The 288,358-nt window shown below is 42.0% G+C and overlaps 7 protein-coding genes and 1 long non-coding RNA gene across 31 annotated transcripts; 5 read left to right on the top strand and 3 right to left on the bottom strand.

Annotated features, from left to right (window-relative positions):
* Window positions 1-32,999: 32,999 nt before the first annotated feature.
* Window positions 33,000-39,109, bottom strand: prdm13 (PR domain containing 13). Its single transcript, XM_010902058.3, has 4 exons — window positions 38,753-39,109; window positions 37,101-37,232; window positions 36,889-37,009; window positions 33,000-35,203 (listed from the first exon to the last, which is right to left on the bottom strand). Exons 1-4 carry the CDS (start codon window positions 38,924-38,926, stop codon window positions 33,732-33,734), a joined length of 1,899 nt encoding a protein of 632 aa, XP_010900360.1. The 5' UTR covers window positions 38,927-39,109; the 3' UTR covers window positions 33,000-33,731.
* A 6,677-nt stretch (window positions 39,110-45,786) lies between these two features.
* zgc:172323 (Filament_head and Filament domain-containing protein) lies at window positions 45,787-52,959 on the bottom strand. 2 transcript variants are annotated; one of them, XM_010902056.4, is made up of 11 exons: window positions 52,640-52,959; window positions 50,688-50,847; window positions 49,059-49,208; window positions 48,624-48,743; window positions 48,449-48,544; window positions 48,197-48,331; window positions 47,971-48,081; window positions 47,573-47,683; window positions 47,293-47,417; window positions 46,521-47,120; window positions 45,787-46,114 (listed from the first exon to the last, which is right to left on the bottom strand). In XM_010902056.4, the coding sequence occupies exons 1-11, from the start codon at window positions 52,858-52,860 to the stop codon at window positions 46,021-46,023; spliced, it is 1,923 nt and encodes a 640-aa protein (XP_010900358.2). In that variant the 5' UTR covers window positions 52,861-52,959; the 3' UTR covers window positions 45,787-46,020. The 2 variants fall into 2 exon arrangements, with proteins under 2 accessions (XP_010900358.2, XP_010900359.2); XM_010902057.4 differs by having other exon boundaries at window positions 45,787-46,109.
* A 5,678-nt stretch (window positions 52,960-58,637) lies between these two features.
* Window positions 58,638-64,118, bottom strand: tstd3 (thiosulfate sulfurtransferase like domain containing 3). The gene is made up of 4 exons (XM_010902055.4): window positions 63,836-64,118; window positions 63,481-63,666; window positions 61,109-61,268; window positions 58,638-59,584 (listed from the first exon to the last, which is right to left on the bottom strand). Exons 1-4 carry the CDS (start codon window positions 63,966-63,968, stop codon window positions 59,527-59,529), a joined length of 537 nt encoding a protein of 178 aa, XP_010900357.1. The 5' UTR covers window positions 63,969-64,118; the 3' UTR covers window positions 58,638-59,526.
* Window positions 64,076-123,591, top strand: usp45 (ubiquitin specific peptidase 45). Of its 10 annotated transcripts, none has more exons than XM_020041275.2 (18): window positions 64,076-64,139; window positions 65,147-65,255; window positions 73,177-73,346; window positions 73,600-73,700; window positions 77,746-77,846; window positions 91,409-91,551; window positions 99,978-100,073; window positions 100,549-100,679; window positions 115,480-115,567; window positions 117,577-117,658; window positions 118,088-118,179; window positions 118,588-118,644; window positions 118,754-118,882; window positions 119,104-119,707; window positions 119,949-120,046; window positions 120,665-120,751; window positions 120,916-121,063; window positions 121,937-123,591. In XM_020041275.2, exons 2-18 carry the CDS (start codon window positions 65,153-65,155, stop codon window positions 122,065-122,067), a joined length of 2,361 nt encoding a protein of 786 aa, XP_019896834.2. In that variant the 5' UTR covers window positions 64,076-64,139; window positions 65,147-65,152; the 3' UTR covers window positions 122,068-123,591. The 10 variants fall into 10 exon arrangements, 7 of the variants coding, with proteins under 7 accessions (XP_019896834.2, XP_010900355.2, XP_010900353.2 ...); XM_010902053.5 differs by lacking the exon at window positions 64,076-64,139 and adding an exon at window positions 64,189-64,611 and having other exon boundaries at window positions 65,153-65,255; XM_010902051.5 differs by lacking the exon at window positions 64,076-64,139 and adding an exon at window positions 64,189-64,611.
* A 5,844-nt stretch (window positions 123,592-129,435) lies between these two features.
* On the top strand, window positions 129,436-137,812 carry pnisr (PNN-interacting serine/arginine-rich protein). Of its 9 annotated transcripts, none has more exons than XM_020041262.2 (13): window positions 129,436-129,541; window positions 130,374-130,495; window positions 130,629-130,811; window positions 130,895-130,945; window positions 131,125-131,351; window positions 131,495-131,666; window positions 132,254-132,447; window positions 133,247-133,399; window positions 133,597-133,696; window positions 134,330-134,383; window positions 134,967-135,164; window positions 135,880-136,975; window positions 137,467-137,812. In XM_020041262.2, exons 2-13 carry the CDS (start codon window positions 130,408-130,410, stop codon window positions 137,495-137,497), a joined length of 2,547 nt encoding a protein of 848 aa, XP_019896821.1. In that variant the 5' UTR covers window positions 129,436-129,541; window positions 130,374-130,407; the 3' UTR covers window positions 137,498-137,812. The 9 variants fall into 9 exon arrangements, with proteins under 9 accessions (XP_019896821.1, XP_019896818.1, XP_019896819.1 ...); XM_020041259.2 differs by having other exon boundaries at window positions 132,188-132,447; window positions 135,883-136,975; XM_020041260.2 differs by having other exon boundaries at window positions 132,188-132,447; window positions 135,880-136,932.
* An 877-nt stretch (window positions 137,813-138,689) lies between these two features.
* On the top strand, window positions 138,690-146,802 carry coq3 (coenzyme Q3 methyltransferase). The gene is made up of 6 exons (XM_010902048.5): window positions 138,690-138,979; window positions 139,932-140,069; window positions 141,880-141,979; window positions 143,338-143,589; window positions 145,619-145,778; window positions 146,160-146,802. Exons 1-6 carry the CDS (start codon window positions 138,780-138,782, stop codon window positions 146,348-146,350), a joined length of 1,041 nt encoding a protein of 346 aa, XP_010900350.2. The 5' UTR covers window positions 138,690-138,779; the 3' UTR covers window positions 146,351-146,802.
* A 3,419-nt stretch (window positions 146,803-150,221) lies between these two features.
* Window positions 150,222-182,585, top strand: faxcb (failed axon connections homolog, metaxin like GST domain containing b). 2 transcript variants are annotated; one of them, XM_010902047.5, is made up of 7 exons: window positions 150,222-150,901; window positions 151,714-151,835; window positions 159,172-159,307; window positions 159,928-160,124; window positions 175,716-175,933; window positions 176,774-176,890; window positions 180,753-182,585. In XM_010902047.5, the coding sequence occupies exons 1-7, from the start codon at window positions 150,866-150,868 to the stop codon at window positions 181,088-181,090; spliced, it is 1,164 nt and encodes a 387-aa protein (XP_010900349.1). In that variant the 5' UTR covers window positions 150,222-150,865; the 3' UTR covers window positions 181,091-182,585. The 2 variants fall into 2 exon arrangements, with proteins under 2 accessions (XP_010900349.1, XP_010900348.1); XM_010902046.5 differs by lacking the exon at window positions 150,222-150,901 and having other exon boundaries at window positions 151,352-151,835.
* Window positions 182,586-234,979: 52,394 nt separating this feature from the next.
* On the top strand, window positions 234,980-237,429 carry LOC117593454. Of its 5 annotated transcripts, none has more exons than XR_004574868.1 (8): window positions 235,016-235,034; window positions 235,625-235,689; window positions 235,782-235,887; window positions 236,048-236,087; window positions 236,440-236,571; window positions 236,683-236,783; window positions 236,926-237,023; window positions 237,119-237,429. It is a non-coding gene; the product is annotated as an uncharacterized LOC117593454 (long non-coding RNA). The 5 variants fall into 5 exon arrangements; XR_004574867.1 differs by having other exon boundaries at window positions 235,020-235,034; window positions 235,141-235,689; XR_004574870.1 differs by lacking the exon at window positions 235,016-235,034 and having other exon boundaries at window positions 235,183-235,689; window positions 235,792-235,887.
* The last annotated feature ends 50,929 nt before the right edge of the window (window positions 237,430-288,358 follow it).

The following is a 288,358-nucleotide window of genomic DNA, read 5'->3' as shown; positions in this document are numbered from 1 at the left end:
GCCAGAGAACATGGTTTAAGCTCCAGTCAAACCCCAATCCCCAATGCTCTGGCTTTTTCTGAGCCTAGATGGTAACAGGTAGTGTGAAAAATACACTGACAAAAAATAGAAATTGATTTTAAGTAGTATATTTGAGCATGAGGACTTTCTCCATTTTACAGTAGTCTGGGTGGACCAGTGGTCTCAGCATTTGTACTGTATTGCTGCAGCTAAATGTTCAAATCTGTACCAGTGCTCTTTCAGCAAACCACTGTTGCCAAAAAATACTTCCAAAAAAGTATATAACTCTATTCAGTCACATACCTTTTTCTAAAGAATTTACAAATAAAATTGCAAATATGAATATGACCAAATTTGCACCCTATTAACAGATTTAGCTATACCCAACCAAAGTCGACTGGGAAGTGCAGTGAGTGGAAAGGGAAACCCCAAGGCCTAAGGTTCCGGTCTAGAAATGTGCTTTTCACTTCACCCAAAAGACAACTTTGAAATTTAAATGAAGTCTGGCCCAGAAAGACCATGTGGAGGAAGAGCAGCTCTTTGTTGTTTAGGTTGAGCTTGAGGTGGAAGGCCAATATCCAAGCCTTGATGTCAACCGGGCCCACAGTGTTACCTCCTACTGTATGTGTCAGAGAGACGATAGATGGAAAATAATAGCATTTTTCTGTGCTTAATTTGTAAATTGGGAGTTGCCGGAAGACATTGGGACGCGCGTGAAACATGGATATGGTTGGCAAATTGATGCAAATTAAGCACATCGATAGCATATATTGCAAACAACAAAAAGCTAAAACTTTCACAATCTTGTCAGGCAGTGCTGATGCTTTAAGAGGCTGCAGGAATAGGCAACTTTATGAACTCTGATTATATCAAGTAGAAGCGAACACAGTGACAGAAAAAGTCAAGTGCAGCAGACCGGATCTGAGAAATGTAGGTGCCGGAACAAACTGAGGAAAATGTGAGAAGTGCTGGATCTTGTTCCAGCAGGATCAGATTAACCACTGGCATAGTTTAATCTGCATACAGTGGGAAGAACAAGTAATACACTGCTGATTTTGCAGGTTTTTCTACTTACAAAGCATGTAGAGGTCTGTATCATAGGTATTTTTATCATAGGTACACTTCAACTGTGAGAGACGGAATCCAGAAAATCACATTGTATGATTTTTTTATAAATAATTTGCATTTTATTGCATGACATAAGTATTTGATCATCTACCAACCAGTAAGAATTCCCGGCTCTCACAGACCTGTTAGTTTTTCTTTAAGAACCCCTCCTGTTCTCCACTCTTGAACTCGTTACCTGTATAAAAGACACCTGTCCACACACTCAATCAAACAGACTCCAAACTCTCCACAATGGCCAAGACCACAGAGCTGTGTAAGGACATCAGGGATAAAATTGTAGACCTGCACAAGGCTGGGATGGGCTACAGGACAATAGGCAAGCAGCTTGGTGAGAAGGCAACAACAGTTGGCGCAATTATTAGAAAATGGAAGAAGTTCAAGATGACAGTCAATCTCCCTTGGTCTGGGGCTACATGCAAGATCTGACCTTGTGGGGCATCAATGATCATGAGGAAGGTGAGGGATCAGCCCAGAACTACACGGCAGGACCTGGTCAATGACCTGAAGAGAGCTGGGACCACAGTCTCCAAGAAGACCATTAGTAACACATTAAGCCGTCAAGGATTAAAATCCTGCAGCACACGCAAGGTCCCCCTGTTCAAGCCAGCTCTTGTCCAGGCCCATCTGAACTTTGCCAATGACTATCTGGATGATCCAGAGGAAGAATGGGAGAAGGTCATGTTGTCTAATGAGACAAAAATAGAGCTTTGTGGTCTAAACTCCACTCTCCGTGTTTGGAGGAAGAAGAAGGATGAGTACAACTCCAAGAACACCATCCCAACTGTGAAGCATGGAGGTGGAAACATCATTCTTTGGGGATGCTTTTCTGCAAAGGGGACAGGACAACTGCACCGTATTGAGGGGAGGATGGATGGGGCCATTTATCGCAAGATCTTGGCCAACAACCTCCTTCCCTCAGTAAGAGCATTGAAGATGGGTCGTGGCTGGGTCTTCCAGCATGACAATGACCCGAAACACACAGCCAAGGCAACTAAGAACTGGCTCCGTAAGAAGCGGCTCCGTATGAAGAATCTCAAGGTCCTGGAGTGGCCTAGCCAGTCTCCAGACCTGAACCCAATAGAAAATATTTGGAGGGAGCTGAAAGTCTGTATTGCCCAGCGACAGCCCCGAAACCTGAAGGATCTGGAGAAGGTCTGTATGGAGGAGTGGGCCAAAATCCCAGCTGCAGTGTGTGCAAACCTGGTCAAGAACTACAGGAAACGTATGATCTCTGTAATTGCAAACAAAGGTTTCTGTACCAAATATTAAGTTCTGCTTTTCTGATATCAAATACTTATGTCATGCAATAAAATGGAAATGAATTACTTCAAAATCTTTTTCTGGATTTTTGTTTTAGATTCCGTCACTCACAGTTGAAGAGTACCTATGATTAAAATTACAGACTTCTACACACTTTGTAAGTGGGAAAACCTGCAAAAACAGCAGTGTATCAAATACTTGTTCTCCGCACTGTAGCAATGATAGGTGACACCATGTGAAAATATGAGTCCAATAACTTACTGTATAAACAGAAAGGGACTTAGAACCAAGCCCTGGGGGACACCATATCTGTGTATTTTTGCTTGTTTTTTATTCTAGTATGTAGCTTAATCAACTCAGACGCTTTTGTACAATGGAGCACACTGCCGACTGTGCACTCACTCCTGAACACGTCAATGCCTGAGATCAAGACGAATCACACCACACACCGGGTGGTATGCTGGTAAAGCCTTCAAACCTGCGGGGGAAAAAGTTATTTTAGACTTGGGTGTATGTAGCACTGGGCCTCAATTATTCAGTAGCAGTAAGGGTTGGGTTGTTCCTGGGTTAAATCAACATAATTAATAATTAATTAAGTCTGAAAAAACACACAACCAGTACCGTTTCGTGATTCAATGGGATTAGCATTGAAAATGTGAATGATTTTCAGAAAATCAAGTAATAAGTTGCTGTCTAGATAAATGTAAAAAACTTGGAAATTATTGGAACGACAGTAAAGCAGTTATGCTATCCTTTTTCAGCTAAAATTCACAATGATTGTTTATATTTTGCCAAATTGTTTATATTTGTGCTCTCACTATTCATTCCCTGTTATAGCAAATGTAGGAGTAGGTTTTTTGTTGAAGATTGGCACAAAGTGTTATGGAATATTACAACCCTCTCATTTTAACCTGTATATTCTGAACCAAGAATTGTTTAGGGCTTTGGCATCAATACAATCTTATTCCTGGGCACTTGTAAAAGGCAATCTTCCCACCATTGGAAGCTGGATAGTTGGAAATATTCATGGTATTATAATACCATGCCCTAATTTCACCATCTAATAACACTGAACTAAATATAATAGCATCTCTTGCCTTTTAAAAGAAACAATCAATATACTTTGAATTTATTTGTCGATTAACAATGCATTAGCAGAGTACCCAGGCTGTTTAATAGGCTGAGAATAATGAAGAAATCAATAGACCACATTCAAACATCTTTAGTCATCATGCCCAGACACATATTAAAAGCAGATGGCAGTAAATCACAAATAATGAATTGTAAGTCAGTGCTGTAGCTTTAGCTGTAATAAGTCCTTGATAAGAGACACATGATTAATAAAATATGAAGTACCATGATGAAGTATTAGAGTCATGTGGTCAACCACACTCGGGCCACTGATAGCAGCCTGTATCTGCCAACAGGGCCTAGTCAAATTTGTCTTTTGACCCACCCGTTAGTGGATCAGACCCCAACCTGTTACTTTAACCTGGTATTTTAACCTGGTACTTTAAGTGCCTTCATTTCTTTTTAACTTTTGGTTCAATAAATTGATTTGTCAATATATGATGCTAGCCAGTTTTGTCTGGAATGATCCAAGTGATATTTATATGTTCTGAATGTAAGCATATTCCTCACACCAACAAGCACCCGAAGTGGCTTAATGGTCTGAGATGCTAGCTCTGGGCCAAATACATGATAACAGCACGAGTTTGAATCCTTCACTAGTTATCCTCTACATCAATTCTGTGTTAAAAATGAAACAGAGAGAGAAATCTTATAGTGAAAATGATTATACATTTTCAAGTCTTTGGAATGGCACATCCAAGGTTGTTATATCTTTGTATGATTCAGTCCTGTTTTGTCTCCACAAAACAGAGTGTGTAGGCAATTAATCTATTAAGAGTTGCGTATGTATTTTTGTGGCTGTTGTAACAGGGTAGGGCACAGAGAATGGAGGTAGGTTGTATTTACAGTACATAACTAGAAGTGTGAGTAGAGGTGAGGAAGAAATCGGTTTGGCAGGTATGGGCTCTGGTGGCCTCTCCCTAATTTTTCTCCCTTCTGTCTTTCTCCTCTGTCGCTGGGGCCGAGCAACCATGAGCTACCCTCTTTCTTCATCTTTTTCAACTCCTTGATCTTCACCAAGTGCATGGCTTTATTCAGATGCTTCTGTTCCAGATATTCCCCCTCTGGTAGCCTTTTCATGTCTGGTGATGCTTTACAACAGGGCAGTAGTGGGGCTGGCCTCTGGACGCTTTTCCTTGGGGGTGTTGGCATGATACTGATGTAACCGATAGGGTGTGTTCGCGTCACACTGTGTAGGCCCCTCATACCCTCAGTAGTTGTATGCACGTACAGCGCTGTGTGTGTGTGTGTGTGTGGGATCAGTGGCGTGTTTTCTCTACCTGCCCTCTTCTGGTTTACCTGCTTCAGGAGAGCTAGTCTGTCAGCGGCAGCAGGAGAGCAGTCACATCGAATCCTGTCTCTCTGAACTTAGCTAGACACAGCTGTGTCTGTTTGAGATAGATTCAACAAATATTGTCTGGGAAGAACTTGTGCATGCGTGCCTACCTGCCTGTCTCTGTCTGGCTGCTTCTGCCTGCCTGCCTGTCCTTCTGCATTTGCGTATGTTCACATGGGTGCTGCGAGGGACACACAATGCACATTAGCGTTTCCAGGCCTGGATGAATGAGAACATTTTCATTCGTCTAGCCCCCACCACCCGCCACACAAACCCACATCAAACAGAGGTGGCGAAGCCTGTCCGCCTGCTCATTTGCAGCTGAATGTGGGAGGAGGTGGGGACGGGGCTCTGTTTAGCATGTGTTTGCTTGTGGACACGGCTACGGGATGGTGGAGAAGAGGGTACCAGTGTGCCACAACTGGTGTGTGCCGCGTCCCTACCTGCGCGGGCACGTCAGGGGTGAGTGAAGCTGACCCTCCACTGACAAGCGGTGACCTCCAGACCTCCTCGTACGGGGTTGGTCACAGTCCATCTGGGTGGGTTGGGGTTGCATAGAGGCACATTGGCATGAAAGACATTAGTTGTTGTAATGTGACTTAGTACAGGGCAGGTCTTTTTGGCATAGGTGTCATGAGAAACCCGCACTGGCTGATAATGATGGTAATTGTTGACAGATTATGGAGCAGGCATTTTTTTGTTTGTTTAATTTATGTATAGAATTTTTTACTGTGTCACGCATCTGTGTGTGTTTCCTATGGCTGTGTGTATGCATTGACCTTCAGATCCTTAGCAACAGAATGCACATGCATTGTATCCTGTGTGTGTGGGTGTGTGTGTGTGTGTGTGTAGGACCAGCAGTGTGTTTCCTCTACCTGTCCTCTCCTGGTTTACCTGCTCCAGGAGAGCTAGTCTGTCACATCACATCTCTCTGACCTTAGAAAATCACAACCTTGGGATGAGAGCTGACTGCTGCACTGGGGAAGATAGGTTTTCCCTCCGACATCAGCAGGCTTGCCCTAAAATACAATTAGAAATGTTTATTTCAAATAATGCAGAATACAGTGTCACTTATCGTCATGTTATCTTGAGCAAATTTTATAGTGCATAATTTTTAAGAACTGTAGCGCAGACTACCTGTTTCTTTTTTCAACTGAGTTTTCAGTTTTGGTCATGTGAGGAAACAAATTGGACCATTTACATAATTATCCTAAAATCTTTGATAATATATTCTGATTTATGGTCTTGGTTTAACTTTATACTATTACAATTTCACTATGTTATATTTGTTTCTGTATTGTAGAATTACACCAATCAACCATAACATTATGGCCATCTGCATTATATTGCGTAGGTCCCCCTTTTACCACCAAAACAGCCCTGACCCATTGAGGCATGGACTCCACTAGATCTCTGAAGGTGTGCTGTGGTTTCTGGCACCAAGACATTAGCAGCAGGTCCTTAAGTCCTGTAAGTTGCGAGGTGGAGTCTCCTTGGATTTAACTTGTTTGTCCAGCACATCCCACAGATGCTTGATTGGATTGAGAACTGTGGAATTTGGAGGCTTGAACACCTTGAACTCATTGCTGTGTTCCTCAAACCATTCCTGAACCATTTTTGCTTTGTGGCAGGGTGCATTATCCTGTTGAAAGAGGCCAATGCCATCAGGGAATGCCATTGTCATGAAAGGGTGCACATGGTCTGCAACAATGCTTAGGAAGGTGGTACATGTCAAAGTAACATCAACATGAATGGCAGGACCCAAGTTTTCCCAGCAGAACATTGCCCAAAGCATCAGACTACATCGGCTTGCCTTATTCCCATAGTGCATCCTGGTGCCATGTGTTCTCCAGGCACGGAACGCACATGTACCCAGCCATCCATGTAATGTAAAAGAAAACATGATTCATCGGACCAGGCCATCATCTTCCATTGCTCCATGGTCCAGTTCTGATGCTTATTGTAGTGCCCAAGTAGGTGCTTTCGGCAGTTCAGTGCATTAGCACACTGACTGGTCTGCAGCTACGCAGCCCCATACACAACAAACTGCGATGCACTATGTTCTGACACCTTTCTATCAGTACAAGCATTCACTTTTTCAACAATCTAACCAATCCCCAACCCCCAAGCTATACCAATAAATAATCAGCCACCAAATAGAATTTGATTTGGCCTTTACAGTTAAAGCAGAGCAATTAATCCTTAAGCTTGCTATCTGATTTATGAACAAGGTGATAAATCCAGCAAACACCTTTCACATCATGCACGCCAGTCCTTTGTCTCATTGCAAATATTGCAAATCAAGACATCTTCAGGTTCCACGGTCTTGAACCATGATCAGTTTAATAATGCATTCTTTGAATTTGACATGAGACCATATGCCTCTGAGTGTGAAAACAATTTAGGCATGAATAATTTCTTTTTTGAAGGTCTAAATCTACCTCAATTAGAGGACCCTGATAAAGCTAACTTGTTTGTCCCCTATCGATTGAAGAGGTTCAAGAAGCTATAAGAAGTATGCAGTCCGGCAAGGATCCCAAGTCCTGACGGATTTGTAGTAGAATTTTATAAAGCATTTTTGGATGACCTTGCACCTTTGCTCCTGGCTATGTATTCTGAGGTGTTATCGGAGGGTCAATTACCCCACACTCTGAGACAAGCCTCAATATGTCTTCAACCTAAGATGGACAAGGGCTAGCTGCTCTGTGAATCTCACAGACCAATTACGCACCTCTGCAGAGATTATACATTTCAAACAAAATGCCTTGCTAAACACTAAGAAAAAGTGCTTGCATACCTTTTCTCCCCAGATAAAATAAAATCCAAGGGAGAGACTCCTTTTTTAATACTTGCAAGGTTTTTAACAACATATATACTGACTTTTAGCGATGTGCCCCTGACTTTATGTTGTCCTTGGATGAAGAAAAGTGTTCGATCAGGTAGAGTGGGGTTCCCTCTTTAATAGTTTGGAGAGATTTGGCTTTGGACAAAATTATATTTCCTGGGTGAAACTGCTTTAACCAGCTCCCTTGGCATGTGTTCGCACAAATGAAGTGCATTCAAAGTATTTCCCTCTTCAAATCGGAACATGACAGGGGTGCCCCCTCTCCCCATTACTTTTCGATCAGTCAAGCTAGTTCACTATGACAGTGCCTAATGCTTGAGGGCGTTGTTTGAGGGAATACTGTATTTAAGGTAGCATTATATGCAGGTGACCTCCTTCCGCAATCCTATGTCATCAATACCATCCAACCTTTTTACTTTCGGTCGATTTGGGAAATTATCTGGCTACAAATTGAATTTGGAGAAAAGTGAACTATACCGTGTCTACTCTGCAGCTCAAATTTTACCTTCCTCTGCTTTCCCTTTCAGGAAAGTAGATTCTCACTTTAAATTCCTTGGCACAGTGGTTCCTAGATTATAAAATGTTCTTCTTAAACTTAACCTAACACCTTGAATAGATATATGTAAACAAGATTTGGAAAGATGGGGTATCCTACCCGGGTGGTTGTGGAGGCAAAAACTCCTGGCCTGGGAGGAGTTCGGTGAGGCCATGGAGAAGGACTATCGGCTGGCCTCGAAGAGATTCTAGCAAACCGTCCGGCGCCTCAGGAGAGGGAAACAGTGCCCTACCAACGCTGTTTACAGTGGCATTGGGCAGCTGTTGACCTCAACTGGGGATGTCGTCGGGCAGTGGAAGGAGTACTTCGAGAATTTCCTCAATCCCGCCGTCACGTCTTCCATTGAGGAAGCAGAGGATGAGGGCTCAGAGGTGGACTCGTCCATCACCCGGGCTGAAGTCACTGAGGTAGTCAAGAAACTCCTCGGTGGCAAGGCACCGGGGGTGGATGAGATCCGCCCTGAGTACCTCAAGTCTCTGGATGTTGTGGGGCTGTCTTGGTTGATACGCCTCTGCAGCATCACGTGGCGGTCGGGGACAGTGCCTCTGGGATGGCAGACTGGGGTGGTGGTCCCTCTTTTTAAGAAGGGATCACACTTCTCAGCCTCCCCGGGAAAGTCTATGCCAGGGTACTGGAGAGGAGAATACGGCCGATAGTAGGACCTCGGATTCAGGAGGAACAGTGTGGTTTTCGTCCTGGCCGTGGAACACTGGACCAGCTCTATACCCTCTACAGGGTGATGGAGGGTTCATGGGAGTTTTCCCAACCAATCCACATGTGTTTTGTGGATTTGGAGAAGGCATTCAACTGTGTCCCTCGCGGCATCCTGTGGGGGGTGCTTCGGGAGTATGGGGTCCTAGGTCCTTTGCTAAGGGCTGTCAGGTCCCTGTACGACCGAAGCAGGAGCTTGGTTCGCATTGCCGGCAGTAAGTCAGACTTGTTCCCGGTGCATGTTGGACTCCGGCAGGGCTGCCCTTTGTCGCCGGTTCTGTTCGCAATTTTTATGGACAGAATTTCTAGGTGCAGCCAGGGGCCGGAAGGTGTCAGGTTTGGGGACCACACAATTTTGTCTCTGCTCTTTGCGGATTATGTTGTCGTGTTGGCCCCTTCAAACCAGGAACTTCAGCATGCACTGGGACGGTTTGCAGCGGAGTGTGAAGCGGTTGGGATGAAAATCAGTACCTCCAAATCCGAGGCCATGGTCCTCAGTCGGAAAAGGGTGGCTTGCCCACTTCAGGTTGGTGGAGAGTTCTTGCCTCAAGTGGAGGAGTTTAAGTATCTAGGGGTCTTGTTCACGAGTGAGGGAAGGATGGAACGGGAGATTGACAGACGGATCGGTGCAGCTTCTGCAGTAATGCGGTCGATGTATCGGCCTGTCGTGGTGAAGAAAGAGCTGAGCCGCAAGGCGAAGCTCTCGATTTACCGGTCAATCTACATTCCTACTCTCACCTATGGTCATGAGCTTTGGGTCATGACCGAAAGGACAAGATCCCGAAATGAGCTTTCTCTGCAGGGTGGCTCGGCGATCCCTTAGAGTTTAGGGTGAGAAGCTCGGTCACCCGGGAGGAGCTCAGAGTAGAGCTGCTGCTCCTCCACATCGAGAGGGGTCAGCTGAGGTGGCTTGGGCATCTGTTCCGGATGCCTCCTGAACGCCTTCCCGGGAAGGTGTTCTGGGCCCGTCCCACCGGGAGGTACCCCGGTGAAGACCTAGGACACGCTGGAGGGACTATGTCTCCCGGCTGGCCTGGGAACGCCTCTGTGTCTCCCCGGAAGAGCTGGAGGAAGGGTCTAGGGAGAGGGAAGTCTGGGCATCTCTGCTTAGACTGCTGTCCCCGCGACCCGGCCCCGGATAAGCGGAAGAAGATGGATGGGGTATCCTACCCTTGTCAATGGCAGGTCGCATCAATTTGATTAAAAAGAACATAGTCCCTGGATTTCTATACCTTGTTCATTCTAAAAAAGCAATTTGCTCTTATTGATAGTACTCTCTCAAAATGTATATGGAGTGATAAGCAGCTACTCCTCAGTAGGTGTTGTCTGGAGACAGGATGGAGGGAGGAATGGCCATGCCCAAACTTTTGCATTATTAGTTATCTTTTGGGTTAAGGGTTACCCTGACAGCCACGTGCCGGACTGGGTTGCACCAGTCTTATAACCTTCCTCCTCCAACTTTAGTCTCTGCCTTGCAAGTTTCTACTGACAGCTAACTAGTAACGCAGCCCGAGATAAGTTTTCCATTAAATTACAACACTTTTAAGCATTGTCAGTGTGCAAGACTATTTTCTATTTTGTTCAATATTTTTTCTCACATCTGGTCATTTATTTTCAGGTGTGCGATCTGCTGCTTATTCATGATACTGACAGCTCAGCCAACAATCCTGTGTCATCCCACACATTGACAATGTGGTTGTAATAAAGGAAGCATTTTGGTTTCAAAGCTCTTATGTTATGGCACTTATCATGTCTAACCACCTCTTTAAACCAGTTTTGATGGATGCAGACTTTCACATCTGGCATTGGAATGGAATACAGTTTATTAAGGGTCTTTATGTGGATGGAATATTTGCATCCTTCGAGCAGCTAGTAGCAAAATACAGCCTACCATGTGCACACTTCTTTTGATATTTACAATTGAGGACTTTGTAAAGAAACAGTACAACTCCTTTCCCAACAAGCATCCAACTACCCCAGCTGATACTTTGTTGTCCCTCAACACAGATTGAAAAGGGTATAATCTCCCAGATTGATGGGATCATTGCTGAGATAAACACCCAGTCAGAATATATTCTTAAAACACACTGGGAACAGGACTTAGGTGATGTGCTTCTAAATAGCACTTGAATTGCAATTCTCTAAAGAATACATGCTTGGTCTCCTTGCAGGAGATATGGGCTCACACAATTTGAGATTGTGCATTGTATCCACTTTACAAAAGCCATATTAGCTAACATTTATCCAAATCTGACCTCTCCTATGATAAATCTAAATCATTGCCAGCCACTGTAATTCATATGCATGCGCGGAGTTTGCGGGGGGGCAGGGGGAGCACTAAATGGTGGTAGGTACTATATCTGATTTCATATACTGCTTTAGTAAAAATATATATTTTTTTCTTTTTTTGACTCGAATGTCAAACTCTGCCTATGTTCATTTGTCAATTTTTTGTCTGCATGCATTCTTAGGTTACATGTTCACATCCCTGAGTGAAGCCTACAATGTATTGGTTGAGCAAGACCCTCTGACTGCCATTTATATATAATTTTTTAAAATTTTCTTATTATTATTTTCACAAACACAAAACAAATAGTGATGTACAGTCACTAAACATACCGTTACATCAAAAATTATATATATAAGATGACAATAGAAATTGAATTGAGACACGGTAGCTAAAACAAACAGTAATAACAAAAAGAGAAAAACAAAGACCAAAAAGGGACTTGAGGAACAGTTAATATAGACCTATTGATTGATTCAAGATGCCAAGAGAAGTAGATCAGGTACACAACGGACCACGAGGTTCAGAGTGAGCCCTTCAATGCTTCAGCCGTAGTGAACCACATATTCACATTGGCCTTTTTGTCCCCATTTATACGGGCTGTCAACAGCTCCATAAACGTGACATCAAGAAAAGTTAAAAACCATTGTCTGATGGTCAAAGTGTGAGGGGGTTTTCAGCGTACTGCAATCATCTTCTTAGTAGCTGTTAAACCTGCCAACATTACACGTTTCTGACATTCAGGGACTCAAAGTTAATAATAACACTGGTATGGTCACAGGCACTGTCTCCGAAAGGAGTGCCGTCAGCTCAGCGGCCATACCCTGCCAAAAACAAGCAACGGGAGGGCACTCCCACACCATGTGGAGGAAAATACCAGTGGTTTTTAATGTACACAAGGTGCATGAAGGGTCATTGAAAACTTTCATAAAATGTAGCTTATGAGGGGTAAGGTAGGTCCTGTGTATGAAATTATGATGAATCTGTTGGTGGTCAGGATTTAAAGAGGCGAGTTTGATATTGACCCACACCCAATCAAAATCCTGATCCAGTCCGGGGACATCACCCATCCATAATCAGTCTACTGGGAGCGTCTTGTAGGTGGCCTCAAGCAAAAATAAGTATAGAGTGGATACCATTCCCCTCACAGCTCTTTTAGTAACAATCAACTCATGAAGTGGATGTGTATGCAGCGGATGCTGCCAAGGTAGACTGTGTGCTTTAAGAGCTGCTCTTAGCTGTAAAAAAAAAACAAAAGGAAGTGCTTGGCAGATTGAAGCTATTCTTAATATCTTGAAAGGAGCGTAAACCATCTAAGCCGAAAATATCACCCAGTAGGTGATAGGTCTCCCCCCAATCAGTAAACCTTTATTATTAAAAATTGGACACTGCATGTGCCATTAGCAAGATATATCACAAATCCTTTCCACTGAGCGCCAATCCTGGATCAGATGGGTCACAATGGGGCCGCAACGTAATTGACTCTGCCTTATAGGGATATTTGCTAATAAAACGCCGGCCAAAGACCACAGGTGCACCATTCTTTCTTCCATTGTAGGCCAAGAAACTCCCGCCTGGGAGTCAAACCAAGTGACGAGGGGTCTAAGAGTGAAGGACCAGTGGTAGAATTTAGAGTTGGGCACTGCTAATTCCCCATCTAACCTCCTGCGCTGGACAGTGGCAAATCTAAGGTGGGGTCTCTTCCCATTCCATAACAATTTTGAAATGGCTGCATGAAGCTTACCCCAGTATCCAGTAGGGGGAGAGAGGGGGACCATGGAGCTGACAACATTTATTCTGGGCAATACATTCATTTTGACAATAGAGATACGTGCCTGGAGTGAGTTGGGCAGGCTGGCCGATCTTTCTAAATCACCCAAGACTTTGTTTAGTGTCTCAGTATAATTGTGCTTCACAATAAGTAAATAAATAAATATTTCAATGCCCAGGTATTTAGAATGTGTAACTGATGGAATATTGGGAGGCAAAGCAGAGGTCTTGGCCGCTTCATTCAATGGCAGCTAACATCATTGATAGAAGGTGGGGGGCAGACCGCAACGGGTCTCCCAGAAAGACTAAAATGTCGTCAGCGTAAAGTGCCAGGTGGGGGTGTGTGTTATGAACAGTAATGGGTTTAATAACCGATGATATCCGGATCACCTGCACCAAAGGTTCAAGCGACAGAGCAAACAGCGACGGGTTCAAGGGGCAGCCTTGGCGTGATGATCTAGATACTGGGAACAGAGTGGAACAAATGTTACCTGTAAGAACCATTGCAGAGGGATCTGAATATAGCAACTGTATAATTTTTATCAAGCCTTCTCCAAAACCCATCGCCCCCAAAACCAACCACAAAAAAGACCACTCAAGGCAGTTGAACGCCTTCATTGCATCCAGGGATAAAACAGCAACTGGGGTTTTGATGTCTGTTGCTGCATCAATTACATGCAGGAGTCGGCAGATATTGTCAGAGGCCAGCCACGATTTCATAAAGCCTATCTGGTCACAGTGAACTAGTTATGATATATGAGGTTGCAGGCGGCGGGAGATTGCCTTGGCATATATTTTAACATCGGCGTTCAACAGACTAAGGGGCCTATAATTCTAATTCTAATATCAGCAGCCAAGACATGCATCTCCTGTACTAATGCAACATCAATTCTCCTCCTACGTAATAAACCAAGAGTGCTAACTCTTTTGTGAAAATTTACCCAATTGTGAGGGGGGTGTTTATAAACAAAGGATGTTCATAACCACCCCCTCCCAGCCCAGCCCCCAAGACAGCAAGAACATGCCCTAACCATTAACCCTCCACTATTACTTGGCTCCGTGACCAGAGTCGGAAAACGGGCGTTAATAGAATATTAGTCGCTGGCCTGACCCCTCCCCAGATTAATTTCAAAGCAAAACATACAAAAGAAGTCATCCCTTCAATACTTAAAGCCAGATGCATAAACCATGCAGTAAGGGGCTGCGTATAAGAATGTACTGAACTATTTAAAACATCTGAGATATACAACACACAGCATGGCTTAACTGTGATTTCAAGTATAAGACAAAGGTAGCTGCCTTACCATTATATGTGTTGACTGCACCAGAAGTATAATTGAAACCTGTAAAACTGAACAGAGTCCCATAGTGTGAGGAAAGCTCTTAACGTGTACAAACAGAAATGCTTTTCAGTGGTGGTATTATAAAAAGGAATTAAACCTGCTTCTAGGAAGATACCCAGACCTGAAACTAAACAGTCGCTTTAATATAAGGTCAATTAAGCAATAAAATGTGATGTGCATGTTAACTTGTTTCAGCGTTCATTATAGCGCCCCCAACTCGAGCAGAGGCTTAAGGTCAAAAACAATAATTGAGTGTGGCAGAGAAAAAAAAGATCATCCACCGTAGTCTGTTGTGGCATACAGTGCGTCCAAGAGGGAAGCGGCTGAGTGCCAGGAATGAAGGAAAGAATGACGTCTTAATCACTTCACGGCCTAGCTTACTCCAGGAATATTATGAATTGTCGAGTCTTATATCTATCCATTAGCTGCAGTCTTGCATCAGGGAGACAATCATGGGGCTGTTATGGCTCCTCTGCCGCCACCTGCGAGGTGTTGGCCCATGTGTGCCGGCTGACCGCCTCGCTAGCCGGAGGCTACGGAGACCTGTCTTGTGACGTCATCGGTCGGGTGTTGAGGAACTCCTCTGCTTCTCTGGGGCTGTCGAAAACACGATAATCCGACCCATTTTTTACTTTCAGGGTCACCAGGTAAAAGAGAAAAAATTATCCTTCTTCGCAGCTCGGAGAATAGCCTGCCGCGTCGTGTAGCGGAGGACGTTGAAGATGAGAGTGAGGGGCCTGTCTCGAACAGGGCATCCATTGTAAATCCGGTGTGCCAGCATTATCTTTGGCTGCCCAGTCTGGAAAGAAGTGAATCACTCTGGCAGTGCCCCATTCAGATATTGCACACTGTTCGACCCCTCAACCCCTTCTTTCAAGCCCGATGATACGAACATTGCAGCGTCTGTTCCTGTCTTCCATGTCCGCCATTTTGAGCTCCAGTGTATGCAGCACCGTCTCCTGGTTAGCAACTGCTAACGGGTTTTCTTTGACAGTGCTCTTCGGAGACATAATATCTGCTTTCACCACACCAATACTCGCCAAGAGTGAGGCCAAATCAGACTGAATCACGTTCAATTTATCCTCTGTGCCTCTACCCATTTTGTGAAGTTGAGTGAACCGATATTCACATTCTCTCCATTAGCGTGTCTGCAACACCATCCAGTTCAGTAGCACGAGCTCCCTTGTTCAACTTCGCGGAGGCTCCGCCTGCACTGTTCTTTTTCCCAAATTCAGTCATTTTTGTCCCAAGTAATTAAAAGCGCCACAAGTATTTGCATAAACATTTATTTGAAGGGATAAACTAGTTAAAAACGGGGAGATTAGGAGAAGCGCGAAAAGCCTAAGACGCCATCTTGTTCAAACGGTCACGTGACTCCCTCGCCATTTTTTGTGTCAAACCGAAGAATGCAATCTGGTCAAGACATTTTTATAATGTAGTCATTTAATTGGAAAACCCACTTTCTCACGCTAGATGACTGAAGGATGTCATGTTCCATCTGAAACTGGAAAATACTAAATTTACCTTAAGGGGAAAAATGCTCAGTTCAGTAGAACTTGGACCCATATTTTATTTCACTACTCTTACTGGGGTTACAAATTGGAATGACTCATAGTGATATATCTATAGTTTGTAGGAATGTAGGAACATGTGTAGCTGTATATATATATGCCTGGTTCTTGTGATGTAAAGAATGAGACACAGATAAATCATGTCAGAACTTTTTCCACCTTTAATGTGACCTATAATGTGAACAATTCAATTGAAAAACAAATAGTTTGTTGAAGCACATTTTGATTTTATTACAGCACTCAGTCTTTTTGGGTAGGAGTCTATTAGCATGGCACATCTTGACGTGGCAATATTTGCCTACTCTTTGCAAAATTGCTCCAAATCTGTCAGATTGCGAGGACATCTCGTGTGCACTGCCCTCTTCAAATCCCGCCACAGATGTTCAATTGGATTCAGGTCTGGGCTCTGGCTGGGTCATGTTTTTTTTTTTATAAATAGACAAAGATAAATCATGTCAGAACTTTTTCCACTTGTAATGTGACCTATAATGTGAACAATTCAATTGAAAACAAAACTACACATTTTTGTCTCTTTTTGTCTCTTCTTTTGTCCAAGAAGAGCGAATGTCTCTAACTGAGTGACTGACTGCTCCTTGTTAAATAGTGAAGTGGTTAGAGACACAGACTGCCATGCAGGGGACCAGTGTTTGAGCCTTGCCACAGTCAAAACAAAGTATGCATTAGGATTTGTTCAGGACCGACAAAAACTACAACCTTCAGTAGCTATGTTATAGTAAGCCTAAAATAAATCTTTTTGTGGTTATATTGTGAATATTTCTGGGGGATTTTTGAAGTACACATCTGTGCATGCTTTTTGGGGTAATATACAGTAGATCACAACCCCTTACGCAGAAAAAGAGGAGGGCTTTATCAGATTCTCTCGTCTTTTCATTTGATGAAAAAGTCAATTATAGTTACTGTATCAATGTCATTCACGAAAGAAAGAAAAACGAACGTTGTTGTGCCATTAAATGAAATAGCACAAAACAAATTATGAATTAGGATTTGTTCAGGATAGACCAAAACTTTGCTGGCTACAACCTTCAGCAGCTACGTTATAGTAAGCCTAAAATAAAATTGTTTCTGGTGGATTTTTGAAGTCCGCATCCGTGCATGCTTTTTGACGTAATATAGATCACAACCCCTTGGTCAGTAAAAGAGGAGGGGTTTCCGTGATTTCTCTTGATGAGAAAGTTAGTTATCATCACCTGTATTGATAGTTATTGTATCAATATCATGCACAAATGAAAGACAAACTAACGTTGTTGTGCCATGAAATGAAATAGCTTTGGCAGTGTAAAGTTAATCTTCAGTCTCACTAGCAACTGCTCAATTCTTATGACTATTCCAAGTAGTAAGTTAGTAGATACTAGTTAGCCTATTACTGGCTAATTAACTGTTAAAACGGCCTGTGGCAAAAGCCACCCATTTCATTGATGCTATTTGTGGTGGAAGTAATCTTAATAACACAATGCTTAATGGTGTCTAGCAAAATTATTCAAACTTGGTGTGATGTCAATATGTGACAAAATGTTGAGACGCTATACCGACAGTCTGTCAAATGACATAGGTTTGTGACATTGTGGTTAGACAGTCTGTCAAATGGGGGAGCCCAGTTCAAACCCAGCGAGGGCCGCAACATTTACCCCTTTTATTTTCGGGCTGGCTGAAATAGGCTTGTCTGTTCCCTTTGTTGTGTTTCTCTTTATTTTTGTTGTTGTTTTTCTCCGTGATGCATCTTTACTTTATGTAATTTCCTTTCTTGTTGCCACTGATGATATCATTCATCTTAGCTGTGGACATTTGTAGCCTTTTGGGGCTGGACTGGGGGCTGGACTGGAGAGGGGTAGGACTGTGGCTGGGACTGGGGACAGGATTAGGTGGTGGGAAAGACAAGGGGATAGGAAAAGGGGATTTTGTATGTTATGTGACAGTATTGTATTAAGACTATAAGAACATTTAGAAAATTCAATAAAGAGATAAATAAATGAAATATCTCATGGCAATAAGTATTCGGAACATTTATTCAGTACTTTGCAGAAGCACCTTTGAGTATGCTTTGACCAGCTTTGCAAACCTGGATTTGGGCATTTTCTCCCATTCTACCTTAAAAATCTTAATCTCTCAGATTTGAAGAGGAGTGAAAATTGACTGCACTGTTCAGGTCTCCCCACAGATTTTTAATGGGGATCCAGTCCAGCCTTTGACTGAACCAGTCAAAAACATTCACAGACTTGTCCCAAAGAACTCCAGCATTGTCTTGGCTATGTGCTTTTGGGTCATTATCGTGCTGAAAGATGAATCTTTGCCCCAATCTGAGGTCCTGTGCCATTTGGATCAGGTTTTTTTCAGGACAGCTCAGGACAGCTCTGTTTTGCACCATTCATCCTTTTTTGCCCAGTTACTTAGTTTGGCAGGACAGCCAGCTCTAGGAAGAGTCTTGATGGTTGCAAACTTTTTCACAGTGATGAAGCCCACTGAGCTCCAGGGAACTTTCAATGCTTTATAAAAAAATGTATGACTTTTCCCAGATCTATGCCTCAAAACAATGCTGTACTATATGGACAAAAAACACCCCTACTAATTATTGATTCCAGGTGTTTCAGCCACACCCATTGCTCACAGGTGCATAAAACCCAGCACATAGCCATGAACAAACATTGCCAGTAAAATGGGTTGCACTGAAGAGCTCAGTGACATTAAATGTGGCACTGTTATAGGATGCTACATTTGCCACAAGTTAGTTTGTGAAATGTCTGCCCCTATTACATCTGTCGCAGTCAACTGTATGTGCTATAGTTGTGAAGTGGAAGCATCTAGGAGCAACAAGAACCCAGCCACAATGTGGTAGACCACGCAAACACACAGAATGGGGCAACCGAGTGCTGAAGCACATAACGCATAATAATCACTTATCATCTGTTGTGTCATCCACCACAGAGTTCCAAACTGCCTCTGGAAGCAATATCTTCACAAGAACTGTGCGTCGGGAGCTTCACAAAATGGGTTTCAATGGCCGAGGAGCTGTATACAAGCCTCATATCAATATGTGCAATGCCAAGCGTTGGCTGGAGTGTTGAAAAGCCACTGGATTCTGGAGCAGTGGAAACGTGTTCTCTGGATTAATGAATCACCCTTCACTATCTGACAGTCTGATGGATGAATCTAGGTGTGGCGGATGCCAGGAGAACGCTACCTACTGGAATGCATAGTGCCTACTGTAAAGTTTGGTGGAGGAGGGATAATGGTCTGGGGCTGTGTTTCAGGGTTTGGGCTAGGCCCCTTAGTTCCAGTGAAGGGTCATCATAATGCTATAGGATACAAAGACGTTTTAGGCAATTGGGTGCTTCCAACTTTGTGGCAACAGTTTGGGGAAGGCCTTCTCCTGTTCCAGCATGACTGTCTGCCCTGGTGTACAAAGCAGGGTCCATAAAGACATGGTTGCACTAGGTTGGTGTGGAGAAACTCGAGTGGCCCGCACAGGGCCCTGAACTCATTCCCATTGAACACCATTGTGATGAATTGGAACGGCGATTGCAAGCCAGTCCTTTTCACCCAACATCCTTGCCTTTTGGAAAGGGATGTCCAACAAGCTCATATACAGGTGCATCTCAAAAGATTTGAATAATGTGGAAAAGTTCATTTTTTCCGTAATTTAAGTAAAAAAGTGACACCTTCAAATATTCTAGATTCACACAAAGGTGTCTTAAATATGTTACTTTATGCACTCAATACTTGGTCGGGGCTCCTTTTGCACAAATTACTGCATCCATGTGGTGTGGCATGGAGGCATTCTGCTTTTGGCACTGTTGTGTTATGGAAGCCCAGGTTGCTTTGATAGCAGCCTTCAGCTCATCTGTGTTGTTGAGTCTGGTGTATCTCATTTTCCTCTTGACAATACCTCATAGATTCTCTGTGGGATTCAGGTCAGGCGAGTTGGCTCACCAATCAAGCACAGTAATACCATGGGCAGCAAACCAGTTGCCAGTTGTTTTGGCATTGTGGGCAGGTGCTAATTCATGCTGGAAAAGGAAATCAGCAGCTCCATAAAGCTTGTCAGCTGATGGAAGCATGAAGTGCACTAAAATCTCCTGGTAGACAGCTGCATTGACTCTGGACTTGACAAAACACAGTGGACCAACACCAGCAGATGACATGGCACCCCAAATAATCTCTGACTGTGGAAACATGACACTGGACTTCAAGCAACTTGGATTCTGTGCTTCTCCACTCTTTCTCCAGACTCTGGGACCTTAATTTCAAAATGAAATGCAACATTTACTTTCATCTGAAGAGAGGACTTCAGACTAATGAGAAAAGGTTCCAGTTATTTTTCTCATTAGCCCAGGAAAGACGCTTCTGACGTTGCCTCTGGTTCAAGAATGGCTTTACACTATGAATGCGACACTTGTAGCCCATTTCCTGGACATGTCAGTGCGTGGTGGCTCTTGATGCACTGACTCCAGCCTCAGTCCACTCCTTGTGAAGCTCCCTCAAGTTTTTGAATGGTTTTTGCTTGACAATCCTCTCAAGGCTGCAGTCATCCCTGTTGCTTGTGTACCTTTTCCTACCACACTTTTCCCTTCCAGTCAACATTCCATGAATATGCTTTGATACAGCACTCTGCGAACAGCTAGCCCTTTCAACTATGATCTTCTGTGGCTTACGCTCCTCATGGAGGTTGTCAGTGAGTGTCTTCGGGGCAACTGTCACGTCAGCAGTCTTCCCGATGATTGTGGTTGTGTGTAATGAACCAGACTGAGAAATTGAAGGCTCTGGGAGTTAATTAGCTGGTTAGAGCTCTTCTCAGGTCAACATTTCTGTATTGTTAATTTAATTTAAAGCTGTAATCATCAAGAACAAAAAAGGCTTGAAATGTTTCACTTTACAGTATGTGTAATGAATATAGAATATATGATGGTGTCACTTCTTGATTTCAATTTCTGAAAAAAAGTAACTTTTCCACGATATTCAACATTTTTGAGATGCACCTGTAGGTATGTTGGTTCGAGTGTCCAAATACTTTTGGCCATACAGTGTATCTCGGAGGTCTATACTGAGTTACTTGGACTTGTTTTTTGTTCTGCCATGTAGTGTAATTTGCAGGAAATTATGTAGTCAAGTCTGTGCCTTTCTGAATCATGTCCAATTATTAGAATTTGCGACTTCTAATTATTTTATCTACTGATTTTTTACCCAACCTTTCCACACAGGACTCTATTTGGACATAGCAAACGGAGCTACTCGCCGCTGAACACACAAAGCTAAGTACCATTATGCCTTCTCATTGTCGTTGCTGTAATTTTAACTTGAAGGACAACAAAAGTATTATGTTTGTGTTGAAACTGAAAAAAACTGTGCCACCAGGAAGAAACAATAGTGTTGTTAACCCCCCGGCACAGCCCCTGCAGCCGGGCAAGAATTTTCTCTTGGTCACTGGGAAGAAATGCTGCTGACCAGTTAAACATGGGTCACTGTTATAGCCGACAGAGATTTTCAACAGGTTTTGCCCACTGGAGTCGGAGTCAAGGCCCGAGCCGTCTTCGGAGGGGAATAATTTATTATTTGTCTCTGGCCCCCTCCCAGCTAAGGGTAGTGACGAGCTCTACAGCAAACCAGGACCTCAGAACTCAAAACTGAGTTCTGCCCGTCGCAGGAGTTTGTAGATAGACTCTCCCATAAATAGGGCCAAGCCTGATCTGCTGAAGAGCGACGGACTCCATCTAGCTGAAGTGGTGCTCTTCTTTTATCTAGGGACATAGACAGGAGTCTCAATCCTATAGCCTCACCATGAGATAGGGTGCAGGTCAGGTCGCAGACTGTTAGCCAGCCAGCCTGTCGATAGCATAGCCAGAGCAATTAGCATAGTTCGGCCTCTTGAGATTGTGACTTGTTCCAGGCTGAGAACATTTTAACAATATAGTGCAACAACAATAGCAACCTTATTAAGATAAAGCCCTCCTTCACCTCGGTCATTAATAAAAATGACTGTATTGTTTTCCATCTTAAAATGGGACTCCTTAATGTTAGATCCCTTTCTTGAAAGGCAATTGCAGTAAATGAATTAATCACTGATCCTAAACTGGATGTTATTGGCCTGTGTGAATCATGGCTAAAGCCAGATGAATTTATTGCCCTAAATGAAGTCTCACCAAGAACTGCCACCTTAACGTGGTGGAGGGGTTTGAGGACCCGAGTGACCCTAGGAGCTATGTTGTCTGGGGCTATATGCCCCTGGTAGGGTCTCCCAACGCAAACAGGTCTTAGGTGACGGGTCAGACTAAGAGCGGTTCAAAACCCCCTTAATGAAGAAAAACATTTTGAGTACCGTGACGTCGCCCAGTATGGCGCAGCCGGGGCCCCACCCTGGAGCCAGGCCCGAGGTTGGGGCTCGTATGCGAGCGCCTGGTGGCCGGGCCTTCCCCCATGGGGCCCGGCCGGGCTCAGCCCGAATGGGCGACGTGGGGCCGCCCTCCCGTGGGCTCCCCACCCACAGGAGGGACCATAAGGGGCCGGTGCGAAGAGGATCGGGCGGCAGTCGAAGGCAGGGGCCTAGACAACCCGATCTCTGGACACGGAAACTGGCTCTAGGGACGTGGAATGTCGCCTCGCTGGCGGGGAAGGAGCCTGAGTTGGTGCGTGAGGTTGAGAGGTTCCGATTAGAGGTAATCGGGATCACCTCTACGCACGGCTTGGGCTCTGGAACCACACTCCTTGAGAGAGGATGGACTCTTCACTACTCTGGAGTTGCCCATGGTGAGAGGCGGCGGGCTGGTGTGGGTTTGCTTATAGCTCCCCAGCTCTGCCGCCATGTGTTGGAGTTTACCCCGGTGAACGAGAGGGTCGTTTCCCTCCGCTGTTGTTTGTGCCTACGGGCCGAACGGCAGTGCAGAGTACCCGACCTTCTTGGAGTCTCTGGGAGGGGTGCTGGAAAGTGCTCCAACTGGGGACTCTATTGTTCTACTGGGGGACTTCAACGCCCACGTGGGCAACGACAGTGACACCTGGAGGGGCGTGATTGGGAGGAACGGCCCCCCGGATCTGAACCCGAGTGGTGTTCAGTTATTGGACTTCTGTGCTAGTCACAGTTTGTCCATAACGAACACCATGTTCAAGCATAAGGGTGTCCATCAGTGCACGTGGCACCAGGACACCCTAGGCCGCAGGTCGATGATCTACTTTGTTGTCGTCTCATCTGACCTGCGGCCGTATGTCTTGGACACTCGGGTGAAGAGAGGGGCGGAGCTGTCAACTGATCACCACCTGGTGGTGAGTTGGATCCGATGGCGGGGGAGGAAGCTGGACAGACTCGGCAGGCCCAAGCGTACTGTAAGGGTCTGCTGGGAACGTCTGGCCGAGTCTCCTGTCAGAGAGATCTTTAACTCCCACCTCCGGCAGAGTTTCGACTGGATCCTGAGGGAGGTTGGAGATATTGAGTCCGAGTGGCCCATGTTCTCCACCGCCATTGTCGAAGCGGCCGCTCGGAGCTGTGGCCGTAAGGTCTCCGGTGCCTGTCGAGGCGGCAATCCCCGAACCCGGTGGTGGACACCGGAAGTAAGGGATGCCGTCAAGCTGAAGAAGGAGTCCTATCAGGCCTGGTTGGCTTGTGGGACTCCTGAGGCAGCTGACGGGTACCGACAGGCCAAGCGGGCTGCAGCCCGGGTGGTTGTGGAGGCAAAAACTCGGGCCTGGGAGGAGTTCGGTGAGGCCATGGAGAAGGACTATCGGCTGGCCTCGAAGAGATTCTGGCAAACCATCCGTCGCCTAAGGAGAGGGAAACAGTGCCCTACCAACGTTGTTTACAGTAGAGGTGGGCAGCTGTTGACCTCAACTGAGGATGTCGTCGGGCGGTGGAAGGAGTACTTCAAGGATCTCCTCAATCCCGCCGTCATGTCTTCCATTGAGGAAGCAGAGGTTGAGGGCTCAGAGGTGGACTCGTCCATCAACCAGGATGAAGTCACTGAGGTAGTCAAGAAACTCCTCGGTGGCAAGGCACCGGGGGTGGATGAGATCTGCCCTGAGTACCTCAAGTCTCTGGATGTTGTGGGGCTGTCTTGGTTGACACGCCTGTGCAACATCTGGGATGGCAGATCGGGGTGGTGGTCCTTCTTTTTAAGAAGGGGGACCGGAGGGTGTGTTCCAACTATAGGGGGATCACACTTCTCAGCCTCCCCGGGAAAGTCTATGACAGGGTTCTGTAGAGGAGAATACGGCCGATAGTAGAACCTTGGATTCAGGAGGAACAGTGTGGTTTTCGTCCGGGCCGTGGAACACTGGACCAGCTCTATACCCTCTACGGGGTGTTGGAGGGTTCATGGGAGTTTGCCCAACCAATCCACATGTGTTTTGTGGATTTGGAGAAAGCATTCGACTGTGTCCCTCGCGGCATCTTGTGGAGGGTGCTTGGGGAATATGGGGTCCTGGGTCCTTTGCTAAGGGCTGTCAGGTCCATGTACAACCGAAGCAGGAGCTTGGTCCGCATTGCCGGCAGTAAGTCAGACTTGTTCCCAGTGCATGTTGGACTCCGGCAGGGCTGCCCTTTGTCACCGGTTCTGTTCGTAATTTTTATGGACAGAATTTCTAGGCGCGGCCAGGGGCCAGAGGGTGTCAGGTTTGGGGACCACACAATTTCGTCTCTGCTCTTTGCAGATGATGTTGTCGTGTTGGCCCCTTCTAACCAGGACCTTCAGCATGCACTGGGACGGTTTGCAGCCGAGTGTGAAGCGGTGGGGATGAAAATCAGTACCTCCAAATCCGAGGCCATAGTCCTCAGTCGGAAAAGGGTGGCTTGCCCACTTCAGGTTGGTGGAGAGTGCCTGCCTCAAGTGGAGGAGTTTAAGTATCTAGGGGTCTTGTTCACGAGTGAGGGAAGGATGGAACGGGAGATTGACAGACGGATCGGTGCAGCTTCTGCAGTAATGCAGTCGATGTATCGGTCTGTCGTGGTGAAGAAAGAGCTGAGCCGCAAGGCGAAGGCGAAGCTCTTTTCCGTCGCACCGGGAGGAGACCCCGGGGAAGACCTAGGACACGCTGGAGGGACTATGTCTCCCGGCTGGCCTGGGAACGCCTCGGTGTCCCCCCGGAAGAGCTAGAGGAAGTGTCTGGGGAGAGGGAAGTCTGGGCATCCCTGCTTAGACTGCTGCCACCGCGACCCGGCCCCGGATAAGCGGAAGAAGATGGATGGATGAAGTCTCTCCTCCTGGCTCGGTCTACAAATAGATTTTTTGATATTCTTCCAGGCTTGCTCATCAATAACGGAGTAAATAAATCTGCAAAAAATTTAATCGAGGATCTATATTCAACACTGCAAATTACTTTAGATATGTTTGTACCACTAAAAACAAAAGAAATACGCAATAAAAAACACGCTCACTGGTACACAGACAATACCAGAGCACTCAAGCAAGCCTCTAGAAAATTGGATCGAATGTGGCTCTCCACCAATTTGGAAGTATTTAGACTAGCCTGGATAGACAGTACACTAGAATACCGAAAAGCACTCACGTCTGCTCAATCAGCTTATTTCTCCAACCTGACTGAGGTGAACAAAAACAATCCCTAATTTTTTTTACACATATGCAAAGTTAACAAAGAAGCAATGCCCAACAAGTTAAGTGGGTCTTCACTTCAGCAGTAATTAATACATGAAAGATCATCACAATTAGAAAACAAATAACTGACTCCTCCTTAAAAGTCCTCAAAATCTCAATTATCCTGAGAATACCCAGAACTTCTCTGACCTGGTGTCAATGGGGACGCTTACATTTTTTGACCCTGTATCGCTCAACACGTTCACTAAATTAGTAATGAATTCTAAACCCACAAATATCATCTACACCCGATTCCAACAAAACTACTTAAGGAGCTACTTCCTGTGCTAGGTCAGCCAATGTTGAACCTAATAAATTGCTCCCTATGCTCCGGATGTGTGCCAAACTAATAAAAAATAGCAAAAATAAAGACTCTTCTGAAAAAATCTAATCTGGATCCAGATATATTCAACAATTGTAGGCCAATATTGGACCTCCCGTTCCTCTCAAAAATCGTAGAAAAGTGTGTTTCCCAACAACTGAATGCCTTCCTGAATGCCTTCACAAATAACATATATGAAATGCTCCAGTCTGATTTCAGACCCCATAATAGCACTGAGACTGCACTCATGAAGGTAAAATTGACCTTCTAATGGCCTCAGACACTATTGATCACTACCTTCTCTTAGAGACACTGGAAACCCATATTGGGTTACATGGACACGTTCTAGCCTGGTTTAAATCTTATTTATATTAAAGTCTGTATGTATGGATGACATGTCCTCTGACAAATCAAAGGCATTTTTCGGTGTTCCTCAAGGCACAGTTTTGGGCCCATTATTGTTTTCACTATATGTGCTGCCTCTGGGAGATGTCATCCCAAATCACAATGTAAATTTTGGCTGTTATGCAGATACAGTTGTATAATTCGATGAAACATGGAGAAGCCCCAAAAATAGCTGTTTGGAAGCATGTGTTTCAGATATTAGGAAGTGGATGACGGAGAACTTTTTTATTTTAAACTCAAGAAAAACAGAAATGCTTGTTTTAGGACCCAAGAAACAAAGAGTTTTGTTGGCAGACCTTACAGTGAACCTCGGCGGTTGTATGTTTGTATCCCAAAAAACTGTGAGAAACCTCGACGTTACCCTCAACCCTGATATCTCCTTTAATGAACATATAAAATATATCTTGAGCTGCTTTTTTCCATCTTTGGAACATTGCAAAAATCTGATTTTGTTTATCCATGCTTTTGTCACTTCTAGAGTTGATTACTGTAATGCTCCTCTCTCAGGTTACCCTGATAAATCAATAAATAAACTTAAATAGAATAAAAAATCTGAACACATTACTCCAGTACTAGCCTCTTTACACTGGCTGCCTGTTAGGGTTAGGGCTGATTTAAATTTTTATTTTTAACCTATAAAGCAATACATGGACTTGCTCCTACTTACCTCACTCAAATGATCCAGCCCTACATACTTACACATAACTTAAGATCGTAGATGCAGGCCTTCTACTTGTACCTTGAATTTCTAAACAAACAGCTGGAGGCAGGGCTTTCTCTCATAGAGCTCCACTGTGTAATGATCTGCCAATTAAGGTTAGAAATGCAAAGTTTAAAGTGTCTACTAAAGACTAATTTTTTCAGCATGGTCTATGATTAAGTGCAGTCTGGCCCGGGGGTGTGAAGGTAAACGGAAAGGCTTGATACTGTCCACCCTGGCTATCTTGCCAGGTGGGCTCTCATCGCCACTGGGATGCCCTCTCTCCAATGCCATGTGGGGGTGGAGTCACTGGCTTGTTGTTGTCTCTCCGTTGCGCCCATTGTACAATTCCTGGCTGTGTTGCAGATCAAGACCATACCTGATGATTCCAGCTGCCAGTCTGTCACTCCAAATTACAGTGTGCCAGAAGCTGTGAGGGCGTGTCAAGTTGTTGTTGGGCATATTGTAACCAGGCTTTTTTGTGGCATTGGCACAGTAAAGGCTTCTTTCTAGCAACTCAACAATTTAGCTCATGTTTGTTCAAGTATCATCATATTCTGCTCCTTGAAACAACCACACCGTCTTTTTCCAGAGCAGCCTGTATTTCTCCTGAGGTTACCTGTGGGTTTTTCTTTGTATCCTGAACAATTCTTCTGGCAGTTTTGGCTGAAATCTTTCTTGGTCTACCTGACCTTGGCTTGATATCAAGAGATCCCCGTATTTCCGACTTATTAATTAGTGATTGAACAGTACTGACTGGCATTTGCAAGGCTTTGGATATCTTTTTATATCCTTTTCCATCTTTATAAAATTCCATTACCTTGTTACGCAGGTCTTTTGACAGTTCTTTTCTGCTCTACATGGCTCAGTATCTAGCCTGCTCAGTGCATCCATGTGAGAGCAAACAGACACTAGTTGCAATTTAAAAAGCCACAGGTGTGGGAAATTCACCTTTAATTGCCATTTCCACTTGTGTGTGTCACCTTGTGTGTCTGTAACAAGGCCAAACAGTTAAATTCAAGGGTCTGTAAACTTTTGATCAGGGCCATTTGGGTGATTTCTGTTATCATTATGATCTGAAAAGGAGTCCAACAACTGTGATAAAAAAAAGGGCTTCATATGATCACTATCCTTAAATAAAAGACAGTTTTTTTGCACGATCTGTCATGTTTTCTAAATCAATGCCAACATTTCACAATTTCTGACAGAGTATGCAAACATATGAACACAAGTGTACATAAAGTTTTTATTTTGAACGTATTTCAATACATTTCTAAAGACATGTTTTTGCATTGTAGGGTATTTTGTTTAGATGAATGTCAAAAATATATATATTTAATCAATTATGAATTAAGTCTATTACACAACAAAATGTGGAGAATTGGTCTGAATACTTTCCAAAGGCACGGTAGAAATACAGAGGTGCTTCAGCTTTGCTGTCTGCCCACATGTATCCTAATGCTGTGGCTTTGAGATTGCAATCCATCAACATTCTAATGTAGCTCGTTGAACAACTCCTTGTGAGGGGTTTACATGCTCTGGCCCCTTCAAGAAATAGCACTATAACTGTCTGTGTCCTGCTCAAAGGAAATAGTACGATTCATCCCCCTGAAGCAGAGATATGCAATTCACATCCTCTCCTGAGGAGTTTGGAGTATGCACTTTGATAGATGCTGACTTCCCAGTTGCCCTAGAAACGAGACGTCTTCACCCAAAGTATAGGCCGTTGTGTTAGCTGGCATCGCAGAGCATCACTGTCAAATTGGATACTCCGTGGACGAATTTGAAGCAAGATGTAACGCACACAGGCAGGCTTGTGTATGTGCACACATACTTGCACGTGCATGCACAAATGCACGCGCAGATGCCTGGAGGCCTGACATGTTGTCCTGTAGCAGAGTATTTGTAATGTTCTATGACTGTTACCTCCTTCTACATCAGATGCCCTGAATAGGAACAGATCAACAAAAGGCAATGTGATAATGCAGTACATAGAAATCGAATGCAAGAGAAAAACACAAGACCATCTATTTATTTTACCTGAGCTTTGTCTCACGATTTGAGCTCAAGGTTGCTTCACAAATTAGAATTTCGATTTTAGGTCTATTTGGAGCTTTTTTTTTCTTTGTAATTATTCTTCTCTGATTTTAAGTAGTAGATGAAATATTTGACGCTTTCAGTACTGTATTGTGCCTGGTCTTTTTGTATGGCAGGTTTGTGTGAGAACATTTGATCAACTTATATTTGAAAGACCAGACAACGTGTGTCTGTATCACTGCAGCTTAGCGGGCGAATGACAGACTTGTAACATTAACAAGATTTCTGGAACGGCTTTATGATTGATTTAGACAGTGATAATTGGAAGTGCATGGTTGGTGGTTTTAGCTAGTGGCTTCAGTGAGAAAAATAGAATCTGTGATGAAGCAGAGGGTTTTTGTTGCGGATTAGCAATTTTCTGCTAGAGAATTGGGTTTATAACTGAAAGGTTGCTCGTTCAGATCCCTTAGCCAAGAACTTCAACAGAGTGTTGTTTCTTATCCATAATTGCTCCTGTTAGTCTCTTTTGATAATAGTTTCTTCTAAATTACTAACATAAAAAATTTGGTACATGCAGACACACACCTACAACTAAAAACAAGCTTTTGTTCAAAGCTTTTAAAATATACTATAAACTTTTTTGTATTTTGAGTATACTTTTTCCTCTCGTAAAATTGTGAAGAGACAACCCAAATGAAATAAACGTTTGTACCTTAACATACTGTACCTTTAAAAAAAATCTGAAGATTAGAAATTGTTGTTTCTTGCTCAGCAACCAATAAGTAATACATTGTTGGTGTTTATCAATAGCTGCTGAGCACATAAATCCTGTGGGACCCTGAAAAGCAATTGATATGACTATCTTTCTGTGTGAAGAATTGTGTAGGATTCAATAGAGAGACACTCAACTAAACATTGCTATACTACTGTATTTAAGCAAAAAGGCACCAAGGGCTGTGATGCATTTGTCACAATCCACAAACTCCCATGGTGCCATACTGCTAATACAAACCATTAATCAATGTAATTAGAACAGTATAAATATATTTTGTCTAATACCCATTGCTGGGGTATGTGATATAATAACGCTTTGAGCTAATCAGCAGTCAGATTTTAAACCACCATGTTTATAATTAATTAATAAGGCACAAGGGGGTGTGGTAAATGGCCACAGCTAAGAACCTTTATTAGTCACAATAGAACACTGAGTTCTTGGATACAGCTTTTATAGTATATTGGCCATATACCAAAAATCCCCCATGTGCTTTTATAGATACCAACATAATTACATCAGTAAAATTATGTTTTCTCAGACTCATATACCACGCCTTTCAGCCAATCAGCATTTAGGATTCAAACCCCCCAGTTTATAATGTCTGATATACCACAACATTCTACCAATCAGCATCGAAGAACCAATTGTATATTCAATTTTGTCCAATATTCACAGCATGAACTATTCCCCAGTGTTTTTTTCATGGTTCTAAATGAACTTCTGTTCTGTGTCTGTCCTCTCCTTGTTCTCCTCTTACTCACTGTACAATGCATCATGCTTAGATGAATTGTAAACACATTATCCACCGAATGCACATTTTTCTCTGAGAGTTTATTTTTATGTATCTACCGATGTCCTTCTATTTCAACTGCCGTACCAGGTTTTAAAAATCTCTGTGACATTGAATTCTCTTTGAATGGCTTGCCAGGGCCTTGTTTTTCAGATGCCGTTGTGGTCCATGATGGTCTGTTTGGTTTGGGCTGTGGCGCAAGCCCGGTAGGTTGGGATTTTGGCTGTAGTTCCAGGTCTTGAGCATCAAACTCCCTCAATCAAACTCGCTCAAGTGTCCCCACTAATGAACGGCACTAATTGATTAGAAAGCTGGTGCGACGGGGTGAGCGTGAGCATGGTTGTTGGTGGAAAACGTGAAAAGGAAGGGTGAATATGGCCTTATTCCAGAGAAAAGGGGCCTATCTCGCAGAGAAAAAAGGGAAAACCAGTATTGCAAACATAGTGGAGCATTCTATTAACTAAACCACTGCCTCAGGTGGCGCTGCACCCTGGGTTTGACTCTGACCTACTGCTCTGTCAACAAAAAATCTCCCTACTTTATCTTTCACTATTTTATGGTCCAACAAAGCATAAAATGTCTGAAAATATATCTTTAAATAATAAGAAAGCAGGGAATGTCCTGTGGACGCCCAGGACGACTTGTGATGCTCCGGGGATGTGCTGATGATTAATTTTTGCTTACAGATGCAGTGCACAGAGAGGGTATTTGCATTCAAATAAACAAGAATGAAAATAGACACAGAAGCTCTTTTCAACATTCACCACCACCTCGAACACAAAGAGATGTGCTCAGGACTGACTATGCAGGCAAACACTCCTAAACAAAGAAACATGCGCACCCAGTGGAATACTCGAACGACGCAAGCATGCACACTCGTAGACAGGAAAACAAGCACTCCACCTACAAAAGCAAATATTGTCCATCACGTTCATATGAATAGCAGCCTCTGGTGTCAAAGAGATATGAAAGATATTACCCGGAGAAGTAGAATGGCCAGCCATGTCTATGGCTTCAGTGACAACAAGCTGGGAACAATGATTTCTTACGCCTTAGTCTAGCAAAAATAATCAAATATGCCTAACAAAAGCATATAGGCCTATGCACTGGTTTACTGTGTAGCATATGCTTTGAGTTTCTGAAATGCAAGTGTAATGTTATATGAAAAAGAAGATACAAATTGTAGGACAGTTGGCTTATACAGCCCAAAAGGCCTATAATAACTAGACCTATTTTTCTGTATGAGGTTTTTGGTTTTCAGACAATCTGGGTTGGATGAAGATTTGCATACCAAATATGTTCAATAGGACCCCTTTGGGGTTCCTCAGGTGTAAGACCCCTTTGGTCCAGTTTCCCAGACATGGATTAAGCCTGATCCTGGGCAAAAAAATTATCAAGCTCAGTGAAGATTTTCTGTAAAACCAGCCCTATAAGGCCATGTAGAACCCCTTTGGTTCCATGTAGTACCCTTTCAACAGAGGGTTCGACGTGGAATGAATGATGAGCCGGTCTCTGTTGGCTATGTTTCATTGTGCTGAAATACGTTTGATCAAACACGAGCCTGTAAGATGAAGCGACTTAGATACCCGAAAGCATCCGAAGTTAACCTCTTCTAAAGACACGCATCGAAACATTGAACAGAGCTCTAATAAGCAAATATTTATCATTAAATCTGTTAGTGGGTTGTTTCAAAATGAATGAACCCAAGGCTTAATTAGTGTTTACCCCTTAAATCTTTATGTTTCCCTTATTTAATGTTCAATTCCCGTTATTCACATCTATATACTTTAGCGATTGGCTTGGCGTCAATATTTTCTTCGAAAAATTATCTTGGTCTGAACGTTTGGCTGTTGTCCTACCCTGTACTTATATGCACACTGTATTAATTAAATATTTCCGATAAAACTGTTTGTTATCTAATTGTAACCAAAGGTTCTGACTTTATTTAGGGTGAGTCGTTCATTTTGTCGCATTTTTAAATGTTGATTTCCAGACTGGCATTTTCTTGAACATCCATATTATTTAATAATTTCTTTGAAAACGACTTTGTTTATCTATTTTCTTAAATCAATTCGCAAAATAATGTCAAACTAAGCTAATATGGAAAGACTTGTATTCTTGTTGCAGACCTATTATTTTGTTTTCAGTTTCCCTGAATTTTGTTGTACTTATTTGATCTATACATCGGTCATAAAGATGATCATGACTATGATGATGATTATAATGACCTTTTTAATCCATTATAGTATAACACTTTCCAAATCAAGAGACAATGGGCTTTCTTTTTAAATACAGCATCCCTCGTGATCTATGTATGTAATCTCTAATTATTATTACTGCAAATTAAATAAATGTGAGGGGAAAATATGTGCTTCCGAGATAATTAACAACCAGTCTATTAGAACAGTTTACATACTAACCATTAAAGCTATAACAAATATCCCATTTTTTAAAAATACATTTATTAAAAAGGAACAACTTAATGAACAAGAGTAAAATATTGTCAGTATACAATATCACTTTTGAACAAACTTAAAACACTTTTTCACTGAACCGTGAAATATCATATTTTTACATTTGTACATGGTCCTGTTTAGGTCAGATGTGATTTTCTTCTATAAACAAGAACATTAAATAATGAAGAGGTGCTAACCGCTATAAATATTTGCTACCTTTTTCAACATGCCCTAAAACAATTAAATGCTCTCTCAAGAAAGTGCAACTTTAAGTGGTAATTGGAATTAAAATTTAAGAAATAATAGTCAGTTTGATTTTAAGTGATTAAACATTTGACTTACATGGCTTGATAATCAATTTTTCAACTGTTTAAAGTGCAGCCGTATTTAGGGAACATATTGGTCATCAATTACCATATAACAATCCCAATTAAAAAACAAATGTATTACGCTATCATCAGCTGTGATATTATACAATTCTGATATCATACATCTTCCTTTCGTTCCGTCGGAAACGAACAGCTGAACCTGATTTGAAAATAATCTTATCTGAAGTAAAGAGAAATAATAATATAAAATTTTCAGGATTAAAAAACATAAATAACTTTAGCTTCGTGGGAAGAACACATTACACTGACAGCTGTACAGGTGATCTGTAAACCATTTCATAAACAATGTGCAGTCTTTGCCATAGGCCTAATAAGTGTCAACGTCTCAATTAATCATTATTTTTAGTGGATTCTTGATCGCTCTGGTCATCCGTAAAGCATACATCAACGTCGCTGTCATTGTCGCTCTTTTGGTCTTGATCTTCGAACATGCTCTCGGTTTTGTCCTCGGCTTTTTTAATTGTTTGTCCAGGGTGCCTTGATTTGACGTGACGCTCTAGATCCCTTCGGCGCACCAGCACCTTGCCACAGAACTCGCACCTGTACGGAGTGTTCCCCTCTGCGTGCAGACGGATGTGCTTGTTCAGATTGCTTGGGTCACCGAAGGGCCTAAAACAAACTTTGCACTTCAACGGCTTGTACCCTGTGTGAGTTCTCATGTGAATCTTGAGTCCGTACTTTCGAGAGTAAAGCTTTCCACAGTAAAGACATAAATGTCCCTTTTTGGGCTTCCCTGATGTATTGGTCGTGGGCAAGGAGTCGAGTCTGGCGCGGTTCTTTTCAACGGATATATCAGACAACTGTTGAGTGTGCATGGCTATTTCCCTGTCAATGTTGGTTATTGAACCTAAGTCTGGGTTGAGTGCAGGGGCGCCAAAGTACGACATAGACTCCGGGTATTTTAAGAGATTGCTAAAATGGAACTTCAGTGGGTAGTAAGGTGAACTGTAAAGCAGTTCGCCATTGTACACGGTGAACGGCATCAGGGGGATATTGCAATCTCCATTATATGGCTTTACGCCATCAAAGTGAGGCAGAGAAAATCTCTCAAAATGGAGCCCAGATGACATCTGAGAGTAGCGCGTGGGGGACAGTCCAGAGTTCATCCGGCTCTCCACATGCTTGAAAGCCGAAGTCTCCTCGAAATGAGGCATTAACGGAAAACCCCGGATGGCGTTTGTGCATGGAACCAAAGGTGATGTGGAGTCAATTGGATGGACGCACTTTGAGGCATGGCTTCCAGGCAAAGGTTCGTTCAGGGCACGCGTTGATTTCAAGTTCCCCAGGAGTTTGGTGAAACCTAGTCCGTTTTGCTTCCCATTGGGTTCCTCTCTAGAGAGGTCAGTCGCGCTGATCTTGGATAGGCCCATTGGCTTGAATGCAGAGCGCACGCCCGGATGGAACCCCATGTTGCTCAACATTGAAGAGGTCGCGCCAAGGCCCAGAACATGGCCATGGTTTCTGGCGGAGGTAACGCTCATGTCAAGTGCTCTGTCCTGCTCCTCAGTGCTAGGTTTCTTTGCTATCCCAGCTTTGTTGTGGAAGGGTGAGGAAGACACGGTCCGTCTGACAGAGTCTGAGATGGAGGGGTTGGGGTTGTGGACGCTTCTGGGCGAGGCCGACGTGTTGGGTATGTCCCCAGATTTAGGTGACCGATTGAAGCTGTCTGAACCCCTGACCTGCTCGCTGTTTATAAAGCTCCGCCCGTTGCTCAGAGCACAGTGGAAATGGACGTGGGCCTTGAGTGTGTTCGGATATTTGAATATTCTCCAGCAGTACCAGCAAATATAGCGTTCTTCGCCTGTAGAGAAACACAGAGACATGCGGTTAAAATTGAGGGGTCTCCATATTCCCGCTGACAACATTTATTAACTCTGAACAACGCGAAACCATTTAGATCAGAGATTTGCCATCCGCACATGCTGACATTGTCCTGTTATTGAATAGTAATCTCAAACCACCGTAATTTGTCCCACCGCGAATCTTATCTGTTTGCCATTTTAATGTATAGGACGGATCCCTTGAGATGAATCCACATGATGCCAATAGGGATTTTGAATAGGCGCTGAAGTATGTTTACCCCAGCCACCTCATCAAACGTGAGCAATGACACCAGTTGAACAATGGGAGGTCAATTATATAGATGTAATGATTTTGTAATCCGGGGGCTGTTGTTTATCATCGCCATCAAAAGAGCAAACGCCCCGTCCAATCTGGCGCTCCAAAACCAACACATTGAATAGAGGGACTTTCTCTGTGCTCTTCCCCGTGGAAGTGACAGCAGCTGTTGCTTGAAATCGCAAGGCGGAATAGACAATAAGGCTGGCCCATCTGTTGAAGCCAAATAATAGGAAGCGTATGTCAAGGAGCGAACAGTGTATTGGCCGGAGAGCAGCGCACACATGCTTTGCCGCAAATCAGGGCAATATACATCCCACATAAAAGTTAGCATTCATTAGGCAACAATACCTATGTAGCCAGCTAATTTACCGTAAAGGGCCTGTTTTGAATTTATTTGCTTTTGAATACATGAATATTAATGAGAGATTACATTTGTTAAACTCTGTCCCCCACTGAATTACTATCGTCTGCTTTGATGATTGTTAAAAACAGCCAATCCCTTCTTTTAATTCTTGGTTCAATCCCTGTGTGTATCGCAGGAATAATTGTAGAAGCTGAAAATTATTTTGGTAGGCTAGACTATATTTTGACCTCTCTATTTCATGCCCAATGTTTTTCCATACATAATAATTACAGTAATAGATTGGTGCAATGATTTAGTGTAGGATATAACCTAATCTATACGCAGTTATTGAGTTTTCCTGAGTAGGCGTAATCCGTAGGTGTAATCTGATTAAAACGGTATTATTTTGCTGGTGGCCTAGGGTATAATTCGATAAGCCTTGCATCCACGCCAACACTTGAATATCCAGAAAAGAAAGAAAAAACAGTCTCCACCCAATTATGGTAATTTTTTATTAATTATTATTAATAATATTATTTTAGGCTTATTTTTTACATTATTATTATTGTTATTTCTAACTGACTGTGAAAAACAATCCTATTGTATTATTAAGTTGTTTAACATGACTTTCTGACAGGTCTATGTATTAACAAAACAATTATATTTTAAATGTAAATACAACTATTGAAGGATCGCATAATCGATATGCTCTGGGAATAGGCCTACACAACCGGGGAAATATATGCCAACAACTTCGTCACCGAAATTGATTGTAATCGCTCGAAGTTCAGGCATTGCAACTCACTTAACCACGTAATGGTGGAATTCTCGAAATATCAATGCCATTCAGTAGGCCTGTACGGTAGCCTAGTCCATTTGTACCAACTCTTTAGTTTAGACAATCCCACATTATACACTTTTGTTGTTATATTGAACAACTGGCAAACAAACATCAATCCATCCAAGGCTGCTTTTCTCATAATTTTTAGTAATATTAACAGGTCATTCTGATGTTTTCTTACCTTTCTCGTCGTGTGTTGGAGTGGCGGTTGTAGGGATGTCGTACCATTGGGCCAGAGTGTTTGAGTACCACACATTCAGCTCTTCGCCTGCTGGGATCTCCCTCAGTACACGGTAGAAAATCTAACAAAATAGGTGAACGTTACATACATACAAAATTACTTTCAACTTTAGTTAAACAAAAATGAGCGTGATGGAATAGAGCTCTGCTGACCTGTCCACCGGGTAGATCTGAGACAGCTTCCAAATTTTGTTCTTGGTTGTTTCTGGCGGCACGGATAAACCCAATCCAATCCGACACTGGGCAACCCGATTCATCTACAATTTCTCCCCGCAACAGGCGAATCTGATTGATTGCAAAACAGGAAAAGGGCAACGTTGAATCTAATGTTAATTAGGCCGAACATTCGATACGCGCAATTAATGAATAGGCCAAAAAATATTACAAATATATTAATTAAAAACAGAGGTTCATCTTTCAAATGTCCCCCTTGAGGGAAAAAGCTAAATAGGCTCAGAAATTGAATTGCCACGAGATTTGCTACTCTCTAATGCGATTTAGAATAGCCTATCAGTGTGGGCTAAAATCCCAATCATTTAATCTGGTGGGACTCCCATACAAGCATAATAAATATCTCTTTATTTTGTCTTCAGTACAAAATATTTGAAATCACGAAATATGAATACTGACTTAGATTTATATATCAAATGAATTGTGTTTATACATATTATTGTTATGCCTAATGCTGACGCTATTCTGATATACCTGGAGGTGTGCCCAACTAAAATGCGTTTAATGGCTCTTTATCTGCTCTGTTAAGCAGCGGTGATAATTTACCAGGGAGAATGACACATAATTGAGTTGATATGGGAAACGAATTTGAGGAGTGTCAAAGCGTTTCTAAACTGTTCCAGCAAATTAAAGATGGAAGCGTGACATTTGACACGGAGATTGCACCTGATGCATCTATGCAGCCGGGGGCGATGAATTTAGCCGCATCAATCACAAACGTCAACAGCATAAAGAGTCAATGCCTATTTATAAAGCAGTTATAATATACTTAATAATGTATTTAATAATTTATTTAACAGTAAATAACTGTCTTTAGAAAATGGCCTTCATTCGTTAACAGAAGAATGTAGCCTATTAATAATAATGTGTTGGAGGAATGTTATTTGAGATTATCAATATACCCTACATTCCTATTGGCTTTATTTTATCATTTCTTGACTATGTTCTTTTTCTATAGCTCCAGGCTGTGGTCTACGGTTTAGCGGCATCTTTCCATGGCCAGATTGCATTAAAATTAAATGGTTCATTGGAATAACTAGCCTACTAGCCTGTGAAATCTGAAGCGGTTGAAGGCAAAAAATCACACACAGCCTCTCAGGTCTCCCTATTAGGACGGTTAAGTAGAGACACAGAGTGACAAGTCGTCCCACTAATACAACTCAATTATTTCCAACCTGACAGCACGAACCAATTAATAACCGTTGGCCCAATGAACTTTGACAGGTCTCCTTAAAAAAGATCACTATGACCCGATTACCTGCCCCAAAGATTTTTAAAATTTCCTTTGGAGCAGATTCTTTCACTGGGTATGCTAAATGCATCCCTAGTAAGTGTATTTTAAACCCTTAAAATATGCTTAAAATAATACAATTATATAAGAATATTTATATACATATAAATATACATATATATGTATATAAATATATTGAAATGGCAATCTTTATGAGCTGTAGTCAATATTTGTTCTCAATAGTTTTTGGTTGTGAATTCGATCTTATTGCATTTTGAAGGAATAAATAATATTGAATACATTACAGCATAGAGTTTATTGAACAATTGTAAAATGCCCTCACCTTTTTCTTGGATCCAACCTCTTTGCGATCGGTCAAGTATTTCCCTAGTTTGAAGATGCCCGGGACCGGTCCTATCCGCAGGCCGGCTGGGATGCTGCAGTCTGCAAACACACTGAGAGTGGATGCCCGAGTTGCTTGCATGGCTGGATCTGCGTGCAGTGGGTTGAGAACCATGAAGATCAAGTAGTAACTGATTGAGACAAGAAGGAGTCACGTAGATGAGCACAGGCCAGTCTCCGCCCGCGAAGTGACGCGATGGCGTATGTGATCCGGCTTTTCTAATGGAGCAGCAAGGTACCCCCTCGGCACATTAACGCGCAAGGGCGAGCAGTATGCGCGCGGTGTGAGAGAGTTTGGTTCTTTCAGCAGCTGTGTGGAGTAAACGGGCTGAGATAGTCACATGGAGTATTTCCCTCAACCTCGCACATAATGAATTGCTCCAAAAACGGTCAGGAGACAATGGGCCAGGCGACCTTCCCATCCCCAAAATCCAATTTGTCAAGGGCAGAGAAAGGAGAGTGCAGAATCAAAGGTCTGGAGTTCCCATTAATCCTCAGCATGTGGCTTTGTCCCGCAGACAGTTCCGATATTTTAACTGACAAATCCACTGTATAATTTCTCCATAAATTCTCCCCTTTTTATTGTTCCTTTACAAACCAGTTTTTGGAAATCAGTGGCTACTTTAAATCTACTTGGCTGCGTTCCTTTGGGTTTATATACTTCAAAACAATTCATTCTCTGCGTTTGGCTGCTTTGTGCCCCTAGTTTAACAAAAGGATCAGGAATGTTTGGAAGACTTGTTAACTTCTTTTGAGTCCAGGCGTGTGCCTGGCTGGGATCGGGCAGGTACTGACGGGAGAACCACCAGAAAAATAGCAACAGCTTTCAAAATAACCACCATCTTATCATTTCACACTTGTGGTTTCCTTGTCAGGCATTCACTCAAGACTTAATCATTCAGCTTTACATGGCAGAATACAGAGCTTCATCACTTTGACTTTGATGGAGTTTTGAGTTTCATAATTTCTATTTTACACAATTTAAAATAAATACGTAATATTTTTAGATAGTTGGATATTATTTAACAGAGGCAGTGACGTTGAGACTGGTATTTATATTTTAAGAGCAACATTTTACACGTTTGTTTTATAGCCTTGATAATCTAATTTTTATAAGATTGTTACACTTACATTTTCTTTTCGTTTAAATTGATTAACACAAATACGAATACTTATCCAAATCGATAATACGCAATTGATGTATTTATTCATTCCTATTTATTTATTTATTTATTTGTGCCTTCATTTCTCAGTCTACTTTCAAGAAAATAACTACTTGGGCTATTGTTGCAGATTAAATGTGTAACTAAAGTATTGGATGCATAAATCCTAATTAACTTTTAGAGTTGAAATTGATTCATTTCAATAGGCTATAAAAATACTTTATATATGTGTTGTATAATTTTATAGGCCTATTTGGAATATTTAGTTATCTGTATAGACTCAATCCGATAGAAAAAATTAAAAGGCCATGAAGTTATCCACTTTGGTAGGACAGTTTTTTGGTCAATGGAATGGGAAACAATCCTCCAATCGCTTTTTGACCATAGATATTAAAACTGAGATTGACTCCTTTGATCGTCCGACGTGGAATCTTCAGTAGAGGGCAAGGTACGCTACGCTAGTGAGAACAAGAACCTGTGGGCGATACATTTAGGCCATGAACATGTCCCGCTAACCTCTGCCCTGACGACTCTGAGATGACACTGAGCCGTAATTGAGGGGGGCTGCAATGGGCTCTCTCTAGCCACGTAAAGGTATCCCACTGCTCCATTCTGGGAGGCTTCTCTTTTCCTTGCTTCACGAGTCAAAGAGCGTGAACGACACGCGAACAATTTCATCAATAGGCGCATGCAAAGGCCGGCTGTGCGGAGGGTTATTTATTAATGTTGCCATTTGTGACTTGTTCCCATCCACCCTGGAATAACGGGTCCGGCCTCCAAATCTCTCACACCAGCCGGGACGATTCTCATTCCCATCCTGTGGCTCACAATCGAAGTCCTCAAAGTGAAATTAATTATTCTCACTGGGGGAATGGGAGACATTTCTTTTCTGTTTGCTAACCCTCGAAAAGTAACGGTGAATCCCATATCAATGCGCGCACTGAAGCAGGGTAACAGTCAAAGGCTCCGTGTCAGAAGTGAAAGCAGTGTTCGAAGCAAATGGGATGGAAAATTAAATGAAATTAAATAGCTTGACCGGCTTTATTGTCCTAGTCTTTTTAAATGCCACATTAATTACATGGTTGCAGCGTTATTCGAGAACAATATTGCGGAGTCAATCACAACATTCCACAAGGACATACTCTCTTCGCTAACTTTGCATCTCTTTAATGATTTTAAATTATGACCATTGAAGAATTGGACCTTGAGCCGAGGGAGACGTTTTTATAGGTGTTGGTCTATTTCTCTTTGCCCTGTTCCACCAAATTATAGTGCCAACTCATCAATTTTACAATCTATCGTACTGTGGGGTTTTGATTTAACAGGTTGGCCCTTAAGGCGCCATGAATGTAGAGAAACAACCAGTGTGTAAAACAGCGAGGTTGCGGAGACCATGCCCCACCAGGGAGCTCCATTCATGCTCTTAAACTACCCTAGAGTTCCATGGGTTCAACAGTCTTCTTCTGGACCATTTACAATACCATTTCAGTCTCACCGGACTCACAGGAAAACACATTTTTACGTAGACCATTAACTAGGTTACGCTACCATTTCAAATAGGCCTAAATCAAATCATTGCTCTTTTTAAACTTAGCTTGGTAGGCTTTACCTACCAATAATTTAACGTTATTTTCTTCTTATTAAATAATTTAATATTATTTACAACAACCACCTGGGGACAATTTGGGTTGACGGTCTTGCTCACAAGATTTATTAAACGATCATAGGTTATGTTATTTTTAGTTATTAATAACCTGTATTTAGACCGGCCCTTGTCAGTCCTGGTTGTTTTTCTTGCAGGCTAGACCTACGGTCGAATACCAAAAAGGCTTAAACATATAACAGGCTACGCTTTTTGGTTTACTCATGGAAAAAACTATAACAGACAAGGCAAACATTTTATTCTTAATTGGTGTGACATTCGGTATTCACTCCATGTTTGGCTTACCGACATCATGTCTTGAAATATGATGGCTTTCTTATAGCCTACTCTTTTCCCCAGAGTTCGTGCAGCTTGGGTACAAACGTACAGGTCTGCGGAAAGTGCATTCCCTGGAGGAAGAAAACATGCTTGATGTGACCAAAAGAGCGAATAATTTACCTTTTTTTCACTCTTAAAAAATGCACTATGTAGATTTGTTTCAAATTCTAGAAAATATCAAATTGTATTTAATTAACTTTTTCTTCCAAAATTGGGAAAATTCTGCACAAAGGGCGGACCAGCTGCTTTTCTGATAGGGGATGCTGGTGGGACATTACTGACGCGTTTGAATAGTAATTATGCTTGTATGGGAGTCCCACCAGATGACATGATTGGGATTTTAGACCAGACTAATATTCTAAATCGCATTAGAGAGTGGCGAAATAAGTGGCAACTGATTCGACGCTGTTCATGCGTGATTCATTTTTAAATGCTCCCTTTTAGAGGGCCGCTCCACTTCAGTATAGGCTATTCAAAGTCCTCAACAAAGTTTGTGCCGGCTTTTGAAACAAATTTCCCTAACTTTAAGTCACTTGTCTCGGTTGAGGAGGCGCGGATAATGGGGTGTAAAGTTGTCTGAATTGAAATGTTTCGGTGTACCTTATAAATTCATACCTTTTCTCACTCGACCGCCTCAGAATGAAACTGTCACTCTATTCGATTTTCTCAGCTGTCGAGCGCATTTAGCGCGAGCTCTGTTTGTGAAGTTCATTCCTAGGCAAATGTATTCAGGAGAACTCGAAATGAATAGCGCGGCGTGTCAACCGCCTAATTGGCATTAAGGCACCCAAAACATGCAAAACGTTACAGAGATTCACAGATTTCAGATAAGTCAAACTTTTGCTAATCAAAGCAATACCAGCACACTCAGGGAAAACTACATTTTATTTCTACTGTTATGGAATGTTGGCTGTGGATTGTCTACATGCACGTGTTTTTTCTCTGGATGCACAATCTCTTTGTATTTGTACTAGCCTGTGATATTCACTATTTATAGTTATAATATAAATTCATAAATATAAACCTTGCACTCTATAATTGAAGAATAGAACGAATTATGTAGGAGATAACAATCTATCATTCAAATTTCAAACATTAATTACTGAGGAAATAAAGACTCTCAAGGACGTTATGCAGTCAATATATTATGAATAAGGTCTATTCTTGGAATTTTACATAAAAGTAAAAACAGATATCCCGAAGGATATTCTATATTTGACAATTCCTTTAGTATAGACTCAAAAGTTTGGACACACCCGTTCAAGTGAATTGGTGTGTCCAAACCTTTGACAGGTATTCTATCCAATACCAGACAATGAGGAGTATTCCTTTTACAATGCCTTTCTAGATAATTTTAACCCTCAAAGCCGGTCAAATGTACGCGGCTTGTTTGGAAGAGCCTGGTTTTATAGGCCTGAAGAAGGCAAGTGTGTGCAGGGACTCTCCATAAGAATATTTGATAACTGTATAAAACATTTCTAGGACCGGGTAATTACTATATTTAGTAGCCTAATGTTAATTTTATGCTGTTTACATTCTGGCTGGAAAGTTGCGCCCTTCACCAGACTATGGAATATGCTTGACAGGACCATGGATAGCTCCCGGTTGCCCCCTATCAACGCATCTCCATGCATAGGTCGGTCGCAGGCCAATGGTTCTGCCTGTCGGTTAGGCTAATTATTGATAATAACATTGCATCCCATCATATTGATGAATGCTTTTCGCTGTTTATTATTTCGTCAGAAGTGAGTCTCCTTAGGTTTGATGCACACTAAGTAGCGAAAAAAAGTAATCTAATGACATGAATCAAGGCCAATCAGAGTCGAGAGAACGTCTGGCTCTTCCTCATTAGAGAGCGGGACTGACAGTTCTAGGTTCGACTATAATCTCCGGTGCGCGTACAGACTGAGTCTTATAGCCTACTGGCTTTTAATTGCGCCTGTGTTCCGGGTGATATGAGCTTGTGAAAATGATGACCAAGAGACAAAGGCGGCTATTGATTAATTCAATGGGCCTAAATGCCTGCATCTCGTGCATGCTCCAGAATCATTTGTATAATTGCTGCATTGAAATTATAGGAATTTCATTTATATATTGTAATTATATATTTATTTGAGACCTGAACCATTTGCATTTCCATCCAATTGAATAGCCAGTAGGTTTTTTTTAGGGGAGAGAAAAATACATTCCCCACCCTTTTTCCTCCCTTTACTCCCATCATTCTCATTGAGTAATCCTGCAAATGTTTTCCGTAAATGATCATAATGGTGTTTTCCCTTTACATTTACACATGGTCTCTGAATATACTCTAAGAAAATTCTACGAAACGTTATTTTATATGAAAACGTAAATCAATTCAGCACCTACATATATTTTAATATTAATTGTCATTTAAGTTAGTGCATTGAAAGGTAAATCATATATATTTTTTAAATAGATGTGATCCCATAGGCCTGGAAATCGATGTTTTTTTCATCCCCTGAAACGTTTCTCTAAATATTTCACATACTGTAGTTTTTATTTAATATATATGCCTATCGCCTATGTATATATATTAAACAAATATATATATATATATATTACATCTAGAAATATTATATTTGGAGCGTCAGATTGCCTAGTGGTTAGAGCTGGCAACCTGAAAAATCTGTCGTTCTTTCTTTGAACAAGACAGATAACGCTGGTTGCTCCAGTAAGTCGCTTAGCATAAGCGAGTCTGCTAAATGACGTAAATGTAAAAACCGCAGAATTGTGTCGATTATTATACCAACCGATTGCCAAGCCCACTAGCTATTCAAAATAGAAAACAATCATTGTTAAAACTTTCCCCAATGAACCCCACAATTCATCGATCCGTTCATCTTGAACACTAATGTAACATAGTGAGGTATTCCAGATCGACAATGAAAGTTAATTTACACCTGATAACACCAGTTGCATTCACATGTAATATAATCGATATGGTATTATTCAAAATCTCGACTGCGTTGTCTTTGAGTGTGTTATAATGCACTACTTTTAGTTGCTCCTGCGTCCTCTGTCATGTGTTTCCTCTCAATCCTGCGATGCTGAGTGTGTTTGGCACGTGCTGACGAGAAGCGATCCTTCCGGATCAGCCGTAGACAGAAAAGGTGCGGATGTGGATGGAATGGGGACATGGAACGCCTGTGTGCCATCGCTTCAATGTAAGACCCAAGCTGTGCGATGGCCCCTCAAGAAGATTTCAGGGTAAAGGACTCTGGCCCCGCAGCATGACTCTCTTCTCATTCCTCACTTTGCTGCTCCTTCACCCTATTTTTGATAAATCGCACCTTGCCTGTCCACACGCTCATACAACCTAGAGGGCCTAGTGTGCCGAGCGAGGACCACCTCAGACATTCAATGTGAGTGGGTGATTAAAGTAGCATATGTGCAACCTTCCATGTATAGCTCAGTTGGTTTAGAGAATCAATGTCAGGGTTTTGGGTTATGTTCCCAAAGGAGACTGTGTAATTGGCTCTATAGTATGTAAACATGAACAAATAAAATGTAACATTAAATGTGAGTCCTTTAACCTTTTGTTTAGATTATTCTGGATTTCATTCAGTCTCAGGGGCATGTCACAGCAGACATCATGGATGCACATGTGTAAATCCATTTCAAGATAATATTTTCTGAAGATGGGAGAGGAAAGTCTGGGCATCCCTGCTTAGACTGCTGCCCCCGCGACCCGGCCCCGGATAAGCGGAAGATGATGGTATGGTATGGAACATAATATGCACACCAAGAAACACAATGTACTGAATCAAATCAGACATCATGTATTTAATCAAAAAGAAGACACACCAGGAATTGAGTGCTGAGAGCTTTATTTGATGCTTGTTGAATATACTTGTAAGGCAAAAAGAGGTTTTTGGATAATGTGGTTTAAAGGCATATTACAACAGCCTACCGCTTGTCTAGGTTGCAGGGTCTTTTGTGGTCTCATGTGTAGGTCAAAGGTCAGGGAGCAGACATGAGTCACCAGTGCAAAGCTTTGGGGGCGTAAGGGTTTAAGGGGTGAAAAGAGGTCATGGCCATTGACGCCTACTCCTCGTCCGAGTCGTCAGCAGCGCCAGAGATTATGTAGGTTTGCTCTTTGGTGTCACTTTCCATTGTCTCGTCTTCTGCTTTAACTGTTCTAAGGTAAAGCAAAAAAAATGTAAATGGTTGAATACGTTTCTTGCAAAAAAGGTACAGGTGAAGATTTCTTCTGGTCACTGTCTGAAACATTGAGACCTAACACTGTTCCCTTCTAGCAATGATCAATAATAAGCATACAACCATTTTTGATTAAAGCTGTTATTGCAAAAAGATAAGTGAAGAAGGTAATTAATAAATGCCTTGAGAGCATAGTTCTGTCATTACCCACTGTCATACCATAAAAGAACAGCATAATACATCACTATTTTCAGGCCTTGCTTTCATAGCTCTGGCTATGAATCTAGAAGCCATTATATTTCTCAGATTTTCACCAAAACACAGGTGGGGATGACCACATCATTGTTGCTCAAATTATGGATGTTTTCTTTAACTGTTACTTTTACCTGATAAGCACGGTCCTCCTTTCTGTCATTTCGACTGCCTGCTCCTGGTGGGAATAGTCCTTGGCGGCACCGTATCCATATTCACCAACACCGCTTCCAATTCCTCCACCCATGCCACCAGCACCCGTTCCTCCGCCCATGGCTCCAGCACCCATGCCTCCTCCCATTCCCCGATCCCCCTTTACTCCCACACCCATGCTTCCAACCCCAGTGCCGGCAACACCCATGGCTCCAGCACCACTCCCTCCACCCATTCTTCCACCAATTCCCCCACTAATATCACCACTAGCACTCAAGCCTTTAACACCGCTACCTTCTGCACCTATTCCTCCAGGCCCTGTGCTTCCAGCTCCTAGGCCACCAGCACCAGCTCCACCCCCGAATCCAGCACCCATCCGCCCACCTACACCAGCTCCACCAGAACCCATTCCTCTACCCATGCCTCCTGCTCCACCCGTTCCTCCACCATTGCGTCCAGGTCCCATGGCTCCAGCCATGCCCACGCTCATCCCAGCACTCATGGAGCTCAAACTGCTACTTATGATTGACATGGACCCAACCATGGTGGCGAGGCGCAAGTCCTCCCCCTCAATCAGCTTTCTATGAACACAGACGAAAGCTGTATCAGTGACTGGTCAATGTCAACAATCAATGAGCCATGACCATTAATTTGCTTTTCAATTTCTTTGAATCTAATGACATTCCATTTGTTTGTTTTTCTTATACATGTTTTGTATGATTATATACTGTGCCAATAAACATTCAAGCATACCTGTAAGTTGTGATTTCAATCTCCAGTGCCATCTTCATGTTCAGGAGGTCCTGGTACTCACGCAGATGCAAAGCGATTTTGGATTTGGTGGATTTCAGCTCCTCTTTCAAGGCTTCAATCCTTTCCTGTGATTGTCAAAAAGGGTCACTTTCAGTTTGCACGTACTTGGATTTGAACAAGGTCCAATTAATTTAGATCTTTAGCAGTTGAGTTAGGAGTAAACTGGCCTGAGGAATGGTGCATGAATAACTGGGCCACTTAATCTACTATACATTCTCACCTGAAGGTCCTCCAGCTCTTTCTTATACTTTTCCTGTGCTTCACGAATCTGTGTTTCCAGTGCCTCATTTCTGGTCTTTAGAGCATCCAGGCCACGCTCTTTATTTAGGATCTTTAAGGTCAGGAAAAATTATCTTGACTGAAGTTCCATTCATATCTTGACTGAAGTTCTGGAGGCTACAACTCTCCTATATATAGAGTCTAATAATACATGATTTTGCATGCATATAGGAATATCTTTAACAAATATTTTAACTTAATTGGCCTTGGTCCAACAGTCTAAAGTGACACAATTATGCTGCAGTGGGGGATTAAAACAGGCCCACAGTTGTTTTACCTGTCCAAATGTTTCTGTCAAGTAAAGCATAAAAATGCCTGGAAAAGTATTTTTTTACTTACATCCTTTTTAGCTGCAGTAACTTCTTCCCTTACATTTCGAACCATGTCCACGTGTTTTGTTGTCTTATTGTTCAGGTCTTCAAACTTACTTTTATACCAGGTATCCATTTCCTATAACAAATGCAAATTATATTATTCATGACTGATGTATTTACAGTACACTTGGTCTAAACGACCTCTATTTAATTAATATAATTTTATATCGACCTGGCCTACTTTTGCCTACCTTTAAATTTTTTGCGGCGATGTCATCATACTGTGCTTGGATTTGTTTGAGAGCACTTGAGAGGTCAGGGAGGTCATAGGCACTCTGGGCTGTGGCATGTGCGGCATAGATCATTTTCAGCAGCTCTTCAATTTCCTGAGAAAGAAGAATGGTTTGATAATAACCGCAAATCGTGGAGGCCGATCATTTCATCCAAATGTGTAGAGTTGCCGCACAACCAAATCACTCAGTGTGTGTAATACTGTGACCTACCGCTTTGTGCACCCTCCTTAGGAATTCAATCTCCACCTCCAACTGCTCGAGCTGTTTCTCCAGGGCGATCCTCTGAGAGGTAGCTCTGTCCACATCCTGAATGGCACACAGTGACAGTTGAACGTTAATCAAGTCATTTTGGCTAAAACAGTGAAGTAATTAAACAGCCTCTTACTGGGCGGAATGCTTCAATCTCCATCTCGGCCTGTCTCCTCAGTTCAACTGCCTCCTCGTATTTCACTTTGATCATCTCCAGTTGGCCTGCCATGCCTTCTTTCCCAGCTATGGCTTGGTCCTGGAAACAAAAGCCCAGAGGTAGCAGAACGCTAATAAATTAAAGTCACAATATTGTAAAGAAAAAATATTCACAAAGCGCCTAGTTCTCTCACTCTGTGTGTGTGTGTGTCTACTGGAAATAACCAGGTAGGAAACCTTGAAAACACCAAGTTGACATCTTTTGATATTGTCTGCATGCTTGGGTACATGTTCTGAAAGTCAGTGGGGGGTGATAGTCTCGGTAGCAACTAAGATTTCAGTATTTCTGCTCTAATGATCACATGCGAGGTAAATCATGATAGAGTGATGTATGAATAAAGCCATGTTGTCTCACCCGCTTGATTCTCATCTGCTCCGCAATCTTTTTCAGATCTCTCAGCTGCTCCTCATACAGCTTACGCAGGCCTGATGGCTTCACAAACCGGTTTTGGATGGCTTCAATCTCTGTCTCCAAGAGCTTGTTCTGCTGCTCCAGGGACCGAACCTTTTAAGGGAAAGACAACGCTGTGGTATGAATTATCATCAGGCCCAGAGTTTGTCAGCATGCCTCCATTGAATATGCTTGCTGCCCAATTAAGTGGGAATAATGCGCGCCTCTGTCTCCACAGCCAGAAGGGCCGTTTCCCCACTGCAAGGCTGTATGGCCCACTCAAGCAAGCATGGTCTAATCAAACAAATTCCATCAAAAAGCTCAAAGATACATACATTTGTCTCTTATAAAAACATAAGAATATGCATCAATTGTTGATGTTAAATAATATGTGGCACCAAGACATATTTTGGCCTCCACAACTCTTTATTTCATTGTTAATATATCAGACCCTTTGTATTTCATTTAGAACCTTTTAAATATCATTGAGAAAATGATTGACACACTAGACTCAATATTTGGTGGGACAGTCTTAGGGAAAATAACCGCAATCAAGTGCTTCCTAGTCATGAATGAGCTTCATGCACCTCTGTACTGGAAGTTTGGCCCACTCTTCTGTAAACTGATCCAGTTCTCCAAAATTTGAAGGATGCCCCCCAACTGCTGTGACAAAATATCTCACCATGTTTTAGATTTATATCTGGACTCAAAGTCTGGCCACTTCAGAACAGTCCAGCATTTTGTTTTGAACCATTCCTGGGTGCTTTTAGAAGTGTGTTTGGGGTCATTGTTTTGCTGGAAGACCCATCATCTGTCCACAGGAGACTGATCACTAGAATGGCCTTGGCATGTTCAGGTAAGTTTGGGCAAATTCAGACTGGCTTCATGTTTCTCTTGCAGCACAACCACCTTTCAGGTTGGCGACGAATGGTGCGAGTTTGAACAGTCGTACCTTGTACCAATCCTTCACTGCGATCTTCTATCAAGCTTCTTTTGTGGCCACATCCAGGAAGGAAGTTTGGTTACAGTGGCATGGGTTTTGATTACATTACATTCAGTGGACATAGCAACCATGTAGATCTCTGGAGATCTTGTGTCAGACCATGCTAATTTTGATAGACACAGTGAAACAGAAACATTGAATGAGTCTTTTTATCTATTCAAACTGGTTAAGTTAGTGATTGTAGGCACTTGCAACTCACCACAGATGAGTTTAATTCCAAAGTAGAGGAGTATCACCTGCTTGAAATCTTTTTATTTTTTACTTGTAGAAAGTGCCAATACTGTTTTCCAGGCACTTTTAGGATTTTTGTGTGGAATAAACAAAAAATAAGTAAATTATTCAGATTGTATTTGCTCAACTGCAAAATAGCGAAATACAAATATGGAGACAAAACTATTTTTTTATTCCAACAGTTTTCTAGAAGAATTATTAGAATATTTAATGCATGGGTTCCAATACCTTTGTCCATAATTGTGTATATATGGCAACAAATGTGTCCCTATGTGCTGCGTACATTTTTTGTGTAGGAGCACGTTTGAGTGCACCTACACAATCAGCTGTTTGCGTTTGCTCTCTTGAGGTGCGTATACCTTCTCAATGTAAACAGCAAGTCTGTCGTTGAGTATGATCATCTCCTGCCGCTCACTGCTGCGCGTACTGAGGAATTCTTTGTTCTCCGCAGCAGATGCATCCAGGTCGATCGGGGTCCCATTACCGTAGCCCACACATGCCACGATTCCTGCATTCCCGCTGAAATGACAGGCAGTTCAACATACACACCCTGACCTGGAGGCAACTGACATCACTTTGTTATTCTGCGAACATACATCATGACATAACGTGAACATGAAAGGTTATTGCCACTTACATGTCACAATCACAGTCAAACGGTAGATTGATGGCCTGTCGAGCACATGTTTATTAATTTCCAAATGCCACATTCGTTCCTACTCTGATGTCAGGATTCAGAAGAAAATGTTATCCCGGGATGATGACTCACTTGGACCTCTCAACCCAAGTGTCGACCTCTACACACCGCTAGTCCACAGTCGAGGCTACCGTCAAGTATAACGCTTTCGAATGGTGCATGTTGTCTATGTGAAATTACACTACAACTTTTACAACAATTAAATGCATATGAAAACTGTTTTTTACTGTGGCATTTTTTTCCCACATGGATCCAGCATCTATGTTATATAATATGCAATCTGAATAGGTATTCCCTTATAATGTTGACATATTTGTGTATTCACGTAAAAAAAACAATATTCTTGGAATGACGCTGGAAATTAACACAGGCGTTTTTACACATTACATTTCTTCAATTCATTTTGAGTAATGGTGCCATCGAATTGCATTTTGGAATAGGCTTCTGTTGCACAACACAGTAAAAAAAATGCTTTGTGTAGGATGGGGGAAATGTTTATTTAAACGTGCCTGTGGTTCCAGTTAATTTGCTTATATTAGTAACGAAGCTTGATTGCAAAGACATTTCCATATCAACACCGAAATACATTTTTCTCAGTCCTCATTGTCATTTAAAAATATTTTTTCATCTTATGAAAAAATCTATTTAAACGACTGAAGGATAGTTCGTTTTCGTTGTCTCAGTAAAAACAGGGGCAGCAGGTATGCCTAGCATTTAGAGGATCTGACCAGTAACCGAAATTGATTTTTTTTCTCTCTCTCGAAGTTCCTGCTGCTCCTATAAATAAGAATGTGTTGTAAGTCAACTTCCCAGAGAGGAATTTGATTAATATGTAGCCAAATAGACAGCAAAGGACAGTTTGACAAAAGCAGTTTAATCCTGAATAAAATTAACATAAACAAATACTTTTCTTGTTTATGTTAATTGGTGCATCAGCAGCTTGTAGTCCTGTCTCTTTCAGATCCGATGTCACCTGTTTAAAGGCAACTCATATGAAGGAATCTTTCCCTCAAGGGTATTTTGGAACTGCTGTGTAAATTTAATCCAGTAGCTTTTATTATGGGAAGGCTAATATCAAACTGGAGTCCCGTTTATGGGAGGTGTGACTATGGCCACATTAGTGTGAATATCTTGTGTTTAAAGGGTATGCAGAATAAAATTTACACTTTTACTGAATTAAACAATATTTGAACTGAGGCAGGTGTAATTTGTATCACCAAAGTATGAACAATCAATAACATTGCTGTGTCTGTAGAGCTTTATCTGACAAATCAAATCACGTGAATTGAGCCTGAATCACTAGGTTTTGATTTAGTTTGAAAACCTCAACTAATTAAGGTGCAATATGAAACATTGACAAGCAATGGTTCCTTGAGGAACTCCAAGGGTTCCTTGAGAATTCTTAGGTTTACTCAAAGCACCACAAATTCTATGAATGCTATTTATCAACATTTTATCACCCCTTCCACACTAGTTCTGAACTGAATCACACTCTGCTGGCTTCAATATGTCCTTTTGGTCACAGCCACACCAACTATTGTGTATAGGTGACCTCTGTTGTATGAAAAAAGGGTCTGAGTGTTTAAAGTGTAGAGAGTGGACTGAGCATCTTACCCAGCCATACGGGAGGTGCGGGAGGTGGAGAGAGTCCTTCGGCCCAAGGTCTCGGCCCGCATGCTGCTAGCTCGGTCACTACGAGGGTAGCTGGCTGACTGGTGACGGACATCTCTTCGTGTTGGGGACGGGCTGGAAACCCTAACCATGTAGGAAGACGAGCTGCTGATGTCCTCAAAGTGGCGTCGGTAGGACGACATCCTCTCTGGGCTGCGACTCATTGTTGCGGCTGCTTGGGTCCGTCCTGCTTAGGGAATTCTCTGGAGGTGCTCAGCGTTCGACTGAGGGAACTTTGTGTTTGCACTCTTGTAGCTCCATCCTCCAAGGCTGTTTTATACCCCGCAGGGTGGAACATAGCCCAGCTATAAGGCATGGTCCTGGCCTTGCCCATGTCATGGGGCAAGACCTCTGGAATCTCTAACCTCAGCCCCACACTGGGGCCTGACCTGGCACGACACTTAGACATCTGCCAGCACTATGCGAGGAGCTGAACAGAGATTCTGGAACAGAACCAGAGAGAACTGAGGGAGCACTAGCAGGGCCCATTAGGGCATATGGACAGCAGCGGCCACTGACGTGATCCACTCTGAAGGGCTAGGGGGCTTTAATTGCACCCAGAACCCAGGGTTAGGGGGTGACCGAAGAGGTCACGCCGACTGACACACAAGACAACGGGCTGTGTGAGATTTGACATAAATTAGTACTTATTAGTCTGGTCTGTTTTTTTTGTTTTTTTTTACATTAAATAAGGGATATGCAGAAAGAAAGAAAGAAAGTGGAATGAACTGCTTGAGTGGAAATCAGGGGAAAATGGAGAACGGGGGTTGGGTGGAGTGGTGTCTGGAGTTCATGCATCATTTGGTTGAATGATGTGAATGGAGTAAACAGTAGTCTGGTCTCAGAGAAACTACACCTATACATAAAAGACAAAATACTGCCCCTCAACCCAGAACAGTCACTGGCCCCTCAAATTACTAAACAACACAACTTCTCCAAACATAGAAGGAAAGATAACATTTATGTACCAGTTTGTCAATTAGATTTTTTATCTAATGGGAACACTTTTCCCATAATTAAAATGTTATGGGGCTCATTCAATGGAATGTATTGTTTGTATTTTTTGTTATTTTTATTCAACATATTATAGCACAATATGATTGGAACACACATCCTGCTTTTACCTTCAACTTCACTTAGGGCTGTTCTAATGACGACTGAGAGTCCACGTTAAATCATAATGGACTTGACTGTTTGCTTAATTCTTACTTCTATTTTACATATGTCATAAAATATTAATGTTTCCTGTATTAAAACCTAAGCACCATTCAAATCAGATTCCACAAGTGGACTAAAATGGTCAGTACTGTGCAAGATAACAAAACTACTGCATAGTCATATAGTTCAATCATCAGGTTTACAGTCCCAAGCTTACACTCATTGTTTACTTGAGCCAGTGTCAAAGGCATCAAACTGTTGAATGAATTGACATTATTGTACTCTGTTATTCTAGTGACTTACCATTTCTGTATTTATAATGTACTATTCATCCACAGTTAGACTGTACTTAAACAGCATCAAATGTTTTGCCCCAAGTGCAGAAATCAAATCAATGAGCATTGTTATGACCAATCACATTGAGCTCATATTCGTGACTAATCACATTGCCACTAAGCCTACAGGCCTAAAATGATCTGGAAAATGAACAGCGGCTGTTGTCTTCAAAACCTTTACAACTGATCAACAATTTGCATTGGAATGATTCTTTCCATTTACCTCAGAGCTTGCAGGCGGGTGGGGTGTGAAGAAGTCAGCTCTGCATATCTCAGTGATGCGAACAGTAGCTAAGTATTCCTACCAGTGGAGTTTCAGCATCTAATCAATGACCTCCCTCATTACTGACACACACCCGCCGTGGCACTCAGAGGAATGCTCCTTGAGCCAGATGAGAGGAATAAATCACTATGACTCTGCGTGGTCCTAATGATGTCAACTTGTCCAAAACTATTTTGTACTCTGTTTTTGGCTGTTTACTGTTTCACAAACAAGGGCAAAACAATTCCATTTGTGTTCATGAAGAAGTAAATAGAAATTCTATTCTATGAAAAACCTGAAAAACTGGATTGTCAGTTTACACATTCTGAATGTTATTTATAATATTTAAACTATAATGTCTCCTGTAAATAAGTACTCACACTCTAAATTCAGGACTTTGTATAAGATCACAGTATCAAGTCTGATTAGTTTCATAGTCCCTTTTGCTGGGAAATATCTTAAAACACTGTGCCCCCACCTACCATGCTTCACCATGGGGACAGTTTTAGCCCTGTTTATTGTTTTTCAATTTAACCTTTATTCAACCAAGTTAGCCTCATTGAGATTAAAAATCTATTTTCCAAGAGGGACCTGACCAATTTACAATACATAAAATCACAAAATAAAACATAAATTACCACAGTTACTATTTAAACTAATCAGCCAAAAATTACAACCACCTGCCTAATATGCTGTTGGTCCTACACATGCCGCCAAAACAGTACCAACCTACAAGGTCTACAGGACCCTTGAAGGAGTGTTGTGGTATCTATCACCAAGACATTAGCAGCAGATCCTTAAAGTCCTGTAAGTTGCGAGGTGGGTCCTCCATGGATCAGACTTGTTGGTCCAGCACATCCCACAGATGTTTAATCAGAATTGAGATCTGGGGAATTTGGAGGCCAGGGCAACACCTTGAATTCTTTATCATGTTCCTCAAACCATTCCTCAACAATGTTTGTAGTGTGGCAGGATGCATTATCCTGCTGAAAGTTGCCACTGCCACCAAGGAATACCATTGCCATTAAGGGGTGTACCTGGTCTGAAACAATGTTTATGTAGGTGGCACGTGTCAAATTGATGTCCACATGAATGGCAGGACCGAAGGTTTCCCAACAGAACATTACCCAGAGCATCACCCTCCCTCCATCTTCTCACAGGGCATCCTGGTGCCATCACTTCCCCTGGTAAACGGAGCACATGTATACAGCCGTCCAAATTATGTAAAAGAAAACAGGACTCATCGGACCAGGCAACCTTCCACTGCTCCAAGGTCCAGTTCTGACCTGCGTGTGCCCACTTTCGACGGTGGACAGGGGTCATCAGGGCCACTCTGACTGGTCTGTGGCTACACAGCCCCATACACAAAAGGGTGCGATCCACTGTGTGTTGTGGCAAATACCTCCCTTAACCATTAACATTTTCTGTGACTTGTGCCACAGCAGACCTTTGGTCGGTTCCGGGCAGACAGGATAACTTTCATTGCACTCGTGCATCGATGAGCCTTGGGCGCCCAACACCCTGACAGTAGGTTGTGATTTTTCTCTCCTCGGATCACTCTCAGTAGGTACTCACCACTGCTGACTGGGAGCTCCCCAGAAGGCTTGCCGTTTCAGTCATGCTCTGACCCAGTTATCTGGCCATAAGAATCAGGTCGCTCAGGTCAAAGTCGCTCAGGTCTTTACTCCTGCCCATTTCTCCAGCAACCAACATGTTGACTACGAGAACTAATTGTTCACATACCATCTAGTCTACCCAGACCTTGACATGTGACCTTGTTAGGAAATGATTAGTGTTATTCGCTTCATTTCTGTGTGGTCATAATGGTTTGGCTCACCAGTGTATACCGTACATAGCTAGGTACAGTCCAGATTAAGGGTCAAAACATTTACAGACCCCATTTCAATATCATTTGTAGATTTGATTATAGATGTAAAACCAAGTGGAGGGTGCACAGTACTGGAACACTTGTTTCCCTACTTCAGTACAGGTCTTAGGAACCGCAAACAAAATACAGTTTTGGGCAATACTACACATGATGAGTAGTATTTTTTGCCAGATGTAGCATGGGTGACATCTTTTTCCTCATGCTCTAACAATTCTTCAGACAACATGTCATATGCCTTTTACACAGGCTTCAGTCTAGCCACTTTACCATGATAGCCTGATCAAGAGATGGTTGTCCATTTGGCAGGTCCTTCCATCTCTGCAGAGAAACTCTAGCTGAAGCTGTGCTAGAGTGGCCCCTGGGTTCTTGATCACCTCTCAGATAAATTATAGGATATGATACATTTGTTATAAACAAAAACTAAACCAGAACTAGAAACTTTAGGTCAGAAACTAACAAAAATATAAACCATTTGGAAATGTTTTTGTTTGACACAAAAGCTTCTTTGAAAACTGAGACGAAAATAAAATTTGAAAATAAATATTTTAAAACATTAAAACAAATGCAAAAACTAAAATCCTAATCCTGTATAACACATAGACAGGTGTGTGCCTTTCTAAACCATGTCCAATCAATTAGTAGTTTTTGTGTCATCAGACCTGAGAATCTTTTTCCGTTCTTCAGGTGACATGTCAAATGTTTTTTACTCAGGAATGGATTCTGTGTCACTCTCCATAAAGGACTGATTGATGAACTGCTGCAGAAATGGTAGTCCTGGCAAGTTTTCATCTCTGAGGATGGTTAGAGTAGCAATTGAGTTGCCCTTCTTGCCCTGTTACCTTGTTTGGCTAGACAGGGTGTTTCAAAAACTAAAATTTCACAATGATGGAGAAAATAGATAACTTTGAATTCTTTAGCTTTTTTATAACCTTCACAATTTCTATGCTTTGACTAGTGATGTACAGTTCGCAAATGATTCCTTCTTTTTGACAAGACAGTAGCATTAGAAATACATGTTTATAAAATAATTGAATGCTTGGATCAATAATACAGTATTTAATTTTGGATTGTAATGAAAAACACAGATTCATTCATACACTTAAAAAAGACTTGTGAACGACTCACTCAATGAGCATTGTTCGCTGCTGTGGTGGGCCTGGTGGGCATTACTGACTCAAATGAATGAAATGACTCGAAAGATTTGTTCTTTTACTGAACAACTTGAAAAGATCAGAGTCAGTCCAGAGTCAAATTTCCTATGAAAGTCTATGAAATGTTCCTTGTACTTCATGGCTTTGGATTTCCATGCAAGTGTACCCTGTATAGACAGTTGTTTTTCAAAATCATATCCAATTACATTTGCCACAGGTCGAATCCAATAAAATTCAAAAGACACTTCAAGTATGATAAAACCAAACAGGAGGCCTTTAAACTAAATTTGGGCTTTAAACTAAAATTTTTAATTTCAATGTCATTATAGGGTTGTGTGTAGAACCATGGCAAAAATATTATGTAATCAAATACAAAATCAAACTACTACAGAACAACATGCAGAGAAAGTGAAGGGGTGTGAAAACTATCCAAAAGCACTGTATATAGAGATACATGAATAAGGTACCTAGCAGGTACAATGACCAGATAGCAGCTCAGACAATTAAAGGAATGAGTGATGTGTCATGTTTCAAATTATTTTGCCGTTGATTCCTGTGATTGGCTGCAGAGGACAGAAAAGAATGATGGCCAAAGGAGACTGCAAACCTCAGTTGAATTTGTAAAGAAATCACTAAGCCCAGGTGACCATTTGAACAGAAATTAAATCTATTTAAATATATAATATTTACTCAAGTAATAGACTTCATTTATATATACACAACTCTTGAGCATTATCACCCAAGGACTGCTGAATTTGGTAATACACTTGACACATCTATAAATGATGACAAGGGAACTTATGAATGCCTCTTGAAGGTTATGTGGAAAATTCATTTTGAGAGATGTAGTGCTTATTTCAAGTGGTTATGGTATTCTCTATATGAACCTGTTACAGAAGATTTCTTCACGACAGATGTTTTTGTAGTAAGAAAAATACCCTATTTCAACTGAAATATATAGCACTCTCTTTTAACTATTCATAAAAATCTGATCATCGTCAAAAGGATACTTATATTTCGTTGCTCATTGTTACAGATGTTGCTTAGTTCCCACAGATTTGTTAAAACCTTTCATTAAACCTTTATTGGAAAAAAAGGCACAGCGACAAATCTGGGTTTATTTTATTTACACCAAATGCTAAATAAATTGACTGAAGCTATGTTTATTTTTTCAGTATATGCACTCCAAACCTACATACACATTATCATATACATTAAATAAGCCTTTAAAATGCATGTATTTGCCAGAGAATGTGCACAGGAAAGACCTACAGTGAGCGTTAGGCTGCGTTCACTTGGCGAACATTGGTAATAGAACTACAGGAAAAAAATAAACCCATAAATCACATCAGAAGTATGATTGACGAGAGGAACAGTACTTTACACAGTAGCCAGAAAGAACTCTGTGCAAGTCAGGAACATGGCAATAAACCTGAAGCCAAATGTCACAGAGGGCTGGCCCCTCCTCCTTTAGTCTCTGGTGCAGATTCAGGGTACATGTGTCCATTAAGGCCAGATTCATAGTTTCTTATTTCATACTGTAAGTGCCATTATGTTGTCAAAATGACTGATTATCAGAGTTGCCATTACATCTGAGGGTCATACAACGTTTCATCCTGTTGAATGCAGACACTCTAAAGACCAAACTGCTCTAGATCAGCAAGCTGCACAAAGTACCATGTTTACAGGGATTCCATCAATGAGAGAAGCCATCCTTTTGATGAAAAACATTCACATAGTGTAACAGGCATGAAAATCTGGATTGTATTATTATACTTAAAAATATGATACAGAAGTATCACTGATTAGTAAAACTGATTACTTAAAACTGATATTTTTCTGTGCAAACCCAATATACATGAAATCACTTATGCACATTGCTTATATGAAGCAAATTTACTATTGGTGGATTAACTTCAAAAAAATCACCTGCAATGACGACCATAGTCTATCCTGTTTGCCAATTTTGTATTGATTTGGTATGATTAAATAAAATGATCTTCAAGAATGACAGAATTTTTCTGCCTCCCAGTTAATCATCTTTCCTGTTCGTGTTTTGCCCAGTCTTGCCATCCACCTGCATAGTGTTGCACGCTGAACACAGAGAAAAGGGAGAAAACACATGAGTGAAATGGTAGCCAAATACATGATTATCTACAAAAACAAATAATATAATAAAAAATGTTCGGCAAATAAAGTATAACAGTTGAACATCTCCTTGAACTTGATCAGGTCTTTCGACAATTGCCAATGATGCTGCTGAGCATGTTGGGTAAAGTAATGTAGTGTAAAAATTGAGGAGTTAATTAAACGGATCCTAAATGTTAACCTATATATAGGATTCTCATCGCCTTATCGCGATTATTTGAGCAGGACCGCAATTCATTTTATGAAAACCTTTTTGCACACTATTTTGATTTTAAAAAATCATGTTTACAATCTGAATAAGGGATGCCAATGTTAGAAATGTCTCAACCAAAACCATGCGAATTATGTCTGTTTTCATCAGTTAGGATGTCTCGCACATGGGTGCCAAAAAGCATTTGACAGCTCTGCGGAAAGTTATAGGAGCAGATAATTTACTAAAACTCGTTTGCTTCATAATTTCATTATGTTTAAACCTAGTAAAAATAGTTTTCCAATGCACCATTATGTAATTTCGCAACATTATTTCGTAGACAAATAAGTTTCAGTCGCTTATTTGTTGCATCAACAAATGGTCATTTACATCCATATTTCCAAATTAGATAATGCGCTTTAAAATGCATGGACAGAAATGTGTTGTCCCATTGCATATTAACATTTGGAAATACATTTTTTCCTTAGGCATGTTTACTGGCCCTGGCTACCATGACCATGCTGGGCCCTCATCAGTTACAGCCATTCTGTCCCAATTTGGTGGTAATGGCACAGAAACCAAATTCCATTGTCTTGGCAGAGGCCCAGGCCTGTGTTGTCTCTGAGAGCACATTTTTAACTGAATGAATTAGCTGAAACACATTTGTCCATGTGAGAAAGGCTATTACAAATAACTAGGCTATAATATTTGCTGCAGATTGAGAGTTGAAATGTCACAACGCGAAGGAAAATGTCATTGTCATTGCTTTGTGGTTGCCTTTGAGAAGAGAAATTATTAACAACACTGATGCAGTGGAAGTTCCAAAGCCAAACCCAACGGCTCCGCTCTGGCTGCATTTTGGTTTTAATGAGAGAGGAGAGCCCAATAATCTGGAGGAGGTGAATTGACAGATCAGTTCCAGAAAGGTGATGCTCAAAAGTGCAAACATCACAAATCTGAAGAATCATCTCCGGATCCACCACATGTATTTTTACAAGATTATTAGGCTTACACTATAAAAAAGGCTTAAAATGTACAATACAAACAATAAAATCATTAATTGCAATTATTTGTGCAACAATTAATCATCAACTAAAATGTCATAAGCATGACCACCCTACAGCATTCACAAAGAATGTCACAAGAAAATCTCCTATAAAACTATAAAGCACAGAGTTTGAGTGAGATGTTATTTCTAGCTTATGTATGTCAATATGATAAAAGCCTGCGATGTATAGTATGGTCTTATAGTAGTGTATGGGCAATGCAGTTTCCCTTACTCTTTATATCCTAGAGAGATGGCTGTGTCTAGGGCAGTTTTGCTCCGGACCCCGGCCAGGCAGGAAAAAACCACGTGGTCTGTCGGCTGGGGTTTGTCTCCCCCATAAGTCTCCTTGAATTCCTCAGGCTTCAGCTGGAGAGCAACGTTCACTTGTCCCACTGTATAAAAAAAATATATATATAATTTAATGGAAAACAATAGTATAGAACAGTATCGAATAGACGGCATTAGTATACATCAGAGACAAATGCTAAATCCGGAATCAAAAGTAGATATTGACAGCTCTCTTATGCCTGCACAAATTATGTGGCTGACCTGTCACCTCTGTGTCAACTGTCCCAATACTTTTGGTGCGCTAAAATAAGGGATTTATATGGATTTATATTAAGTGTCTTTGTCGAGAGCAAAACATTTTTCTTTTCGATCAAAAATAATTGTTCTAAAAGAAAAAACAAGGCTTCAAAGTAAAAAAAAAAAATCTGCAATGAAATAGCTAGTAATAGGTAAGCAAAATAATATTTTGTAAACAAAACTATCAACCACACTCTTCCAGCTAGACTGCACCCTTTGCTTGCAGTTCTTTTTTTGCTTTTTAAACTCTTTTGATTGAAACACTAGTTCTTCATTTGCACTTTAACCCTACAGCAGTGGGCGGGCTTTCGTGGGAGGTGTGGATGATGCTTCTCCATTGGTTATACATTTTTTGTGTCAGTTTGGCTACAACCAATACTAATAATTCTTTGACACAAAGGAAGTGAAAGCAAACAACTATCTCTGATCGCATTCTACAATATTTATATTTGCAAATAGAGACAGAAAAATCCTAACACAAGATCAGTGACAGTCTGTCTGCCATACAGTTCAGAAACACCTCCTTTTGCATGAACAAGAAGGTGGGACAACATCTCACAAAATAACTGACCTTTGTGCATCACATGACTATAGTCTCAATCAGCTTAGGCTTGTTCCTTTGATTAGTTTAGCTCTGTATTAGCACATCTTGCATTTTTCTACTGTCTAAATACAGTGGGGAGAACAAGTATTTTATACACTGCCGATTTTGCAGGTTTTTCCACTCCAATATTTATCATAGGTACTCTTCAACTGTGAGTGACGGAATCTAAAACAAAAATCCAGAAAATCACATTGTATGATTTGTAAGTAATTCATTTGCATTTTATTGCATGACATAAGTATTTGATACATCAGAAAAGCAGAACTTAATATTTGGTACAGAAACCTTTGTTTGCAATTACAGAGATCATATGTTTCCTGCAGTTCTTGACCAGGTTTGCACACACTGCAGCAGGGATTTTGGCCCACTCCTCCATACAGACCTTCTCCAGATCCTTCAGGTTTCGGGGTTGTCGCTGGGCAATACAGACTTTCAGCTCCCTCCAAAGATTTTTGTCTCACAGTTGAAGTGTACCTATGATAAAAATGACAGACCTCTACATGCTTTGTAAGTGGGAAAACCTGCAAAATCAGCAGGTTATCAAATACGTGTTCTCCCCACTGTACATATGGGATCATTATTGGGGGCAGCCCTGGAACAATTGTGCAAACACTTAAAAAAAAATTGATTATTGTATTTTGGAATAGATAAGTCAACAGAGCTTGTATTTCCTTGTAAGGTAAAGAATAAAATGACTGAGAAGCACAGCTTGTAAACACTGTTAAAACCCTCAAAAGTACAATAAATCTGTGGCCTAAGATGGTCCAGTGGTTTAAGATGCTCCCTCGGGTGAACATGCAACAAACGCTAATTTATCTTTCTGCTCTTTACTGTCAAATATAGCATATCAAAAATGGCCAGAAAATATATTGAGAAAACATAAAAAGCCAACACTGGCATTCACATTAATAGTCACTATTTCTATGTACCAATGGATGTTTTATTGTTTTGTGGTAGAATAATGCAAGATGTTCTGTGTGGCTGGAGGCGCACATTGTATATTTATTTGTTTTAGCAGACACAGACTTTGATTAGTGGGAGCAAACTTTCAAACTGACCCCCTTGTGGAAACTGAACTCTCAAACTTGGCCTAACTGGTGAGCCAACCCTGTCCCTAATGGTGTAAAAATATCAGCCTAGCTAAAAACATTGATTTGCTGTGCCCAAGAGTGCTAAAACAAGTAAAGCATGTTTAATTTGAAACATTCTTTCTTGTTGATATGAAAGGGAGGTTTCCATAAGTGTAGTGCAAGAAGTTAATAATGGAGCGTTGGGCTTCCCAGTGTGTTTACATTAAAGTATTTTTTGTTCATAAAATCATATTGTAGCATGGTGCAGCACATTTTACAACAGGCATATTTGCTTTTTTAAAGTTTAAGCGAGCCGATATGCAATTAAATAAAGGGATAACTCACGAGGAACGTTGATTGAACCCGGGATGTGTCCATACTCACGGAGTTCCCACGGCTCTCGAACATCTATTACTACACTTGTCTGGCTAGCAAGCATTTTCTTCAGTTGTTTGTAAGATACATCCGTTTCTGGCAATGTTGATGAACAAAAATTACGCAACACGTACACTTTGTTGGTGGCACTGATATCTGCAAGATAAACAAAACAACATTGTTGACTAACGTGTTTTAAAATACCACAGAAAATAGCTTACCAGCATTTACAAGGAGTTTCATTTAAAATGTTATCACATTAAATTAACTTCGCAATTTGCCCAGTTAAAATATTTTTCATTCCACTCCTGCCAAGCAGACTTACATGATGTACATCGACAGTTTGTCCGCAATGTGTTTGATATTCTCGAAGCCCTTGTCAAAGCTGGAATGATGTTTCGGTTGAACAAAAGACGTGGAATCACTGCAGCAATCCTTGAACATGCTTTCTGAGCCATGTGAATCTTTATACGTTGATCTAAATCAAAGACTTAACGACAATTGCCTACTCAAAATGCATTATTGTTGATTCACTTCTTCAATGCCCTTCTTCGGTGACAGACTTGCGCATGCGTCGACGTTGATTACGGGTCACACCGAGGACAGAAAGGCACGCTTCTCAATTTACGGTTAGTTGAAATGATTGCATGTGTCTAAGAAAAACACGTAACGTTTCGGTATTACGCTGATTATCCATATATACTTTCGATTGGAATTGCATATTTTACCTTGCTATTTTTATTGGTCTTTTTAAATGTTCATGTTAAGGCATGTTATGCTTGACCAGAACGAGCCACCGTAATGCGTCACATGTTGACTTCAGCAATTTACCATGTGACTGTGGTTTCTATCGACATGTTCTTGACACTTTTGAAAAGTGAAGATTATTATTGGAATTGTTTGAGATATATTTACTAAATTTATCATTAGCAACTTTTTTCAGTTTTTGTGTGATGTATTTTTAAAAAATCAGTATCGAGACTAACTGCCAAGCTAACTTTAACTCAGGTAGTGTGTGTTGACAGTTATTAGCTACAGTAGGTAGCTAACTATTACGCTAACGTTAGCTCATTGGCTAGCTAAAGAGGCAAAATCAAATAGGTGAGTTTTTAAATGTTAACTAACTGCACATCAGTTTCGGAGGCAATGTGGTAAGTAAGCTAACTACGTTAGAAACTACTAGTAAAACCGCAAAGTTGCAGTTCTATTCCACCCACAAATTTCACAGTTTGCTAGCTAGCTAAGTTATACAGTATCTAAATACCTGTAACTAGCTAGCTAACCAACTTTTCCTGTGTTGGTGAGCAAATGTTATCTAATGATGACTTCGATATAGAATGCTAAAATATATTTACTTTTGAGTATATTTACTAGGATAGAATGTAATTGTGCTGGTGCCAATTCAGTATAATAATTAAATGCTTCTTTGTATCTGGTTGTGTGTTCATACTAGGTTGGAACAAAAGCCTGCACATACAGCATAACTTTAATACCATGACTAAGTGGCCAACAATTTGCTAAATCCTGTAACAAAGGTCATACATTCTGTTTCAAAGTTGTTGGTTGGGCTGGTCAATTTTGGTTATGTATACATACAAGAGTAGTACTGATATTTCAGTTTTTCTCCAATCCGAAGCTACAGATGCGGCTAAAGGATCCATTCTCCTTGAAAACCGCGGACATGACTAAGCGGACTAACAAGCCGAGGAAGCCTCGAGATGAGGAGTCATCAGACGAAGTTAGCGGTAAGATTACAGCAAGCTGCCTATTGTTACAACGTGAACCCAATGGAAAGGAGTTTTCATTGAAATAGACCCATGAACACAAACAAGTTAATGGGAACACATCAAATTGGATGTAACATTTAAGCTTTTGAGAATGTAAGACACATCTACATTTTCTTTTATACATTTTCATTCATGTTTTTCGGTGTGGGTTCGTGGCCATAAGTATGTTAGTTCACTTTTCTTACTTTAGTTCAATTAATCAAAATAGATATTTGTTTTCAAACTCACTGTTGTAACTTTGCTAATACCCCACTCTTTCAGTATCTACGGTGCATTTCCTCATTTTATTGTTATAGACTTAATTGATTAAATGTAAAATCTACACACACAACCCATAATTGCAAAGTGAAAACAGATTTTTAGAAACAACTCTTCTTAAATGGAAATATATCCGGTACCTAAGAATTCAGACCCTTTGCCATGACACTCCGAATTGAACTCAGAAGCATCCTGTGATCATCCTTGAGATGTCTGTGGAGTTCAATTGGGGTCCACCTTAGTGTTATCATGATATCAGATTTTCACTATAAGATTATCGTGGCCAAAATAATTGACGATAATGATATTATCGCAATATCTAGAGAAAATAAGAAGAAAAAAATAATGCTATCAGTCAAATTCATCTTGAACTTTGTTTATTCTGTGTTTTGTCTCTTTTTTTAGCAAATTAATTGCACTCAAAATACAAGTGTAGGGGGGTGGAGAGAGAGTATGTAACCATAACTATACACATTTTAAAAATTAATGTGTTCAAAAAGAACATTTACACTTAATGGATAGTGAAAAGGCAACCAGATCAACTGATGAACAAAAGATCCACAAGGTCTAACACCGAGATGACCTTTGGAAAAATGATCATTTCCACCTAGTGAATAGGCTACAAAAACGGCGCATATTTTTACATTAATTGAAATGCCAGTGTTCAGGTCCAGACTTGTAGTCTAAGTGCATGTATAATTTGTCTGTAGGTGACATGAATAAGCTTTTGAAAAACAGATGAGTTTGTGGAAAAATACATTTTCGGTTATTGAATACGCTATTATTATAAGTGTTTTACTAACATGATACCATCCATCCATCCATCCATCTTCTTCCGCTTATCCGGGGCCGGGTCGCGGGGGCAGCAGTCTAAGCAGGGATGCCCAGACTTCCCTCTCCCCAGACACTTCCTCTAGCTCTTCCGGGGGGACACCGAGGCGTTCCCAGGCCAGCCGGGAGACATAGTCCCTCCAGCGTGTCCTAGGTCTTCCCCGGGGTCTCCTCCCGTTGGGACGGGACCGGAACACCTTCCCAGGAAGGCGTTCCGGAGGCATCCGAAAAAGATGCCCAAGCCACCTCAGCTGACCCCTCTCGATGTGGAGGAGCAGCGGCTCTACTCTGAGCTCCTCCCGGGTGACCGAGCTTCTCACCCTATCTCTAAGGGATCGCCCGGCCACCCTGCGGAGAAAGCTCATTTCGGCCGCCTGTATCCGGGATCTTGTCCTTTCGGTCATGACCCAAAGCTCATGACCATAGGTGAGAGTAGGAACGTAGATTGACTGGTAAATCTCCCGTTCCATCCTTCCCTCACTCGTGAACAAGACCCCTAGATACTTAAACTCCTCCACTTGAGGCAGGCACTCTCCACCAACCTGAAGTGGGCAAGCCACCCTTTTCCGACTGAGGACCATGGCCTCAGATTTGGAGGTACTGATTTTCATCCCCACCGCTTCACACTCGGCTGCAAACTGTCCCAGCGCATGCTGAAGGTCCTGGTTAGAAGGGGCCAACACGACAACATCATCTGCAAAGAGCAGAGACGAAATTGTGTGGTCCCCAAACCTGACACCCTCCGGCCCCTGGCTGCGCCTAGAAATTCTGTCCATAAAAATTACGAACAGAACCGGTGACAAAGGGCAGCCCTGCCGGAGTCCAACATGCACTGGGAACAAGTCTGACTTACTGCCGGCAATGCGGACCAAGCTCCTGCTTCGGTTGTACAGGGACCTGACAGCCCTTAGCAAAGGACCCAGGACCCCATATTCCCCAAGCACCCTCCACAAGATGCCGCGAGGGACACAGTCGAATGCCTTCTCCAAATCCACAAAACACACGTGGATTGGTTGGGCAAACTCCCATGAACCCTCCAACACCCCGTAGAGGGTATAGAGCTGGTCCAGTGTTCCACGGCCCGGACGAAAACCACACTGTTCCTCCTGAATCCGAGGTTCTACTATCGGCCATATTCTCCTCTTCAGAACCCTGGCATAGACTTTCCCGGGGAGGCTGAGAAGTGTGATCCCCCTATAGTTGGGACACACCCTCCGGTCCCCCTTCTTAAAAAGAGGGACCACCACCCTGGTCTGCCATCCCAGAGGCACTGTCCCCGACCGCCACGCGATGTTGCACAGACGTGTCAACCAAGACAGCCCCACAACATCCAGAGACTTGAGGTACTCAGGGTGGATCTCATCCACCCCCGGTGCCTTGCCACCGAGGAATTTCTTGACCACCTCAGTGACTTCAGCCCGGGTGATGGACGAGTCCACCTCTGAGCCCTCATCCTCTGCTTCTTCAATGGAAGAAGTGACAGCGGGATTGAGGAGATCCTCGAAGTACTCCTTCCACCGCCCGACGACATCCTCAGTTGAGGTCAACAGCTGCCCACCTCTACTGTAAACAGCATTGGTAGGGCACTGTTTCCCTCTCCTTAGGCGCCGGATGGTTTGCCAGAATCTCTTCGAGGCCAGCCGATAGTCCTTCTCCATGGCCTCACCGAACTCCTCCCAGGCCCGAGTTTTTGCCTCCACAACCACCCGGGCTGCAGCCCGCTTGGCCTGTCGGTACCCGTCAGCTGCGTCAGGAGTCCCACAAGCCAACCAGGCCTGATAGGACTCCTTCTTCAGCTTGACGGCATCCCTTACTTCCGGTGTCCACCACCGGGTTCGGGGATTGCCGCCTCGACAGGCACCTGAGACCTTACGGCCACAGCTCCGAGCGGCCACTTCGACAATGGCGGTGGAGAACATGGTCCACTCGGACTCAATGGCCCTCATTTATCAAAAGTGCGTACACCAAATTTCCAGCGTACACCTGGCGTACACCCAAAACCACGGTGACTTTGAGATTTATCAATATGGACGTTGGCGTACGGCACTCTCAAATCCTACGCCAGCTCAGGAGGTGGTGTACGCACGTTTTGAGTTAGTGCGGAAATGCGCATGTTGAGTTATATGTTCTCATCATTTATGTTATATTATGTTGTTTAATTATGATACTGACTGTTGTATACCCAAAATTGTGCAAGAGTTAATTGTGCGCATGTGTGAGACGGGACTTTTATTTTGACCTGTCTCAAGTAAAAAATTTGTAGCCGTATACTCAGCCCCTGCTGCAGTTCCCTCGTGCACTGATGTTATGCCAGTGCAGAGATGTAAACTGAAAATAAAACAGTATTAATAGTTATATTTGGAGTGATCTTTGGTGGATGGATGACAACAAAATATTGCACATGGACATGGCGGAGAGAAATGAAACCTTAACAGCGCAGAAAAGAAAATCCTAACGCACTGACAAACTAAAAGATGTGATATATTATGACCTACTGTAAAAAAAACAACAACATAATTACAAACTTCAGTGTTTATTTTTGTGCAACATGGACTTCAAGGTTTCATTTGTGTGACTTTACCAAAGCATTTGACTTATATGTATTCCTTCAGATGCGAGTCTGTGTGCTTTACATGACGTTTCAGGGTTAGGCCCGGCAGTTGCGCATGGACTGGGTTCAGTAATAAAAGGCTTTGAATTACCAAAATATAATTCAGACTGACAAAATAATAAAAATGACATTCTTCTTCTTTTAGACAATAATAGAAATAATAATAATAACGACATTCTTCTTCTAAATAACAATAAACGTCATTGATAAATATCATGAAATAATAAGACGAATATTACAAATTGTCATGCAGTTATTAATGTGAATGAATGGTACTCCACATCACATCATCATCTTTTATTCCGCTTTTTAAACTGCCAAATGAAACAATTCTTTCTACCTCCCTGGTGATCGTCTCAATCTCCACGTCAGAAAAGTTTCTCTTTTTTGCCGTCTTCCGTGTGTCCATGGCGTAAAATGAGGGCGTGGGGGAAGCGGAGACTTGAATATATAGGGGCGTGTTATTCTAATGACGATCGTTTTCATCCGCGGCATTTATCAAGGGAAGGTATTGCGTACACCTGGATTTTAAAGGTACGCACAGTTTCATAAATCAGGCGATGAGAGGAGTGTAAGCAAAATCTTACGCCAACATATACGCCCGTTTCTACGCAAGAATGATAAATGAGGGCCAATATCTCCAGCCTCCCTCGGGATCCAGTCGAAGCTCTGCCGGAGGTGGGAGTTAAAGATCTCTCTGACAGGAGACTCGGCCAGACGTTCCCAGCAGACCCTTACAGTATGCTTGGGCCTGCCGAGTCTGTCCAGCTTCCTCCCCCGCCATCGGATCCAACTCACCACCAGGTGGTGATCAGTTGACAGCTCCGCCCCTCTCTTCACCCGAGTGTCCAAGACATACGACCGCAGGTCAGATGAGACGACAACAAAGTCGATCATCGACCTGCGGCCTAGTGTGTCCTGGTGCCACGTGCACTGATGGACACCCTTATGCTTGAACATGGTGTTCGTTATGGACAAACTGTGACTAGCACAGAAGTCCAATAACTGAACACCACTCGGGTTCAGATCAGGGGGGCCGTTCCTCCCAATCACGCCCCTCCAGGTGTCACTGTCGTTGCCCACGTGGGCGTTGAAGTCCCCCAGTAGAACAATAGTCCCCAGTCGGAGCACTTTCCAGCACCCCTCCCAGAGACTCCAAGAAGGTCTGGTACTCTGCACTGCCGTTCGGCCCGTAGGCACAAACAACAGTGAGAGACCTATCCCCGACCCGTAGGCGCAGGGAAACGACCCTCTCGTTCACCGGGGTAAACTCCAACACATGGCGGCAGAGCTGGGGAGCTATAAGCAAACCCACACCAGCCCGCCGCCTCTCACCATGGGCAACTCCAGAGTGGTGAAGAGTCCATCCTCTCTCAAGGAGTGTGGTTCCAGAGCCCAAGCCGTGCGTAGAGGTGATCCCGACTACCTCTAATCAGAACCCGGCTGCGCCATCCCGGGCGACGTCACGGTACTCATAATATTATTCATCATTAAGGGGGTTTTGAACCGCTCTTAGTCTGACCCGTCGCCTAAGACCTGTTTGCCTTGGGAGACCCTAACAGGGGCATATAGCCCCAGACAACATAGCCCCTAGGGTCACTCGGGTACTCAAACCTCTCCACCACGTTAAGGTGGCAGTTCTTGGAGGGGTAACATGATACCAATCATTTATTTTTTAAACATCACGATTATCGTGAATGCCAGTTTTATCACAACACCTGTAGATGGGCTGCATATGAGGGGAAAAAAATCATTTTGCGATTTATTTTTGCTAGGCATTTGTTAGGACATTGTCTTTAGTGCTCTAAGGGCTTTTCCCCCCACATTGTATATGCCTTAGGCCTATATATTTTATAGGATAGTGTATAGGCTATTTTCTAATTGTTTTTCACACTTGAACAACAAACCTGTTGCAAATGTAATTTATTCGACATGATTTACAGAGAGACAGCTATCTCTACAGGATTTTAAATTTCACACTGCACTTTTGAGGAAAACTAAAGCCATTAAGTAAAAGGAACTCTTCATAGACTTCTGAGATGGTGTCAAGGCATAGAAATGGTGTTGGTTATAAAAATTGCTTAAGTATTCAAAGTTCTCTGGAGCAATTAGTTCATCATTGTGAAATGTTAGTTTGGAACCACCAGGACTCTTCCTAGAGATGGCTGTCTTGCCAAATAAGAGAACAGGGCTAGAATGGCTTTGGGTCTCAGAGGTGACCAAGAAACCAATTTCCGCTCAAACAGAGCTTCAAGAGTTTCTCCTCAGAGATGAAAACTTGCCAGGACTACCAATTCTGCAGCACTTCATCAATCAGTCCTTTATGGAGAGTGACTAGACAGAAGCCATTCTTGTGTAAAAGGCCACAATGAAACTACTAGGCCCAAATTACAAGCACCACGTTGGGCGAAAATAAGGTACCGGTCATCTCTTGGATAATGCAATACCTACATTGAAGCAAGGTGGTTAGAGCATCATTCTATGAGTTTGCGTTTCAGCAGCAGGGACAGGGAGACTGGTCAGGATTCAGGAAAGGATCAATGGTGGAAATTACAGAGAAGTCCTTGAAAAACCCATTCCACAGTGTGCAGGACCTGAGACTGGGGTGAAGATCTCATTTCATCACAACAACACCCTGACACACACAGCCAAAAGACAATGCTGGTGTTGCTTCAGGAAAAGTCTGTGAATGTCTTTGAGCGATCCAGCCAACCACTGTAATTGAACACCATTGACCATTTGTCAGAAGACCTGAATATTGCAGTTTACTGACAGTCCTCATCAAATCTGACAGAGCTTGAGGATCTACAAGAAAAAATGGGAGAAACTGTCAAAAGTCCAGCTTTGCAAAACTGGTAGGAGCATACCCAATGAGACTTAAACTGTTATCACTGGCAAAGGATCTTCTACAAAGTACAGATATTCAATAAATTGGCATACATGTCTAAAATCCTGTTTTTACTTTATCATTATGGGGTGGTTGTGTTGGTTTATTGCAAAATATAAATAAATGTAATCAAATCAAATGTTTTTTTGCGGGGAAGGAGGGCTGATTTCTAACAAAAAAATGCGTTGAAGTTTTACCTTTATTTTATTAAAGAACTTTACATCCACAGTTTTTCCACTAAATGTGTTTTTACAACCTGTAAAACTTAATCCTTCTGCTATATGATTCTATAGTTTAACATATATAAATCAATGGTGTGTGTTAAACACATTTGGAAGGGAAACGTTACTGTCTCAGCATCATTCAGTTAGTCTGGAATTTTTGCTAGAATTACGGTTAGAGTAGGGCTGGGCGATATGGGCTTAGAATTTTGTGACAATATGTTTAGGGTTTTGGATTTCAACAGCAATAAAACAAAACATGTTTTGCGAATACACTAGAATTTTAACTACTACTATTTTACCATTGGATTTCTGCTGTGCTGTTCCATTAGGCTGTCTATTAGTCCTCATTTCGTAAATACAATTAACTTTAGATCAGTACAACTAGCATGTCTTCAGATAGTCTTATTAAAAATAATTTGGTAATTAAGCATTCCTAATTGTATTAAACTGCTAGTGCACAATGCAATTCGTAATAATATTCTTCTATTAAAAAACAGTAGAAATAATATAATTATTTGTTTTGTCGTAGTGACATCTGTGGTTATTGGCTTGGGCAGCCATGGCTGTGTTGTGAATTTTCATTTGACACCCGGCATTAATTCTTTCAATGACCCATTTACTGTATATTTGAACACATGCAATGCATTTCCAAATAAACCAATATGTTTTCATTAGTTTATAATAAATTAGTCTTCATGATTATGGCCTTCTATATGTAGCATTTTACACCTAACAGAAACTGCATTCTCTAACTGACCTTGGCACATATGTTATGGGAAAATCCATATGGTGGTACATATTTCTACTTTTGCACCATCTATACATCTATACACCCCCCACTTAAATTAGATTATCTGCAGTGGCAAGTTTGGAAAATGAGTGTTCTGTTCTTGAGCAAGGCAACACATTCCAATTGCTCCTGTATAAAAAAACAAAATAATGTATGGGCAGAAGACTCATATTCAGATTCTGCCTTTTTTGATATTGGTTAGACAATGGTCCCTAATGCATTTGTAGTTTCTGTTAGAAAGGATTAGGAGTCGACATCATTAACTTGTTGCTCCTCAGGGCTGACTTGCCAGCATGTCAGCAAGGCGGTTGATCTGAGCTCGGTCAAGAAGGCGGTCACCTCATGCATGTGGTCCACATGTTCTGATTGCCTCCGGGAAAGGACTTTGGTAGACGGAGTGCCAACCAGTGGACACGACATTCTCGTATGCCTGAAATGTGGCTTCCAGGTGAGCTGTAATTTCAAATGCTTTATTCTACAGCAGGAGGGTTAAATCCTGACTAGTTTAACAAAACCCAAGAGGTAGTTGTTTCTTTTCATTGTATTTAATATTTATTTATGTTATAATGTTCTATAAAGTTTTTAAAAACAAACTGTAAATAATCAGCTCTGAAGAATTTCTTAGCGCTTGTATAAGGAATAATTTATGAGTGTATTGAATGTGGATGGTGATCCAGCAAGCTGCCCCCCTCCACCCACAGGGCTGTAACCAATCAGAGAGCCAACACTCTACCAAGCACCACCAAACCCTCCGCCCTGAGACCCACTGCATCTCTATCAGCCTTAGCACATGGAAGGCCTGGTAAGGATCTAACACCCACATTACCCTTTTCTACTTTAAAGGAATAATCGTGACAACATCATAACTATGTAATAAAACATATGGAATCATGTTGCAACCAAAAAGTGTTAAACCGATCCAAATAAATTTAATATTGTAGATTCTTATTGATTCATATTATAGCCACCCTTTTTCGTTGGTGACAGCTTTGCACATTGTTTGCGTTCTATCAACCAGCTTCATGAGGTAGTCCCCTGGAATGCAGTTCAGTAAACAGTAGGGCTGCATGATTTGGATAAAATATTAAATTGCAATTTCTTTGACATATTGCAATCATGGTTATGTTTTGCGATTTTCAAATGTGGGTGTAAACAGCGTAGATAATCTCACTTAAAAACAGAGATCATAGTGTGCTATTAAACTGAATAAAAGTCTAGTTAAGTGTTCAGTATTTTCTCCCATTAAGTTTCTTTGTAGGCACCTACATTGAAGCCAAACCATGCTGTTGTGTATCTGGGACAAAACCTTGGTGCCACTCACTAACTTCAAGCGGATGTCTTGATAACTCAAACTAACATTGAAAACGATCAAGTGTTTAATCCGAATTAGTCCAGGTATTTAAGTAAGCTACAAAAATACCTACAGCGCCCACAAGAAAAACTATTATGGATACATAATGCATGCCCGTTGCCTTGCGTGAAGCGCATATCATTCACCTTTTTTGGAGCTGAAAATCGCGTAAGTTGGCGATTAGAATATTGTACATGTCAATATCACCATTTTGGTTATGTTTCGATTAATTGTACAGCACTTGTTAACAGGTGTGCCTTTTTAAAAGTTAGTTTGTGGTGATGATTCAGGGTTGGTATACAGAAGGCCATCATTTTGTGCAGTTGCACACACTGTCAAGCGCTATGAAACTGCCTGTCATGAGGACCACCACAGGAAAGACCCAGAATTACCTCTGCTGCAGAGGATATGTAAATTACCAACCTCAGAAATTGGCATTTGACAACACTTCAGATTTCAGCCAAAATAAATGCGTCACAAACTTCAAGGAACAGCACATATCAACATCATCTGTTCAGATGAGACCGTGTGAATCAGGCCTTTATTACTGCAAAGAATCCTGGTGATACTGTCTGTGATTTATTTAGAATTTAGGGAACCCCCCAACCTGCATGGCAACAAAAGCGTTCTGCAGCGAAACGCCACCCTATCTGGTTTGTGCTTAGCAGGACTATAATTTTTTTCCTCCAGGCTGTTTAAAGGCTATTTGACCAAGATGGCAAGTGATGGAGTTCTGCATCAGATGACCTGGCCTCCACAATCCAATTGAAATGGTTTTGGTTGAGTTGGACCACAGAGTGAAGAAAATGCAGCTGACAAGTGCTCAGCCTACAATACTGACAAGTGCTCAGCCCAAAGTTTGAGGTCTCATAGAAATGTCCTTGTTTTCGAAAGAAAAGCAGTTTTTGTCCATTAAAATAACATCAGATTGATTAGAAATGCAGTGTATACATTGTTAATGTTGTAAATGACTGGAAATGGCTGATTTTTAATGTAATATCTGCATAGGCGTACAGAGGCCCATTATCCGCAACCATCAGTGCTGTGTTCCAATAGCACATTGTGTTTGTTAATCCAAGTTTATCATTTTAAAATAGATCATTAGAAAACCTTTTTGCAATTATGTTAGCACATCTGAAAACTGGTGTGCTGATTAAAGAAGCAATCAAACTGGCCTTTAGGTTAGTTGAGTATCTGGAGCATCAACAATTGTGGGTTGGATTACAGGCTCAAAATGGCCTGAAACAAATACCTTGCTTCTGAAACTTGGCCATCTATTCTTGTTTTGAGAAATGAAAGCTATTCCATGCGAGGAATTCCAAAAAAACTGAAGATCTCGTATTACGCTGTGTCCAACTCTCCTCACAGAACAGTGCATACTGGCTCTAACCAAAATAGAAAGAGGAGTGGGAAGCCCCAGTGCATAACTGAGCAAAGGGCAAATACATGTGTGTAGTTTGAGAAACAGACACCACACAGGCCCTCAACTGGCAGCTTCATTAAATAATACCCTGATCTCCAAAACACCGATCTCCACGTCAACTGTGAAGAGGTGACTCCGGGATGCTGGCCTTTTAGGCAAAGAAAAAGGCATTTTTCTGACTGGCAAATAAAAAAAATTATTAAGATGGGCAAAAAAACTGGGCAGAGGCATTTTATGGAGCGATTAATCTAAATTTGTGGTGTTCGGATCACGAAGAACATTTGTGAGACGCAGACCCAAATTAAATGGTGCTGAAGGAATGCTTGATGCCATCTGTCAAGCATGGTGGAGGCAATATGTTGGTCTGGGGGTGCTTTCTGTGGTGGTATAATGGGAGATTTGTATAGGGTTAATGGGATCTTAAAGAAGAAAGGCTATCACTCCATTTTGCAACACCATTCCATACCCTGTGGATGTTTCTTGATTTCCTCCTACAACAGGACAATGACCCAAAGCACAGCTCCAAACTATGCAAGAACTACAGTGGGGCAAAAAAGTATTTAATGAGCTACCAATTGTGCAAGTTCTCCCACTTAAAAAGATGAGAGCGGCCTGTAATTTTCATCATAGGTACACTTCAACTATGAGAGACAAAATGAGAAATAAAATCCAGAAAAATCACATTGTAGGAATAAGTATTTGGTCACCTACAAACAAGCAAGATTTCTGGCTCTCACAGACCTGTAACAACTTATTTAAGCGGCTCCTCTGTCCTCCACTCGTTACCTGTATTAATGGCACCTGTTTGAACTTGTTATCAGTATAAAAGACACCTGTCCACAACCTCAAACAGTCACACTCTAAACTCCACTAGGGCCAAGACCAAAGAGCTGTCAAAGGACACCAGAAACAAAATTGTAGACCTGCACCAGACTGGGAAGACTGAATCTGCAATAGGTAAGCAGCTTGGTGTGAAGAAATCAACTGTGGGAGCAAATATAAGGAAATGGAAGACATACAACACCACTGATAATCTCCCTCGATCTGGGGCTCCATGCAAGATCTCACCCCGTGGGGTCAAAATGATCACAAGAACAGTGAGCAAAAATCCCAGAACCACACGGGGGGTCCTAGTGAATGACCTGCAGAGAGCTGGGACCAAAGTAACAAAGGCTACCATCAGTAACACACTACGCCGCCAGGAACTCAAGTCCTGCAGTGCCAGATGTGTCCCCCTGCTTAAGCCAGTACATGTCCAGGCCCGTCTGAGGTTTGCTAGAGAGCATTTGGATGGTCCAGAAGGATTGGGAGAATGTCATATGGTCAGAATTTAATAGAGAGGGCAGCACTCTCACCAGTGCCCATCAAGCCTATCCAATTTGTGATAGGTGCTCCTGGAATTATGGGGTGAAATCTGCTCAGATTATCTCAACAAATTGACAACTAGTATGCCGAAGGTCTGTAAAGCTGTTATTGCTGCAAATGAAGGATTCTTTGATGAAAGCAAGGACACAAATATTACTTCAATAGAAAAAGATTATTTCTAACCTTGTCAAATGACTATATTTTCTATTGAAACTTATTTAATGTATGTTGTCATGGAAACAAGGACATTTCATTGTGACCCCAAACCTTTGAACGGTAGTTTGTGGGAACTCCTAGACTGTCAAACAGGTTGCCAAGAGTGAGCATGAATGCCAAGAGTGTGCAAACCTGTCATCAAAGCAGAGTCTAAAATGTTCATGTTTTTTTATTTGTTTAACACTTTTTGGGTCACTACATGATCCCATATGTGTTATTATGTAGTTTTGATGTCTTAACTATTACAAAGTGAAACACGGTACAAATAAACACTGAAAAAGTTGAAGCCATTCCACTGTTCAACAATGCCCCGCATTAGCATTTTTCCTTTGCAGCCAAATGTAAAACAGCCAGTAAAATATTTACACTTCTGATACCCTTTACAAACCGCTAGTAAATATTCTGAGCTGTGGTACCTCACAGAGGACAATTTCATAACATTTAAGCTGATGGTATTGTTGGCTGTCCTTTTCCCTTCTGATTCTTTGTCAGGTGTTTTGAATGTAATGAAGAGCTCTCCACTCACTGCAATAAGATGGCTTTGGCCCAGACCCTGGACTTCCTACAAAAGCATTCCGTCAAGGCAGCCTCAGGTAACAGACATTCAACATGCCAGACACGGCAGTGGCTTGCCTTCCGCTCAATGAAATTTGATCAGTCTATCTTAGGTATATTTATGTGCAGTCGATGATAACATTAGTCTGTCACCTGAAATAAAGAGGTGCTACTACTTAGAGTTATTTTCAAATGGACACACACAATAACTTATATTGGTTATACAACATTGCAATTTTTCAGCCTTGGCTTAAGAGCTAGCTGGAATTGAATAAAGGGGAGAATGGTGTCTTGATATCCTATGAGCAATTTTAACTTTCTTGGAAAGAAATTTCACTGTATTTTGTGTGGAATTTGATTTAGTTTTTTGTTATATCTGCTGATATATAGGAATACTTCTGAATGCAAAACGCTTCTGCGGAGTCCTTTTTCAAAAGAAAAGACAATTTCTTGCCACTATGTTTGAGTTTCACTTCAAGGTGTAGAGTTCAGTACAGCACTCTACCTCCCCCTGGTGGCCGAGGCTTCAGTAATTTCAAAATTAAGACACTTTCCCTTGCGCTTTGGTTTATAATTGTTAGGCTATGTCTAACCCTTATCTGACACGCATAATCCAATGTAATCTATCTGGCAGTTAAATTCCATTGAGAATGACTCAAATTATAAACTGAAATCTTTGTCTTGTTATTTCCAGTAAATAACCCCCTAGTTAGATTGTTACTTACTAGGTATTATTTCTGTACAAACGTTAACAAATAATCTTCTGTGACTGAATCCGTTTCAAGAATGTTCTAATGAATGTTATAATGATCCCTATTTTAGTTTGAAAACTCAAGTAAAAAAACATTTACACATTGTTTCCCTGACACTCAAAATGTACACTTCACAATATACATAATTTTGTCCTATTGCAATAATGGTCCTGAACCTTTGACAAACCCCCTATGAAAGCAGATTGCCCAGGGCGTCCTTGACATGTCACTTTTCTGTATGTAGTAATTTCTGCCTTGACTGTTTAAAAAGTCTGCCTCTTCACACACAAGTGGTTCTGCAGCCTAGCCACGCGTTAATTGAACTGCATGGACCAAGTCTATTCCACCTTACTCGAGCCAGCTGAGCTGCCACCCCCCCCCAGTGGTATATTCACATTCCTTGTGATGCCCCATCAAATGGACTTTCCTGGCCTGAAGACTACCAACTGCCCTAACTGTTCTGCCCTGTGGAATTCCCTTGCCTGTCCTGTGCCTCGTACCTCCTGCTCTTACTCCAGCTTATCCCCTTGTCCAGACTGGTCCCCCCCACAGCCAGTGGGAGCGTCGCTCCAGTTCCCCCTCCTCCCCCGCATGGTAGCACTCATTAAAAATGTTAGGCGCTTGAGCGACGCTTCCCGGCTGGGTTCCCTTAAGAATGAGAGCATCTGTGTGCGGTCCAGCCACTGCGCTGAGCCTTCTCCTACGGCCCACCCCACCCACCTCGCTGCGTCCCCTGTCCCGGGCTGCATGTCTCAGCACCTCTGGGACTTGCCTATGTGGCACGCTTGTGGAAGCCAGGGTCCAACAGCGAGTCCAACAGGCTTGAGACCAACAGCTGCACTGCTTTTCTAGGGATCAACAACACCTCAGCCTAGACACATGTGCACACACTTGCAATAGACCTGGACAGACGTCTGTTTATTTCTCGTTGTAGCGTCTCTGACAAAGAGACACATCGGCTTATTCCTCCCTGATGACCTCGTTGGAGTCATGATCACATGAAAAACTGGGTCACCGGAAAAGATCAGCCAATGAAGCTATGCGTCCCACTTAGTTGACTATATTAAAATGGTGCTTGCGTTCTGGGCTCGAACCCTCTCTAAGACACAAACTACGGTCGGCTCACCCTTTAGACCAAATTAGACCTATTTGTTTCCCATCTGACCTCTAAGTCGTTTTGTATTTTTGGTGCTATGTCATGCTGAGACCGATGGTCTGTTTTGCGGATGAGCCCTGCAAAGACACAAGTAGTAAACAAAGTGTTGGGAGTACTTCCCCAATTTTTTTTAACATGAACACACAACATGAGAGACATGTTTTTCAAGGAAATATTCCTCTATCTTCCTTTTCAATAGGCTCCAGTTTCTTCAGTTTAAAATGATTGGAATTTATTCCGAATGTGAGGTGCCGAACAACCTATCTACCTAACTCAGTCTATTGACGGTTTCTATAGAGTTAACCATCCTGAGACCATGTTTGATCGTTTATACTAATGTAGAGTTGGGGAGCAACGGATTCCAAAAAAAAACGTAACTGTAAACCGTTATGTTACCAGCTAAAATATTGTACTCAGATTAGATACTTTTGAAAATATTTATTATTGGGTTTTGGATTAGGTCTACCTTTTGGCTTTTTGAATATAAGGCAATTAGTGGTTGAGAATAGTGGGAAGTGAAAGGTAATGAATAAGGAATTGGTTGCTTTAACAACCATAAGAAATACACACTTATTGATAAGAGTTGATTAGTCTTCTAAAAAGGAAAATATTTGACACACAAGATTAGGAGATTATGCATCAACGCCCTATTCATTTATCTTGAAAAAAATATTAATATTCATAGTCTACTGTCTTTTTATACCTATTTATTTATCTATTTAAGTGTCTTAAAGGGAACGTCCACCTCTTGGTACTGTTTAGGGTGGTTTTCCTGTCTACCTAGATAATTAGGTTATTCAGACATGTATATACCACAATGATTTCACACCATGCGAGTTCAACCAGTGATGTAATTCATTGATTTAGTCCGCTATCTTAAAATGAATCTAGTCATTTTTTAGCAATTATTGTGGCTTTTGTGTTTTGCAGATTGCTTGATAACACTAGTGGCGGTTTGATATTGTTGTCCTTGTTCAATAGAGCCATTGGACTTGAATAATTTTTCTGGATGGGCCAGGTTGACAAATTTTTTCTGTCTTTATAAAGACTACAGCCTTGATGGGAATTCTACTTCCTTGTCAAATTTTGTTCCCACTCTTGCAGTTGGTCTTTTCGATACAATGCTTTTTTTGCATGTTTTCACTCTGGAAAGTCATTACTTTGTGACATTTGGAATAATATTCTTCAAACTTTGCGCAACCCCACCGCAAACATACTGTATATTTCTAATTTCTGTAAAAAATATTCAGGCTTAGAATCCTTATTTGGGAATCATGCATGCATAGCAATTATCAAACCTTGTCAGGTGAACCCACACAGAGTCGCTACCCTTAGTTTGGGAAACATTTCTCTTATTCCGTGATATGCTTAAAAGTACAATTATAGATGGTCAGACATTCTATTCATGGCTGTGTCTACGGTTTTGAGTGTGGTTACATTTCTTTGGCTCTATCCCCCAGATTGCCCCTTTTTAAATTACCTGTTACCTTTCTTGCCACCTGATTGTTCCACACCGGCTGGCTAAATAGGGAAAGAAAACGGGCAGCCATTGTTGCGGTAAAATTGAGTGCTACAATCGGATGGGGACCTGGTGAAATTGCATTTCTGCTTGAAGGCCAGGTTTTTAGGCAGAGGCTGCTGTTGCATTCTCTGTTTCCCTTATACCACAGTCACAAAAGAATCCCAGCAAGAATTTTTCTGAATCCATAATAGTTTTGTACAACAACAGCTCAGGGAAGAAAGAAAATCAATTAACCGTGCTCTCTCACCAACAAGGCCTTCAGCTCAAGTACCAGAGTCCCAGTAAAAGGAGACTTGACCTCAGGGAGCTAGGCTTGGGCTTGTAACACAGCTGGGGAGTCTTTGTGGAGGAAATTAAATTGTTACCTCTGAATAGGCGTCAGAGCTTGGCACTCGCAGCGTTTTGCGCATTATTTTCTGGTATTGATTTTCGTCCATCCATGTGAGTAATAACTTCCACTCTTTGTTATACGTGTACTTGCGACATCAAGGACACATACAATTGTATGGAATCTTTACTTATTACTATTATTGTAATATTTCATCCAGATTCCTGTCCTCCCACTCTTACCAAAACCAATGGCTGGCTGTATGTTAAGTATTTTGTTTAGGATTTGTGAGTGGATACAATCATATAATCTCGTAAATTTGTTTGTTGATGTATGATTTGATTTAAGAATATAAGCGGTGAATGTGTAGAAATTTGAAATTGCAATCCCTCTTGGTACTGCTGCAACTGGTCTGTTTTTTTGGAATTATAAACGTTTTACAGTCCCTTTGGAAAGTAGTCAGACCCCTTGACTTTCTCCACATTTCGTTGTTATTGTCTTAATTTGTTATTTATAAAATCAATCAGTCTACACACAAATCCCAATAATGACAAATTGAAAACATTTTTCTAGATGTTTGGCAATTTATTTAGAAAGGAAAAACGAATATCATATGTACACAAGATTTCAGACCCTTTAAGAATCTAAAGAAAAGTACTGAATAAAGTCTCCCCACAAATGGGGTTCAAGGACAATGGGGTACTCAAGGAATTGTCCCCGAAGCCTCTCCAGTGTTGTCTTGAGTGTGTATTTAGGTTGTTGTTGTTGTTGTTGTTGTTGTTGTAGTGAGGTCATATTTTGATCATATTTTCTTTAAGGACGTCTCTGTATTGTCCTCAAACCTGAAGAGTCCCCATCCCTGCTGCTGAGAAACATCCCCAAATCACGAGGCTCCCTCCACCTCTACATCCCTGTAGAGATGGTTTTAGCTAGGTGATGAGCAGTTTTCGTCAGACGTACTCCTTGGCATTCAGGGAAAAGCAGTTTTAACCACGTCAAACTCTGCTACAACACCAGGAGCCATTATTTATCAATGCATCAAGGGAACTCAATCATCGCAGTATAACACCAAATTAATTAAACTTCAGGGATATCAACCTGTCCCATTAGGAAGCATAAGCGATTTTGAATCAGTGTCACCTGTTTTGGTGCAAATAAGTGACAACGGGTGCACCGGAGAGGCAACAGCAAGACAACCCCAAAGAAGGGAATGGTTTAGCAGGTGGTGGCCACAGACAATTGCTCTCTCCTTATCCTTCCTGACTGATTCTTCTCTAGTTTTGCATTTTGTTAGTTCTTGTCACTGCTGGTTGCATTCTGGTTGCACAAGTAGTCCAGCTCCTCCAGGATGGCACATCCAAACGTGCTGTTGCAAGAAGGTTTGCTGTGTCTCCTGGTACAGTCCCAAGAGCATGGAGAAGATCCATTACAGGAGACGGTCCATTAAACGAGGAGAGCTAGCCATGGCCGTAGAAGAGCATAAACCCAGCAGCAGGGCCGGTATCCGCTCCTTTGTGCGAGGAGGATCTGGAGGAGCACTGCCAGAGCCCTACAAAATGACCTCCAGCGGACTACTGTTCTGCATGTTTCTGACCAAACTTTCAGAAACAGACTCCATGAGGGCCCGACGTCCTCTAGTAGGAGTTGTGCTCACAGCCCAGCACCATCCAGCTAGAATGGCAGTCGCCAGAGAACACCAAAATTGGCAGGTCCGCCAATGGTGCCCTGTTCTCTTCGCAGATAAAAGCAGGTTTACACTGAGCACGTGACAGACGTGATAGGGTCTGGAGATGCTGTGGTGAACGTTATGCTGTCTGCAACATCATTCAGTGTGACTGGTTTGGCGGTGGGTCACTGACGGTCTGGGGAGGCATATCCTTGGAGTGTTACACAGACCTCCGTGCTAGCCAACGGTACCCTGACTGCTGTTAGGTACCGGAATGAAATCCTCAGACCCGTTGTCAGACCTTACGCTGGTGCAGTGGTCCCTGGGTTCCTCCTGGTGCAGGACAATGCCTGGCCTCGTGGCCAGAGTGTGTAGGTAGTTCCTGGAAGACAAAGGCATTGATGCCATTGACTGGTCCTCACGTTCTTCAGACCTGAATCCAATTGAGAACCTCTGGGACATTATGTATTGTATATGCCAAGCTGCACCACAGACTGTTCAGGAGCTCACTGATGCCCTGATCCAGGTCTGGGAGGAGATTCCCCCCCCCCACATTACTGAGTCACATTATGACTTGCTGTGATGAAATTCACGCAAGTTGGAACAGCCTGTGATTTTCAAATGTTTACTTTGGTTTTCGTTGTGAGTTTGAATCCAACCCTCAATCGGTTGGTGATTTTGGTTTTCATTGTCCGTTATGTCATTTGCTTCTCATCGAATTACACAATGTACAGTAAAGATTTTGTTCATCGAAACCTGGTGAGTGATTTAAGTGTTTCCTTCATTTTCGAGTGTGTATTTATTTTTTAAAAATGAAATCAATTATCAGATTTATTATTAATCAGTCAATATGATTGTCTATTTTTGTTATGCTATGTTCCTGTTAATTTGACTTACATAAAAAATGCAACAGAGCGATCTATATTACAACCTTGACACGTTAGTTTTTCTCCATTCTTTAAGTGACGCCAAGTGAACAGATGTGGGACCACATATGAGACCAATGATGTTGTAGAACTACATCATCATTGGAGCCTGGTTACACTCTAGGTTTCTTCCTACATTTTGCCTCTTAGGGAGTTTTTTTCTAGCCACTGTGCATCAACCCTGTTGTTGCTTGCTCTTTGGGGTTTCAGGCTGGGTGTTTTGTAAAAGCACTTTGTGACAACTGCTGATGTAAAAAGGGCTTTATAAATACATTTGATTGATTGCTGCTCTTGCAATCCTTCCAGGATCTCCAGCACACTTCCATTGGGTCACCCCCTAAAGCAGCCGCTTGTGTAAAGGCAGGTCCAGCATTCACTGCTTCTCTTTAAGCACGACTGGCTATGGTGAAAAAAAGTTGCAATGCACCTAACCCGACCAAGCAAGTGTGATCGCTGGAAGTTTGAGCGCAGCCCCTGAGGCTAAGTTTAGTGTGTGTGCGAAACGGCCAATGTGAAGCAGCTCCATCAATGCCACAACGGGTCATATTAGAAGCATTGTCATGATGGCTGCTTCTTTCTCTTGAACCTCCCACTCATTTAACATCTAAAAAGAGAAAATGCGTAAGTTTATAAAAAGGATTTCTGGATTTAAAAAATTATGTTGGCAAACTATGTGGCAAGCGATGCCTGTGTGTATGCTTGTGTGTGTGCGTGCACATGTTTTTTGGAGGGGGGGTTGTGCATGTGTGTTTTAACATGGTACTGGGATCTTTTGGCCTCAGATGGCAAGGAAACATGCTTTTCATGCCCTGCAGTCACAACAAATGAATAAGTGAATAAGACATTTTGTGTTGCCCGGCCTTCTCCCCGACTGACCGTTCTCTGCTGCATGAATTGGTTCTCCACTGCGGTCCCATTCTATACTGGGAAATGAATCCAACAAGCCTCTTGATATGAAGGATCTCTTACAAAAAAGCCTTTACACTTTTAATGGTTTTACAGATGAGATTTTTGTTTGAGAGTATTTAAAACTAGTGGGCATGCAGTATTTTGCGTTTCTAATGAGCTATGTTCTGTAGTTAGGATGAAGTAGCTATTGGTTTTTATTTAATCGTTGTAAAGATATATTTGAGGGAATGTGCTGAAATAGCAAACCAATGCTCCATCATTACACGTGCACCCGAGGCAGTGTCTTTTCAACCATTAGACCACCCACCTCCTGAATTCCATTTATTCTTAAAAATTATTTCTTGATAAAATGTAAATGTTATTACACTACTATCCTCTTTCTCAGCAAATGTTGTGCTGTTGAACGAATTAGCAACTGTAGATTGAAATATTACCTCACCTCATTGTCCTGGATGAATGTGACATCCAGACTTGCCTGCTGTCTGGTAGATTTTATTCCAGAATTCTGGAGAGAAATGTAAATAAAAATATTAAAGTCTTACAGAAAAGCAAAAAAGCCTATTTTCCTGCTCACTTGTGTGAAAAAGAGGGAGTAAGCGGAAGGTGGGGGCATCGTGGTCATTTAGTCTGCCCCAGGGACAGGCTCCACTGTGTCACTGCTGCCCACATTCGGTGGCTGAGCAAGGAGGGCCAGGTGGTGGTGCTGAGTGCAGAGCAGTCAAGCGTGGGGGCTGTGCATGCTGACATTTGCCTTCCCTGACTGCTGCAGGGAGAGAAAAAATCTGCTTTTCCATATGCTCGTGCTTGTTGTGCCCCCCCCTCCCTTGCCCCTTGTACCCCTTCCCCAGGTCCCTGGCAGATGGCTTCCTGAACATTGTTTACCTTGAGTTGGGGGGTCCCAGATGCGGAGTGTGTCCATCGGCATTCCCATTCCGCCCAGTTTCACCCTCTCTTAGCCAAGGAGCCTGTCGGAACGCTCACTCACACTAGACACGCACTCTTGAGTACACACACACACACACACACACACACACACACACACACACACACACACACACAGAAACAGCTAAATGGTTGCACATACTTCTATAGGGGCACATTCTCACTAAGCTACATGCTCATCTCTTCACATATTTGCCACTGCATACAGATTCCAGAAAAAGACAATTTATTTGTCAAATTTGTTCGCTCATTTTACCGGATACTCCCGTGTCCACACTTGTTTTCTATGGTAGTGTTGTATAGTGTGGAGATATGGACACCTCCCTGATGGTTGGGCTGTTCCAAATGGAAAGGCTTCCAGATGTTTCGAGTGTGAAAGCTCGAGGGACAATGCTTTTGGCTCGCCTGCTGTAAACCAACACATAATTAGATAGTTCCCAAGGCAGAACCCCGCCCCGCTGTTACAGAAACCAACACAATGCCAGGCAATGACCATCCATCTGCCTGAAATCCATGGAATAGTCATCCGTCTTTCACATGTTCCACATACCACATGGAGGTGTTTAGCACCACCACTATTTGATTATTGTGCAGCAGAGAAGATTTTTGACCGAGGGCTGGGAGGTCAACCATACATCTAGTGTTCGTGTCCTCGACATGCCAGTTACTCAGCTGTCCTCGCTTTTCATCACTGTCCTGCGTTTACAACAGTGCCATGTTCATGGGTCTGTTTTAAATGAGTTTTCCATAATATGACTTCCGGCGAGTAATGTGCTGTAAACGGGAGGGGGAAAAATGGCAGGCTGTTTGCTCTCTGCTTTTGCAGAGGAAAGAAAATGGCCGTGGGCCCATTATTCCATTAAATGCAATGTGGGATTCCAAGAGAGAGAATTTGTTTAAAACTTGTTACAAAGTTGGAGAGACGATCTGTGTGGGTTTTTCCGTGGCATTCCATTTGTCCAAAATATCCCCATCCCCCACCCCATTCCATTTGGGTGACACACGGTGAGTGGAAGATAAATGTGAAGTACTCCTGAAGATGGGAAGGCCATTCTAGCTCTTGCAGCCGGGTCATAGTCTTGTCAAGGTCCTTCTCCATTTAAAGAAAGGCCTGTTAGGCAGAACCCAGTAGCGGGCTGACTATAGCTGTTTGATAACTACCTCTTTTTTTTGTACTGACCCTGAAAGACCTATATAAAGGAGTGATTTCATTTCTTTTAACAGAAATAGCATGCAAGGTGAAGGCTGGCGGCATTGGTCGGTTGTTTGGTTAGTTCATAACGGTGAAGGGCAGACTGCAGTTTGTTGGAGTCCTGACTCCTAAACTTGGTTGTTGAACTTCATTTTGTGAAAAAGCGCCTTTTGGTTCATTCATGTTATGGTACTTGTATGGGAAACTCCAACTGTGAAATGGGAAGGTGCTATACCTGTACAGCTCTGGAGATAATGAAGTGGTTCTGAACGCCAGGCTTTGGAACCAGGAGAACGACTTTGTTTTTTTTATTAGGGACAGATTTACACCTGTGAATGCATCTGCCAGAAACAATGTAAAACTAGCAGGTCACTGGGCCCTCAGATCCCAGTGTTTCAGGTTCAGTATCCATAGGGTCAATGTCTAACCCCATTTGCAAAGATGTTGGGATGCTCTGTAAAATGCTAATATAAACAGAATGCAGTGATTTATTATCCCTATATTTTATTGAAAATGGTACAAAGACAACATATCAAATGTTGAAACAGAGAAATTGTATTGTTTTTGGAAAAAATACATGGCTATTTTGATGCCTGTATTTTGCTTCACCTCTTTTAACGATACTCTGTAAGGGTTTGGGTACGGAGTAGACCAATTGCTGTAGTTTTGAAAGTGAAATGCTTTCCCATTCTAGGATTTCAGTTACTCAACAGTTTGGCATCTTTGTCATATTTTTCATTTCATCATGTGCCAAATGTTTTTAATAGATGACAGGTCTGGACTGCAGACAGGCCTGTTTAGCACCCTGACTCTTTTACTATGAAGCCATGTTGTTGAAATATACGTGCAGAATGTAGTTTGAAATTGGCTTGCTGAAGCAAGGCCTTCCCTGAAAAAGACGTAGTCTGGATGGCAGAATATGTTGCTCCAAAACCTGTATATATTTTTCAATATTAATGTCACCCATACCTTGTGCACTAATGCACCCCAATCATGGGTGCTGACTTTTGAACTGTGCTCTCTCTCTTTAGGCCGGAGGACGCAGCGTCCATGATTCCCAAAAATAATAGAATTTTGATTTGTCAGACTACCCTTTGCCTTGGGCTCAGAGAAGGCGTCAGTGTTTCTGGATCTTGTTTATATATGGTTTCTTCTTTGCATGGTAGAGTTTTAACTTGCGTTTATGGATGCAGCGACAAACCAACAATGGTTTTTGGAAGTGTTCCTGAGCCTGTGCAGTGTGGGCCTGAAGATCACAGCCATCCAATATTGGTTTTTGGCCTTGTTTCTTCTAATTCTCTGAATCGTTTTATGATATTATGTACCATAGATGATGAGATCCCCAAACTCTTTGCAATTTTATTTTCAGAAACATTATTGAGAAGCAATCATTAATAATGCAAACTTCATCACATGGTGGTAGTATATCAAGATAACGTTGTTTAAAAAACGTCAGGCAACATAGATACAGCGGCAGAGTGACCTGCCGTCAGCTAAATGCTGCGGCACCCAACTTTGCCTGCTTCTGGTAGTCTTGGAACACTGAGAAAAGGTACACATTAAGAGGTGTGCATGAATTCACTGCTCAGCTGCTTGCTGTCTCAGAGCGTGAAAGACGAGCTAAAATGTGAATTATGAGTTAGGGTGGTGGAGGGGCAGAATGGCAAGAAGGCACGCAGGGGGGCTTTTTTCTGTTATCTCCGAAGCCTCCGGTGGTCTCACTTGTTCTGCTCACTAATGCCTAATGTGACGGAACACCACTTGTCTCTGCATTTCACAAATAGAGCCGATGACAATGGAATTGGAAGTGATGGGCTGTTCTGAGAATTGTTAATTGTTTATGGCTTGTGTTGGGCCCTAGCAGAGGGTAGTCCACAACTGTTCAGTCTGTGGACTACCCTCTCATTTAATTGCGGCAAGAAGATCATACATACTTAATTGTTAATTATTAAAGGGATACTTCTGGATGTTGACTTTGAGGGCATTGATCTACTTCCCTAGTCTGATGGACTTCGGATACCATTTGCATGTTAGCAAATACCATAGGTTTCCAGGCATTGTGCTTACGCTAGTTATCTATTGGCACAACAAACAAAATGCAGATTCCCATTACAAGATGTGTAAAGAAGCACATCTTGTACATCTCTTGGACCTCATAGCTGCGGATTTTTACCTGCTTGTAAATGAAAGGTTTTCCTGTTCTCATATTGCCTGCAACTGGCTTAAAAGGAGGTCAGGTCAATATATGAAGCCAGAAGAGTCTTAGTTTGTCTCCAGCCAGCCACTTCCAGGGTTTGAGTGTCAGACTAGTGCACGGCGCCGCCATTCTCCCATACCCTCCCCAACTGTGATCCCTTAGTGTTTACCCCTGTCGGCCTGCGCTGCGCTGGCGACCATGGCCCTCTTACCGACCTGGGACGGCCGTGGATAAGTAACAGCTGGGCCAGAGAGACGCCTCTCCCTAACCAGCGGAAACATCTCCAGCTGTCATCTGCTCTCTCCCACATGACCCAGCTCTCCTTCCAGCTGCCACCTCGGCCTCCCGCACATTAACCCACTTCCAGCTACTCACCCTGGTGTGTTTCAGTGTGCACACGATGCTGGGACCTGCCCCCCGGCCCCCACCCCATGTGGAACATAAGTGGCTCGACGCTATCCATGGCTCCCCGAACAAACTGTTCCGCTCTGGCCACACAGGACATTGACAGATACTCCAGGTGTTTTTGTTTGTTTTCGCTAGGGAGCTCAGCAAAGTTGGCACTCGCTTACCGACTTGCGGCCCATTCTGTTGAAAGTTTCAGGATGCATCAAGGTGGTTGTCTGACGACTCATAGCCAAATGTCCTGCCAGACTGTCTTTAGCTACTTATTTCATTCTCCTTCCATTGTGGTCGTTTAAATGATGTCCAGTGTTTTTCTGACTGCTGCTTTATCCATGTGTGATCTCCCTTTCTGTCAGAAAGTCACTATGTTTTTTGCTTTTTTACAACATAGACATTTAGTTTGAGCTGTTCAAATCCTGACCTTTTGGACCAAGCAAGAACCAACGCTGATTTGTGCGTTTAACTCTCCCACAATGTGACTCCAAGTTCTTTTGCTATCTTATCAATAAACTGATCTGATGAAATACAGTTCTGAAATATGTTCTTGACTACTACATCCACTTGAAAGCTGACACACAGCTGCACGGGTGAACTGTTGAATCTCCCTTTGAGCTCTCAATGTCATTTGCACACAATTCATTGCTCTCATTGAAGGCTTAGACTAGTAATGGGTGCTGAAAAGAATATCTGTGTTCAAGTACTCTCATACGATTATTTTGAGAATATAAGTACTTGCATGTTTGCATTTTGTACTTGTGTAATGTAGCTGAAGTTAAAACTTTGGTGTTAAGTTTATAGGTATTTGTAACTGGTTGTTCATAGGTACTGTGTGGTTCTCATGGTAGAGCATGTCACTAGCAATGGGAGGATAGCATGTTCAGTTCCCACCGGCTGTACGTATGATTTATGCACACATGAATGTGCATTGCTTTGGATAAAAGCATTTGCAAAACAACAGTGGAATTCTGGACTTCACAATCTTGCTGTGCTTTGCATACTATACAATGAATCGTGATAACTGCTTAGAGTTCAACCTTTGTCAGTGCATATGCATTTCCTCTGCTAAATGCATTCAGTGGAGTTTATTAGCTTCCCCCATCCATGCTGAGTCGCCCCCTTTACCTTAAGAGCAACCTGAATCCTTCGGCATGGATTGGAGGTGTGGGAATTCTTCCACAGGGATGCTGGTCTGTGTTGAGGCGATGGCATCAGTCATTGTACTAGGGTTCATTCATTCTATTAACCACTTGTTCCCTGTCGTCCAAAAGATGCTCTTTTGGGTTGAAGTCTGGGGACTTGGCCCGTCAAGTAAACATTAGCTCTAGCCTGTCTGCCTACTTTATATAGGAAATCACAGCTGCGTGACTCTTTGTAGGAGTGTTCTCTCTTAGTGAAGAGAAGGGCTTGCCTAAAAACTTTCCACTGAGTGTAATTGCTATTTTGAAATATTTCTAATTCTTTTAAGTAATTTAATATAAACCTGGGTTCGTCACACCTTTCCCTAGCCGATAGAAACTTAAGTCTGTAATCAGTTGATGATAAAAACCCAGACTAGTTAACAACCTTCATTGTGTTTGTGTTTTTTTTTTTACCTTGTTGGTATAGCATCTAAAGTGATCAAGCCGAGAGAGGAGCCGGGAGACTACACCGATCAGCCAAGAGGGAAGAGTCCAGTCAACAGCACGCTGGTCCCAGTCAAAGGCATCAACAACCTTGGAAACACCTGCTTCTTTAACGCGGTTATGCAGGTATGTTCCTTGTGAAGGCGGTTTGGGTACTATTAATGTTGTCAGCGGTGAGGCTACCTATTTAACCCTTGGACAGTAGTTTGGTCCTCAAGACCTGGAGAAACTAGCAGTATTCTGGGTCCCCTGTCTCAGAGCTGTGAACTAGTATCTTAGACTGTTGTACTCATACGTAGTCCTATTGAAAGAGAGGCTTTAACATTGATACTGTTGAGAAGTTTGGGGTCACTAAGAAATGTCCTTGTTTTCCATGAAAACACATGAAGTTAGGGGGAAATTGCCTCCACGTGCTGTCCACATTGTATGGCATGGCGTTGCAAAATAGAGTAATAGCCTTCCTTCGAGATCCCTTCTACCCTGTACAAATTTCCCATTTTACCACCACCAAAGTGCTCCCAGACCATCACAATGCCTCCACCAAACTTGACAGATGGCGTTAAGCCAGCATCTTTTCATTTGATCTGTATCTCACGAGTGTCCTCTCTTATGATACAAACAACTCAGACTTAGATTTGTTAGATTTTAACTTTTTTTTTTCTCTCAATCTTCCTCCATCCTGTGTCTGTGTTCTTTTGCCCATTTAAATATTTTCTTTTTATTGGCCAGTCAGAGACATGTCTTTTTCTTTGCAACTCTGCCTATAAGGCCAGCATCCTGGCCTGTTCACTGTTGATGTCGAGACTGGTGTTTTGCGGGTACTATTTAGTGAAGCTGCCAAGTAAAGACCTGTGGGACGTCTGTTTTCAAAACTAGACACTAATGTATTTGTCCTTTTGCTCAGTTGTGCGCCGGAGCCTCTAACTCCTCTTTCTTTTCTGGTTAGAGACAGTTTTCACTGTTCTGTGAAGGGAGTAGTGCACAGCGTTGTATGAGATCTTCAGTTTCTTGGTAGTTTCACGTGTGGAATAGCATTCATTTCTCAGAGCAAGAATTGACTGAGTTTCAGATTAAAGTTTTTTTTCGGGACATTTTGAGCCATTAATCGAAGCCGCAATTGCTGTTTGTCCAGATACTCGGCTACTCTAAAGAAGGACAGTTTTATTGCTTCTTTTAATCAGTCCAATAGTTTAAAATGAAAAAAATGAGATGCAGTTGAAGTGTAGACTTTCAGCTTTAATTCAAGGGGTTGAACAAAATTATCGTAGGAAACGTTTAGGAATCGCAATCATTTTCATACACAGTCCCTTTATTTCAGGGACTCAAATGTAATTGGACAAATGAACACAATCATAAATAAAATGTTCAGTTTTAATGTTTTGTCGAGAATCCTTTGCAGGCAATGACTGCTTTAAGTCTGGAACGCATGGACATCGACAAACGCTGGGTTTCCTCCTTTGTTTTGCTTTGCTAGGCCATTACTGTTGTTGTTTGTTTTTGGGTCTTTCTGCCTTTGTCTTCAGCAAGTGAAATGCATGCTCGATCGGGTTGAGATCAGGTGATTGACTTGGATATTGCAGAATAGTCCACTTCTTTGCCTTAAACTCCTGGGTTGCTTTTGCAGTATGTTTTGGGTCATTGTTCATCTGTAAAGTAAAGCGCTATCCAATCAACTTCCATGAGTTTGGCTGAATCTGAGCAGACGACATATCCCTATACACTTCAGAATTAATCCAGCTGTTTCTGTCTTCTGTCACGACATCAGTAAACACTAGTGACCCAGTGCCTTTTTTGTGTGCGGATCAGTCATTAATGTCAGTGATCAATACTGTCAATACTGTCATTATTAGCATCATTTCTGAACCCCCTTTTTCCCCCCGTTTTTCTAAGGCATCATTTCACACTCAATCACACCAACTCAAACAAAAAAGACAAAATACAGACAGACAAACAATACTATGTAAGTGGTGCGTCGTCCCTTGCATTTATATCCGGGATATGTGAGGGCCCACACTCCAGGAAAGCCACAAAAAGCAAACAATCAGCACGTGTGTTGGTGCACCCGTCTTGAGTGAGACTGTAGCAAGGTGTGCAGTTGGGAATCCAGTGCATTTGTCTGAATGGCACTCGACAACCTCCTCAGACATGGAAAGCTCCACGTGTTCTTTTTCTAGTCAGTGTTCTATTTGTTCAGCACATATCCTGTTTTTGGGTTACATAGAGCATGTACCTCTGGTATGTATATTGTGGATTGTGGCCAGATGCACGACTGTGCCTGTCTTAGGTTGTCCCGATATCATGGTTGGGATCTTACTAACCAGCCCTCTTCACTGGCCACACTTCAGGTCACATATCGGGGAGGATTGGAGGATGTAATATATGTCATGAGTACTTCTCGAGCAGCCCGTAGCACACAGCAGTTTTATCATGTGTTACTGTAAAAAGGTGCATTACCCACATGCCGCAGCGTCCGAAGTCCCCCAGATCACGAGCCAAAACTGCCACGGGACCACAAAACTTGGTGTGGAACAACAAAAACATGTTGCCTGTTCAGACAAACTTCTATAATGAAAATATTTATCTTTCTGAGATTACCAGCAGAATCTCAGTGGGATTAATCCATAATTTTTATTGACAAATACAAACATACAGACAGACAGACATGTACACATACACTTATTTATACACACACACACACACACACATTTTAATCAATTTAGTTAGTTCCATCGCTGTATATTCCAAAGAGGCAACCGTCTTTCCCAGTAGACTAAACATTTTTCATTACCCTCAGCAATATACAGCTCTGGAAAAAACACCATGTATGGCAGCCATAAATGGGGTACTGATTGTTAATGAGGTACTGATTAGGTGATTACCTGAACCAAATCTAATTTAACGAGGAAAAGTATGAAAACCACTGCTGTGGTCATCACTATCCTCTTGCAATAGGACCAGCTGGATGGCAAAAACGGTGCAAAAAGGAAGCTCAAAGGTAATTTGAATAAAAATACAACTATTCAGCATGACAAAAGAGTTTGAGTGAGGAAAAGAAGGGTTCAGTTCTGGTTTTACTGGCAGAGGGATACAGTGAGCATCAGGTTTCTTCCATCCTGAAAATTTCAAATATGGCGGTTCATAAGAACAAGGTCAAGCAACAGACATTGGGGACAACAAAGCTACAGACTGGCATTGGGCGAAAATGACTGTCCACCAAGGTTATAATCGTTAACGAAAACGAACGAAAAAACGAAAACTAGGTGGGAAAAAACATTGTCGTTAACTGAAATAAAAATAAAAACGAGGCATTACAAAAAAACGATAACTAACTAAAACTGTAATGTGTGGTTGACAAAACTAACTAAAATAAAATTATAGAGTAAATCTTCTTAGTTTTTGTCTTTGTCAATGTCTTTCCTTTTTTACTGCTATTTAAAACACTCAGAGTATTCGCTCAGCTGTGTTGAAGTTTGCAAAAGACCATAAGGATTGGACTGTAGAGGAATGGCATAAGGTAATCTCTGACAAGTCAAATTTTCAGCTTTGCCCTACACCTGGTCATCTAATGGACCTGGAGAGGCCTACAAGCCACAGTGTCTCACACGCACTGTGAAATTTGGTGGAGGATGATCTGGAGATGCTTCAGCGAGGCTGGAATCTGGCAGATTTGTCTTTGTGAAGGACGCATGAATCAAACAAAGTACAAGGTTATCTAAGAAGAACACCTGCTTCCTTCTCTGACAGTGTTCACCAACTCTGAGAATTGGTTTTTCCAGCATGACAATGCTCCATGCCACATGTGGATTGGGGACCACCAGATAGAGACCATGTCATGGCCAGCCCAATCTCCAGACCTGAACCCCATTGACAACTTCTGGAATTTGATCAAGAGGAAGATGAATGGTCACAAGCCATCAAAGAAAGCCAAGCTACTTCAATTTTTGTGCCAGGAGTGGCATAAAGTCACCCAACAGCAATGTGACAGATTGGTGGAGAGCATGCCAAGACGCATGAAAGCTGTGATTAAAAATCAGAGTTTTTCCACCAAATATTGATTTCTGAACTCTTCCTAAGTTGAAACAATAGTATTTTGATGTTTAAAAATGTATATGAATTTGTTTTCTTTGCATTATTTGAGGTCTGAAAACAATGCACCTTTTGGTTATTTTGACCAGTTGTTATTTTCTACAAGTACTCTAAATGACAATATTTTTATTTGGAATTCTGGAGTAATGTTATCATTAGTTTATAGAATAGAATAAAACAAAACTGTACCTATGAATAGTAAAACCAGAGAAACTGATAATTTTGCAGTGGTCTCAACCTTTTTCTTACTATGAATTCTTTACAACATATTTGAATCTGTCAAGGCTCAAGGCGTCCACTGATGCAGTCTTGAAAATGAATGTTTTACCAAGAAGAAGAATCATGTTTTCAATAGATTGAGTGTTGCCTCTCTGTTCACCCAGTATGACTCACTGCAAATTAACTTCCAGGGTGACTCTGACACAATAACCAATCTTGAACCTGAATCCAGAATTGTGCCACTATAGGACAGTACCAAAATAGATGGTCTATTGTAGGGATGGGACGATAGATGATTTTAGTACTAATCGCAATGGAAAATACTCACTATTATAAATTCGTGGAGACATTCCATAATCGGGATAATTGTAAATCGGGGTAATCCTCATGAGTGACTTGAAAACATACTGCAAGTCGCTGAATTTTCCCTGACTGCTAGTTTCATTTTACAAGTGGAGCGCACATCTCACCCAAAGCTGTACTACGCCACTAAACATCCTCTGCCATGTATGGTCAATGAAGCCAAATGGCTCTGCTATCTTAAATAGAAGAATATTGTACATTTCAATAAAAATCTTAAATGTCGTTATGTGTTTGTATTGTATTGTAATTAGATAAAGAATAAACTAGTTTTCCAATTCCTTTATAACAGTACTAGTCTAACCACTACACTTAGTCTACAAAAAAGCTTCTGATCCCGTATCCACTTCCAGCTATGTGCTAATACCTGTCCATTCCTTTACCACGGAAAACAAGCAGTTGAGACAATGTTGAGCTCAAACAAACCAATGATATCCTAGAAGACATGCAGCTACAATGCATGCAGAAAAAATTTGTTAAACTGCAAATTGTAGAAAATATAATAGGGTATACCTTATACCCATCTCTTTCGTTTTTCTAACTAATTTTGTTTATATTGTAGGCTAATTGTTAAGGCCTTACTACTGAAAGTGACAGGAGAAGACAAATACAGTGGGGAGAACAAATATTTGATACACTGCTGATTTTTGCAGGTTTTCCTACTTACAAAGCATGTAGAGGTCTGTCATTTTAATCATAGGTACATTTCAACTGTGAGAGACGGGATCTAAAACAAAAATCCAGAAAATCACATTGGATGTTGTTTTTTTTATTGCAAATTACTGTCTGGCAGTGGCCATTGATGTTGCACCTACATTTTATAATATAGCTGGACCAGTCTGATTTCTCACAATCTACATTTTAGTATTTTCATAAAGACATTCCTATTGTAAAATGTGGGGCCAAGAAGAGTATGTATTATAAATGTATCTCGCTCACCCTCTAATGTGTATGTTTACATTTATTTGTTGAATAGGAGCTTGAGCATGAATTAGGCCTACCTGGCCTCTGTACATGTGTAGGCTATAAAGGTGTGTGGGGTGTCTGATAGTAGGCTAATTAAAATGAACATCCCTCAAGTTACGGGGCCACTATATAATCATCACCTCACACACAAAGTCAACAGTGTTGTAGGCTGTTCATTGCGATGGAGAATGACACAAAGAATAAACTTGTTTTCCAATTCCGTTACAACAGTAGGCTAGTCTAACCAGTACACTTACAGAACATGAAACCAGGCAAGCCTAGTTCAGCTGGCCTGTGATAGAAAGTGTTGCCCTCTTGAGATTCGAACCCAGGTTGCCCACGTGAAAGGCTGTGTCACTAACCTCTACACCACAGAGCTCTATGTCCGAGGGGTGTCAGTATAGCTTCTTGTGTGTCTATCCTGAATAAATCCTCTTTTGCCACTGGCTGTTTTAACAGCTTATTAGTCATCCGTGAATGACAATGATACAGTATCTATCAATATACAGCAGGTGACAACTGACTTTTTCGTCAAGTTAAGTTTTTGTCTGTCCTGAACCAATACTAATATCCATCAGAACCGTTTCATTTTAGGCTTCCTATAACATAGGTACTAAAGGTTGTAGCCAGTGAAGTGTTTGTCCTGAGCAAATCCTAAGGTATAATGGCCCTCATTTATCATTCTTGCGTAGAAACGGGCGTATATGTTGGCGTAAGATTTTGCTTACACTCCTCTCACCGCCTGATTTATGAAGCTGTGCGTACCTTTAAAATCCAGGTGTACGCAATACCTGCCCTTGATAAATGCCGCGGCTGAACACGATCGTCATTAGAATAACACGCCCCTATATATTCAAGTCTCCGCTTCCCCCACGCCCTCATTTTACGCCATGGACACACGGAAGACGGCAAAAAAGAGAAACTTCTCTGACGTGGAGATTGAGACGATCACCAGGGAGGTAGAAAGAAATAAAATTGTTTTATTTGGCAGTTTAAAAAGCGGAATAAAAGATGATGTGATGTGGAGTACCATTCATTCACATTAATAATTGCATGACAATTTGTAAAATTCTTCTCATTATTTTATGATATTTATCATTAATGACGTTTATTGTTATTAAGAAGAAGAATGTCGTTATTATTATTATTATTATTTAAAAGAAGAAGAATGTCATTTTTATTATTTTGTCAGTCTGAATTATATTTTGGTCATTAAAAGCCTTTTATTATTGAACCCAGTCCATGGGCAACTGCCGGGCCTAACCCTGAAACGTCATGAAAAAAGCGCACAGGCTCGCATCTGAAGGAATACATATAAATCAAATGCTTTGGTAAAGTCACACAAATTAAACATTGAAGTCCATGTTGCACAAAAATAAACACTGAAGTTTGTAATTATTATGTTGTTGTTGTTTTTTTTACAGTGGGTCATAATATATCATATCTTTTAGTTTGTCAGTGCGTTAGGATTTTTTTCAAAAACGTGCGTACACCACATCCTGAGCTGGCGTAGGATTTGAGAGTGCCGCACGCCAACATCCATATTGATAAATCTCGAAGTCATCGTGGTTTTGGGTGTACGCCAGGTGTACGCTGGAAATTTGGTGTACGCACTTTTGATAAATGAGGGCCAATGTGTTTTGACGGTGAAGGAAGTCGAACGTGCTATTTTACATTGGGAACTCAGTCAGGCACTCACTCAGGAAGTAAGAGACATTCGCTCTTCTAGGCCTGCTCTGCTCACGCGGTCTGGCAAAAATATAACTGCTACTATTGGCTTGTCCCGATTTGAACGCCAAAATAACAGCCAAAATAACTAACAACTTGTTTCAGTGTCCAATTGGTTCTGGACCTAACTGCACGCAGTGTGTTGAGTAAAGAATACAGGGAATAGAGAGGACAATGAATGTGATGAGGCATATTGATGTGGAGGACCACTGCTCTGTAGGCCTGTGATGGCTGAGGGAACTAAGGTGCACATTTGTTTGTGTGTATTTGTGTCCCCCTTGGTTCTGGCATGTCATTTCTGTAAGGCAGTTTCTTTTAGGTTTTGTGCAAAAATGTCAGATCCATTATGCTGGATTTGCCCATATATTAGGACTGGTTCTGCAGAGACAGTGAAAAGTATAGCATATGCCTATTGTACATTTGCATTTACGTCATTTCGCAAACACTCCTTTCCAGAGAGACTTTATACTATATATGTGACTCATCCATCTACTAAAGAATAGCAGTCAGGTTTGGAACACATGATGTTGTTTTGAATTGGAAAATGACATTCACTACCTGTGTTCCACATTTTCTTAATCACCTTCTGGAGGTGTTTTGTCACAAGACTGAACATGCTTTCTTTACCTGATTTTGGAGATCTTTTGGAGCTATTTCGATTTGTATTGTCGCCCCCATAATTGCAGTCTTGCTGGTGATACAACAAAATTGTAAGGTGGGGGGTTGATTCTATGCTCACATTGCAGAATCCATTGTGTCTTTTCCATAGCAACTGTGTTCACTGCCAGGATTTGACAAAACAAATGTGTTTGAAAAGATTGACATGCTACCATAATGTAATGCGACAATGGTGGTACTGGGCTTTCTGTTCACCTATTTCTTTTCTTTGTGTTTTTTGTCACAGATCATAGTTTCATTGGCAAATGTGTTTTTATGTATTATGGTATTGAGGCTTACACCTGCCAGTTTCACAGATTTTATTCCCTCTCCAGAATCCTCAGATAAATATTTCACAAGGATATTTCAACCCTTGAACTTCAATGCATTTGTGTTTATATCTTTTTTTCTTTTGTAATATTTCTGTGGTTTTTATACATTTGTTTGTGAATTACAGAGGATGTAAAATTAAGAAGTGCGAGACAATGTGAATATACTTGATTATGACGTATTCTTGTTTGTTTTTTGTTCATCAGAATCTGTCCCAGACTCACATGCTGAACGACCTGATACAGGACGTAAAGGAGAAGGGCCACAAGCTAAAGATTGTCCCCCCTTCTGAGTCAAACGTGGTACGTTTCAACCTAGTCCACTTTTAAAAGTTCAAGGATGTTTTTAGTCCATCACTATGTCTGACGTAGTGAGAATTCACAGAACACCTGGAACCAAATACCCCATACAAAGGTCTTGATGCAAAGAAAAACATTTCATGTAGAACTCTTTGGCACTGTCCAATTCACCAATTCATGAAATGTGGAAGAGTTAAGTTAGAATGTTTCTTGTTAATCTCCAAAAGGGGAAGTCAAGTCAGTGAGAACCATAATATTTGGAGGATTTTGCGGTGAGCACTCTTAAAACATGATCCAGCGTGCTACTGTCTACTTGGTTGCTTCTCTGACTTATTAGCATAGAAGTCTACAGAAACTAACACCTCTGTTGATAACATGTTGATAACCCCATCCTCCAATCATCTGAAAAATGTAGACTAATTTGCTCTCTGTCTTGCTCTTTCTCTGTCTTTCTTCGTTTCTGTGTTTTGTCTATTAGGGGCCTTTGACTGTGACCCTGCCCAGCCCAGAGCCCCTGACTTCAGCCATGTTCCTCTTCCTTCATAGCATGAAGGAGTTGGGGAAAGGCCCTGTCAACCCAAAGATTCTCTTCAACCAGCTCTGCCAGAAGTAAGAGTCTTTATTCAGCATTTGCAGTTTGCTTTTAATCTCACACAACATTTGTGTTGTTGGCAGGGGATTATATATTATACACTGCTGGATAGGCATAGGTGGGGTCTTCCAAATGCTTCCTAAACTGGTCCACGTTTAAAGATTCTACTGTAAAGAACAGATGAGTAGTTCCCTGTAGATTGTGTCTTTGGAGGCAGTACAGAGCTGCAGAAAAGGTTGACTAATGTTGTCATAATTGGGTTTGGGACTTGACAAGAAAATGTATTAACATCTTGCTAGGAGAATGCCTATTCTCATCAACTTAAACATCAGCACATGGAGTTTTTCTAAAGGTCATAAATTCATCAAAGCCTCACCTGATTTAAACCTCCTAATTAGAGCAAATGTGTGTTTTCAGGCTTGTAACAGTGTTTTAATAGCCAAAAAAATTAAGGTTTAATTTAAGTTCACCCTTTGTTACATTTAATTTCTCTTACTTTGCAAATTTTAGTAGGTGGCTTAGGGAGTTTTAGGTGTGTCATATAAGGGGTGTGCAAAGCATCCAGTATTTGTATCTGTATTTGTTTAGGGGGAAAAAGTATTTGTATTAGAGTAAAATTCAAAATAGGCGTAAAAATTCATTTTATTTTTTTTGCGTTACACTTCTAATTTACGTTATAGTGTAAGTATTCTTTAATTAAATCTATTATAATAATTATGGATATGGAAATATTGGTTGATATTTTTCCATAAATCCAGCAATGAACATGTAACAAGGAACGTCATTGAAAAGAAAATAACATAACAGCCATTACCTCATCCATGGTTAAACCTACAACTAATAAATACCATTTGTGAACATTATGAACCCCACCACCACCCGTCCTTGTTGGAGGACACTGAACCGACAGAATGAACATGTAACAAGGAACGTCATTGAAAAGAAAATAACATAACAGCCAACTCATCCATGGTTAACCAACAACTAATAAAATACCGAGCGCTCTCTGTTGCTGTGTGGAGAATGGAGATGTGTGGAGCAGCCTGTGTCAGTTACCGCTTTTATTTTTTTCCCCTCCCCCGACTGAATGTCACTCACTCACTCATCCGGGCATGTACTGCGGTCTCATGAGAAAACGCAGCTTTTTGATATAACGGTTTTTATATATACCCCAGTGAAGTAAGACGTCATGGGTCTCTGATTAGAGTTTCTGATTATTCAAATTACAGTACAAGGACAGTACAATGAAAAGCAGTTTGTTTATAACCAGAAGTGCAAATAGAGGAGTGCAGAGACATTTACAAGTATTAAGTACTGTATGTGTATATACAAGTGGAATGTATAGATGTGCAATTAATGCAAATACATTACATATGGCAATTCTAAATGTGGTGTGGAAAATTCACAAATTTAATGAAAATGTACTGGTATTAAGTATGATGTATTTGCAAGTTGTGGTACAATAGTAGGTGGTACGTGTCAAAGTAACATCCACATGAATGGCAAGACCCAAAGTTTCCCAGCAGAACATTGTCCAAACCATCACACTGCCTCTGCCGGCTTGCCTTCTTCCCATAGTGCATCCTGGTGCAATGTGTTCTCCAAGTAAGCGACGCACTCGCACCCGGCCATCCACGTGATGTTAAATGGAAAACGCGATTCATCAGACCAGACCACCTTCTTCCATTGCTCCATGGTCCAGTTCTGATGCTCAAATGCCCACTGTAGGCACTTTTGTCAGTGACAGGGGTCAGCATGGGCACCATGACTGGTCTACGGCTACGCAAACTGCTATGTATTGTGTGTTATGACATCTTTCTATCAGTACCAGCATTAACCTTTTCAGCAATTTGAGCTACAGTAGCTCATCTCTTGGATCAGACCACGCGGGCCAGCCTTTGCTCCCCACGTGCATCAATGAGCCTTGGCCGACCCATGACCCTGTTGCTGGTTCATGGCTTTTCCTTCCTTGGACCACTTTTGATAGGTACTGACCACAGCGGACCCGGAACACCATACAAGGGCTGCAGTTCAGGAGATGCCCTGATTCAGTTGTCTGGCCATCACAATTAGGCCCTTGTCAGACTCGCTAAGATCCATATACTTGCCAATTTTTCTTGCTTCTCACACATCAACTTTGAGGACAGAATGTTCACTTGCTGCCTAATATATCCCACCCACTGACAGGTGCCATGATAACTAGATTATCAGTGTTTTTCACATCACCTGTCAGTGGTCATAATGTTATGGCTGATTGTGTATATATTTTTAAGAGATGTACATTTTTCAGGGATGTTAATGCCTTATTTGCCTGGAACGAGTTGAGACTATTTAATGAAAGGGCAGTGTGTCATGTTCAATCCCCTGCTGCAGCAACGCATGTGCACCGGAGGCAGCGTTTTAGATTGCCAAACCTCGCTAGGCCATGGATATGTTTAGTTTCCTTACATCCGTCCTCACTTTCGCCACTGTGCTACACCATAGAAATGTTTCGGTGGGGTTAATTGCGTCTGCAAGGCATCGATGTCAGACACGTAACCTCATGTGGAGACAAGCTGCCTTGCTCCCAAGGCCGGAGGTCAGTGGGCCCAACCATTCTGGCACGTCTCCATCACCGTGGTAACAGAAATAAGCTGGGGCCACAGCTTTCACCCGCCTCGTACTCGAGCTGCCATGACGACCACTTCAGAGAAGAGGTGGTCTCAACCTGCTCCACCCTGCCAACACCTGGTCTGTACGGCGAACCGTCCTCCCCCCCCGGGCGCTGCGCTACCCATTTACACCGACCCACTCAACACCCTGAACCTTGACTGCTCTGAAAATGCCTTGGATGCGCTCCGCTTCCAGCTGCAGTGGAAACGGCGCAGCGTGTCCCTGTTGTCTTTCAACACCACCTGTGCAGGGCCAACCGACTGGCGACCTGGGCAACACACCCCTTCCAGATGCATGGTGCAGCGCTAATAAAGGATGGTCCCCTTTTGAACATGCTGAATGCTCGGTTAGGTCCTATCTGAACGTGTGGTTGAACGGTCGGTTAGGTGGTGTTGTTTGAGCACGTTGATCGGCTGGTTGGTTCCGGCTGTGGTGCCGGTGTGTGTAGGGGCTGTTGGGTTAGGTTGGGCTGGGTCTGACTGGGGGCAGGGACACAGTTGCTGGAGTGCGCTTGCTGACTGGCGGCTGGGTTCTCAGTGCAGCCGTGACGTGTACCTACGTGCCTTTTTTAGCCAGTTGTGGGTGTGTGTGATTCTGTTTTTTCTATATGTGTGTAGGACCAGGTGTCCCACAAAGATGATAAAACCTGACAATTTGGTCCTAGGAGAAAGGTTGTTTCAGGCTTGAGGGGTTGGGTTTAGGGTACATCTTGGGGTAAGTTTTAGGTTTCGGCATTAGGGTCAGCTTAGGTTTAGGCAAAAAGGTTTGATTATTGAGGGTATGGTTAGGTGATCGTAAGGGTTATGGTATAGGGTATTGTTCCTGGTCTCCACAAGGATACAAAAAAAGGAATGGTTGTGCACTGCATTCCCTTACCTGGTACCGGATTAGCCCAGAATGACAACTTCAACCAGCTGGGTGTGCACACAGGCACAGCCCACTGACACACATACACCAACAAATTACATCTCATTACATGCCCTACCTCACTCAGCACTTCAGCCTATACATAAACATCTCAACCTTTTTCCAACCCATAGTCAACCCTCCACACAAACATTTGCTCAGCGGCGTTCATGATACGTCCACCAGCACGTTGGCTTTCAGGATGGTTAGGGTCTACGTGCCCTTGTCACTATTGCCGGATTTCCCTCAGCTTAGAGTGGCAATGTTGCTGGCCCTGACCTGTGAACATGGACCCTGTCTTTTTGTTTCTGTCTTTATCAAACTCTTTCTGTCTCTCTTGGTCTGTCAGTTAAACTCAATATACTATTTTGACATGAAAAGGTAGGTTACTTATATTGTATACAATTAAATTAAATAATGACAAAAATTGGGTAGTCATTGCATTGAAATCAGAAATGAATGGGATATATAGTGGATTTGGAAAGCATTCAGACCCCCTCACGTTATTGACCGTTAACTCAGTTTCCAAAAAGTTTGGGATGCTGCGTAAAATGCACAAAACCGAATGCAATGATTTGCAAATCATGTATCCCTGTATTGAATTGGAAATAGTAAAAAGACAACATATCAAATGTTGAAACTGAGAAATACGTTTTTTGGAAAAGTTATTTTGAATTTGATGCTAGCAACAGGTGTCAAACTTTTTTGACCGGGGCATGTTTATCACTGTGTTGCATCACCTCTTCTTTAACAGCACTGTAAGCGTTTGTGAGCTGAGGAGACCAATTGCAGTAGTTTTGAAAGTGGAATGTTGTCCCATTCTTGCTTGATATAGTATTTCAGCTGCTCAACAGTTTGGGGTCTCCTTTCTCATTTCATAATGCGCCAAATGTTCAATAGAGGGCAGGCAGGCCAGTTTAGCACCCTGACTCTTACTACAGAGCCATGTTGTTTGTGATACTTGCAGAATGTGGTTTGTCATTGTCCTTCCCTGAAAAAAATGTTGTTTGGCAAGGGCTTCCCTGAAAAAGACATTGTCTAGGTGGCAGCATATGTTGCTCTAAAACCTGTATATATTGTTCAGCATTTATGGTGTCTTCACAGAAGTGCAAGTCACCCATGCATGTGCTCTAAAGCACCCCATACCATCACGGATGCTGGCTTTTGTGCTGATGATGAGCCGGATGGACAGTCTCCTCTTTAGCCCGGAGGATGCTGCGTCCATGATTCCCAAAAATAATTTAAAGTGTTGATTTGTCAGACTACAGGACAGTTTTCCACTTCACCTCAGTCCATCTGAAATGAGCTTGGGCCCAGAGAAGGCGCTGGCGTTTTTGAATGTTGTTTGTATGGTATGTATGGTTTCTTCTTTGATAGAGTTTAACTTGTGTTTGTGGATGCTGCAATGTACAGACAATAGTTTTTGAAAGTGTTTTTCTTTTAATTATCTATTATTTTGGTGCCACTGTCCCAGCTTTTTTGAAACGTGTTGCTGGCATCAAATTCAAAGTGAGCATGTATTTTTCAAGAAACAATAACATATCTCCGTTTCAACATTTGATATGTTGTTTTGGTGCTATTTTCTATTGAATATAGGGTTTATATGATTTGCACATCATTGCATTCTGTTTTTCTTTACATTTTACACAGCATCCCAACCTTTTAGGAAACGGGATTGTATTATTGAATATATCAATTATAATAATGTTGCCATCAATCTATACAAAATTCCCCATAATACCAAAGCAAGAATGTTTTTCAATGTGTGAGAATACATTGAAAATGAGAATCTGAAATATCTAATGTACCAAGGTATTCCAATCATTTGTTCAATACTCAACAATCACAGCTTTGAGTCTTTGTGGGTATGCCTCTATCGGCTTTGCAAACCTTGATTCAGGCAGTTTCTCTCAGTTATCCTTGTAGATCCTCTCAAGCTGTCGGATTGAATGAGAGGGCCTCATGCTGCAACTCCCCCTTGTACTATACCCGACTTTCACTTTACGTTTGGTACCAAGGACTTAAGGAGGTGCTCAGGTGGGGAGAAAAGAGTCAACTATCAACATGATTTGGCTTTCTGGTTACAAAACATAAAAGGCGTCATTTTTCTGGTAGTGAAATAAAATTACAAAACGCCATGCTCAGTTTGTTTATAATATGGTCTCATTGCTCTGTACTGTTATTGAGTCAATGGCATTGTATTCACCTTCATCTTTGTTCCCAGTCTTTTCGTTGTGGATCTTGGCAACCCTGTACTGTTGCTTTATTTTCTTTATCAGGGATCGCTGATGGATCGCATGAAGCCCATCTTGAGAAGCCTAAGACATAGCAAATTATGCATGTTGCTGAGGTATGATACAATTCAATACCACGCCATATGCTACATTGACATTTTATTATGAGTTGCACTATTTAACACCATATGTCGTCCTTTGTGATCCGAACTACTCAAACCTAGGTTTCTGTCCATAACACTTAATTTTTAAAGCAAGTTTTGAGTGTGCTTAAGAATGGCTGAAGATTTTAAAAAAGTTGATAGTATAACTGTAAGATAGTGTCCTCCTAAGCGTTGTTGTGGCAGGTAGAAATATTGATACAATCATGGTTTAATGTCTTATTTGTCAAATATGTAAAGAATTTAAGAGTGTAGCATTGGACTTAATAATAGTAATATTGTCTTTCTGAGAGAGGGGATGGAGTCAGGTAAAGAAAGTATATTTGTTATAAGCAGATCAAATATCCTTTAATTCTTTAAATAATCTGAAAATATAAGTTGGTTGCTACATTGAAATCAGCGTTCCTATCATGGGTCCGCCAGGAGTGACGTGTTATAGGATTAATTTCTATATTCTGCTGGCAGTAGGTGTAGTGGGCACTGAGCTGTGTGCATTATCACTTTCTGTGTACGCCTAGCCTCCCTACAGCTCAATCACTCAGCTGCCTGATAAAAAAACATTTACTAGGGCGGCCGTGGTTGAATTTAGAAGTGGCACAGAAATCTGCCACCCATGACAAAGATGTTTTAACCCGCAACATAAAGACCATGGCAACACTGCGGACCGCATGTCACCATTTAACCCACATATCCACAATACAAATAGATTAATTAGCTTTGCGTCAATTAAAATTAATTGTTCTTTCAGGGCATCGGTCCATCGATACATATCAATGCATTATTACACCCCTAGAAGCCACTGTAGGTCTAATGTTATGTTTATGACAACAGGCCTGATCTAGCTGCTAAAACTACACATTTAGTTTTTCTCCCAATCTGTATTATTATTTTTTATTCATGGATATGACTTATGTAGTGACTGAGCATTCTCTTATATCTTTGTGTGTCAAGTGTGAACGGAAATGCAGCTACCTCTCCCTGAGAGAAGTATGTTCTCTGGGCAGCCAGCTTGTGAGACCCACTCTTTATTGCCAGGCTTGGCATACTAGTCAGTACTTTGTCAGTGTTTCTTTTTAATAAGTTTTCTGATAGTCAGCCACTGTGTGGTGTGTTTAGAGTAATGGTGACGGTTGCTTGTTGTTTTACCTTTTTGATGGCTTTTGGAAATAAGGGATTCATGGTTATTTGCTTAAGTCTGCCCTGTATGCGTTTAGTTTTTTTTCTCCTGACAAAAAATTTAAAGGTTTATTGTTTAGTGGACACCACATTTTAATTCAATTTGGGCTATTGGTTCAACGGTAAATTGAATATTTTCAGCCATGTTTTAATTGGTTTGTGAGTTTAGATTTGCCTTTGATAGTGTAAAAAGCCCTTGACAGCCAGGTGAAAATGACCTGTAGAAATCAGTAAATCTGGCTGGCTGGGTGGCTTATCTCTCTCACTGTTTGTCTGTCATTCTGTCTGTCTCTTGCAGGCACCAGTTCAAAATCTTTATTTTGGTTGACCAGCTAGCCGCAATTAATTCTACAGCAGGATTAATATGCACTCTTCTGACCCTCTGGCTCCAGGGAGATTCATCAAACCCCAAGCATCTCAAGTTTTCCGTGATTTATTGCATGATTTTGCAAGGATGGCGTTCATTGATTATTGAATGTTTTTTAAGGACACAGCAAACCAAAACACAGATGTCACAGCCTGTGCCTGTCCCACACTCCAACAAACTGTTTTGGGGTGGCTGCTGTGTTGTTGGAACGATGTAGTATTTAAAAAATATATGTCAAAGTCTGGCATTTACAGAAACAATGTATGGGTGTTTTTTTTCCCCCCTTTTTTAGGCAGATTGAGCCTAGGTTTTGTGTTTGCCCCAGACCAGCTGGGTCTCTCCCAGCCTGTCTGGGTAGACAATGTACCCAAGGCCGAGCCCCATGTGGCAGATGGACGGGTCAGACTCGGACGAACGCCAGGCCCAGTGGTTTGGAGAGTCAGCACCACACATTCTTTCTGGTGCCAGTGAGATACTCAGCTTGTACCCAGACCCAGGTCGTTTTGTTTGCTTACAGTGGTGTTTTTCCAATTAGGAACCAATTATTATATCATTTCTGGAGCGTGTGCAACTTAATACATTGGAAACAAAATATAAGCATGCAACCTATGGCCTGTCGGAGCCTAGAGGGCCAATACCTACTGGAGTCTGGTTTCTCTGATTAAACAGCTGGGTGTACACCCCATGGAAAAGACCGTAGGAAATTCACATACAACACATACCTTTTAAACTATACCAGTGGTTCCCGGTCATCAGATGTTTAGAGTAGGGATTTTGCTATCAATCAAAAGAATATATATACTTGGTCGCAAAAATTTTGGCTAGAGACGACCATAACTGTAAAGAGATGCTACTGTTACTGTTCAAATGTAAACCAATTTCTGCACTGCAAGTATGCATGCTTTCTGTAAGCGAAGGTTAGTGGAGAAATGAAAGAGCGCTGTGCACTATCAAGTGGGCTGTGCATGCGGATCAGGAACACTTCCCCAACAAAACTTTGATAGGTGACAGTTGGGGTAATGTAATATAAAACCTCTTTCACCTCAGTACAGTATGCATGAGTATAGGGAAAGTTATATAATGTTTTTGGGCACTATAGGGTCATTGTTGACAAGTAGGAATGTCTTTGTCAAACGAAAAGCTACAACAGACATTGCTGCCAAAGGCAGTTACCAGAAGCTGGCCCTATGACAAAACTATAATTCTTGTATACTATTCTTATAATTGGAAGAATAGTATTGTGAATTGAATTCTTCTATTACATTGCAGTTAATTTATTTCATTTTGGAATACTTAAATGCAAAATTATTTAGTAATATGAAGACAATTATGTGTTAATTGCATTGTTCTGAAGTTTATTGTTTTTGGCCTACTATACAGCCTACTAAAGGAAAAGTACAGTATAACCCGATTAGTTAACTCCTGAAATAAGTAGTTGCCATCTAGTATCCTGCAATCTTTACAAATATTTTTATTGCAATTAAAGGAACAAATGAATCAACTGTGATATATCATGTTATCGTCTGAAAATGTAATGTATTTAATTAAAAAAATAGCTTATCAGCAAGCCTACTGTGAGTTGAACTGGGTGTGTTTTGCCGGCACAAACAAAATACTGTTGTTGGGATAATGGAGGAATGGAGTTGGGGAACGCTGCATTATACATTGTACTGAATCACAATAGCATTCCAATACAAACACGGTTTCTCATTGGATTGCAACACACATATATATACACATTCATTTAAAGGATTATTAGGAACACCTGTTCAATTTCTCATTAATGCAATTATCTAATCAACCAATCACATGGCAGTTGGTTCAATGCATTTAGGGGTGTGGTCCTAGTCAAGACAATCTCCTGAACTTCAAACTGAATGTCAGAATGGGAAAGAAAGGTGATTTAAGCAATTTTGAGCGTGGCATGGTTGTTGGTGCCAGACGGGCTGGTCTGAGTATTTCACTACTGGGATTTTCACGCACAAGCATTTCTAGGGTTTACAAAGAATGGTGTGAAAAGGGAAAAACATCCAGTATGCGGCAGTCCTGTGGGTGAAAATGCCTTGTTGATGCTAGAGGTCAGAGGAGAATGGGCTGACTGATTCAAGCTGATAGAAGAGCAACTTTGACTGAAATAACCACTCGTTACAACCAAGGTATGCAGCAAAGCATTTGTGAAGCCACAACACGCACAACCTTGAGGCGGATGGGCTACAAAAGCAGAAGACCCCACCGGGTACCACTCATCTCCACTACAAATAGGAAAAAGAGGCTACAATTTGCACGAGCTCACCAAAATTGGACAGTTGAAGACTGGAAGAATGTTGCCTGGTCTGATGAGTCTCGATTTCTGTTGAGACATTCAGAGTCAGAATTTGGCGTAAACAGAATGAGAACATGGATCCATCATGCCTTGTTACCACTGTGCAGGCTGGTGGTGGTGGTGTAATGGTGTGGGGGATGTTTTCTTGGCACACTTTAGGCCCCTTAGTGCCAATTGGGCATTGTTTAAATGCCACAGCCTTACCTGAGCATTGTTTCTGACCATGTACATTCCTTCATGACCACCATGTACCCATCCTCTGATGGCTACTTCCAGCAGGATAATGCACCATGTCACAAAGCTCGAATCATTTCAAATTGGTTTCTTGAACATGACAATGAGTTCACTGTACTGAAATGGCCCCCACAGTCACCAGATCTCAACCCAATAGAGCATCTTTGGGATGTGGTGGAACGGGAGCTTCGTGCCCTGGATGTGCATCCCACAAATCTCCATCAACTGCAAGATGCTATCCTATCAATATGGGCCAACATTTCTAAAGAATGCTTTCAGCACCTTGTTGAATCAATGCCACGTAGAATTAAGGCAGTTCTGAAGACGAAAGGGGGTCAAACACAGTATTAGTATGGTGTTCCTAATAATCCTTTAGGTGAGTGTATATATATATGTGTATATATATATTCTTCAAATCAGTCTTTGCTTTGGTAGTAGTTTAGTCGAGTATAAATACAGTCAATAGAGAGAGCACAATAAATCCACTTGGAATTCATGTATTGCTCTTGCATGCACTTCCGGTTAAACATTTCTAGCACTTTCATAATTCAAAAACGCAAACGGTAAAATAGTCTTACTACAAAAAAGGAAAGCCTAATGATTTTGACCACATAGTCCAGACCACACACACACAGTCATGTGAAAATCAGTACATCCCCTAGAAAGTTCTTTTTTTTGTAAATTTATGAAAATCTGAGCAATATTCCAACAACTTTAATTGTTAAAGGTAACCATGTTTAACAAATGACATCAAAACAACTTTTTGAACATTGATGTAATTCAAATTAAAATAATTTCCATGTTCTTATGCGGGATAAGTATATACACTTCAACATTTTACATCTGATAAAATGTCTATAATATTAATTAGGTGTTTTAAAACTGGTGCAAATGGTTAGAAAATCATTAGAGACCAACTTGGGAGGGTCTAGCCATCTGCAAAAATGAGGTTTGCTCACATCCATATGGAACCAAATGGATGTGTGGTAAGACATCATGCCTAAGACCTATCTGAGACAAGGACTGCACAACTTTGCCAAAGGTGTTTTGTTTTGAAGTGTTTATCTACAATGGCAGAAGCCATGATTGGCAAAAATGAAACACTGACCTTAAACAGGAGACGCTCATACCAACCGGAAAACATCAAGGTAGTGGACTTATAGTTTGGGCTGCTTCCAGGCCTGACCAACTTGCCATTATTGAGTGAAATATTTTGAGTCGAGAGACTGCGTACATGCATACATAGACTGTGCTTGATGACTTGTTGATAATTTCTTCCGACTTTTGTGTACAACCCAACACAGTAGGATCAAAAAGCAGTGAAGAACAATTGGCCACATCTCTAGCACAGCAGTGGATAGAACGTCATCTGAACAGATCTGTACATGCATTGAAAATCTCTTGGTGCTGACAAACAGAAGCTCACCCATTCTCCCGACAAAGGTTGCATTCAGCTGGTCTCGCAAAACACTTGATCGAAAACATACCCAGAGGTACAGCCGCCTCAACAAGATGTTCATTCCATTTATTATGTTACAGATCATGCTTTTGTCTGACCTTGTCAGTGAATAGGCTGTTCGATACACTCATAAATGTAGGGAGGTGGACAAAAAGCTGCATTCAGCCGTATGTGCAAGGAGGGCACGAGCAAGCGATTATCCAGAAATGCCGACAGTTATTAAATGGATGGGCTTGTTTTTTTTAATTACATTTTTTGTTAGCATTTGCTGGATTTGTATTTCATTTTTGGACAATTTTTATTTGTATTTTTTTTAAACACCTCCTGCTGGGTTGAGCCTGGCTTTCATCTAAATTTATGTGTAACAGCTACTCGATCAATGCGAGGGGTATGATGTATTGAAAGTGTTTGCCCGTGCGATTATCGCTACGTGTACAGCATTCCGTGGGTGCCTTGCGCCTGGTACTAAGTCATCCGCTGTTAATTGCGTTAGCACTGCAGCTGTCTGCATTGGTCAGGGCCAGATTGGGAGCAGTGCCATAGGGCCCTTCTGCCTTGCTCTTCCACTGGGATGAGCTTCTAGACCGCCCGCCCCCCCCACCACCCCAATCCCACTGATCCCATTGGAGCTGTTTGCCTGCATCTCACCCGTCGCCGCCTCGTGTTCCACTCCCAGGATAAAAAAAAAAGAAAAAAAGATGCCTCTATCTCTCGTTGAATCTCAATTCTCTCTGTCGACCGGCTACCAGTTCCGACCCGCTTTGTGTTCGGAGTTTGGGACGAATGTTAGGCAGACACGCAATTTACTGGATCAGAAGCCAAATTCCTACTTTAGACCGTTTAGTTCTGATCGACATTCAGTGCATTTTCTCATTTACCTTTGAAGACAGACGTTGCGTTACAACTGACATTTTAGCAACTTGAATGGAGATAAGGGTGCTGAGACCTCCTGCCCACAACCTGTGATTGGGGCAGATGGATGTCGCTCCACGCTCTGGTCACCCATTTTTGGCTTTAAACTTCAACATCCATCAGCACATGGCTGAGGTGGTCCAGACTGCAGGTCCATCCGCTCTGCCCACAGTCTGAGGATGAATTCCTTCATTCTGACTAGGTCTGGGAACTTGCCAGGAACAATGGTTTGCCAGTTCAAAAGGGGTAAACCATTTGGTTTAATCTGCACTGCAGGCCAATCTAGATGGGTCATTGGCCTACTTGCTAGTGTGGACTTAGGTCCTTCGAACTTCGTACAAGCATTCTAGTTATCCAGCTACAGGCAAGACTGGTGGACAAGTAGATGGGCAGATGCTCGAATGCTATCAAAGAGCAACAATATCCTGTCCCTTCTGCCTCCTAAATCTGTGCAGGTATTTTGCCTTGACCAAACTCTGGTCCTTTCAGGTCAGCTGCCATTCCTGTCGTCTAGGCCAACTTGTTGTTAAGCTATATTAACTGGCCGACAGGTTGCCGCATCGGCTCCTCCCCTGGTTACCCACCTGGCCGTAGCCTTTGCCCCCAAAACTGTCCCGCAGCCATCAGGAACAGGCTCACGTAGGGCAGCTCCACTATCCACACCGCTTTGAGTGCTGGGGCTTGAACGACCAGGATGTGTGCATCGGCACCATCACCACATTCTCCCTTTTTGTCTCTTCCTGCTGGGGACAGAGAGCAGTGTATGTGGTTTGGTGTACTCTAGGATCTGAAGTGGTTTTTATTCAAGAAATGCTGTAGTTAAACAAGTGTCATGGTGCTCCATCGCTGATGGCCATTTTCAGATTCCATTTGCAAGTGCTTGCACAAGTCTTACAATTAGCCATAAAAGACGGAAAATCTCAGATAAACCGTCAGATAATGTATGCCGTGGTATAGGAAAAATGTATCTTCTTTACCTGGATTCCTTCTTAACACATAAAAGCTGAAGGAGGTCATTGTCTGGGAATGCATGTACAAGTACAGGACCCAAGCTAGTTTTAATAGAATGAAACAATGGCTGCCGTTTAGCACCAGAAACCTGTAGAGAGGAGATTGAACAGATGCACCCACACAAATGGTCCTTGAGGGAAGACAAAGAAATGCCATTCTCCACTTTGATCGATGTCTCTCTTTGCACTTTTAATGCACCTGATTGCTTAATGTTTATGACTGATTGCTTTGTGCAAGCCAGTCTGTGTGGGTGAGCAGGCGGGCGAATGTGTACCAATTATGTGTCCTAAATTGTATAAACTGTTGTCCATTTTTAACAACATACCTTTTCATTGCACTGTATTTGCTAAGGTATTTGACCATGGTCACATTCTACATTTTTGCAGTTTGAACTACAAAAAAGAAAAGGAAACATGCAATCAAACGTGTAATCATCAGCTAAGAATTTTTTTTATTGCCTTTTCCCAAACTCAGCCCATTAAAAGTGTAACAGTCAGCTGTTCGGATGCTTTGGTTTACCACCAAACCTGATTTGGATTAGTCCTACCCAATATAAATCTGTCTGACTTTGGCCATCATGCCAAAATCAAAAGAAATCACTGAAAACCCTTTTTGCAATTTCTCTCAAAGGGTTTATAAAGGCCTTTTTCAGGCTCTGGGACTCTGAAATACAGTCAGCACCAAATTATCCAAATGGAGAGAGCATGGGCGAGTGGTGAACCTCCAAGAGTTTCCTTCCTCATATTCTTACCAAAAGCAAGGATTAGAAATCATCCAGTAACTCACAAAAAACCGCAGAACCAAATCCATGAATCTGTCTAAGATCAGTGTTCATGACTCCACCATGAGAAAGACACTTGACAAAAATAGGATTCACCGCAAAGGGCTGTACTAAAGTTTCTCAAAAAGCCACTTGGATTATCTTCAAGAGTCCCTGAACAGTGTTCTATGAACAGACAAGTCAGAAGTGGAATATTTATTTCAGATATGGGTCATAAACAGAACAGTGCTTTGCACAGTGAGAACATCATATCATCAAGCATGGTGATGGAAGTGTGATGGATTGAGGAAGCTTTGCTTCATCGGGACCTCAAAAAATTATCATAATTGAAGGGACCGTGATGTCTTCTTTCTATCAGAGAATTCTAAAAGAGATGCAGGCCATCTGCCAGTGAGCTCAAGCTGAAGTGCAGTGACTGGTCAACACATGTTGCTTGGTAAAGCAGCCACCTCCAGACCATGTAGTGACCCTTGAGACCAGGGTTTGTTCTCCAGTCCACCTTGGACTCTCCATTGTTTTTAAGATTTGTCTCAGTAAACGTGTGCGTGGGTGAGGTTTTGTGTTCTAACTAAGCCCCATTCCCTCACTCTTGTCTCACCAGGGCTCCACGCTTTAAAGGCTATCAGCAGCAGGACAGCCAAGAGCTGCTTCACTACCTTCTGGACTCATTGAGGGTCGAGGAGACCAAGGTGAGACTGGAGACACAAAATACAAACACAATACAAAACAAAGTCATATAGCAGATGCTTTTATCCAGAGTGAATTAAGGTAGCCAAGTTAGCCCACAATATTTCAGACATTTCTTGTTAAAGAAGTCATCTGCTTAAGTTGGTACCGTTAAGGTAATAAGAATAGCCTCAGTTCAACCAAGCAGACAAACTGATCCACAACTTAAAGCGAGGACGCAATGTCATTTGAAGATTGGTCTGAACAGAATGTATAGTTAGTATAGTTCAATATTGTCCATGACAGCAGACGGGCTCCCTTCAGCTAAGCCAGGTTGGTGTCTTGTCCAAGCGAGTCAGACTACACAAAAGAACAGGCTACATTTTGACTGCAATTGAGACACACACTTCAATCACCAATGAAGACCAGGCGGGAAGCCACGGGAGCCGTTCATCCGCATGCATATGTGACACTCTCCAGGGGTCTAGGTCTTTCTCGTCGGCTCCTCAAACTGCCTTTTGTCTTTTAACCTTATGGTGCATACCCCCCCTCCTCCCCTGAATCTCCCCCACCCCTTTCATGGAATTAGGAGACCACCACCACCCTGGCCCAAGGCTGGGATAGTTGGCCCTTCGGCCCCACCAGTGGCTCAGCCAGCCCCAAGAAGAGAGGCGAGTAGCGGGTGTGGAACGGTCATCCCGGGGGCAGCGTTGCTGGCTGGGGGACCACGACCCCCCACCCCCGGTCCTTTTTAAAACTTGTGAACACTGCCAGTTGTGCCACTTAGGGGGCTTGCAAGTGGCACGGCGGGCGTCATTGTGTGATCTGGGAAGTGCACAGCTGCTGAATGGGCTGCAGGGTCTCCCTCATTGTGCTGGGGGCCCCCCGACCCCTCCCCTCTTCAATAAGGGAGTCAGAAAGGGAGGGGGTCATCAAGGCGAGGGCTGTCCCTGTTCCTACGTTAATTATAAAGCCAAGGCTACACTCGAGCATAAACAGTTATGCCTTTCTTTGATGAATGTACAATGATCACCATCATAAATTCACTTGGGTACACACGCTTGTACAAGTAATGCACAAAATATTGCACCTGCTTTATTCCCATACAGTCGATGAATCTTGCGTGTTTTCACTCAAAAGTAAAATTGTAGTTACGCTAGTTACGCTAGGTTCTCACCGACACAGGCGCTTCACTCTGTTGATCAGTCAGTTTTAAGAACGGCGCAATAAAACACACATCCGGTGTCACCCTCAATTCCTCCCAATGGCCTGTCACGCCAGAGTGTTTGGATTTGATCGGCCATTTAGTATCAGGAATCTAAATATGCTAATTGCGCACAGTCAATTATCACCAATTAGCCGAGACGTTAAATCGTGCTCCCTCTGTGGGCATTGCCTGTCCTTCTTGGCCTGTCTTGGTTTAAGTTTCCGCCCCTACCCCCCCCTTTCTCCCCACTGTGCCGGGGCCATGGTCACTGTGGTTGAGGGGATGCTCCAGCTGGTGATTAATTAGTCAGGGGGTGAGTGGGGTCTGACTGACTGGAGAAGGGGGGACGCAGCACTGAGATTAACCAGGCTTCTGACCTAAATAGCCAGTCCAGTGCGTGGGTTTGGGGGGGCTGCGGTGAGGGGAGGGGCAGGGGTTGACTGGTCAGGGACCTAGACACAGACCCCGGCCAATTGATTGGTTCTTTACCGCGGTGGTGCCTCCACAAAGCTCGGCACACCGGCACACTCCTTGGCCATGTCACATCCAATCACACACACTGTGTACAGTATGCACACACACGCTGGTGCACATACAAACTAATGGGTTGTCGTGCTTTACATACAAACTAATGGGTTATCCTGATTTACACATATTAATGTTTTGTTGTGCTTTACATTAGTACGTCGTATCTTTTAGTCATGGTTTGAATTCCCATGGTAGTTAGTTAGGTTGACGTTGTATAAAACTGAAACAATGATTTTAAATGGGTTTTGCATATACCGCTGTCATTTACATAAAATACATTTTGTTTGACCTTCCCAGCGGATCAAAGCAAGCATTCTGAAGTCCTTCAACAACCCCACGGAGAAGACCGCAGATGCCGAGACCAAACGCCAAGTCAAAGGTGCTTCCTCCGTTCAGACGCGATCTGTAAATTTGGCCTAGATCAGTGTTGCCATCTAGTGTCAACTTGATGTACTACCATTCAAAGAGTCTCGTCAAGCAAACTGTTCAAAGTCAAAAAACGCAGTGCATGTTTTAGGATAGGTTGATGTTCTACAGTGATTTCAGAGCTGTTAACATGAGGATTCAGCTGGCATATTCGCTTTTTGATCCCCTAAACGGTGTGTGACCAATACATTTTGATTTCATTAAGCATAGTTGTAGCTGAATGATTTTGTACTTCATATATATTGGAGGGAACACAAACAGACTGAACAAGATCAGACAATCCGTGTGTATTTTCTTATATTAAAATAGAAAGAAGCTGAATGTATAAAGTTGAATGATTTTTATTTTTTGCTTTAAACTTTATTTTCCCTTGTTCACTCAGCCTATGGAAAGGAGGGTGTGAGGATGAACTTTGTGGATCGCATTTTTGTGGGCGAGCTAACCAACACTATTATGTGCGAGGAGTGCGAACATGTGAGTGATTTGGTTATCCCTCTTTAATTGTTAATGGATCTAGATGCTTCTTCAACAACTGCAGTGCAATATTTTTATTCTACGGTTTGATCCACGGTGTCTGGAGTTGCCTACATGTACCCCTGCATGTTCTCAGACCACGGGACTACGGGACCTGCAACACAGGCACTGTCATGTCTCATTTAAAGATACATTTCCCAGGCATTCAGATGCTTTGATGAACAGTCAGTGCTGACAGAGCAGATTCAAATCCATGCTGCAGCTTTAGGCCTCAGACAGGGGCTTATACTGGTGGACCACCCTAGGTCACCACTATCTGGCATTACAACCAGGGTAAAGAGACCTCGGTTGTCCCCTCTGCTAAAATCGTACAGCACTGTGACTGTGTGTGATTTTATGCCCCACCAGATCTCCACAGTGAAAGAGGCCTTCATCGACATCTCTCTGCCTATCATCGAAGAGAGGGTGAGCATATCATTGCATATGGCTTTGCATTATACTGCTGTCTGCCCTGTCGTTCGTAAGTATGCATACACATTTCGTGTGTGATCAGTGTCTTTGCATCCTGGTGCAGATGTCCAAGCCCTCAAACCCGGGAAGGACGGGCAAGGTCGTTAAAGACCAGGAAGTGCACATATCCCACGCTGATGAGATGCTAGCCTCCGCCGCGCACAATAAAAACACCAGGAAACCAAGCGGACAGGTGTGTTTGTGTTGTCTTTGTCTGTGTGTGGTTGTTTTTGTCTTTGCGTGTGTCGTGGGCGTCTGCGTGTGTCGTGGGCGTCTGCGTGTGTCGTGGGCGTCTGCGTGTGTCGTGGGCGTGTGTCGTGGGCGTCTGCGTGTGTCGTGGGCGTCTGCCTTTCTGTCCACGTGACGAGTCAGCAGGTCTGTTTGATGACCAGGTGTCTCTACATCTCCCATCAGAAGCAGCAGCCGTGCAAAAGGTCCCCCGGCTTGGCAGAGGAGAGGGGGACGGACGGGCCCTCAGACGGCCCCGAGCAGGACTCCCCCTCCACGATGTCCCACACGGCCGGGGCTTCCAAGATGGCTGCCAATAGCCTCTCGGACGGCAGCGAGAAAGACTCGGGCCCTCAGGACAGCAGCAACGACGCAGACAGCGAGGCCTCCGAGAGCGAGTGGACTCCCCGGTCATTGTCGGCCCATTGCGGCCGAGGGTCCACCCAGAGTCCTGCGCCCCTGGCCACACCGTCCGTGGCCTCCCTCGACCCACAGCAGGTCGGTGCAGTGGAGCAGCTAGTCACCGCTGTGCATAAAATGAACATAGGCCCTGCCTTGGTGGGCGCACATAGTACCGAGGAGCAGGGGGAGCCCCATCAGCAGCACCCTCACCACCAGGGGGCGTTCCAGGCCCTGTCTCACAGCTACACGCCCTGCTCCAAAGAGTGCTCCGTCCAGTCATGCCTTCACCAATTCACCTCAGTGGAGTTGCTAATGGGCAACAACAAGCTGCTGTGCGAGAGCTGCACGGAGCGCCGGCAAAAACAGCTGCGCAAGAGTTCCTCTGCCGGTTAGTGAGGAAACACTTGGGGGGGAAGCGTTTTGAGAGAACCTATGCTGGTTCATGAAGGTTGAAACCCCGATATAGACAGTAGTTGGTTATATGGTAGTGGGTAGTTACTCTACACCGATCATTTACACAGATATTCCAATCCATCAGGTCACAAACAATAATGTGAAGAAAAACGGGGGGGCATTCTTGTCGTAGCATTGTGTTGAAGTAACATTGTGTTGTCTGTGTGTGGTTATAGAGAAGAAGACGGAGAAGGTCTACACAAGTGCTCGCAAACAGATGCTGATCTCAATATTGCCCCCAGTGGTCACTTTGCATCTTAAACGCTTCCATCAGGTTAGCATATTATTTTTACAGAGGATTTCATTCCAAATTGTCTCCCTAGCTTGAATGCTGGTGTTATTAGCCAAGGGGCTAGTTGTAGTTGTCCGTTTCTAGGTAACATCGTAAACAGTCGCATTTTAATATATGGGCACTGGGAATTCGAAACCACCTGTTATATTATTAAGTGATATGAGAAGGCGTGGTATATTGGCCACATACCCCAAAGCCCTGAAATGCCTTATTGCTATTATACATCGGTTACCAACGTAAGTTCTGTGATATCATACCGTTGGTATACGGTCTCATTTTCCACAGCTTTAAGCCGATCCGCATTCAGGGTTGGAATGACTTGGTTCACACAAACATGATATCTATTACAAAATATGTTATATAATTAATACTATATTTATTTTTTTATGTAAAATGTTGCAGTCTTGTGTAAGATCTTAATATATTGTATGAATTCCAAACCAACCACACACATTGATACAGTTAAAAACCATTTAAATCACAGATGACACTCTTGTCCGACACATTTAAACTGTGATCCTGTATAAAAGGCATGAAAAAAAATGTTTACATTTTGTGTTGACGTTTTGGGGTCGATGTGATCGACCTTTATGTGTCAAGGCAGGAATGAACGTACGGAAAGTCAACCGCCATGTCGACTTCCCCCTCATCCTGGACCTGGCTCCGTTCTGCTCAGCGTCCTGCAAGGTACTCCCCAATCATGCGCAGTATGAGAACCTTACACCGGAATGCTTCTAATCAGCATTCAGGCTTTTGATGAATGGTTGTTATGGTACCTGTCGCTCAGATGCTTTGGGTTCATGTAGTAGCTGTTTGCGCTGCTCAGCGTCTCTTTTCCTTCACCTGGACAGAACCTGGCGGCGGGCGACCGTGTGCTCTACAGCCTGTATGGGATTGTCGAGCACAGCGGGTCGATGCGCGGTGGCCACTATACGGCGTACGTGAAGGTTCGTTCACCCCAGAGGAGGGTAGAGCAGTCTCAGCGCAGAAACATGGCTGGTAAGCACCTTTCTGTTCCTCCGTGAAATAATCTCTAGATGTCATCTTAAGAGTCTGTGTCAATACATCTCTCCATTTTGTGTTGTTGTTGTTCACAGCCTAAGCAAGGAGTTGTATAACTATATAAGAAAAGACAGGGCTTGTATACAGGCATGCTGTGTTAAGGCCTCGCTGCACATCACCATGAAGACATTTTCTGAGATCCCCGAGGCTTTTGTCGTCAGAGGTTCTATAGATTGTTTCATCCTTTCTCCTGAGTCCCCACTCAAGAAGGGCGCCTGGCTTTCAGAGACGCTCAACTTTAAAGAGAAGTCTTTACCACACAGTTCTGTGCGAACAGTTGTCGTCCTCGCTGGTAACCAACCAGAATAGAGCCTTGAGGAGACAATTGTTTTTCGATAGCGTCACACAGCCACCGTAGCGAGGTCAGAGGGGCCCTGGGAACCCACTGCAAGAATCAGCCTCTGTCAAATGGCAATGTGGCTGAGGGGGGAGGAAACATCCATGCAGCCCACCCTCTTCACTTCATGTCGATACATACCTTCTTACTGCTCTCGCTGCTTTTCCTTTTCTGTTTTGATTCAATACACGTCCACTCCTCCGCACCGTAACCTTCCACCAAATTAGATCGAACTGGAGCCTGACAAAAGTAGCGAATACTACGTCCACTCAGTGTTGTTGATGCTATAAAATACTGTATGTCTTGAATTGAATTGTCTGAATACATCCCAGCATCCTTGTCCTTCTGTCACAGCTTCTTTTATAAATTAGCCACGGTCACAATTTTCTCACAGAGAAGCTTACTGTTATGGCTCCTAAACCCCCCCCCCCCCCCACATCTTTCCCCACAAACTAAACATTGTGTCTTTTTAGGTCCGAGGGAGGCCAGCAGTACCGCACAGGGTCAGTGGGTGTATGTGAGTGACACCAACGTCCAGGCGGTACCCGAGTCCAGAGTGCTCAACTCTCAAGCCTACCTGCTGTTCTACGAGGAGGTCCTGTGACCCTCTCAGGAGAGAAAGAGAACAAGGCTGTAAGAGAGCGTAAACACTGCTTTGTGTGTCTCCAAAGTTTGACTCCTAAGAGCCGGAAAACATGGAACACACTGCATCATGGAATTTGTAGGCCATCCTGAACCGGTGTTACCGGGATGTATGCCGGACCACTGAGCACAAGAGGATTACATTTGTCCACGTACGTTTGCTAATGTGTCTGTGTGTGTGAGCCAGAGAAATTGGGAGGGGATGACAAGTATTTGTATTTAGCACAAATTCTAAGCAGAAATGCTGTTATTTATATTTTAAGACTTGCTGCGCTGAAAATATATATATTTCTCTTTTTTTGTGTGCAAATGTGCAACTTTCATTCAACTACGAATGCCAAATACCTTTTGCTAATAGAAATTACGGAAAACAAAGTAAAACATCCAGAAAAAACATATCGCCCAGTGTGTTGTGGCACTAGTAAGTGCCAAAAGCATGTCATCTGTAACTGTCCCTTAAGAGATGCTGGTAATATGTTGTGCGGTCTTAGTGTTTTTGCAGCCCATGGCCTTGATGTGTTGGCCGTTTGCACACTGGTGCATAAACTATGTGACCACACAGGTACAAAGACATTGGGATATTTCGGAACATTACTATGATGGTGTTCAGCTTGCGGGACAATAACAATAGTTTCAGGTTAATATCTCTTTATCCCGTATGTTCTACTGTATTTTAAACATCTCTGAATACATTGCATGGGCTAAGGGCAGTGAATGTGTTGCTCAACCTTGGGATTTGAATGTCTTAGTATTTATGTTCATTGTTTATTTTATTTTTATTAATGAAGAAACTATTAAAATAATGTTGGTTGGTGGGATTTTGCCAAGTTTTCCTGTTTAGGTATTACAATATGGAAGTGATTTCATTTTATTTAAAATAAATATTCAGTGCCTACACACTGGGATTGAGTTTCTGCATGAAACAAACAAATAATTATGGGAAAAATGACTTGTGTTCAATGTATTTGCACAATCATGTGGTGTATTAACACATTACAAAAAAAGAAAAAACATTCAACTTGTCAGATGCAGAACCGAAGAAAACAAAGTAGTATCTTCAACTCTGGTATTCTCCTTTGGTAAATTTATTTAGACTTACATGAAAAGACAATGTTATGATTGTAATTTAATCTTTTCAGTTGAGAAGTTGTCTTGTGAATCTAGATCAGTGCTGGCCAACCCTGTTCCTGGAGAGCCACAATCCTGTAGGTTTTCTCTTCAGCCTCATTTGTGACTAACCTGAGTGGCTTTTCATCTAACTACTAATTAGAATCAGGTGTGCTGAATAAGATTTGGGAGAGAGAACCTATAGGACTGTGGCTCTCCAGGAACAGGGTTGGCCAGCCCTGGTCTAGATATTACTCTTTAACACAATATTAAACCATATGCCGATATGGTCTAAGTTTTTCTCCTGGCTTTTTTTCTTTCTGAAAATGTCAGTTTATTTATTTAAATAAATCTTTACATTTTTTAATATGTGAAATCATACATTTGTCTTCATACCCTTTGTGTCTTCGCGTGTTGCTGCTTTAAAGGGGTACTGCACCTATTTGTGTCCTTTTTTCCACACTACTTGTAGGTGATTCCCAAAAACATTTTGTTATGGACAAAATTAGTTTTCATTAGCATTATGTTTATTTATAAATATTCAAACATTCAAAAAAAACTAATTTAGGTCAGAATTCTACTCTGCATTTAATTTAGTATTTGAATGGATTCAAAACAAAACAAACATTTGGGGAATTGGGGAATTGTTTTTCAAAAGAATGTAGTGCATATGGTGCTTTTGAGCATTTTATTACATACAGTAATTTGCAAAAGTCTTAGGCATATGAACTTCTAACTTAAGCCATTTATTTGGGTAGTATGTTGTTGTTTTTTTGTAAAAGGATATACACTGTATATGTAAAGTTACATCCTGAAATTATTGGACACTAACAAGTTTTATTTTGCCTATTTACCAAAATATACTCAAGTTACATTTAAATAATGAATCAAGTGCAGTCCCTCAGCTTTAATTTGAGGGTATTCACATCCAAATTGGAGGAAATGTTTAGGAATTACAGCTCTTTTATACAGTGGGGCAAAAAAGTATTTAGTCAGCCACCAATTGTGCAAGTTCTCCCACTTAAAAAGATGAGAGGCCTGTAATTTTCATCATAGGTACATTTAGGTACAGGTACAGAAATAAAATCCAGAAAATTACATTGTAGGATTTTTAATGAATTTATTGGTAAGTTCCTCTGTAAAATAAGTATTTGGTCACCTACAAACAAGCAAGATTTCTGGCTCTCACAGACCTGTAACAACCTCTTTAAGAGGCTCCTCTGTCCTCCACTCGTTACCTGTATTAATGGCACTATAGCCAAGACCAAAGAGCTGTCAAAGTACACCAGAAAAAAAATTGTAGACCTGCACCAGACTGGGAAGACTGAATCTGCAATAGGTAAGCAGCTTGGTGTGAAGAAATCAACTGTGGGAGCAATTATAAGAAAATGATAGACATACAAGACCACTGATAATCTCCCTCGATCCGGGGCTCCACGCAAGATCTCACCCCGTGGGGTCAAAATGATCTCAAGAACAGTGAGCAAAAATCCCAGAACCACACGGGGGGACCTATTGAATGACCTGCAGAGAGCTGGGACCAAAGTAACAAAGGCTACCATCAGTAACACACTACGCCGCCAGGGACTCAAATCCTGCAGTGCCAGACGTGTCCCCCTGCTTAAGCCAGTACATGTCCAGGCCCGTCTGAGGTTTGCTAAAGAGCATTTGGATGGTCCAGAAGAGGACTGGGAGAATGTCATATGGTCAGATCAAACCAAAATAGAACTTTTTGGTAAAAACTAAACTCGTCGTGTTTGGAGGAGAAAGAATGCTGAGTTGCATCCAAAGAACACCATACCTACTGTGAAGCATGGAGGTGGAAACATCATGCTTTGGGTCTGTTTTTCTGCAAAGGGACTAGGACGACTGATCCATGTAAAGGAAAGAATGAATGGGGCCATGTATCATGTTTTGAGTGAAAACCTCCTTCCATCAGCAAGGGCATTGAAGATGAAACGTGGCTGTGTCTTTCAGCATGACAATGATCCCAAACACACCGCCCGGGCAACGAAGGAGTGGCTTCGTGAGAAGCCTTTCAAGGTCTTGGAGTGGCCTAGCCAGTCACCAGATCTCAACCCCATAGAAAATCTTTGGAGGGAGTTGAAAGTCTGTGTTGCCCAGCGACAGCATCAAAACATCACTGCTCTAGATCTGCACGGAGGAATGGGCCAAAATACCAGCAACAGTGTGTGAAAACCTTGTGAAGACTTACAGAAAAGCGTTTGACCTCTGTCATTGCCAACAAAGGGTATATAACAAAGTATTGAGATTAAGTTTTGTTATTGACCAAATACTTATTTTCCACCATAATTTACCAATAAATAAGAATCCTATAAATGAGATTTTCTGGATTTTCTTCCCTCATTTTGTCTCTCATAGTTGAAGTGTACCTATGATGAAAATTACAGGCCTCTCTCATCTTTTTAAGTGGGAGAACTTGCACAATTGGTGGCTGACTAAATACTTTTTTGCCCCACTGTATGTAGCCTCCTCTTTTTCAAGGGACCAACATTTATTGGACTATTAACTCAAAAGCTGTTTCATGGACAGGTGTAGGCTATGTCTTGTCTTATTTCTTCAATTAAGCAGGTGAAATGTCTGGAGTTGATTCCAGGTGTGGTATTTGCATTTGGAACCTGTTGCTGTGAACCCACAACATGCGATCAAAGGAGCTCTCAATGCAAGTGAAACAGGCCACCCTTAGGGTACAAAAATAAATTCAGTCAGAAATAGCAGGAACATTAGGAGTGGTCAAATCAACAGTTTGGTACATTCTGAGAGAAAAAAGAATGCACTGCTGCGCTCTGCAACACAAAAAGGTCTGGTTATGCATGGAAAACAATGTTGGATGATCATTGGATCCTTTCCATGGTAAAGAAAAATTCCTTCACACCATCCAGCCAACTGAAGAACACTCCAGGAGGTAGGCATATCATTATCCAAGTCTACCATAAAGAGAAGACTATGAGAACCACAAGTTACAAATCATTCATAAGGCTCTAGAATAGAAATGCCAAATAAAACATTTAAAAAAGCCAGCCCAGTTCTGCAACAGCGTTCTTTGGACAGATGAAACTAAGATCAACATGTACCAGAATGATTGGCTGATGATCCGAAGCATACCACATAATCTGTAAAACACGGTGGAGGCAGTTTGATGTCATGGGCATGCATGGCTTCCAATGGAACTGGGTCCCTAGTGTTTATTGACTATGTGACAGAAGATAGAAGTAGCTGGATGAATTCTGGAGTATATAGGAATATATGGTCTGCTCAGATTCAGCCAAATTCAGCGACATTGATTGGATGGCACTTCACAGATGGACAATGACCCAAAACATACTGCCAAAGCAACCCTGGAGTTTTTTAGGCAAAGAAGGGGAATATTCGGCAATGACCATGTCAATCACCTGACCTCAACCCGATTGAGCATGCATTCCACTTGCTGAAGACTACTTAAGGCAGAAAGACCCACGGACAAACAAAAAACTGAAGACAGCTGCAGTAAGGTCTGGCAAAGCATCACAAAGGAGGAAACCCAGCGTTTAACGATGTCCATGCGTTCCACACTTCAAGCAGTCATTGCCTGCAAAGGATTCTCAACAAAATATTCAAAATTAACATTTATGATTGTGATTATTTGTCCAATTACATTTGAGCCCCTGAAATAAGAGGACTGTGAATGAAAATAGTTTCAATTCCTTAACGTTTCATACAATATTTTTGTTAAACCCCTTTAAATTAAAGCTGAAAGTCTACACTTCAATGGCATCTCAGTTGTTTCATTTCAAATCCATTGTGGTGACATACAGAGCCAAAATTATGAAAATTGTGTCAGTGTCCAAATATTTCCAGACCTAACTGTATATAAACCAGATAATAGGCTATGTGACTGTTAAAGAGGACAACTAATGTGAAGTGAGTTCAATGTTGTAGATTCTCTAAGAGGGACAATTATACCATGTAATGCATCTGACACACCTGAATGATTTCAAACATGTTTTTTTTTGTTTTTGCTACAACAACAAAAACAATAGTATCTTTTGTATTCAAAAGGACAAGTTAGATGTAATTTTATGGCAGCAAAATGAAGTCTGCAAGGGATGTGCAGGCTTTCTCTTGTACAATAAATTGAATGTAGTACATCTAATTCCTCAAACAGAAAACCAACAAGGCTGGTGTGTCCTTTTTTTGGGTGGGTGTTTGAATCCTATTTTTCCTTGAAGAAAGTACATGACAGTGAAGGAAGAATATGACAGTTTTTTGCACTGGAATTTGTGTCATCCCTACTCATTGTGTGAAGTCTGTGGCGGTCATTAGTCAGAGGCTGCCACACTGTCACAGTGAATACCGTGGTGCCATATTCACTCTGTTGGTGGTGGCAATGTGCCCCGACGGGTGCAAAGCAGCACTGTTTGAGGAGCATGTCGCAAGCTGGTGAAGAGGAGGTGGGTGTGGAATCAGGGAAAGGGCAACGTCTGAAAGGATCCCGTCGTTCGCCCTCCCAGTTCCACTCGCAACGACATCCCAATCACAGTTAAATCAGGGTGTCAAGCCACCCACCAACAACACAGCACATTTCTTTTTAAATGTATTGGGTCTATTTTTAAAAGATGAGGCCTTAGCTTGGGGACATTCTCTTGAAGGATAAGATGTGATTTTAATCCCAGTTAATGAAAGGGCCTGGTCCTCTTCCCTCTGTCGGAATGGTCATGGAAACCAGCGACATGGGAACACTAGTGTTCACGTCTGTCGGATACAAAGCGACAGTGCTCAGTCTAAGTCTAATGTCTATGTAGTCGCTGTCACACATAGCCTGGCAGGCAGAAATGTGTTTTTGCTTTCTCTGAAGCGTTATTGCCTTCAGGGCACTGGGCGCATAGTACCAAGACTTGCTTTTCTGAGAAACGTCTGATCAGTTCTTTCAGCGTCTGGGTTAGGCTTACATACTCAGGTGTTTGTTTCAGGCTGCATTGTTAATGGCTGCTCGTCTTGTCTTCTTTTTTTCTGTTCTTTAAAGTTGATATGCACAGCTATGTCTCTGACTGTCCTCTTGATGGCTACATGCAGTGGATACTGCCAGCTGAGTATATACACCAATTGCCATCTTCTTCCGCTTATCCGGGGCCGGGTCGCGGGGGCAGCAGTCTAAGCAGGGATGCCCAGACTTCCCTCTCCAATTGCCAATATGATTAATGTTCCTCAATGTTGGGCCCTGCCGAATGTGCTAGGTCACCATGTGAGACTGCCAGCTTCAATTAATTACCTCTCTCTAACTATCCAAATAGAATGTTTTATTTGTAACATGCAGCTCTGAATACAACCAGTGAAATGCTTGCTTACAAGCCTATCCCAAACAATGAAATGAAAGAGTAAAAAAACAGATTACCATGAAACGTGGAATATATGATACAGAAATCTAATAAAGACTTACCTTGGACAAAGGTATCCTAAATTAGGTACAGTGTAGTTTAAGGTAGCTGTGTACTTGATAGGGATTAAGTGACTATATAGACAATATGATGTGTAAATAAATCATGCTGCATCACACTGCTGGCTTGCCACTGAAGCTGAGTGTCCTGTTTGACACCTGAATGGAAGACCAGATGCTGCTTGCTGTTTGAGGGTCTGTAAGCACAGCAGTAAAGGGATATTGCGCTGGGTATTGTGCTGTATTTCATATTGGATGTTAAGTGTGTATCCTCACTAGGGTCCTCAAATAGGGTCATTTACATTTTTGGTTAATGCTGGTGTGTGTCATGGATTTTCATTTTATGGCTGTGTTTGTGGAAGTCACATCTTGCCCTTATGTTATGAACTCATGGGATCTGGAAATTTGAATTAGTAGAAAACAAACGTTCAATTGTTTGGTACAGTTACAAATGTACTACTACGATACAAAGTGATTGGGTTGGCAGGTAGCCTAGAGGTCAAACGGGTTGGGCACTAACTGAATGGTCTTTGGTTAAAATTTTGAATCAAGAAGATAAAAAAAACGTAAGCCATTAGGCACTTAACTCTAATTAATGCATAGGTCTGTCTTCTAAATTAAAGGTAAAACGACACTGATTTACCAATAGCCTCTTATGTGCAACTGTATAACAAGTTTTTAGTATAAAATTGATTGTGAAAATGTCCATGATATTTGGACTTAATAAAAAAATAAATACTTTCATCCAAACAAGACCCACTGGTTAGAGATGAGAGGCGAACACGAGACGCCACTGTCTTCTCGCAGAATTTTGCCTTGTGGCTACCAGCCAGACTACTTCCAGGTCGTAGCCATTTTGAGTGCTTGACGGTGAAGAAGAGCGGAGTTGGAAGAGGTGGGAAACGTTCAAGCGTGTTTTGATGTGTTCAGTTTGTGTACGTTCTCCTGGTGCAGATGGTATATTACACGCTATCTTAATTGGTTAGAAGTTCTTTAAATAACTATTTTCAAACTATACACGTAACTGTTTTCTAGTTTGCCAAACAAAATCTTAAACAAGCAAACTGACTTAGCTTTGCTAACAATCGTAGCTAGCTGGTATTTTGCATTGAGGCCAGGAACATTGGGAAGCACTGACTTAAGCAACAATTGAACGAACTAGTAGTGTTTAGATTAGGTCATATATAAGTTAAACATGTTAAGTAATGTACCAAGCGGTTTACGTGCATGCAATTTAAATTCAAATAATGTGTAAGTTAACGTAGCGAACATTTAGCTATGCTAGCACTGTAGCAGGCGTTACATACTAGCGCCACCCTGCAAATATCTAAATAATACAGCCTGAACTACTTACTAACTGCTGTTGTTAGCAATCTGCCTTGATGTCCCTAACTTCCGCATGCTGGCCACCATGCATTAGGCTGATCGTATTGTTATTAAATGTAATATTTACGTATTAACTCTCAGCCAATAATTATCATTGTTTAGGTGAAACGCCTATCAAGCGTTAAGACGGAAGTTGACTAGCTACTGCTGTATACCTAGCCTAACTGCAGTAGTACTGTTTTATTTTTTCCCATTCTTCTGATTGATAATGGTGTTGTGGACATCCGCTGGCTGGCGAGCACCAATGCGAGTTTTATAATGTTCACCATAACAAGTATCTTGTTCATTTAAAACACCAATACTCACTTTCAGTAGTCATTAATTGCTTATGTCACTCATAGGCAAGCTCCAGGCGTAGGAAGTACAAGGTAAGATATGTGGGACCAGGGTGGACAGCCCTGGCCGCAATGGCCGATGAACCAACAGCAGTGGATGCAGTCCTTCCAACACCAACAAGATCCAGGTGGGTGAAATTTCCTGTATGCATGGAGCTCTGACCAAGTGAAAATAGTTCATGGTTGGATTGGTGTGAACTTGGTTTTAGCGCAATCATTTTGTGCAAAAACACATTGACGCCCTTTCTTTGTGACGTGCAGGCCAAGTTGACTGGGCGGCACTTGCTCAGGCTTGGATTGCCCAGAAAGAGTCTACAGGACCTCCAGTGGACCAGCTGAACCTTCAGCCTAATGGACAGGATGTCCCAGGCATGGATCCTGTGATGCCCAGTAACCGGAGCTCCTTCCAAGGGGATGGCAACTTTGGCAGGATGTGGCAACCTGGTAAAATCTGTTCTTCACATACTGTTTGTGTGTGTGTGGTCTGATGCGTTTTGGAACTCTGTCTCTACATAACCTGTCTTCAGATCTCAGGGTAGCTGTGACATCACCAAAGTACCCCAACCAACAGGCTATAGGCGAGTTTCACCTCCACCACATTTACACCACATCAATCTGTCCATTGGTTTCATTTTAGAATAGCGTTACTCCAATGTGTATGTGTGGATTGTAAGACTTCGCGTCTTCAGTGGGCCATTTTTATTTTTTTGGCATGTTATTAAAAATAATAACCATGCCCTTTTTGTTTTGTCCCCAGAATGGGGAATGCATGGCCAGCCACCTCCCCCGGTAGACCAGGCGTGGATTCCTCCGGGGACTGGACCTATGGATGTGGCACCTCCCTCCGAGGACAGCAACAGCCAGGACAGCCTGGAGTTCTCTGAGGGCCACCACGGAGTCTATCCCCAGAACAGCCACGGCTTCGGTGGTCCGACCGAGAACTACACCATTAACACCATGCCAATGAACCAGTTCGATTATCAGGTATAAAAGCCGTCGAGTTGCTAAGCGCTGAAATGGGCTGGCTGCATTGTTGTTAGTTTAAAAACAAAATCCTAGCTCCATGTCTCACTGATATATTGACCGTAATTTAATTTGTTCTGAGATCTCGTTTGCTTTTTCTGCAGCACGGGGCTGCTTCCACCTATGGCCCCACTCCCCCGGGATTCCATCCTCCCTACTGGCAGCAGGGCCCACTACAGAACAGGCGGGACAGGCCCCCAGGCTTTAGGGACCGCCCGAGGTCCCCCATCCAGCTCTCCAAACAAGATGCCCCTGCTGTTGCCGCCGCCGCCCTTGGTGAGCACCTACACCTGTATATTTCCTGTTTAGTAATTTGACTCATCTGTTGTGCCATACAGATGCAGTTAAGGTTTAATGCCTTGCTCAAGGGAACACCAACAGATATAAGCCTTTGTTGCCTTGGGGCTTTGCACTAGCAAAGCCCACTTTATTTGCCATTCCTAAAAAAAATATTCTGTTAATATGGGTGGCGGTTTAATCCCTGGTCTTTTGTTAGAGGCAGAGGCTAGTGGTGTGGATTTAGATTTGCCAGTTTAAAAAAATCAAATGAATGTACAGTGCATTTTTAAAAACATGTTAAAGTTTCCGTTTTGGTCCCTAAATTCTCGTACCTAAATTTTGGTCCCTAAATTCTTGTTTTTTGATTTGGATCCTCCGTTATTCTGCTTTGTTATGGCCTAGGGGCAGTTCTTGCTAGCTTTCTCTTTGTTGCCATGAACACGCACATTTCCCACCCAATTCAAAAGGTTGTATTGTATTGTTTCTTATTTCTGTTCCTCACTAACTCTCTCAATTAGCTTTCCCAGGCACGCAGGCAAACAGACACACACACACAGCCTCCAATGACCTGGCTCTCCTCTCAGATGCGGTGAAGAGGCGCACCCTTCCTGCCTGGATCCGAGAGGGTCTGGAGAAGATGGACAGGGAGAAGCAGAAGAAGCTGGAGCGGGAACGCATGGAGAAGGAGCGTGCTGAAATGGCTAAAGATGAAGACAAAGAGGGCGAGGCAGCGGACGATGGAGGTGACGGGCCTCGTTTACCCCGCAAGAGTAAATTTGTAAGCATCTCTTTATACCTGCACCCAATTTGCAAAATCTTGGATGTGTCTAGATATTTAGTAGGATAGAAGGCAGAATGATATCCAATTTAATAATAAGTATGCTTTAGAAATTTTACTGCAGTCTAAAATACATCACATGGAACAGCTATAATCTGTCAGATGCAGCTTGTACCAGCCATAGGCTACTCACCTGTGTCCTCCTGTCTGCTGTCTTGCGTGTTTTTATTTGCTTTAAATGTGTAATTAAGCAGCGGCTGGTAGGAGCCATCTTCTATTGTTACGTTTGTTACATTATCGGAAGAGAAGTTGGTCCATGTTGAGTATCAGTCAAATGATTGGACAAACTCATGTCAATGGGTTTGACTGGTACTGTACCTCTGTACAATGTGTTTTAGAAGTAAACCAGAAAAATGTAGCAACAAACAAAAAGCTTTTGTGTCAATACAACAACGTAATGTTTAGGTTTCAACATTTCATGGAGAATGCTAGTCATGCTGGACAAATGCACAGCCAACACTTCCAGTCTCTTCAAAATAAGAGCTCACGTTCAAACTAATCTATTGCATATTCAGTAATATATTAACAGTAGTGTGTGAATGGAATTCGAAATTAAGGATTATTTTGTTTTTTTGTTTTCAAGCCCTCCCCACTTTACATCCCTTTAGGGTTAGTCCTAACACTACACACTACATGCAAATTCAACAAAACCATGTTCTTGGAGGAGTGGTCAACCTCTATAGTCCTGTTGTCTTATCTTAATCTGACCTGGCATATCTGTCCTTTCACCCTGTAACAGGACAGTGATGATGAGGATGGTGAAGAAGCGGAGACAGAGATTGAGGACAGTGTGCCTTCCAGGAAGCAGGAGTTGGCTAGTAGAAGCCCCTCCCCTCCCCCGGAGGACCAGAGCGAACCGGAGATGACAGAGGAGGAGAAGGAATTCCAGTTGGTTAGTCTTGGCATCTTGACCCATTGTGGCCTGCTGGGGTCTCTTATAAAATGTTCTTGTAACAGTCACCTTCATGCTGAAATGGTGCCATTTTCTATTCCAAAATCATCTTACTGTGCTGAAAGACCAAAAAGTTTGAAACTAACAATTTATTGTCAGAGCCTTATCTTGCTTTTTTCCCCCTTTTGTCTCTGCAGATGATTCTGACAAAAACTCTGCTGACAGAAATCCTCCTGGAGGTCACCAATGAAGAGATTCATTCTGTGGCTAAAGAGGCTCACCGCAAAGCCACCAAAGGTCTGCTTAAACCCCTGTCTCTTCAAGCCACGCATCACTTGTGCCATGTCAGAAAGACACAGTCGGAAGAGAAGCTATTGTTTATTTTTATTTTATATATATGTGTATATAGTCTGAAAAGGTCACTCAGTTCTCTGTAAATCAGGGCAATTGATTGGCACACTGGATTATTTTTTTCATTTTTTAAACCAGTCATGCATACATCTTCAACCACTCTCTGCTAATGCAACAGAAGAAAAAGTCTCCTGGTGATAAAAACAAAAAGCCTGAGCAGCAATGGTGTGTTGAAAAGCGAAACGTGGTTCCTGTTTCCGAAAGACCTACCGAATGACTATTTCAGAACCTGCCTGCAATCACTATTGACACTCTCCCATTGACAAAATTGAAACCCTGTTGAATCGACACTAGTGCATTAGTACAGACCCATTCCAACTGTCTTGACTTTGAATGTGTTTTCCAGACGTTGATGTTTGTTAACCCCCTTTCTCTTCTCTCCGCTCTTTCTTTTCTCATTGCCAAAGACAGCTCTCGTGAATAGTGCGTTATCTGTGCCCGCTCCTCTAGAGGCTTCTCTATGGGGGTCTTTCTCTATGTGTTTTAACATGTTGTTCCTGTTGTTGATGTGAATCAAAGCTCCTGCCAAACAGCTGGCACAGTCAAGTGCACTGACTTCTCTAATCGGCATCGGTGAGTTCCACCTTCTTTCTTCCAGGGGGGAGGGAGGAATTCTTTTTTTAGGGAGGTGGGGGGTTAAGAATCAGAGCTCAAACCCCCCTATCTCTTCACTGCTTCAGCAGCTGAGAAGAGCGACTGAGGCAGCCGAAGTGAAGGGGTCCGCCTCAAATCCAGGGTTGCAAAATTCCCACAAACATTTCCCCAAAGTGTCTCTGGCTTCTACAGAAAAATCCCATCGAGGAAGATTTCCGGAAGCGCGAGGGAATCTGCCGGCCCGGAAACACTACTTCGACCGGGATTTCTGAAAAGGCTGTGGACATTTGGGGAAAGTTTACGGAATTCTGCAACCCATCACAGTGCAGATTGAGTGTCGTTAGCTCTTATTTGCACCAAGTATTTGCCTCTCAGAACTCTTAAGAGCATGCCTTCGAACCGTAAGTGGGAACGCTAGTGAGTCTCATTTGTGTAGTTCAGTCGTAGGGATAGGGTGCGCCTTTGGCTGGGAATTTCAGTCGGGTGTATGGGGTTGGTGAAACAGTTGTCCGTCCGGTTGCTGCTGTCTTGCTCAAAAAGGCGGGGGGCTCTGTTGTGGCAGGTGGACTCGGCGACTACGGCTCAGACTTGAGCGATGACGACGAGGAGGAGCACAGCGCCCGGGCGTCCGAGTCCTCCGACACGGACGAGGAGGAGCTGCGCCACCGCATCCGGGAGAAGCAGGATGCATTTCGCCGCAAGGAGAGGGAGCTGCAGCAGCAGCAGGAGAGACAAGCCCAGGAGGCACAGCGTGTACGCGGTGAGGAAAACATTCAGAGCCATTTTCATTGGGACCTTTGAATCTACTGTTTGGTTCTCTAATATATACGCAGAGGCTATTTCAGTAAACGGTTACGAATAATTCAGTAAGAATCATCCCATTGAATGCATACATGATAGCGCCTTATACTTTTCACAGTCCAGTTTCATCGCACACGTCATTACAGCACTATCCATTTTTGAGCACAATATTGGTTACATACAGGTGAAATGCATGCTGTGTCTTGCTTCTTTGTGCCTGGTGCAAATCTTATAAAGGATAACTCTTTCTGGCTAATTCCTCAGAGACCAACCTGACCCCTACCACAAGACATAATCAGTAACTTATTATAGATAACAAGTGCTTTTCATTTTGCATACATGATTATCATAGTATTGATTATGGCAATAGTACAGTTGGTTTTGTGTTGTTCATTATGTGGAAAAAACATTGGTGTGATGTTTCAAAGAGTATACATAGAAGTTCCCTGTAGGTTTTATATTGCCACAGTTACATAACATATTTTGTTCACATTGGTACAGACAATTTGCTATTAATAAGTGGAGTAAGGTGTGCTAAATTTAGGGTTAACTTGAAAGCCCACAGAGCGGTTGATTTCCAGGCTGAGCTTAAGATGGCCCTGACATGGTCAAGTGCATTACCACAACTTTGTCCAGGAGTCTAATGTCTACTCTTTTGTTTGTCAACCCCCCAGAAGAGATGGCGCTGGACAGAGTGAACCGTGAGAAGGGGGAATATGATGAGGCCCAGTTAGAGAGCCTCCACAAACAGGAAGTGAGAGAGAGGGAGGCGGAGCCCATGGCAGAGAGACGCAGGTCTCGCAGTGAGCCTGAGGTCAGCAGTGAGGTCAGGCAGGCGGGCCGGGGGAAGGAACGCGGGGGAGGGCGGGGCACCAGCGGTTCCCCCAGCAACGGACGCAGCAGCAGCAGCTCCAGCTCCAGCAGCGCCAGCAGCCGGTCGTCTTCCTCCTCCTCCTCGTCCTCAGCCTCCTCGCGCTCGTCCTCGCGCTCCTCTTCGCCACAGAGGAAGAGGAGGCGCAGTCGCTCGTCCTCACACAGGACCCGTGGCAACCGGCGCAGCAGGAGCCGCAGCTCGCACAGACGCCGCGGGGAGCGCGTCAGCGACAAAGCCCGGGAAAGGAGGAAGGGCAGCAGAACCCGGAGCGCCGAACGCTCAACCCGCCACAGGAACCGCTCCAGGGAGCGCAGGGCCAGCAGGGGAGGCAGGAGCAGGTCCAAGGACAGGGTCAGTCGGAGCAGGAGCAGGGACAAGGAAAGGGACAGGAAGAGAGGCAGGGAGAGCAGAGAGCGTCAGAGTCACAGCAGCAGCAAGCACAAGCAGAAAGCCTCCAGCAAAGACAGGGACAGGAAGAAGGACCGGAGCTCCAGCCACGACAAGAAGGAGAAGAAGCGAGAGAAGGAGAGGGAGGAGAGGGAGAAAGAGTCAGATAGGAAGAAGGAGAAGCAGAAGGCCAAGGAGAGGGAGAAGGGAAAGGATAGGGAGGCGCCTGCTGCGGAGGAGAGCAACGGGAAATCCAGGAGGCGGAAAGAGGGATGCACAGACTCTCAGGGCGACAAGCGCTCCCGGCATGATAGCAAGGCTAGCAAGAAGGGCTCCGCCAAGTCCAGCAAAAGGTACTCTGACTCAGAGTCGAGCAGGTCCCCCACCCCCGAGGTTAGCAAGGAAAAGAAGTCAAAGAAATCAAAACGTAGTCGCTCAAGATCAACGGACAAATCTCACAAGTCTGGTAAGAAGGCAAGCCGCAAACACAAGTCTAAGTCACGATCAAGGTAGTATTCCATTTTTTACTCTTTCTGTTGTATCATGTGTTCTGGTGTGTTTGCGTGTGTGTTTTATGAATGCCCAGAAATATAATGTATTCTCAACACTACTTGTTTGCTGTTGTTGGGGCTCGGTGTTTCCTTACATAGAAAAAAAAATGTAAGCAATCATTTATCTCCATACTCGGTCTCCGTAGTGCCACCTGCTGGGACTGTGGAGCATATCAATCCGTTTAAGTGCCTTATGTGAATCTAGTAACTACTTCCCAAAGGAGGGTGACGGAGTTCATTCTGAAATCAATGCCATTTTTTGTTGTCATTATGAGCTGATGCTAATAGGCCTTTCTCTGTGTCAAGTGGGGGCCAGTATGACCCTTTTTAAAAACGCAGCTGTGTGAGGAAGTGATTATCCTTTTTAGCCTGTGTATGTCTGTCATGTTGCGTGAGTGTGTGCTTGTGGCGCAACCCCATTAATGTTCCCCTCCGCATCTCTGTTTCAGGTCCACGTCACCTGCCCGGCGATGGCGTTAAGGAGCGCAGGGCACCCTGATTTGTGCACTTTTAAATTCCATGAGTTTTACGGGCTTGTCTCATTATAGAGACAGCGGTGTAGGTGAACTCTCCCCCCAACCCTCCCCCATCTTTGTAAATATGTGTTATTTTTAAGTGCGAGTCGGCAAATACAGGACATTTTGAATGCTAGGTTTTTGCTTCGTATCATGCAAAGCTCAGAGGCTTTGTATAGTTCATAGAATCTTGGAAGATGTGTCATTTTAAAAAGATTAACAGGATCAAACGTATTAATGTCAATTGTCCAATAAAACTGAAATGGTCCCTTGTCCTGGGTATAATGTTTGTCTCCAGTATTGTTTTCCCATTATGATGGCCTGGCCCAAAGCCTGATCAACACATAATGCCACACTAAAGGCTTGATGATGTTATATTTTATTTCCCACACTACTGGAGTAGATGAGAGGAGGAGAAAAGGAAGATGGACATTTAAATATGCTTCAGCTGGCTGCCGAACTGACCACATTATGCTAATACTTAACATCCTTGTATGTTTGTTAACTTTGAATGTATGGCAATATTTTTCTGTTAAATTGGTTGCTCCACATCAACAGCCTGATGTTGTTCTAGTAGCATGTTGATTTTTCAATGTGCTCCGAAATTCAATGTCGAGTATGAGCCATGAAAAACATATTACTGGAAATAATATATATCTACATTATATTATCTGTTCCACTCATCACTCGTAAATAAACGCAGTAAAATTTTTCAAATTGTTTAAAATGGAAGCCAATGGATTTTTAAGGCTGATTTCCGTTTAAAAAGACCGTATTTGCACTCGATGTATAGCTCCCACAGAAGTATCGGATTAACGAACTATTTGGCATCGAATTCAATTTCCCAGGGCACGGCTTTTTATTGTAAATTATGAAATAGACTACTGAATGGGGGACGGACCAATCCATGTAACTAGAATGCAGATTATTGTATTTCTATGATTTTCTTCTGTACGATACAAGTAAGCCATGGAAAGAATGTTGGGGTACAAACGAATTCCTTAGAAACCATTGCATGTTAGTGAATAACAGCTTTATTTGAAATTGTCTAAATAGTGACGTTTTCTGTAATACTAAGCTGCAGTCCTTTACTAAAATGGGTGTGTAAATGTCTCAAATGTCATTTAATTGATCCAGTTCCCGGAACCAGTAGCTTGTAGGAACTGTCTGTGAGCAGCAAAGTTTCCACTCGAGCAGTATAAGAGTGGAAATACCTCGGTCACATTGAGACAATTGAAATGTAGGAAATGAACATTTGTCGTAGAAACATGTATTCGAAGAAGTTTGGCCGGCTTATGTTTGGCCTTTGTACCCGCTGCTCTACAAGTGTGGTGACAGCTGCGACTATATCAACGTCACATAGGACTGCGGTTCGATTGACTTCAGTATGTAAACATCGCATGCATTTTCTGGAGCGTCGCTCCCAGATTGGTCTGGAACATGCAAGGTACTATATGGTTGTATATTCACTTTTAGTTGGCAATATATTTTTATGTCAGTTTCACATGGATTCAGCTTGTTAACATTGCGATGTCACCGGTTACCAACATGTTCTGCGGGGTGGGTTAACTGTTCCTGGTACTTGGTACTCTGCTCTGTGCGCAACAATACAACTGTTTAGGGGGAGTACCTACTGGGAAAAATGTAACTAACCATGCCACCAGCTTGATAGAGTGAGAGACAGAAAAGGAAATCAGCGGTAGGAAACTAGCGTTCGGGGCTCTCCCTGAAGTGGTAGCCATATGTTCGTGTTATTGACTTCATGTAGGCCTATGTCCCCCCCTCCTTTAATTATGCTTTTTTTTCTGAATCTTATTAGCCACTGACTGAATACTTTGTTATGGATATGTATTTTTTGCATTCACTTTTTCATAGTTTCCAGTTACCCTGACTAATGAAGAGGACAGATACGCATTAGAACATGCGAAACTTAAATACAACATTCTTCTCGAGGTTGAAGTGATGCCACTTGCGTCCTCTTGAAACAGTAAATCCATAACGAAAAACAAAAGTGCAATATTAAGTAAACTTACGCAGATATTTAGCTGAATTCGACTCTATCTCGTTGACATCACATACGAAATATCCCCGCTGCCACTACGTGCATTATTTTTTATTTTGACCGATTTTGAGGCCGATTCAATCCTGTCGTTGTCTTCCCGTAGATGGCTCTATTGTGTAGAACGCAACCCTGCATTGATTTAATAACATGTGCCTATCAGATTAAAATAAATACAGTAAAATATTAACATAACTCTATTTATTAATTATATTTCCATTTACTGTAATGGTAATATCCAAAGAGAAAATATCAGGCTAGATATCTTTGAAAACAGAGCCTTGTGGGGCTACAGTAAGTAAAGCATTAATTGAGTGCCAGATGAAAACTTTGTCTTTAGGGTTCGATGTTCCTCCCAGACCACTGTGGACCCAAATGAGGTGAAGAGGTTCCAGCTTCTGGCCAGTAAGTGGTGGAACGAGCAGGGAGAGTTTGCAGCCCTTCACTCCCTGAACGACCTCCGGGTGCCATTCATACGGTGTGTGTGTGTGTGTCTGTCGGTGTGTGTGTGTGTCTGTCGGTGTGTGTGTGTGTGTCTGTCGGTGTGTGTGTGTGTGTCTGTCGGTGTGTGTGTGTCTGTCGGTGTGTGTGTGTGTGTCTGTCGGTGTGTGTGTGTGTGTGTGTGTCTGTCGGTGTGTGTGTGTGTGTCTGTCGGTGTGTGTGTGTGTGTGTGTCTGTCGGTGTGTGTGTGTGTCTGTCGGTGTGTGTGTGTGTGTGTGTGTGTGTCTGTCGGTGTGTGTGTGTGTGTGTGTGTGTCTGTCGGTGTGTGTGTGTGTGTGTCTGTCGGTGTGTGTGTGTGTGTGTGTCTGTCGGTGTGTGTGTGTGTGTCTGTCGGTGTGTGTGTGTGTCTGTCGGTGTGTGTCTGTCTGTCGGTGTGTGTCTGTCTGTCTGTCGGTGTGTGGGAGGGATGCTACAGCTATTCGCTTAGTACATTGGACAAGGAATCTTTACCACAACTTACTGACTGTTGCCCTGTTTGATATCCGTGGAGACTATGCTTACAAGGGAAAAATGAGTTAGAACAAAAGGTTGAAAAAGGCAATAGGTTACCCCCAGTGCATGAAATATGCTAAAATCAATCACTGATTACATTTGTTATTATTTGTTTTTTATGATAACCCCCCCCCCCCCACCCAAGAAAATGTATAACCAATCTTTACCTAAATTGGAGCTATAACAGCTTTTCCCCCAGTATTTCTTGAATCCCCAATTTCAAATCAGGCAACTCCACTATGGGCTCAAAACACTGCCATACATGCTATTGACATGCCCCCAATTGGATTGAGAAAAACCCATGACGGAAGGATGCCTGAAGCAGAGGTGACCTCCAAAAGGAGGTTTAGAGGTGCATTATATGGATCAGGTGCATAGGTATGGGTGGCCCTGGGTGCTGGGTATCTAATAGTTGAAAGCCAGCATTCCCAGGCTGGGTGATGGTCCTCACTGCATATATACCCCTGCAGTCACATTGTATTTGCGTATTGAGTAGACACCAGTCGCAAATGAAATGGAAGACACCGCATTCACATCACGTCTCAAGTTGTTGGTGTGTCAGTGTAAAAGGGCTGTAATGGTTTGTGCTCACAAGTAAAATTTGGTATTATGGTATTGTCATGGAAACGTAATGATACGGTTTGAGGGCTTGCATTTCTGCCCCACCAAATTCCTTCAGGCTCAACCAGCAACACAATTCTGGTTACGCCTCTGCTCTAGCTGCTCTAAAACATGGAGCTCTTACGTTTTGTGGGCAAGTAGGAAAAGAGCGGTGGTTGAGTAGCAGAGTGCTGTCCAGGCCATCATCCCTCCACCGCAGCCCTTATCCTATTCCCCCACCCCCCTTAGCTCTTCGTTCCGAAGCCGCAAGAGCTCCAGCGGAGAGGTCTGTAACCCACCCCCACCCCCACCCCTGCTCCGTGTGCATCTCGCCCCAAGGTGACAGCAGCCATAGTGTGGGGTCAGCAATTGGTGGTGGAAACCGTCAAGGCATGGGTATAGAATGAAGAGTGCAAGATTAACAGCTGTCATTTAGCTGGGGGGAGCTTGTCAGAGGGAATGCTTTCTTCCTGGGAGACTGTAGCAGGAGGGGGTGGTTTGACAGACATGGATGTGGGGAAAAACACACACACCTTGTCTTGAGAAAATGGCTGTGATGGCCGGGTGTTATAGCACATTGGCTCCTTTTCATGTTCAATTAGCCTCTGTTGCCAGAATGAACTTGATGACAGCAGTGCTTTAGGGTCTGTGGGCCTGGGCAGAAACAAACGTGTGTGTGTGTATCTCTCTTTCAGGGATAATTTGTTGAACGCCCATGGCAGGGGCCAGCCAGGGAAACCCCTCGCAGAACTCAGAATACTGGATGTGGGCTGTGGAGGAGGGTTGCTCACTGAGGTAAAGTATGGACAAGTCTACTTTTCAGGCAAAAAGGAAAAATTAAGTCTGAATAAACAAACTGCCTTGGGTTGTTCTGAAGTCACTTTGTTGCTTTTATCTATTTATAACCCCCCTGTCAGTTCCTAAAATATGATGTCTTCTCCTCCAGGAGACAAAAAAAAAGTTGTCTCAAAAATAAAATGGGATGCTACGCTGTCATGACAACCATAGTTCTAGGTCAGAGGTAACATACCTGCTGATCTGAGATACCACTTGTTACTGTTCAGCCCAAAATGGAAGGACCAAAAGAGACACAAGCAACTTCACCTTGGAGCTATCTGTAGCTGTGCCATAGATAAGATTGTTTGAGGTCTGGTGCCTTCTGTTGTGGCCAACATCACATCTGTGAATGGGGCTTGCTGAACAAGGTCTTTGTCTATCCTTGGCTTCAGTGAACCGTCTAAAGCAAATTCAGGCCGAGTCCATTTATTACACTAGATTTTAGATGGCAGTTCAGCAGGTGTCTAATCAATGAACAGAATCCAATTATTTTGGTGTTCATAATGCAATTAATACACAAATCATGGTTAAGATAATCAAAGTGATTTATGGGTACCTGTTTTCTTAAAAAATCGGTCCTCTGCAACAGATGCTACTGTGGAAAACAAAACAGACTCCCATCCCAACACGCTTGCCTCAAAACTTCCAATTGTTTGAATTGCAAACGATCAAATCAAATGTAGCTTTATTTTGAATGTAACCCATTCTGTACAATTCTGCCTGTGATGCAAGCCTTTTCCTTGCTCTATTTGGCCTACCAGATGCTACGAATATATTTAAATGTCAACTGTGTTCATATTCTCTCTTAAATGAACTGGTCAGAGTTTGGTGGAAAGGACAGCTAGTCATGTGTTGTTTGTTTTGGACAGATTTAAATCCACAACTGCATTCATGTCCCTACTCCTTATTTGAAGTGAACACGTACCAGCAGCGTTGTTTGATTTAAGAAGACAATTTCAGGTCTAACATTGTTCTCTCTCTTTCTCACTCTGTGTCTGTCTCTCACACACAGTCTATGTTAGGCTTTTAATGTGTGTCTGTCTTATTGAATCTTGTTGTTTGGAAGGTTCCCTTCAGAAGAGATCCACTGTAACTGCATTTAGATTCGCTGCAGGCGAGCAGTCAGGACTTTCAAGCCCAGATGTTGCTGTACTACACATATCTACCAGCTGGGGGCACTGCATTGCAGACAGTTCATTATTTTATATATATATATTTTTTTTTTAAGTAATTCTCTCCATTTGTCTCTTATTTTCTTTTTCTGTCTCATTTTCTTTCTGTTTCTTTCTGTGTGTGTCTGTCTCTCTGCCTGTCAGCCCTTGGGTAGATTAGGTGCGTGTGTGCTAGGCATCGACCCGGTAGCAGACAGTATTGGGATAGCAGAGGTTCATGCGTGGCACGACCCAGACGTGCGCGATAACGTGCGCTACCGCTCCATCACCCTGGAGGAGCTCTCTGAGAAGGGGGGACAGGGAGCGGGGCAGTTTGACGCAGTGGTAGCTTCGGAGGTGGTGGAACACCTGGCCCAGCTGGAAACCTTTGCGCTCTGCTGCAACCAAGTGCTCAAGGTGGGTCACGTGACTCGATCTCCCACTCCACATGCACACTCAAGTCTGTGTGGTGTGTGACCTTTCCCATGTCTATGGTTGTTGGGTGGATCACAGATGTGTGTGCGTGTGTTAGGGTCTGGGCTTGCATTAACATGAGGGTGTCCATTTGTGTGTCAACACGTGTATGTGTGAGTCGGTCAGCATGTTTGTCTGTACATATGTTTGTGTGCGAGCTTGTGAAGTGACCACGAGAGCGTGTGTTTGTGACTGATAAACTATAATAACTCCTGAGCTCTGTAACAGTCTCATGGTCGGATGCCTGTAATCTCCCAGGTAAGAGTGATGGAACACAGATGATTTGGGCGAGTACACAGATGATTTGAAGGAGTAATCCCCCCAAGGCACAAGTCATTATATTGGGGAAAACCCTAGGGTCTATTAGTCAGTTATATACAGTACAAGTCAAAGGTTTGGACACCTACTAATTCAAGGCTATATCTTTATTTTTACTATTTTACACATTGTACAATGATAGTGAAAACATCCAAACTATGAATTAACACATGAAATTATGTAGTAACCAAAAGGTGTTAAATAAATTCAAATATATTTTTTATATATTTTAGATTCTTTGCCTTGATGACAGCCTTGCACACTCTTGGCATTCTCTCAACCAGCTTCATGAGGTACTCACCTGGAATGTTTTTTTAACAGTCATAAAGGAGTTCCCACATATGCTGATTAATTGTTGTATGCTTTTCCTGCGATCCCACTCATCTCAACTAGGTTAAGGTTGGGTGATTATGGTGGCCAGGTCATCTTATGCATCACTATCACTCTCCTTGGTTGAATAGCGCTTACATAGCCTGGAGGTGTGTTTTTCTGTCATTGTCCTGTTGAAAACCCAATGATAGCCCCACAAAGCACACACCAGATGGGATGGTGTGTCATGTGCAAAGCTGTCATCAAGGCCAAGGGTGACTGCTTAAAGGGAACTACAATATGAAATCTGAGACCTGTTTAATGCTTTTTTGGGGGTTACTACATGATTAGACGGTGTGGAAAATGGTAACACATACTAACCTTGAATGAGTGGGTGTTGTCCAGACGTTTGACTGGTAATCTATGTTGTTTCACCACAGTTTAACTTCTCTGTGGGCCATCTGTGAAATCTGACAATTGTGATGTAACCCACCACCACTTTCAATTCTTGTGACTGGAGATGGGGTATAACACACTCATATTTAAATAAATTATCTGAACATCAGATCACCAAATCAGCCAGTAGATGCTGTGGCCTTACTTGTCTAGAACACATGATCAAGTATGTATTTAGTTAAAATGTCCTCATAGTGCACACACAGTATGTTTTCTAAAGTGCAAGCATAAAGTACTGTATTCTAAATGCATGCATTGCACGTTTAAAAGAAATGCCTGAAAAGGGTCTTCATGTCTGTTTCACAGAAAAAAAGACGTTTTGTTGAAGGTACTCTTCATGAAAAACCCATTTGCAGTCATGTGCCCTGGGATATCTGCAAGAATATGTACTAGGAACAGCTTACATCCTATCCTCAAACGCAATGCAACCGATAACAATAATTTTGATTGGCTAATGTTGAAAGTTAACAGGGCAATATGTAAGATTTTTATTTTACTACTAGCATAATAACAAGCAAAAATTACCTGTAGATTTCTTTAGTTAATTTTGTAAGTTAATATTTTAAATGATATTTTTCTACAAAATTAATCAGTGACTGACTTATTCCCCATTTACATTTTCCTGCTGGTCCATCAATCAGCTTGCATTGACTTGCAGTCTCCTTATACTTGTTTAGATGCTAGGAGTACTATCCTTCCCACCCTAAACCACGCTGGACCAGCTAATACTATATAATTCTTGTTTGGTAAGGGAAGACGAGGAGGAGGAAAGTCATGTTATTGTTTAGAGGCTGGATTCTACACAGTGCCCCTTTAAACTCTTTTTAAAATTCAAATAAAGGCCTGATTAAATCCCACCCCTTGGCCTGAAACTCCTTCCCCTGTGCAGCCAGGAGGTTCCCTTTTCATCACCACTATCAACAAGACCCGGCTTTCGTACGCCCTTGCCATCGTGGCGGCCGAGGAGGTACTGCATATCGTGCCCAGAGGGACCCACGACTGGGACAAGTTTGTCTGCCCGGTGGAGCTGGAGCGCCTGCTAGAGTCTCGTGAGTCCGTCTTCTCCCCCCCTCTTTATCTACGTGCTACACCAATCCTTTGCCTCACAAGACTTTTAGGTCGTCAGTCTCTCAAGGTTTGTGCGTCTTCACTCATCTCGCTCATCAGCTTTCACGCTCCACAGTTCTCCTGTTCTGTTACTAAATTCTAATGCTGTTCTCTATCCATTTTGTTTTGGTTTTATATTTGCCTCTTATTTTTGAATTCCATATAATTTAATCCATAGCAATCTGTCTCACCTGGTTTTATTTTACATGGAAACCAGGATGATTGCCTGCGCTATGTTTAATAACGGATGGGGATCGTAAACTCTCACAACCATTCTCCCCCTCCCTCTTTGCCCTCCCATCTCCATCTCGTCCACATCCCAGATGGTTTCCACGTGGACTCAGTCAGGGGTATGCTGTACAACCCTCTGTCAGGGGCCTGGAAGTGGACGGAAAACACCAGCGTCAACTACGCGCTGCATGCTGTAAAGCTCAAGGAAGATACGAGCCCAGATGATGATGATGACCCCATCGTGGTGGTGGCGCAAGAAAAGGCCAGACGCTGGTACAATTAACTTTGACCATGGGAAATGGAGAGGGGGAGAGAGCGAGAGAGAGAGGTCCACTGCATCTCCGATCTCCCTGAAGTGACTGAAAGGACGATAGACCTTAATAACACACAGCCTATGAGAAAGTGACAGGGATGTGTTAGAACTGAGTACATGACTGTACATCCTTTCATTAAATCCCTGATTACTCTGAGTTCCTTCATGAAGAGTGCCCCTGAGTTAGACTTTTAAGGCTTGTCATTACAGTATTGTATTAGTGTTTATCACCATGATTTACTGATTTAGGCAATTTGAGTAACACTATTAACAAGTAATTCTGATTATCAAATGATGCCTGTTCATCATTTTGTACGTATAGTTTGCTTTTTATATAATATTTTCTTGTCTGATGAATAAGTCTCTTATTTCAGCAGTGTCCAATTCAATTTCAGTTGAAAATAAACTGTTTGGAAATCCAGGATTGTTTTGGAAACATAAGCTATTTCCATGTAGAAGTCTTTATGTATTCAAAAATGGAAGTGGAGTTCTGTCTGCCTTTGAGTTTCTCTGTCGCCATGGCTTCTTGCTGAACTGTTCTGTAAGAACTTAAAAGCCTTCAGCTAAAATAAGCCGTGCTTGCATGCAGTACCAAAACGGGTGCAATCATTTACCTGAGGTTTTAGTGTTTCTAGGATTAAAAAAAAGTAATATTTTTAGCAATTTTGTACAGTAGGTATAGAAAAAAATCAACCCCTTTTAAATAATCATATTTTGTTACTTTGCAGCCTGAAATGAAAACAGACAAAAACTATTTTGGTTTTATTCAGCTGTATTTACAACTTATAATATCCAAGTGAAAGATATAATACCAACTTGTCAGAAAAATAAAATTACAAATTAAAAAACAGAATCACTGAGTTGGAAAAAGATTCACCCCCCTCCTAAAAATGACTTCTAAACCCAACCAGGTGTATTTAATCACCTTCTCAATAGCACACAAAGCCAAATGACTTTCAACTGTGATCAGCTGTGGTCATTTTGATTAGCTCAACATGAAACAAGCTTTTCCGGAAGCATTTCAGTCCTTTGTAGTACAACTGAAGAAAACAATCAACTATGGGTGGCAAGACATTGTCAAAAGATCTCCGGGATAAAGTTGTGGACAGGCACAAGTCAGGAGAGGAATACAAAAAAAATGTCAAAGGCTTTATCAGTGCCTAGAAGCACAGTGAAGTCTATTATTAAGAAGTGGAAGGTATTTGGTACAACCCAGACCCTCCCTGGGTAGGAAGTCGCTCCAAACTGGATGAAAGAGCCAGGAGGAAACTGGTCAGAGAGGCTACCAAGAGGCCTACAGCAACTCTGAAGCAGTTGCAGGAATTCATGACAAAGAGTGGTCATTGTGTGCATGTGACAACAATATCACAAATTCTCCACAAATGTGGCTTGTATGGGAGGGTTGCAAGAAAAACACCACTCCTCAAGAAAGGCCACACGCAATCATGACAGAGCTTTACCAAAACGCACCTTAAAGATTCTAAGGCCACGTGGAAAAAGGTGTTATGGTCAGATGAGACTAAAATTGAATTATTTGGCCTCAACGCCAAACGATATGTCTGGCGAAAATCCAATACAGCTCACCATCCAAATAACACCATTCCTACAGTAAAGCATGGAGGTGGTAATATCATGTTATGGGGTTGTTTCTCTGCAGCAGGGACTGGAGCACTCAGAATAGAAGGAAAAATGGATTGGGCAAATACTGTCAAATTCTTGAGGAAAATCTGCTGTTCTCTGCCAGAAAGTCGTCAATGGGAAGAGGATTTACCTTCCAACATGACAATGACCCAAAGCACACAGCAAAACTGACCACACAGTGGTTGAAGAAGAAAAAGGTGAATGTCCTTGCATGGCCTAGTCAGAGCCCGGACCTAAACCCCATTGAAAATCTGTGGAATGACTTGAAGACAGCAGTCCACAAACGGTCACCATCAAATTTAACTGAACTTGAGCAGTTCTGCAAAAAAGAGTGGTCAAATATTGCAACGTCTAGATGTGCAAAGTCAGTAGAGACATATCCCAACAGACTAAAGCCTGTAATTAAAGCAAAAGTGGATCAACAAAATACAAGGGGGTGATCCTTTTTCCAACTCAGTGATTTTTTTTCTTTTCTTTTTTTTCTGACATGTTGGTGTTATATCATTCACTTGGATGTTACAAGTTGCACTGAGTAAATACAGCTGAATGAAACAGAAACTATGTCGGTCTTCATTTCAGGCTGCAAAGCAACAAAATGTGATTATTTTAAAGGGGGGTGATTCTTTTCTATACCCACTGCATGTTATTTTACAATAAAATTGTGAAACAGATTTATTTGCTGAAAGGGCAGAGGGACAATTTCAAAAACATGACTGCTGGGCAACAGTTGTGCTAATAAGTCTGCATACCCTGGCAGAAATTGAACAAGTTTGGCATTGATGGTCATGCAAAAAATATATATATTTAAGGATAGTGATCATAGGAAGCAATTTCTTATCACATAGTGGTTTGGCTCTTGTTAAATCATAATGATAACAGAAATCACCCAAATGGCCCTGATCAAATGTTTACATACCCTTTAATGTTTGGCCTTGTTACAGACACACAAGGTGACACACACAGGTGGAAATGGCAATTCAAGGTGAATTTCCCATACCCATGGCTTTTTGAAATTGCAATTAGTGTCTATGTATAAATAGTATGTAGAGTTTGTTAGCTCTCACGTGGATGCACTGAGCAGGCTAGATACTGAGCCATGGGGAGCAGAAAACAACTGTCAAAAGACCTGCAAAACAAGGTAATGGAACTTTATAAAGAAGGAAAAGGATATAAAAAGATATCTAAAGCCTTGCAAATGCCAGTCAGTCCTGTTCAATCACTTATTAAGAAGTGGAAAATTCTGGGTTCTCTTGATACCAAGCATAGGTCAGGTAGACCAAGAAAGATGTCTGCCAAAACAGCTGGAAGAATTGTTTGGGATACAAAGAAAAAGCCACAGGTAACTTCAGGAGAAATACAGGCTGCTCTGGAAAAAGACTGTGTGGTTGTTTCAAGGAGCGCAATCTGACGATACTTGAAAAAAAATGAGCTGCATGGTCGAGTTGCCAGAAAGAAGCCTTTACTGAAACAACGTTTGGAGGGGTCAACAAGGCCTATAGTGAACAGAATACCATCCCCACTGTGAAGCGTGGTGGGGGTTCACTGATGTTTTGGGGGTGTGTGAGCTCTACATGCATGGGGAGTCTTCTGAAAATTGATTGCACGATGAATGCAGCATGTTATCAGAAAATACTGGCAAACTATTTGCATTCTTCTCCATGGGCATGGGACGGTCTTGGACTTTCCAGCACGACAATTGACCCTCAGCACAGGCCAAGATGACTCTCTTTACGCCAGAAGACAGTGAAGGTTCTGGAGTGCATCACAAGTCTCCTGACCTTAATATCATCGAGCCACTCTGGGGAGATCTCAAACGTACGGTTCAAGCAAGACGACCAAAGACTGCATGACCTGGAGGCATTTGCCAAGACAAATGGGCAGCTATACCATCTGGAAGAATTCTGGGCCTCATAAACAACTATTACAAAAGACAGCATGCATGTCATTTGATGCTGAAGTGGCCAATACAAAAGTATTAAGAACTATGCAAACTTTTGAACAGGGGTCAGTTCATTTTTTTTTTCCTTTGTTGTCATGTTTTGTTTTATGATTGTGCCATGCCATATGACCTGCAGTTGAATGTGAACCCCATACTCATGTTTTCTTTACAAATGGTACATATATATTACTAATTCTCCAAGGGTATGGCAAACTTTTGAGCACAACTGTATAAAATCAAATGTAATTGGTTTGCTAATAGTCTTAGTAATGAGCAATGTAAGAACATGCTGTCTCCTGCCATTTGAAAACTCTGGTCGGTATCTAGAAAACGAGACATGCAGTTCTGTCCAACTTTTTTCTTTTATAACGAAACTAACACGAGGCCTGTAGCTTAAATTGTTTGCGAGCTATAGAGCTTTGAATGTCTGAATATCTGTCAAATATCGAATGTCAAACTATCTTTACCATGGTTAATCAAACTCTTGATATGAGCGCTCGCTCACAATGCCGCGGGAGTGCGCACGCTTCGTGCAGCAGTATGGCTGCCCATTGAGGATTTTAGATACCATATATTTCAAGAAAAGCCGAATTTGCGTGAAGCTATAGCAAACGTATGACTGAATACGAATTACAACGACTATGAATCCTTTTGAAAGACATTTATGGGGTGCGATGCTGAGTTGTAACGGAACAGGTTTGGGAAGAGCAGAGCGCACGGATGCAGGCGGCACTGATTTTGCAAAGCTTACATTCGGGTGCCAGCGATGTGACGTTACTGGCCTTCCAGTATAGAACTCTTACTAAAGCTTTGTTTTTCAAGTAAAGTTGTTTCCCAGTTGTAAGTATGAACTATGATCCAAATAATCGCAACGGAAAACACATTTATCGGATGTATTCTCCAAAATGAAGACATTTGTACATATCCGAACTTGCTGCAGAGTGAGTACCTGACTATGGTTCCAATAGGCTAAAGCCTCCGCATTTAATTGGCTAATGTTGAAACAGCGTAACCCTGGATCTTGCATGCAGATATTGAAGGACCTATTTAAGTGTAATTTTTGTCATAACATTGTCCTAATAAAAACAACGTTGCTTAATTAATTGGTATTAAGAAATCATTAAACACAGTGTTTTTACAATAATTACATGGTGCTGCGTAGCCTGTTATTTAAGTATTTTCTGTTTACTGAAAATAATAGGCTTAAGTTATTTTCAATCTCTAAATAGCGAAATATTAAGATTATATTTAAGTAAAAACCATAGACAATAAGATATCATCCATCACCATACATTTTTCTGTTGATGGTTGTGTTTTCTTTGAGGATCAGATGTTTGGGGAGTGCTCATCGGTGACCAGATATTATGGGAATGCTCACGGTCTGATAACAACAGAGGCGCGGTGACATCACTCGTTTCCATTGGAACAGACAAAGGCTTCCGAGTGTTTACGGAGAATGCCGACCTCCGTGCGGGCACCATCAGGGCGGAAGATGTCTTTTTCTTCTGTTTGTCAGATAAAATAGCACATAATTATGCAGCGTAGCACTGTAGGGCAAAACGGATGAAGCTGAGTGCGGTTTGCAGGAGGACGCAAGCGGTGATTAAAAAAGAGAATGTGGCGTGCTGGTTTCGCCTCATCCCGACCGTGTGTAGTTGAACTCGGGCGGAATCATAGCCTGCCCTTGGGGTTATGTGGCTCCGCGGACGAGCCCCAATCTCTTTATGGCTATATCGTGGCAATCCCTTTACAGGACTACGGTGGAATCATGTCGGGATTGGGATCGGATTCTTGGTGGAAGAAGACTCTTTACATCACCGGTGGTGCCCTTCTTGCCGCTGCTGCCTACCTACTCCACGAGCTGCTTGCCATCAGGTACACTGGCAAAACATGTCACATGCAGTAATCTGCAAGGGCACTTTCTAAACATTATCTAGTTTGTGTTATGCTTAAGATGTTTTTCGTCTGCATAATCAAGCCTATAATATTCACAATAATGATCTAATGATGAAGTATCGCCCTCGAGGGTGGACTGGGGCTGTTTTTGGTGACACGCAATATGTTCTTTTGATAGACCTCCGAAAAAGGGTGGCTGTGGTTTGTTTACATTTCTTTTTATTTTGCCGATTAATTTCTCCCTGCGCTGTATATTAGTGCAGTGGTTGGATGAACTAGTCGCCCGGCCCCATGACATGAGATGGAAGAATATTCCTATGAATTTGGAAAATCACGCGTCAGGTGGTGTGCTATGTCATGTGATACAATCCACTTAAGCGTAAATCATTTTCCTTTTCACAGCACAGCAGCGGTGGCACGAACATTTACTTCCAAGGGCTTCAATAATCTTTCAAAGTGAGGATTAAGCCAGGTCTATTGTTTACGTGACGAACGACTCATCCCCACACAGTCGTCAATCAAGGATTTTGGCCTATATCATTGTATTCCGTACAATCTATCACACTGAAAGCACTGGCTTTGCATTTTCCTAATTTGGTATCTTCTGAATCACAACGTGTATGCCGAATGATATTGTATGATATTCTACCATTGCCACTTGACGCGTTGACAGTAAACAAGTAGCATGTGTTTGAACGCGGCACTTCTTCGAAGTGTTCTTAAGGGAAACCTGTTTTCTCCAAGGGAACCCTTCTGAATGTTATTAAAAGCCCTCAGTTGTGTTTTTCCATGGTCTGAATTTCAGCACCATTGAAAATAGACAGCGATGTAGCCTACATCGTTTAGAGGGGCTCAGCACCACTGTTCTATTGCCAGCGACATTTAAACACTTATACATTGTCAATCAGACATCAAATATTTAGCTGCAGTTCTTATATTGCTCTTAGAATAACGATTCAAAAAATGCTCTTATATCCATCATGATCTGCCAAATGGTACTTTTGAAATTATCTTTGGGAATCATGGAAAGAGGAGAGGGTCCATCAGGCTTGTTATCAGCTCAAAGTTCAAAAGGCAGCATTCGTGATGGTATGGGGGGAGCATTTGGGCACATGGCATGGGTGACTTGCACATCTGTGAAGGTACCATTAATGTTGAACAATATATTATAAGGAGCAACATATGCTGCCACCCAAACAACATATTTTTCAGGGAAGGCCTTGTTTATTTCAGCAAGGCAATGCCAAACCACATTTTGCACGTATTACAACAGCATGTCTCCGTAGTAAAATAGTCCGGGGGCTAAACTGGCCTGTCTGCAGTCCAAACCTCTCCCCCATTGAAAACATTTGGCATTATGAAGCGAAAAAGACAACAAAGGAGGCCCCAAACTGTTGAGCTGCTGAAATCCTATATCAAGAAAGACTGAGAAAACATTTCACTTTCAAAACTACAGCAACTGGTCTCCTCAGTTCCCAAACACTTACAGAGTATTGTTAAAAGAAGAGGTGATACAACACAGTGGTAAACATGCACCTGTGCAACTTTTTTGAAATGTATTACGGGCATCAAATTAAAAATGGGCATGCATTTTTCCAAAAACAATAACATTTCTCAGTTTCAACATTTGATATGTTGTCTTTGTACTGTTTTCAATAAAAAATAGGGATGCATGATTTGCACATAATTGCATTCTGTTTTTATTTGCATTTTATGCAGCGTCCCTACTTTTTTGCAAACGTGGTTGTACATAGTCCCCTTATTTACGGGCACCCAAAATATATTTGGACAATTGGCGTCACAACTTTTTCGTGTTAGGCAGGTTTGTTTGTTTGCTTGCATCATTAGTGCACACATGAGAGCTGTCAATGTTTAGGCTTTGCATTTGGAGTCTGTTACTGGTGTCTAAAAACAGATGGACCCAAAAAGTGTCAGTGCAAGTCAAACTGGCCAATGAATGTCAAATGACCTGCTATACCAACGAAGACCTCTATAGTGAGTGAACAAAGAATGCTCACCATAATCAAAAAAACAACAATAATGTTCCTGATCTGTCAAACAGTTCTATCTCCAGGAGGCAGGCGTGGATGTCTCAACCACTATCATTCACAGAACTTCACTAACCAAACTGCAGAGGCTGGACTGCAAGGTGAATATAATCACTTGTTAGCCTAAAAATAATGAAAAGAGCCTGCATAGTTCTGGAACAAGGTATTGTGGACTGATGAGGCTAATATTAAAACTTACCAGAGTGATGGCAAGAGGAAAGTGCAGAAAATACGAGAACTGACATACCAGTATTTAATTTCCCTAAAACTAAAGTTGACAGTCTGCTCTTGAATGTCTTAGTAATTTGTTTAATTTCAAATTCAGTTGAGTTCGGAATTGAGTCTAATTAAGTATGGACTGCCCTGTGTCTATACATTGAAATCCAATTTCATAGTTTTGGAAAATGTCTGTTAATGTAACTGACTCTGAAATGAATCAATACCTTCTGAGATGAGATAAATAATGTATAAAATGTCAGTCAGAACTTGGGTAAGTGCATTGCTGCATGCCCCTGGACAGTAAGCTATGTTTCATTAATAAACGGGCCATCTGCAGTCTCTACAACTATTTTGGAGCCATCATTATATTTACTTATAGATAATTACACACTTATGCAACCAGGTTATTGTAAGGTTTTTATTTTTCATTTTTCCTCTTCGAAGATTTCAGTTTGTTCTTCAATTGAATTGTTCACATTATAGATCACATTAAAAGTGGAAAAAGTTTTGACATGATTTATCTTTGTCTCATTCTTTTACATCACAAAAACCTGGCATTTTAACAGGGGCGTGTAGACTTTTTATATCTACTGTAGATACATATGGATAAATATATACATAAATATATACATCGTTTCAAACTATGATTTTGACATCATTGATAGTATGTCCTTGCATCTTTTGCTCTGTCTATGAATTTCAGAGGAATTACATTTGCCTAACTCCATTCCTCCATTATTTACAGAAACGGGGCAGAGATGATTTTTTATTGTTTCAGCTGCTGATTCCCTCCTTAAAGCCATTGAAAATCACCCACACTTAACCATTTATTGTTGTTTTATGACATGTATCTGGTGTTTGATTGATTGACAAGTTAACACTTGACAGGCTTGACTAGTTATTGCTTGCTAATGTTATTCATTAAAAAGAGGTCCTCAAACAAAATACCACCTTTTTATTTTACTTGGCTTACAGTTCCTGATCTTTTGGAAGCATTATATGAGGATTTGTCTATAGAGCATTAGAAGAGAGAAAACAAATTTATTGGCAGTGACACAGGTTTGGTTGTTTTGGCTCTGTACTCCAGCATATTGGATTTGCTTAAAAACAATGAATAAGAGGTTAAAGTGTGGACTTTCACCTTTAATATGAGGATATTTACTTTCATAAACTTTAACCTTGTAGGAATTACTGCCCTTTTTCTGGATGTTTCGCAGCATCTTTGTGTATGGTTGTCTTCAGCAAGTGAAGTGTGATTAACTTTGCCAGTCAAGAATATTCCAGTCTTTGGATTCTATAAAACTAGCTTTCAGTATGGTTGGAGTTATTGTCCAGCTGGAAGTTGAAGTGCTATCCAGTGAGCTTTAATTCATTTGGTTTGATCTGAGCAGACAAGATGTTTCTGTACTCTTCAGAATTAATCCTACTGCTACCATCAGCAGTTACCTCATCAATAAAGACTAGTGAGCTAGTTCCAGTGGTAGCCATACTTGTTCCAGTGGCAGCTATACCAAAATATAACAAATATAACACTTATTTCACAAATAGGTTGGTATGCCTGTTCCTTTGTCTCTCTACACTTTATTCTTACTATCACTCTGCCGCAAAACATTTTCCCTGAAATCTGCAGGGTCTTTTAGATTTTGTTTTAGGTCAGTCCCGAACAATATGTGCTGTGTGGCAGGGCACATTATCCTGCTGAAAGAGGTCACTGCCATCAGGTAATACCGTTGCCATGAAGGGGTGTACCTAGTCTGTAACAACGTTTAGATGGGTGGCACATGTCAAATTGACAACCACATGAATGCCCAGACCCAGGGCCTCCCAGCAACATTACCCAGAGCATCACACTCCCTCCACCGGCTTGTCATCACAGTGTATCCTGGTGCCATCACTTCCCCAGGTAAACAGTACACACGTACACGTGATGATATAAAATAAAACATGACTCCAGACCAGGTGACCTTCTTCCACTGCTCCAAGGTCCAGTTCTGACGATCGTGTGCCCATTGTAGGTGCTTTCAATGGTGGACTGGGGTCATCATGGGCACTCTGACCAGTCTTTGGCTAAGCAGCCCCAAACACTGCAGGGTACGATCAACCCTGTGTTGTGACACATTCCTCCCACAACCATCATTAACCTTTTCTGTGACTTGTGCCATAGTAGACCTTCTGTCTGTTCAATCCAAATGGGATAGCCTTCGTTGCCCTCGCGCATTGATGAGCCTTAGGAGCCCAACACCTTGTTGCCGGTTTGTGGTTTGTCCCTCCTCAAACCACTGTCGACTGGGAGCCTTGCCATTTCACAGATTATCTGACCCAGTCGTATGGCCATAACAATTTAGCCCTTGTCAGAGTTTGTCAGGTCTTTACTCCTGCCCATTTCTCCTGCATCAAGAAGAACTGTTGACCAGAAGAACTGATTGTTTGCTTACCATCTAATATACTCAGACCTTGACATGTGCCTTTGTTAGATGATCAACTTAATTTGCTTCACCTATAAGTAGCCATAATGCATTGGCTCATCAGTGTATTATACATCGAACAGCCATAACATTATGACCACCTGCCTAATATTGTCTAGGTCCCCCTTTTGCCACCAAAACAGCCCCAACCTGTCGAGGCATGGACTCTACTAGACATCTGAAGGTGTGCTGTGGTATCTGGCACCAAGACTTTAGTAGCAGATCCTTTAAGTCCTGTAAGTTGCGTGGTGGGGCCTCCATGGATTGGATGTCCAGAACATCCTGCAGATGCTCGATTAGATTGAGATCTGGGGAATTTGGAGACTAAGTCAACACCTTCAAGTTGTTTTTGTGTTCCTTAAACCATTCCTGAACCATTTTTGCTTTGTGGCAGGGCGCTTTTGGAAGTGGACAGGGGTCAGAATGGGCACCCCGACTTGTCTGCAGCTACGCAGCCCCATAAGCAAAAACTGCGATGCACTGTGTGTTCTGACACCTTTCTATCAGTACCAGCACTAACTTTTTCAGCAGTTTGAGCTACAGTAGCTTGTCTGTTGGATCTTACCACACGGGCCATACTTCACTCCCCAACTGCATCAGTGAGGCCTGTTGGCGGTTTCACTGCTTTTCCTTCCTTGGACCACTTTGATAGGTAGGTGCCACTGCAGACCGGGAACACCCCACAAAGGCTGCAGTTTTGGAGATGCTCTGACCCAGTCGTCTAGCCATCACAGTTTGGCCCTTGTCAAAGTCGCTCAGATCCTTCTAACACATCAACTTTGAGGGCAGAATGTTCACTTGCTATCTAATATATTCCACCCACTGACGTGCCATGATGACGAGATTATCAGTGTTATTCACTTCACCAGCCAGTGGTCACAATGTTTTAACAGTGTATACCAATGAAGCTTGTAATATGATCATGTTTTTCATGTTAATATCCTTCCCCTTTAGCCTTTGTTGACAGTGATAGTTGAAACTCCCTGATCTGACCAGCCCCAAAACTAATTTGTTCAGCCAGTGTACAAGGCAGTTAAAACCTTATTTCTCCAGGGTCTGTGTCTGTAATGGCAGAATCCCTGGCTGCGGCCCCATTCTTCTTGGGTGCCTCTAGAGAGAAGGGTATTCGCAATCAACATATTTCCAAATTCAAGGCGTAAAATACAACATTTGAAATAGGACAAATATATGCAGCCATATAATCATGATTATTATTCTCAGTGGATATGGTGTTGTAGGCCTAAGCGGTGACTTTAATATAGTGGGGGGACAGGTTGTTCTCTAAAACACAGAAGTCATCCCTCATCCTTCTCTCACCATGCTAGAAATGCCCCAGGTTTGACCGCCCAGTGAGATTAAGGTTGTTAAGGTTATATTAAGGTTGACTTTACCAAGGCAGTCCAATTAAAATATTTTCCCAACTAATTGATCTTCTCAAGTCAGATATTTTTCAGAACTTATATCGTTGGTTGTGAGACCAATTAGCAAAACCAAAAATGACTTATGCTGTTTTGTGGCCTCCAAGGTGAAGTGTTGGTCTGGGGGATTCTTTCATAACCCCAAGCTGACAACCATAGTTTAGGATTAAGACTTGACTGTGGCGCTAGCTGAGGAGTGGCTGGGAAAGTCCCATAGGTGAATTGGTAAACACCGCTCAGGAAGTGGGGAGGCATTGTCATTAGGGATTTCATGAGCACATCGCGACTCCCTAAGGCAGCTTGGATACCTAAATAGCTCGGCACGGATTTGCTTTAGAGGATAGTTACCAGCAATCATCAACAATTCGTAAGAGGGAGGAAGCATTAAAAGAATTGTGTAAATGCAGTCTACTCACTGATCTCCTCCAATCAGGGTAAGCCATCGGATATAATTCTCAACACAAAATTACCCTGGAACATGTTGTGGAAATTCTTGAACTGATGTATAGTATACTTGTACTATACATGTATAAATGGCTTACTAGTTAAAGGACAGAGTCCCCATGTTTGGATAAGGAAAGGAATGTGGTAGAGAGGGATCTGGTGTTTGCATAGGGGGCATTCTTGACCGGCACCAGCGGACTAGAGGGCTACTCATAAATCTGTATAACCCTTTTGTGTCTATCTGTTGTTTGTCCAGATATTGTGACTCTTCAAGAGTTACCCATGTGAGGGAGGACAGCCTGTTCCTTGTGTGAAGCCCAGGATATGTGATGGAACAAGGGGAATGTGTTTTATTGACATAAGACAGATGGGCAGCATCTTACCACACCCCTTTTTCCTCTATAAAGACTAACTGTTCAAGTATTAAGTTAGATACTCCTCGGGATGATTGTTTTTGTAAGCGTTTGACGCTTACAAAGCGTCTCTCTATTTGCAAATAAATGTATATTGTGCAAGAGAATTTTGTTTCTGTCCTTACTCCTTTAAAAGTTCTGATCGATGAAATTGCCATCACAAACAGCTTTAGCATTGTCATTCATGATGACTTCTAGACTGAAAAATAATCTATTTGACAGCCAATGTTTTATGTAACTGCTGTTGGTACAGTTGGAACTAGATCACCACTTTTCAGTAAGCAGTTTTCTCCCCGGGTGTTTGCCAGGAAGGAGCAGGAGTTGGACTCTAAAGATGCCATTATCCTCCACCAGTTCTCCAGGCCAAATACAGGGGTCCCTAGCCTCTCACCATTCTGCCTCAAGATGGAGACCTACCTACGCATGGTGGACCTGCCCTACCAGGTAAAATACTGTGCTTGAAGTCCCATCCCTAATAGCACAAGACATTCAAAAGAAAAAGACACCTGTGATAGAAATTTGAAACTGAGAAGCAAAATATTTTCATTATTATTTTATATGACATTGGCAGTTAAGTGTTCATATTCATTTTGTATAGTGGTTTCATTTAGTATGCTGTGACCTAGGTAAATGAGTAATTAACAGACCATAGGTCCTCTATGTATCTGTTGAAGAGATCTTAGCTTGACCAGAGATTGCCCTGGCATCTGTTCTGTAATTATGTGTGTGAGTTATATGAGTCAAGTTGTTACAAAGATGCCTGTTGCACCTAGATTCTTTGATTACTCTGAGTCCGGTCATACTAGGTGGCCGTATTTTGATTATGCGCATGTAACATTTAAAAACCTTTATAGAACTTTGGACTCGAGGCCGATATAATTTTCTTTTAGACACCCATCCCTCGGACAACAAAAACAACTTTTAAAGGAGATTTTCCATTGAGCATGCTTTCAAGTCTATGACCAGGCCATACTCTCTGTGTTTAAAACAAACCGATCTTTCCCAGATATTTAGATACAAAAGGGTCTCAATTTGCTGAAACCCCTCCTGTTTTTCCCTTTCAGAACTACTTTGATGGAAAGCTGTCACCGCAGGGCAAGATGCCATGGATCGAATACAATAAGCAGCAGGTATCTGGGTCAGAGTTCATCATTGACTTCCTAGAGGAGAAGCTGGGAGTCAACCTCAACAAGAACCTCAGTCCCCAGGATAGGGCTGTGTCCCGGGCGGTCACCAAGATGGTGGAAGAGCACTTCTACTGGTGAGTTCATCGTTATTCCCACAGGTTCTTCACTGCTACATTTATAAATTACAGACTCACTCACGTTTTTATTACGGGAACCCTTTTTAATTGGTGGTTCTGAGTGGACACTGCTAGATAACAGCGTCTGATGACTGACTAAAATGTCAATATAAAATGCATGGTTGCTGGGCATCCGTCCAGGTGAGGCCTCTGCTCGGAAGTCACTCAGTCAATCACTCAGTCAATTGATCACTTAGTCAAATGTTTTTGTCCCCAGAAAGTAATGGAGTTTTCATTACAAAGCAATAATACAAGTTCAAACCAATATGTCCGTACACAATTTCAATATATACAGCGAGGGGAAAAAAGTATTTGATCCCCTGCTGATTTTGTATGTTTGCCCACTGACAAAAAAAGGATCAGTCTATAATTTTAATGGTAGGTTTATTTGAACAGCAAGAGAGAGAATAACAACAAAAAAATCCTGAAAAATGCTTGTTAAAAATGTTATAAATTGATTTGCCTTTTAATGAGTGAAATAAGTATTCGACCCCTCTGCAAAACATGACTTGTTGGCAATCACAGAGGTCTTGTAGTTGGCCACCAGGTTTGCACACATCTCAGGAGGGATTTTTGTCCCACTCCTCTTTGCAGATCTTCTCCATTAAGGTTTCAAGGCTGACTGTTGTCACCGTCTCACCAAGCTGCTTGGTGATGGTCTTGTAGCCCTTTCCAGCCTTGTGTAGGTCTACAATCCCTGATATCCTTGGACAGCTCTTTGGTCTTGGCCATGGTGGAGAGTTTGGAATCTGATTGATTGATTGCTTCTGTGGACAGGTGTCTTTTATACAGGTAACAAAAGTGTGCTCCTAATCTCAGCTCGTTACCTGTATAAAAGACACCTGGAAGCCAGATGTCTTTCAGATTGAGAGCGGATCAAATCCTTATTTCACTCATTAAAATGCAAATCAATTTATAAAATGTAGGACATTTTTTTTTGACATTTTTTTTGTTATTCTGTCAAATATACACTGTTCAAATAAACCTAACATTAAAGTTATAGACTGATCATTTCTTTGTCAGTGGGCAAACGTACAAAATCAGCAGGGGATCAAATAATTTTTTCCCTCACTGTACATTCAATACACACTTATTTAAATTAGCATAGCCAGTTCAGCCAGGAAATCCAAGTGGTAATTGGTCAGCTACTCATCAAGTGACGCAGGATTGCTATTATCATGTCAGATTGAAACCTGTCTTTATTACCATCAGGTTACTCACTCAGTCGGTTGTTGAGCTTGTAATAGCATGCGGGTGCACGCCCACCCACCACCCCTGCCTTCGCCTGTTCGATTCTGTGTTCCTTGTCCATCTGGTCATACTCTGACCTGGACAAGGTTTAATAGACTCTGGACAGAGCCTAGATTTAATTATTATAACTTGTACTCCTAATATTCACCCGGCGCCGCTAGAAGAGGACTGGTCACCCCTCTGAGCCTGGTTCCTCTCTAGGTTTCCAAAATGTTGACCTTCTTAGAGTTTCGGGCTAGGTGTTTTGTAAAAGCACTTTGTGACAACTGCTGATTTAAAAAGGGCTTTATAAATAACTTTGATTGTTCCTTGTTTGGGGATTGGTACTGCATACCTTGCTTATTGCCATGGGAATTTCATAAACAATAACAAGGTATGTTATTGTGGTATTATCATATACCCGATCTATCACAACGATGAACGAGTGTGGACCCAAATGCGGACACAGAGGCAGAGGAGGGCGGTCCAAAGTATTTATTGAACAACCAGGCAGTGGGCAGGCTCGTAGTGGTGGACAGGCAGGGTTCGTTATCGGACGATCAGATGGTCGAAGGTACAGGAGTGGGCAGGCAGGCTCGTGGTGGGGGACAGGCAGTGTTTGTTGTCGGGCGTTCGGATGGTCGAAGGTACAGGAGAGGGCAGGCAGGCTCGTGGTGGGGGACAGGCAAGGGTCGTAACCGGGGAATGGAAGGACAGGTAGACTGGATGATGCACACATAGAACGCTGGAAACGACTGTACGGGACAAGACGATCTGGCAACTGCCAAACAGAGAACAGGGTTTAAATACACAGGGCTAATAGGGAACCGGGAACACCTGGTGAGGGGCGGGGACAAGACAACAGGTGAAACACATCAGGGTGTGACAGGTTCATGTGATGGCAATGAGTTACTGTAAAGGAGCATAACATAATGCCAAGACTTGCATGTACAGGGCTGTACATAAGATCTCTAATAAATGGTTAAACTCATACGTGGTGTTTTCTGTCTGAACAAATGTAAAGGCTAAACATATTCCACAAACCCATGTAATAAACACATTAAATAAGAACCACCCTGTTTCCAAAAATGTGGGATGCTGCATAAATTGCAAAAAAAAAGAGAATCCAGTGATGTGCAAATTTTATTATATGCAAAATACATTTTTTATGATGCAAATTATTTAGTTGTGAAACTAAGAAATGTTATTGTTTTTGGGAAAATACATGTCCATTTTGAATTAGATGCCAGCAACATGTTTTTCAAAATGTTGGGACAGGGGCATGTTTACCACTGTGTTGCATCTCCTCTTCTTTTAACAATACTCCGTAAGCGTATGGGAACTGAGGAGACCAGTTGCTGTAGTTCTGAAAGTGAAATGTATTTCCATTCTTGCTTGATATAGGATTTCAGCTGCTCAAAAGTTCAGTGTCTCTTTTGTGGTATTTTTCGTTTAATAATGCACCAAATGTTTTCAGTTGGGGACAGGTCAGTTAAGCACCATGGAGTCTTTTACTATTACTTTTACTATGGAGTCATGCTGTTGTAATACGTGCAGAATGTGGTTTGACATTGCCTTCACAGATGTGCAAGTCTACCCATGCTATGTGAACAGATGCTGGCTTTTAAACTGTGTGCTGATAACAAGCCAGATGGTCCCTCTCTTCTTTAGCCTGGAGGGCGCAGCATCTGTGATTCCCCAAAATAATTTCACATTTTCATTCGTCAGACCACAGGACAATTTTCCCCTTTGCCTCAGTCTATCTTAAATCAGCTCGGGCCCAGAGAAGATGGCAGCGTTTCTGGATCTTGTTTGTGTACGGTTTCTTTTTTGCATGGTAGAGTTTTAACTTGCATTTGTGGATGCAGCGACTTCCTGTGTTCATAGACAATGGTTTTCGGGAAGTGTTCCTGAGGCCATGCAGTAATGTTCACTACAGAGTCTTGTCTGTTTTTAATGCAGTGTCAGTTTTTAATGTGGGCCCAAAGATTATGGCCTTCCAATATTGGTTTTCGGGCTTTTCCCTTGTGTACAGAGATTTCTCTGGATTCTCTGAGTCTTTTAATGATATTATGTACTGTAGATTATGAGATCCTCAAACTCTTTGTAATTTTACGTTGAGAAATGTTATAGTTAAATTGTTGCACTATTTGCCTGCACAGTCTTTCACAAAGTGGTGGACCCTTCCCCATCTTTACTTCTGAATGACTCCTCCTCGCTGGGATGCAAATTTTATACCTAGTCATGTTACTGACCTGTTGGGATTTGACCTAATTAGTTGTGAGATATTTAACCTTTTATTTTATTTTTTTGCATTACACAACTTTTCCAGTCTTTTTTTGCCCCTGTCCCAACTTTTTTGAAACGTGTTTTGGCATGAAATTCACAGTGGGCATACACTGCATGCACAATAATTCTGATCGTATTATTATTTCTATGCACATTTTCCAACCCCAAACCATATAAACCTGAATGCTCATTGGATTGAATAATTTTCAGGTGACATGTATTTGTGTAATGTGTGGCAACAGTGAATAACACCTTATATCAAGGTGTGCATAATTATTAGGCAGCTTCATGACCTCAGGTAAAATGGGCCATAAAAGAGATTTAACTGGCACTGAAAAGTCATAAGTTGTAAAATGCTTTTTAGACAGATTCAACACTCTTGAAATGTCTAAACTATTGCGGCGTGACCACCGGACACTCAAAGTTTTGTTGCGAATAGTCAACTGGGGTGCAAAAAATGCATAGAGAAGAAAAGATGCAAATAACTGCAAAAGACTTGAGACGAATTAAACGTGAAGCTACCAGGAACCCATTATACTCCAGTGCCACCATATTCAGAATTGCAACCTACTTGGAGTATCCAGAAGTACAAGGTGTCAAGTGCTCAGAGACATGGCCACGGTCTGGAAGGCTGGAAGAAGACAACCACTGAATAAGATTCACACGTTGAAGCGTATAGATTGGGCAAAGTAATACCTGAAGACAGATTTTTCAAAGGTTTTATGGACAGATTAAATGAGAGTGGATCTTGATGATGGACCAGATTAGCCATCACTAATGGACATAGAGCACTACTTTGAGGCACCAGCCAGGTGGAGGAGGGGTACTGGTATGGGCTGCTATCATTAAGGATGAGGTAGTTGGACCTTTTCGGGTTGAAGATGGACTGAAACTCAACTCTCATACTCACTGCCAGTTTCGGGAAGATACTTTCTTCAAGCAGTGGTACAGGAAGAAGCCCTCAGCATTCAAGAAGGCCATGTTCTTTATCCAGGACAATGCTCCATCACATGCATCCAAGTACTCCACTGCTTGGCTAGCAAGCAAGGGCCTCAAAGATGCCCGAATAATGAAATGGCCCCCTTCCTTACCTGAATTAAATCCTATTGAGAATGTGTGGACCCTTTTCAAACGTAAGATTTACAGTCAGGGAAGACCTCTTTGAACAGCATTAGGGAGGCTGTGGTTGCTGCTTCAGTGAAAGTTGTATTGAAAAGAGGGGTGGCCTTATCGGTCGCTGAATATATTGAAAGGCCAGAAATTTTATTTAATTTTCAAGTGAGTTGGATAAATTATTTTTGTAATTTAGCCTAATAATTCTGCTCACTAATTGTTGCCTAATAATTCTGCATTCTTATGTATTCCCCTGAGAAATAAAAAAAAATCCTTTGTTAAATATTCAGGTTTGAGGTTGAATTATATTTTGGATTGACTGAGAGCTTTGTGTTTGTTCAACAATAAAATAAATCTTGAGGAATACGATTTGCCTAATAATTGTGCACGCAGTGTATTTCTTTGAAGAAACAATAACATTTCTCAGTTTCAACATTTCATATGTTGTCTTCATGCTATTTTCTATTGAAAATACGGTTTAAATGATTTGCACATCATTGCAGCACACTTTGGTTTTTCCTAACATTTTACACAGCGTCCCAACTGTTTTGGAAACTGAGTGGTATTAAATTATTGTGACTCTGATCACTAGTGCAGAGATGATCAAGATGATGGTTACAGATGATAAGAGAACTATGCAATCCAATTCCTGGGGATACGAACCTTCTGCCATACCGCAGTATCTCAACCAACTAGTTAACCACTGAAGCAACTGAAAAATGTCAATTCAATGTTTATATACTACCCATTCCATGAACCTTAATTTTTTTTGTTTATCCATTCAGATGTGTATCCTATGTATCATACAAATCCTTTTGACCTGTACTGTATGTGTCTTATATGATGTAATTTGAATACTATTTGTTGCTTCAGTGCTTTGTAAACACGTCTCTCTGTTTCTGTGTCTTAGTCCAGATGTAAAGCATTAGTTGTTAATGTGGTAAAAGTTTTAAACAGACACCACCCAGGAAGTCGTGGATTGGAATGTGTCCGTTGATGTCGTAGTGGCATGAGTGATCGTAAAACATGTTGGATTATTACAGATAGATTAAAAGGCTCCCGTCTTCCTTTCTTGTCAGCCTCTCTGCATGCATGTTAGCTCCAACCTCAAATCTCTGGAGAACTGCTATCTTTGATACTCGTAATGCAGCTGTATACTCCCTATACGTATTTCATTCATCTGTTACATTAATTAGTTGACATCATTTATGAAACGGGTCAAAATCCACTTCCATCGCCAGTCAGATCAAAACCACACTAAGCTCAACCCAGTAGTCATATACACCTGTTTCAGCCCCAATCCTAACCCACATCTGCCATTATCTATCTCCGACCACACCCATAATGTGGTATTGGGTGTCAAATTGCTTGGCGTGGCATTTCCACCAAAGATAAACAAATGCTTCAGCCTTTCCACCGAAGGTCTTCTGACAGTCTGTGCCTGCATTGTCTGTTCAGCGCTTGAGCACTGCGCTCCAGTATGGCTCTGTCATCTCACAGCCCGGCAACAACACCCTTATCACGTGTTCTCACGCACTGTGCACATCTCAAGCAGAACCAGCAGAGCAATGAATGGAGAGCTGTTCTATATCAAAAATGACCTCCATCAGCATTTGACATGGTTATAGCAACTAACCATCTCTCCCTTTCTCTCTCCCTCTCCAATTTCTCAATGACTTCCGATTGCCCCTGTCTCTTTCGCTGCCCCACTCTCCTTCAACACTCTCCCCCTGTCAAGCTATGTTTAGAATTCCATTGGGCTATTGATTGCATTATTTATGACTGTGCCTTGGTCTGTGAGATACAGTGTGTTTCTTGCCTTGGTCTGTGTGATACAGTGTGTTTCTGGCCTTGGTCTGTGTGATACAGTGTGTTTCTGGCATGGTCTGTATGATACAGTGTGTTTCTGGCCTTGGTCTGTGAGACAGTGTGTTTCTGGCCTTGGTCTGTGAGATAAAGTATGTTTTCGAGGCAGAGTTGCACAGAAAAATACTTATTTCAGACTGGCCCATAAAAATAAAATATTATGTTGGGCAAAAGAACAGACACCAGACAGAGGAAGAACTCTGCCTAGGAGGCCAGCATGACAGAGTCACCTCTTCACTTTTGAAGTTGAAATTGGTGTTTTGCGGGTACTATTTAATTCTCAAACTAGAAACTCTAATATATTTGTCCTTTTGCTCAGTTGTACACTGGGGCCTCCCACTCCTTTTTCTATTCTGGTTAGAGACAGTTTGCGCTCTTTGGAGAAGGGAGTAATACACAATATTGTACGACATCTTCCGTTTCTTGGCTGTTTCTCACATGGAATAGCCTTCATTTCTCAGAACAAGAATAGACTGATGAGTTTCATAAAAGTTCTTTGTTTCTGGCCGTTTTGAGCCTGTAATCAAACCCACAAACGCTGAAACACAAAACACTGAAGATACTGAATTACCTAAAGATAATTCAGAAACCAAGTCACGTTTATAATGCCTTAAAGACAGTTTACTGAAAAAGGACTTTTCAGAATATTTAAGCAATACGTATTAACGCCCTCCTGCAAAAGTCAGAAAAGCTGTAATTTAAGCTCTGATTTTTATACAGCCAAAGACTGCAGGGCCTTAATATAAGTTCTGGTTTGAATGCCCCACTGCAAAAGACTGCAGGGCCTTAATATAAGTTCTGGTTTGAATGCCCCACTGCAAAAGACTGCAGGGCCTTCCCATTAACAGGATTCTGGTTACATGCCCTACCGCAAAAGATGGCAGGGACTTTATTAGAGTATATACACTTAAAGAGAACAGACACCTACCTTGTCCTTTAGTTCCTTTAGTTTTGTTTAGTATTATCTCAGCAGGGCCTCCATTTGGTGGACAATTAGTCAATGAATTAATGTAACAAATGATTTTAATATATAAAGACACAATTACAGTATAAAATATAGAAAGTTCTCCGGCGATTGAAGATGTGAGGAAAATGCTTCTTCAAACCCTGGCTCTGGTTATATCCTAAAACTCAAATAGTGGGGGTTGGTTAACTAACCGAAGGAACACAAAACCAGTCCTGTAGAATAGACCCCTTACCAATCCCTGGGTCTCTTCCTATGACACAGGTGTTATCTCAAGGATCATGCAAGCTAGGCAATTAAAAGCAACCCTTTTGTCTCTGCATTCGCTCCTAACAGAAACATCTGTTAATCATAAACATTCCAATGACGGCCTACTAGATTAGAAATTAAGTACATAGGTATACATCTCATCATCTCATCTTCATCCGCTTATCCGGTATCGGGTCGCAGGGATAGCAGCTCCAGCAGGGGACTCCAAACTTCCGTTCATTTGCCAGCTCTGACTGGGGGATCCAGAGGCGTTCCCAGGCCAGTGTCGAAATATAATCTCTCCACCTAGTCCTGGGCCTACCCCGAGGTCTCCTCCCAGCTGGACATGCCTGGAACACCTCCCTAGGGAGACGTCCTGTGGCCATCCTTACCAGATGCCCGAACCACCTCAACTAGCTCCTTTCAATGCAAAGGAGCAGCGGCTCTACTCTGAGTTCCTCGGAGTAGAGCCCTAAGGGAGAAAACCCATTTCAGCCGCTTGTACCCAGCCTTCATGACCATAGGTGAGGGTAGGAACGAAAATTGACCAGTATATCGAGAGCTTTGCCTTCAGGCTCAGCTCTCTTTTCGTCACAACGGTGCGGTAAAGCAAATGCAATACCGCCCCCGCTGCTCCGATTCTCCAGCCAATCTCCCGCTCCATTGTCCCCTCACTCGCGAACAAGACCCCAAGATACTTGAACTCCTTTACTTGGGGTAACGCTACCTCTATAATAAATAATAAAGAATCATTGAATGTGTAAATAGACATAGAATTTAAATTTTTCTGTTCCTTCAATAGCCAGTTTTATTGCTTCTTTAATCAGCAACAGTTTTCTGCAGTGCAAACACATTTGCAAAAGGGTTTTCTAATGATCAATTTGCTTTAAAATGATAAACTTAGATGAGCAAACACAATGTGCCATTGGAACACAGGAGTGATGGTTGCTGATAATTGGCATCTGTACGCCTGTGTAGATATTCCATTGAAAATTAGCCGTTTCCAGCTACAATATTAATTTGCAACGTTAACAATGTCTACAATGATCAATTTGATGTTATTTTAATGGACCGTTTTTTTTTTTTGCTTTTCTTTCAAAATCTTTGTGATCCCAAACTTTTGAACAGTAGTGTCTATGTTTTAATAGTAATGTGAAGCCTGTATAACAATGTTGAAAGCAAAACAAAAATTCTGTCCATTTTCAAAACAAAGCCAATTTTATGCTAGTAAATTAGAGAATATTACCTGAAATACCCAGCTAAAGAAATGCCCTTAGAATCTCATTGGTAAATGGGAATGGAGGAACATACTGTATTACACTCCATGAATTAGACTGGTCCTAAACTAATCGCCAGGAAATTACATTAATATAATTGCGTTCCCCTTCTCCCCATTTCAAAACGTATTTCAACAGTATTTCTGCTAGGCAAAGCACAGCTGTAATTTCATTCTTAAATGTATTTGTGGGATTTCAGATGTCTCACGTAATTGGATGTTATGGCTGTCACATCAGTAATTTAAGTTTTGCATGCTGCTGCCATTTTCCTCCCCACCACAACATAACCCTTACGTTTGGATTAGAGGACTTTCAGAACCAATCCAGATGCTACAATAGCTAGTTCTAAGTAACATCTGGATTGGCAACCAAATACTGGCAGCTGAACTCTAGGCCTAGTTTGAGTGACATTGAGAGAAGTCCAATTAGTGGAGTATTGTTGTTTTGGTGTCCACCCCGACCCAATGGGTGTGTGTTGAGAACATTCAACACAGTATATATGAGCATAGGGCAGCATCAGCAGACTGAGGTGTGGGAGGATAAGAGGAAGGTGCAGGGAAAATCTAAACAAATCTGTTGAAGTCATAGCTCAAGTCCAAGTTAAGTCACAAGTCTAAGGCATCCATTCAAAGTCAAGTGTTTTCTCTTTTTACCAAGTCAAGTCCCAAGTCGCAAAATACATGAATTGAGACATACTTGAGTCCAAGTCATGTGACTCCACATCTCTGTGGAGTGAAAAACCATGCAAAACATACAGTGGGGAGAACAAGTATTAGATACACTGCCGATTTTGCAGGTTTTCTCACTTACAAAGCATGTAGGTCTGTAATTTTTATCATAGGTACTCTTCAACTGTGAGTGACGGAATCTAAAACAAAAATCCAGAAAATCACATTGTATGATTTGTAAGTAAATTAATTTGCATTTTATTGCATGACATAAGTATTTGATACATCAGAAAAGCAGAACTTAATATTTGGTACAGAAACCTATGTTTGCAATTACAGAGATCATACGTTTCCTGTAGTTCTTGACCAGGTTTGCACACACTGCAGCAGGGATTTTGGCCCACTCCTCCATACAGACCTTCTCCAGATCCTTCAGGTTTCGGGGCTGTCGCTGGGCAATACGGACTTTCAGCTCCCTCCAAAGATTTTCTATTGAGTTCAGGTCTGGAGACTGGCTAGGCCATTCCAGGACCTTGAGATGCTTCTTACGGAGCCACCTTAGTTGCCTTGGCTGTGTGTTTCGGGTCGTTTTTATGCTGGAAGACCCAGCCACGACCCATCTTCAATGCTCTTAGTGAGGGAAGGAGATGGTTGGCCAAGATCTCGCGATACATGGCCCCATACATCCTCCCCTCAATACGGTGCAGTCGTCCTGTCCCCTTTGCAGAAAAGCATCCCCAATGAATGATGTTTCCACCTTCATGCTTCACGGTTGGGGTGGTCTTTTTGGGGTTGTACTCATCCTTTTTCTTCCTCCAAACACGGCAAATAGAGTTTAGACCAAAAAGCTCTATTTATGTCTCATCAGATCACATGACCTTTTCCCATTCCTCCTCTGGATCATCCAGATGGTCATTGGCAAACGTCAGATGGGCCTGGACATGCGCTGACTTGAGCAGGGGGACCTTGTGTGCGCTGCAGGATTTTAAATCCATGATGGCATAGTGTGTTACTAATGGTTTTCTTTGAGACTGTGGTCCCAGCTCTCTTCAGGTCATTGACCAGGTCCTGCCATGTAGTTCTGGGCTGATCCCTCACCTTCCTCATGATCTTTGATGCCCCACGAGCTGAGATCTTGCATGGAGCCCCAGACCGAGGGAGATTGACCGTCATCTGGAACTTCTTCCATTTTCTAATAATTGCGCCAACAGTTGTTGCCTTCTCACCAAGCTGCTTGCCTATTGTCCTGTAGCCCATCCCAGCCTTGTGCGGGTCTACAATTTTATCCCTGATGTCCTTACACAGCTCTCTGGTCTTGGCCATTGTGGAGAGGTTGGAGTCTGATTGTGTGTGTGGACAGGTGTCTTTTATACATGTAATGAGTTCAAACAGGTGCAGTTAATACAGGTAGAGTGGAGCACAGGAGGGCTTCTTAAAGAAAAACTAACAAGTTTGTGAGAGCTGGAATTCTTACTGGTTGGTAGGTGATCAAATACTTATGTCATGCAATAAAATGCAAATTAATTATTTAAAAATCATACAATGTGATTTTCTGGATTTTTGTTTTAGATTCCATCTCTCACAGTTGATGTGTACCTATGATAAAAATGACAGCTCTACATGCTTTGTAGAGCTGTCAGAATCTACATGCTTTGTAAGGAGGAAAACTCTAAAAATCGGCAGTGTATCAAATTCTTGATCTCCCCACTGTATATATGGAGGATTTTTCAACATGGGTTATGCCCAGGGGATATGTATTTTCTCATCAACACATCATGGAATTAACCTTCAAGACATTATTTTCCAGAGAATCTCCCTGTTATAGTGAGTTGAACTAATTATTGTTGGCAAAATGAGGAGCAAACCAACATAACCACCAGTCTAGGCCTTATTGCATTACAGTAATTACTGTGAAAAATACCATTATTATATTTTACAAACAAGAGCTGAAATGTAAATTGTACAGTATATATTTACCATAATTTCTATTAAATACATTGTAAATGCAAGTAAAGAAACAACTGGTTAGAGTCTGTCATCTTAATTTAATACGGACCTTTAGTCACAGTCTCAAACAACTGCCATTGTGTCACAATATAATGATAAATGTTTAGTAAATACACCAAAGTTTTGACTTTAGTCACTGAAGCAGCATATAGCACCTTTTTCAGTTTCAATATAATGAACCATTTGAAAATGGCCAAAATCGAATATGTAAATATATGTATGACATATATGGACATACATTAGTAATACATATATTAGTATATGTTAAAAAAAAAAATAGGCACATATCAAAAATGTATGTTTACTAAATATACACTCACCTAAATGATTATTAGGAACACCATACTAATACTGTGTTTGACCCCCTTTCACCTTCAGAACTGCCTTAATTCTACGTGGCATTGATTCAACAAGGTGCTGAAAGCATTCTTTAGAAATGTTGACCCATATTGATAGGATAGCATCTTGCAGTTGATGGAGATTTGTGGGATGCACATCCAGGGCACGAAGCTCCCGTTCCACCACATCCCAAATATGCTCTATTGGGTTGAGATCTGGTGACTGTGGGGGGCATTTCAGTACAGTGAACTCATTGTCATGTTCAAGAAACCAATTTGAAATGATTCGAGCTTTGTGACATGGTGCATTATCCTGCTGGAAGAAGCCATCAGAGGATGGGTACATGGTGGTCATAAAGGGATGGACATGGTCAGAAACAATGCTCAGGTAGGCTGTGGCATTTAAACGATGCCCAATTGGCACTAAGGGGCCTAAAGTGTGCCAAGAAAACCTCCCCCACACCATTACACCACCACCACCAGCCTGCACAGTGGTAACAAGGCATGATGGATCCATGTTCTCATTCTGTTTACGCCAAATTCTGACTCCATCTGAATGGATGTCTTCAACAGAAATCGAGACTCATCAGAGCAGGCAACTTTCTTCCAGTATTCAACTGTCCAATTTTGGTGAGCTCGTGCAAATTGTAGCCTCTTTTTCCTATTTGTACCCGGTGGGGTCTTCTGCTGTTGTAGCCCATCCGCCTCAAGCTTGTGTGTGTTGTGGCTTCACAAATGTTTTGCTGCATACCTCGGTTGTAACGAGTGGTTATTTCAGTCAAAGTTGCTCTTCTATCAGCTTGAATCAGTCGGCCCATTCTCTTCTGACATCTAGCATCAACAAGGCATTTTCGCCAATAGGACTGCCGCATACTGGATGTTTTTCCCTTTTCACACCATTCTTTGTAAACCCTAGAAATGGTTGTGCGTGAAAATCCCAGTAACTGAACAGATAGTGAAATACTCAGACCGGCCCGTCTGGCACCAACAACCATGCCACGCTAAAAATTGCTTAAATCACATTCAGTTTGGAGTTCAGGAGATTGTCTTGACCAGGACCACACCCCTAAATGCATTGAAGCAACTGCCTTGTGATTGGTTGATTAGATAATTGCATTAATGAGAAATTTAACAGGTGTTCCTAATAATCCTTTAGTTGAGTGTATGTCAATATAATACTTCTGTGTGGGAGTCTCCTGGAATGCTTTTTCAATTATGCTGGGCTCTTGTTGGTTGCTTTTCCTTTCTCCCAGACCTCCACGTGCTAGCCAACGATACCCTGAATGCTGTTAGGTACCGGGATGAAATCCTCAGACTTCATGGAGTGGGTCCATGGTTCTTCTTGGTGCTGGAGAATGTCCGGCCTCTTGTGGCCAGAGTGTGTAGGCAGTTCCTGGATGACGAAGGCATTGATGCATTGACTGGCCCTCACATTCCCCAGACTTGAATCCAACTGAGAACCTCTGGGACGTTATGTATCGGTACATCCAATGCCGCCAAGTAGCGCCACAGACTGTCCAGGAGCTCACTGATGCCCTAATCCAGGTCTGGGTGGAGATCCCCCCCCAGGTCACCATCCACCGTCTCATCAGGAGCATGCCTAGATGTTGTCTGGAGAGCATACAGGCATGTGGGAGCCATACACACTACTGAGTCACATTGAGTTGCCATGATGAAATTCACTCAAGTTGGAACAGCCTGTGATTTCAATTGTTTATTTAGAGTTTCAATCCAGCCCTCAATCGGTTGGTGATTTTGGTTTCCATTGATCGTTGTTACTTAATTTGTTCTCAACAAATTACACAATGTACAAATGTAAACATGTAAAATGTTTTATCTTTAATATATTTCGTTCGTCAAGACACAATGTGTGATTTAGGTGTTGCCTTAATTTTTTTCAGCAGTGTATTTGGGCCGCTCTGTGTTGCAGTTAGTAGATGATTTCTAAGGCAAGTAAATCTAATGCACTTATCTTCTTCTGCAGAGGTAACTCGTGGTCTTCCTTCCTTGTGGTGGTCCTCATGGGAGCCAGTTTTATGAAAACGCTTGATGGTTTTTGTGACTGCACTAACATTATCCAGATTGACTAACCTTCATGTTTTAAAGTAATGATGAACTGTTGTTTCTCTTTGCTTGTTTAATCTGTTCTTGTCATGATATGGACTACTACAGTACAGACTTAATGATTGTCATCTGAATACCAACCCTAATGTATTAACAAGGAAAGAAATTACGCAAATTCAATTTTAAAATGTTTGAATTGAAATGCATTCCAGGTGACTTTTTCATGAAGCTTTTTGAGAGAATGCAATGTGTGCAAAGCTGTCATCAAGGCACAGGGTGGCTACTTTGAAGGATCTACAATAACAAATGTATTTTGATCTGTTTTACACTTTTTGGTTAATTATTTCATAGTTTTGATGTCTTACATTATTCTACAATGTGGAAAATAGTAAAACAAAATAAATACTCTTGAATCAGTAGGTGTGTCCAAACCTTTGACTGGTACTGTATATTTACCTTTTTAGGTTTGCTATGTTTTACATCACAATAACTAAATAGTACAGTAATGACAATGCAGCTCTAAAAGCAGACTCATGCTACTCAGATAATACAGCTTGATAGGAACTATTAAGAGGAGTGCTGTCATTTAACTTATTGGATATACTGTTTGTTATAAAGACAGGGGAAAGATTGAGGGAGAGCATGAAAGAGTTAGGCAGAAAGAGAAAAAGGAGAGAGGGTTCAGAGAATGAGGAAAGGGGGGAGAGACTGAGAGAGGGAGGGAGAGAGGAAAATGATTAGAGAGAGGGAGGCATGACCGGGCAGCTTTTTCCTATGTTGTCCTTCCTCAGGGACAGCCAGTGACAGTTATTGAGACAAATGTAGGTTTTCTCCCTGTTCTGCACTTTATTTCCTGTCTCCCTGCCACCCTGCTATGCTGCCTGCTGGGCTGCTAGCAGCCTAGAACCCAATGTATCAGTTAATCTAATGAGGAAGGCAGTGTGAGCTGTTTTTCTCATTTCTTTCATACTGACTGGGTGAGTGGTGTGATGTTTGCTCTGATACTGAACCGAAACAAGGTTTTTGTTCATTAGTTGTAAAATGTAAAAAAAAGAAAAAGTATCTTGTCTGTTAGTCCAGGTGTTGGCAACTAGATTCTGCAGTTATTTTTGACTGAGCAGATGGTAGTTACAATAAATGTATACACTACAAATACACAACAAGCTTTCTCAGAATGTACTTTTCAGTGAAAGTCATAATTTCATACCTTGATAACATTGAGACAATTCAATAATGGCTGATACCCTGGCTGTGACCGCCTTTAAAGGCTTCAGACATGCAGACAAGACTTAAGATATGCACAAAATATCAAGTGTGCAGTTGACCGCTGCGTTTGCTGGGAGGCCCTATTTGGGTGTGTTTTACATTTAACGTTCAACCACAGCAACGTACAGCAGTGAGGGCAAATGTTGTCATTCTTCTTTGTATCTCATTTCCCCATGTAGCGCCGTTCTTTACACTACAAATATGTTTTTTTTTTTCAGGACTATCGCTTACTGTCAGTGGGTGGACAACCTTGAGGAGACCCAAAAGATGCTGTCAGTCACTGGCCCCCTGAGTGACCTGCTGAAGTGGATCCTCAGCCACCTGAACGCCAGCATGGTGCAGAGAGAAATGTACGGCCATGGGATCGGGCGATTCTCCAAGGAGCAGGTCTACCAGCTGATGGAGAAGGACATGCGATCACTGGCCGAACTTCTGGGTACGTACAGGGAGGTACAGAGCACAGAAGGGTCAGGGGTAGAGCAGGAGTGACTTCCAAGTCCATTAGTCCACTGTCCCTACAAACTGTGGAGGGGACTGTATAGGGATGATTAAAATAGCAACCATTCCGCATGGCCTGTCTGGTGTAAAAATGGAGCCACAACAATATTTATCATTTCAGTACTCTCAGATCTACTTAGAATGGAAAGCCTGGGAGTTAGTTTGGGATTGTGTAAGATGGGACTTATCTGTTGAAGCTCTATCAGTAATGCTGGAGCGTTAACAAATTATCTTCTGACAGGGAGATGAAGAACTATTGAAATGGCTGTTCCACAAAGGCTAACTTGTCAACCGGTATCACTTAGAACATATGCATGATGGATGTTCACTGTGAGATTGTCAGACCCTGTAGTTTTACTCTGGGTCTTAAAATCTTTTTGCTCCATTTGGTGATTGCATGTCCTCTGGTGGTGATATGTAGTAAACGCATTATGCTTCAAACAATACAATGAGTTTCTATGTATTTGAGGGGCAAAGAAAATAGCAGAAAATCTGAACATCTTTGCAAGCTTGAAAGAAACCTTAATATATGTAATGCAAACGCTTTGAATATAACAACTACATGGCATTCTGTGCACATGTTACGCTTCACCATGGGTTTGAATCCTTTCCCCTATTATCTCTGTCCTGAATAAAGCATTAAAATGCTCAAAAGCTGCCCATAATCACCCTGAAAACATGCTCCTTTAATATTTCAGCTCAGAGAAAAACCTCAGGAGATAGAGCAGCTGTTGGTGGAAGTCTGTTAATTGACTCTGATGGTTCATCTGTCCTTCAGGAGACAAGAAATACTTCATGGGGTCTAAGATGTCGACAGTTGATGCTGCTGTGTTTGGTCACCTGGCCCAGGCTATGTGGACTCTACCCGGGTCACGTCCAGAGCAGCTCATTAAAGGTGAGTTCAATCTCTCTGGTGAAATGTTCCACACACAATTTTTACTAAAGCATCACATTTAAAATGAATGAAAGATCCCTCTTCTCACAATATTTCATGGGGTGACTACGTAAATGAATCCTTTCAAGGTTTCCTAGGTGTATTGTTTGCATTGTGGATATTACAAAATCTTTGTTTTTAAACAACACAGTAGATTCAAGTATCCTTAACATACATAAATATGTTAATACATAAATAGTAGGTCTGTCTTTTTACAATAAGCACTAATATCCCCATCACCAATATCTATTCTTAAGTTGCACATTATCAAATTGAATCAATGAAAGAGCATAATTCAGTAGGAAAGGGCCCACTGGGAAGAATACGTACATAGCCGAGTATATCAACAGTGTCTAATCATTCTACACACTTCATCACATTTCCTGATTCAATCGACAGCACACAGAGAGGATCAGGCAATCACTTGTGACCTAAATCCAGTGCTGATACAAGGTGAAGACAGCTCTTATCTGGAGCTCTTGTTTTCCAAACCAACCCTGAGGCCAGTGGACAGTTGTCAGCTTATATCGCTGAAGGTCAGCCACATCTACTATAGTATATCAACTTCAGAGTCCTACTGATCAACTCTAATTCATACATATCTTGGATTGTCTGTAATTATATATTAGCATTTACATTTCATGTGGATTTTTGCATATAGTCCACTCATGAGTGACTTCACAGGAAGTCCCCAAGTTGAGGAGATCTAAATGAAATCTCAAACCCATGATACATCTGCAAGCTGCAAATTGATGAGATCCCTCAGCCGCTCCAAATAGAATGCCTGAGGGCAAATTGGCATTTGCCAGTGGGGAACCGTCAGGGCCCTCTACGCCCACAGAGAAGGCCTAAGGATAGATAGAAATCTGTATATATTTTTATATATTATAATTAGCAATTTAGTTTTCATAGATTTTTGTCTTAATTGTAGTGATCTTCTTATTGAATTTCTTCAGTTTGTGTTGGAAAAAGAAGGGTTAATTTCCAAGACATAAAATATCCAATAATATTTTTTCTTTGGCAGTATCTTGGTAGAAATGATCTAGCTGTTCTCAACGGTCATTGACTAGGCCCACAGGTTTTGAATTGAAGGCACCAGCCAATTTAATTGAAATTGACTTCTATTAGAGCAGCATTTTAGGATCCCAGTAGAATCAACCAATCACAAATGTTCTTGTTATAGGTGGGACAATTGATCGTTTTCACGTGATGTCACTACATATGGGGAACGCGCACTTGGCGGCCAAAACAAGTCTCCTTCCATTGCTCACCATGGACAACTCACCTACTTTTACTAGTTATACAGTGGGGAGAACAAGTATTTGATACACTGCCGTGTATCAAATAGGTTTTCCTACTTACAAAGCATGTAGAGGTCTGTAATCTTTATCATAGGTACACTTCAACTGTGAGAGACGGAATCTAAAACAAAAATCCAGTAAATCACATTGTATGATATTTAAATAATTAATTTGCTTTTTATTGAATGACATAAGTATTTGATCACCTACCAACCAGTAAGAATTCCGCCTCTCACAGACCTGTTAGTTTTTCTTTAAAAAGCCCTCCTGTTCTCCACTCATTACCTGGATTAACTGCACCTGTTTGAACTCGTTACCTGTATAAAAGACACCTGTCCACACACTCAATTAAACAGACTCTAACCTCTCCACAATGGCCAAGACCAGAGAGCTGTGTAAGGACATCAGGGATAAAATTGTAGACCCGCACAAGGCTGGGATGGGCTACAGGACAATAGGTAAGCAGCTTAAATAGAAGGCAACAACTGTTGGCGCAATTATTAGAAAATGGAAGAAGTTCAAGATGACGGTCAATATCCCACACTCTGGGGCTCCATGCAAGATCTCACCTCGTGGGGCATCAAAGATCATGAGGAAGGTGAGGGATCAGCCCAGAACTACACGGCAGGACCTGGTCAATGACCTGAAGAGAGCTGAGACCACAGTCTCAAAGAAAACCATTAGTAACACACTACGCTGTCATGGATTAACATCCTGCAGCGCACGCAAGGTCCCCCTGCTTAAGCCAGCGCATGTCCAGGCCCCTCTAAAGTTTGCCAATGACCTTCTGGATGATCCAGAGGAGGAATGGGAGGTCATGTGGTCTGATGAGACAAAAATGTAGCTTTTTGGTGAGGATGATAACAATGGTGAAAAGGTGTCTGTGCTCCATGTGAGGGAGAGAAGGCAGGGAGGCTTGCCACGCCGTGACAGATGTTAGGCTATCCTAAACAACAATTCTCTAAAATCATTAGGAATCATTGTGAGTATAAAAAATCTATACACTGATCTTAAAAATGCAGCTTTGGTTTATGTAAAGGCTGAAATCCAAACAAATCATGTCAGACAATTTTTCAAGTAGATCATGCAGTCAACAATATGTATGTGAAATGCAAATCGATAATTTCTTAGACAAAAATGCAAATTAAAACAATTAATGCATTGTGATACAAGTGTGCACCTCCCTCAATACAAATCCTTTGTTGAAGCATCTTTTGCTTGATTCACAGCACTAAGTCTTTTTGGATAAGTCTCTGTAAACCTTGCACATATGAATTATGTCATCCCTTGGTTGATTTGGCTATTTAGGATTGTTGTCCTGTTGTAATGTGAACCTTTTCTTCACCTTACGATTTCTGGCAGTGTTCAGCAGGGTAGAATTTCCTTGATGTTTTCTAGGTTGCATACTGCTGAGATACAGGTATAGGGTGCTAGGTTGATAAGAGACCTATCCAAACACCCTTAGTCCTGTAATCCGAGCAAATTGGACCAATAATTAGTTGAGGCATATGCCCACTGCAACCACTGCTTTCATAGTTTATATTCAATTTCTTTTCAGAGAAATTATCCATTCATCTTCCTCTTAAGTATTTTTAGTTACAAGATCTTGTTACAGGTGAAAAAACGTCTGAGATGATTTGTCTCGATAAACAAAAAAATGGGTGTGTATACTTTGTATACTATTATACTTTGAATGCTATAATTCACATATGACTTCATAGATTCATCCCAACCATAATAACACCGTAGTAGGCAATACTACTACTGTTGATTAACAATTTTAGCTGCAAACATTAAAATCCTTTTAAATAATAACCTACTGTACATGTAATACATAAAAGGGGATGTACTTATCCACCAACATTAATAACTCTTAAAGTCATCAAATTAACTTTCACATGTTCAGTCTCTCCAGTCAGTCAACCCTTTAGAGAAAGCTGTTGATATTGTTCTTATGTTGTTTTCAGGATCGTTGAGAAAGTGATCTCATATTGGTGCATTCCAGCATGTTAGCATATTTTCTTCAGGGAAAGCCTACTAAGTCAACAAAATGATTTATTTTCTATTCCTAACATATTTTAGTGTTGGGATCAGAAAACCTATGTTTTGATAAAAATAATTAATAAAAATGTCTTCTCATTTCCACCTCGTGTAACCCCTACTTGCTACATTCCTCTAGGGTCCAATCTCTCCCTTTATTTTGTAGGGAGTGGAAATTTCCACAGGACGCTTGAGATTTATATATCCATCCGATAAAACATCAGATGAAACAGTGTGATCCTCTTCTTTTATTCGGGGGTACATGTGTACTTCTCCCACTAGAGGGCAGTGAATTACCATGTTTCATTCTTTACATGGCAGAGGTAATCAGAGGTAAAAGGACAGTCTCTTTTTACCATTTTCAAACGGTACCAAATTGAACTTTCAGGGTTTCAATATCAATTTGGAAGATGAACACAGGTGTACGTGTGTCTCGGGTATCTGTTTTGAAACTTGTGTGTCTTGTGTCCTCTGTGTTTCAGGTGAGCTTATCAACCTGGCCATGTTCTGTGAGCGCATGCGGAGGAAGTTCTGGCCGGAGTGGTTCGTGGACATTGAAGATCTCTACTATGATGGGGCGGACACAGACAGCAGTGAAGGCTCTCCCACAGGCCTCATGGACTTTGGCCTTTTCTCTCGGACCGACACCATGGAGGATAGCGAAATCTCTGAAAAACACACAGCCACCCCATCACCAGATACGGACCACTCCCTGTTCGACTCAGACGTGGGTACGGGCTCCGACAACGAGCTGCTGCTCAAATGTGACCTTCCAAGTCCTGACCCGTCAAACCCGAATCCTGAACCTCTGGGACCTTGACCTTTGAGCCTGACCCATTGGCCCTGGAGGTGGGCTGGAGATTGTCTGAGGAAAATTGGGCGGACGGAACCCTTACCTGATCAGGACGCTGCTATCTGGATTGGTGACGCAGAGCCGCTGAGGAGAGACACGGTCTTCGCTTTTGCTTATGCCCCTATTGCTCTTCCAAAAACCTCTGCTTAGAGAAGGAGGAGCGGATATAACCCATGGAAACCATTACCTAACCATGCAACAACATTGCGCCCAGATGAACTGGGTATTGGATGCAGAGCGTATGAACTAAACCCCATTTGTTCCAATACAACCTACCCCAGTGATTGTGCTGTTTGCAATCTGGCAGTATCACAGACATTGCCTTATTTGTGTCATTTGTCCCAGAATGGAAGATATTTTGTCAGTGGAAAACGTTTTCAATGGATTGCCTTTCCATGGGAATACAGACATGGCTGTTTCTGAGTGTAGCAAGAGGAAGAGCCAGGGATGAGTGAAGCAGACATGTTTTAAGCTTGATTTGATGAAGGGTGTAAAAAGGAGGTCAGTCATACGCTTTGGCTTGGCTTGGATTCATATTCTTATGGGTGACATAAAGAATCTTTGAATTGGGTGGCTGTTCTATTCTAAAGTGGAATCCTCAAACCAATACTGTGGTGTGTGGCTTGCTGTTCAGCATTGGCCAAAGTCACCAGCGTTTCCATTAACTCTGTGCCAAATCATACTAGTAAAAGAGGTTGGGATTTACGAAAGGAACTGGAGATGTTAAACTCTTGCCTGATAACACTTACTAGTATAGCCTGGGCAAACATGGAGTTGGGAAATGTACTTACTGATAGCAGATCTGCTCTGAACGCAGAAATTGTGATTGGATCACTTCATGGAGGGGCTTACGTCTCAACTCAAGTCTTTCAGTTTACGTTTGAAACAGTTAATGTTAGGTAAGATTTAAGGTTTAGGTTAGTATTCAGGGTGTAGGGTAAGGGTAGGGATTACATTGTGTTTACGGTAGAGACAAGCACTAACCCTGGTTAAATGTCCTCTCAGCCCTCTCCACTGAGTCAACCAATCACATGAATTGCATCCTTCAGGACAGATCTTCCTCCAATACATATTTCAGTAAGTGAAAATTCCATGTGTGATGATCATACTGTAGAATTGAGTGTAATTCCATTGCGCTTGTAGAGCAGATGGTTGTATGTCACCACTAGAGAGTGCTATATGCATACATTACTGTGAAAAAGTCTTAGGCACCTGAAAGTTGAAATAAAATAATATGTGTTTATTTGTAATATATGTGTGTGTGTGTGTATTTATATTGTTTTGTTATCAAAACACTTATTACCCAAATAAATGGCCTTAGTTCCACTTTCAGCTGCCTACGACTTGCACAGTACCATGCTATTGATAAATCTGTTTAGTTTCAAGTTCTGTCTGTTCTTGCTACTCAAAATGTAACAGAATAATGCTGATGCTTCTACTAATAAAAATACAATGCAGTCAGTTTCATGTCAGTCAAAACGTCATAGGAGTTCCAGACAGCAGAATGAAAAGTCTTTAGATTTTCTCTAGAACTTACACTATTAGAATTATATTTATGTTTTTCATAAGAGAACCCATTGGGAAAAATGAAACCCTTTAGAAATACTTTTCCCTACGAGTCTAGTGTTGTGCGTGCGTGCGCGCGCATGATTGTGTGTATATGTGTGTGTGAGTTAGTGTGTGGGTGGGTGTGATAATATAACAATGACAGTGGGCTGTAATGAAACTAAATGATATAAGCCTACGATATAAGCCTCAGCGAAGAAATGGTTTTCCATATACTTTTTAAATTTATTTTCCTTCTACTTCTGAAATTATGATGGTAGCTAAGGCCAAATGAACGGAATGGGACAGGTATACCTTTAGATAAAATGGAGTTTAATCTACACCAATGGTACAGTTTCAAATTTGCCAACAAATAGGAATGCACCTCGTACGCAAGGAATTGTTTCAATAAGATGAACAGAATGTTCATCCATACAGATGATAAGGTTGTGTATAGTTAGGCATTTGCAGTGAAATGTGTGTACATGTGTGTGGGGCAATCAGAAAGACCCTGGATTATAAATTTTTTGCCCAAAAATAATTCTACAAAATAAACAGTAATTTACTAAAGCACATACTATGGGCAAAATAAATAATACCCAATGAAATGGCAAATTGACAATAGGCTAAGATTTAACGCAACCCCATCTCCCAAATAGTACAAATTAAATTGTGCCAAAAAAAGGTTGACCAACAATCCCAATAAAATAGCTTTATTTTTTCTTAACTACATTTATCAGGCTTTTATCGGGACTGTTCAAAGGAAAGGAAAAACTACTTTTGAAGGAATTGAATTGTGCTGTTTTTACGTTTCTAGCCTCATACCAGAGCTCTTATTGGGAACACCAGAGGAGTCAATGTTAGATGAAAGGACGTGTTATCCCCCCACACCACTGTTGGACAACTCATTACCACAGCCATATTAGAACAATGTACACTGAAAACATCACATTACAGGGTAACATTGTACATATGTGTTATACACTCATGACTCCATTGTTAGAATACAGTATGTAGAACTAACTATCTGTGGATGTCCAGTCAAAATAACCCCAGTCTCCAGTATCAGGTGGCTGTATGAGAAATATTTCATTAAATGGTGGCTGGGTCAATTTTTTCAAACTGTCTGTGTGTGATTTGTTTTATTGTGTGTCTAAACATTAGTATTAATTACCGTTAATGGACTAAATTTGCGCATATGGCATGTGTAATCATTAATTTCACAATTAGTTTAACCTCCAACGTAATTTGCTTGTGTGAATGTTTAAGTACTTAGTAGCCTATATTTTTAATCTGCATTTATTGTGCGTCTGCGTGCACGCGTTGACGTGCTCGTAGGATGTGAGCCGCAGTGAGTGTGTGTGGTGTGCGTGGGGTTTGTGTGTTTCAGCGTGAGCCACAGTGTTTTCAATCAGGCTAACGAGTGGCAGGCATCCAGGCGCGGAGGCGGGCTGATTAAGGCTCTGCCAGGCGCTGGAGGCAAGGACGGGGGAAGCGGAGGGGAGAGGAGGAGAGGAGGCTGGCGCTCCGGGAGATGGGGCTGCGTGGTGGAGCAAGGCTGGGGGTTTGGGGAGAGGGGGCCACGGATCAGCATCCGAGATCCCCAAGGGACGGAGCAGGTGCAGGCTGTGAGCGAGGCCTTTGGGCCCGAAGGGGCAGCAAGAGCTTAAAACAATCTGCACCGCTCCTTTTTTAAAATTTGCCTTTTCTCAAATGCCCCACATCTCTCGCTGATTCGATCCCTTTCTCTGCCCCCCCCCCCCCCCATTTTGCTCTCTCTCTGTTTTGCTCCATCTCGCCTTAGCCCTCTCTCTCACGCTTAACAGATCAGCGCTCCACAAAGAGAGGTAAACACAGAGAGGGAAAATTAAAAAGGGAACTCCCCCGGCACACCGAAACAAATCAGAGCAAACAAATTACACCGAGTCAACACCCAAACACTGGAGCATCTGTGACTGTGGACTGACTGAGTGGAGCCGCCGGCAACGTCCGTGGTCCGTGTACGTGTGGATCATTTCTTTCCTTGTTAAAATGGAAAAGCAATAACAATATAAGGGTTTGTTACTGCGTTTTTTCGTTTTGGAAAAAAACAGACAACAGATTCTGGCTTCATTTATGTTATCTTGTTTTTAAACATAAACCAGAAAATGACATGATTCTTAGTTTTTTAACATGTAGATTGGGGAGAATGTATTATGCTTGTCATTAGCCAATTTTAGAACCAACACCGTGCCTTCAAAAATATTCAACGTACTTGCTTCATTTTTTTCATCTATTATTTATCAAATAAATTACATTCAAGGTTATAAACTAGCTATACCAATTCTAGTATTAATTGACTTACCAGTGAACAGCTGTTAGTATTAATATTTAGCTAGCTGACATAACCTTATAGTTAATCTAATGTAATGAAGGCAAATTCACAAAACAGCAGTAACTGTGGGCTGCAGGGCAGCCTAGTGCTTGTGACTATTGGGCCTGTAAACAAAAGATTGTTGTTTCTGTACAGTAAAACCCACTTAAGACAGAAGTAAAGAAGTAAAATTAGATAAAAACATTACATGAAGAAAGCAGCCTGTAAGATATTTCAACAAAAAGAGTTTCTCTGTAAATACTACAGCATAGGTTTGATAAATTCATACATTCACATATTCACTAAAACACTGGTTGGGTATGCCATGCATTTGTAATCATGACACTGGATTGAATCCACTATAAAATTGACTGCTGTATGACTTGTATGATTTGTGTTGAACTGTATATGTGCGTGAACTCATGTCTTAAGAAATAATACATATTCAGCATGTTATTTTTAGGAAAATGTTGAGGTGGAAATTTTGTTGGTTTATTTCACTAAACGTGGCTAAATGTAAGTCAACCTTTTCAAGCATGTATTCATCTATCTGTCTGTGAGTGTGAATGCAGGTCTTGATGGTTTTGGCTGGCTCTTTCCATGGCCCTCTGGCCCTTTGGTAGAGCCAGTGACCCATCCATCTGCCTTCCACTGTCTGTCTGGGGCCCCAGGGGACAGCTGGTCACCACCAGAATCGGCCTTTCTCTGCCAGGTGGGTCCCAGTAGGCCCCCGACCGAACCTGGGACACACCACAGTACCCCCACAGCCAGCATAGAATCCCTGAAACCGACCCGCCTTCCACAGCCCCCTTCAGGCTCAGGTGCTCTTGACAATGCCTAGGTTCAGGGAGACTTGACACCAACAGGTGGCGCTGTTTTCTTTACTAATTACAGCTTTATTTATTCATTGGCATGTGGAGGCTTCCAGATGACTTTGGCTGCCTCGTTTGTTCACGGGATGGGTGCCAGTCTTTGTGTGTATGTGTGCACAGTTTTAGTATTTTTCGGATAGGTTTCTCCTCAATTGGCCTTGAGCCAACAACTGTCTTTCTGTGTTTGGATAGCACACAGCTTTTCACTTTTGCCATTTGTTCTCTTGAGGAAATATGGCCCTTGTAGGCTTTTATACTTGCTATGTGGAGTCCCATAGAGGGCCCTCATACAAAAAAGATGTATTGAGAGAAAGGAGGTTCTATTGATAGTCTATCATGGTAAACTTAAAGATCAGAGCAGCGCTCAATAAGCCCCTTGTATGCCTGTTTCTTTCATTTTACCTGTGGGGTTGTTTTAAGAACTTTGACAAGAACATACACACTTTGAAATTAGTGACTCTTATGCTGATTTCCCTCTTGAAAAGGCAGAAAAAAGCCTCACATATTGAAGAACAAAACAAAGAGGGGCAAGGAGAAAGTAAGACAGAGACAGATTGAGAGAGATAGAGAATGAGAGAAAAATGTAATTATGAGTGAGAAACATAGGGACAAAGACAGAGAGAAAGACAAAATAGAAAAAAATATCAATTGGAGACTGATCTGGCTACCCAAACTACTTACTCTGGCCAAATGCAAAGCCACACACCCAGACACTGACATGTTCTCCAAGGAATGTGGATCTGAGGGCTCCCAAGAATCACAAGTTACAAGAAGGACCAAACCATCTGATTGGTTGCAGATAGTGATAGGTTTCGTGTCTGTCCCAGAGATTACATGTTCGACCATGAGCCAGAATTTTCAGGTTTAGTGGCTTACAGGAAATGTATATTGGAAAATTCAGATTACTTAAATATGATCCAACCGTGGATGAGTAACCAATCTTTTGTACCAACACCCCTAGTTAAAGACATGCACCTGCTAAACTGCAGAGTCTCAGACTAAGAGTCTCAGACAGCAGCAGAAGTTTTTTGTTTGGATTGTCAGGCAATTGATAACCCAGTGCAGCCGGAGACGCCACTATGGAACAGGCCCTATCATGGCTTCCCTTCTGTTGGTCTATTCTCTCTCTCTCTCCACGTTGTTCTTCCATTCCCCTGGATGTTATCTTTATCCGCTTATGCCCTAATACCCCAATTGTTGAGCTCTAAAAAAACAATAATTAGCAATCCCAAATGAGACTAAGGGGCGAATTGAACAGCTTTTTTCTTGTGTTTTTTCTTTCTCTTTATCTATCTTTCTGTTTTTTTCAGAGGAGCAAAGGGATATTGGCAAAGCCTTTTTAAACTCTGGCTTTGTGGGGGATTATTTTTGTACCTAGATCCTGGTGTATGTTTTTTTCCCTTCCTGGTTGTGGTGCCAGACACGCTAGGTAAACAGTTTGTGTCACACTCGATTGCATTTTAGAAATTAAAAAACGGGGGATGACAATGGGTCGGGGACGGGGACATTGACACCATAAGACCTGTGATCTTTGGGGACCTAGTGGTATGCACCGTGACGGAGCAACCCTCACGGCCAGAACAATCCGTCCTTCAGAGTATGCTTTTCGCTTCCTGTCTCTACCACTATCTGCGCTAGGCCATCTGTCTGTCTCTCTCTCTTCTCCCTTTTGGGCTGGGATGGAAGTGGATTTAAATGTTTTGAATGTGGCTCAGTTTTTCAGCTGTTTACAAACACAGGCAGGTCGGAGGTGTGTGTATATGTATGTATGCGTGTGCGTGCATCCGTGAATATTGCAGAATTCCCACGGTGCTGCATGGCTTTGTCATTGTCATTCAAAGCTCCGGTCTAGAGATGAACCATTCTCTTCAAATTCATCCAGGCAGAGTGTAGTATAGTTAAGACTCTTTGGAGGTATCCAAGGGTTTAAATGTACAATACAGTTGTTCTGAAACAGTGGGTTGTTCACTGGATGACAACAAATACCCAAGGTGAAAGTTAACCATTGTTTCTAAATGTCTAGTTTCGGGTTCAATAGTCAGAACCACAAGAGCAGGGTGCAAAACTCTGTCATCCTTCATCAAGGTCCTGCCAGAGCATTGAACATTTCTATTCCTTAACATTTGCAAAAAATAGTTCTCTATCCAGTTTCTGAAATTGTCGATGCTGGACTGATTAAAAGTAATTATATGATTGTAGGTCCATTATCATGTCTGGACAGTTATTTACAGTAATAAAGTACAGAATACTGAGGTTTATAGTAATCACCGCTGAGCTGGTTTGGACCAAAAGTTTGAATGGTAAAACAACTTCACAGATGGTCAGTAGTACGCATTGAGGACCTATAGAGGGCAGTATTATTCTACTGTATGGAACAGTGAGATGTTGACTATTGACATACCCACACCAAACCCCAACTATAGGAGACTATACTTGCTGTGCTATCATATTTAAATATCAGTCTATGGGTGGGTCTTATGTGCCTCATCCACTGCATTGTATTCAGTAGGCACCAGTGCACTAAAACAGGTAGGGATTATCTCTCCTTAACACGTCCAGTAACACAAAAAGGTTAAAATCTCTCCGATCTGTTTTACATTAAGTCAGATCACAATGAAAAAGTGAGTCATGAAAGAAAATATTTAAAGATAATGTAATAAAAGATAACTTTGTAAATATGTTGTAGTGTCCTCCATGAATCAGTGATCCTTAGTTTGGCAACACATGTCAACGCCCTTGCTGAGGACTGAGTTTACAATACTTTCTTTACTTCTTTATGCTCACCTGTTCTAAACTTGCTACACAGCAAGCTGCCATGAAAGCTTAGTCCGTCTTCCAGTCTGGGTCAAGGCACCAGTGAAACCAACTTCAACATGCTGCTACTAACAGCATAGCTTCTTCTAATAACAGTTTGCCTGCCCCACAATAGGCGCGAACCAGTGATACCTTTCTTCACAACATGTGATCGTGTCCTGGACAACTTTGAAATCAATTGATCTATACACCAGGTACCAATTGGGTAGCCCCATCAGTGACATTTCAAGCTAACTGTGGAGAGAATACATTCTTAACTCTGTTACATTCTCATGTCTCACTATTTCCATATATTCTTAACTAGTGGTTGCTAAGATTAGCTGTAGTTATTAAGGTCAGATTACTTTTGGATGAGGCACTATTTAACATCAGTCTATAAAATAGTAAACAGGTCCTTACTAAAACTATAGGACCTATTGACCTTTAGTTCAGGTCAGAGCCAAGATACTATTCAGACTACAGTGAATATCATGCTGATCATCAATGCATTCCTCAAATTAAAATCTTAACAACCACATTTTTGTTTACTTAAAAAAATGTGTGGGGAAAATTAGTTACATTCTGCAGTTTAGTTGGAGGTAAGATGGGAGACAGGGTGAACTAACACTTTACCTGCCACATATGGCAGTTTTGTCACAAGGGACCAACCCGTATCAGTTTGCCTGGAGCATTGCAGGCCTCCCCTAATATATAATCTGTTGTTACTCTGTCACCGGGAGGAGCTTGCCGATCCCTGGGAGACGCCACAGAAATTCATTAATCTAATTAAATATGTCGTATTGCCCAAATGAGACACTGCACTGTCTTTGCTGCAGGATAAGTGCAAACTAAGGCTTGGTCCCTTAAGAGAGGCATACAGCCGACTAGCGCTAACGCTAACATGCTTCATTAAACTCTTAATTACCTATTGTTTCTAACTAGTTTATGGCGTTTTAATGAGAATCTACAGGCGGTTAAATGTAATCTAAATTTTCTAATCTACTGGCCCATTACCAAGGAGTCAAAATGTTATTGGTTTTGTGAGTAATCAGACTTTTAAATGGCACTGATATCACTCCCGAGGGGTTGAAGCGGGGTTTCAGCTGTGTAATTGAATTCAGCTTTTTTCTCTCTTTTTCTTTTTTTTGGGGAGGGGTTCTGTTGCAGTCAGACACTCAGGTCATGGAGTAGCTATCTTTGGTTCCGCCCGAATCACACTCTTCATGCTCTGCATTTTCTTCTAACACCCGGGTCACCATGGCGACCAATTCAGGAGAAAGGTATTTGAAGTATGTCATAGAATCCTACCAACCAGGGCAACCATGCCTAGAGCTGCTTGTATGTGTGTTTGTGTTTGTGTGTGTGTGTGTGTGGAACATGATCTCCAGGCAAATTAGTATTCAGCATTTGTCCAGGAGATAACTGTCTATAGGTAAAGTGAAAGTGCATGTTTATTAATAAAATTAAAATGTGAAAAGGTGGAGAGAAGACAGGACCAAACAAGCGCAAAATTCCATTGATTCCCCCTTTGACAGCTAGGATTATATGAGATATATCCGGCTCGAGCAGTAGATTTTTACTTGTGCTTAGTTTTACACATTTTATGTGTTTTTAATTTCTTATTTGCAAAAAGCCAAGCACTGTGTGAAAATAAATATCTCACTTCCTGTAACCACTTCTCGTTTGTCTCGCATTCTTTCACAAGTCACACTTTGTGTGTCAGTTCTCCCCATTGCTCACACTATACGATATATACATACTGTATGTATACTCTGGGGTTGGGTATCATGGTTTGGATTTTTTTTGCATTGTGTACATGGCTGGTTCTAAAGTCACTTATAGACGTTTTCCCAATTTGGACAAATGTCTTATTTACACGTGGATCTTTATCAGACCAACTTGTGTTTGTCTGTGTGTGTGCATCTCCACATGTGAATCATGTACATACTTGTGTGTGTGCATCTCCACATGTGAATCATGTACATACTTGTGTGTGTGCATCGCCACATGTGAATCATGTACATACTTGTGTGTGTGCATCGCCACATGTGAATCATGTACATACTTGTGTGTGTGCATCTCCACATGTGAATCATGTACATACTTGTGTGTGTGCATCTCCACATGTGAATCATGTACATACTTGTGTGTGTGCATCGCCACATGTGAATCATGTACATACTTGTGTGTGTGCATCGCCACATGTGAATCATGTACATTCTTGTGTGTGTGCATCTCCACATGTGAATCATATACATACTTGTGTGTGTGCATCTCCACATGTGAATCATGTACATTCTTGTGTGTGTGCATCTCCACATGTGAATCATGTACATTCTTGTGTGTGTGCATCGCCACATGTGAATGATGTACATACTTGTGTGTGTGCATGTCTGTGTGCTTGTGTCTATTTGTGTGTCCGGTGGTCTCCCCTGTGCTGTCACAGGGAACCAGATAAGCCAAAGGATTTATCACCCAGTGAATTGCCTTTGAGTTGGAGATAAAATAGCTCCAGTATATTCTCATATGAATACTCTGTGAGGTTAACGAGTGCCAAACTCACAGAGGGCTCCATCTATTAGGTGTTTCATTGACAGAATCAATCAACATGCATCATTTGCACTGATGTCATTGGAAAGAATCGGCTGAATTTCCAAAACATAAAGAATGATTCGCTTTCATTTTGATTGCCTCTTCATCAATGAGATGGAAGCAGTTGAACTCATATTATTTTGTGTATGACGTTACAGTTATTAGCTTGGCCTGTCTAACAGTTGACCGCAGTTTCTGTCTTTTGCAAAGCTTGAATCTGTTTCCAAATGTGCAGAATCTTCTAATAGTCTTCTAGCAACAGTTCTATTACAATTATCATTTGTGTCTATAATTATTACTTCAGTTTAGTCTCTTCACTTGGGCATGGTAGGAAAATTAATCAACTACTGTTTCAAACCTAGTGCAACACTTCACATACTAAGAAACATTTATGTTGTTTAAAGGAAATTATTGAAACTGATCTGATCTTGTAAAGTGTGATTTGGGAGAGGGAGGTGGAGGGGGGGGGGGGGTCCAGAAGATTAAGACATGATGAAGGGTCCAGTAGCAGCCCCTGGTTCACTAGAATGATCCTGCTATCATATTAGCTCAGGCTGGTCTTCTCTGGGCTGTGCTGTTTGGGGAAATTGATAAATGTGTGTGTGTGTGTGTGCACACAAGCTGTCATACAGTATATGACACTAAGCAACACTCACTCTCAAAATATTGTTGGTTTATGTTCAGCAAAGCATTTGTTATTGTAAACTGACACAATGTGTGTCCAGCTTTATGCTTCTCTCTTCTCTCTCTCTCTCTCTCTGTTGATGGATGACAACCTTGGTTCTCGGATACTCTGTTAGTCTATCGTGAAGGTGCAAAGTGACCGGGGACAGTCAGGAATGGGAAATTCCCTCTCGTCGGCTAATGAGCAGCATTATTCAAATAGAGGCTCAGTTGTCAATGTAAGAATCCACAGCATTTCACATGCTTGTTTAGGTCTTAGCAACTTACTTCAATAGACAACATTATTCCTTTTATTTCCCAGCATTTGTTCCAATATTTATAGACAACTGAAAAGCAATTTATTTTGTCGGAAACTACCCGAACAATAGTAACCTATTTTGAATTTTTTGCAGAATTTACTATTTAGAATAAATAAATAAAATTGACCATTATGAAAAATAACTTAAAAGTGAACAATGGCAAACGTAGAGGTGCCTAAACCTTCCTGAATTTTGGATTATCTATCAAAGTGCACAACTCTTTCATTCACCAATATGCAGATAGAGCAACAGTGCATGGTATGTCAGAAGATTACACACCCACCCCCAGAAACCGCAGCATTACTTACAACTTTGTTGAATACAGATAACTTGAATTTTCCATCAAAGCAAATACTAAATTAAGGAAGGGTAATCTCTTGTGAGATATAGCATACAGGGAAGACCGTAATTGCAGGGAGTGTGAACTTTTTCTACATTCTTTTTGCTTTATACTGCAAATGCTTCTAGTTAATTTAAAATACAAGCAATTACTGAGGTACAGTTTCATTGTAAGCTTACACCCTCAGCATTTTCCCAATCGTGTAAATATCTATAGGACAATAATTGGCAAAAAATAGATATAGAAATAGATAGAGATATTTTTTGGTAGAGCTAAACGTCACCTTGTCCTGATGGGATTTACACAGATGTCAAAGCGACTAGCTTGAGTAAACCCAAATGAAACACAGACCTTATTTGAAATTATTCTGAAATTCCTAATGTCATAAATTAATGGTGAAATGGGAAAAAAAAAACTGGATCACAGTGTGCCACAAGGCTTTATGGGGATTATGATGCATCAACTATTTCAGTCTTTTCCAGATGTTAAGGATTGAGCTGAGGTATAGACAGTGTTTATATAAAATGGGCTTTTATGTTTGTAACAGTGAGTCTATCATTGTATATATAGCGAGTACGAGTTAAAGCTGCACTAAGTAACATAATAAAATAAATTTAAATATGAGAAACAGCGCCCCCAATTATTTTCTGAACTCCTGAGCTTTCCTCCAGCTCGAGTTTGATTGACAATGATTTCTATTCCTTATTGATAGTTTTCATGTGTCTTCACTGCTTATGGGAACGCCCACTTGGCAGACAAAACAAAGTCTCCAAGCATTTTGCATTTACTCACTAGTCATAATAGAGCCAGTTGGGCTGGCAAACAGTGCTTCCTTGGAGTGGACATCAAAAGGTTATTCTCATATCTGCAACTCACAGTATCCATGTATTCAAGCTAGATAGAGACTGAAATTCCGTATAATAATATGAAAAACATAATTACCTGTTCCAAATAAAAGCACTAAAACATAGTTTGACGTTATTCGTAGCCTTGCAACCATTAGCTTAGGGTAGTCAAAGTCTTCTTTTGCTTCTTTGCAATTTTTTCATATTGTATGCTATTGTTACAAGGGTACTTGAAGGCATGGGTGAAAGATGCCTTATTGTGTAACTAGAAACCAATTATTGATTTAGCTTCAGACTGAAGGTGGATGATATGGGTATTGAATGAGAATGAGCAGTCCAGCTATATGTTATCTGAACTGTAGGTGTCAACATGCTGTAACTCTCCATCAGGTCGATTGGGTATGCGTTCCAGTTACCTCAGAAATCAGAACTGGGAATGGCCTCACACTCAAGTTAACCAGAGCTGATCGCGTTCCAGAATCCGAAGTTGGAAAACAAGATGGACGCCCCCAGTAAAGTCTTTGTTGTGCTTGCGTTTTCTGAATATATGGATTACAGAAAATATATGAGGTCCACCTCAAAAACATAATGGAATAAGACATAACATAGAAGTTATGTTTGTTTTTCATTGTGTCAAAACAATTTTGACCGCTTTTTAATCGGCCAATCCATAACCGGCAGCCTAACCTGTAATCTGGTCAGACAATGCTCTTCAGAATATTGTAACTTTAACGTTTAGACAAAAAAGCTCTATTTATGTCTCATCAGATCACATGACCTTCTCCCATTCCTCCTCTGGATCATCCAGATGGTCATTGGCAAACGTCAGATGGGCCTGGACATGCGCTGGCTTGAGCAGGGGGACCTTGCATGCGCTGCAGGATTTTAAATCCATGATGGCGTAGTGTGTTACTAATGGTTTTCTTTGAGACAGTGGTCCCAGGTCTCTTCAGGTCATTAGTTCTGGGCTGATCCCTCACCTTCCTCATGATCTTTGATGCCCCACGAGCTGAGATCTTGCATGGAGCCCCAGACCGAGGGAGACTGACCATCATCTGGAACTTCTTAAATTTTCTAATAATTGCGCCAACAGTTGTTGCCTTCTCACCAAGCTGCTTGCCTATTGTCCTGTAGCCCATCCCAGCCTTGTGCGGGTCTACAATTTTATCCCTGATGTCCTTACACAGCTCTCTGGTCTTGGCCATTGTGGAGAGGTTGGAGTCTGATTGTGTGTGTGGACAGGTGTCTTTTATACATGTAATGAGTTCAAACAGGTGCAGTTAATACAGGTAGAGTGGAGCACAGGAGGGCTTCTTAAAGAAAAACTAACAAGTTTGTGAGAGCTGGAATTCTTACTGGTTGGTAGGTGATCAAATACTTGTGTCATGCAATAAAAAGCAAATTAATTATTTAAAAATCATACAATGTGATTTTCTGGATTTTTGTTTTAGATTCCATCTCTCACAGTTGATGTGTACCTATGATAAAAATGACAGCTCTACATGCTTTGTAGAGCTGTCAGAATCTACATGCTTTGTAAGGAGGAAAACTCTAAAAATCGGCAGTGTATCAAATACTTGTTCTCCCCACTGTATATGTGGAGGATTTTTCAACATGGGTTATGCCCAGGGGATATGTATTTTCTCATCAACACATCATGGAATTAACCTTCAAGACATTATTTTCCAGAGAATCTCCCTGTTATAGTGAGTTGAACTAATTATTGTTGGCAAAATGAGGAGCAAACCAACATAACCACCAGTCTAGGCCTTATTGCATTACAGTAATTACTGTGAAAAATACCATTATTATATTTTACAAACAAGAGCTGAAATGTAAATTGTACAGTATATATTTACCATAATTTCTATTAAATACATTGTAAATGCAAGTAAAGAAACAACTGGTTAGAGTCTGTCATCTTAATTTAATACGGACCTTTAGTCACAGTCTCAAACAACTGCCATTGTGTCACAATATAATGATAAATGTTTAGTAAATACACCAAAGTTTTGACTTTAGTCACTGAAGCAGCATATAGCACCTTTTTCAGTTTCAATATAATGAACCATTTGAAAATGGCCAAAATCGAATATGTAAATATATGTATGACATATATGGACATACATTAGTAATACATATATTAGTATATGTTAAAAAAATATATAGGCACTTATCAAAAATGTATGTTTACTAAATATACACTCACCTAAAGATTATTAGGAACACCATACTAATACTGTGTTTGACCCCCTTTCGCCTTTAGAACTGCCTTAATTCTACGTGACAAAGATGCTCTATTGGAGTTGAGATCTGTTGACTGTGGGGGCCATTTCAGTACAGTGAACTCATTGTCATAATTAATTTAATACGGACATTTAGTCACAGTCTCAAACAACTGCCATTGTGTCACAATATAATGATAAATGTTTAGTAAATACACCAAAGTTTTGACTTTAGTCACTGAAGCAGCATATAGCACCTTTTTCAGTTTCAATATAATGAACCATTTGAAAATGGCCAAAATCGAATATGTAAATATATGTATGACATATATGGACATACATTAGTAATACATATAATACATATATTAGTATATGTTAAAAAAAAATATAGGCACATATCAAAAATGTATGTTTACTAAATATACACTCACCTAAATGATTATTAAGAACACCATACTAATATTGTGTTTGACCCCCTTTCGCCTTCAGAACTGCCTTAATTCTACGTGGCATTGATTCAACAAGGTGCTGAAAGCATTCTTTAGAAATGTTGACCCATATTGATAGGATAGCATCTTGCAGTTGATGGAGATTTGTGGGATGCACATCCAGGGCACGAAGCTCCCGTTCCACCACATCCCAAAGATGCTCTATTGGGTTGAGATCTGGTGACTGTGGGGGCCATTTCAGTACAGTGAACTCATTGTCATGTTCAAGAAACCAATTTGAAATGATCTGAGCTTTGTGACATGGTGCATTATCCTGCTGGAAGTAGCCATCAGAGGATGGGTACATGGTGGTCATAAAGGGATGGACATGGTCAGAAACAATGCTCAGGTAGGCCGTGGCATTTAAACGATGCCCAATTGGCACTAAGGGGCCTAAAGTGTGCCAAGAAAACCTCCCCCACACCATTACACCACCACCACCAGCCTGCACAGTGGTAACAAGGCATGATGGATCCATGTTCTCATTCTGTTTACGCCAAATTCTGACTCTACCATCTGAATGTCTCAACAGAAATCGAGACTCATCAGAGCAGGCAACTTTCTTCCAGTATTCAACTGTCCAATTTTGGTGAGCTCGTGCAAATTGTAGCCTCTTTTTCCTATTTGTAGTGGAGATGAGTGGTACCCGGTGGGGTCTTCTGCTGTTGCAGCCCATCCGCCTCAAGCTTGTGCGTGTTGTGGCTTCACAAATGCTTTGCTGCATACCTCGGTTGTAACGAGTGGTTATTTCAGTCAAAGTTGCTCTTCTATCAGCTTGAATCAGTCGGCCCATTCTCCTCTGACCTCTAGCATCAACAAGGCATTTTCACCCACAGGACTGCCGCATACTGGATGTTTTTCCCTTTTCACACCATTCTTTGTAAACCCTAGAAATGGTTGTGCATGAAAATCTGAGCAGATAGTGAAATACTCAGACCGGCCCGTCTGGCATCAACAACCATGCCACGCTCAAAATTGCTTAAATCACCTTTCTTTCCCATTCTGCCATTCAGTTTGGAGTTCAGGAGATTGTCTTGACCAGGACCACACCCCTAAATGCATTGAAGCAACTGCCATGTGATTGGTTGATTAGATAATTGCATTCATGAGAAATTTAACAGGTGTTCCTAATAATCCTTTAGGTGAGTGTATAATGTCAATTTTAATAAATGTGCTTTCAAAAAAGAACCTCACTCATCCCGAATGAACTTTGTCTAACGAGAGCTGCTCAAGTTAATTAGAAGAAACGATACAGTAATAGTAGATAGGAATATAGTATTTAAATGCCAGATATTCTTTAGTTGAATACTGTTTTCTCTGAACACAGTCATGGCCCACCACCAGTCCCTGTGACAAGGTGTTGATGTTCCAGGGGTACATGGCCAACCAGGATAGGTTTAGGGAGATGTCAGACAAGTTTGATGTGTCACAGTCATCAGCACACAGGGTCATCCTAGGACTGCTCAACATCATTTGCACAATGGAACCATCCTTCATCTCCTGGCCAAAGGATTGTGAGAAAGCTGCGTCTGCTGCTGAGTTCCATGGCCTCTGTGGCCTCAGTGATGTCATTGGTTCTATTGATGGGTTCCACATCAGGATGCAGAGGCCACCCATAAGAGGAGAGGACTACATGAACAGAAAGTCCTTCTACTCCGTCCTCCTTCAGGGGATTGAAGATGAGAGAGAGCAATTCATTTACATTTTTGCTGGACCACTGGGCAGGGTTCATGATGCCAGGATGTTGAGGGCCTCCAATATCTTCACAACATGGCAGGAGAAGATGGGTGAGTATAACTTTTCTTTCAACTAATAAATTGGATAAATCAGCTAATGATTTTATCAATTAATTGATTTCTAACATTGATTGTTTGTACGTTCTGTGTGTACAAGCAAAGAAGTATTTTCCTCAACTGTTTCACCTTTTACTCATTGCTCACAGTGAAGTGTTACGTATAAAAAAAAGGCTGAGGTAAAATCCAAAAGCAATCATTTATTAAGAAACAGAACTGGAAAAACAAATGACACACAATAATAATGTACCAATAAGAAACCAGGCAAGCCTAGTTCAGCCGGCCCACAATAGAAAGTGTTGCCATCTCGAGATTCAAACCAAGGTTACCCACATGAAAGGCTGTGCTGTTAACCACTACAACATAGAACTGTATATTTGCCAGTGGTAATACTTCACAATAAGGGTACATTAGTTGACATTAGTTAATGATGTAGTAAATATTAACAAACAGGAACTATAGGTCTTAATAAACATGAACTCATCTTTGTTAAGATTATCTAAGGAAGTTTAACATGTATGTAATTGTATTAACATTTGCTACATTACTTTAAGTGATTGTTCATGTTTATTTCTGCTGAAGTAAACATCTATACAGACATTTATTAAAGATGGTACACTACTCAAAAAATTAAGGGAACACAAAATCATCACAGTATGACACCAAGTCAGTTAAACTTCAGGGATATCAATATGTCCAGTTAGGAAGCATAAGCGATTGTGAATCACTGTTACCTGTTTGGGTGCAAATGAAAGTGACAACGGGTGCACTGGATAGGAAACAGAAAGACTATCCCCAAAAAAGGAATGGTTTTGCAGGTGGTGGCCACAGACAGTTGCTCTCTCCTTATACTTCCTGACTGATTGGAGGTGGGTCAGTGATGGTCTGGGGTGGCATTTACTTGGAGGATCACACAGACCTCCACGTGCTAGCCAGAGGGTGTAGGCAGTTCCTGGATAACAAAGGCATTGATGCCATTGACTGGCCCTCACATTCCGGGGAGGCCCCGGTCAGGGCCCAACAGGCAGGAAATCAATCCCCCCACATTGTTCCCCAACTTTGAGAACAGTTTTTTTCAGCAGGACAATGTTCCATACCACACAGCCAGGTCAATCAAGGTGTGGATGGACAGAGTTGGGCAGTAACGGATTACAAGTAATCGGTTACATTACAAAAAAACAGTAACTGTAATACGTTATGTTACCAACAAACATATTGTAATCGGATTACAGATACTTTTGAAAAAAGACTTCATTTGAAAAAGAACAGGTGTGCAAAATAATTGCATGCTTGATTTTTTTATTTAATGTTTTAAAAACGTCGTTATTTGAACCAAAATAACCAGTGAGCACCTCAGTTGTTGGGTGTGAGATCATCATGCACGCAAAGGTGGGTGCGCATAACCAGTTTAGTGACTGATGAAGAGCAAGTTTAAAAACAGAGTATCTACGATAATATTAGCTGATTTAAATTTAATTTAGTTATCTACTCAATGCCTCTTTCTCAGAACAATGATAGGCGATAGACCAACCTCGTGTTATGTATTTTTGCACTGAACAACTCAGACAGGAACTGTTTTTGAAGATTAGGCAACTATTTGTTAGATAGATGTAATATGTAGCTGCCTTCAAGATAAAAAAATTTAATGGAATTTATCACGATATTCAAGGAGAAAAGGTGTGTTGGAAAGCACTCTGCCGAAGGATGATATGCATTTGACAAAGCCACCTCAACTCTGTCCAAACAGGCAGGCCATGTGATTCTGCTTGCTTTGCATCCATTGGTTATCATTGGCTGCTGACGACATTGACTTTAAGTGTGACTTTGAGTGTAGGTGTATAATCGCAGTTTATTTCTTTCATTTGCATTTAAAACAAATCCATTGCTGGTAGCCCTAATAACCACAGGTTACGTTCGCGCAGGTAAAACGTATTTATGTGCAGATGTTCATGATTGCACGCGTGCCTTCGCTTGCAGGGGTTTCTGCAACTTTTGACAATGTTGGTGGTTGTGGAGCAAAACATCTGTCTACCACAGATTTAGTGTATGCTCAAAAAGCTACGGATGTATTGATTTTTATATGCAACAATGTCAATACCCTTTTTGAGAATTTATTTTCAACAATGTTTTGAAGCAATTGAAAACAGGTTAGGCTTGCAGATCATTTGATTTTGGGTTATGTTCAGATAAACAGTCCGATTCTGGATGATCAAGGGTCATTTGATTAATTGGAACAACTGAATATCTGACAGACCTTTAGCATGTAATGTAGAGATGTAGCCCAAACATTGAAGTAGAAAGCAATGGTTAAGAAACCCTTTGCCCATAAGGTAAAATGCAAATTCTGACAGTTCGGGAATACAGACGATAAGGTGTGGTTTGTGATGGCAATTTCATTTATCAGAACTCTTCAAGGAGGAAGTACAAAAACAAAATTCTCTTGGCATAATTAAGTTCCTTTATTTGAAAATAGAGAGACGCGTCAAATGCTTACAAATTAATCGTCCTAGGAGTCTCTAAAGCATTTGGAAACACATTCGATACTTATAGAGGAATGGGTGGAGATAAGAATCTGCATGGTCATACCACATGAACAACACATGTACCTTATCCATCCTACCCCCTGTTGTGTATCTTCCTCTATCCTGTCCTAAAACCCATTGTTATGTATCTACCCCCATCCTGATATAGGTTTACGTTTACCTCAGCACCTCATATTTCCTTTACCACAGCACAACCGACATTGGACATGGGAACTCAATACATTAATAAATAAGAATGCATCAGTTCAAGACATTTCCATAACAGGTTGTATCCATATTCCTTTATTGTTTCCTGTCCTATCTTGCAGCTCTTCAAATAAAGGGTGAAAGTCAGGGACTCCCCTCAGCCCAGTGGACTTTGCTTACTTGAAGGGGGCAGATACAAATTGCATGAGTGACGAACAAAGTGATAATGACAAGACGGTCTACAAGTATTTACCCCCACAGTGGAGAGCTGCTCGACTGTCAAGAATAACCATGGCATGCCAGAAATTGATGTATTCCAATTGACACTTCTTCATCTGAACTGTAATTAAGTAAAATGTAAAAAATGGATGCATGTAGAATTTATTTTTTCCTATACATATCTTGTTTATCACTGTTAGAAATCGGCGGTTTCGTACAGTGGTCAAATAATGTAGAACCCGTATCAAATCGAGGGAGAAGTTCGCTCAAGTTTTTTTTTTCAAGAAAATTGCAGCACAGATGTCATTCGGTGAACATTCCATTATCTTCTCACTGTAATGTTGGTTACAAGCTGATATATACACTCACCTAAAGGATTATTAGGAACACCTGTGAAATTTCTCATGAGTGCAATTATCTAATCAACCAATCACATGGCAGTTTCTTCAATGCATTTAGGGGTGTGGTCATGGTCAAGACAATCTCCTGAACTCCAAACTGAATGTCAGAATGGGAAAGAAAGGTGATTTAAGCAATTTTGAGCGTGGCATGGTTGTTGGTGCCAGACGGGCCGGTCTGAGTATTTCACAATCTGCTCAGATTTTCACGCACAACCATTTCTAGGATTTATAAAGAATGGTGTTAAAAGGGAAAAACATCCAGTATGCGGCAGTCCTGTGGGCGAAAATGCCTTGTTGATGCTAGAGGTCAGAGGAGAATGGGCCGACTGATTCAAGCTGATAGAAGAGCAACTTTGACTGAAATAACCACTCGTTACAACCGAGGTATGCAGCAAAGCATTTGTGAAGCCACAACACGCACAAGCTTGAGGCGGATGGGCTACAACAGCAGAAGACCCCACCGGGTACCACTCATCTCCACTACAAATAGGAAAAAGAGGCTACAATTTGCACAAGCTCACCAAAATTGGACAGTTGAATACTGGAAGAAAGTTGCCTGCTCTCATGAGTCTCAATTTCTGTTGAGACATTCAGATGGTAGAGTCAGAATTTGGCGTAAACAGAATGAGAACATGGATCCATCATGCCTTGTTACCACTGTGCAGGCTGGTGGTGGTGGTGTAATGGTGTGGGGGATGTTTTCTTGGCAAACTTTAGGCCCCTTAGTGCCAATAGGGCATCGTTTAAATGCCACGGCCTACCTGAGCATTGTTTCTGACCATGTCCATTCCTTTATGACCACCATGTACCCATCCTCTGATGGCTACTTCCAGCAGGATAATGCACCATGTCACAAAGCTCAAATCATTTCAAATTGGTTTCTTGAACATGACAATGAGTTCACTGTACTGAAATGGCCCCCACAGTCACCAGATCTCAACCCAATAGAGCATCTTTGGGATGTGGTGGAACGGGAGCTTCGTGCCCTGGATGTGCATCCCACAAATCTCCATCAACTGCAAGATGCTATCCTATCAATATGGGCCAACATTTCTAAAGAATGCTTTCAGCACCTTATTGAATCAATGCCACGTAGAATTAAGGCAGTTCTGAAGGCGAAAGGGGGTCAAAGACAGTATTAGTATGGTGTTCCTAATAATCCTTTTGGTGAGTGTACAACAGTGTCTCAACTCCGGTCCTCGAGTACCCCCAACAGTACACATTTTTGTTGTAGCCCTGGACAAGCACACCCAATTCAACTCAATGAGAGCCTGATAATTAGTTGACAAGTTGAATCAGCTGTGCTTGGCTGGGGCTACAATGAAAATGTGTACTGTTGGGGGTACTTGAGGACCGAAGTTGGGAACCACTGGTGTACAACACTATACAGTTAACCCATTGGCTGATTACTCTCGTGTTTTGACTGAACATGACTTCTTGTGTACGGATAAATGGATGTTCTGTTGTATTTTAAAGCATACATTCATACAATTCTACAACCGCTATCATTTAAAAAAGCTTAAAAATGTAAAGAATACCTACTTTCTGCAAATATATTCTTTGTATTATTTATTGAAGTTCTGTTGTTACAATAATCAGATATTCAAAAATAAAAAAATTCACTTGATTTACATACATTGGAAAATAAAAAAAGTATAATAAAAAATATAAATAATTTTATTAAATTTATTATTATAATTTTTTTATTTTCCAATGTATGTAAATCATGTGAAATTAATTTTTTTTATTTTTGAATATCTAATTATTGTAACAACAGAACTTCAATAAAAAATACAAACAATCTACAACCGCAACTAAATAGTAAATGTTAGCGTGATCGGCACAACATGGAGTCTTAGCAAAATGAAACAAACATGACATCATGAATTTTTACAGATTTCGATCACCCTTCAATCAATACAGTGACGTAATAATGTGGGGATTTTGGTTCACAAAAACATTCCTGGCTGGTCTGGCCAATTATATGTGAAAATCTCCCCATAGAAATCTGCCCTAGAAATCTTTCAGACATGATACACACCACTTAATGTCCCTCCAGGGTGAAGTGCTCCTTTACGCTATGTTGCAGAATTATCTGGACAGTTTTCAGATAGGGGCCAGTTGTATACAGGATATTCTCTTTGACAAAGGAGGATATAGGAGCTACCAGCAGCGTAAGTGCATTATCATCATTAAGTTACACATAGAATAAGGTACAACCAAGAATCAAAGCTTGAGGACAATTCATAGATACTGCCATAGGTGTAGACAGTAGGCCCTGAGATTGGATGCATTGCACAACATCAGATAAATAATGTCCAAAGCAGACAGTCTTCTGAGAACCCTAGATATGCTAGTTTATTGATTGGGATGTGATGGTTGACTAAGTAAAAGTCTTTAGCCAAATCAATAAAACAGCTTCACAAAGCTGCGTGTTTTCTAAATATGTTGAAATACACCCATAGCCAGTATAGAAGCCTGACGCCACTGCATGGAGAAACCTGTGGGACAGTGGCAGGTTTGTTGTTTTTGATCACACATTAAAAACATTAGATAAGTGAGGAATTATTGAGATCAGCCCAAAACATTCTGCATGTAACTTGTCCCCTTTGAAGAGATAAATAATGGCAGCCGCTTTCCAATTTTGCAGTATTACAGATGTTTGTAATAAGTAGTATAACAGACAGGTAATAAAGGCTGAGATAAATGAAGACATGGTCTGAAAAAGGGGTCCAGATCATTAAAACCAGTCCAGATTATGGAAGAACTGTGGAAGAAATCAGTAGAAGAAATCACATGGTAAAAATCAATGAGATTGAGAAGAGGGTATTGCTTGCGTGCGGGCAAAACTGATCATCTACACAGCGTTCTCTGCTGAGAAGTAGTGTGAACATTACAATTGCCAATTGGGATGAGGTACCCATTGCTGTCACATCTGAGCGCAAACTATGTGCCTAATAGTTCCCTGTAGGGCTGCCAAAGCTATATGCCAGAGCAGTTGTTTTTATGCTACATTTGCTTGTAGCTAATACAGGGGGTGTAGCTGTTTTTGCAACAGAATTCCTTGTGTGGCATTTTATTAAGAACTTTGACCAGACATGCTCAATGGAGGACGCCAGGGTACAGATGTCCAGTCACGCATAACCTCGTTTTCAAAAACGTTTGGACGCTGTGTAAAATCCAAATGAAAACAGAATACAATGATGTGCAAATCATTTATCCCTATATTTAATTGAAAATAGTATAAAGACAACACATCAAATGTTGAAACTAAGAACATTTATTGTTTTTGGGAAAATACATGCCCATTTTTTATTTGATGCCGGCAGGACGTTTCAAAGAGGCTGGGACAGGGGCATGTTTACCACTGTGTTGCATCACCTCTTCTTTTAACAATACTTTGTAAGCATCTGGGAACTGAGGAGACCAATTGCTGTAGTTTTGAAAGTGAAATGTATTTCCATTCTTGCTTATTTCAGCTGCTCAAAAGTTTGAGGTTTCCTTTGTCATATTTTTCGTTTCATAATACTGAATTACTCATTATTGTTCCTTGATTTTAGTGACACCATCTGTTTTCTGTTTTGAATAGATGACAGGTCTGGACTGCAGGCAGGCCAGTTTAGCATCCGGACCTTTACTATGGAGCCATGCTGTTGTAATGTGTGCAGGACGTGGTTTGGCATTGTCTGGCTGAAATAAGCACGGCCTTATTTCACAAAAGATGTCATACAATTGTAGCTGTGTACTTGTTAGGCATATTTGTGATTAGTGTACAAAACTCAGAGGAAAGATGGGGGCAATGCGTTTGATGACCAAAGAATGATCACCACAATGATAATAAACTGTCCAACAGATGTCGGCCAATATTAGGAATGGGCTGAGTACTCCGACAAAATGAGTAACATTACACATATGATCAATTTCACAGATACTAATTTGACCTGATTAGTTTATATCATTATCCATGATCGAAAACGATATCGAAAACCATACATTCTCACGTCGCTCACTCAGTGTAGAATGCTAAGCAATTAATTGAATGATCCTACAGTCAGTAAAGAACAAATGGGAGTGTTCGTTGAGTCTGCTGCTACAATTGGATAGTCAGCCACCAATTGTGCAAGTTCTACCACTTAAAAAGATGAGAGAGGCCTGTAATTTTCATCATAGGTACACTTCAAAATGAGAAAAAGAAATCCAAAAAATCACATGTATGATTTTTTTTATGAATTTATTGGTAAATTATGGTGGAAATAAGTATTTGGTCAATAACAAAAGTTAATCTCAATACTTTGTTTTATACCCTTTGTTGGCAATGACAGAGGTCAAACGTTTTCTGTAAGTCTTCACAACGTTTTCACACACTGTTGCTGGTATTTTGGCCCATTCTTCCATGCAGATCTCCTTAGAGCAGTGATGTTTTGGGGCTGTCGCTGGGCAACACAGATTTTCAACTCCCTCCAAAGATTTTCTATGGGGTTGAGATCCTGGTGACTGGCTAAGGCCACTCCAGGAACTTGAAATGCTTCTTACGAAGCCACTCCTTCGTTGCCCGGGCGGTGCGTTTTGGGATCATTGTCATGCTGAAAGACCCAGCCACATTTCATCTTCACTGCTCTTACTGAGGGAAGGAGGTTGTTGGCCAAGATCTTACGATACATGGCCCCATCCATCCTCCCCTCAATACGGTGCAGTCGTCCTGTCCCCTTTGCAGATTAGCATCCCCAAAGAATGATGTTTCCTCCTCCATGCTTCACGGTTGGGATGGTGTTCTTGGGGTTGTACTCATCCTTCTTCTTCCTCCAAACACGACGAGTGGAGTTTAGACCAAAAAGCTCTATTTATGGCTCATCAGATCACATGACCTTCTCCCATTCTTCCTCTGGATCATCCAGATGGTCATTGGCAAACTTCAGACGGGCAGGGGGACAGCGCTGCAGGATTAATCCATGACGACGTAGTGTGTTATTAATGGTTTTCTTTGAGACTGTGGTCCCAGCTCTCTTCAGGTCATTGACCAGTTCCTGCCGTGTAGTTCTGGGCTGATCCCTCACCTTCCTCATGATCATTGATGCCCCACGAGGTGAGATCTTGCATGGAGCCCCAGACCGAGGGAGCTTGACCGTCATCTTGGCCATTGTGGAAAGGTTTGAGTCTGTTTGATTGAGTGTGTGGACAGGTGCAATTAATACAGGTAATGAGTGGAGAACAGGAGGGCTTCTTAAAGAAAAATTAAGAGGTCTGTGAGAGCCGGAATTCTTACTGGTTGGTAGGTGATCAAATACTTAAGTCATGCAATAAAATGCTAATTAATTATTTAAAAACCATACAATGTGATTTTCTGGATTTTTTAGTTTTAGATTCTGTCTCTCACAGTTGAAGTGTACCTGTGATACAAATTACAGACCTCTACATGCTTTGTAAGTAGGAAAACCTGCAAAATCGGCAGTGTATCAAATACTTTACTGTAGGACACTCCATGACAACTGTTTTGCCTTTTCCCAAAATAATTTACATATGGACATTTGATCTTCATTGAAAACGATTTTGAGAGATTTAGTATAACAACAACAACAAACTGATGTAATGTCTTATACAAACAATTGCAAACATTGCGTGGGAGTTGGGGAAAGTGCCATAGGAGTGGCGGACCTGGGTGGTGGTTCCCCTGTTCAAAAAGGGGGACCAGAGGGTGTGTGCCAATTACGGGGGTATCACACTTCTCAGCCTCCCTGGGAAAGTCTACACAAAGGTACTGGAAAGGAGGGTTTGGCAGATAGTCGAACCCCAGATTGAAGAGGAACAATGCGAATTCCGTCCTGGTCGCGGAACAACCGACCAGCTCTTTACTCTTGCAAGGATCCTGGAGGGGGCCTGGGAATATGCCCATCCAGTCTACATGTGTTTTGTGGATCTGGAGAAGGCGTATGACCGGGTCCCCCCGGGAGATACTGTGCTGCGGGAGTATGGGGTGAGGAGGTCCCTTCTGGGGGCTATCCAATACCTTTAAGTCCAAAGTGAGAGCTGTGTTCGGGTTCTCTGTAGTAAATCAGACTCAGACCCAGGGCTGTGCTTTGTCACCAATCCTGTTTGTAACGTTTATGGACAGGATATCGAGGCGTAGTCGGGGTGGGGAGGGGTTGCAGTTCGGTGGGCTGGGGATCTCATCACTGGGCTTTTTGCGGATGATGTGGCATCATCGATCTGTGACCTTCAGCACTCACTGGACCAGTTCGCAGCTGAGTGCGAAGTGGTTGGGATGAGGATTAGCACCTCTATATCTGAGGCCATGGTTCTCAGCAGGAAACCGATGGAGTGTCTCCTCCAGGTAGGGAATGAGGCGTTACCCCAAGTAAAGGCGTTACCCCAAGTATCTCGGGGTCTTGTTCAATGGAGCGGGATATTGGCCGGAGATTCGGAGCAGCGGAGGCGTTATTGCATTTGCTTTACTGCACCGTTGTGACGAAAAGAGAGCTGAGGTGGAAGGCAAAGCTCTCGATATACCGGTCAATTTTCGTTCCTACCCTCACCTATGGTCATGACCAAGGCTGGGTCATGACCGAAAGAACTAGATCACGAGTACAAGCAGCTGAAATGGGTTTTCTCAGAAGGGTGGCTGGCTTCTCCCTTAGGGATAGGGTGAGCCGCTGCTCCTATGCATCGAAAGGAACCAGTTGAGATGGTTTGGGCATCTGGTAAGGATGCCCCCAGGACGTCTCCCTAGGGAGGTGTTCCAGGCACGTCCAGCTGGGAGGAGACCTCGGGGTAGGCCCAGGACTAGGTGGAGAGATTATATTTCGACACTGGCCTGGAAACGCCATGAGACATTCAAAGATTCAAAGATGAGACATTCAAAATCATGTTTTGTTTTGAATTGTGCACAGTATAGGTCACATTAAAAGTGAAAAAAGTGCTGACATGATTTATCTTTGTCTCATTCTTTGTCTCATTCCAAAAACATGGCATTTTAACAGGGCAGTGTACACTTTTTAGATTCACTGTATGTCCATATTTCTTCGAAAATCACTAAATGTTTCATGGGGTGTCCTAATTTTTTCACATGACCGTACATTCTGCCAGTCATTGTGTTAATTTGAGGGGAAACATTTAAAGGCCATGACATACCCTGTTCTAATGGACAAACTTGGAAAAAGATAGCTCCTTGTTGTGGAAATTCTTGAACAGATGTATACTTGGTCCTATACATGTATAAATGGGTTACTAGTTAAAGGTACTGAGTCCTCATGTTTGGATGAGAAAAGGAATGTAGGAGAGGGGGATCTGGTATTTGCCGAGGGGCATCATAGACTGGTATCGGCAGATTACTCATTAATCTGCGCATCTGTATAACTCATCAGGGCATCTATTGTCTGTCCGGATGCTGTAAGAGCTCAAGGGTTCAAGAGGTTACCCATGTGGGGAAGGACATCTTGTCCCTTGTGTGAAGCCTAGGTATTGACAGATCAGAGGGAACGTGTTTTATTGACAAGACAGAGGGGCAGGATCTTACCACACCCCTTTTAACTGTAATAAATACGAACTGTTCATGTATCTATTTCAGAGACTCATTGGATGATTATTTTTGTAAGCGTTTGATGCATCTCTCTATTTGCAAATAAACTGTTAATTGTGCAAGATCATTTTGTCTCTGTACTTCCTCCTTTATGAGTTCTGATCAATCAAATTGCCATCACATTCTGCACTTATATCATTTCAAATGAATGACAGTCCATAGTTTACAATTAAACAGATTTTTTTTTATTTAGGCCAAAATTTTAACCCATTCTAAAATTGCGGTTCAACACGTTATAAAATTGTGGTCCAAATTGCGTTTTTAGAACACATTTTCAAATCTCCATAAACGTTTACTATAGATGTTTATGCGATTAATCGCAATTCATTATTTTAATCTTGTGACAGCAATAATATTATACATAATATATATTATATATATTTTGAAAACAAACGCCAAGCCAATTAATTGGCTTTAGTTTGACTTTAAGATGCCTAAGACTTTAGCTCAGTACTGTGTTTGCAGTGTTCAACACAGTAATGTAGTTATGTAGCAGCAGGTGGGGAGGGATGTGCAACCTTTTTAAATAGCACACACTGTGTCTATACTTTGTGTCTATACTTTAAATCTGTGTGCACTTTGACAGACAATCCAACACAAAGACACATAGGTTTAGGCACATTGGGTTCAACATTACATCATGATAGTGTTTGATGGTGTGCTATTTAACCTGTCACAAGAGGCAGGTAACAGCAATTTTGAAGTAGGAAGCTTACCAACCTTACATTGTTGTCATACAGGGGGTCAGGATTGCAGGTGGCCACCAGGCTAAAAGCACACAAAATGACACGACAACAACTGCAATTTGACAAAGTGTGGAGTGGCACAGGGAGAAAACCAGCAGTAAAGCTTTTCTTTCAACGGTCCCAGCAGTTGAGAGGAAGACGAGTGAAGAAGAAAGGAGAAAATATGTAAGTGAAAAGATTTGCTTTTGTAAAAGACTGGAAGAAATAGGGGGAAAAGATTGCCCTGTGTGGGTGATAGATGAAGCTTTTTAGACAGACCTTAATATCCATCTGTCACAAATCATTTCTGCTCGGGAAGTGAGGAGAGGCGCAAATGTCAAAATATTTGAATACATTCCACAGAAGCCTGTTGAGATGGAAGGGGGGGGCGACAGGGGTATTGTCAGCAGCAGTGGAGTGAAGAGGAGTGGTGAGGACAAGAGGAGGTGGCAGAATATAAAATAGCCATCTCTCAGCAGGTTTTTTCAGAGGGTAACAAGATGTGTAAAGTGATACTATACATGTGAAAAGGGTTAAGATTAAAGGAAAATATGCTGATTGATTACAAAACAATTTCACCTGGGATTTGATCTCAAAACCTCTGGGTCACTTGCTACCTAAAATACCTAAAATGACACCATGTCTTTGGAGTTAATTTAAATTTGCTATACATGTACATTTATTTCCTAATTGCCTAAAATGGTGGTCCTCAACTGGTAAGACGCGACCCAAATTCAGTTTGCGGGATGTTTTGAATGGGTAATCTCACCATCTGCTAAATCCTTCTCCTTGATTTTTATACTTGACCCTCCTCCTGCTCCACATCCTGTAACTCTCACTGTCCCATTTCCTCCCAGCCACAAATGCTCCTGCTTTAGTGGTAAGGTGACCAGATTCATGAATTGAAAACTGGGGCCATTATTGGTTTGGCAGTTTTTTGTGGATCTTTAGGATGTTGGGAACTGTCCAGCTGGGTGAGTTGACTGGACATGTTTATAATCTTTTCTGTCTTTCTCTGTGGTCTACTTCTTAGACTCATCAACTCCCTCTTTCAGGTAAAACTCCCTCTTTCAGTCTTCCCTCCTGACTGTCCTCCTTGTCAACTTCCTTTCCACGTCTCCTGTCTTTTCTTACTTCCTTGTCCACTTCCTCTCCTTCCTGTCTTTTTCTCCTGTCGTTGTCTCTTTACTGTAATGACATGAAAAGTGAAAGGAAACCTGGATGTGCTTTGACAAAAAACAATTTTTAATATCAAGCATCGTAGCCACTAATGTCTAAACCGCTGGCAACAAAGGTGAGTACACCCCTAAGTGAAAATGTCAAAATTGGGCCCAAAGTGTCAATATTTTGTGTGGCCACCATTATTTTCCAACACTGCCTTAACCCTCTTGGACATGGAGTTCACCAGAGCTTCACAGGTTGCCACTGGAGTTCTCTTCCACTCCTCCATGACAACATCACGGAGCTAGTGGATGTTAGAGACCTTGCGCTCCTCCACCTTCTGTTTGAGGATGCCCCATAGATGCTCAATAGGGTTTAGGTCTGGTGACATGCTTGGCCAGTCCATCACCTTTACCCTCAGCTTCTTTAGCAAGGCAGTGGTCATCTTGGAGTTATGTTTGGGGTTGTTATCATTTTGGAATACTGCCCTGTGGCCCAGTCTCTGCTTCAATATGTCACAGTACATGTTGGCATTCATGGTTCCCTCAATGAACTGTAGCTCCCCAGTGCCGGCAGCACTCATGCAGCCCCTTCAACCTCTGCAGCAATGCTGGCAGCACTCGTACATCTATTTCCCAAAGACAACCTCTGGATATGACTCTGTGCATGTGCACTCAACTTCTTTGGTCGACCATGGCGAGGACTGTTCTGAGTGGAACCTGTTCTGTTAAACCGCTGTATGGGCTTGGCCACCGTGCTGCAGCTCAGTTTCAGAGTCTTGGCAAACTTTTTATAGCCTAGGCCATCTTTATGTAGAGCAACAAGAATTTTTTTCTTTGCCATGAGGTGCCATGTTGAACTTCCAGTGACTAGTATGAGGGAGTGTGAGAGCGATGACACCAAATTTAACACACCCGCTCCCCATTCACACCTGAGACCATGTAACACTAACGAGTCACATGACACCGAAGAGGGAAAATGGCTAATTGGGCCCAGTTTGAACATTTTCACTTAGGGGTTTAGACATGAATGGCTGTGTGTTGAGTTATTTTGAGGGAACAGCAAATGTACACTGTTATACAAGCTGTACACTCACTACATTACATTGTAGCCAAGTGTTATTTCTTCAGTGTTGTCACATGAAAAGATGTACTTAAATATTGACAAGAAATATGAGGTGTGTACTCACTTTTGTGAGATACTGGATCTACCATCTTTGTTACATTACGCAGATCTGCTGTTGAGTGAGCGCAAAAGCAAAAGCACAACGGGCACTTCAAAATGATTAATTCAAGTATTTTCACATTCTCAGTGCTACACCAGGGACAGGCCACCAAACCGGATGTTCCAGTCAACTTACTCAGTAGCTATTTGGTGACTCACTGTAAGCTCACAGAATAGGTCTTCTGGCAGTTGAGCAAAACATCTGAATGACCTATTATTCATTTACTCCCCCTTTACATCCTTCTCTTCCTTTCTGATGCCATTGTTTTATCACTCAGAATCTCCAGCTCCTTCCTCTAAACCCAGGAAATAATTTAACACACTATTCTCATTCCTCCACCCCCCCCATTTTCCTTCTCTGTCAATATAACTTAGTGGTATATTGTTGTCCCCATACCTGTACTTCGGCTACAGTGGGTTCCTTCAGCACTTTTAATATTCCTTATTAAAGAGTACAATTGAAAAGACACTTGAAGGGGAATACAACAAATATCTTCATTTATCACTTGAAGTAATTGTTGGCCCATGTTTCAATGCCCTCATCTCTGTCACTCAAGGGAAACAGGGTCAAGCTAGCGCAGGTGTAGCGCAATCTGGTTATATTGCTGCCCCCTCACTAATGTGATTTCATAGAACTTGTGAAAAACAAATGTTCTGTTTGAAAACACAACTTTGGAGAACCTGAATCGATTGTGGTGTATATCATATACATTTTATGTGATATGTGTCAGTTGCAGGTTTTAAATTTGACCTTTTCAGACAACTCATCCGAAGAAGGCACTTTGGCTTGGCCAACGGAGGAGATGTTACAAAAATCTAAGACATTGATTTCTCTGTTGCCATTTACCTTCAGCCTTCTTGGGCGAGCACTGCTAATGTGTTTTAGACACGTCTCTGCACTCATCAGCAGCTAAACATTGAAATGAGGCCATCCATTAAAATAAAGCAGGCAATTACCATGCATGCAATTATTGTGCATAAACATGCATGTGTAACTGTCTCACTGACTGCCCCACACGGGGCTTGAACCAGCAATCTTCTCACCCCACCAAAGCTGTGGCCCTTATGGGGCAATCGAAACAACTACTTTAAGGAATCAGCTCGAGCGGCGTAACTGATTGAAATGCTGCCAGTGCCGAGCGCTGAGTTGCCATTTCATAACCAGTACACATGCATAACCAAGTGTATGAAATACATTGAACAAAATTATAAATGCAACGCTTTAGTTTTTCCCCCCATTTATCATTAGCTGAACTCAAAGATCTAAGACTTTCTCTATGTACACAAAAGGCCTATTTCTCCTTCTCTTTTGCCGAGATAATCCATCCACCTCACAGCTGTGGTATATCAAGATGCTGATTAGACAGCATGATTATTTCACAGGTGTGCCTTAGGCTGTCCACAATAAAAGGCCACTCTAAAATGTGCAGTTCCATCACACAGCACAATGCCATAGTTTTGAGGGAGTGTGTAATTGGCATGCTGACTGCAGGAATGTCCACCAGAGCTGTTGCCCGTGAATTTAATGTTAATTTCTCTACAATAAGTCATCTCCAAAGGCGTTTCAGAGAATTTGGCAGTACATCCAACCGGAATTACAACCGCAGACCACGTGTAACCACACCAGCCCAGGACCTCCACATCCAGCATCTTCACCTCCAAGATCATCTGAGACCAGCCACCCAGACAGCTGCTGCAATAATCGGTTTGCATAACCAAAGAATTTCTGCACAAACCGTCAGAAACCGTCTCAGGGAAGCTCATCTGCATTCTCGTCGTCCTCGTTGGGGTCTCGACCTGACTGCAGTTCGTGCTAGGAACCGGCTTGAGTGGGCAAATACGTTCGATGGTGTCTGGCACTTTGGACAGGATCAATCCCAGTTTTCACTGTACAAGGCAGATGGCAGACAGCGTGTATGGCATTGTGAGCGGTTTCCTGATGTCAACGTTGTGGATTCGAGTGGCCCATGTTGGTGGTGGGGTTATGGTATGGTCAGGCATGTGCTATGGACTCAGGTGCATTTTATTGATGGCATTTTGAATGCACAGAGATACCGTGACGAGATCCTGAGGCCCATTGTTGTACCATTCATCCACGACCATCACCTCATGTTGCAGCATGATAATGCACGGCCTCATGTTGCAAGGATCTGTACACAATTCCTGGAAGCTGAAAACATTCCAGTTCCTGCATGACCAGCATACTCACCGGACATGTCACCCATTGAGCATGGGATGCCCTGGATTGGCGTATACAACAGTGTGTTCCAGGTCCTGGCAATATCCAACAACTTCACACAGCCATTGAAGAGTGGACCAACATTCCACAAGCCACAATCAACAACCTGATCAACTCTATGCAAAGGAGACTGCGTGAGGCAAATGGTGGTCACACCAGATACTGACTGGTTTTCGGACCCCCCCAATACAGTGAAGAGTGGCTTTTATTGTGGCCAACCTAAGGCACGCTTGTGCAGTTATCATGTTGTCTAATCAGCATCTTGATATGCCACACCTATGGTGGATTGATTATCTCGGCAAAGGAGAAGTGCTCACTAACACAGATTTAGACAGATTTGTGAACAATATTTGAGAGAAATAGGCATTTTGTGTACACAGAGAAAGACTTAGATCTTTGAGTTCAGCTCATGATAAATGGGAGCAAAAAAAGGTTTGCATTTATAATTTTGTTCAGTGTATGTACATTGAAAACGCTGTATGTTAAATGTTCTGTGACTGTGTCACAATGCCACATTACATTTACATTTCAATAGCTGATCAAATGCTTCTTTTACAGGCACTAACAGTGCATACATATTAGGGTAGCTAGATGGGACAACTACGTAATTAGTACATACATCAACTCAATGATGGAACTATCAGCAAAGTCAGTATAAAACCAAAAGAAAAACCAAAAGTAATAAAGCATAATTTTTCCATAATGTTTTTCCAAAACCAATATTTAATGTGTAAAACTTCACAGTGATAATAATGAATGCATTTTGATTTTCAAGGTATGTTACAGTTTTTGACGACTGCTTGCACACTTGTTGCAGAATTTGGCTCATTGTGTCAAAACTTTACATATAAGGTATATAAGAAACAACACTACGTCCTGGGATCACAGGCCCTGGCCGCGGTGAACAACATTGCTCTCCTCGCGTCGGCAGCCTCCCATATTTTAGGCCATTCAACCTAGTCCGTCGTCACGTGAAGTTGAAGAGGTAGCGGGTAATCTAAAGGCTATCCTCCACCTTAACCAGGCTCAGACGGTTCACCGGACGCTCAGTGCCTTTTTCCGTGGTCGGACACCTTCTCCTGTGGCTGTCTTTGTCTTCCCTATGCGACACCGATCGCGCACCCCTCCTGAATGCACCTCTATTCCAGGAGGGCTTATTCGGCGATGTCATTCACACTGCCATAGCTTCCTTCAAAAATACAGACGAGGGACGGAAGGAATTACCTTGTCACCTCCCCCTGGCTAGCCGCTCTACCCATTCGCCCTCACAATCCTCTGCTCATCACCTGGGCTCCTCTACTAAATGACGCCAGCGCCGCCAAGTCTCTGCTGCCGCCTCTTCTGCTGCCTCGGACCCTCCTCCTATTGCCGCGGCTCCTGATCCTCCTCCAGTGCAATGCAGGCAACCCGCCCCCAGGCCGTCTAAGAAACCCAGACCATCTTGACTAGGCGTGGGGCGGGCTGCGAGTGGCAACGTTGCCCTCATGGCCCCGCCTCTTCCTCCATCAGGAGAGCAAGGCCTGAGTCAGACGCGTTTGCGTTCGTCTGTGGTGAGTTAAGTTTTGCTGCATAGCCAGCCCTTTTGTTTCGTTTTCATGTGTTGAAGCGCTCTGTGTTATTTTGATTAAATTCACAAACATCGACTGCCACTCTACCAGCGCCTGGTTCCTTCCTCTCCACCACTACACCAACCCTGACAAAGTCAGTTATCGTCACCTATTTTAATAGTTATTTTTTCAATGTCATTCACAAATGGCTAATACGTTTTTAAAATGGCCAGGGGCAAAAGTAATACAGTTCATAGATGCTATTTGTGGTGGAGGTAAACTTAATAAGAAACATTGTTTAACATTGTCTGTTTAACACAATGCTTAATGGTGTCTAGCGAAATATTCAAACTTTGCATGATGTTAATGGATGACAAAATCGAGATGTTATACCGACACTAGATAAGGATGCTGTTCTGTGGTGCCATGCCATGCCATCTTCTTCCGCTTATCCGGGGCCGGGACGCGGGGGCAGCAGTCTAAGCAGGGATGCCCAGACTTCCCTCTCCCCAGACACTTCCTCTAGCTCTTCCGGGGGGACACCGAGGCGTTCCCAGGCCAGCCGGGAGACATAGTCCCTCCAGCGTGTCCTAGGTCTTCCCCGGGGTCTCCTCCCGGTGGGACGGGACCGGAACACCTTCCCAGGAAGGCGTTCCGGAGGCATCCGAAAAAGATGCCCAAGCCACCTCAGCTGACCCCTCTCGATGTGGAGGAGCAGCGGCTCTACTCTGAGCTCCTCCCGGGTGACCGAGCTTCTCACCCTATCTCTAAGGGATCGCCCGGCCACCCTGCGGAGAAAACTCATTTCGGCCGCCTGTATCCGGGATCTTGTCCTTTCGGTCATGACCCAAAGCTCATGACCATAGGTGAGAGTAGGAACGTAGATTGACTGGTAAATCGAGAGCTTCGCCTTGCGGCTCAGCTCTTTCTTCACCACGACAGACCGATACATCGACTGCATTACTGCAGAAGCTGCACCGATCCGTCTGTCAATCTCCCGTTCCATCCTTCCCTCACTCGTGAACAAGACCCCTAGATACTTAAACTCCTCCACTTGAGGCAGGCACTCTCCACCAACCTGAAGTGGGCAAGCCACCCTTTTCCGACTGAGGACTATGGCCTCGGATTTGGAGGTACTGATTCTCATCCCCACTGCTTCACACTCGGCTGCAAACCGTCCCAGCGCATGCTGAAGGTCCTGGTTAGAAGGGGCCAACACGACAACATCATCTGCAAAGAGCAGAGACGAAATTGTGTGGTCCCCAAACCTGACACCCTCCGGGCCCTGGCTGCGCCTAGAAATTCTGTCCATAAAAATTACGAACAGAACTGGTGACAAAGGGCAGCCCTGCCGGAGTCCAACATGCACTGGGAACAAGTCTGACTTACTGCCGGCAATGCGGACCAAGCTCCTGCTTCGGTTGTACAGGGACCTGACAGCCCTTAGCAAAGGACCCAGGACCCCATATTCCCCAAGCACCCTCCACAAGATGCCGCGAGGGACACAGTCGAATGCCTTCTCCAAATCCACAAAACACACGTGGATTGGTTGGGCAAACTCCCATGAACCCTCCAACACCCCGTAGAGGATATAGAGCTGGTCCAGTGTTCCACGGCCCGGACGAAAACCACACTGTTCCTCCTGAATCCGAGGTTCTACTATCGGCCGTGTTCTCCTCTCCAGTACACTGGCATAGACTTTCCCGGGGAGGCTGAGAAGTGTGATCCCCCTATAGTTGGAACACACCCTCCGGTCCCCCTTCTTAAAAAGAGGGACCACCACCCCGGTCTGCCATCCCAGAGGCACAGTCCCCGACCGCCACGCGATGTTGCACAGGCGTGTCAACCAAGACAGCCCCACAACATCCAGAGACTTGAGGTACTCAGGGCGGATCTCATCCACCCCCGGTGCCTTGCCACCGAGGAGTTTCTTGACCACCTCAGTGACTTCAGCCCGGGTGATGGACGAGTCCACCTCTGAGCCCTCATCCTCTGCTTCCTCAATGGAAGAAGTGACAGCGGGATTGAGGAGATCCTCGAAGTACTCCTTCCACCACCCGACGACATCCTCAGTTGAGGTCAACAGCTGCCCACCTCTACTGTAAACAGCGTTGGTAGGGCACTGTTTCCCTCTCCTGAGGCGCCGGATGGTTTGCCAGAATCTCTTCGAGGCCAGCCGATAGTCCTTCTCCATGGCCTCACCGAACTCCTCCCAGGCCCGAGTTTTTGCCTCCACAACCACCCGGGCTGCAGCCCGCTTGGCCTGTCTGTACCCGTCAGCTGCGTCAGGAGTCCCACAAGCCAACCAGGCCTGATAGGACTCCTTCTTCAGCTTGACGGCATCCCTTACTTCCGGTGTCCACCACCGGGTTCGGGGATTGCCGCCTCGACAGGCACCGGAGACCTTACGGCCACAGCTCCGAGCGGCCGCTTCGACAATGGCGGTGGAGAACATGGTCCACTCGGACTCAATATCTCCAGCCTCCCTCGGGATCCAGTCGAAGCTCTGCCGGAGGTGGGAGTTAAAGATCTCTCTGACAGGAGACTCGGCCAGACGTTCCCAGCAGACCCTTACAGTATGCTTGGGCCTGCCGAGTCTGTCCAGCTTCCTCCCCCGCCATCGGATCCAACTCACCACCAGGTGGTGATCAGTTGACAGCTCTGCCCCTCTCTTCACCCGAGTGTCCAAGACATACGACCGCAGGTCAGATGAGACGACAACAAAGTCGATCATCGACCTGCGGCCTAGTGTGTCCTGGTGCCACGTGCACTGATGGACACCCTTATGCTTGAACATGGTGTTCGTTATGGACAAATCGTTGCCCACGTGGGCGTTGAAGTCCCCCAGTAGAACAATAGAGTCCCCAGTCGGAGCACTTTCCAGCACCCCTCCCAGAGACTCCAAGACGGTCTGGTACTCTGTACTGCCGTTTGGCCCGTAGGCACAAACAACAGTGAGAGACCTATCCCCGACCCGTAGGCGCAGGGAAACGACCCTCTCGTTCACCGGGGTAAACTCCAACACATGGCGGCAGAGCTGGGGAGCTATAAGCAAACCCACACCAGCCCGCCGCCTCTCACCATGGGCAACTCCAGAGTGGTGAAGAGTCCATCCTCTCTCAAGGAGTGTGGTTCCAGAGCCCAAGCCGTGCGTAGAGGTTATCCCGACTACCTCTAATCGGAACCTCCCAACCTCACGCACGATCTCAGGCTCCTTCCCCGCCAGCGAGGTGACATTCCACGTCCCTAGAGCTAGTTTCCGTGTCCAGAGATCGGGTTGTCTAGGCCCCTGCCTTCGACTGCCGCCCGATCCTCTTCGCACCGGCCCCTTATGGTCCCTCCTGTGGGTGGTGAGCCCACGGGAGGGCGGCCCCACGTCGCCCGTTCGGGCTGAGCCCGGCCGGGCCCCATGGGGGAAGGCCCGGCCACCAGGCGCTCGCATACGAGCCCCAACCCCGGGCCTGGCTCCAGGGTGGGGCCCCGGCTGCGCCATACCGGGCGACGTCACGGTACTCATAATTTTTTTCATCATTAAGGGGGGTTTGAACCGCTCTTAGTCTGACCCGTCGCCTAAGACCTGTTTGCCTTGGGAGACCCTACCAGGGGCATATAGCCCCAGACAACATAGCTCCTAGGGTCACTCGGGTACTCAAACCCCTCCACCACGTTAAGGTGGCAGTTTTTGGAGCTCCCCCACAGTTCTGTTCTGTGGTGTAGTGTCTAAAGACATAGGCTCTCAAGTCAGTAACCCCGGTTCGGTTCCAGTGCAGGCAACAACATCTATCATTTTCAACTGCAGGCTGGCTGAACTAGGCTTGCCTGGTTACTTTAATGGTTTATTTATTAGACACTCTTATACAAAGCAACTTGAGTTCATACATTTACACACTGGCCCCACATGAGAGTCAAAGCAACAACTACTGGCATTGCAAGTGCCTGGTCCACCAAACTGGTCTAACATCTGTTCCACCAAACTGTTCTAACAACTGGTCTACCAACTGAGCTACAAGTAACTTCACACTTGCCCATTAACTTAACGTTCTGATGTCGCACCCCCTAGCGCCACAAAAATTTGAGGGTTTGGGTTGAAACGTGGAAGTTACATTTCCGTTGGATCTTGCTTGCAATTGAAAATGAAATCCTTAATTTTACTTATGACCCCCTCCCCCTTCCCAATACTCTCCTCCCAAAACAACCAAATCCAGCGATGTGTTAAACTGAAAATCTTGATTGTTTTCACCATTGGTTCATAATATGAATGTAATTAATAATAATAACTTCCCGCTACAAGCACATTTGACTCACATTTCCTAATCAAGCCATGACATTCGATGTCAGTTTTATATATAGCTCTCAAAGAAATTAAGAGACAGCTCCTAAATTTTCTTAAATGAGCATCTCTACATGTATGGCAGCCATTCCATTCTAGTGTCTGTTAAATTCCAACACAGGCACACCTAATTTTACTTAATGAGGTACTGATTAGGTGATTACCTGAACCAAATCTAATTTAACGAGGAAAATAATAAAAACCTCTGCTGTGGTCATCACTATCCTTGCAATAGGACCAGCTGGTAGGCAAAAATTGTGCAAGTAGTACCTCAAACGTAATTTAACTATTCAGCATGACAAAAGAGTTGAAAAGAAAAGCTTTGAGTGAGGAAAAGAAGGGTTAAATTCTGGCTTTACTGGCAGAGGGACACAGTGAGTGTCAGGTTGCTTTCGTCCTGAAAATTTCAAAGACGGCTGTTCATAATAAGAACGAGGTCATGCAACGGACATTGGGTACAACAAAGCTATCAATCAATCAATCAATCAAAATTTATTTATAAAGCGCTTTTTACAACAGCAGTTGTCACAAAGTGCTTTACAGAGACACCCGGCCTTAAACCCCAAGGAGCCAACAACAGTAGTGTTGAATTTCAGTGGCTAGGAAAAACTCCCTAAGAAGGTCGAATTTTAGGAAGAAACCTAGAGAGGACCCAGGCTCAGAGGGGTGACCAGTCCTCTTCTGGCTGTGCCGGGTGAGATATTAAGAGTCCAATTGGAATAATAAATAAATTTATCTTGGCTAAATCCAGAGTATATTTGATTTTAGACTAGGTCAGAAGTATGACCAGGTGGACAAGGACAGGAACAGCAACGGTCCCCCCAAACCAGGTAATCTGCAGGTGTGGACCAGGACCTCATCTCCTTCTAAAATTTAAAATTGGAGGAAACTGAGAAAAGTTAGTAGTACATCCCTCATGTCCCCCAGCACAATAATATAGCAGCGTAACACCTTGGAAACTGAGACGGGGGGGTCCGGTGACACTGTGGCCCTACCCGGGGGAGGCCCCGGACAGGGCCCAACAGGCAGGAAATCAATCCAACCACATTGCCAGGCATCAACCAAAGGGACACCCACCAACCGCAACCCCCCTGAATGAGGGCCGAGTATTGCTAGTAGCGTACAGCCCAACTGCACAAGTGCGCAATAGAGAGTCAACAACAAGCCAGTGACTCTTCCCCCGAAGGGCATTGGAGGGAGGGCATCCCAGTGGCGACGAGAGCCCACCTGGCAAGACAGCAAGGGTGGACAGTATCAAGCCTACTGGTCACCTTCACGCCCCCGGGCCAGGCTACACCTAATTATAAACCGTGCTGTAGAGATGAGTTTTTAGTAGACACTTGAAAGTTTGCACTGAGTTTGCATTTCTAACCTTAATTGGCAGATCATTCCACAGGAGTGGAGCTCTATGAGAAAAGGCCCTGCCGCCAATTGTTTGTTTAGAAATTCTAGGTACAATTAAAAGGCCTGCGTCTTGCGATCTAAGGTTACGTGTAGGTATATATGGCTGGATCATTTCAGCAAGGTAAGTAGGAGCAAGTCCATGTATTGATTTATAGGTTAAGAGTAAAACCTTAAAATCAGCCCTAACCCTAACAGGCAGCCAATGTAAGGATGCCAGGACAGGAGTAATGTGTTCAGATTTTTTTTTTTTTTTTTTTACAGACTGTCAAAGAGCGAAAACGACTGTCCACTGACCGAGATGACCGTCAACTCATTCGAATGTCACTCAACAACCGTAGGATGACATCAAGTGACCTACAAAAAGAATGGCAAACTGCAGCTGGGGTGAAGTGCACAGCGAGGACAGTTCAGCCAGGTTGAAGTTTACAAAAGACCATAAGGATTGGACCGTAGAGGAATGGAGTAAGGTCATCTTCTCTGACGAGTCAAATTTTCAGCTTTGCCCAACACCTTGTCGTCTATTGGTTAGATGGAGACCTGGAGAGGCCTACAGCAAGGCTGGAATCGGGCAGATTTGTCTTCGTGAAGAATGCATGAATCATGGCATTTCCCTAACTCTGATTTAAAAAAAGTTCCAGGACAATGCTACATGACACACAGCCAGGTGAATCAAGTTGTGGATGGAGGACCACCAGATCAAGACCCTGTCATGGCCATCTCCAGACCTGAACCCCATTGAAAACGTCTGGAATTTGATCAAGAGGAAGACGGATGGTCATTAAAAAAAGCCATTAAAAAAAGCCCAGCTACTTGAATTTTTGTGCCAGGAGTGGCATAAAGTCACCAAACAGCAATGTGACAGACTGGTGGAGAGCATGCCAAGACGCATGAAAGCTGTGATTAAAAATCATGGTTATTTCAATACCAAATAGATTAGTGTTTTTTTGTTGAAAAATTAATATTAATTGGTTTTCTTTGCATTATTTGAGGTCTGAAAACAATGCATATTTTTTTGGTTATTTTTGTAATGTTGTCAGTAGTTTATAGAATAAAACAAAAAAGTAAATTTTAATCAAACACATTCCTATGAATAGTAAAACCAGAGAAACTGATCATTTTGCAGTAGTCTACATTTTTTCCAGAGCTGTGTGTATATATATATCACCAACTTAATTTATTTATTTTGTTAGCTTCTCTTTCCTTTATATGCCCATTAAATATATATATATATATATATATATATATATATATATATATATATATATATATATATATATATATATATATAAAAGTAGTAAGTATTTTATAATTCTTAAATACTCTTATTTATTCCAGTGTGCATTTAATAGTGTTTTTGTTTAGTCAATCTCTGTGGTATACTAGAAGTTGCAGGGTCAGAGTCTCCTCTGTGTGCTGCTGAACACTTTAACACTGTATTTAATTAGGCTTCTAATCAGCCACTAAACACACAATAAAATGAAACAAACTGTGTGTTTACTTTCCGCCCCAACCCACCACCTATTTGCATGTACCGGGGCAAAAAAAGGCATTTATCAAAGGGGAAGATCAAGGTCATGACTTTTCAGTGCACCGATTTCCTGAAACTAATTAAAGAGTTAGTGGTGAAGTTCAGTTGGAGGACGCACACCACAAAAACAATGGCAGACGGAGATGACAGCTCCTCTGCTATCTTGGTGTATTTCTTCTCATGCTAATTATATTTGCAGATTCTGTCATTTAGACAAAAGCCAGATAACGTTTGTAATCAGGTTGAAATATTTAAAATGCTCTTTAGATAGTATTGCCAACCTTTAGAACTGGAGTCAAATGCCAGATATGGGATCATTTCGATTGGGAGGTTGGAATTTCAGATTTGAATTATGAATAGCCTAATTGGTGAAAGGAAATCTTACGAATTATTATGCATGAAGGTTGGTGAATGGTAATGAATGGTGAAATAAATATTGCCTGATTCTAATGATTGTTTTATGCAAAGGCTATTGCGGTTCTCACATTTAGTTTTTTATTTTCTTGAGTTTAGAAAAAAAACTATTTACAGAGGTTACTTTTCCTCTTTTTTGACTTGATTCACTACTTGCTGGGTACTGGACTGGCTGAAGGGGAAACCCGCAGCTCTGGACTGTACTGACCACTTTGTCTCCCATTTCATGCATGAGAAAAGCTGTTATTGGCAAAGGTTTCTTTACTTGTGAAGTAGGACTACAGGTTCAAAAGCACAATCTAGCTCTCTGGTACCCTATAGAGCATGGCCTGTTTTGCATTTTACACACAGGTGTATGTGTAATGGAATCTTTTGCAGTTGACTGGTTGCAACTCATACAAGAGCTTGTACATCGCTAGACATAAACCAACGAGGTGAGTCAGGGTTTATAAACAACAGGGCTGACTCAAGGGCATTCATGTGTGAATGGAAGTTGGTTTTATGTTGATTTTAAAGTGTTCTCCACTTAACAATATACCACATTCGGTTGTGAGGGAGACACTGAAATCCCAGCCCCTCACATCATGCACAAACAGCCTCAGCTAGGCTTGTAGTGCTGATGTTCAGAAGCCTAGGCCACGACCTTGAGCTAATTATCTGTGGCTTTCAGATTACAGGTCCTCATTACACAAATGTTAGAGGCTAGCTCCACGTCACCAGCCACAGATTTCCTGTAGGAAGAACGCGCTTTTCCCACACAATCACTACAACGTCATATTTGAATCAATCTTTCATGTAAATTGAATGTGTGTATTCAAAGAAAGCATTTTTGAATGCGTGTGTATTAGTATTTCGCATGGTTTTCCGTGTAATCTACTTTTAAGCATTTACTACATTCCCTGCGTGTCCCCACTAAACTTCCTCCCCTTCCATTTTCAACCGTGCTTTCTCCACCTTTCTTCACCCCCTCTGTCAGTGGAGACTTTACGTAGCAACTTGCAATGTGACTTTGTTTGAACGTCACGCTGGGGTGATGTGCAGCATACATTTGTTAACACCTGTTGGGATATGAAATGTATTTAAATGTATGTGAATAATAATTGTACCAGCACCTGGAAGTCATATTCTGGACATAATTTGAAGTGGGTACAAAAAAAAGAATGAGCTAAAGCCCCATCATTTACATGGCAATAATAAATTGCAACTATTCCAACTGTATATGACCTTTAATGTGACACTTGTCTACGGTTGTGTAAAAAAACAAAAGGATTGATTGATTGAACATTCCCTTTCAAGTCTATGTTCTGTGATCAACAGCCAACTGAGTGGATCTATGTTTTAAGGTACGAGATAGCATTGGTCATATTACCCCACTGTAATGTGGAGTGGGGTGGTTGAATGTTTTCTGCACGGTTTGTGGCTTGGACAAGACTTCCTGGGGCGACGAGCATGGCTATAACTCAATGCAGAGCGGCATCTCTCTCCACGGTTGGTCTTCTCACCCTCTCCACCGAGGCAATATTTTAACAAAGGTTCTGTTCTGACAGTTGGGTCAAAGCACAGTGACAAAAATTCACATTGTGTGTCCGCCAATGTGTGTGGTCATTTGCATTTGTGTGTGCTCGACCATGTATGTATGTGAGGCACAGTGGGCCGGAACAGAGGCCAGACAGGATGCTCGGCAGTGATGATGCCTAGAAGGGGTGACAGCAGTTTACGCTGTCAATCAAAGAACTGGCCACCGAGGACCTGGCCACTCACTGGGTTGAAATCACTACCCTCCTCTTGTTAACTCTTCAGCTGGATGGAAAGCCGCTGATGCCTGATACCAACCTCTGTTCTAATGTCTTGAAAATGTACCTCAGCCACTAGTCAATGATTGCTGCAGCTAAAAAAGCCTATTCAAGGCATTACAAGTGATCAATGCTTGGTGATATTATTTTGAAGTCATTAGTGTAAGTCAAGTGAATTAACGTTTTGTTTTATAGAATTTTCTCTGAAACACATCCACATAACGTAATTCCTTGGTCCTTTGTGTGGGTGTTAGGAAATATTTTTGAATATCCCTGACTGGATTAGATGGTCTGGTGCCCTACCCCCTGTCCAGAATAACTGTCATTGGTGTATTAACAGATTTTGCCTTATATGTCATAAGCCAGTAACCTTCCCCTTGGGATTTTGTTTCAAACAGCTTTTACACAAAAAGGTTAATGTCATAATTTTCCCTATTTTAGTGTTATGTAGAGCTCAGTGTGCCAAAACAGAAAAATAAAATATTTACACTGCACCTGCACTACTTTCAAAATCATTTAACTGTTCTCCTTTATCATTTTTGTCTGATATGGAAAATATTCTAGAAACAGAACTGAATTTATGATGTGAAATAACAAAGTAGGTAATTGAATTAAAAAAAGAGAATTTCATATTTATTAAGTGTTTAGCACCCGCCCAACAGAAAAAACAAAGGGTTATGTATTGGTGCCATTGAGTGAAAAAGAGAAATGAAGCTTTGTTAGTCAAAGCTAAATAATCTGTTCTCGTCACCCACAAATGATTTTTTCTAATGAGAGCCAGACCTGTGATTGGCTGAGGGTTCCGTAGAGACCAGTTGCCATTTTGTGGTGACAATAGGGCTTCAAAAGCACAGAGGAGAGAAAGTGACTGGACAAGTCATTAATCAATGCAAATGCCAGCCAAGCCGTGGCCATAAGCATCCATTTTACACACACATAGACTCACACACGTGTGTGTATGTGTGTGTAAAATGTCTTTCTATCATCTCTCTCTTCATTACCAGGGATTGTGTGTTTGTGTGTTCACATACACACACACCCACACTATAGAGAAGAGCTTGTTATCAAAGACAAGCTCTTTTGTACAGATTACCTTTTGAAATGTTTGGGTTAGAAGTGAAAGACACTAAAGATGCAGAGATAAAGCAGTGGCAACTGTTGGTACAAATTTAAAAACCGATAAGCCCTCAGCATTTACACTAATGAATCCTCCAAACAAAATGTATTTTTGTCACAAAACCTACAGTTATTGTCTTGATATACTGAGAATAATGTTGCTGTCAAATGGGGGAACATGTTTTTTTTTACCATTATTTCACAAGTATACAAATAACACATTCATATTTACAGCTACAAACTGGGAGCAACTGGAGTTAACTGTGTTTGAACAGAACAACTGTTTTTCACCTCTGCTCTGGGATAAAAACAAGCAACATTTCATTCACTGGCCCAACATTCTTGAGCACTAGGCTACACTGCTGCCCCAAGTTAAAGGAGCTCTTCATGTTGGGGGAAATGTAAGTGTTGTGTATCATGTCTGAGAGATTTCTAGAGCAGTGAGATTTGTTTCACACCTAACTGGCCGGAAGGAACAATGTTTGTTTTTTGCACCCCAAAAAATCCACAATTTTATGTAATTGTGTGGTATGAAGAGTGAGATGAGAAAAATTTAATCATGTCCTTGATTGATGAAGCCATTGGATATCTTTCATCGATGTTCCAGATATTTTGGTAAATGCACAAGGTGTGAAAAATTTTCCTCTTTCTAAAAGACTATGACTCTAAAGCCAGTACTTCTTGGTCTGCCAGCAGGAGCTGTGCTCTAGCACATATAATATAAATTAGACCTATGTGGTGCTAAGTTTCTAAACTTACACTTCTGTACTGGCCTGCAGTTTAACATTTTAGATACAAATGGAAAGCAGAAGGTATGCCTTCCCCACTTCCCAAATCTCAATTAAACCCCTGGTAGAAGAGCTGGTTATTTGGGGGATTTTCCTCCCTGGTAAATCACGTTAAAATACGGACTGAAGAATGTATTTACTAGGTAATAAGTAAGTATTTCTATAGATTTTTGCCTTGCTTCTTGCTAAGAAAAATAAAGAATTTACTGCTTACTTTGCCTAGGTTAAGAAGCTAACTACTGAGATCTGTGTCTAGTAATTTACATATCGTCAGGCTTTGTAATAGAGCAGAGGAGTCAATGGAAGGAGTTTATTTCCGTAACCTCATAGGCAGAGGTAAATATCTCTACGAAACAGTAAAGGTCGTAAAGAAAATAACAAAACATTAAAGCGCACATAAGCCAGACCTAGCTCCAATGGAGACAATTACGCACAAAGACAAGCAAGCAAGCAAGTTTATTTATATAGCACAATTCATACATCGAAGCAATTCAAGGTGCTTTACAAAGAAAAATATATGAAAGTACAATAACAAAAACAAATACTCAAATGATTTTTGATTAATTGTATTATGTGACATAATAACCAAGTTATGTCTTGGTGGTCATGGTGACGGTACAGAGTCCCTACACTAGACTGTGTAGTTCTGATGTTCCGTCTAATACTTATAATTTTTTCACTAAAGAAACGTACAAATTCATTACATTTCATAGTGGACATGAGTTCTGTTGCTATCTGCTTTATTGGGTTTGTAAGCTTGTCGACCATGACAAATAGAGTGTAGGTATTATTGATATTCTTGTTGATCATTCCCGATAAATGTTGCTGTCTGGCCCTGCATAACTTATTGTTGAAGCTACCAAGGCTTTGTTTATAGATGTCATAGTGAATTTGAAGTTTAGTTTTCCTCCACTTACATTCCGCTTTCCTACATTCTCTTTTCAGGGCGCTTCTCCTTGGTGTTTTCTGTTTGCTCATAGTTTTCTGTACATTTACTGGTGCAACACGAACCATGACATTCAATATTTTGGCATTAAAATTGTCCAGGAGTATATCAAGTGACTCAGCACTTATTGTTGGAGAAATAGCTATGGCTTCAATAAATTGAGCATGGTTACTCTCATTAATGTACCATTTCTTAACAGAAACAGACTTTACTGGAACATTTGGGTGATAAGTGATTCAAAAAAGACACAGAAATGATCAGACATGGCCAAGTCTTTAACCATGACAGAGGAAATAGAGACCTTTAGAGATCTAGAATGTGGCCTTGAGTGAATGTACACTCTTTCACTTGTTAAGTGAGATCAAGTGTCAAGTAGTGCAAAAAGTTATTTGGCATTATTGTCTGTCCTATTATCTATGTATCTGTATTAATAAACAAGTTATAATCAACTGATATAACAGAGTAGTTCAGCAAAATCATCAATAACATTTGCAGAATATCGTGGAGGTCAGTAAATGGTTTAATGTAAAACAGAGGTATTCAAAAGAAATAGAATTACCTAGTGTATCTTTTTTGCACTGGACTGTATCTTTGAATAGGGCTGCCACTCCTCCTCCTTTCCTAAAATGTTGACCCGTATTCATATAGCCAAATTTTTCGGGTGCTGTCTTGTTAAGAATTGCAGCACTACAATGTTCTGTTAGCCACGTTTCAGTGCGAATCATAAAATCGAAGTTGTAGGATATTATAATGTAATTTACCAAGAATTATATGTTGGCAAGTGATCTGATATTAAGTAAAGCCAGCTTAATAGATATAATAGGGTTTCCTGGACTAGTAGGTTGACGTGTTACAGTTAACAGATTAGACAAGTTTACTTTATGGGTTGCATGCTCACGATTCCTTCTATTTCTAATCAACACAGGAATAGAGATACTGGGTCCTAGCTTGTACTCAAAACAGTCAGCATTGCCATTTTCACAATAGCAGGGACCCAAAGCACACCACAGAGCACAGAATATACTCTGTGATAATAAAGGACAAGGTTGTTGACGATGTGGCAGTTGTCTAAGCAATCGTTTTACAAGGGGGGAGGAGTGGGACATAGAGAAAGATGAGCTCTGCTCTCTTTGGTTAGAACTAGCTCCCTGATTGGTGAGTGCGGTGGAGGGGGAGTGTGTTAGAGGGGGAGAGGGGGAGGGGGTGAATGGGGGGGTGGGAGTTGTTGTACCCCCATTTGGGACAAGGACAACTTCTGGAAGCATTGAGTGGTTTTAGTTAGAGGGTAAGGAGAGCGTGACGTAAGCAGCCGGCATCCTGTGATGTTTGGTCTAAAGCGATCTTTACAGTTCCAAAAATATTGGTAGCTCAACCCCTAGAGTAGCTGCTACAGAGTCAATGAATTGTTCACTCTTACGTATTTCAAGCTGTGTTATCGTCTCATTCAGCCGTTCGCTCTGAAATTGCTCTCATCTGTTCACCAGTTTTGATTGCGTTCTATCAAGTATAGAGAACTATTTAGAGCTCTCTAGCCTTAGGTTAGCTGATTGAGAGGGGATCAAATACTTGTATCGTGGGATCATTGACGTGCTGTAGGCTGCCTGCTGTTACCTACCTGGCTACCTGCCAAACTTTTATCGAATTTACTCTATATAAACTAATTGGTCAAATTCTACTTTAAGAGTTTACCAACGCCATATTTTTCAGCTGTTGACCTCTTACCCAACTTTACTACACCAGGACTCGTTTTGGACATAATTAACAGACCTACTCACCCCTGAATACCCGATGCTAAGTATCATTAAAATGCCTTATCACTGTAATTGTTGTAGCTACAACACAGAGGAGAACTATCGTCTTCAGGTAAAGATAGCAGAGTTAGAGGCTCGGCTTCTGACGCAAATGTCAGGCAAGGATTATGTTAGTGAAGAAATAGAAAAAACTGTGTCTGTGCCACCAGGAAGAAACAATAGCCTTGTTAGCCCCCCGGCACAGCTCCTGCAGACAGGCAAGAACTTTCTCTTGGTCACTGGGAAGAAATGCCGTCAACCAGTTAAACCTGAGTCTTTGCTAAATCCAACGGAGATTTTCAACAGGTTTTCCCCACTGGAGTCAGAGTCAAGGCCCGAGATGTCTTCGGAGAGGAATGATCGGCAGGCATGTTCTACCAATGGCCTTGAAAAACTAAAAACGTTATTCATCCGTGATTCCATTACCCGCAGTATTAGACTAAAGAATCAGCCGGTGATCGTACACTGTTTACGGGGGGCAGAGCCACCGACGTAGCCGCAAATCTGGGGCTGGTGCTAGCGAAGTCTAAAACTGGCAAGTATAGAGAGTACAGAGATATTGTTATTCACGTTGGCACCAACGAAGTTAGGATGAAACAGTCAGAAGTTACGAAGCAGAACATAGCATCAGCGTGTAAACTAGCTAGAAAGATGTGTCGGCATCGAGTAATTGTCTCTGGCCCCCTCCCAGCTAGGGGTGGTGACGAGCTCTACAGCAGACTTGCGCAACTTAATCGCTGGCTGAAAACGGAGTTCTGCCCGTCACAGGAGATAGAGTTTGTAGATAACTGGCTCTCTTTTTGGGACTCTCCCAGAAATAGGGCCAGGCCTGATCTGCTGAAGAGCAATGGACTCCATCCCAGCTGGAGTGGTGCTCTTCTTGTATCTAGGAACATTGACAGGAGTCTCACTCCTATAGCCTCACCATGAGATAGGGTGCAGGCCAGCCTGCTAGCATAGTGGAGTCTGTTGATAGCATAGCCAGAGTAATTATAACAGCTTTACCTATTGCCACTGTGACTCGTTCCAGGCTGAGAAGTTAAACAAGGTAGTACTTACAAAAACAACCTTATTAAAATAAATCCTTTCTCCACCTCAATCACAAATAAAAATGACTATCACCTCGCATCTCAAAATGGGACTCCTAAATGTTAGATCCCTCACTCCAAAGGCAGTTGCAGTAAATGAATTAATCTCTGATCATAAACTAGATGCTATTGGGTTATGTGAAACGTGGCTAAAGCCTGATGAATTCACTGCCCTAAATGAGGCCTCTCCTCCTGGCTATACTAGTGATCATATCCCTCATGCATCCTGAAAAGGAGGGGGTGTTGCTAATATTTATGACAGTTATTATAAATTATTACATTTACTGTTAAATAAATAAATCTGTAAACGATCAAATCGAGGATCTAAACATTTGGTTGATGCCTGGCAATGTGGGTGGATTGATTTCCTGCCTGTTGGGCCCTGTCTGGGGCCTCCCCCGGGTAGGGCCACAGTGTCGCCGGACCCCCCCGTCTTAGTTCCAAGGTCTGCTATATGCTGCTATACTATTGTGCTGGGGGATTGGGTCAGTTCTCCTTCCCCACTAAGTTCTCCTTCTCCAATATAAATCGTTGTTGATATGAGGAATGCATTTTCTGAATATTCCCAGTCTCCTCCGGTTTTAAACTTTAGGAGGACATGAGGTCCTGGTCCACACCTGAGGAGTACCTGGTTTGGGGGGCCCGTTGCTGTCCCTGTCCTTGTCCATCTGGTCATACTTCTGACCTAGTCTAAATTTAAATAGACTCTGGATTTAGCCCACATGCATTTATTAATTATTCCAATTGGACTCTTAATCTATCACCCGGCACAGCCAGAAGAGGACTGGTCACTCCTCTGAGCCTGGGTCCTCTCTAGGTTTCTTCCTAAAATTCGGCCTTCCTAGGGAGTTTTTCCTAGCCACTGAAATTCAACACTACTGTTGTTTGCTCCTTGGGGTTTAAGGCCGGATGTTTCTGTAAAAGCACTTTGTGACAATTGCTGTTGTATAAAGGGCTTTATAAATACATTTGATTGAAATTTGATTGATTAGCCTGTGGTGCTATGTTAGCATTAGCATTTGTTGATTCACCTACCGGACAGGACCCACAGTCACAGTCACAGACCCACAGAATCATGAACTGGGTGGTGGTGTCACAAGGCTGGTGACGTCGAACGCCGAAGCCTGTCTGAAACGGGGGGGAAGAGGCAGCAGATGACGCAGTCGTCACAGTAACACCCAAGCAAGCAAGCAAGTTTATTTATATAGCACAATTCATACATCGAAGCAATTCAATGTGCTTTACTATGAAAAATATATAAAACAATGACATAAAAACAAATACTCAAATGAAAACATCAAAGCAAATGAATACAACATAAAAATAAAAAAACAACAAGAAAACCTACACAGTGGGGAGAACAAGTATTTGATACACTGCAGATTTAGCAGGTTTTCCTACTTACAAAGCATGTAGAGGTCTGTAATCATAGGTACATTTCAACTGTGAGAGACGGAATCTAAAACAAAAATCCAGAAAATCACATTGTATGAGTTTTAAATTATTAATTTGCATTTTATTGCATGACATAAGTATTTGATCACCTACCAACCAGTAAGAATTACGGCTCTTACAAACCTGTTTGTTTTTCTTTAAGAAGCCCTCCTGTTCTTCACTCATTACCTGTATTAACTGCACCTGTTTGAACTAGTTACCTGTATAAAAGACACCTGTCCACACATTCAATCAAACAGACTCCAACCTCTCCACAATGGCCAAGACCAGAGAGCTGTGTAAGGACATGTAGACCTGCACAATGCTGGGATGGGCTACAGGACAATAGGCAAGCAGCTATCTTTCTCGATCTGGGGCTCCATGCAAGATCTCACCTGGTGGGGCATCAATGATCATGAGGAAGGTAAGGGATCAGCCCAGAACTACACGGCAGGACCTGGTCAATGACCTGAAGAGAGCTGGGACCACAGTCTCAAATAACTATTTGTAACACACTATGCCGTCATGGATTAAAATCCTGCAGCGCACGCAAGGTCCCCCTGCTCAAGCCAACGCATGTCCAGGCCCATCTGGATGATCCAGAGGAGGAATGGGAGAAGGTCATGTGGTCTGATGAGACAAAAATAGAGCTTTTTGGTCTAAACTCCACTCGCCGTGTTTGGAGGAAGAAGAAGGATGAGTACAACCCCAAGAACACCATCCCAACAGTGAAGCATGGAGGTGGAAACATCATTCATTGGGGATGCTTTTCTGCAAAGGGGACAGGACAACTGCACTGTATTGAGGGGAGGATGGATGGGGCCATGTATCGCGAGATCTTCACCAACAACCTCCTTCCCTCAGTAAGAGCATTGAAGATGGGTCGTGGCTGGGTCTTCCAGCATGACAACGACCCGAAACACACAGCCAGGGCAACTAAGGAGTGGCTCCGTAAGAAGCATCTCAAGGTCCTGGAGTGGCCTAGCCAGTCTCCAGACCTGAACCCAATAGAACATCTTTGGAGGGAGCTGAAAGTGCGTATTGCCCAGCGACAGCCCCCAAAACCTGAAGGATCTGGAGAAGGTCTGTATGGAGGAATGGGCCAAAATCCCTGCTGCAGTGTGTACAAACCTGGTCAAAAACTACAAGAAACATATGATCTCTGTAATTGCAAACAAAGGTTTCTGTACCAAATATTAAGTTCTGCTTTTCTGATGTATCAAATACTTCTGTCATACAATAAAATGCTAATTAAATACTTAAAAATCATACAATGTAATTTTCTGTATTTATGTTATAGATTCCGCCACTCACAGTTGAAGAGCACATATGATAAAAATGACAGACTTTGTAAGTGGGGAAACTGGCAAATTGGCGGTGTATCAAATACTTGTTCTCCCCACTGTACAGGTAATTAAAGCTGATTAACAATAATGTCAACAGTTTACTTACTAAAATTTGAAGGCCCAAAATGTGTTTACCAAACACGTCTGGGTTTAATTCCGCTCAACCTAAACCAGAGATTTAAACAGATAATATGAAAGGCAGATAAAAGCGCATGGATTGCGCAATCTTAAAATTGATTTACACATTCTTAAAAAGTTAAAATGTGTCGTTTGTTAGCGTTTGTAATTGCAAAACGATTCAAATAAATGAACTTGTACTTACAACGTAAGTGGCAATACTCCGCGCTGGAAACAACAGCTGACTTCTGTGGAAGCCGCAGATTTAATGAGAAGGGTCCAAATGCAGCTTGCAGCAGTCGCTCACGCCAGTCCCCCTGCTCACGCCGCGCCCGCTCACGCCGCGCCCCCGCTGGCAAGCAACTTCCGACTTTCAGACATGTACGGTTTGTTTACAAGACGCAGATGGACCATATTGCCATATTGAGTCATGGCGGCAACAACTCCCGGGAAGCACCTGGCCAGTTACTGATAATAGCAATATGGAGTTATTTAGCCAGTTACGGTTTGTTTAAAATTTACTACCGATAGCTGTTGATTTCAGGTTGACGATTGCTTATAGTTAAAAGGGTGTTTTAAAAGTATGCTAACGTTAGCTTAAAATACCTATGTGTATGCACATGTATGCTAGCGTAGTGTGTGTGTTAGTTTGAGTGAGGTACTAATATTTTTGGCTTTGGCAACCGTTGTTACCATACCATCTTTAGGTTTCGTAACATGACAAAAATCAGCCCTGTTCTGGGGCTTGTTCAGTATTGAAATCTTATAGAATTCATAGTACTCCAAAAATGCAGGTACAGATTGTCCAGATTTGGCCAATAACAAAATTCACAACCAACAGGTCTGCAACAGGGTACTATGATGTGTATTTGGATTCCATAAGCATGAAAGTAAAGCCTTGTTCAAAGGCTGTTTTAAAGTTTAGCCTCGTTCAATGGCTATATAAGTTAGTTTATTTTGTTTAAGCCCTGTGGGTGGCTATTGTAACTCTTCTATTTCAATAGCATACAGTGGTATTTTGAATATAAGGGAATCGAGTAATATGAATTGTCTTCAGTTTTTGATACTATTACAAGTATAAGGTGTGTAATTTTGATTGATTTTGACAGTGACTTAGCTCATCACATTGCTCTGGGCCAGTGGACAACTAAATTTGGCAAAGACATTGAGGTGCATCTCTCCAACAACTTATGTACCTGGATGCACATGTCTATATTTCTGATTTGACCCAAAAACTTTTATATTGCTTATTTAACACTTTGCCCAATTGTTGCAGGGTTTCCCTCATCAAACTACTGTAAATTATTGTGGCATCTTATTGTTGATGGTAAATTGCTTTTTAGTCTCTGATTAAAGGTTTTTGGTTTTTTTTTATTATCTGAAAATGATATAACCTCACAGATCTTTGCCTTTTACACTTTACAGTATGCACTCAGCCTGAGCACAGAGGCTCCATTTTGGTTCATTATTGTTCTTCTCACATAGGAGCAAGTATAAGAGGAACTTAAATCCACCCTAACATAACATTGACTTTGGTTAATTGTTTACAATTTCCAGAAGTCTAACTAAGCATGATCTATAAAGTACTTTGCACTACAGTATTAACCACACATCAAAGAACTGTTTGTGGGACTATTTAACATGGCTCTATAACTTTTTGTACTCTGCTGTAATTGACATGCCAATGGTTTGCAGACAAATAGTGATTTGTGACTGAACATGAACATTCCTCCTCAACTTAAATATTCTATTTCTTTTAGAGGGACATGGCACGCATCCGAAAATGGTGGTGCATTAGTCTAATGGAACGGTTCCAGATTGACGGGTAAGACAACTCTAAATGTTACTTCCTACAATACATTGCTTCTACATTAGTTTACTTTTTTTTATTATTTTACTAATATACTTACTCAAAAGCCATGGACAGAGGTTTGCATACTGGACTAATGAGGCCAGAGCATTGCTCCAAGGTTCACTGCAGCCGATATACAGGGTCCCAAAGGTCAGCAAGAGGGAACATGAGGTGAGCATGATGATGGCAGAGGACACCCAGTGGCCTTATCCGGTCTTGATTAATTCATAAAAAAAAACGTAAGGTTGTTTTATATATATAAAAAAACCTTATGTTTTTTTTATAATATAATTTTCTTTTTTTTTTTATATAATATCATTTTCCTCAAAAGGTTTCGATTAGAAAAGGATGACAGGTGCATCATATTGGAGGTAATGTTTACTTACTGCTTACACTTTTTACTGGCTATACTAGCCAAAAAACATGGCACAACACCTCCCTTTATCCTTGCACTATTGGACTTATTTGCACTACCACCATGACACACACTATAGATCACCTTATGCACAATAATTGCCCTGTCACTGCAAGAGTGTCATGCTTATACATCCCTTAGTACAGTCATATCAATATCAGGGCAATGCGTTATGATAGATGTTCTCACCAATAATTGTTAATTTTCATATTTCTGCTATGCTATGATTGTTGCCATTTGTACAGGCAATAGTGTAGTCAGTGTGTTGTCTTTACTATGCTTGATTTTGCCTGACCTGTATTTTACAGTTACCAACATGTGTGCTTTCTGTAATCCTAAATGAAGTGGTACTACAGGAAGGAGATAAGGCATACTTAAGATTGGCTCTTGTGTGTCCACTGACTCCTTCAGGAGACGGGCACATTTTCAGTGGCTTGACAGTAAGTGTTTAAATAAAGGGTGCTGTGGTATACAATACTTGAGTACCTCACGTGTGTTTTCACTAACCTTATGGAAATGTTCACTTTTGATTGATAATTTGTTTTTCACAGGTGTCGCTACATGGAGCAGTCCTAAAGAAAATAATTCTACACCATGTACTCCGTGGACACCTGTCGTGAATGTGGAATGCTTTTCAAAAACTGCACACCTGGTAAACATCTTAACACTGGATGGATTTGAATCTTTGTCATTATACTCAGTATTGATGTCATAACTACGCTTAGACCACATCCTGAGTCTAGTGGTCACTGGTCAGTATAATCATCATTCTGTTTTTTCTTTTTCTTTTACAGGATATGTTAGAACAGGACAAAGGTGTGTACTTGAAGCAGTTTACTCAGAAGACCCACATCCAGGTTACTGCGATCACTTTTGCCGCCAAATGCAATAGGTAAAAATAAGGTGTTTGTGTGTAACAAAGGGGTCTGGGGGAAAAAATAATTGAATATGTATTTGCTACATTTATTTACTTATTTTCTCTTTCAGTGAGAACGGACACGTATACTAACTGTTGGCAGACAACCCTGAGCCAGCTGGGTGTTTTTCAAGCTGCAGGCCCCCGTGAAAATTTGTGGCTGGAAACTTGGGATTGAATTTTGAATTCTCCAGTGTTTTTACAGACTGTTAATTAATTGGTTATGACAAAAAAGAGATGTCATATGTTTAAACAACCTTTGGGTGAACTTTTTGTATAATTTTAAAAATGTTAAAACTAACATCTATTGAGAGTCTACTTTATGCTTTTTTGGTTTTAATAACATCCTGTTCAATGTGGAATAAAATTCAAATCCTCTGAATATTGAGTCAATTTCTGAACACTGGGGAGATCGTGTGTACAACTGGTGATCCGGTTTATTGAATGCATTGCACCAATATGATTTCTACCCAGTGCTGTACATTTATCATTTGTTAATATAATAATACAGACAGTCTGACATTTCCATACCCACAGGATTAAAGGGCCTACATCTACGTACAGATACTGATCAGCATAAAGTCCTTTGGAATCACATGTAAACTGCAGTACAGGATTTTTCTTTCAGTGCTTCGACCCAGAGAGAGCCTTCTAGTCCTCTTGTGACCAGCCCACTATGTGATAGTACTGTCACATAGTACATAACTTACATCCACTTATTAAGACCAAGAATAATTAGATTGTTGAATTGTTACATTGTCGTGTGTTTTTGCTTACTTCTAAATAAATAGTTTTGTTTGCAGTTCAATTTATTATACATTAGCAAATACAGAAAGTAATCCCATACAACATGAAATGATTGTTTTTTTTAATTGCATTCTGTAGTTCCACCCCAAACTATAAAGAACGGGCATTTATTTAGAAAAATAGAATTTAGAAAAACAATTATAAATAAATTTTTGGCAAAGAAAACGGGCCTGGCGTGAGCAGGGGGCGCGGCCTGAGCAGGGGGCGCGGCGTGAGCAGGGGGTGCGGCCTGAGCAGGGGGCGCGGCGTGAGCAGGGGGTGCGGCCTGAGCAGGGGGTGCGGCATGAGCGACTGCTGCAAGCTGCAGTTAGACCCTATTGGATTTAATAAGACAACCCGGAAACCGTCATAAAGGTTCCGCCTCTTTGTCAATGGTTTACATCAACGTTCTTCATGTTAGAACTACAACAGATACATTGCTAAAAATTGCCATATGAGTACAGTTTAACTATTTGTATGCATTTGACAAGCACAGTGATGCTTTCGGTCCGGTAGAAACGCCGTTCTCATTAGTTATCACAGCTCAGCCATGACGTCATGTCCTTTAATTTTAATGGCAAACTCATCCGTTTACATATAATCGCTATCTATTGTCACCCTATCACCATTAATCTCTTCAACATTTAACAGACACAAGTCCATAATACAGCAACAAATAATTGTATTACACACGTTGGATCAAGCCATAACGAGAATGCAGCACATTTTACACAGAAGTCCCAGCATCCGCCTACACTAACACAGAAAGACACACCAGCAAATACTACAGTTTGTAACAATCGTTGTCTGTTAAACATTTCTAAAACAATCTTGCAATGATCCCCAATTGTACAATTTCATAAGATGCCTTTACAAATGTTTTGATTACCTGAAATAACATATCTTGACCTGTCAACGATTCACCATTGTTCATGCAAATTTATACGCTAACTTCCAGGTAACATTTGCCTTACAATGCAACTTTAAAGTTAATGCTGACTTAAAACAAAAATGGTGTTTTTTCTTTTTACAATATTTTAAACTTTATGACTAGGTTGATACAATGCATATAGTACAGGCAGATGTGATCATAAGGCCCATATCTTGTTAAAATGAAAAATGATCTGAAACTCTCCAAAATCGTAAGTCCCGACCCCTTCTTTATATCTTACACAAAAGGCATGTCTCCCACACGCAATTCTGTGCTTATGGAAACACCATGCTACATACACATTGTAAAACATGGAAGGTTAACACCCACTGCTTGTAGGACATCTGTTGTAGCACTTATCGGAAACATAAAATGCTGGGGGGTTTATAGCATTGCTGAACCCTGGCGCCCTTTTGTTAAACACCAAACATCTTACCACTGTTATAACATATTTATTGCTTGGGAATTTAAAATTCCAAGACCCTAAGACCCATTTGTTAAACATCAAACACAACCCACCTCTTATAACACTCCTCCGGGGTGCTCATCGGTCGTTGTAAAACATCAAACACTGACACATCAATGTAATCATAAATTACAAAGTCACCGGACATGCATACGTCACTCCTGAAGTCCCACCCTAACATACGTCATACCGGAAGTCCCACCCTAACATACGGCACTCCTGAAGTCCAGTCCTAACACAAGTCATACAGGAAGTCCCACCCTGCAAACTGGATGTCCCACCCACCTGTCAAATCAATCTGTAAGCCCTGCCCACCAGGGTCCTAAATCACCAATCTGACACAATATACCCTACATTTACTATTTAGATGTATCTGTTTGGTGTAGCAGAACCTAGCAAACCAAACTTGATATTTACCTGGTGATACAGTGGAAACTAGGAGGTAGGAATTTCCACTTGTGTTGATAAAAATTTCTAAGCACTTATCTTTCCAGGTGGGTTTTTATGATGTTGACCACAAGCCTAATATTATGTAGGTCCCCATTTTCCACAAAAACAGCCCTGACCTGTCGAGGCATGGACTCCACTAGACCTCTGAAGGTGTGCTGTGGTATCTGTCTTTTTAGCAGCAGATCCCTAAAGTCCTTTAATTTGTGAGGTGGGGCCTCCATGGATCAGACTTGTTTGTCCAGCACATCCCACAGATGTTCGATTGGATTGAGATCTGGGGATTTTGAGGCCAAGTCAACACCTTGAACTCGTGTTCCTCAAACCATTCCTGAACCGTTTTTGCTTTGTGGCAGGGCACATTATGCTGCTGAAGGAGGCCAATGCCATCAGGGCATACTGTTGCCATGAAAGGGTGTACATGGTCTGCAACAAAGCTAAAGTAGGTGGTACGTGTCAAAGTAACATCGACATGAATGGCAGGGCCCAAGGTTTCCCAGCAGAACATTGCCCAAAGCATCACACTGCCTCTGCCGTCTTGTCTTCTTCCCATAGTGCATCCTGGTGCCATGTGTTCTCCAGGTAAGTGACGCACACACACCTGGCTATCCACATGATGTAAAAGGAAACGTGATTTATCAGACCAGACCACCTTCTTCCATTGCTCCTTCATCCAGTTCTGATGCTCACATTCCCATTGTAGGCGCTTTTGGCAGTGGTCAGCATGGGCACCCTGACTGGTATGCGGCTATGCAGCCCCATAGACAACAAAATGTCATGCACTGTGTGTCCTTTCTATCAGTACCAGCATTTACTTTTTCATCAATTTGCGCTACAGTAACTTGTCTGTTGGACCGGACCACACGGGCCAGCCTTCACTCTCCACGTGCATCAATGAGCCTAAGCCGCTTATGACCCTGTCGCTGGTTCACCTTACACTTGCCCATTTTTCCTGCTTCTAACACATCAATTTTGAGGACAGAATGTTCACTTGCTGCCTAATATATCCCACCCACTGACAGGTTCCATGATAACGAGATTATCAGTGTTATTCACCTCACCTGTCTATGGTTAAATGTTATGGCTGATCGGTGTATGTTGTTGTACAAAAGCCTCTGTTTCTTTTTCCTTTCTTTAATGGAAACCTAGCATGGGGATTTAGGATAGAATTGTTAAGCTGTAAGTGAAGCTGTGGGTCTCTCACAATAAGGGGAGTGGGATTGTCAGTTGGTCTAGTTTGCATAAGCCATAGCTTATAAAAGTCATATACTGTACACACAGTAAAACCTGCAATTTTTTACTTTTGATAGTCTCTTATCAGAGACTGTCTGAGTATGTGATAATGGACTTAAGGAGAGGTTACTGTGAGTGATATCTGACACTTGGAAAGGATGTGAACATGTGTAGAGCAGTAGCAACCACCCATGCCCAAGCCAAGTAGCTGCACCAGGACAAGACAACGGAGTATGCGATATGGAGAGTACAATGATGTCACATATGGAGGAAGACAGTCATGACCAGCATTCTGCAAATTGTTTAATATCTATAGGAAAAGGAATCATTTCTCAAACTGCTGCAGAGCTGGGACTGCAAATAAAAAAGTTTAACCAGAAGAAAAAGGAAGAACCAGTGTTAGGCTTCGAATGAAATGAGGAGCAGAGAACGTGGAGTCGCGCAGGTGACTGTCTTTTAATAATCTTCAAAACGGCGTAGCCCAACAATGCTCACAAAGGCGAAACAATAATACACAAAGACCAGGGGAGAAGAGGGAACATATATACTGGGGGGAATGACTGTAAATGAGGACCAGGTGGGAAACAAGACAACAGGTGAGAGGAATAGATGAGATGGACGGTGGTGTCAGAAGGCCGGTGAAGTGGAGCCTGCCCGCTGCAGGGGGAGGAGAGGCAGCAGAGGGTGCAGTTGTCACAACCAGAATAATTATTAGTTGGTTTTTCATGTGATGAAAAAGCTGTAACAAGACCATTCCAGTCAAGCTTGATACTGGAGCCCAGGTACACCTAATATCCATAGATGACCACAAGACAGTAAAAGCAAAGAGCAAAAACCAACCTGTGATAGAAAAGGTGACTGGTTTTACCAAAGAAAATGCACCAATCAAAGGAGGCTGCATACTAACCTTCGAACACAGAATGACACTTTATAGGCACAGTAAATGATCAAGGAGAAGAGCTTAAAGCATATCCTAGGATTCAGAACGTGTGAAAGGCTCAGCCTACAACAAAGTGCTTGTAGTCAGCTCACAGATTAAAAACAACAACAAGGTGTACGCAGATGTGTTCAAGGGACTTCGATGTTTACCTAGTAACACAAAATACATGTGGATGACAGTGACTCCAGTTATCCATTCCTGCAGAAGTTCCTTTTGCACTGAGAGAAACAGAAGGAGGAACTTGAAGAATTGGAGAGAATTAACATGATAAAGAAAATGGAGAAACCTACAACCTGGATGAGCTTGCTGGTGATAGCGGTCATGGAAAACAGAAAGCATAGGATATGTCTAGACCCAAGGGTTCTCAATATATCAGTTAAGAGACAGCAGTTCAAGCAAAGAGATCATGTCACATGCATCATCAGGCTTATGGAAAATGAAGCTTGACGAGGCAAGCTTGAAGTTATGCACGTTCAACACACCTAGGTACAGGTATTTCTTTGTTTACAATATGTATTTGTTTACAATATAAGAAGCTTAAACTGTCCATGAAGCTATTGATCCACTTTTACACAGCCATCATCCAGTCTGTTCTCTGCACATCCATCACTGTTTGGTTTGGATCTGCCATGAAACTGCAAAGTACGGACTACAAAGTCAAAACTTGCAGAAAAGATCAATGGTGCCAACCTGCCCTCCATCCAGGACTTATACAGGTGCTGGTCATAAAATTAGAATATCATCAAAAAGGTTATAGACCATGGATGATATCATACGAGTGGCTTTAAGAGAACACGATGCATAAGAGTGACAACAGACAGAACTCAGCTGCTTGGACTGCTTTTACAGAGATTCTAGATACAAGCCACGCCATCCAGACTGCTTAGCAATGGAAGTAAATACAGATATTACAATTTCTCTCATATGATGCATCTTTGTTCTTAATACTTTCCCCAAAGTAGCAACTGCATTCAGACAACATAGTTTTTTCCCTCAGGCCATAAGAGTCCTCAACCAACAACACTGATTCATGATCATACTGATCACACATGAACATTCCAGATGTTATGTATTGCCATTGAGAACCTTGATGTGTCCGTGGATGAGGTTGAATCGGCTCCAGCATGTGCAACAGATGGCATTGACTTTAAAGAATTTATCAAACGGGCAGTTTTGGAAACCTTCCACATCCCCAAAGTGGAAGAGGCAGAGGCTGGAGGGACCAAACAGACAACTCTCAATTCTGTTAGTAGGCATGTAATAGCTATTTGGATAATCCTGTCCTAAATCCTGTTCTGCAGGAATAGTATGGGGAGGTACTGAAATTATTACTACTAGAGCATTGGTACAATTTTGATACTGTGGGGATGTCAGTTATTTTCCCTGACTGATAACATTTCGGAATGATGGCCTGTCTTTTAGACATTTAGCTAGATTAACATTTTATTTTACTTTAATAAGTTAGTTCTGATTATTCCCTCATCCCCCTTGATGCTGACAACACTATCTATTTTATACAACTGGACCCCTAATGAGCCCTGTGCTGACCAACCAACAAATTAGGCCTCACTGTTCCTCACTGCTCTTACAGCTGCTTTGCCCCTGCAGACCAGTAACATTTCATCCAGAGTATGCTTTCATCTCCACGCCCTGTTGAGGGGGAAAACAAACCCATATCCCGCGTAGACTACAACAGTGTAAACAAGACATACCATTCGGCTTAAACTAATAACGGTTGTTATGCCGAAGAATGGCTGTGTAGTTGGTTGGTTGTCCCTCTTGCCATTCCGTTTTGCACCGATTACTTTTGTTTTCATGCTGTACTGCTGTCAGTGTCACCTACTCAATGTATTAGCTGCAGACTGACTAGTGTAAAACACCGGCCGGGCAAACATAGCTAGCTAGGTCAGTTGACAGAGCACGTTGCAACTGCTAGCTTGCATACTATTTGTAGAGGTAGGGAATGAAAAGTGAACAATTTCAGTGGTAATTTGCTTACCTGGAGACTCAATAATGTAGGAATAGATGTCCGGGTAGGACACCTCTGGCCATAGACTGGGGTTATTGCAGCAGTTTGATGCTGGGAGACTGAATAGACATGATTTAAGATGGACCAAATTAATATTTTTTATGAGTTGTAGTGATGGATCATTCGTAGTGATTGTTGTAGTGATTGTTCTTTCTGAACAAATCTTTTTGGTGAATCATTCATAATTCCTAGGGTTCCTAGGGACCCTAGGAGCTATGTTGTCTGGGGCTATATGCCCCTGGTAGGGTCTCCCAAGGCAAACAGGTCCTAGGCGACGGGTCAGACTAAGAGCGGTTCAAAACACCCCTTAATGATGAAAAATTATTTGAGTTCCGTGACGTCGCCCGGTATGGCGCAGCCGGGGCCCCACCCTGGAGCCAGGCCCGGGGTTGGGGCTCGCACGCGAGCGCCTGGTGGCCGGGCCTATCCCCATGGGGCCCGGCCGGGCATAGCCCGAAGGAGCGACGTGGGGCCGCCTTCCCGTGGGCTCACCACCCACAGGAGGGACCATAAGGGGTCGGTGCGTAGAGGATCGGGCGGCAGTCGAAGGCAGGGGCCTAGGCAACCCGATCCCTGGACACGGAAACTAGCTCTAGGGACGTGGAACGTCACCTCGCTGGCGGGGAAGGAGCCTGAGATAGTGCGTGAGGTTGAGAGGTTCTGACTGGAGGTAGTCGGAATCACCTCTACGCACGGCTTGGGCTCTGGAACCACACTCCTTGAGAGAGGATGGACTCTTCACCACTCTGGAGTTGCCCATGGTGAGAGGCGGCGGGCTGGTGTGGGTTTGCTTATAGCTCCCCAGCTCTGCCGCCATGTGTTGGAGTTTACCCCGGTGAACGAGAGGGTCGTTTCCCTGCGCCTTCGGGTCGGGGATAGGTCTCTCACTGTTGTTTGTGCCTATGGGCCGAACGGCAGTGCAGAGTACCCGACCTTCTTGGAGTCTCTGGGAGGGGTGCTGGAAAGTGCTCCAACTGGGGACTCTATCGTTCTACTGGGGGACTTCAACGCCCACGTGGGCAACGACAGTGACACCTGGAGGGGTGTGATTGGGAGGAACGGCCCCCCTGATCTGAACCCGAGTGGTGTTCAGTTATTGGACTTCTGTGCTAGTCACAGTTTGTCCATAACGAACACCATGTTCAAGCATAAGGGTGTCCATCAGTGCACATGGCACCAGGACACCCTAGGCCGCAGGTCGATGATCGACTTTGTTGTCGTTTCATCTGACCTGCGGCCGTATGTCTTGGACACTCGGGTGAAGAGAGGGGCGGAGCTGTCAACTGATCACCACCTGGTGGTGAGCTGGATCCGATGGCGGGGGAGGAAGCTGGACAGACTCGGCAGGCCCAAGCGTACTGTAAGGGTCTGCTGGGAACGTCTGGCCGAGTCTCCTGTCAGAGAGATCTTTAACTCCCACCTCCGACAGAGCTTCGACTGGATCCCGAGGGAGGCTGGAGATATTGAGTCCGAGTGGACCATGTTCTCCACCGCCATTGACGAAGCGGCCGTTCGGAGCTGTGGACGTAAGGTCTCCGGTGCCTGTCGAGGCGGCAATCCCCGAACCCGGTGGTGGACACCGGAAGTAAGGGATGCCGTCAAGCTGAAGAAGGAGTCCTATCAGGCCTGGTTGGCTTGTGGGACTCCTGAGGCAGCTGACGGGTACCGACAGGCCAAGCGGACTGCAGCCCGGGTGGTTGTGGAGGCAAAAACTCGGGCCTGGGAGGAGTTCGGTGAGGCCATGGAGAAGGACTATCGGCTGGCCTCGAAGAGATTCTGGCAAACCGTCCGGCGCCTCAGGAGAGGGAAACAGTGCCCTACCAACGCTGTTTACAGTAGAGGTGGCCAGCTGTTGACCTCAACTGGGGATGTCGTCGGGCGGTGGAAGGAGTACTTCGAGGATCTCCTCAATCCCGCCATTGAGGAAGCAGAGGATGAGGGCTCAGAGGTGGACTCGTCCATCACCCGGGCTGAAGTCACTGAGGTGGTCAAGAAACTCCTCTGTGGCAAGGCACCGGGGGTGGATGAGATCCGCCCTGAGTACCTCAAGTCTCTGGATGTTGTGGGGCTGTCTTGGTTGACACGCCTGTGCAACATCGCGTGGCGGTCGGGGACAGTGCCTTTGGGATGGCAGACCGGGGTGGTGGTCCCTCTTTTTAAGAAGGGGGACCGGAGGGTGTGTTCCAACTACAGGGGGATCACACTTCTCAGCCTCCCCGGGAAAGTCTATGCCAGGGTTCTGGAGAGGAGAATACGGCCGATAGTAGAACCTCGGATTCAGGAGGAACAGTCTGGTTTTCGTCCGGGCCGTGGAACACTGGACCAGCTCTATACCCTCTACGGGGTGTTGGAGGGTTCATGGGAGTTTGCCCAACCAATCCACATGTGTTTTGTGGATTTGGAGAAGGCATTCGACTGTGTCCCTCGCGGCATCCTGTGGAGAGTGCTTCGGGAATATGGGGTCCTGGGTCCTTTGCTAAGGGCTGTCAGGTCCCTGTACGACCGAAGCAGGAGCTTGGTCCGCATTGCCGGCAGTAAGTCAGACTTGTTCCCAGTGCATGTTGGACTCCGGCAGGGCTGCCCTTTGTCACCGGTTCTGTTCATAATTTTTATGGACAGAATTTCTAGGCGCAGCCAGGGGCCGGAGGGTGTCAGGTTTGGGGACCACACGATTTCGTCTCTGCTCTTTGCGGATGATGTTGTCGTGTTGGCCTCTTCAAACCAGGACCTTCAGCATGCGCTGGGACGGTTTGCAGCTGAGTGTGAAGCGGTGGGGATGAGAATCAGTACCTCCAAATCTGAGGCCATGGTCCTCAGTCGGAAAAGGGTGGCTTGCTCACTTCAGGTTGGTGGAGAGTGCCTGCCTCAAGTGGAGGAGTTTAAGTATCTAGGGGTCTTGTTCACGAGTGAGGGAAGGATGGAACGGGAGATTGACAGACGGATCGGTGCAGCTTCTGCAGTAATGCGGTCGATGTATCGGTCTGTCGTGGTGAAGAAAGAGCTGAACCGCAAGGCGAAGCTCTCGATTTACCGGTCAATCTACGTTCCTACTCTCACCTATGGTCATGAGCTTTGGGTCATGACCGAAAGGACAAGATCCCGGATACAGGCGGCCGAAATGAGCTTTCTCCGCAGGGTGGCTGGGCGTTCCCTTAGAGATAGGGTGAGAAGCTCGGTCACCCGGGAGGAGCTCGGAGTAGAGTCGCTGCTCCTCCACATCGAGAGGGGTCAGCTGAGGTGGCTTGGGCATCTTTTTCGGATGCCTCCGGAACGCCTTCCAGGAAAGGTGTTCCGGTCCCGTCCCACCGGGAGGAGACCCCGGGGAAGACCTAGGACACGCTGGAGGGACTATGTCTCCCGGCTGGCCTGGGAACGCCTCGGTGTCCCCCCGGAAGAGCTGCAGGAAGTGTCTGGGGAGAGGGAAGTCTGGGCATCCCTGCTTAGACTGCTGCCCCCGCGACCCGGCCCCGGATGAAGCGAAGAAGATGATGATGATGATGACATTCATAATTCATCTCAGGAGGCTCTTTGGATCTTCGATTCACGTTCACCGGAAGGAACGATGAACTAAATGATCAACGATCCATGGATCTTTAGACACTTTGGATCACCTGAGAACAATGGAAGGCGAACAACTAATGAGAAAATACAGCTCCGGAAAATATTAAAAGACCACTTCACCTTTTTATTTCCTTTCCAAAAAAGTCAAAAAGGAAGGTTTTGAGTGAGGAACAGAAGGGTTGGAATTAAGCGACCACTGCAAATTGAAAGCTTCTGTTCCTCACTCAAAAGTTTCTTCTTTTTTCTTTCAATCTTTCTGATCTCCAAGTATCTCATTATCATCCTAAATGTTCCAAAGTAAGAAATGTTAGCTCCAATAAATATTAGGACAGTAGGCTGTTATTCAGCTGTCAAGAGATTGTTACGTACATGTCTATTGGTAATACTGTAACTGTCACTTGATTAAACTGATCAGATTTATTAAGAAAAATGTTCTCATGGTGCGTTTAAAATGAACTTTTATTACTATTTCCTAATGATTTCTTTCAAGCTAAATTGATCCTTGATATTGCCACTTGATTTTGACTCTGGACAATGAGTTGTGCTTGTGCGTTTTTTGTACAATAATTTAAAATATTCTAATAATAATACACATAATGAACATTGTTTTGATGTTGGCAATAAAGCATGACTTGGTGTACTCAATTTACTCTTAGGGGGCGTGGTGCCAGGACAGGAGGGGGGACAGACTCAAATGAACAAAATTAGTCGAAAGATTCATTCTTTTTACTGAATGATTCAAAAAGATCCGGATCAGTAATGTGAGTCGACCTCCCCATCACTAGTGTCTTGCACGTTCTATGGTGGGCATAGTGGACATATATTGACTTAACATATTATATTTATAAACTATTTATAAACTATTTTAATTCTGGTGGTTCTCTATTAGTGTTGTTTTGTACTGTTACTTTACATGAATGTCTATGGCAATTGTCATTTGTTGTCCCCTAAAAAGAGGTGGGAACGTGTTGCGGGCCAAAGTTCCCAGATGTGCTGGTCTGATGTATTGCAGGTATATCAGGTGAAGAGTCCTGAGGCAACCAAAGATACGATTATCCTTACCCATACCTCCCAAACTGCCACCGTGAGGCCGCCCAGAGGGAAACTGCCTCACCAGCCCCAACGCATTGCATCAAAGTGGTTTTGATTAATTCCTCAATTTCCCCCGATTATAGTGTAATTAGATGATATTGGTGATTTTGCTTGTATAGTGTTTGTTTGCTCTTTGTAAAGTTTAAATTATTTATGTAGTACTGTCCTGTTGACATTAAATGCCTTTGGCCAGAACAACATTGTAAATTAGTGGCGAACTGTGGTTATTGGACCTAGGCCTTTTGTTTGGGTAAAAAGTCCCCTAAACCGTATGAAATGCACTTATCTATCTGGAATTATCACATAATCACAGCATCCCTCATTTACATTATGAACCCAACATTAATTTGTACACAAATACAAGAAAATGCATCATAAGTGAATTAAACAAGCCTGAACCAGAGTTTGACTTTACAGTTTCCTTCATCACCCTTCTATATGGGCATTCTATAGCTTATGAGTTGCTGATTACTTAGTCTTATTTAAAAGAAAATGGTGGTCTAAATAATTACAGAAGTAGATTAATTTTGTGAAATTATTTTTTACAAAATTATGTATATGCAGTCAGAATGTAAGGATTTTTAGTGGAGCAGGAAAATAATGGTAGAGCGCCCAGTAAGTGATGAATCAGGGTACAGACCATTTGACTTTGATCTAATTGGCCTGTGCTTAGGGCAGCAAGAGAATGGTATCAAACTGGCTCCGAATAATGTGACAGCAGCCACACCCAAATGGCAAATTCACCAAGCTATGGTACACCTGGTAACACCTATAATCATTCTGTTCATTAGATGCAACAAGCCAGTAAGCCACAGTCATGACAATAAACATTTAAAAATCTAAATGTCATTAAACTATGAATTTCCCTTTTCAAAATTTTTTTTTTTAGTTTAATATAAACATTTCAATTTGACACTTGGCCTCGCACTGTCAAATACTAGTTTCATAGACAGCTCACAGCAAGCACGGTACAAAAGAGGCCCACGACAATACTGCCTTACAGGCTGATGTTCAATTAAGTCCCCCTAAGTTGAAGCAACTCTGACTATTCATCTGTATGCAAGCAAGCCCCAAACTCTAGCCCTAACACATTTTAAATGAATTAATTTAAATGTAAAACAATTTATAATTGAGTTGGAACTGTAGTGATTAAATATTGACAATTACTCATACTAAACAGTTTCGATCTGTTTAAATTAATTTAAATATTGAGGGGAATTATATCTAAATTATTTAAATATTGAGGGGAATTACTCCTCCATGAACTGCCACCTTAACGTGGTGGAGGGGTTTGAGTACCCGAGTGACCCTAGGAGCTATGTTGTCTGGGGCTATATGCCCCTGGTAGGGTCTACCAAGGCAAACAAGTCCTGGGCGACGGGTCAGACTAAGAGTGTTTCCAAAACCCTTTAATGATGATGAACATTTTGAGGACCGTAACGTCGCCCGGTATGGTGCAGCCGGGCCCCACCCTGGTGCCAGGCCTGGGTTGGGGGCTTGTATGCGAGTGCCTGGTGGCCGGGCCTTTCCCCACGGGGTCCGGCCGGGCTCAGCCCAAAGGAGTGACGTGGGGCCGCTTTCCCGTGGGCTCACCCACCTGCAGGAGGGACCATAAGGGGTCGATGCATAGAGGATCGGGCGGCAGTCGAAGGCGGGGGCCTCGACAACCCGATCCCTGGACACGGAAAATAGTTCTAGGGACGTGGAACATCACCTCGCTGGCGGGGAAAGAGCCTGAGATTTTGCATGAGGTTGAGAGGTTCCGACTAGAGATCGTCGGGATCACCTCTACGCATGGCTTGGGGTTTGGAACCACACTCCTTGAGAGAGGATGGACTCTTCACCACTCTGGAATTGCCCATGGTGAGAGGCAGCGGGCTGGTGTGGGTTTGCTTATAGCCCCCCAGCTCCGCCGCCATGTGTTGGAGTTTACCCCGGTGAACGAGAGGGTCGTTTCCCTGCGCCTACGGGTCGGGGATAGGTCTCTCACTGTTGTTTGTGCCTATGGGCCGAACGGCAGTGCAGAGTACCCGACCTTCTTGGAGTCTCTGGAAGGGGTGCTGGAAAGTGCTCCAACTGGGGACTCCATCGTTCTACTGGGGGACTTCAACGCCCACGTGGGCAACGACAGTGACACCTGGAGGGGCGTGATTGGGAGGAACGGCCCCCCTGATCTGAACCTGAGTGGTGTTCAGTTATTGGACTTCTGTGCTAGTCACAGTTTGTCCATAACGAACACCATGTTCAAGCATAAGGGTGTCCATCAGTGCACGTGGCACCAGGACACCGTAGGTCGATGATCGACTTTGTTGTCGTTTCATCTGACCTGCGGCCGTAAGTCTTGGACACTCGGGTAAAGAGAGGGGCGGAGCTGTCAACTGATCACCACCTGGTGGTGAGTTGGATCCAATGGCAGGGGAGGAAGCTGTACAGACTTGGCAGACCCAAGCGTACTGCAAGGGTCTGCTGGGAACGTCTGGCCGAGTCTCCTGTCAGAGAGATCTTTAACTCCCACCTCCGGCAGAGCTTCGACTGGATCCCGAGGGAGGCTGGAGATATTGAGTCCGAGTGGACCATGTTCTCCACCTCCATTGTCGAAGCGGCCGCTCGGAGCTGTGGCTGTAAGGTCTCCGGTGCCTGTCGAGGCGGAAATCCCTGAACCCGGTGGTGGACACTGGAAGTAAGGGATGCCGTCAAGCTGAATAAGGAGTCCTATCAGGCCTGTTTGGCTTGTGGGACTCCTGAGGCAGCTGAGGGGTACCGGCAGGCCAAGCGGACTGCAGCCCGGGTGGTTGTGGAGGCAAAAACTCGGGCCTGGGAGGAGTTCGGTGAGGCCATGGAGAAGGACTATCGGCTGGCCTCGAAGAGATTCTGGCAAACCGTCCGGCGCCTCAGGAGAGGGAAACAGTGCCCTACGAACGCTGTTTACAGTGGAGGTGGGCAGCTGTTGACCTCAACTGGGGATGTCGTTGGGCGGTGGAAGGAGTACTTCAAGGATCTCCTCAATCCCGCCGTCATGTCTTCCATTGAGGAAGCAGAGGTTGAGGGCTCAGAGGTGGACTCGTCCATCAACCAGGATGAAGTCACTGAGGTAGTCAAGAAACTCCTCGGTGGCAAGGCACCGGGGGTGGATGAGATCTGCCCTGAGTACCTCAAGTCTCTGGATGTTGTGGGGCTGTCTTGGTTGACACGCCTCTGCAGCATCGCGTGGTGGTTGGGGACAGTGCCTCTGGGATGGCAGACCGGGGTGGTGGTCCCTCTTTTTAAGAAGGGGGACCGGAGGGTGTGTTCCAACTACAGGGAGATCACACTTCTCAGCTTCTCCGGGAAAGTCTATGCCAGTGTACTGGAGAGGAGAATACGGCCGATAGTAGATCCTCGGATTCAGGAGGAACAGTGTGGTTTTTGTCCGGGCCGTGGAACACTGGACCAGCTCTATACCCTCCAGGGTGATAGAGGGTTCATGGGAGTTTGCCCAACCAATGTTTTGTGGATTTGGAGAAGGCATTCGACTGTGGACTCTGGCAGGGCTGCCCTTTGTCGGGGGAAGGATGGAACAGGAGATTGACAGACGGATCGGTGCAGCTTCTGCACGTGGTGAAGAAAGAGCTAAGCCGCAAGGCGAAGCTCTCGATTTACCGGTCAATCTATGTTCCTACTCTCACCAATGGTCATGAGCTTTGGGTCATGACCGAAAGGACAAGATTTCGGATACAGGCGGCCGAAAGGGTGGCTGGGCGATCCCTTAGAGATAGGGTAAGAAGCTCGGTCACCCGGGAGGACCTCAGAGTAGAGCCGCTGCTCCTCCACATCGAGTGGGGTCAGCTGAGGTGGCTTGGGCATCTGTTCCGGACGCCTTCCCGGGAAGGTGTTCCGGGCCCGTCCCACCGGGAGGAGACCCCGGGGAAGACCTAGGACACGCTGGAGGGACTATGTCTCCCGGCTGGACTTGGAACGCCTCGGTGTCCCCCCGGAAGAGCAAGAGGAAGTGTCTAGGGAGAGGGAAGTCTGTGCATCTCTGCTTAGACTGCTGCCACCGCGATCCGGCCCTGGATAAGCGGAAGAAGATGAATGGATGAATGAATAAAGATTGCAAATACCAAAAGCTTATATTGCAGAGCAAACAAGCTTAGGTAACCAGACACTTTCTGGAACCCTTTTCGTAAGGAAGACAGTGTCGGGAGCGAGAAGCAACAAGTGTGCGGGATATCACATGCTCCGGTTGACAGAAAGGAATATGAGATATTAGCACAATGCGCACTTTTGACTACATCATTTCAACAAGGTCTCGTTTGGCCTTCACTACAAGTTCATCCCTGGCTAGGCCACAATGAATATTGTGTAACTCTCTAGGGGTGGATACATTTGAGAGAAGAACTAAACTGTATTTCTTTGACACTGCTATCGTGTTTTAGGCGATTATACAGTGACTTGTGCAAGTAAAATAATGCATTGGATTTCGTCCTTCAGTTGGAAAACTACTGAGAAGGGGAACTGCAACCTCTGACGTGCATGCAGTTATGTTTAAATATCATGGTGTGAAATGGACACCAACAAGAACGTAAATGATCGTTACCAACAATGCCTGAAATCAGAATGGACAGAAAGAAAGTGTTCCGGCTAAGCATGATGGATTCTGAGGAAGTCATGAATGGAAGACCGATAGAGAGTGTGGTACTTATGAAGAGCAAAGTAAAAATAAAGTCAGGATGGCCAAGAGAGGACGAGTCGTAAGGCGGGAAAGGAGACAAATGGCGCTTTTCCACTGAATGGTACCGGCTCAACTCTACTCTACTTGACAAGCTTTGAACATAAAATGGCAAGTCAAAAGTAAACTAAATCTGGATAACATGGTGGCAGACCCAGTATGAAAAAGACCCAGTAGAATTATCTCCCCAGGGATCAGTACTTAGACCGCTTCTGTTTAATCTCTACAGGCTACTTCTGGGCCAAATTGTACTAAACAACATTAACTACCATACTGTACCTATGCAGATGATAGTCAAATATATATGGCTCTCGAACCTTATGACAACAACTCAGTAGACTCACTGTGTCACTGTATAGAACACACCTAAATACCTGGATGAACCAAAATTATCTACAATTAAACCAAGATAAAACAGATTATGTGTTTGGCAACAAAGGTAAGAGAACTACTATAAGTAGTTTGGGCCTTAAAAACCAGGGCCCTAAAAACCAGGGACCAAGTGCGTAATCTTGGTGTTCAGACCTCACGTTCAACAGTCACATCAAGGCAGTCACCAAAACAACATTTTATCATCTTAAAAATATAGCCAGAATCTAGGGCTTGGTGTCCCAAAGGGACCAAGAGAAGCTCATGCTTGCTTTTATCTCTAGTAGGGTTGACTACTGTAACGGCCTCTTAACTGGATCCAAAAGAGTATAAAAGAGCTGGAGCTTATTATGAATGTTGCTGCTAGAATGTTAACCAGGACCATGAGAACAGAGCACATCACTCTAATATGTATTTTAAATACATGTATCATAAATATTGCCCATCCCTGCATGTTGCACATTTGATGTATTTGATTGTGTTTGTGAATGTTTGTGTTCTCTTTTTTTTTTTATGAATATACATGTAGTATGTAAATCCTTATCAAATGGATTCTAGATCCATCCATACTATCAATGTTCTGTTTCTCATATCTGTTTTGAAATGATGGCCAGTGCGAGTTCAGGATGGCAGAGACCACTAGAGGAAGTCTCCCTTTTGGGGGTACGACTTAATAGCAGCAGTGGGGCTCCTGCTCCTTGTATTATAGAGGTGAACAGGACTCTATTCCTTATGGGGAGAGCTGAGTTAGCAAAACCACCAATAGTAACATGCCCCTGCTGTCGTGTGTGAGCTTTCACCAAGTTGTCTGGGCAACCGACATTCTATGATTACCTATGACTCCTGGATCTATGTCTGTATGCAACCTTGTATATAACAATACTTTGTATGTACATTTTTACAGCTAGGTAAGAATATAAGATTGCTGAGGTTCAATGTAAAATGAGAACAACTGTAATGACACCACTCTGTGTTGGTCACTGTAATTGTACTATTTTGTCATGATGCTTGTTCTTGTATATACAATTAAATCTGAATTAATTAACTTTTATGCTAATGAATGGAGTAGTTTTTACTTGATAAATTGCGAACATTTTCTATCTTCCACAGTTGTCTTGCAGTTTAACGCTCAACAGATCTGGACATCACAAACCCTTTTCTGCTGATACATCACGGCTCCGACTGGACACAGACAACGGAGTGTAGGTATCACAACATGTTCTGGAAGGATTAATAAAACCCCACTGGATGAGTCTGTTCCAAATATTCCTGACCACTCACATGGCAGAACAATATCAGGGTCAGATCACTTGGATCCACACTCCATTTCTAGATAAATCATCGACAGCGAAATGAGAGGAGAATCCAAATGAGTCCTAGGCTCTACATACTACAGGTCAGAGTACCACAGGCCAGATGACTGGAATGGTCACATGGTCCCAACACAGTGGAAACACTTTTGTGGTGTTAATCTTGAATTAGTGAAGTTCTAGAAACTCACTATTCCACTACACACATACACTGACATTTGAGAGCAAATAAGGAAGTTGCTAGGTCCACATCATGCTGACTGCAATAACTGATATAGGAACTTTACATCACTGATGCAAGACAGAGACGACTGAAGACAAGAACCACAGGACACTTGATTGGACACTAGCTTCATTCGTTACGATCAACAATTTTCCTAAATTGACTAATATGGTGATTTCATAGATATGAAGGTTTGTTTCTCGCAAGACAGGTGGGAAACTATACAGTGACTATCCCAGTATTGGACTTTTTTGTGATTAATGATCAACATTATGATGGCTATCCTGGTGTGTTTGAATAGTGAACCCTTCCCTATTAAAGGTAGAGTCTTTCCCTATTTAAACAGAATTTTTCACAGGTACAACAGGATACGCAGTCTTTTCTATGATATTGTGGCATGAATCATGATACAAACAAAGGGGGATTTTTTGATCGTTCAGTGGACTTTGGGGAAATGTTTAACCATGGTGTCATGTTGGGTCTGATTTTCTGCTGAACACCTTTAACATTGATAGTAGCCTGTTGATGTCAATATATTTCTCAACCTTTATAAGCTGAAGTGAGGAGGGATTGATGAATGCCATTAATTGATTTATGTGTGTGGATACACTGAATGTATAAACTGTCAAACTGTTGTGAGCATTGAAGCAAAATGTTGAATGTCTGTAGCATAAGCTGAAACTGAAAGTTGCAAGTTGAAAACAGGAAATCTTATTTAGGCTGTTTCTAGGGAACAAGAGCAGACTGAGCTTGTGTGTCAGATTACAGGAAACAGAGGGGGGCAGATTAACAACGCACACACATATTCTGGGCAGGGCTGAATTAAGAATGGACAAGACAGAGACCATAAAGGACAAGATAACGTTTGTGCTGCATTTACACATATAAGGTATAGAACACACCTGTGCAACATCGCGTGGCGGTCGGGGACAGTGCCTCTGGGATGGCAGACCGGGGTGGTGGTCCCTCTTTTTAAGAAGGGGGACCGGAGGGTGTGTTCCAACTACAGGGGGATCACACTTCTCAGCCTCCCCGGGAAAGTCTATGCCAGGGTACTGGAGAGGAGAATACGGCTGATAGTAGAACCTTGGATTCAGGAGGAACAGTGTGGTTTTCGTCCGGGCCGTAAAACACTGGACCAGCTCTATACCCTCCAAGGGGTGATGGAGGGTTCATGGGAGTTTGCCCAACCAGTCCACATGGGTCCTTTGCTAAGGGCTGTCAGGTCCCTGTACGACCGAAGCAGGAGCTTGGTCCGCATTGCCAGCAGTAAGTCAGACTTGTTCCCAGTGCATGTTGGACTCACTGCCCTTTGTCGCCGGTTCTGTTCGTAATTTTTATGGACAGAATTTCTAGGCGCAGCCAGGGGCCGTAGGGTGTCAGTTCGGGGACCACACAATTTCATCTCTGCTCTTTGCGGATGATGTTGTCATGTTGGCCCCTTCTAACCAGGACCTTCATGATTGCACTGGGACGGTTTGCAGCCGAGTGTGAAGCGGTGGGGATGAGAATCGGTACCTCCAAATCCGAGGCCATGGTCCTCAGTCAGAAAAGGGTGGCTTGCCCACTTCAGGTTGGTGGAGAGTGCCTGCCTCAAGTGGAGGAGTTTAAGTATCTAGGGGTCTTGTTCACGAGTGAGGGAAGGATGGAACGGGAGATTGACAGACGGATCGGTACAGCTTCTGCAGTAATGCGGTCGATGTATCGGTCTGTCGTGGTGAAGAAGGAGCTGAGCCGCAAGGTGAAGCTCTCGATTTACCGGTCAATCTACGTTCCTACTCTCACCTATGGTCATGAGCTTTGGGTCATGACCGAAAGGACAAGATCCCGGATAAAGGCGGCCGAAATGAGCTTTCTCCGCAGGGTCGCTGGGCGATCCCTTAGAGATAGGGTGAGAAGCTCGGTCACCCGGGAGGAGCTCAGAGTAGAGCCGCTGCTCCTCCACATTGAGAGGGGTCAGCTGAAGTGGCTTAGGCATCTGTTTCGGATGCCTCCGGAACACCCTTCCTGGGAAGGTGTTCCGGGCCCGTGCCACCGGGAGGAGACCCCGGGGGAAGACCTAGGACACGCTGGACCTAGGAAACCCTTCCTGGGTGTTCAGGGACTATGTCTCTCAGCTGGCCTGGGAACGCCTCGGTGTCCCCCCGGAAGAGCTGGAGGAAGTGTCTGGGGAGAGGGAAGTCTGGGCATCTCTGCTTAGACTGCTGCCCCCGCGACCCGGCCCCGGATGAAGCGGAAGAAGATGTATGAATGTAGGTATAGAACATAAACTGGACCAATGGCACACAAGCATGGCTACCTCAACCCCCCACTTTTGGGCGTGTTTGAAGTATAAATAATGCTGATGTGACTGTTGATCTTCAGACATTGTGCGGCGACACTCTGTCTCCAGAAGCTTCTGTAATAAACGGAATATATGATACGGTAATTGACCTGACTCCTGGTGTGTTATTCTCCTTTCCAACAAACCAACTCGGGGAAGTGTTAGACTTCAACATGTGTCAGAGTGGTGTGTGGCAATTGTCTTGACAACAGATTCTCTGTAGGTCACAGTCCACTAACCTCAGGAATGTGGAATGTTTACATTGACCATTTGGAATGGGGGTCCTTGTGGAGATATGATGTGTGATAGGTAGACACACCCTTCAATGTATATAACTGATAGCATCTTTCCAGTGAGAAAACTTTGGAATGTACATTTAAAAGGACAACTCTGCTGCATTATTCTAATAACTACTGAATGTATTTTCTCCCTTGCTTTGTACGGGTTCTCCATTATTTAATCACTATATGTAATCACTAAATTCTAACAGTCTAGAGACTACGCTTGCCATTCCATTATTTGAAGACTGTCTTGTTCTTTACTTCTAAGGTAGTTCTGACAAAGTCTGGAGGTATATGTTTTGGGTCATTATCTTGCTGTAGGAGAGGGTTCCCAAGGGGTCTTAAGACATTTTGAAGACTTAAATTTAATATTCGAAAAAAAGGCTTAAAAGTCTAACATTTCGTTTAGAACATATTCAATTTAGTTCAAAAGGTCTTAAATTTGTATCGTCTTTCCATAGGATCGAAAAAACTACCTTAATGTCATAAATAACTGTCAAATGAGTAAAAACATTTATGTGCGTGATGATTACAATTTAAGCTGTTTAGTGTGATTTTAACGTTAGCTCGATGCCACAAGCTCAGAATGGGCAAGTGTCGATTCAACCCAACGTGGCAGCAGAATCTGAAATTTGAGTGTGTTTAATCTATTCCAGGCAATGACAGCGAGGCTTATTGCCGTTGGTCCTGAAAATCTTTTGAATTGGGGACTTTTGGCTTTGGACTCCCATATGAAGAGTGCGAAGCACATCGCCATGGCTACAGCACCCCAGCAGCAGGTGCCTATAGCACAGTTCTGTGAACAAAGCTCTTCAGCAGGATCATTGTGGCTCTACGCCAACTCTTGCATAGAGCCACAGAGGCAGAGGTGGTTTAGATCCTGAAAACCATTTTGGCCCACCACTTATTTACGTCAAATGAAGAAATTAGTACAATATTCAAAACGATGTTTCCAGACTCTGAAGCAACAAGACGGCGTTCATCACCAAATTTGGTTTGGCTCTGTTCATCACCAAACAACTGACTGACCAAGTCAATGACTCCACCTGCTTTGTTGTCATGTTTGACGAAATCCTCAACAAAACAAAGATGAAACTGCTAGATTTTCATCTGAGCTAATGGGTCGGCGACCACGTCCAATCGAGATATTTTGGGTAATACAACTGCAACAGAAAAAACAAATATTGCTAAAATTAAGTAATATAGAGTAGGGAACTACAAAAAAAATACTATAAACTACTGCTGTTTTAGATGTGGTAGTTTTGTGCATTAATGTGTAAAATAAAAATAAAAATTAACTTTCTCGACTCATAAAAAGAATATGCAGTGTACACACAATTTTCCACAACGTGCCTGCAAGAAGAGAGGATTTCTGTAATCTCACTAAATCCAAAGTCTTCGCTCTGCCTTTTTGTGGCCACCGCTGGGTCGAGAACCTTCCAGTGGTGGAGAGGGCCCTTGTCATCTGGTCGGACATGAAGATATTTGTTGAGGCTAACACAACCAAAAAGCTCCCTTGCCCTTGTCATCTGGGACATCCTCCTATGACACCATCGCAGTGGCAACCAAAGACGCTCTCATTCCCACCAAGTTGCATTTCTTCATGGCGGTCTCAAGAAGCATGACACCTTTCCTCACCAAGGACCAGACTGATGAGCCTGTGCTGCCTTTCATTGGAAATGACCTGGCTGAGCTGCTGAAGGTGAGGTGAATCTTTTCAATGCACTGTGAATTTGATTTTGTATCTTTTTTTATGCATAGCACATAGAACAACTGCTGAGACAATTTTTTTGGCTATACAAAATTATTGCTTGATTTAACTTATTTGATAATGTGTAAAAATAAATAGTACAGCTGTTTCCAGGAATATAGCCTACATTAAAAAACAAGAAACCAGGCAAGCCTAATTCAGCCGGTCCGTAAAAAAATGTGTAAATCGTGGCTGCCCTCTTCAGAATCTAACCCTGGTAGCCCATGTGAAATGCATTGTCGTTAACCACTACGCCACCGATCTGCACCCTTGCTGGGCTTTAGTATAGCCTCTTCTCAATTATATTATTTTCACTCATTAACATCATGCCAAGTTCGAACATTTTGTTAGACACCATTAACTAGAGTCAAGACGAGAGAATCTTGTAGCCAGCGAAGTGTTTGTCTATCCGGAACAAATCCTAATATCCACCAGAACCGTTTCATTTTAGGCTTCCTATTACGTAGCTAGGTAAAGTTGTAGCCAGCAATGTTTTTTCGGTCCTGAACCTCAGACATAATGCATTTTGACTGTTACGAGAGGTGAACCCGGGACCTGTTATTTCCGGAACCCGTGTCTCTAACCACTACACTATTTAACAAGGAGTAAAGTCTGTCTGTCGGTTGGTGACATTTCTATCTTCTAAGCCGGCTCCGCTTACACAGTCCGGCAAAAACATTGAGGATTTAAAACACATTGAGGCCTTCTAAGTCAATAATGATTGTGTATTGTTAACTTTTTTGCATTCTCAATAATATGTATTTTTTGACTTTACAGAGTTTGCTGAGGCGATTCATCAAAAGAGAACTTCTGAATGATGTCACACCTCTGGTCTGGCCTGATGTCACTGACAAGCAGTCTAGGGTTTATCTGAGAGATGTTGACATTGGCATTGTGTGTGATCGTGTGTGTGTGAAATTTTGATGGCCTGTCACTGGGTCAGCTGGCGGAAAAGAAAAGGGGATGGAGAGGAGACCAGAATCAGATCAAATAAGTGTATACGTATATGGAAGGACAGTTGATGTTTTGGGGTTATAGAGTTGTTGACAGTGAATGGCTTATTTAAATGTTCATTAGGGATATAACGATACACTGAACTCCGGATTAGATATGATTCACAATTTTAAACTGACAATATGATTTCCTTAGGATTTTAACAGAATGGGCTGCAGACAAATTAATGAAAAAGATTCCTTTATTTAAACTGTGAAAACAGCAGATGTGTCCTGCTCTAAAGTGACACTGAAATTGAATTTTATCTTAAATAACAAAAATCTATTAAAAAAATTATAATTCGATTTCAGAAACAATCCCACATCAAAATAACTAAATAAACAAATAGTCCTGGATGGAGGGCAGGCAGGCACACTGTAATATTAACATCCTTATTAGGAGCTCCAGCGGCAGAGTAGACCCATCGTAGGAGAGCTTTGTGTCCTACAGTTCAGAAAGGAATTCATGGAGGGTCTATCCAGAATGGTGAAGATTCAGGAGAACAGCCCCTTAAGTTACCCGACTGTGAGACAAATTACTTCTTTTAACCAAACCATGATGTATTCAGATCCAGACTTGTGCCAGGGAAAGAGTAGGTGTTGCTGCTGGTATATCATTTTTATTACATTCTTTTTATGATTAAGAAATGATTAGAAATCTGCAATATCCAGGAGGACGCCATCATTGCACATAGAATTGTGTGTGGTTTTGTGTCGCTACATGTGGGAGTTACCAAGGTCCTCCTCTCACAGGAGCTCCTTACCTCTGCAGCAGCAGCCAGGACCAGATACCAAATTAATCTGGAGAAACACTCCCGGGACACAAACACCAGTTTCCTGGGTGAAAGTATTTTGTTAAACCCTGGAGACGAACTCTGCTCCCCGGCTTGAAAGCGCTGTATTTTTTGATCCACCCATCCACCTCAACCTCCTCCCTATGAGGATCTTCATGCTCTTATACAGCAGCAGTCAATGGGTTGCTTACTGCAAAAAATAAGTTGAATACATAAATTACAGCGCTTTACTTTTTGTAGATATATGTCCAAATGGTTCATGGTTTATTGAGTATTATTATAAAATGTTTTATAAAATTATTTGGTAAGTAATAATTTTTATGGTGTTAAATCCTTTCTGATTTTCCTTTATATCCTTGATACTTTTGCCTGTATGGCTGTAAAGTTGGTATTAAAAGTAATTCTAAATGTTATTAAAAAGGTCTTAAGAAGTCTTAAATGGTACTTGTGGAAACCTGGGTGTACCCTGTAGGATTAACCCCTGACTAGGGATGTCACCATACCAGAAATGTTGTAGTAGATACTAATACCAGCGAAATTCAACGATTCTCGATACCCAATTCGATACAACGGTACTAAACTAAAACAAAACAAATCCCATGTACTTAAGAAAACAGTAGAGGCTACACACACACACACACACACACACACACACACACACACACCTCTACTCAGAGTGCAAGCAGTAGTTTAAATTTACTGACATGTGACAGACCACTAGTCTGGAAATATTTAAAATGCTAATGTTATATTTTGATGACAGATGACGCAGACTGAACGGTAAGGACCGTAGCCTACTACCATGAGGTATGGTTATATAACGGTAGCCTTTAGTCATTGCTGGTCTCACGAGGGCACACCACCATTCATCTGGCCTCCTTGGCCTCCTAGCGACATTCTAGGCCTGGTTTAACACTAGAACCTTCAAGCCATTCAGACGAACATTAACAGCCAGAGCCGAACGCCATTTGTCATCATTAGTTTACGAATCGGCCTGATTAGCTAAGAAATTCTCCTCCGCAGCATCACCATCAGTTCATCTACTGGGTGGTCATCAAACTATATAGATTAGTGAAAAAAAATCATGAATTACAGAATTAGTTTTAAATGGTTAATGAATTTGAAAAAATACAAGAACACAGGCTATAGTATTTTCATCTGCTTTATTAGGCCCTACAAATGTACAAAATGAAAATTACACAGCCAATCTATAGGTGACATGAATACTTTATTGAATAACCGAGAGGAGTTATTAGAAAAAGACGAGGTCCAAAATGAATAGGCTATGTGAACGGAGTGTCTTTGCAGGACTCTCCCCGGGGGTTTTCTAGTGGGACTAATGGCGCTTATGATGGGTGATTCATGCATATGAGGGGAGATTTATGAGGTGTGGTTTTTTATATGTAAAAAATTGGTGGGGCACAAACCATTTCAAAATATAGGATACATATCAGTAAAGTTACAAATTTCCCTCTTGCTACTGATGTGTTTATTTAACACATCAACAAACAGCGTAGTTCCACAAAACACTTAACGACAGAGCGGCTTGCTTCTACCAGATGTTATAGTACACATACTGGAGAAAGAGAAAGAGAGAGAGACCTTGTGTAATTGCTCTCCTTCTCTCTCACACACATGTAAAATTACCATTGTCACATTTACAAACCTAAATTAGGAATGTAACCAAGCTCAGAACCAATGTGCCTACAGGGCTACACACGAACAGCAATGAGCTCAACACCACTGAAAGCCACAACAAAGCGGAGAGACAACTTTTTAGATATACCGATCCATTCTATCATCATCATCATCTTCCGCTTACCCGGGGCCGGGTTGCGGGGACAGCAGTCTAAGCAGAGATGCCCAGACAGAGTCCCTCCAGCGTGTCCTAGGTCTTCCCCGGGGCCTTCTCAGGAAGGCATTCCGGAGGCATCCGAAACAGATGCCCAAGCCACCTCAGCTGACCCCTCTCGATGTGGAGGAGCAGCGGCTCTACTCTGAGCTCCTCCCGGGTGACCGAGCTTCTCACCCTATCTCTAAGGGATCGCCCAGCCACCCTGCGGAGAAAGCTCATTTCGGCCGCCTGTATCCGGGATTTTGTCCTTTCGCTCATGACCCAAAGCTCATGACCATAAGTGAGAGTAGAACCTCAAGATTTTTCTCATCATTAAGAGGTTTTGAACCGCTCTTAGTCTGACCCGTCGCCTAGGACCTGTTTGCCTTGGGAGACCCTACCAGGGGCATATAGCCCCAGACAAGAGCAAACCAAACTAAGGTGGCGCGTGACGAACTGCATTGTGGGATTGTTGACGTGCTGTACTCTGCTTGCTGTTACCTACCTGGCTACCTGCCAAACTTTTTTGAATTTACTCTATATAAACAAATTGGTCAAAATTCTATTTTAAGAGTTTTACCAACGCAATATTTATCTGTTGACCTCTTATCATTACAATGCCTTATCACTGTAATTGTTGTAGCAACAACACAGAGGAGAATGTTCGTCTTAAGTTAAAGATAGCAGAGTTAGAGGCTCGGCTTCTGACGCAAATGTCAGGCAAGGATTATGCTAGTGTAGTAATAGAAAAATCTGCGTCTGTGCCACCAGCTAGAAACGATAGTTTTGTTAGCCCCCCGGCACAGCTCCTGCAGCCGGGCAATAACTTTCTCTTGGTCGCTGGGAAGAAATGCCGTCGACCAGTTAAACCTGAATCGTTGCTAAATCCAACTGAGACTTTGAACAGGTTTTCCCCACTAGAGTCGGAGTCAAGGCCCGAGCCGTCTTCGGAGGGGAATGATCGGCAGGCATGTTCTACCGGTGGCCTTGAAAAACTAAAAACCTTAGTCATCGGCGATTCCATTACACGCAGTATTAGACTAAAGAATCAGTCGGCGATCGTACATTGTTTACCTGGGGGCAGAGCCACCGACGTAGCCGCAAATCTGGGGTTGGTGCTAGCGAAGTCTAAAACTGGTAAGTATAGAGAGTACAGAGATATTGTTATTCACGTTGGCACCAACGATGTTAGGATGAAACAGTCAGAGGTTACGAAGCAGAACATAGCATCAGCGTGTAAACTAGCTAGAAAGATGTGTCGGCATCGAGTAATTGTCTCTGGCCCCCTCCCAGCTAGGGGTGGTGACGAGCTCTACAGCAGACTTGTGCAACTCAATCGCTGGCTGAAAACTCTACCCGTCGCAGGAGGTAGAGTTTGTAGATAACTGGCCTTCTTTTTGGGACTCTCCCAGAAATAGGGCCAGGCCTGACCTGCTGAGGAGCGACGGACTCCATCCTAGCTGGAGTGGTGCTCTTCTTTTATCTAGTAACATTGACAGGAGTCTCACTCCTATAGCTTTAACATAGGGTGCAGGTCAGGCTGCAGGCTGTTAGCCAGCCTGCTAGCATAGTGGAGTCTGTCAATAGCATAGCCAGAGTAGTTAGTACAGCTTTACCTATTGCCACTGTGACTCGTTCCAGGCTGAGAAAAGTTAAACAAGGTAGTGCGAACAAAAACAATCTTATTAAGATAAAGCCTTCCTCCACCTCGGTCAAAAATAAAAATGATTGTATCACTTTGCATCTCAAAATGGGACTCCTAAATATTACATCCCTTGCTCCAAAGGCAGTTGCAGTAAATTAATTAATCTCTGATCATAAACTAGATGCTATTGGGTTATGTGAAACGTGGCTAAAGCCTAATTAATTCATTGCCTTAAATGAGGCCTCTCCTCCTGGTTATACTAGTGATCATATCCCTCGTGCATCCCGAAAAGGAGGGGGTGTTGCTAATATTTATGACAGTAAATATAAACTTACTCTCAAACATATCACAGAGTTTCATTCTTTCGAAGATTTACTCATGAAAGTTAACCAGGCCGATAAATCATTTTACATAGCTACTATTTATAGGCCCCCCGGGCCATACACATTGTTCCTCAATGAGTTTCCAGAATTCTTGTCTAACCTTGTAGTCATGGCAGATAGTATTCTAATTTTTGGCAATTTCAATATTCATATGGAAAACTCCAATGATCCTCTTCAAAAAGCCTTTCAAGCCATAATCGACTCAATGGGTTTCATCCAACATGTCTCAGGTCCAACACATTGCCACAATCATACCTTAGATTTAGTCCTGTCACGAGAAATAGATATTGTAGATCTAATAATTTACCCCCAAAATCCTGGATTATCGGATCACTGTCTTATTACATTTACCGTTAAAACAAGAAATCCACTTGCCCCCCAAACAATGAGTTTCAAAAGCCGTACTATAAATTCTCGGACTACAAATAAATTCCTTGATATTCTTACAAGTTCGCTCATTAACGACAGAGTAAATAAATCTGTAAACGATCAAATCGAGGATCTAAACTCAATACTGCAAAATACATTAGACACAGTTGCACCACTAAAAACTAAAGAAATACGCAACAAAAAACTTGCACACCTGGTACACAGACAATACTAGAGCACTTAAGCAAGCCTCCAGAAAATTGGAGCGAAAGTGGCGCTCCACCAAGTTGGAAGTATTTAGACTAGCCTGGATAGACAGTACACTACAATACCGAAAATCACTCACGTCTGCTCGATCAGCTTATTTCTCCAACCTGATTGAGGCGAACAAAAAAAATCAAAAATTTCTCTTTGATACAGTTGCAAAGTCAACAAAAAAGCAAAGCTTAGCAAGTGAAGTGGGTCTTCACTTTAGTTGTAATGAATACATGAACTACTTTGATGAAAAGATCGTCACCACTAGAAAACAAATAACTGACTCCTTAAATAGTTATGGTCCTCAAAATCTCAGTTGTCCAAAAAATTTCCTGAACCTCCCTGACCAGGTGTTAATGGGGACACTTGAATTTTTTGATACCGTATCGCTCGACACATTTACAAATTTTGTAATGAGTTCTAAACCCACAAACTCTCAGCTAGACCCGATTCCAACAAAATTACTTAAGGAGCTATTTCCTGTACTAGGTCAGCCAATGATGAACATAATAAATTGCTCCCTTTCCTCCGGATGTGTACCAAACTCACAAAAAATAGCGGAAATTAAGACTCTTCTAAAAAAATCTAATCTGGATCCCGACATATTAAACAATTATAGGCCAATATCGAACCTCCCGTTCCTCTCAAAAATCTTAGAAAAATGTGTTTCCCAACAACTGAATGCCTTCATTAAGACAAATAACATTTATGAAATACTCCAGTCCGGTTTCAGATCCCATAGTAGTACTGAGACTGCACTCGTGAAGGTGACAAATGAACTTCTAATGGCCTCAGACAAAGGTTCCGCATCCGTCCTGTTGCTTCTTGATCTTAGTGCTGCTTTTGACACTATTGATCACTCCCTTCTCTTAGAGAGACTGGAAACCCATATTGGGCTACGTGGACATGTTCTAGCCTGGTTTAAATCTTTTTTATCTGAAATATATCAGTTTGTTAGTGTGGATGGCATATCCTCTGACAAGTCAAAGGTATGCTTTGGAGTTCCTCAAGGCTCGGTTCTGGGCCCATTATTGTTCGCACTATATATGCTCCCTCTGGGCGATGTAATCCGAAATCACAATATTAACTTTCACTGTTATGCTGATGACACACAGTTATATATTTCAATGAAGCATGGAGAAGCAGTTCATGAAGGGGCCATTCTATGACAACAACCTTAATAGATAAGCATGGACACACTGACACTCGTCACCATCTATATCAATCAATCCAGCACAAAAATATGACCAATGCACGGAACAGCAACACAAAGGCAGGATGATAAGATATGCTCACTCACCAAGGCTGAGGGCTCACTTGAAGAGAAAGGTGGCACGGAGGTTCTTCCTCTGGGAAAACTTTTCGATGACTTTGGGAATTAAGTCAATGTAGCTGCTGATTCAGCTGGCTTTCAATGGACAACATGACATCTTAACAGAGACAGGGCCGTCTTACCAGTGTGAAGCTTAGTGTGGCGGTACAGAGTGGTCAGCTCAGACTTGAACTTTTCCTTGTTTCCTAGAGGCCATAGTTTCACCGCACAGTCAAGCTCAGATGTAAGGAATTACAGGACAAATTGTGGGAAGAGCGAGCTGTCAACAAACTTGGCAGCAATCAAGTGGTCACCTGGGAGATAACTGTGTCGCATGCCTCTTTAATCACCGGCTCTGTGTTGGTTACTTGTCGGCCTGGCTCGTCAGTTCCACAGTGCTTCCGCATATTCTGGACATTCTCCTTGAAACGGGTGAGCGCACTGCTAATCCTAGATGCATCGATGCTCCGTTTCTGCAGTGTGTTGTATAAAACATCAAATTCTGGCATAAGGAATAAAAAAAATTACAGCAGCTGCAGAAAGGCTCAGTCCCAGAGTTTTTTTGACAGGCCGTATGCCTCACTTATGGTGGCCTCATCCCATCCTGGTTGTGTGCGTATGTCCTCCATACACAGGAGCCGTGCAGCGCAGTTTTCCCAAACTGCATTGACAGTCCTACTTTTAAAGTTCTATCGTACAGCGGGTGGCCTTGGAATGAGTCTCTGTGTTGCCTCAGCATGTGCAGCAACACGTTTTGGAGCGCCAGAGAAAAAGGTGGGAAAACAGTTAAATCTGCAAAAAACACCTTCAGGATGCTCATCCTTGCTGAACAAAGTTGCTGCAAGGTCAGGTTCAGCTGGTGAGCATAGCAGTGAACAAACTGGGCATGTGGGTATGTCTCTTTCATTAGCGTCTGTACCCCTCTGACGTTTCCACTCATTACAGCTGCACCATCATAAGTCTGAGCGATCAGCTTTCATCCCAGCTTCAGTGGTTCCAGCACACACTTGATGCTATTAGAGAGGCAGAGTCCAGTTTTATCTTTGACTTCCACAAACTCCAAAAACCTCTGTCACTGTATTGTCAGGCAACATGTATCGCAACACAACCACCATTTGTGAATACAGGAGACATCAGTTGTCTCGTCCACTTGCTTGGCTATTTCCTCCCTGTACACTTCATACATACAGTCTAACAGTTCGTTTTGTACAGTGGGCTAAACGTCATAGTGCCTCTGAAGTCTCGAATCGCCCTCACATACTCTTGAAAATGCATCTGAATATTCCAGGATTCAGGGAGTCCACCGACTCATCGTGCCCCCTCCAGTGCAGTTTCACATTTTCCACACAGTTTAATACATGTTATGATCCAACTGAGAATGTACCTGTTTTCCTCTCATGTTTTGCAATCCTCTCAGAAAGATGTTTCAAATCTTTGTAACCCGTCCTTGACCAATTACCATCTCCACCAAATAGCAGACATGGAAAACAGTTATGCTAGTTATGCTAACCGTTAGCCAATTTTTCTTCAAAAAACACTGTTAAACCCGCGGTTACTTTTACCAGCAGTTTGAGTGATGACAATATCCAGTGGCTGATGGGCACCAAGTCGCTTTACTTGAAGTTCCTCCTCCAAATTAAGGGTTTCTACCCTCCTCGCTCTTCTTGATGACTAATGTTGGCGCCAGACAGACAGCCAATCAGGTCTGAAATACGAAATTACGCTATAGTGGGGCTACCGCTGGCAGCCCCACTTGGCATCAAATTCATGAGATCTACATTGATCACACTAACCTGCGTATATATTTTTTCACACGTACAATATACATTGCATTGTGAGAAAGGGACTAGCCCCAAATTCACGCTTAGCCTATGGCGCACTACTGCAAACTTAAACCAGCAGAACGCAGTCTGAAGCAGCATGGCAGGGACCAATGAACTTGAAATAAAATCCTAACACAAATGATATGCAATTTAGGAAGACGCTATATTCATAATAAATTATAGGAAACAATCTTTGAGAAATTACTGGTTGCAGTTCTTTCTATTGACAACAGGTGGGGCTGTGCCAATAGCCCCACCTGTCAAACTGTCTTATGTCAATAATACACATTCCCTTTGTTCTGTCAATACCTAGATTTTAACCAAGGGGCAGGCTATCCTCCCCCAAATTAAACCAATGACTTGTAGGTGACCTATTCAACTCAGAAGGGACACACAGCACCTGGACACAGACCAGATACACTGGTTTTAGCAGATAGTCAGTGGGTTATCCATTAATCTATCTGAGACCATCCAGTGATGAGCATTCACAAATACCAGATCCCCCTCTCCTACATTCATTTTCTTATCTAAACATGGGGACTCAGTACCTTTAACTAGTAACCCATTTATACATGTATAGGACTAAGTATACATCAGTTCAAGAATTTCCATAACACTACACAGGCCACATTTCCAACAACCACTACTCCAACACCTTATCCTTGAGCGATAATGCCAAATTGCTAATGTTGTAATAGAACTACACTTAATTATATCAAAAACAGCTAAAAGCTATTTGCTTTGATACATTAAGCTTCATATGGCAGGGCTCGACAATAACAATTGCCCGATGGCCCCAGGCAAGTAAAAAGTCAAGTTGGGACTAATCAAACTAGCAAGTCACTGTCCCGATCGGAAATTGTAAAATAATAAGCGCATTATAAACTCAACATCCTCCAGTTGTTTCGTAATCTGGCACACACAAAACTACCCTGCAGCTCCTTTCGCCAGCTGTTGACCTTTTCAAAAAAGCATTTAAAAACTTGCGCTAAGTGAGTGGCTGACAATCTGTCATCAGGGCCAAACAAGCATTTTCTAGTACCAAACAAGCATTTTTGAATTATTTAAGGATGAGGTGTTGTAAAAACATCCCTTAGTGTATTTCAAAATTCACCTAGCAACTGTACACACTGAAAATGTAAAACACTATTGCAAAGATAAAGTTAAAAAAATGTAATACTAGCCAAGCAACCTTATAGTAAAATACAAGGTTTGAACTTTAGTTTTTTTAGGTGAGGGTGACATTTTTTTGTAAAGCACCTGAATTCTAAAATGTTACACAATTGAATATCCTGCTGAGACATGGTGCACCAAGTCATTACCATGACAGTGAAACATGTAGAATCATTACAGCGTGACAAAATGCTTTAATATTCAAACATTTGATATATAACTGATATACCGTCTGATAACTCAATCAAATTTTCAATCAAATTTATTTATAAAGCCCTTTTTACAACAGCAGTTGTCACAAAGTGCTTTACAGAGACACCCGGCCTTAAACCCCAAGGAGCAAACAACAGTAGTGTTGAATTTCATAACTGTCCCTAAACATCCTAATTTCGCTCATCAATCTCTTAGATTATTACATCTTGACTGATGCTAGAAGAGAGTGTTAGCGGTCTATAGCGTAGCTCTCCAGCACAGCACTAATCAACTAGCTAGCGAACTTCATGTAGCTCAATTAGTAAATAAGCTAGCAACAATATTGCATACAAAACAGCTGTAAGATGTTTGGTCGTTATCTGCCATCAACCTTGTTTGGAACAGGAACTAGCTCGCTATATCAATGAGAGAGGGGTCAGTGTATGCTTTACCTGCTTGTGCACAACATTTTGAGGAATTAGGTTGCTAACTAGCTCAATCAAACACCTTACTATGCGATATACTGCTTCGCTTCAGAAAACTCACGCGCAAGCAGCTTCTTTTGCAAAAAAGTCTAACTGCACATACCAGTACCAGAAACGATTATGAAACAAAAAGGCGAGATGTCAGAGTTTGATACCCTCTGGCTCTGAGTATTTTTCTGTTGCCTTGGCCTGCCTGCCACACTGAAATGACTGCCAAGTGCTTAAGCACTTCGTCCTAATTTTTTCACCATAAAAAGTGAAAGAGGACAATAATCCAATTTCCAAATGTGGAAGTCCCTAGTGAAATGTCCACCTTCAATACCAGTGTACATTAGATCTGTAACGAGTGGTGATGGTAGAGGAACCAGGCGCAGGCGACTATACTCGATGCAAGGGTTTTTAATGGAAAACAAACACGAGTATACAAAGACAAACGTAATGAAAACAAAGGGCTGAATCCTTGAACCGCAAACAACACTCACTGGTTACATGTAGCATACAGACAACAACAACAATAAATCGACAAATGTGGGGAGCAGAGGGGAAACATTTAAACACATACTAACGAGATGATTGGGACCTGATGTGAATAGTTGAACACATGTGACACGAAGACAAGTCCGGGATATGTTTGTGGAGTGATGGGAACTGGAGGTGTACGGGACGGTGGCACTGATCCTCACCGCATCGTGACAAGATCACTTTTGAAAGGAAATGTTGCAACAATTAGGCCTATTAAATCTATAAAGGTTTTCAAAATATACAACAATTTACCAAATAGGCTAATATCCCCATTACAAAACCTAGCTTAATTTGAAACATACCCACAAATCCAACAGGCCTACTTACTATTTGAATACACAGTGTTGTGTCCTCTTGGTAATCTTCCGAAATACTACCACCTTGTAAAAGGTGCAGGTGTGACCTAACGAACAATTTAAGCTGTTGATGGGAATGGGTGTGACAATGTCATTGATTATTAATTGACAGGAAGTCACATGGCAAAAAACCTTAACGGCTGCAAGGTCTTAAGGGAAATTAGTTTAAAAAAGACTGGCTAAAAACATATCTCTGTGTACAATAATATATGATTTAACATTTAACAAGTAACTTACCTCACTGGACACATACTCTAGACTATTATTTATTTATTTAACACAGAAACAAATGCTTTAGACAAACATATTACCTGGAATACCCTCAAATATTATAGTGGTTTTTTTTTTACAAGAAATGTGACGAATATTAGAATTAAGGTATTCTTTACATTCTTTGAATAATAATTTCAATAGGGTTAGGATTTACACTGGCATTTACCATCCATAGCCTAAACCTTAAGATGGTTTGCACTGGAATCTAGCTTATGGCAGCAGCAATTTCAACTGCCAAGACCAACTTACTGTTCAAGGAGAATTACAAACACTAAACATTTGCTCTTCCTAAAATAAGAGTTCAAAATAAGTCCAATATAAACAAAAAGAATAACGCAAAACATTGAGGACTGAATGCTGCCATGCTCCCAACACCCCAGCCATTCTCCATTGACTCACAAGCACTGCCATGGAGGAGTCCCATCGCTTGAAAAATAGCCCTCCATAACTGCTGATAGAACCACCAACTCCAACTCAACATTCTAGCAAATTCACACACTCATTACATCAGCTCTTACTTCAAAACACGAGTTCCTTCAAAATAATAGTCCAAAATAAAGAAAGAGAATCAACTCTGTTCAGTGGTTTTGGTGGAGATGTCGTTTAAATGTGTTTTTATTAACGGCAATATCGTGAGAAACAGCTGTGATGTTTATAGCGCCCCCAAGAGGTATTTCTGTATGGGATTTTTCTGTCCATTCCTGACAGACACATTTACGAGTAAGTTTCGTTTCATAGCTGTTTGATGTTCCATTTGGGATTAATGGACTTCTAAAGTCATAGACCTGCCCAGCTCAATTTCATTGGTTGATTTCGGCCATACTATCTGAGATATCAACTGTTATGGAAATTTTGAACAATTCTATTGGCTGGTATGTAAATCTTTACTTTGACTGTGACACACGTCTGTATAATATCAGAGGATTATTAGGTACTTTGACCATGTTCTCCTGCTTAGACCAAGAAGGGTGCCAGACCTTTGTTTCTTAGGAATGTTGTCCTTGGGGGGAAGTAAGATCAGTTGCCCCCTTTAGGTAAAAACAGTAACAGAAAACATTATGGCAGGAAGGATAAGGTGGGGGTACAGCCCACCCTTTGGGTAAAACCTATGTGACACAAGACAGATGGGCAGCAACTTACCACACCCCTTTTTCCTCTATAAATACGAACTGTTCATGTATTAAGTTAGAGACTCCTCGGATGATTATGTTTGTACGCGTTTGACGCGTCTCTCTATTTGCAAATACATTTTTAAATTGTGCAAGAGAATTTTGTTCTTACTCCTTTAAGAGTGTTGATCGATGGAATTGCCAGCACACTTTGGGAGCTCGTCCTTGGTTACTTAAACTGGTGTGTCGTCATCATATCCTAGCGGGTCAACCGTGCATGACCGGAGACTAGGTCTGGGGCCTTAAATCCTCCCCTGCTCGTGGACTGGCTTGCAAAAGGGGTGAGAGCGAGGGCGCCTGGCTTATATGATATTCGGGATTCATCAGTACAGGTACCCAGGCTTAAATTTAGTACTAAGGAGGTAAGAGCGCAATACAGTTGCGGTTGGACCGCAATGTTTAAAATATGCAGTTAGGGTTGGACCTTATCGATAAAATCTGCAGTAAAGGATGGACCTTTTGAGAGGTTGGACCTCTTTAGTTCTGGGCAATTCCACGCAAATGTCAACCTTGCTGTGAAAAATTAAAGTTAAAAAATCAAAACCCTTTCTAAGTTGTCCATTTGGATCAGTATTTTATTGTATTGATGTGCTGTCATGTAAATTTTAAGGAAATTTCTGTTTATTCACCTCAGATAAGGTGTGCACAGATACTAAAATTGCTTTTTTTATACAAACCTATTTCATGCTTTAAAAAGAGGGATCGAAGACTCCTTTAACTATACTTTATGTTGATAGTAAGGATTTTGCAGAAAGACGGGGGCATGACTGAGATATGAATACATTCACTTTGTTATAACTGCATTTCCCTTTAAATTTATAAAGGCTATATTTAGGAAGTCACGACGCTTAAGTGCTGTGTCACGTCCGTAACGATTTAAAGAATAAGTTTAGATTGTATAATCATTATTATTACAATTAATTTGAAACTTTATGTACAAAGCCAAAATATGTCCATTCTAGTTATGATTGACAAATCATCTCACTTAATTGCTCTAAACAACCTAATTATGCGTTACGGACGTGACCGTTACGGACGCTTCACATTAAATCATGCATGATTTGACCAGCGCATATTTGTTTAATTAATTAATTCATTTATTTATTTCAAGCAATATAATGACACATAACAGAGGCAATCAAGAAGAATTCTGATTAAATCAATACAAAAAGATAAATTCATCAACTTTACAATATAAATCGATCTATTGCTTGAAATGGAGTGGAAAGAAGTCAAACTTATTTAAACTCACCTTGGTCTTTCATCATTTTACTGTTAAAAAAACCCCACACATATATTAAATTGATCTCTATTACTGTACATCAATTAATACAAGTACCATGGAGTGTGCGTGCGCGTGTGTGAGAGAGAGAGAGAGAGAAATATGAGACGCGCCTTCTGTGATGACTCACTTTCTTTCCCGCGCACGCCCATCGGGCCTAATGAAATGAAGTAATCATTGTGATTTTGACTTAAGACAATAACATTTCAATTATTATTTCAATGCATTGGCTAATTTTGCAATAATGTGGCTATTTTAAAGCACGATTGCGCATTCAACAACGCAAAATGGGTATAAACATTGCAATTAGTTTGACACAAAACATAATATTGCGATCATTGTGACACGATTGCTTTTTTGCATGCAAAAAAAAAAAAAAACGCTCTCCAGACTGTTTGTTCTATATAGACACAGGCCAACACACTGTTACTATCAGACAGCGTTTCAATTCACTGACGGGACTGAGGGGAAACCGGTGCTCTTAACTCCGGAGAATATCGATATGATAAACTGCATATATAATGATTATGTATCTTAGCATTATCAATTCCATATCTTTCGGGGTCTAAAGTAAACACCTTGATGATAAAAACACATTATCAAGCAAGCAATATCATGCCCGAATTGAGTTTTGAACATGTTTACATGCTGGTTACAGTTTAGCAGCATGAGAGATATGCGTGAACTAATCTATAACACAGTGATTTCAGTTTAAATTTGATTAATTGTGCAGACTTACCTTACTGATGTCTCAGATGTTTGTTGTTTCAAATAAAAAGAGACACACAAAAAGGTCTCTGTTCAAGTTTTCCAGCGTCAGCCAAGTGATGATTTCAGAACGGTCACGTCCATAACGGAAAGACGTCACGTCCGTAACGTCCGTTTTTCCTCATAAATGGATTTTTTTAAAACTAAAATAAAATAAATAATGTATGTTCTATAGAGAGCCGACACTCATCCATTTGGCTGGTATTATTTATTTTGGCTTGTGCATTTTAATTCACAGAATTTCAACAAAGTATATTGTCTCCCACAAACTTGCGTCTTTTTTTTTTGTCACGTCCATAACGCATGTGTATTTCCCTCATATTAAATATAAAACGCATGTGTAGATTGATATTTTTTAAGGGAGTATGGACATATAAACAGACATTTAAATATATTGGTATTAAATGCATTTTCTGAGAATTTATATTTTATATTTTGACTGCAAATGTCACGTCCATAACGCTGGAATTGCCCTTCTGCAGTAAAGGTTGGACCTTTAAAACTAGTTACTGGTAATTCGGGGACATGGGTAAGTGCGGCAGTAACAAACAAAACAAACAACAATGATAAATAAATGAATGAATGCCTGAGGTTTATGGTGTTTGGACATGTGAACTAATGTATCTTTTAGGTAGTTATTAGAGTTTCCGGTAAATGGGGTTTTTGTTCGGAGACTAACTCCTTTAGGAGTGTCGATCAATGGAATTGCCATCACACAACTTTCCTTATAGAACTTTTAAAGATAATGGTTCAAAGGTCCTTCATACCAAACGACATGCAAATCTGTTCAGCGGTTTCCGAGGAGATGTCGTTAACGAGTTTTTCACAAAAGTAAAATGAAGGCCATATTGTTTGAGATATCAACTTTTCTTATATAATTTTTTAAAGACAATGGTCCAGTGGTCCTTTACACCGATTGTCAACCAACTCTGTTCAGTGGTTTTGGTGGAGATGTCGTTTAAGTGTGTTTTTGTTAAGGGCAAAATCGTGAGAAAACATTATAGGACAACCAAGAGGTATTTCTGTATGGGACTTTTTCTGTCCATTCCTGACAGACACATTTACAAGTATGTTTCGTTTCATAGCTGTTTGATGTTCCATTTGGGATTAATTGACTTCTAAAGTCATAGACCCGACCAGCTCAATTTCTTTTGCTGATTTCGGCCATACAATTTGAGATATCAACTTTCCTTATAGACATTTTTAAAAATAATGGTTCAAAGGTCCTTCACACCAAATGGCATACAAATCCGTTCAGCAGCCTTGGAGGAGATGTTGTAAACAAGTTTTCACCAAATTCCAAATGGAGGAAAATCCAAGGGGCGAATCTGAAAGACCCCAGAGACTTATTTGGTCAGCATGAGAAGGGGCATGTATGGAACTTAGCTGCATGATGACATTCGGTTCATGAGAAATGCATGCTCAAACCATCAACATTTGACTAAGTACTACAGTGTCACCATGGGGTGTATTACTGAGAATGGATTATCTACTTAGGCTTGAACACAACAGCCTCTTTACCAAAAGCAAATTTTTAATACCTAAAGCATTAGTTATAAAGTTCAGGTCACCAGAATGATTTAAAGTAACTAACGCTAGCTTAGACTGAGGCTTTTCTAGCATTTACGAGCATAGATTAGCTACAGAGGCTTGAAAGCATGATACCTAAATGGTTGTTTCCGAATCTCTAAATGGTCAAATTATTATTAGCTAAACCGTATGTTATAATGTTCAAGTCACCAAAATGATTTTAGATGGATTAATGCTAGCTTAAACTGAGGTTAGTTAAATATATTTCCGTTAGCTAACATTACTAGCCAGCTAACATCAATGCATTTATCATTAATGTTAGCTTTTGTTTTGACAGTGCTAGTAAGTTTATTTTAAATGAAATAATTGTGGCAACATTGCATTCCACTAAATATTTGCTTATAGTAGCTTGTCATTGTACAAATGAAAACAGTGGATTAATTAGCTACTGAGCATAGATTAGCTAGTGAGGCTGGAATTCATAACACCAAATCTAAAATGCAAATTAGAAATAGCAAAACAGTCAGTTATAATCTTCATGTCATCAGAATAATTTTACATGGAGTAACTAGCCAGACTTAAAAAAGCCACTAGCTGCTAACTAATGAGGCAATATGAATTCCATGTACAGTATAGTGTGTGGCATTGGGGGTTAAAGAGGGACAACAATGTATTGTTTTGCTAGATGTTGCACAGTGCCCCATAATTTTACAAACTCTCCTGAGTATTTTGTACAATACATTCACAGCGGTACTGAAGAGTTTTTCGGCTAAAAGTATCCCATGTACATTACAGTGGGGAGATGGAAAATAAGGCCTTTACACACTGCATTGTCCCAGGCTAAGACTGGCCCCAGGTTAGCTTAGCCTGTGTTAACACAAGAGTTTATCAACCCTAGCCTAACGGACAAATACAACACAATAGAATTTTACATTCGATAATGAGCTGCAAATGTTGCGTTCTCTCTGACATGTGAATAATGTTACTGTAGCCTACATCACTGACAGATGTTCAGTGTTACACTTCCAAGATTAAATTAACGACTTCATGACATCGACTGATCAAAATGCCCACCCTGTCGGTATTTGCTTGTTGGTAACGATCATGGATGGAAATTAGCACCCGCCACCAGCCAAATGCGGGTGATTTTGTGTTTGTGGCGGGTAAACTCGCTTCACCTACCGGCCCACGGTGGCGGGTAAATAAAAATAGCATACTGTTTCACCCGGACACTTTTACGGAAGAGGATTAGTGCCAAGCAATAATAAAAAAAAATAAAACCAATCTCGACATTAAAGTCATTATAATGCGAGATTAAACTCGTTAAATTTAGAGAAAAGAGTCGCAATACAATCTTGGGAATAAACTCATTAAATATCAAGAAAATAAAGTTTCATAATCCGTCTTATGGTATCCTGGGAAACGAAACCTCGATTAATCGCGCGTAGGTGAAGCCAGCAATAACTTTGTCCACTGGTTGTCAATTCATGTTGGACAAAAGCGAGTACATCGCGCAAATTGGACATAGTTTTTCTTCTAAAAAGACCTAGCCGCTTGCAAATTCTCTTTTAAATTCTTATGCTAATTATAATTCTGTCATAATTAGCTAATAGTTGATAGTATTTCTTTGTTACTGAAAGAAAGTCTATAATATAGCTTGACTAATTGATCCAACTCTGCCATCAGTAGGCTATGCAATGCACACTGATCGAATGCGTATTCTAAATTTAATTTCGACTTTTATTCTCGATATTTCATGAGTTTATTCTCAAGATTGTATTTCGATTTTTTCTCGAAATATAACGAGTTTTTTATCGAAACACAACGACTTTATCTCGATATTTAATGAGTTTATTCTCAAGATTGTATTTGGACTTTTTTTCTCGAAATATAACGAGTTTTTAACTCGCATTATAATGACTTTATTGTCGAGATGGTTTTATTTTTTGTATTATTGCTTGGCACTAATCCTCTTACGTACACTTTAGAGGCGGCGCACATAAAAACAAAATGTGGCGTTAAGAGGTCCGCTGAGAAAACATCTCAGGAGGAGCCAGTGGACAAAGAGGCGAAAGTCAAAAAACTTTTTTTAAAGAACGATGGAGAAAAGCAGACAATGGGGAAGTCCCGCGATTGGTTAGTTTACGACGAGACAAATCTGGATAATGTACTGCTCGTATGTCGTCAACACGCTTCACGTTGTTGGTTTAAAAACAAGAAAGTGGCTGGTAAAACATTGAGTGGCTGGTAGATTTTGAAATCCACCAGCCACAGTGGCCGGTGGACAAAAAATGTAATTTCCATCCCTGGTAACGATGCGCGTTAGTAGCGTACGTAAATTAAGTGAAAGGGCAGCTTTTGTGATTGGACAATAAAACGTTCTGTGGTTTGTTTCTTGGACCCTGTTTCACACTGGTTATTTAGTCAAAAATTTTCTGGGGCTAGCCCTGAAAATCGGTGCTAACACTGCTCCAGAGCATGGAGCCCTAGGCTAATAGTTGGTCCTTTTCCTACTTCAAAATATGCAAGTGTGAACACTTGCCTTAGCCCTGGGCTTAGGAGGCCTCTTAGCCCTAGGTCTAAGGTACAGTGTAAACACATCTAGTGTGGTTGGAAGTATTGCCACAATGAATCTCCAAAGGCAATGAGCAGAAGCAAATAAAAAACAATAACATCAAAATAGGATTTTTATATTAGATCATGGTTCTCTCATTTAGCTTATATAAGCTCTAACCATTTCTTCTCCATCTTATAATATTCTTTAACCTATGTAAACTTTTATTGAAATTGTAATTTCCCCCACATAATTTTTCCTTTGAAAATATAGCCTACACAACACAAATTAGACACCCACAAGACCTTCATTTTGAAGGCAATATATGAAAATCGGAAGTCTTATTTTTGCTGACTAATCTGTAGAGTGTTACTGTTGCTACTGAAGTTAATAGGCATGCAAGTATAGAACAGTATAGTTGTTTTTAACGGTTTAATGAATGCAATTCGTTTAATGGCAACTCCTTTACATGAACTGCACACAATCGGTTGCATGGATATCGTGGAGGTAGTAACAGCTGCACATTCAATGACGTGCGGATACTAAAATTTTGCGAACTCCTTAAATTTTGCAGGTTTGAAATCGAACGTAAACATTCTAACTAGAATCAATATCCTTATATACCCCTATATCCGCATGTCAGTGTATTGTTCTGAGCCCATTTAGTGTAATTTTAATTGGACAAAGTAATCATCCCCTCTTAAAAGTCATTAGCTGCTGCACAGCTTTTTGTACATGGAAGCTACATTTATCTACTACTTGCTGGTTAAAAACTAACTATTAGCTAGTTACAGTCCTAACCTGCTTACCAGTCTAGTAGATACAGGTCAGTAAAAAAACAAACGCGTTGGACAAGCATTTGATTTCCAAAGTGGGGGAACTTTATCCTTACCAATAACGATTAATTAACTTGAGCACGATGGACGCAAAAGCTAATATTCCTAGCATGTATTGCTGCCTAATTCTATGGGATATTAGGCTATTGTCATTCGACGTAACCATCCCATATTCACAAGTGACAGTGGAATTAAGCAATTTAACAAGAGGATTACCACACTAGCAATTACGGAAACATGAATACATTGGCGAATGAAACCATCAAGGATGTACAGTACCATTATGCAGAATGACAGGACGCCAGCAACACAAATAGACATCGCAAAGGCCCACATCAACGACATTACAGGTAACAAAGAAAAAGGAACGTACTCACAATAACAATGTTCCTTTGACGCCTGTAAGCAAGGTTGTCATGTCTCTGGCTATGCCCCTAGCCATCTCTGCGCTGGGCTGGGGGCATAGTCAGGACAGGACAGGAGGTTGTCAACTCTAGCCACCTCCAATCCTTTTAATCTCCCCAATTGGAGGCAGGTGTTGGTCTAGGACACCCTTTCCTGTTGTCTCTGTAGGTACCACAGGCTCCAAACTTCATGCTAGCCAAACCAAGGAACAGTTTGGGGCTTGTGTAGAAGTTGTCCATATAAATATGGTATCCTGTCCCAAGATGTGATGGCTGAATGAGGTCCATGACAGGATCATACGACAGTCCATGCACGATGGGTGTGTTGTGATTTGCCCATGTACAGGTTTAAGTTTGATGGTGTAGCCATTGCTTGACTCTGCCAACACAAACAGCTTGATCCCCCATTTTGTTGGTTTGTCCTTCATATATTGTGTCATGCCAGTTTTTGCTTTAGTTGCCATCATCCTCTCATCGACTGCCAGTTCCTTCCTTGGGTGGTATTGAGCCTGGCAGGCATTCCAAATGTCATCCATCAGAGGTTGGACTCTAAAAACATAAATCAAAAACTAGAAAGGAGTTTCAAGACAGCACTTTCGACAGAAGTGGACAGCAGTGCTCAACGTGACTTTGTTTTTATGCTTTTGACATCTTAAACCGGTCATATGATTTAAATCACACCGGGCGCCATAAACTGATATCGAGTTGGAGAACTGTGTCTTTCATCACTCAAGGATCACTATTTCAGTAAAATAAAATACTTTCAAAGTACTCATTGGGTTTAAGTGTTTATTTTGCTTGTATTCATTGTACAAGTTTACATTTCCTAATTATTTTGTATTTCAAAGAGTTTGGCCTAATTTCAGTAAGAAAGTACCTATTCATATACCTCAAACTCAAACAGAATATTACGTTCCCTTTGTTTTTTCACAATAGCATAAGCCAGGTGTCTCCAACTCGGCTGCTTGAGATACTATACTGGTTATTTTCAACTCCAACTTTAATTTAGCTCACTTTCAAATAATTAGACAGTCAGTGAAGGCTGCATATACAGTATCTCACAGAAGTGAGTACACCCCTCACATTTTTGTAAATATTTGATTGTCTTTTCATGTGACAACACTAAAGAAAATGACACTGTTACAATGTAAAGTAGTGAGTACAGTACAGTATAGCACACGATTTTAGACTATAAATAAGCTACAGATTTATTATGAGCATTTGCTGTTTAAAGAGCATATTGTGCATCCCTTTTGCTTGTGTGATACTGCTTGGAATGTGAACTTCAGACAGTTTTTTAAGTAGTTTAATATGTCTGAATGCCTATAATACTGTAGTGCGAATGCTGCACTATTCCTGCTGGCTGGAGTACTCCTATTCATCTTTATTGCTGTGGTAGCCTTACGAGATCAAATGAATGCACCTGTGGCTTATTGGGGAGAGCTCTGACAGGACTCTAGGACTATAAAGCCGCTGAGCTGGGAAGGTAACAGAGAGGCTGGTTGAAACAGGGACTGAATTTCTGTATCAGACAAATTTCTGTTGTCAGACGATAGTACGGGCCCAAGCTAGTACTTATTTTTAACGGGGGGGAGGAAGCTGTTTCGCTGCTGGTTAGGGCAGCCGGCGGCGAAGATAGTAGCAAGAGGGCCTGGAGGCTAGGGAAGATTAGTGGGTTGCTAGGAGTACGTTAGGGCCCGCTTCCCTGTCTAACATTCACCACCTGCGCACTGTGGACGTGTGTCCACTGCCGGTAAGGAACCTGTTGTGCAGACCGGTCCCAACAAGCTTCCGACCCCAGGGTGGGGTCTCATCAGCTCTGGGAGCTAAGTATTTTATAAATCACTTTTTATGTTTATGTTTGTTTTGTTTGTATGGGGTTTTTAAAATTAGATGGCCTTGCCTATGGGGCTTTCGGCAGGATTTTCACTACTGGGACATTTTGGGTCCTAGATTAATTTCTGTAACAGGATACAACATATTATGATGTATCCTGGTAATACCAACCCCTCTGGCTACAAATAAAAACACATAAAAACAGACTTTCTGGGTCACTATTTATAAAACTCATCTTTTTGAAAGGCCAAAAAAAATTGTTTTCGGAAAACATTTCTGCCATTCAGCATCAAGATTTTTTTTTTAAAGCATTATGAGATTTTTGTGTCAATGGTATTTCCTCATACTTTCATGCCTTTACTATCAAATTACACTGTAATTGGGTTGAAAATAATAAAATAATTATATAATAGAAGGTAAAAAATATAGGCACCCCCAAAAAATTTGGTTCTTCAACCTAGAAATGAAACCACTATAAATGAAGATTATAACCCAATATAAAACGGTTCCTTTAGGTTTTAACGACACAAAACGGCCAGCAGGTGGCAGCACTAGATCGCTAGTTACGTTATCTTATAATACAAACGATGTATTATGGTTCAAAACATCATATATAGTGATCTACACCCTTGTAATATCTATCCTTGTCTACAGATGAGCCTTTCTAAGATGCCTTGGCAATGTCGTTGCCTGGTGAAAAGGTTCTCATAGCAACCCAAACTATACAACTATACAACGCATATTATACACGGACAACCCCAATTATACACGGAACGCTTCACGAAAGTGGCTACAAATAATATACCATTGGAATCGGACGATTATGGCGAATCTATTTTTCGAAATATTTATGCAAATGAGCACTGTCCGCGATATCGCGGATGTCGACTTTTAAACCCATGACACTAGCTGACAGGAGCGACATCGAGTGAGGTTAGGGCTTCAAGGAGGAGGAGGCTATTTATTCCAGTGTGCTGTGCTATTGATCTTAGTGTGTAGTGCCATTTATTCTATGGTGTGTTGTGCTTCATATTGTAGTCTTGGTCCGACCGGTTTAAAACCCATCTGTTTAGCCTGTGTGATGACTGTATTATGAGGTATCCCTATGAAATTATTGTCAATAAAAGGCTGTTTTGTATATATGGCCTTGCCTCGTTGTGTCCCAGCTTCTGACTTCCGGACCTTCCGGTTAAAAAAAAGGTGGTGGCATTGTCAACATTACCCTCTTAGACTCGATCCAGTGATGGTTCATTACTATATGTATAGCGATCTGAATGTTTGGACCTTATGTTAACTATTGCAATCCCAAAATATTCCCTGTGGTTATGCAGGCATCTGGGTAAAAGGCAATAAAAAAAAACATTTCACACACAGATGAATATATTAGTAATAGCAACTATTTCTTTACAGGTGCGAAAACCCAAGGAACATTTTGACACCATCATAACCCTCGACACACTTTAGGTGATCTACCTGTGACCCCTTAACCCTCACTTTTGTAGGTGATTGGTGAATGGGTCTCTAATATCTGCGCTCGAGAAAGCACTGTTGTGTTAATGATCGTTGGCCTATGGATGTCGAAACGATTAAAGCAGTAGCCTATCGACTCAAGTCCCAACACAAATAAAGCCGTCAAGATAATTTGACAGTATAGCAAACGATACAGATCATTTGTAAATAGAAATATTTCGCAACTTTTTGTATTTGTCCGAAATGAAAAACGACCTGCTCATTCCCATGAGAGCATGTCTTTCATTGTAAGTTTTATGACAGAAAATAGAGCAATGGAGCGGAATATTTTCTTTACTATTGTGCAGCGCAGTCAATAGCAGGTGCGACAATTATTTTATTCAACAGCTGAATGTTTGTATCGTCTGTACAATAAGGTATATTTGCAGACCGCAAGTCGGGGGATGTTACTTAATATGGGAGTTCCTGAATATTAAGTTATGCCCACTGATGTCCTCATTGGTCAGTTTAAATGGGGGTTCCTGAATGTTAAGTTACACCCACTGATGTTCGCCATTGGTCACGCGATTCGACGCTAGGTGTTATGTACAGGTATTACGTTGAGTGTGCTAATGGAGGAAGAAGAGTTAACAAACGTTACAACTTTATCTCACAGTCTGTGTGATTTAATTCAATATCTCTTGTCAAGATATAACACTAGGTTCAAGCAGTTCAAGCATTGATATAGAAAACAAAAGTGTATTTGCTATGACTACATGTTGAAAAAAACACTCTAGTCTGACTATGCTTGTACCAATTATGTAAAATGTAAATGGTATTTTCAAAATACAAATCCTTGTAATGGTTTCTCATTTCCTTTGACTTGCACTGTCCAATTTTAACAGCAATTTTCTAGAAAGTTGAAAACTGGTAACCGGAAAGTGTTGCATTTTCTATAGCCTGTTGAAGCAAGGTGGCATGTTCTAATTTAACCCTTATCCTAAAAGGTTGATTCAATAACATAAAATTAACAAGTAGAAAGTCAATTAATATAGTCCAAACGCATGAAGTTAATGGCATAACCTAAAATACAAAATAAAATGATATGCCAGTTAGATAATTATACATTTAGGTCACCCGATCAGATATTCAAAACATTAAATTCCAACACTAACAAAACTAAACAGTTTTCTTTATGTAACTGTGTATTCAGCTTTGCCCAGATTCTGTAGGCATTGGTTTTCATCCTATCATGTTGTATGGCCAGGTTAAACACTTCCAAAGCACTGTTGCAGTTTACTATTTCTAACAACTGGATGTTTCTTGGTCTCATCAAACTATATTGTGTTTTTCTGGATCTTGTAATTTTTTCTGTATGGAAACCAGAATTAGCTGATTGTTTAAAGACCGCTAATAGGTATCCTCATCAACAAAAAGTAATGAACAGAGAAAGCTCAAAATTATAAATAAGTCCTTGTTTGTCTATTTCACCCATGAATGTTTCAGGTGTCCTTAAAAATTAATTAAACAAAAACACGAATGGGGAGAGAGCTTCTTGTGTTCTTCCTCTAGAGTTGAGGCCTCTCTGAGCATCTGCACATCCCCCTGTATTTCCTCATCATTCGGGGGGTGAGGACTTATACCCGGTCTTAGAAGAGGCACATGTTGGCATTTACCTAGGCATCCCACAAGTCAACAACGCATCTGAAATGAAAGATCACAACAATCACATAGAAATAGAGGTGTACAAAGTAAAAGTACTCAACTGGGTTCAGCTGTGTTTCAACCACTTTAGGGAAGTATTCTAATAAAGATAATAAAGTAACCAGGTAAAGGGAGTTCAAAACTAACCAGTGATCAATAAAATAAAAAGGAAGAGTGTAAATGATCAATTAAGGTCGTTGGTTAGTTATGAATTCTGTTAAGGTAATTTAGCTCATCCTTAGCAACTTCCCAAAACTGGTGAAAATAGCCAAATACTTCTACTTTTTACACCACTGCACCGAAGATGGCCATGGCAAATTATTATTTTGTTCACATTTCTAAATAATGAAAAATTAGTGTAGCTATAGAATAAATGGATCTTGCCTGCATGCATATTGTGACAGGTGCATCATGTGTCTTTTGTTAGTTATAACGTACCCTAATTGACTAGGGCTGTCTAACTAGTAGCCTACCTCGTCACATAGTTAGCTATCTTTTAACGTAGCTATATGGGTTGTCGTGTTTTTGTTTTCAAGCTATTGGAATCTCAGATTCAAAGAATGTAGTAGATAAGCGATCTTAGTGAGCACGTTAACTATTCCTAAATATATAGAGTTTGTCAGATCGAAACACTTGTCGAAATTCTTCGTCAGTGACCCTGTAATTCTTCCTTCATAAACGCATGGACTAATTCAAAAACACCACAGCAATGGAAACCGTCAATGGGTGTAACTTATTACGGAACCCCCATATTAAGTTATGCCCCCGACTTTCGGCCTGCAGATATACCCTCCTCCATCTGTAGGCCATTAATTTGTCATCTTAATATTGGTGTGCCGTGTGTGTGTTGTGGACGTGTCGTCTGTAAGAAAAACACATCTCCATTGATGGACTGTGTTAAATTAGGACGTAATTTTAAGGCCCTGTTCAGATGTTAAGTGACTTGGTGAGTCAATATCAGTAAGCCTTCCCTAGACCTATTTAAATGCACGAATCACCCCTCATAAATCATCCTAAATTGATTTCCAATGCCAATTGCATAGCTCTAGTAGTAAAGAATACCGTTTGGTATTTCGTGTCGGCAATAATCAGTCAGCCTAACAGATTTTAATAGAATATTAATCTTCAGTAAAAATAAGTAGTGATACATAAGTGTGATACATGAGTTTAATTCTCGAGTAGGCTATATGTTTCAATAACAGGCTTTATTAAATTGTTGAATGGTCATGGGAAATCTAGGAATGGGCTTACCTGCACAACCGCTTCCGCATTTCAACTTAATCCCAGCAAACAATATTACATTGTCATGACTTAGCGAGACAGTCCGTTTTCGTACCGGTTACGTAACTATCTGACGTTGCAGCAAGCGGAAAAGTGAAGTTCCTATTTTGGTTGCTACAAGGTAATTAACTTCTCTCAAACTTTGTGTTTATCCACTCCAACTGTCCCATGCCCTCTTAAAGGTGCACAACACAATTTAGCAGGGCTCCAAACAGACTTTAGTTTTACAGTGAGCATGTGAGGTGTTATGTATACATTTATTCTATCAACCCCTTTCCAGATATACTTATGTCAATGCTGTTGGATCATCAGTCCAGGTATTTTCTCCTAACAAATTACATGACATAATATAGAAGAGCTCCATATGAAATGTAGTAAAAAAAGAAATATAACATTTACAAACACTCAAGAAAAATTTATGTAATTAAATCATTTTATTGATCACCCACCTCACACTCTCCAAGTTGGTCAACGGTACAGAAATTTAAATCAGAAACTGTGTGGCACACACATACACACAAGTGTGCACACACCAGAACTTTTTGGGGCACCTTGGTAGTCACATGGCTCCAAAAAAATAAAATAAAAATACAAGAATTTCATCCATTGGCCTACAATGGGAAAATGGTTTTTGTGTGCACGTGTGTGTGTGCACGCATGTCTGCGCACATGTGTGCGCGCACCCGTGTGTGTGCACGTGTGTGTGCACGTGTGTGTGTGTGTCTGATGGAATACAGTCAAAATTTCAAATATCACAACTTTTCTTTAAAATGAAACGCTTACATTACAGAATGCTTGGTTTTATACTCTAATGGCAGTGAGATAATTTTTTTTTTTTTTTTTATGGAAGTCAATGGGACATTTTTGTCCACGAAGGTGTCCAGAGGGAGTATCTGGCACTACATAAAATATACTATTGCAATCAAATACATTTTGTTGCTAATCTTTGACATATCCAAGACTCTAATCACCACCACAACCCCATGCCTCTTATACTATTTATTATATGGAAAATATTATTTTTGTAATGACTTTTTGTAATAAATAATGAGGTAATTCAAACAATCAAGCTGGCATTTAAAGGGTTAAATTCCTGAAAATTATTGAATGTTTGGTTGTTTTGAGTAGGTTTCAAGTTGTTTAAGAGATTTATGAAAAAAAAAGCTGAAAGAAATATTAATGTATAAATATTTTATGTCAGTTTATTGTACGTGTACATTTTTGTCCACGAAGGTGTCCAAAGGGTAGTAAATTTGAGGGGTGCACATGGGTTAACCTTCTCGAATCACTGAAATTGAAATCCAACTTATCAACTTGATCACAAGAGATTATCAAACTGGCCATTTTTACAAATAATTAAAAATATAAGAACATAAGCCCAATATTGATGCCTTACCCATCATTGGGTAATAATACTCAAACTCTACTTGAGTAGTTATTTCTGTCCCAGCAAGTGAAACACTTTTTGCACTGAGCTCAGCCTGGTGCTCCAGAAATTGTCGGCATAATGAGCTAAGTAGACGTTTCTTAAGTAGTCGTACAGTAGTGTTAGCTGCAGTAGCTAGTTAGCCAGGTATGTTACTGTAACAGAAAACTTGCTCTACCTGCATTTGCTAGCAAGGTATACTATGTAGGCTACAT

This window comes from Esox lucius, chromosome 20 (assembly GCF_011004845.1).
Source record: "Esox lucius isolate fEsoLuc1 chromosome 20, fEsoLuc1.pri, whole genome shotgun sequence".
NCBI classification, from domain to species: Eukaryota; Metazoa; Chordata; class Actinopteri; order Esociformes; family Esocidae; genus Esox; species Esox lucius.
Note: the sequence above shows the minus strand (reverse complement) of the source record. Positions and strands in the feature narration are given on the sequence as shown.

Bases quoted from the DNA above. Each gene is read 5' to 3' on its own strand.
- usp45 (XM_020041275.2), top strand. From the start codon at position 65,153: ATGCGGCTAAAGGATCCATTCTCCTTGAAAACCGCGGACATGACTAAG. The intron at 100,680-115,479 runs GTAAGAGTCTTT...TTGTCTCACCAG, and splicing joins TTCAACCAGCTCTGCCAGAA to GGCTCCACGCTTTAAAGGCT. The intron at 119,708-119,948 runs GTTAGTGAGGAA...GTGTGGTTATAG, and splicing joins GCGCAAGAGTTCCTCTGCCG to AGAAGAAGACGGAGAAGGTC.
- zgc:172323 (XM_010902056.4), bottom strand. From the start codon at position 52,860: ATGAGTCGCAGCCCAGAGAGGATGTCGTCCTACCGACGCCACTTTGAG. The intron at 49,209-50,687 runs GTATACGCACCT...TTCCCTTAAAAG, and splicing joins TTGCTGTTTACATTGAGAAG to GTTCGGTCCCTGGAGCAGCA. The intron at 48,332-48,448 runs GTAGGTCACAGT...CTTCTTTCTCAG, and splicing joins TAAGGAGGGTGCACAAAGCG to GAAATTGAAGAGCTGCTGAA.
- pnisr (XM_020041257.2), top strand. From the start codon at position 130,408: ATGTGGGACCAGGGTGGACAGCCCTGGCCGCAATGGCCGATGAACCAA. The intron at 133,400-133,596 runs GTTAGTCTTGGC...TTGTCTCTGCAG, and splicing joins AGGAGAAGGAATTCCAGTTG to ATGATTCTGACAAAAACTCT. The intron at 133,697-134,329 runs GTCTGCTTAAAC...TGTGAATCAAAG, and splicing joins TCACCGCAAAGCCACCAAAG to CTCCTGCCAAACAGCTGGCA.
- tstd3 (XM_010902055.4), bottom strand. From the start codon at position 63,968: ATGGCTCAGAAAGCATGTTCAAGGATTGCTGCAGTGATTCCACGTCTT. The intron at 63,667-63,835 runs GTAAGTCTGCTT...TTTATCTTGCAG, and splicing joins AAACTGTCGATGTACATCAT to ATATCAGTGCCACCAACAAA. The intron at 61,269-63,480 runs GTGAGTTATCCC...TTTTTTATACAG, and splicing joins GGGTTCAATCAACGTTCCTC to TGGGACAAGTGAACGTTGCT.
- prdm13 (XM_010902058.3), bottom strand. From the start codon at position 38,926: ATGGTTCTCAACCCACTGCACGCAGATCCAGCCATGCAAGCAACTCGG. The intron at 37,010-37,100 runs GTCAGCAGAGCT...CTATTTTGTTAG, and splicing joins CAGATCTACCCGGTGGACAG to ATTTTCTACCGTGTACTGAG. The intron at 35,204-36,888 runs GTAAGAAAACAT...GTTTCTCTACAG, and splicing joins TCCAACACACGACGAGAAAG to GCGAAGAACGCTATATTTGC.
- faxcb (XM_010902046.5), top strand. From the start codon at position 151,576: ATGTGGCGTGCTGGTTTCGCCTCATCCCGACCGTGTGTAGTTGAACTC. The intron at 151,836-159,171 runs GTACACTGGCAA...GGTGTTTGCCAG, and splicing joins CACGAGCTGCTTGCCATCAG to GAAGGAGCAGGAGTTGGACT. The intron at 160,125-175,715 runs GTGAGTTCATCG...TTTTTTTTTCAG, and splicing joins GTGGAAGAGCACTTCTACTG to GACTATCGCTTACTGTCAGT.
- coq3 (XM_010902048.5), top strand. From the start codon at position 138,780: ATGAACATTTGTCGTAGAAACATGTATTCGAAGAAGTTTGGCCGGCTT. The intron at 138,980-139,931 runs GTACTATATGGT...CTTTGTCTTTAG, and splicing joins ATTGGTCTGGAACATGCAAG to GGTTCGATGTTCCTCCCAGA. The intron at 145,779-146,159 runs GTGAGTCCGTCT...TCCACATCCCAG, and splicing joins GGAGCGCCTGCTAGAGTCTC to ATGGTTTCCACGTGGACTCA.